The 203,916-nt window shown below is 45.6% G+C and overlaps 6 protein-coding genes and 1 long non-coding RNA gene across 9 annotated transcripts; 4 read left to right on the forward strand and 3 right to left on the reverse strand.

Annotated features, from left to right (window-relative positions):
• The first annotated feature begins 508 nt into the window (after positions 1 to 508).
• On the forward strand, positions 509 to 8,114 carry LOC140354280 (uncharacterized). Its single transcript, XM_072439229.1, has 4 exons — positions 509 to 1,126; positions 1,697 to 2,078; positions 5,523 to 5,613; positions 8,068 to 8,114. The coding sequence occupies exons 1-4, from the start codon at positions 510 to 512 to the stop codon at positions 8,112 to 8,114; spliced, it is 1,137 nt and encodes a 378-aa protein (XP_072295330.1). The 5' UTR covers position 509.
• Positions 8,085 to 20,348, forward strand: glrx2 (glutaredoxin 2). 3 transcript variants are annotated; one of them, XM_072439175.1, is made up of 4 exons: positions 8,085 to 8,152; positions 8,674 to 8,734; positions 9,663 to 9,839; positions 19,369 to 20,348. In XM_072439175.1, the coding sequence occupies exons 2-4, from the start codon at positions 8,675 to 8,677 to the stop codon at positions 19,525 to 19,527; spliced, it is 396 nt and encodes a 131-aa protein (XP_072295276.1). In that variant the 5' UTR covers positions 8,085 to 8,152; position 8,674; the 3' UTR covers positions 19,528 to 20,348. The 3 variants fall into 3 exon arrangements, with proteins under 3 accessions (XP_072295276.1, XP_072295275.1, XP_072295274.1); XM_072439174.1 differs by lacking the exon at positions 8,085 to 8,152 and adding an exon at positions 8,192 to 8,284; XM_072439173.1 differs by lacking the exon at positions 8,085 to 8,152 and adding an exon at positions 8,193 to 8,314.
• A 278-nt stretch (positions 20,349 to 20,626) lies between these two features.
• uchl5 (ubiquitin carboxyl-terminal hydrolase L5) lies at positions 20,627 to 48,398 on the forward strand. Its single transcript, XM_072438516.1, has 11 exons — positions 20,627 to 20,810; positions 24,421 to 24,484; positions 24,958 to 25,063; positions 32,039 to 32,164; positions 35,845 to 35,906; positions 37,259 to 37,389; positions 40,310 to 40,373; positions 40,463 to 40,565; positions 45,106 to 45,210; positions 46,384 to 46,482; positions 47,437 to 48,398. Exons 1-11 carry the CDS (start codon positions 20,735 to 20,737, stop codon positions 47,479 to 47,481), a joined length of 981 nt encoding a protein of 326 aa, XP_072294617.1. The 5' UTR covers positions 20,627 to 20,734; the 3' UTR covers positions 47,482 to 48,398.
• On the reverse strand, positions 42,661 to 44,239 carry LOC140353778 (E3 ubiquitin-protein ligase TRIM65-like). Its single transcript, XM_072438515.1, has one exon. It carries the CDS (start codon positions 44,221 to 44,223, stop codon positions 42,676 to 42,678), a length of 1,548 nt encoding a protein of 515 aa, XP_072294616.1. The 5' UTR covers positions 44,224 to 44,239; the 3' UTR covers positions 42,661 to 42,675.
• A 14,423-nt stretch (positions 48,399 to 62,821) lies between the features above and the next one.
• On the forward strand, positions 62,822 to 85,684 carry LOC140353840 (regulator of G-protein signaling 21). Its single transcript, XM_072438595.1, has 5 exons — positions 62,822 to 62,913; positions 64,466 to 64,564; positions 74,069 to 74,124; positions 76,200 to 76,366; positions 85,479 to 85,684. The coding sequence occupies exons 1-5, from the start codon at positions 62,837 to 62,839 to the stop codon at positions 85,662 to 85,664; spliced, it is 585 nt and encodes a 194-aa protein (XP_072294696.1). The 5' UTR covers positions 62,822 to 62,836; the 3' UTR covers positions 85,665 to 85,684.
• A 2,441-nt stretch (positions 85,685 to 88,125) lies between these two features.
• On the reverse strand, positions 88,126 to 200,300 carry tut4 (terminal uridylyl transferase 4). The gene is made up of 31 exons (XM_072438270.1): positions 200,285 to 200,300; positions 198,444 to 198,557; positions 196,714 to 196,882; positions 196,527 to 196,639; positions 192,806 to 192,922; positions 166,762 to 166,939; positions 166,599 to 166,687; positions 166,462 to 166,513; positions 166,324 to 166,393; positions 166,108 to 166,234; positions 164,745 to 164,864; positions 164,368 to 164,544; positions 163,437 to 163,611; positions 154,248 to 154,564; positions 153,338 to 153,488; positions 150,504 to 150,590; positions 147,661 to 147,764; positions 140,730 to 140,787; positions 139,337 to 139,440; positions 127,927 to 128,016; positions 118,536 to 118,649; positions 108,166 to 108,243; positions 107,911 to 108,088; positions 100,501 to 100,548; positions 100,358 to 100,440; positions 100,173 to 100,288; positions 99,339 to 99,484; positions 93,708 to 93,772; positions 92,319 to 92,511; positions 91,030 to 91,161; positions 88,126 to 88,418 (listed from the first exon to the last, which is right to left on the reverse strand). The coding sequence occupies exons 2-31, from the start codon at positions 198,534 to 198,536 to the stop codon at positions 88,330 to 88,332; spliced, it is 3,633 nt and encodes a 1,210-aa protein (XP_072294371.1). The 5' UTR covers positions 198,537 to 198,557; positions 200,285 to 200,300; the 3' UTR covers positions 88,126 to 88,329.
• Positions 88,994 to 89,456, reverse strand: LOC140353622 (uncharacterized). Its single transcript, XR_011925928.1, has 2 exons — positions 89,316 to 89,456; positions 88,994 to 89,117 (listed from the first exon to the last, which is right to left on the reverse strand). It is a non-coding gene; the product is annotated as an uncharacterized lncRNA (long non-coding RNA).
• Positions 200,301 to 203,916: the final 3,616 nt, after the last annotated feature.

Below are 203,916 nucleotides of genomic sequence, written 5' to 3' on the forward strand. Positions count from 1 at the left end.
ATATATAAACTCTTTCTCACCCTCCGGGGGTGGTCTCTATTTATTCCCCTTCAAGCTCGGGAGGACCCGGTCCTGGGAACCTGAGGGCTCTGCGCAGTATATTTGCTGTGTGTATGTGTGTATATATACATATATATATATATATGTGCCTCGCCACCGGAATTGTCGGACCATGTCGGCCTCGGTGAAACTGAGAAAAACAGCATTTTACTTTTTTTTCCCCAAATTTGTGATTTTCGTTTTTTTGCAGAATGTGCTAGTTGAAGATATGGACCAGCCATTCGATGTATCAGATAACAGTATTTGCAGCATTAAAAGCATAAATAAAGCCGTTTAAAATGTGGTGTTTTCGGGCGCTCTCTGGACGTGCAGAGTGGGTGTGACCGCATTTCCATATGAACAGCTGCGCTATTGTAGTCAGCCAATGGGCTGAGCCGCCAGCCGCATGGCTACTTGATAAGCAGCAACACAGGGACACGCAACACACGCTGTGTAACATCAGTTGAAAAATGGATCCTTCTGCTATCGCTTCGGAGCTTAACAGAGGTTGTTACAGCTCCACGCTTTTGGATTATTTCTGCGAAAAGTCCGCTTATCCAGATGACTATCTAAGTTCTGAATCTGAAGATGACCTCACAGATGACGAACGTGATTTCATCCAGCTGGAAAATATCCCTAGTCTACGGCTGACCTTAGATGAGGAGGAAGATGGGTTTTGGACAGAGGAAGGAGCGCCCGGTCACGCCGAAGAGCTGGAGCGTGAAATAACAGACGCTATAGCCACGGTTACTTTTGCAGGAGAGAACGAAGAGTTGGAAAAGATCCGTAACTTTGACTGCAAATGTTACTCAAGAAGAAAAGAAAATTCTCTACTCTCAAGCAAATCGTGTAGCGGGAAACTCTCTCCAGAACTCATGTACAAGCTACGGAGCGACTCATTAGCAGCAGAAAGACAGTGGCAGGATATGAGGATTATCGGACATATGGAAGCAAACAGACGTTCTGTCGTCACTTCTGAGCTGACGACGTCCACGAAAAAGCCCCAGAAGAAGCGCAAGTTTGCCCGGACAAGCTTTTTCATAGGAGGCACGGAAGTCTGCAGAAGTACTTTCCTGTTCCTCATGGCGTAAGTAATGATTAATATTAAATACGCCTGTTTTAGTGTGCTGTTGTGGTCGTGTTTGTGTTGTGAGTGCCTGTTTTGTTGAGCCATCACAAGCTAGCTAGCCACGTAGCGCCGCTAGCCCCGGCCGTACCCGCTCCTCCGCGTTTTAAGTCTTAAATACGACGTAAACGTCAGAATGTGAATAATGCAGAATAAATGGCATCACAAACACGCTTGAAAGTTATGTTTTGGTGTGCTGTTGTGGTCGTGTTTGTGTTGTGAGTGCCTGTTTTGTTGAGCCATCACAAGCTAGCTAGCCACGTAGCGCCGCTAGCCCCGGCCGTACCCGCTCCTCCGCGTTTTAAGTCTTAAATACGACGTAAACGTCAGAATGTGAATAATGCAGAATAAATGGCATCACAAACACGCTTGAAAGTTATGTTTTGGTGTGCTGTTGTGGTCGTGTTTGTGTTGTGAGTGCCTGTTTTGGTCTAAACCTGGTGAGCCATGATATCACAAGCTAGCTAGCCACGTGAAGCGTGTTATTCCCATATTACTCTCAACCCTAATCCTTTTTTTCCCCCTTTTCAGAATTGGCAAAGACACCCTGACTGACATAATTAAACACTATGATGAAAATGGAGCAACACCACGATTGAGGAAGAAGCGTGCACAGCCACAGCCACGTTCACGCAGGTTCATCAGCCATGAAGTCATCCACACCGTTGTAGAGTTTATCAAAAACTATGCAGAAGTCCATTACATAATGCTACCTGGTCGACATCCTGGCCATAAGGACTGGCATGTGAAGTTGCTCCCAACCCATGTGACTAAGGCCGAACCAGTGGAATTTCAGCTACTACGCACTACAGCTGTTCTGCCTCCGGTTGACAATCTCCATGTCCCACCTGGATTGAACATTGACAGGCAGACCTACCTGCATGAAAAAATCAGGCCTTTCTGTGCTGACGAGGCAAAAGACATCACATGCCCAGCGCCGAGAGTCACAGCACAGAAGACGAATGTGCAAAAGAGGCTGCGGACGTAATTGGACTCTGATGGTGTACCTATGATGTCTATTATCTCATATGTTGCAGTTCGTATACCTGGCTCTGGCATCTGTTTATAAGAGTTCTTCTATTGAGGGTGTTTTTTAAACTTCCTATAAATTATCTGTCCTTTCCCCCTGTATCTACTGCGTTGTAACATTAAAGGCTATCTTATCTTATCTTTTGTTGTTTGTGTTGAATCATTCAGTGCACCGTTGTTGGTGCACTGAATCACCTGTGAATTATGTTTACCGACAAATGCAATGAACCCTATTCTGATTCTGATTCTTTGATTCTATTCAGGGCCTTTTGTAATCCAAGTATTTCCATTTTAATATAGTAACTTCTAATTCTGATTCTGATTCTGATTCTTTGATGCTTCAGGGCCTTTTGTAATCCAAGTATTTCCATTTTAATATAGTAACTTCTAATTCTGATTCAAGTCCAGTTACCATCAATAACAACACTCCTCTTGAGTCTTGAGTGACAGCTGTAGGGGAAGGTGGTGTCAGTGTGACAGGGGGAGGGCTTATCTCAATGAGATGCAAATGAGCCCCGCCCCCTGTGACTCTGGGCTCACTCAGGTGAGAAACTTTGGAAGCCGTTTTCTCAGTGAATGGGTTTGAGAGTTGTATACATTCAAATGACCACAACTTACTCAAATATGATCAGATCTACATGAGTGAGACATCATTGGAAAGCTTTGAATTCACACTTTCAGAATCTGTGAATAACTCAAAATGTCTCCGGGTAGACATGTAACTGGGTTTCATACGGCCGGGCACATATATATATATATATATATATATATATATATATATATATATATATATATATATATATATTAGGGCTGGGCAACGATTAAAATCGCAATTAATCGCATTATTTCCCTGATTAATCACGATTAATCGCATTTTTACGTGCAAAATTCTAAAAAAAATCAAAAGAAGTGGAAAGTGCATCATTTTTATTCAGTAGCAGTTAAATAAAATATGAAGTATTCACTTGCCACAAAATCCTGAGCCACAATCATTAAAGATGAACAGACTTCAGAGGAAACGTCAGAAACATTATAATCTCATGAAACATTAGACACAAAACACATTTTAGGAGCAGCAGAAGCAGAAAACACTTCAGTTCAGTTTGTACTTTCTTAGAACCAGGGCCGGCCCAAGCCCTCAGGGGGCCCTAAGCGAAAACATTTTTGGGGGCCCCTCACCACGTCATCAGAATCAGTTTTATTGCCATTGTCAGTAAACAATTCACATATGGAACTTTCTTCAACGCAAACAAAGCACCAAAACTCCAGGGCATATATTTGCCAGTTTATTCTCAGCACCTCACAAGCTCAAATATTGATAACTTAAATCCCACAATGCAACTTGGTATTCCGCTGACATCACCTCTACTCCCTGTACAAATAACACACGTCCCAGATATGTTTTTGGGTGTATTTGTGGGCGTTAAGGGTCGACAGCCACATTAGCACATTAGTTTAAATGAATGAACAGGGGGGTCTGGGGGTCGTCCCCCAGATATTTTCAGACCTTTTTTGGGTCTTCTGCTGCATTTTAATGTGGTCCAGCCGCTAAAGTAAGAGTAAAATGTTGAGGTTGTAATGCTATAAAATGATGATGTGATGAAACTGTGCCAGGAGAAAGTGACTAAAGCCAGTTATTAATACATTAGTGTACTTAATTACTCAATACAATATTGGCTATGAAAATAATTATGGTCAAATTGATTCATTTTAACCGAAAATGTAAAAGTAATAGTTATCCTTAATAATTTATCTTTTACAGCTCCCAACTGTTCCTTCTTGCCAAAGTGACAAAACAAGTTATATTAAATTAAACAAATGGCATAAGCATTGCTTGATTAACAATTAACACTGATAAAACAAACATGTTATTCCCAGAGAATGAACAGAACGAGAAGTGAAGGTCCAAACCTCGCTCTAGTGAAGAGACTGTGTTTCTGCAACTTTGCCACTTTTGTATAAAAATATATAGTATTATTCTATAACAGACGTAATTATAATATGTCTGGTTATTTTTCACTATCAATTTATTATAATTTATAACAAATAGTCTAATGATGCTTTTTAAATAAATTGAAATGTTTTATTGCTCTATTAAAAGTGAATTACAATATAAATGTTTGTTCTGATCAGAACATCACACACTGGACTCTGTGTGAAACAATGCTGCGATGTGATTGGCTGATGGACCTGACGTGCATAAACCTTTACGTTCCTCTCATTGCACTTTAAGAAGTCAAAGTCAAACAGACATCACGAGTCACGATTGATCTGACACATGGTGATGTGAGAGAGAGGGACGCAAACTCAAACCCGCTCATCTCTGACTGAGGCTGCACAGGGGCCCGGGACAGGGGCCCACGGGGCCCGGGACAGGGGCCGCACACTGTTCACTCCAAAGTCTCACATCAGAGGTTCTGGACGAGACGGCGCTCGTCCGGACCGGATCTCCGCCTCTTAGTGACCCGGGCCATAGAGGCCCCTCACCGGCCTCACCTGCAGCTCACACGACGGGGCTGGTGTCAATGTGAAGCTTATTATCTTTCATTCAGACACATATTATTGTGCGCGGGGCAGAGCTCTCGTCGCCTCCAGCCTGAGCGAACTAACGTGACAGACTCGTGTTGTTTCAAACAGCAGCATTAACCGTCTCTTTGTAAGAGAAGTTCAAAACCTGGAGAGTGTTGTTGAGTTTGCAGTTTCTTTACATCGTCAAGAAGTTTCTTCTTTCGTTTTTCAGCATCAGGGGGATATATTCTTCTGGACATGAGGACCACGTTGTGTTGTGTTTATGTTTTGCTCTTGTTCTGCTCGCGCACAATGAAGTTGCCCAATCAGAGCAGGTTTGGTGTCTTGGTTGCCAGATTGTCATTACAAATAAATGCAGTTTGTGTGTTATATGTTACCGCTGTGTGCGCTGCCGCGCCAGCAGCGCTACTACACTAGTGGCGCACGCTGCGCTTGCACTTCTCATAAGACGGGTTGCCAGATTGGGGGCCATATTAACGCCTCGGGGCCCTACGCGGCTGCTTAGTTCGCTTATAGGCTGGGCCGGCCCTGCTTAGAACTCAACACTAAAGACACAACATGAGTTAAACAAACACTGAACCAGTTCAATACAAATAAATACATTGTGTGCATTTTAACTTAAACAATGTTAAAAACACAAAACTAAAGTTTATTGCCACTGCCACTGCATCGAAAAGAACCAGAAAAGTTTGTAGATTCCTAAAACTGGGTGTTTTTTTACTCCTCTGCACTGAGCCAGTTGCTAAGGCACCAGATTATTCACCTTTTCAGCTGATAAAGACGCCGGGCCCTTCTCAAGGATCTCCCCAGCTACGGGGCCCGTCAGGACGTGCTCACGCGGGCCCCTGCGGGACTTGCTCACGCGGGCCCCCAGCGGGACCTGCTCACCCGTCGGGACTTGCTCACGCGGGCCCCCAGCGGGACCTGCTCACGCGGGCCCCGGCGGGACCTGCTCACCCGTCGGGACTTGCTCACGCGGGCCCCCAGCGGGACCTGCTCACGCGGACCCCGGCGGGACCTGCTCACGCGGGCCCCGGCGGGACCTGCTCACGCAGTGACTTTCGGAGACCAGTTCAGAAATGCTCTTGTCATTTTCGCAACAAAGTCTGTTCCTTTTCTTAATTTATATGTCCAGCATCCTCGAAAAGGATTGCTTCAAAGATCGTATATTATAGTATAGTAGTTATAGAAAAGGACAAGGGAAATGGCCCCAGAGCAGACCTTTTGGGGCCAGGCCGGTGCTTAGCCCTAAAAGGAGGACTTTGATACAGGCTCGACTCAAGGGCCTTTTCCGGGGTCCTTTTGGCCCTTTTGGGGCCAGGCCGGTGCAAAGACTGTGAGAGCCAAGTTTAGTTTATGTATACGTTCGTATGGAAATCTACACAGTGTTGATATTTTGTTATAAATGTGTAATTTTATGTTTCACGGATTAATAATTTGGTTGTTTAAATGAGCTAAATTAATTTGATTACATTTGTTTTATTTGTAGAATGTATTTGTATTTGTCTTTGGCCTGCTCTGTCGTAATGTGTTACTGTCACTTTAAGAGAGACATCGCTTAGGGACAAGCGGAAGGAGCAGGAGACACAACAATACAGAGACAAATCTGTTCTATGTTTGAGAACAGCTGTATTTGATTTCTCCTGTAAGAAGTGTCACAAAACTGTGGATGAAACTTTGTTCACTATTTTTACATCGGAGTCCTGTGGGAGTTATTTCTCATCAATTAAAGTACACGAGTACACAAAGTACACGAGTAATACCATCGGCAAAAACAAGATACACAAATACTTTGCCCAGAAAGTCTTTGATTCAGTCTAAAATATGAAGAAAGAAATCACAGGACGAACATCACGACGTCCCAAGTCACTACTGAGCACCAGATTCCCTGCAGACAAGTGGGGCGTGTCCAAGCGGGGCGTGTCCAAGCGGGGCGTGTCACGAATCATATGAGTCTGATGTGTGTCTTGACCTCCGCCGAACCCCTGGGGTTCCATCGAACCCAGGTTAAAGGTCCCATAACATGCAAATCGACTTTTCAGAGCTTTTAACCTTCTTACATTGCTATTGATTCCCGCAGTGTTTAGCTACAGTACAGACTATCTCCTTTCCTCCAATCTCCAAACTGACGGGGGGTGGGGCAAGACCGCGTCATAACCACAGGCACGCGTCACCATCGCGGAGCAGACAGCTGTGTGGCACACACTACGTCACGCTCTGAGACTACGTCACGGGTGGGCGGGGCACACACGCTCTGAGACTACGTCACGGGTGGGCGGGGCACACACCCGCTCTGAGACTACGTCACGGGTTGGGCGGGGCACACACCCGCTCTGAGACTACGTCACGGGTGGGCGGGGCACACACGCTCTGAGACTACGTCACGGGTGGGCGGGGCACACACACGCTCTGAGACTACGTCACGGGTTGGGCGGGGCACACACCCGCTCTGAGACTACGTCACGGGTGGGCTGGGCACACACCCGCTCTGAGACTACGTCACGGGTGGGCTGGGCACACACCCGCTCTGAGACTACGTCACGGGTTGGGCGGGGCACACACGCTCTGAGACTACGTCACGGGTGGGCGGGGCACACACGCTCTGAGACTACGTCACGGGTGGGCGGGGCACACACGCTCTGAGACTACGTCACGGGTGGGCGGGGCACACACGCTCTGAGACTACGTCACGGGTGGGCGGGGCACACACCCGCTCTGAGACTACGTCACGGGTGGGCGGGGCACACACGCTCTGAGACTACGTCACGGGTGGGCGGGGGAGCCAGATGGCTCTTCACAAGGGTGGGGGTGAATATCAAACCAAGCCGTCTGCATTTCCGGGTTGGTGAGGGGGTCCAAGGTCTGGGTGATATTTCTTAACTATTATGTTAAGGGTGTTGCACAACACTTATTATTATCAATTATACACTTAGGATAGACTACCAAACGTGACAAAAGCATGTTATGGCACCTTTAAGAACCACTGTTCTAATGTTCACGCTCAAATTCTGCGTCAGGCGCGATTCGGTTTTGTACGAGGCTTTAGAACTGGACCAGGGGAATCCGACCTGCGTTAATGCGGATTAAAATAATTGATCGCGTTAAATAAATGATGAGTTAGCGCGATAATAACACGTTAACTTGCCCAGCCCTAATATATATATATATATATATATATATATATATATATATATGAGGACTCTGCTCAACTGTTGCAAAAGCGAAGCTTCCTTTTAATTTGAAAACTCTACAGGGGAAAGACTCGGAAACATCTGTTTTAGTCATGGATGTATTCTATTGGTTTCAGTGGGGGCGGCAATCCGGGTTGTGTGTTTCCGGTGCAGGTCGGGAAGGTTCCGCTCTGCCGCTCGACGCCACGCTGCAGACGTAAACACATCAGGGGAACACAGCGGATTAAAGCGTGTAAACGTGAGCTTTTCCTGCTCTCTCCTGCTGCTAAGCTAACCGCATGTTAGCACGACAGTTTCACAGTTTTTTATCCTTTTGTTGTTTTTGGTCCATGTTTTCCTGGATCGGAGCGGCTTGGTGCGGCTGTAGAAGGTCATTCCCGCTCGCTTCATCGCAACACCGGTCTGATCACGTTAATCCGGTCTCACGCCAAAAACAAAACATTAATTATATCGATAATGATAATACGAATTGCCTCCCTAATATTCTAGTTACATGTGTAAGCGGTAGTTGGTATTTTGAACTTGTTTAGGCTTGTTTACAGCTGTCAGGCGCAGAACTACTGTGACTAATGTCAAAAAGGCCTAAGTGACGAGCAACATCATGACATTTCCATTGGAATCAACCTCACAAAATATGGAAAACGTCAATTGCCTTCTCAAATGACAACCACTTTGATTATTAGATAGGGATGTCATTATATCAACATTTGGTGTTCCAATAAAACCTTTTGAATCTTTCATTTCTTTTCTTTTTTCCAGAATGGGGAATTTAACTTCATCCACAGCTGGATCTTCCACTGCGTGTGTACAGTATGTCGAGGTAAGAAAATGCAACTATATATATATATTATATTTAAAGATTGTTTTTGTGTGTATTTATGCCTGTTCAAATGAATTATAGTTTTACACCAATTCAGTAGGTAGTTGTGGTGAACAAATCTTTAAAAAGCTGTAGAAAATGAGGTAATTTACACAAAAGAAACTACTTTTTTTGCTCTCTAAATTTTTTTTTCTTAATTTCTCAAACTAAAATAATTGTGCCATTAGATGAGTTTTTGCCCAGTGGTTGGTGGGTAATTTCCTAGTGTGATCAATTACACACAGGAAGTATATTGTATTATAATTTTTAGCAAAATTCAAAATATATTTTTTTCATAGGCACTTTAAGCCGTGAAGGTAATTTGAGTGTTTTTGGTTAGTTTAAATTCTACATAATGAAAAGTGTTGATGCCCTATTTTCATTTCTCATCATGACAAATCGACAAAAAAAAATATTGCTAATCTTTATCTTTACTATACACACTCTAAAACGCATAGGAAAAGACTAAAATAATTGTTTGTTGCTTCCCTACTATTCCATAGTACCACGCTAAGAAAAGTCAGTACTCAAAATACTGGATTTAAAGCACCGTGCTAGGGAAATTTACTAACGGGCTATTCATTTAATAATCCACCATTTTAGAGTGTTTTGAGCAAGACCTTTTGAACAGCAGAAGATCCTTACCATTGTCAAATGTAAGGTATCCACCAGATGAGTGGCATTGCCAAAGTTCACACTGCATTTTTGACCGTTGGTTTCAGTGGACAAGATTCAAACGAGACGCTCTAATCTAAATGAAACGATATGAAATGTATTTTACTTCACTTACGTTTTTGTAATTTCCAAATTCAAGATTACATATGTATGTCTCGTATTATAGGTGTGTTTTGTTTATTGGTGATTGGTAAAAGGGTCTATGTTTGTCCAGGAGGTGGTGTCTCAGAACTGCGTTGTGATCTTCTCAAAGACCACGTGTCCTTACTGTAAAATGGCCAAAAACGTCTTCAACGAGATCGGAACAAACTACAAAGTGATCGAACTGGACGAGCACAACGACGGGAGGAGACTTCAGGAAGCTCTGGCCCAGGTGACCGGGGCTCGGACGGTGAGAACTTTGTCTTCATTATTGTTTAGTAAAGCTCAGAAGTTGCAGGTTGCTTGTAATGATGCCCTACGCATCTTGTCGAGTCCCTGGTTGGTCAAGTGCCAGGCTGCCACACCAAATGCTGTTATTAGAAGCTTTGTTTATATGTTTCTGTTGCGCCTTGGGGCCTAATGTCATGATATTCTAAAAGTTCTGGTTTTCTCTGAGCAGAGCAGTGTCAGGTTCACCGCTGAACTCTGGAGGCACTGGAGGAAGTGCTTGTGAAGACCAGGGTTCACTGTCCTGTTTAGGGTTGAGGCCGACTTACATTTTTGAATTAAAAAACCCAATTTTGATTCCCTTTTTAATTTATTGACCATTATTTAACCAAGGAAGTCTCACTGAGATTTAGAATCTCTTTTCCTGGTCCCAGTTGGGAGTTTAAAATATACCACACTTTGCTGGCTACACAGTGCTCCTGAATAAAAGCTGGCTCCAATGATATTTACAAAGAAACAAGAAATTGTACGTGTTCGGGCCGCACCTGCCACTAAACCGCAGGTGCCCACGTTATAACATGAGATATTTACACACAGGTCTCGTGGCCCACCTGAAGCTCGCTGCACCACGGGACGAGTTCCACTCATTTCTCAGTGAATATGAGTTGGATTGTAATAAAACAGCATTTTGAACTTTACCAAGCAGAAAACACATCACAGCTGTCCCTACTGTCCTCTCTGTCCACACTGTCCCCCCTGTGCAGTAGGGCTGTGTTCAAAATATCGATACAGCGATATATCGTCACGGACTCCGTATCAATACGCGTATCGATACTGAGTCACAGTATCGATTTTTTTTTTTTATTTAAAAAAATAAGATTTTTGTGGCCCGTAGGCTTTAAAGGAGGTGAAAAAGTTCTTTTGATCATGTGTTTGTGCTGCTCCTCTGGAGAAGGAGCTGGACCTGATCAGAAGCTGATCTGTGCAGAAGATGCTGCTGCAGCTGTTCAGACCATGAAACATGTAATACTTTACTAGAATGTGTTCCTTATACTTCTATTTGGATCAGTTGGATGGATGAAGTTATTAGAGCAGAATGGATTTATAAAGAAGTGTTTTGTGGGTAAACATGAAATTTCATACATTTTCTTATTCAGAGTAAAAACATCACCCATTTGGTACATTTTTAAGACCCTTTTTTCAAAAATGTATCGGGATACGTATCGTAATGAGGGAATTGTATCGGAATATACAAGTATCGGGATACGTATCGTATAGAGATGCACCGATTCCAAAATTCTTGGCCGATACCGATTTCCGGTTTTTAAGGAGGTCTGACCTGCCAAAACCGATTTTTCCGATACCGATTTTCTATCTAGCCACTGATTTTCCCACAAACTACCCAGTATTTTATGAAAAAGTTGCATGTAAACAGGACACACGTTTTATAATATAAAATGTAATTTATTTTGTGGAAAAATAGAAAAATAAATAACTATATATAAAAATAATATATAAATACAGAACTATAGACTAACTAATATATGACCTGGAGAAGAGTGGGGGACACAGAGGATAAAGGAGTCCATTTCTCCTGCAGAAGATGCAGCTCCAATGGTTCCAGATTGAAATCAAATGAACTATTTTCATATAGTAATTTATACTTTTGTAATTTTACACATTCTTTTGAATGAGCTGGAACCCTCTGCAGGAGAGGAAGCAGATGGAACATGAGGAGGGTCAGTCCCAGAGTGCTGCCAGCACCTCCCTCTCAAAGCTGGAGGACTCTGGCTCCAGGACCGCTTCCTCGTGGTTCTACAAAAAAAAAAAACATTGCAATTTAGATGACACGGGCTAAAAAACTAATTGTAATCCAGCCAAATGCTTTTACACACCTGTGGGTGCAGCAGAAGGGCCAGCATCCCCTGAAGGAGCAGGAGCAGCAGGAGCAGGAGCAACAGGGGCAGGGGCAGGAGCAACAGGAGCAGGGGCAGGAGCAGCAGGAGCAGGAGCAACAGGGGCAGGAGCAACAGGAGCAGGAGCAGCAGGAGCAGGGGCAACAGGGGCAGGGGCAGGGGCAGAAGCAACAGGAACAACAGGGGCAGGAGCAACAGGGGCAGGAGCAACAGGAGCAGGAGCAACAGGGGCAGGAGCAACAGGGGCAGGAGCAACAGGGGCAGGAGCAACAGGGGCAGGAGCAACAGGGGCAGGAGCAACAGGAGCAGGAGCAACAGGGGCAGGAGCAGCAGGAGCAGGAGCAACAGGAGCAGGGGCAGCAGGAGCAACAGGGAGGGCTGAAGGCAAATCCAGATCTTCAAAAAGAACATTGTACTGCAGTTATATTTGAGCCCAGTACATTTACTGCAATATTATTCAAACTTTTACTATTATAATACAGTTTATTAAATGAGGCACATTTATGTTTCAATATCATTTTACAGTTTCATCAGCTCTGAAAACTTCACACACTCACTAGAAGCACAATGACCTGAGCACTATAGATTCTAGAGCACTATAGATTCTAGAGCACTATAGATTCTAGAGCACTATAGATTCTAGAGCACTATAGATTCTAGAGCACTATAGATTCTAGAGCACTATAGATTCTAGAGCACTATAGATTCTAGTGCACTATAGATTCTAGTGCACTATAGATTCTAGTGCACTATAGATTCTAGTGCACTATAGATTCTAGAGCACTATAGATTCTAGAGCACTATAGATTCTAGAGCACTATAGATTCTAGAGCACTATAGATTCTAGTGCACTATAGATTCTAGTGCACTATAGATTCTAGTGCACTATAGATTCTAGAGCACTATAGATTCTAGAGCACTATAGATTCTAGAGCACTATAGATTCTAGTGCACTATAGATTCTAGAGCACTATAGATTCTAGTGCACTATAGATTCTAGAGCACTATAGATTCTAGAGCACTATAGATTCTAGAGCACTATAGATTCTAGAGCACTATAGATTCTAGTGCACTATAGATTCTAGAGCACTATAGATTCTAGTGCACTATAGATTCTAGAGCACTATAGATTCTAGAGCACTATAGATTCTAGAGCACTATAGATTCTAGAGCACTATAGATTCTAGAGCACTATAGATTCTAGTGCACTATAGATTCTAGAGCACTATAGATTCTAGAGCACTATAGATTCTAGAGCACTATAGATTCTAGAGCACTATAGATTCTAGAGCACTATAGATTCTAGAGCACTATAGATTCTAGAGCACTATAGATTCTAGTGCACTATAGATTCTAGTGCACTATAGATTCTAGAGCACTATAGATTCTAGAGCACTATAGATTCTAGAGCACTATAGATTCTAGTGCACTATAGATTCTAGAGCACTATAGATTCTAGTGCACTATAGATTCTAGAGCACTATAGATTCTAGAGCACTATAGATTCTAGAGCACTATAGATTCTAGAGCACTATAGATTCTAGTGCACTATAGATTCTAGAGCACTATAGATTCTAGTGCACTATAGATTCTAGAGCACTATAGATTCTAGTGCACTATAGATTCTAGTGCACTATAGATTCTAGAGCACTATAGATTCTAGAGCACTATAGATTCTAGTGCACTATAGATTCTAGTGCACTATAGATTCTAGAGCACTATAGATTCTAGAGCACTATAGATTCTAGAGCACTATAGATTCTAGTGCACTATAGATTCTAGAGCACTATAGATTCTAGTGCACTATAGATTCTAGTGCACTATAGATTCTAGTGCACTATAGATTCTAGAGCACTATAGATTCTAGTGCACTATAGATTCTAGTGCACTATAGATTCTAGAGCACTATAGATTCTAGTGCACTATAGATTCTAGAGCACTATAGATTCTAGAGCACTATAGATTCTAGTGCACTATAGATTCTAGTGCACTATAGATTCTAGAGTACAATTAAATAGTCCTGACATTAGATTGTCGTCACTCATTTCACTGTTTGAGTCAGTAATTTAAGTTTTGTATCTACGTCATGTTTGTCTCAAATGCATCAAAGTCTTTTTAAAGTCTCATTTCAGGAGGATGAGATCTCTTGTTAGCATTAGCTCGTAGCCTAGCTCTCTGCTAGTTGAGCAGAACAACAACAACAACTAACTCTTCTGACAGCCCTGCTGCTGCTTCTTCTGTCTCCTTCATGTGTCCCTGCTCTTCTGCACATGTCCTCTGTCTTCTGTCTCCTTCATGTGTCCCTACTCTTCTGCACATGTCCTCTGTCTTCTGTCTCCTTCATGTGTCCCTGCTCTTCTGCACATGTCCTCTGTCTTCTGTCTCCTTCATGTGTCCCGACTCTTCTGCACATGTCCTCTGTCTTCTGTCTCCTTCATGTGTCCCTACTCTTCTGCACATGTCCTCTGTCTTCTGTCTCCTTCATGTGTCCCGACTCTTCTGCAGATGTCCTCTGTCTTCTGTCTCCTTCATGTGTCCCGACTCTTCTGCAGATGTCCTCTGTCTTCTGTCTCCTTCATGTGTCCCGACTCTTCTGCACATGTCCTCTGTCTTCTGTCTCCTTCATGTGTCCCGACTCTTCTGCACATGTCCTCTGTCTTCTGTCTCCTTCATGTGTCCCGACTCTTCTGCACATGTCCTCTGTCTTCTGTCTCCTTCATGTGTCCCTACTCTTCTGCACATGTCCTCTGTCTTCTGTCTCCTTCATGTGTCCCGACTCTTCTGCAGATGTCCTCTGTCTTCTGGCTCCTTCATGTGTCCCGACTCTTCTGCAGATGTCCTCTGTCTTCTGTCTCCTTCATGTGTCCCGACTCTTCTGCACATGTCCTCTGTCTTCTGTCTCCTTCATGTGTCCCGACTCTTCTGCACATGTCTTCTGTCTCCTTCATGTGTCCCTACTCTTCTGCACATGTCCTCTGTCTTCTGTCTCCTTCATGTGTCCCGACTCTTCTGCACATGTCCTCTGTCTTCTGTCTCCTTCATGTGTCCCGACTCTTCTGCACATGTCCTCTGTCTTCTGTCTCCTTCATGTGTCCCTACTCTTCTGCACATGTCCTCTGTCTTCTGTCTCCTTCATGTGTCCCGACTCTTCTGCAGATGTCCTCCGTCTTCTGTCTCCTTCATGTGTCCCTACTCTTCTGCAGATGTCCTCTGTCTTCTGGCCCCTTCATGTGTCCCTACTCTTCTGCAGATGTCCTCTGTCTTCTGTCTCCTTCATGTGTCCCGACTCTTCTGCAGATGTCCTCTGTCTTCTGTCTCCTTCATGTGTCCCGACTCTTCTGCACATGTCCTCTGTCTTCTGTCTCCTTCATGTGTCCCGACTCTTCTGCAGATGTCCTCTGTCTTCTGTCTCCTTCATGTGTCCCTACTCTTCTGCAGATGTCCTCTGTCTTCTGGCTCCTTCATGTGTCCCGACTCTTCTGCAGATGTCCTCTGTCTTCTGTCTCCTTCATGTGTCCCTACTCTTCTGCAGATGTCCTCTGTCTTCTGTCTCCTTCATGTGTCCCGACTCTTCTGCAGATGTCCTCTGTCTTCTGTCTCCTTCATGTGTCCCGACTCTTCTGCACATGTCCTCTGTCTTCTGTCTCCTTCATGTGTCCCGACTCTTCTGCAGATGTCCTCTGTCTTCTGTCTCCTTCATGTGTCCCGACTCTTCTGCAGATGTCCTCTGTCTTCTGTCCCGACTCTTCTGCAGATGTCCTCTGTCTTCTGTCTCCTTCATGTGTCCCTACTCTTCTGCAGATGTCCTCTGTCTTCTGGCTCCTTCATGTGTCCCGACTCTTCTGCAGATGTCCTCTGTCTCCTTCATGTGTCCCGACTCTTCTGCAGATGTCCTCTGTCTTCTGGCTCCTTCATGTGTCCCGACTCTTCTGCAGATGTCCTCTGTCTTCTGTCTCCTTCATGTGTCCCTACTCTTCTGCAGATGTCCTCTGTCTTCTGTCTCCTTCATGTGTCCCGACTCTTCTGCAGATGTCCTCTGTCTTCTGGCTCCTTCATGTGTCCCTACTCTTCTGCAGATGTCCTCTGTCTTCTGGCTCCTTCATGTGTCCCTGCTCTTCTGCAGATGTCCTCTGTCTTCTGTCTCCTTCATGTGTCCCGACTCTTCTGCAGATGTCCTCTGTCTTCTGGCTCCTTCATGTGTCCCTACTCTTCTGCAGATGTCCTCTGTCTTCTGGCTCCTTCATGTGTCCCTGCTCCTCTGCAGATGTCCTCTGTCTTCTGGCCCCTTCATGTGTCCTCTGTCTTCTGCAGATGTCCTCTGTCTTCTGGCTCCTTCATGTGTCCCTACTCTTCTGCAGATGTCCTCTGTCTTCTGGCTCCTTCATGTGTCCCTGCTCTTCTGCAGATGTCCTCTGTCTTCTGGCCCCTTCATGTGTCCTCTGTCTTCTGCAGATAACTCTGAATAAACACATGAACTCGTCAAACACAAACCAGCGCAAATTATTTTGACCGCATCAACTATCAACACGTAGATTGTAATCGTCTCAAAGTTATAATAACTGACCCACAGTCCAGTCTCCTCTGATCCTCCTCCAGGCTCGTCCTTCTTGTGTTCCACCAAAGTTGAACAAATCTGAACTTTTCTGCCACGAACGATTTTAACGCCTTGAAGCTTCTGCTTGTCAAAGCGTCTAGAGCGGAAAACGGCAAAACGCACCTCCGCTCCGCGCTCCACGCAGAAAAAGCAGGACTCGCGCCGCGGGAAACGCAGGAGCTGTTCGACACACGTTTACATAGACTTGAATGTAAAGTGGACACTTTGGCCGCCGCGCTCTGAAAGAGTCTTGTAGTTTTTAGCTGTTTTGCTCTGGGCGCTTTGAGCTGCTACGCACCGCGCAGTTTGGATCGGCCGAAAACCGGCAATTACGACATGGACCGGCCGGTCACCGATTCTGGCCGATTCAGCATAAAACCGGCTTTTTAAATCGGCGGCCGATTGATCGGTGCATCTCTAGTATCGTATCGTGACCCCTGTTTCGGGATACGTATCGTATCGCAAGGGTCTTGGCAATACCCAGCCCTACTGTGCAGTGTTCCCCCCAGCCCTATTTAGCGTAGCGGGCCGATACGGCCTTATCCTGAATTAATCAAAAGCCGCGTCTTTACAGATCATACACATCAAAATACTCATATTTACACTGCCAAGCAACTCCAAACTCGTTTTTAAAAATCGGATGCATATTTTGGGCGCAGTGAATTAAACTGGAGCCGAGACGAGCACTTAGGGACCGTCATCAAAAAACAAACCAAAAATGGAAATGTTTTATAGCTGGAATGGAACATCAAATAGAGCGATACAATTTGAATAACACAACAAATACACCATGATGTACACCACAGCAAACTTTGTTTTTCCATATGAAGCTTTAGTTGTGTTTTATTTATGGAATATATTGTCATATGAAAATTAATCTTCCAATAGCTTTTTAAATATTTGATGTAGGGTCACCAAATTCACTGCACTTATCAATAATGGGAATGTCTATTTACTACAACCTTTTATTATACCCATCAGAAGCATACTACATGTTTTTTATGATGAAATATGATGAATTATGGATATAAATCTTCGATAACCTTATTTATTATTGGATTTAGGGTCACCAAATTAACGGCACTTATCAATAATTGAAATATAAATACCTTTTATTGACTTGTTGCACCACAAATATAGCATGTACATAAATACATGGTTGTTGATAAAGTTATATTATTATCATTTTATTTGTTTTTGTGCCTCTTTAAAGGAGTAGCTATGTGCCCGTTTTGTGGGGAGGTTTGCCCTTTTTAAAAAAAAAATCCCACTACGCTCTTTTCAAATCCTGGGGGAAACAGTGCCTCTGTGTGAGCTGATTGACCTGTGTCTTCACCTCTGGTTCATCTGCTCCTGAGCGTGAGTGTTTAGTGAGTGTTACGTTGTAATATGAGATATTAACACATAAATATGGTCCACCGTAGTGACGCACATGTTGTCTTTTGATCTGTGGGTCATTTCGGGCCAAGAAAGTCTCATTTTAATGCAGCAGGTTCTAAACAGCAGACCGCTGTATATCGCATGTCAAGCCTTGAAATGATTATTTTTATGTCCCTGTCAACATGACAGGTATTTGGCTTCATGCTGTCGCTGCCAACATTTGAAGACACAGTAGACACGGTGGTCTTTCCTCGTCTCCCACCTTAGTCACAGTGAAGTGCTACATGCGCTTCCTCATATTTCCTCCTCTTGTTAGCTTTTGGGTGACTTTTGTTTGTTTCGTTATTAGGGATGTTAGTAGGGCCTATATTCTAAGAATCCAAGACATTTCTTTAGAATACAATTTTATTTTTAAATTCAACTCAGACTTCTGGATGGTGGAAATTAGGGTTGTGTTCAAAATATCGATACGGCGATATATCGTCACGGACTCCGGACTGAGTCACAGTATCGATATTTTATTTGTTTTTGTTTTTTTAAATTTTCTTTTTTTTGTTTTGTTTTGTGGCCCGGAGGCTTTAAAGGAGGTGGAATAGTACTTTTCTTCTGCTGTTTGTGCTGCTCCTCTGGTCGAGGTGAGAAGGAGCTGGACCTGATCAGAAGCTGATCTGTGCAGAAGATGCTGCTGCAGCTGTTCAGACCATGAAACATACAATACTTTACTAGAATGTGTTCCTTATACTTCTATTTGGATCAGTTGGATGGATGAAGTTATTAGAGCAGAATGGATTTATAAAGAAGTGCTTTGTGGATAAACATGAAATTTCATTTTTTTTTTATCCAGAGTAAAAATATTACCCATTTGGTACATTTTTAAGACCCTTTTTTCAAAAAATATATCGGGATACGTATCGTAATGAGGGAATTGTATCGGAATATACTAGTATCGGGATATGTATCGTATCGTGACCCCTGTATCGCGATACGTATCGCGAGCGTCTTGGCAATACCCAGCCCTAGTAGAGAAGTGATTTGATAATGTGAAAATAACATTTTATTTTTATTCCGTCCTCCCCTCTTAAAAAATGCCAAGGAAAGTCCGTGAAACAACAAATTAAAAAACTCTCCTTACAAATATTGTATATCATTTGCATAAGTCTATATATAAATGTATTTATAAGTTTGAGGCAAATCATTAGGTCAAGACATTACTCCTCCTGAACATTTTTAAATAAACTAAAGGGCAATCATCTTCAAACCCCTCACAATCAGAGTGAGCTGCTGAGATCTGGCATTTGACAAAAACTGAAACTTCTGAGTGACGTTCACAATGACGCTGCTTGTCTCTGAACACATCAATTCTCACCACCAGCGCTCATGACACAAGACATTCCACTGGATACAAACCGTTGTCCTTCTTCTTAAATGTTTCTAAAGAAAAAAATCACAGTGGAAACACCCCCTCTAGTGGCAGGATGCAGTCATTCTGCAGGTAACTTTGGTACATTGTGGGAGATGTAGTAGCGGCACAGACATTTAGACCGCGGGCCCCCCACATCATTTGATGTGGCCCTCGAGCCTTGAAGTTGACACATGTGATGTAATCAGTCTCCAGCACTAAAACCACAACAAATTCTTCATTTGTCTCCTCTTTCTCTCAGGTTCCTAGAGTCTTTATCAACGGGAACTGTATCGGGGGGGGCTCGGACACAAAGCAGCTCCATCAACAGGGAAAGCTTCTACCTCTGATCGAACGTTGCGCCCCCTGCTGTTCTGGCATTGAAGGCTCGGGCAGCGGGCAGTTTGAACCGGACAAATGACTAACCGTTCTGCTGCTCGTTTTAAACCCCTTTTTTTATAAAACATATAATCCAGGTTATTTTACTGACGTTTTATTACTTAAGGACATTTTTGCGATATGTTCTGTCAGACACACCCATTTCTTGAAAAAAGGTTGAAAGTGATTGTTTTCAATTTGATACAGGAGCAATGGGATTTAATGCTGTTTTTAGGCAAGGCAAGTTTATTTGATAAGATATTCCTTTATTGTCCCACATGGGGACAATAAAGGAACATTGCCTTGTGCACAGTTCGTACACAAGGCAATTCAAAGTGCTTCAAAATGCATTAAAATCACAACATGACAGAAATCTCAAAACATTTAAATACATAAAAGAGAAGAGTGCAAAGAAAATCCTTTCAGGCATATGCACAGCTAAACAAAACTGTTTGTCAGAGTAGAACCTGTCTCACATCTTCAGAAAGACTGTTCCAGATTTTAGCTGCATAAAACTGAAACGCAGATTCACCATGTTTACTATTATATTCAGTCAGTTTTACATGTCAGGGAGTTAATATCTTCTGTGTATTCAGAGTTATTGACATCAAATAAAAAATGTCAACACACAAGTTTCTTTCTGCTTCTTTGGCGGAACAAGAGTGATATTTTGTTAAATTTGCATGTTGTATACAACATGGACTGTGAACATTTGCATTGCATGTAAAACTATTGGCATGCATGAATGAATGTCTCTTGAGTGTGAAAATCAAATATTACTCATTTTAAGTCATATAAATATTGTTGTTTGTCTGTATTGTCACAAATGTTAACTTATTGTCAATAAATAAATTATTCCAAGTGTCCATTTATTTATTTTTTCATTTCAAATACACATTTTGTTTGATTAGATTTGTGCCAAAAATAGGACCGTAAAAAAATTGAATATTTAAACGTTTTGAATATTAATTTTATTGTCTTATGTAATATTTAGAATTATTTATAAAATGCAACTTGAGTGAGTTGGGGGGCGCGTCTTAATTGTCTTAACTTTGGTTTCTCTCAAAACTCAAAAAGAAGTCAAACTGATGTTTCCGCCAGACTTCGTGCGCTGCTTCCGGTGCGTCACTCGTGCACGGCACTCACGTAGACGTCGCTGCAGTAAAATTAGCCCAGTTAGCTGCTGCTCCATTGCAAAGCTGAGTGAGCGTTCCTCGTTCATAAAATTAGAAATTCATAGTTTTGTCAAAATGTCTGGAAGTGCAGGAGAATGGTGTTTGATGGAGAGCGACCCCGGGGTTTTCACGGAGCTCATAAAAGGCTTCGGTAAGTTACAGAAAATGCTAACGTTAGCTTCTCCCCGTTAGAGGGAATGGGAAGCTTCTCCGTGCTACTAGGTATTAAATTAATTAGCCGTTTAGCTTTAATCAATAGCTTAATGCCCAGTTTGTTTCAGAGAGTTTGCATTGCATTTATCTCAACAATTGATCCGTAACGAGAATATATTGCATGGATTTTGAAGAGTTTTTAGCATGAACGAATTGACCCGCGCTAACTGCTAACCCGTGCTAGCCTGTTAGCATTACTCAGCGTTCAAACCTGCGGCGGGGAAAACATGGGTTTGTTTTGGTTCACGTTAGGCTTGTTTACGTCGTGATTTGACTCAAAATATCGTAAAGATTTGCTTATTCTTTTCACTCAACTGGGTTGATTCCGTTCCAATATGGCTATTGAGCATGTGCATTTATTCATTCATTTTATGCTTTGAAATTAGAGGTTAAAGCTCGATGCTTAAATACTCAGAATACTCAAACTCAACATGAAGGGCAATCCTGTTGGAATATATCTAATATACTAATCCTATATCTGAATTAGGATTAGTATATTAACACGAATTACAAAAAAAGGGGAATCAACGTTTTTGAGTATCCAGATAATGTTAGTTGAAGATTAATTACAGACAAATGGGAAATGTCGGTAAAACTAATTCTGAAATCTTGGGGTGGACAATATATCAGATTTGAGATGATATCGAGAATGTTGTTTTGAAGTTATGCACAATTTGAATATCGAGTCCATCGTTTGTATGGAAAAAAGTACTACGAAAAGTTTCAAATGAAGGTATAAGGGGATATTTCTGAACTTTTGTGAGTCATTTTTACAGACATTTCACATTTATCTGATGATTACGCTTCAACTAATGCGTTTAAAGACATGTTTTGACATTTTTTTTGTTGGACTGACACAATAGCGTCTGAATATAACACAATTAAATATTGACGTTAGTTTTTGTCAATTTGGCCCAACTCTATTTATATCCTTATTTGGAAGTTTATTTTTAATCAGCTTTTTTATTTTAGCATTTTCTTCACTATAAACCATAATCTGCAATACAGTATTCAAATGAGGGCTGCAACTAACGATGAATTTGCTAGTAGATTAGTCTAGCGATTATTCTTTCCATTAATTGACTAATTTAGAATGTAAAAGTCATGCAAGTCAACATTTTTTAACTAAAATTGTCCCAGATTAACCCGTGAAGTGAAGCCATCTGAGGATCCTGGTGGAGCACATTTCATTTACGGACAAAAAAGGGTTTTCATCAAATTTACTGAATTAACACATTTTCTGTGTAATTATCTGGCAATTAAATCTCAATTTTGAGTCATCAAACTTCTTTTCTCTGCTCATGGCATGTGTTGAAACCTGTATATGTATAATTTGTCCACCCCTAATTTGATAAACAAAAAAAATCATATTTAATTAGTTGTGCTCCATGGTAAGGGTGAGTTTATTCAACATGAGCCTGAAGCTGAGGCTGGTACCACAGGTCTGGAAGACCTCCTGTCTGGTACCTGTGCCTAAGACACCGCGCCCCAAAGACCTCAACAGCTTCAGGCCAGTGTCTCTCACGTCCTGATGAAGACACTGGAGCGGTTGGTCCTGGACCACCTCCGCTCCACCGTGAGCTCAGCCATGGACCCGCTGCAGTTTGCATATCGGTCTGGCATCGGAGTGGAGGACGCCGTCATCTCCTGCTGCACCGCTCTCTCTCTCACCTGGAAAAGCCTGGCAGCTCTGTGAGGATTCTGTTCTTCGATCTTTCCAGCGCCTTCAACACCATCAGCTCCTGAGGGACAAGCTGGAGACGGCTCCTGAGGGACAAGCTGGAGACGGCTCCTGAGGGACAAGCTGGAGACGGCTCCCGAGGGACAAGCTGGAGACGGCTGGTGTGGAGTACGACCTGCAGAGTGGATCCTGGACGACCTCACAGACCGACCCCAGTTTGTGAGAGCCCGGAACTGTGTGTCTGACACTCGGACCTGCAGTGTGGGGGACCTGCAGTGTGGAGGACCTGCAGTGTGGAGGACCTGCAGTGTGGAGGACCTGCAGTGTGGGGGCGCCCCAGGGCACTGTCCTCGCGCCCTTTCTCTTCACCCTTTACACTGCAGACTTCAGACATGACACGGACAGCTGTGTCCTGCAGAAGTTCTCTGACGACTCTGCCATCATCGGACTCATCACGGACGACGATGATGTGGAGTGCAGAGGACTGGAGCAGGACTTTGTGGACTGGTGTCAGCGGAACCACCTCCTCATCAACGCGGGGAAGACCAAGGAGATGGTGGTGGACTTCCGCAGACGCCACTCTACTGCCCCCTCACCAGTGAACATCCAGGGACGGGACATTGAGAGAGTGACTCATACAAGTACCTGGTGTTCATCTGAACCACAAACTGGACTGGACTCATAACACAGACGCACTGTACAGGAAGAGCCAGAGTCGGCTCTACCTCCTGAGGAGACTCAGGTCTTTTGGAGTGACAGGGCCACTCCTGAAGACCTTCTCTGACTCTGTGGTGCATCAGCTCCTGTAGGTGTGGCCTGCTGGAGCAGCAGCATCACAGAGAGGGAGAGGAAGAGGCTGGACAGAGTCATCAAGAAGTCCAGCTCCGTCCTGGGCTGTGCTCTGGACTCGGTGCAGGAGGTGGGGGACAGGAGGGTCCTGGCTAGATTCACATCTATGCTGGACCATGAGTGTCACCCCCTGCAGGACACTCTGTCCACTGCAGGACACTCTGTCCACTTATTTATTTATTTATTTATTTGTCTATGGGAGTTTTTATTTATTTATAGGAGATCTTCTACTGAAAGTGTTTTTCAGACTTCCTATAAGTGATCTGTTCTTCTGGATCTACCTGCGTTGCACCAATGAAATTTCTCCATGTGGGACAATAAAGGATTATCTCATCTTGTCTTATCTTATGATTAGCACCAATTCACACCAGTCTGTACATTTCATCTGTTCCTTCTCTTTGTCTTTTCTCTAATTAAATGATTTTTTTTAATATTTGATTTCATCTATAACTTAAATAATCTGGATTCTTAATATGTTTAGTATTTCTATTGAGATAATAAGTATTTATACGGACCACAGCAGAAAGTAAACAGCCTGGAGAGAGTTTTTAATCCTTTTACCTCTGAATATGCAGTTCTCTTCGTACATTTGTGTTTATGTACAAGGTCCTAAGACGTTTTTTAGCTTGCCTCGCCACACCCACTGTTAGTCAATTATTCGGTGGACAGGGCATGTCTTTAGTCAACCAAACATTTATTTAATCCACCACAGCCGTCCTGTTTTAAAAAGATGAACTGGAAATGACGCATGAACACTGCAGAAAAAATATTCCAATATTTGACAGACACAAATGGAAAAATCTCCAGGTATTTCCAGTGACATAGTGTTCATCCCTACTTCTAAAACGAATCAATGAATATCAAATGAACCACAGTACAAGTCCGGTTATGTTTTTGTTCCGCTGAAAGTGTTCTTAATGTTAATGTGTTTATGACATGAGAATTTGTCAAAGCCGTCACTGCTGTGTAAAAGGAACGTACAGGAGCAGAGATGACATGAAGTATTCTCTGTTCTCAGGCTGCAAAGGGGCGCAGGTGGAGGAGATCTGGAGCATGGAGCCAGAGAACTTTGACAACCTGAAGTACATCCACGTTGTGTTTAGAGCTGCACAATTTATCGCAAAAATATCTGCAATATTGACTGATGCAATAATCGATATAGCAAAAAACTAAATATATTCCAGTAACATCACGGTCCTCCATCTGACAGAAATGTACACTTTTTAAAATTTAAACGTGCTTTTAAATGACAAAGGTAGATTTTAGTTCTAATCTTTTCTCTGACTAGTAATTAAGGTGTGCACAATTTACTTTTAATATAATTTAAATGATTGTGTCAAAAGTATTAAAATAGTCCTGTCTGATCAAGTCTGTTTGAAATGTACTGTTTTAAGAACAAAAATGTTTGAGGCTTGTTTTTTCGCTTTTAAGAGGATATATCTCGCTACTAAAACATGACAATAATATAGATATAGCCTTATCACATATTGCCAACAATTCTGATTATAGTGCGCCTTAGTTCGGTTGTAAAGCTTGTGTTGGTGACCCTCCACAGACCGGTGCACGGGCTCATCTTCCTGTTCAAGTGGCAGGCCGGAGAGGAGCCGGCGGGTTCCATCGTCCAGGACTCACGACTCGACAACATCTTCTTCGCAAAACAAGTGAGGCTCATGCACGGGTGTAGAAAGTCAAAAGGTTTAGTCAATTGAACGTTTTCACTTTAGCTTCAAACGTGACGTCGTTCTTCAATTACACTGGCCTGATGGTGAACTGTAGAGCATTGAAGGGGACATGTGTGTTTGAGCTTTTAACCCTGTTTTCCCTCATCATTTTGAGTTGCATTTAGGTTCATTTGTGCATGTTTGGGTAATTTTATCGTCCTGCAGTCGAGGCTCGAGTGCTCCAAAAATGTCCCTTTTCACACATCTCTGTTCACACTTATATATTCCAACATGATAATTCCAACATAAACGGCATAGAACAGTTCTATGGACGATTATTGCCAAAATCCAATTAAAAATATTATTATAAATCTTTCTTACATAATTAATGAAATACATTATAAAGTAATTGCATGTGTCAACAAATAAAAGAATCTTTGAAAATATGTATTTAATTTATGATTTGATGGTGTCAGTGCAACCGTTTAAATAATCTGTCAGACTCAGAGGGCAGACCACTGCTTTGGTGGAGGTCACTTCTCTACAGAGAGGTCACTGCAGATGTTTACTGTGATGTTGCTGTGAGTCGCAGGAAAACTGGAAATGTATCACTGTTGTTTTTCCACAAAGATGCACTTTGAGCTCATGGCTTCCCGGGTCAGAGCAGCGTAGACTGCACCAAAGCTAACACAGAGAGGTGTAGCCGGACTCTGGGCCTGAGACTGTGGAGACAGGAGTTTACTGAGCAAGGATCACTGTCCAAGGTGCTGTAGATCTCTTCAAATGAAACCTTTTTCATCAAACTGAAGCAAACTGATATATTATTCTAAATTAACTAGATATACCAGTTACTTCGTTAAAATTGACACAGGTGTTCATGTGTTTGATACCATATGCAAGAACGTTTTATTAGCTTTCATTTGGTACCACTTTCACTGAAAGTGGTACCAAATGATGGCGTATATGCATATGGTGTCAAACACATGAACACCTGTGTCAATTTTAACTAATTTGAATGCACAAACGTACATATTTTTGATGCTTGGAAAGGATGACATCATATTATGCATAACTTTATCTCAAAAAATTTACTCTATAGTCTATACAGCTTTACTCAATAAATATGTATGTTTGTGCACTAAAATTAGTTAAAATGTACACAGGTGTTCATGTGTTGACACCATTTTATTAGTTTTCATTTGGTGCCACTTCCAATGCTATAGCACCAACCTCTGGGAAGCTACAAGGAAAACAAGGGCCAAATATCCTGAATTTTGCAGCATTTTGAAAAAACTACATGGCTCTTGAGGCAGGCATAGCCAACATCCAAAATCAAAGTAACTGGTGTATTTAGTTAATTTTGAGTAATATAAGTTTGATGAAAAAGGTCTCATTTGAAGAGGTCTAAAGGTGCTGCCTTGGATATTTTGGTTACAACGTTCACTTGTTTATGAACACATGGACTTGTCCGTCATGGCGCTCTCTGTTATTGTGGGTCAAACATCTAGCATACATTCACGTCAACCAGCACCAAACATTTGCCCGTGCCCGGTTTTGTGGACTGCGTATGTGAGGGCTTTGCCATAATCGACTTGATAACAGAGCAATGGACTTCTCTAAACGAGAGGTCGACCCGGATGCTTGACCACAGTCCCTGTGAGCTCCTCCCTGCCACAGAAAGTAGCCTAGGAGAGAACATTCCAGCCCTGCTGAGCCAGAGAGGCAGCGCAGTGTTCAGTCAGGCCGCTTCAGAGAGTGATCACTGCTCTGCTTCTGACTGCTAGGTCTATAAAACCAATAAAGAAACTCTCCACAGTCTCACGCCCGGAGCCTGCACTTCTCCACAACAGCTTTGGCTCCGCCTCCGGTGCTCTGGTCTGACACCGGGAAGTGATGAGCTTCACTGGGCAACACTCAAAAATGCTCTACTGAAGTGTAAGCATGATGTTCATTAGAGGTGAATCCCTCCTGTGTGTTACATGTATAAGTTGAACTGTTTGGAAGGCTAAACATTATCCATGGTCTATTGTTTCTGACAATGGCCACATTTAATAATCAGATGGCATTGACAACCTAGACATGTTTTGTCATCAGATCATGTCTGTAGTGATGTAACGGTCAGAAATGACTGCAAACTGAATATGTAAAGCGTTATTTACAAGTGAGACCGTCTTTGGACATGTACCAACAAAGATGGGTGGGGCTAGAGGTATAAATGTGGACAAGCTAGCTTTACTGCCTTCGTGCAATCCAACTCTCCCTAATCCTCAAGAGACCAGCGTGAGACTACGATGAGGCAGAGGAGAGATGTACGAAATGTTAGCACTCCTGTTGATCTAATCACCTAACTCCATGGTTTGGTTTGCCGTGTTGTTAGCAGCGGAGAAAAGCTAATGCGCTAAAACAGCCACAACTGGTCTGCGTTAACGGGCCAGCGTCCCATTCATCTTAAATAGGTTAACACATTTAATAGCAAAGGTTTTTATTTTGTGTCCTTGCCTCATTTTTAAGTTTATTGTGTATCACTACACCAATGGGGCCTAGATAACAATTTATATGCCCTATTATTTTACTATAGCATAATAAAACAAATAAAATGCACAAAATGAAGATCCCTCGTCATGTAACATTCACTTACTGCTTTTTACAGCACCTCTTTGCTCCAGTCTGTCAGTTTGCATAAGTTTGATGAAAAAGGTCTAAAGGTGCTGCATATTTTGGTTACAACGTTCACTTGTTTATGAGCACATGGAGCACAGTGTGCACAAAGCACAGTGTTTGTGCTTTGCACAACAACAAACTTGTAAAACTTAACAATAACATGGTTTGACAAAGCAAAATTCAGGTTTCTACATTTGTGAGTTTTCTGTTAGGATATTTTATACAAAAATGGTATCTCGCCTATAGGAGTCCAACAATATTGCCTTCAATTCTAGGTTTAAGATAAGATAAGATAAGATAAGATATTCCTTTATTGTCCCACATGGGGAAATTTCATTGGTGCAACGCAGGTAGATACAGAGGTAGATCCAGAAGAACAGATCACTTATAGGAAGTCTGAAAAACACTTTCAGTAGAAGATCTCCTATAAATAAATAAAAACTCCCATAGACAAATAAATAAATAAATACATAAATACCATTGCATGTGATCACGACAGTAATTGCACATGAATATGTGTCACGACAGCACATAGATTGCACATGAATTTCATAGTAATTGCACATGAATTGCACATGAATTCCAACAGCAATTGCACATATGACAGAATTGCACATCAGTATTAGGTTAGGTCAGTATTGCGAGTGTTCAGGACCAACAGTTTTTGTTATAAAGTCTGACAGCAGCAGGAAGGAAAGACCTACGGAACCTTTCCTTCACACATCGAGGGTGGATCAGTCTCTCACTGAAGCTGCTCTCCAGAGCGGAGAGAGTGTCCTGCAGGGGACAGAGTGTCCTGCAGGGGGTGACACTCATGGTCCAGCATAGATGTGAATCTAGCCAGGACCCTCCTGTCCCCCACCTCCTGCACCGAGTCCAGAGCACAGCCCAGGACGGAGCTGGACTTCTTGATGACTCTGTCCAGCCTCTTCCTCTCCCTCTCTGTGATGCTGCTGCTCCAGCAGGCCACACCTACAGGAGCTGATGCACCACAGAGTCGTAGAAGGTCTCCAGGAGTGGCCCTGTCACTCCAAAAGACCTGAGTCTCCTCAGGAGGTAGAGCCGACTCTGGCTCTTCCTGTACAGTGCGTCTGTGTTATGAGTCCAGTCCAGTTTGTGGTTCAGATGAACACCCAGGTACTTGTATGAGTCACTCTCTCAATGTCCCGTCCCTGGATGTTCACTGGTGAGGGGGCAGTGGGGTGGCGTCTGCAGAAATCCACCACCATCTCCTTGGTCTTCCCCGCGTTGATGAGGAGGTGGTTCCGCTGACACCAGTCCACAAAGTCCTGCTCCAGTCCTCTGTCCTCCTCATCATCATCGTCCGTGATGAGTCCGATGATGGCAAAGTCGTCAGAGAACTTCTGCAGGACACAGCTGTCCGTGTCATGTCTGAAGTCTGCAGTGTAAAGGGTGAAGAGAAAGGGCGCGAGGACAGTGCCCTGGGGCGCCCCCACACTGCAGGTCCTCCACACTGCAGGCTCCCCACACTGCAGGCCCCCCACACTGCAGGCCCCCCACACTGCAGGCCCCCACACTGCAGGCCCCCCACACTGCAGGCCCCCCACACTGCAGGCCCCCCACACTGCAGGGCCTCCACACTGCAGGGCCTCCACACTGCAGGTCCTCCACACTGCAGGTCCGAGTGTCAGACACACAGTTCCGGGCTCTCACAAACTGGGGTCGGTCTGTGAGGTCGTCCAGGATCCACTCTGCCAGGTCGTACTCCACACCAGCCGTCTCCAGCTTGTCCCTCAGGAGCAGCGGCTGGATGGTGTTGAAGGCGCTGGAAAGATCGAAGAACAGAATCCTCACAGAGCTGCCAGGCTTTTCCAGGTGAGAGAGAGAGCGGTGCAGCAGGGAGATGACGCGTCCTCCACTCCGATGCCAGACCGATATGCAAACTGCAGCGGGTCCATGGCTGAGCTCACGGTGGAGCGGAGGTGGTCCAGGACTAACCGCTCCAGTGTCTTCATCAGGTGGGACGTGAGAGCCACTGGCCTGAAGCTGTTGAGGTCTTTGGGGCGCGGTGTCTTAGGCACAGGTACCAGACAGGAGGTCTTCAGACCTGTGGTACCACCCTCAGCTTCAGGCTCATGTTGAAGACATGCTCCATAACTCCACACAGTTCATCTGCAGGACTTAAGGAGCCTGGGGCTGATGCCATCAGGTCCTGCTGCCTTCCTCACTTTAATCCTCTTCAGCTCAATCCTCACCTGTGCTGCTGTGACAGTCAGTGGTTGGCAGGGGGACCGTGTGATGGGGGGATGGGTGAGTCCAGGCGAAGTGGGGAGCTGATGGTCCGGGGCAGATAAGTGAAGAGGAACAGATGCAGGGCATTGTCCAGCTGTGGAAGAGGGAGCATGCAGCTGTGCAGGGGGAGGGGCGGGTGACCGATCAAACCTCAAGAAGTGAGCATTTAAATCATTCACCCACTGTAGATCCCCCTCTGTCTGGGCAGGGGGGATTTTGAAGCCCGAGATGGTTTTCAGGCTCCTCCACACTCCCTGAATGTTCTTCTGCTGCAGCTGCTCCTCCATCCTCCTCTTGTAGCCGGCCTCAGCCTGCCTGATCTTCCTCCTCAGCTCCTTCTGCACAGTCCTCAGCTCCTCCATGTTCCCTGACCTGAAGGCTCTCTTCTTCTCCTTTAGCAGAGCCCTCAGTTCACGGTTAATCCATGGCTTGTTGTTTGGAAAACACCGCACCGTCCGGGAGGGAACAATGTTCTCAAAACAGAAGTTGATGTAGTCCGTGATGCACTCTGTGATGGTGTTGATGTCCTCCCCATGTGGGTCATAAAGCTCAGTCCAGACAGTGGTGCTGAAGCAGTCCCTCAGAGCCTCCTCGCTCTCAGCAGACCACATCCTCACCTCACGGGACACCACAGGCTGCCTGCGCACGATGGGTTCATACACAGGCCTCAGATGTACAAGGTTGTGGTCCGAGCTGCCCAGGGGAGGGAGGGGGGAAGAGGAATAAGCCTCCTTGGTGTTGGCAAAAAACAAGTCCAATGTTCTATTCTCTCTGGTGGGGCAGGTAACATACTGGGTGTATGTTGGTAGAACAGAAGAGGGAGAAGCGTGGTTAAAGTCACCAGAGATGAGGAAGAGAGCCTGTGGATGCTGTGTTTGCAGCCTACAAGTGCAGGAGAGCAGTGCTTCACAAGCATTTTCAGCATTGGCAGACGGGGCCACATAGACTGCGATCAAAATCACATGTGAGAACTCCCGGGGCAGATAATATGGCTTCATGCCAATAGCCAATAGCCAATAGTTCAATATCCTTGTTGCATAGCTGCTGCTTCACTGTGCAGTGTTCGGGTTTGGACCAGCTCGTGTTCACATACACCGCCAGACCTCCACCTCTTTTCTTCCTGCATTCTCTCGTTCTGTCAGCCCGCAGCAGATGAAAATTGTCCAAACCTACAATAGAGTCTGGCATTTCTGCTGTTAACCAGGTCTCTGTGAAAATCAAGACGCTGCTGTCCCTATAAATCCTCTGGGACCGCATGAGGCTCGCTATTTCCGTCATTTTATTTTGAAGGGACCTCACGTTACCCATGACTACGGCGGGAACCGACTTCCTGTTTGTCCCTCTCTTCTCTCGGAGTTTACGTCCAGCCCGTCTGCCTCGTTGCGTTTTCCTTAGGATGTCCGCCTGGATAACGTGACGATCTCCGGGTGAGACGACTGTTCTCCGCAGTTTCATGAGTTCCTCCTTTGTGTAAACGCGGTACGGCGCCGGCCGGGGGGCGGGGCCGGAGCCGGGGGGCTCAGAGCCAAGACACATCGCAACGACACGACGAAAACACTCAATCCAGCCGAATAAAGTCAAAACAAGTTAATTTAAAGCGATTCCAGTGCGTGTCCCGATCGTTCGTGAAGTTCCTCTTTCATATAAACGTGTATATAAACGTGTACCGACGACACGCCGTACTTTAGCGCGGCCGGAGGGCGCGGGGAGGGGCTGGTGGGCTCACTCGGAGCTAGCTCACGTCACAACAACACAACGAACGCAACGAAAAACGCTCAAATCCAGCCGAAAAAAGTCAAAACAGTTGAATTAAAAAACTATTCCAGCGCGTGTCCCAATCGTACAGTAAAATAGAAAAAATATACTAACTATATTTACAAAATATAGGAGATAAAGCACAATAAGTGTGAGAAAGAAGAGAGAGCGTTTACACCGGGCTGCCAGCTGTACCAGCGCCTTATGACGTTTATAGTTAATGCAAATCATCGGCCAGCCATCTTAAAGTATTTTGTGTGTCTCACTCTGAATCACTTTCCCCCCCTCTCTGTTCTGTTCCCGCAGGTGATAAACAACGCGTGTGCAACCCAGGCCATCGTTAGTGTGCTGCTCAACTGTTCCCACTCCGACATCGAGCTCGGAGACACATTGTCCGAGTTCAGGGAGTTCTCTCAGAGCTTCGACGCTGCTGTATGCCACTTTTAACTTAACTTATTTTTGGTCGTGGGCCAAACATACATACAAAATTAAAGAAAGAAATGGTTTTATATAGCCTACTAAGTCCATATTCATGCTGCAGCAGCAGGAACGGGAACATGGACTCGATATGATTCTGTTGTTCATATCAGACCTGTTTCTGTTGCTGCACAAACTCAACATGAGATAACTATTTGATCTTGGTGAAAATTGTGTTTGTATTCAGTCACATTCGTGTGGACACAGAGCTCACAGCAGCCTCACTCTGTCATGTTCAGACTTTATTACACTCTGACTTGTTTTTTTACCTGTGGCTCCTGATCTGTCCAAGTTTTCACTGGTTTGGATGTTTTCAGAGCTTTCGTCACAGAAGTGTGTTTTCTTGTTGTTAGCTCCACATTAGCGGTGCTTTTAGCGTGTTTACCTTTTACCAGTAAAAAGACCCACTCAGACCTCTGCTCAAGTGATCGATGCGTGTCAGCACTTCTGCATTTATAAACATAACTGAGTTTGCAGAGGTCTTAACTGGGGTTGTCGACATTTTAGGCTGATACAACATTATGGGAAAAGCTTGGGCTGATATTTTATGTTGGTTTTAGTTTACATTTTTTATTTCTAAAATAAGGATAAACAATTTTAAATTGTATAGCACATGTTCGAGCACAAAATACCCTTCATTTTTGAAAAAAGGTTTATAGGGCTATCATTTATTTAAACGAAGGTTAATATAGGTAAGTTATAGGCTATAATATCATTTTCTTTACTTGAGGAAAATTTGCCTTCACACATTTCCATTTTGTGAATTTCTTGTTTTTATTTAGATTATTTATCAGAATAAGTCTTTCTGTTCCTCTCCAGTCCATGTGTTTTTAAACCTCTTACACAACATGTATTTGGAGTAGGCTTATCTGATCATTTAGAAGGAAAATGAGTCAAATAATATAATTTAATATAAGGCTAGGCAAAATAATGTCTGTTTGCCGTAACCCGACCGACCCGCTATGAAACTAGCCAACTGAAAAAAAGATATCAGCATTTTGTTGAAAAAACGTCAATCTTTTATTTTTCAATTATTTCGCCAACTCACCGACCGGTCTTTCCTGAACACAGCATGTTTTTTTCACGCTGGTAAACCTGACTTTCATCTCAAAGGACTGATGACGCACTGCGCACCGCATTCGCGTCTTCATTTTCAGTCCTCCACATGCGTCTACAGTGAACCCTCGTTTATCGCGGGGCTCACGTTCCAAAAAGAACCCGTGATAGGCGAAATCCGTGAAGTAGAAACCTTTTATTTTTTTACAGTTATTATACAATGAAATACTCCATAAAACATTGAACCACTCTCACACGCCTCTCACACAGCGGTTTTACGTACGTGTTCATATGAATCCATAACGTTGTTGACACAGGTAGAGAAGACGGGGAGAGACTGTTAAGCCAATCAGAATGCAGAATACAATGCATGATACAAATCCGTGAAGCAGCGAGAGCGTGAAAAGTGAACCGTGTTATAGTGAGGGATCACTGTATAATGAAACAGAGTGCACGTAGGAGTCGTCATTTTGCCTTTTACAAGTTACTTTGCCTCTGTCGGCGCCACTGACATGTCCATAGTAATATGAGCCTCTGTCAGGGTGTGAAATTTGACTTACGCAAATGTATTCTGGGATTGAAACACCCCCAGCCGCGTCATCACAACAAACATGGCGGCGCCCGTGTCCCCTGCATGTTCCCCCGCTCGCCTTCGCTACCAAAATAAAGGATAGCAGCTACAAAAGGTCGATTGAAATATCTTAAAATTGTGAGATTTATTCTCCCGATCGGGTTGATCGAGACGTTTTCCGTCATTGACTGTTATAGCCTGACCCCTGGTGGTCACTCCGACTCAAAAAATGACAAAATTTTGATATTTTTTTTGCCTTCAAAGTAAAAAAAAATTAGAATTTGCCTACCGACCGACCCACTTGAAAAATGTTGACTCGGGTTACAGCAGACAATTTATTTGGGGTAGCCTAATAAAAAAACCATTGCAATATTCATTTATTTTTTAAAATTCTGCTAATACCGATACTAGCCCAATATATTGGTGAATTCGTAGTAAAAATGTATTAGGCCAATAGCCATTTGTTTACACCATCGTGCAACAAATTATTTTATATTTTTAAGTGAAAAGTTGGTATCGGCTAAAAAATCAAAGTCTTAACAGGGTTAGCGGGTTTCTTTTTTACATAAGGCAGGATATTGTGTAATTTACCTTAATTGCGGACTACAATTTGATAATTGCAGCCATTTTATCATTTAATTTACAGTTTATCTGACCAGCTAAATGCCCCCGTTTCCATACGCAGTATGCTTATTTTTACGAGCCCTCGTCTTAATCCTTTTAGTGTACGTGACAAAGCGGTTTTATCGCCAAGAGCTGCTTTTTGATCCTTAATTCTGGTATCAGGTTTTTAAATCACAGTGTAACTGACAGTCGACACTTACTAACCCACTTTGGAAAATTGAGATGGAGCCAACAATATAGAAATCACCTGCAGTGCCAAGCCTAAGAAGGTTGCTGGTTCTATTCCCAGAATTGTGCGTTGTTTGCATGTTCACAAACTGTTGAGACTCTGGCACGTCTCCTGCTGTTGGCTTTGAGGAATCGCAGCATTGTGCTTTGGGAGAAAGTCAAATGGACAGACCTGCAAAAACCTGGCATTGCTGATAGATGTTCTTTGGTCCATTTAAGCAGATTTATGACTATTTTGTCTTTAAAAAACATGCTCATAGAAGCCCTTAGTGCATTTGAGTGTGGGAAAGAAGTCTGTGCTTTTCTCTCAACTGGATTTAACAACAGTTTGGTTTCTCTGCTTTGGGCAAATGTTATCAGCTTCAAATATACTTCACCTTTTCCCAGCTGCTTTCAGTGAGAGACTTTCCAGACTGATTCAGAGTGAACCACATATCCATCCGGTGTGAGCAAGGTCACCGGCTTCCCGCATCAACTGAAAACATTTACACTTCAACCCTCCAGCTAGTTCCTCCTTATCATGACTGGAGATCCACTGCTCCTGACATGTTTAACCTTTAATACTTGTTTTATTAATCCTGTTTATGAGCCTCACAAAAACACTGTTTCAAATGTTCCAGATTTGTCACCAGACCTGTTCTGAACATTTCTGCTGTCAAATCACGTTCATTACAACTAAAATAAACACACAATAAATCTTCTAAATTGTCACATAGCCACAAAAATAAAAACATGACCATCATCTTGCAGTGAAATGTCACTATGAAGAGGCGGGGCTTTGAACAGGAAGTCAGTGTACCCGTTTCTGTTACTATTAGCATTAAGCTGCTGATGATTAATTGAATATTATGGTTTACAATGACGCAAAATGTAACCTGATAATTTACATATGTAACAAGTAGTTAAATACCAAATATTTTGGGGGAAAAGCACATTCAAAGCAGATACAAAAAGTACAAACTAAAACGCCAAACTGATCAACCAACTATTTTCTTTATCATTTGTGCTTGAAAAAAATGATAATTACTCTAAAAATATGTCAACATGACACCACCGGCTGTGCCTGCCAGAATCACTCCGATTCAGAGTCCTAACGATGATGTTTCTGTCGAAGTTTGCCTGTGTTTTGAAACCCTCCTGTCTGGTTTCTCTTCAGATGAAAGGTTTGGCTCTGAGCAACTCTGAGGTCATCCGTCAGGTACACAACAGCTTTGCCAGGTGACGTCTCTTCTCCCCCTCTACTTGCTCTTTTTCTCTAACTTGTCTCGCCCTCTCTCTTTTCTCTTCCTTTTCCCCCTTTTCTTGTCCCCTCATCATTCTCTTTCTCTCCTTTCCACCTTCTCTCTCCCTCCACTTCCTCTCCTCCTTTCCAATCCTCTCTTCTTCACTCCCCTCCTTTCCCATCCCTCTTTCTCTCTTCTTCTCTCCCCTCCCTTCCCCTCCTCTCGTCTCCCTTCTCTCCTTTCCCGTCCCTTCCCCATCTCTCCTTGTCTCCCCTCCTGCTCTCCTCTCCCTTCACTCACTTCCTCTCCTCCTCGACTCAGTCACAGTGAATCTGATCCCCTCTTTCTCTGTACACATTTGGAGCTTTTCGGATAAATTCAGCTTCACCAATGCACACATCAAACGCTCTTCTGTTGGACCTAAATCTGCTTAAATCTCTTTAAAAGTTTGAAGCATAATACATTATAATCTTTTAGGCTTCTTTCACATTTTGGATGTATACTGTGTAAAATTCAAACTATTCAAAGTCACAATGTTAAAGGGGGGGTATTATGCAGAATCAACTTTGTAGAGCTTTCTACCTTGTTATGTTATTCCTTCATCAGAAACATGTCTGAAATCTTTTTAGATAGAATTCATCCTTGTTTGAGCTTTGCGTAGGATGCGCAACCATGCGATTTACAAACCATTCTACAAGTGTCTGCGGTGATGCAGCGCCGTGAATCTATTCAAATATCTGAATAGGGTATTGCTAGCTTAAACTTGAGTCTTGAGTTGGACTTGTGGCCAGTTGGAACTCATTGAAAAGAATCCTCCACAGTCCAGAAAGCATTTTTCTCATGTAAAAACAAACGGCTCGTTTTCGGCTGAAGAGCCACCTACAGCTTTCCCAAAGGTCAGATTTTGTGGGAGTTTTTACCTTACGTTTTCTTTAAAACACCTTTTGAATCTTCATCTTTGGCTCGCTCTGTTTTGGGCTAATGAGCGCAGCCTGCCCATTACCTTGAATTCAGTGCAATTTGCTTGCATGTCTTCCTTCCTCTCTCATCCCCATTTCACTCTAAACTTTCCTGTCTAGTAAAGCCTACAGGCCAAAAAATCCTTAAATATGAAAGAAAGAAAAAAATAATGTTTGTTGCCTTGGCATTGGAAAACTATTATATCTAAAAAAATGACATCAAAATTAATTGGGAGTTAAAGTTAGAACTTCTCAAATTTTACTTCAATTTGAAAATGTTCTAAAAATAACATGGACATTTAATATATACAACTACAGTAAGTCAAAAAGTGAGGAACACCAAAAATCTACCTAAGTAGAGTTAAGAGTTTTTCTGCTTTCTTTGCAGGCAGCAGATGTTCGAGTTTGATGCCAAAGCGTTGTCTAAAGATGAAGATGCTTTCCACTTTGTGAGTTATGTCCCTGTGAACGGCCGACTGTACGAGCTGGACGGGCTCCGGGAGGGGCCCATAGACCTGGGTGAGGGCCTTCACACTGAAAAGGGTTTAGTCCAACATTTATAGTTTGAACACATTTAACAAGCAGACTAAAATAACAATGTCAGTATTAAATGTCACAATAGTATTAAAGGTGCTTTATGAAACTTTTCTGGAGGAGGGTCCGCCGCTCGTCTTCATGGAGATGTGATTGCTGTTCAGGAGTATGACATAAAACCCCTTTGTTCCACTCCTCATATCTTTGCCCGTTTGTTTTGTTGACCCCAGAGAGGTACTAGCTTCTATGGGATGCTGGCTCCCTTTTGGCCCCCGGAACATTTCAGCATGAGATGATTGGACATGAGAGCTGTGCATAATGCATTTAACGTTATCCAAAACCAACGCATTTCATAAAGAGTTGCCCCAAAGACCTCAACAGCTTCAGGCCAGTGTCTCTCACGTCCTGATGAAGACACTGGAGCGGTTGGTCCTGGACCACCTCCGCTCCACCGTGAGCTCAGCCATGGACCCGCTGCAGTTTGCATATCGGTCTGGCATCGGAGTGGAGGACGCCGTCATCTCCTGCTGCACCGCTCTCTCTCTCACCTGGAAAAGCCTGGCAGCTCTGTGAGGATTCTGTTCTTCGATCTTTCCAGCGCCTTCAACACCATCAGCTCCTGAGGGACAAGCTGGAGACGGCTCCTGAGGGACAAGCTGGAGACGGCTCCTGAGGGACAAGCTGGAGACGGCTCCTGAGGGGCAAGCTGGAGACGGCTCCTGAGGGACAAGCTGGAGACGGCTCCTGAGGGACAAGCTGGAGACGGCTCCTGAGGGACAAGCTGGAGACGGCTCCTGAGGGACAAGCTGGAGACGGCTCCTGAGGGACAAGCTGGAGACGCTGGTGTGGAGTACGACCTGCAGAGTGGATCCTGGACTACCTCACAGACCGACCCCAGTTTGTGAGAGCCTGGGACTGTGTGTCTGACACTCGGACCTGCAGTGTGGGGGACCTGCAGTGTGGGGGACCTGCAGTGTGGAGGACCTGCAGTGTGGGACCTGCAGTGTGGGGAACCTGCAGTGTGGGGGACCTGCAGTGTGGGGGACCTGCAGTGTGGGGGGCCTGCAGTGTGGGGGGCCTGCAGTGTGGGGGACCTGCAGTGTGGGGGACCTGCAGTGTGGGGGACCTGCAGTGTGGAGGACCTGCAGTGTGGGGGCGCCCCAGGGCACTGTCCTCGCGCCCTTTCTCTTCACCCTTTACACTGCAGACTTCAGACATGACACGGACAGCTGTGTCCTGCAGAAGTTCTCTGACGACTCTGCCATCATCGGACTCATCACGGACGACGATGACGCGGAGTACAGAGGACTGGAGCAGGACTTTGTGGACTGGTGTCAGCGGAACCACCTCCTCATCAACGCGGGGAAGACCAAGGAGATGGTGGTGGATTTCCGCAGACGCCACCCCACTGCCCCCTCACCAGTGAACATCCAGGGACGGGACATTGAGAGAGTGGACTCATACAAGTACCTGGTGTTCATCTGAACCACAAACTGGACTCATAACACAGACTGTACAGGAAGAGCCAGAGTCGGCTCTACCTCCTGAGGACACTCAGGTCTTTTGGAGTGACAGGGCCACTCCTGAAGACCTTCTCTGACTCTGTGGTGCATCAGCTCCTGTAGGTGTGGCCTGCTGGAGCAGCAGCATCACAGAGAGGGAGAGGAAGAGGCTGGACAGAGTCATCAAGAAGTCCAGCTCCGTCCTGGGCTGTGCTCTGGACTCGGTGCAGGAGGTGGGGGACAGAAGGGTCCTGGCTAGATTCACATCTATGCTGGACCATGAGTGTCACCCCCTGCAGGACACTCTGTCCACTGCAGGACACTCTGTCCCCTGCAGGACACTCTCTCCGCTCTGGAGAGCAGCTTCAGTGAGAGACTGATCCACCCTCGATGTGTGAAGGAAAGGTTCCGTAGGTCTTTCCTTCTGCTGCTGTCAGACTTTATAACAAAAACTGTTGGTCCTGAACACTCGCAATACTGACCTAACCTAATACTGATGTGCAATTCTGTCATATGTGCAATTACTGTTGTGATTCATGTGCAATTACTGTGAAATTCATGTGCAATCTATGTGCTGTCGTGACACACATTCATGTGCAATTACTGTCGTGATCACATGCAATGGTATTTATTTATTTATTTATGTATTTATTTATTTGTCTATGGAAGTTTTTATTTATAGGAGATCTTCTACTGAAAGTGTTTTTCAGACTTCCATTAAGTGATCTGTTCTTCTGTATCTACCTCTGTATCTACCTGCGTTGCACCAATGAAGTTTCCCCATGTGGGACAATAAAGGAATATCTTATCTTGTCTTATAAACTTGGCAAAGAGTTGGCAGAGAAGTTGAATAAATGCAGAAATACCTGACTATAATCTGGAATCTTTGTTTTGGCCACGTCTCACAGAAATTGTAAAAGGGTTCTGTACCAAATATTAACACTGATTTTCTCAGATATTCAAATACTTATTTGCAGCAATAACATACAAATAAATGATTTAAAAATCATACAATGTGATTTCTGGGTTATTCATAATATCTAAGTGGGAAAACTTGCAAAATCGCAGGGTGTTCAAAGACTTACTTTCCTCAGTGTAAAAGTGTGAGAAAATGCTGTGAAGTTCCAGACCTCGACTTGTGGACATTTTCTCAAACTGGACCTGGCTTAAAATGTATTCGTGACCCCTATCGTAGTATATCAATAGCGATACTGTATATCGATGATCAAATATGTTGTAATATTATCGTGGGCCGTGTATCGCATCGAAGCGTTAGGGACCCTGTGATTCCCAGGCCTATTTATAAGACCGTCGGTTGCTCACGTTGCAGGGCAGGGGTCTCATTTATAAAACTACGTTCATTTTGTGATAATATATCTGTTCAATCCCTTTTCTCTTCCCAGGTGTTTGTAATCAGGACGACTGGATCAGCGCCGTTCACCCAGTCATAGAGAAGAGGATACAGAAGTACACCAAATACCTTCTACTTCTTTTGAATTGAAGTGATTAGACACATGCTTCAAACCCAATTGTTTTTTTAAATCCTATTTTGTCAGGTACAGTGAAGGAGAGATCCGCTTCAACCTCATGGCCATAGTCTCGGACAGAAAAATGATCTACGAACGCAAAATCGCAGAGCTGCAGACACAACTCACAGAGGTAGAAACGGACAGAAACGCAAATGTACTACAATTGTACAGAAGCTACACATGATCTAAGAATGAACATGTTAATCAAATCATGTAATGACTTAAATTATCTTTTTTAGTGTTGTTCTAGCCTATTAAGTTGCAATATTTCAAAAAGAATATTAAACCCAACGAAAAGGTTAAAGATATTAACAACATTAACTAGAGACATTATATATTTACACAGAGAACTAACTAAATGTGGTTACTCTAAGGTACTGTTCCTCATACAGAGGTAAACCTAAAAGGGAGTTGCTATACTGGTTTCAAGTGGAAATTATCACCTTCTACTCGTAAATAATACTTAGAATTCATATATGAATTGTTATTATCTTCATTATATTCCAGTCTTTCATTATAATGTACAGGGTCCCAAATAATCAAATTCTTCTCCAGCACAAGATTTTCAATGGGGTTGAAATCTGTATTATTTTAAGTTTCTGCACTCTCCTAAGATGTTTTCACAATCACAGGATTTGGTTACAGGTTTCTGTGGTTTACTTAGTATATCCAGGCTCTTCTGAAGGTTCATGACATCTGCTTGTCACAATTATCCGGTTAATAGATATTCAGGTCACAATATAATAGTTCATATAGGGAATCGGGACGGAAGTTACTGAATCCAACATGGCGGCGACTGAAGCTGAGGTCACTGAATCCAACATGGCGGCGACCGAGACCGGTCCATGGATTTATTATGTTATCAGCTCAGGCAATAATTTTCTCTCTTGGGTCCAAATCCGAAGTATACCCTAACCCCTAACCCTTAACCCTTAACCTTAACCCCTAACCCTTAACCCTTAACCCCTAACCCTTAACTCTTAACCCCTAACCCTTAACCTTAACTCTTAACTCTTAACCCTTAACTCTTAACCCTAACCCTTAACCCTTAACCCTTAACTCTTAACCCTTAACTCTTAACCCTAACCCTAACCCTAACCCTAACCCTTAACTCTTAACCCTTAACTCTTAACCCTTAACCCTTAACCCTTAACTCTTAACCTTAACTCTTAACCCTAACCCTAACCCTAACCCTTAACTCTTAACCCTTAACCCTTAACCCTTAACCCTTAACTCTTAACCCTAACTCTTAACTCTTAACTCTTAACCCTAACCCTTAACCCTAACCCTTAACCCTTAACTCTTAACCTTAACTCTTAACCCTTAACCCTTAACTCTTAACCCTTAACCCTTAACTCTTAACCTTAACTCTTAACCCTTAACTCTTAACTCTTAACTCTTAACCCTAACCCTTAACCCTTAACTCTTAACCCTTAACCCTAACTCTTAACCCTTAACCCTAACTCTTAACCCTTAACTCTTAACCCTAACCCAGTGTCTGAAGCATATTTAGGGCCGCCAAATAATAATAGTCTTTTAAGATAGTGATTTTGGGTGCCACGAGGGCCGCCATGTTGGATTCTGTAACTTCCGTTCCAATAACGTCCGTCCCGATTCCCTATATAAACTAGTACCGACCACAATATAATCGTAACAATTCTAGAAACAAAATTAAATCTTTTGAATTCCATTTTATTGTCCAAAAGATAGACCTAAATGTTAATAACTCAAACAAAGAAAGATGTTTTATTCATTTATTCAAATGAGTATCTAGTATGTATTTAATAAAAGGACAATACATATTACAAAACAGAAAATGCAATAAAACCTGTATTTGTAAATATGCAGAATTATACCCATCTTTAGTTCCCTTCTGGATCAAGGCCAGCCACATGACCCACACAATTCATAAAAACATCCCCCACTCATACTTTGTACTACGCAAGCATATTATTTTACCACATTAAGATTACAGATGCACAAGGTCCAATTCTTATTCTTATTTTGCATACACTGCATACATGAACAAATACCTCAGGAGTATATACAAACGATTGCAGTACCTGGCACATGTGCTAAAGTGCATGTGGACAGACTTTGCTCCAAGATCATTTGTTTTGAGTTGTTTGGACAGCTTTGGTTTTTGTTTCAATACAAATTAAAATGATTGTAATAATAATATTTTTTAGCAACCCTCAGAGAAAGGCACACTTTTGATCCCATTGTGGAGAACAAAGTTGCTATTTGAGTTTAGGGAAATGTGCTGTGCCTTCAAGAATACAATCAGAAAGACTGCCAAGCCTGACTCCAGCATAGAGAGGCTCAGTGAAGGTGGCCTGGACTCTGCGAAGGAGGCGTGTGGTTCTTTCAACGACACTGTAAAATTCCAAAACCCCTGCACAGTGGTCCAGGTAAACCCCGATTCTGGACGAGACCGGACCTGACACGTTGGAATTGACTGCTTTAGACCAAAATGAAAGGCTGTTTTTTTTACAGACTAAAGCCCAGGATTTATCATTGTGTCCAAATACACATTCATTAGAGCTTCCTTTTCTCTGAATCTTCCTGTATGAAACTGCTACACGAATCCACGTCCCGCTCCACTCCACCTCCCAGTAACAGCGTCCCGTCAGACTCTCTCTGCTCAGGACCTGACACTCACTGAATCTGTCTGGATGATCATGATAACTCTGATGTTCCCTCATAACTCTTACTCTTCTGTTTCCATCAGACAGAGACAGTTCGGTGCTAACTGTGTTTGGGTCCAGAGTGATTTCTCTAGAATATTGTAAGAAGTCCTCTCTGGAGCTTGGTTGAGCCGGTGACGGTAAAAGCTGGACAGGACTCTGAGCCAGTGAGGTGTTGGTCAGGCCCTCCTCCATAGTGAGATGGAGTTTGTCCCCGAGCGCTGACACAGCTCTGGTCACTTCCTCAAAGTAGCTCCGGGGCCCTGTCTGAATCCTGACGGGCTCTGTGCTCTGTGTGTCTGTGGACAGTAAAGAATAGAGTCCTAGAAACTGGTTATTATCCAGAGTGAGGGACAGTGTGTCCAGCTCAGTGATGCTCCTCTTCAGCTCCATCACATCCCGCTGCAGTTGGTCCTGGAGCTCTTGGAGCCGGCTCAGTTGGGTGTGCTCCTGGGAGAGGATCTGCTGCTTCACTTCAGAGCATCTTTTCTCCAGAAGTTGGGCCATCTCTCTAAAGCTTTCACTGATGCGCTGCACTGCTTTCTGGGCTGAGGGGCGGATCTCCTGGGCCTCCTGTTGGAGTCTCTTCAGGTCTTTCTCTTTGTCCTGGAGGCTCTGGTCCAGCTGTGCCCTCCTGGCCGATAGCCTCCGGGCCCTCTCTGCAGCAGCTGACACAACGTTATGGTCCTTGTGCTGGTCCACGCAGAGAGCGCAGATGCTCTGCTGGTCCCTGCGACAGAACATTTCCATCACTTTGTGGTGTTGAGTGCAGATGTTTTCCTGGAGCTTTTGGGAAGGTACCACCAGCACATCCTGAGGTCTGGCATAGCAGTGGTCAGCAAGGTGCGCTTTGAGCCCAGTTTTCCCCAGCTGTTCTACCACACCTGCTAATATGATGTGTTTGGCCAGGACAGGCCTGGGGCTGTAGCTCCGGCGACACTCGGGACAGCTGTAGAGCTGCTTCTCGTCCTCTTGGTCCCAGTGGTCTTGGACACATTTCATGCAGTAGCTGTGTCCACAGGGAATAGAGACCGGATCCGTCAGTAAATCCAAACACAAGGGACAGACAAATAATTCTGGGTTGAGTGCTTTCTGCGCCATCTCTCCTGGATCACAGCAACTGAGTTTCACTTTGACAGAAAGGAAACTTGAGAGCTTTGGGGAGGAGCCTGGCTCCACACACAGCTCTGTGTAGATCTGAGGAGGAAGCAGGAAGCACTTAGCAGCAGAACTTTAAAGGCACGCACACATGTTTTATTAGAGTTTAGAATGAGACTTTCAACAGTTTAAAGTAAGAGAGACATGGTTGTTAGGCACAAGTAATAAGTCTCCAAAGTCTAAAGGATCAGTGTAGTTCGACAGAGCTTAGTGTGCCGAGGCAGTTTTTCTAAACTTAAAAAGTGGTGCACTGATATGGACATTTTGGGCCGATAACCCATATTAGGCCTATATTTTTGGTTATTTTAACAAAGACATATTGCTGTAAACTAATTATTTTTATTCTAAAATCTATAATATAATTCCGGCAAATGTTAAAATATACATATGTTTTGTATTCAATACAGTGAAAAAATGATTTTCAGCCAATACTTGTTATGTTAAAGTGCACATATTATGCAAAATTAATATATGTATTTGAGTTTTAACTGCGTTCTAATATTGTTCACTCCACATACATGAAGTAGCATTTACTGTAGCTTTATTTGCGCAAGTTTGAAGAATCCTGGCTCCAACAATTTGCTGCTGTGTCTTCCCAAATCTCATCCCCAATGTTCTCCCCCCAATCTCTCCAATAAAGCCTACTCCCCAACAGTCCTTCAAAAGAAAAGGAACAGGTCCATTATCTAAAACACAGCCAAAAGACCTTTTATAACAAAGACTGGCAGTATTAAATGAAAATGGTACATTTTGATCACAATATTGTTTCTCTAGAAGCAGAGAAAAAGGAGCATTTCTATAAACTGATTGGTGTTGTCGCCTCAGGACGAGCCGATGGACACAGACCAGAGCAGCTCGTTTGTCAGCTCCGAAATTGCCAAATACCAGCTGCTCATCGAGACCGAGAACCAGAAACTACAGAGATATAAGGTACGTGCTCTCACCACTACTTTAACTCCTAAGATGCGCAATGGAGGTTGGTAAGATGAGGAATGTTTGGTGTGAAATGTTGAATGTTTGCTCAACAAGTTGTAACGTCCGTTACTAGGGCTGTCGCGGTAACTGCAATATCTGCTTGAGCCTCAAGCAGACAGTTTTGTCTTGGCTTTAATTGAATCTCATGAATGAATACACAGCACAGATGTAACAGTGCAGGTGTGCACGACTGAGCCTTCTGCACAAACGGCACAATGTTTTCTAAGCCTACATTTACGAAAACAAAGCTTACCAATATAGAAGAACTGAAGTCCAGAGTTGCCCTTATACCCACCAAAAACACAGTCTGCTGTGTGTAAATCCAGTCTGCGTTGAAGCCAAAACGGACATGATCAACCCTGGGCTGTAATCCTCCTCATCCTCGGTCCAGGTACACGTAAACCACAAGTAAATGTAGCGTGGTTCAAATCCAGTGAGAAGATGCCGCCAAATGCGTAAAGCTACCACTTTAAAGATGACACGAATCGAGAAACCTTTCACATCAGTGTGAAGAAATACTGAAGCTGGACACAGAGACTGACCGATGTAACCAAAATGTATTCTTGCTTTGATATTGGATTTGTAGTTTAACAAATCCAATATCATAGTTGTGTTTATGTATATGTGTTCCCCATGTGTGACATCCTAGGTAACGCTCTGGAGGTCTCCTGTGCTGTTTTTAACTCCATAAATCATCACCAGACCAAAATATGTTCATTACAGCTGTGTGGTTACATTAGCATGTCACAGAAAGCTAGCTTTTGGTTATTTCCCCATGCTAATTCTCTCTGCTGCCAGTAGATGGCACTGTAACACAATGTTTGGAATGTGCATGCCTGCTTTTATAGACTCATCATTTTAAGTTGTAAAACATGAGATGCAAAGGCCAATATGAATGTGTCCTTCAGTTCAGAATATGATTTAGTTCTTTGCAGAGGAAACTAACGCTAAGGTTTCCCACTGCAAGACACTTCACTGATTTGCCTCCAGTCTCTGCCTATGTTTATATTTCAGCCTGCGCAATTTGAAGTGTTTGAAATTGACAATCACAATTTCAATTTTGTATTTCTTTTTATTTCAAGCTTTACATTAACGCCCACATTAACAGATTTTCAATATCTTCAACAGATTGAAAATATCCGAAGGAAACACAACTACCTTCCGTTCATCATGGAGTTGTTGAAGACTTTGGCAGAGTACCAGCAGCTAATGCCTTTGGTGGAAAAGGTAAGGCAGATAATGCACAGCTCACAACTGAGCACTTTAGAGACTCACTCGAGCTAAAGCTGGGAGGTTTTGGTTTACAAAATATGATGATTTAATTTAGGCCGTGGCTGCCGAGCCGCGGCGCCGTCAAATGGCGCAGTTTCAGGGACCGCGGCATTTCCCTTATAGCCCGTTATAGCCTCATGGCTAACCCTTATAGCCCGTTATAGCCTCATGGCTAACCCTAACCCTAACCCTTATAGCCCGTTATAGCCTCATGGCTAACCCTTATAGCCCGTTATAGCCTCATGGCTAACCCTAACCCTAACCCTTATAGCCCGTTATAGCCTCATGGCTAACCCTAACCCTAACCCTTATAGCCCGTTATAGCCTCATGGCTAACCCTAACCCTAACCCTTATAGCCCGTTATAGCCTCATGGCTAACCCTTATAGCCCGTTATAGCCTCATGGCTAACCCTAACCCTAACCCTTATAGCCCGTTATAGCCTCATGGCTAACCCTTATAGCCCGTTATAGCCTCATGGCTAACCCTAACCCTTATAGCCCGTTATAGCCTCATGGCTAACCCTTATAGCCCGTTATAGCCTCATGGCTAACCCTAACCCTTATAGCCCGTTATAGCCTCATGGCTAACCTTAACCCTAACCCGGCGCGCACAAACATAACATGGCTGTTTCGGGCGTGGCTCTGCAGACTCTCTTTCGTTTAACGTAATAATATGTCTCCTTTTAAATTCTTTTCACTTATGGATCATGACATTTTAGTGTCCAATTCCACATTTGGGATGAAACCCACTTCAGTCCTGTAGATGGCACTGGCCCCTTACTGCAGAGAATGCAAATGGATTCTTCAGTTAATTGCTGTTTAATGCTGGCCCCTGTGCCAGCGGTAAAAAATGAATGGATGAATAAATGAAAGTTAATATTAATATATATATTTTTTTCCTTCATCAGGCAAAAGAGAAACAAAGTGCCAAAAAAGCACAAGAGGCCAAATGACGTGACGCGCTCAAAGCATCAACAACTCTCCACCGTGTTCAGACACGTCTAAGACCAAGAGCCGCTTCATCTGAATATCAGCCCCACAACGTACAACAACGGCTTCGACAAACACATGGTGGAGGTTGGACATTAGGACTGAACAACGGCCTTTAAAAGCTCCAGAAAATACCACAGAGGGAAATAGTCATATCAAATGTTTACATCCGTCTCCATTTGATCTCAGCCTTCATCACAGAGATGCTTTGATGGATACAATGATGTTTCATGATTTTATTAGAAAATGAAGAGCATTTAATTGCAACCAAATACAGGACATAAAACACTTGAAGGAGAATTGACTAATGAACTCGTTTGTGTTTGTGTCCCGCTGTTCCACTTCACTTTTCAGCTACATTCGAGACCGATATTCTCAAACTTGAAAACTTCCAAAATCCTCCGCATTAACTAACAATCACTGGAATTCAGAATATTAATCTTGTGTCTGTATTTTTCTCATCCGGCTGTATTTAACAGTGGTAAGAAGGGTAAATGTGAGGTTTAGACCGGTCGAACAGGGAGTTTAACGTTAACTAAAGGGATTTTCTTCTTTCAAGCAATATATGACCTATCATGGAGTAAGAGTTTTGCACTGATTTAGTACAATTATTTCTCCGCTGACGAGATTTTTTTTCAGACTACGAGAAAATAAAAAACATATTGAAACCAGTCCAAAACGCAGGACAAGATTATTGCTCTGAATTCTCATCTTTGCAGTTTAGGGGGGACTCTGCTGTTGGATTCAGTAAATGTAAAGGTCATAAACAACCATCCAAGCCAAGCATGTGTCATTTGAATAAGCGTTTACCGCATGAACGAAGGAGAAATGTTCAGATTCTGTTCTGTCTTATTTTCATAATAAAATGTATTGATGTTTCTATTGTGTGGTCCGTCTGTAAATATGCCCAAATTTAGGAGAAAATGTCACCATCTGCTGGTTGAATGGAGCATGACATGCAGCTTTATTGTTGAGAAAAAATGCATTGAGATTAAACAGAGAATTTCAATTGAAGATTCAGTTCAGTCCACGTTTGAAACATGGTTCAAATGAGCTGGAGAATGAACATTTTAGACAAGATCAACATGTGGACCCCACTACACTGCAACCAAAAATCCAAGAAAGACTTCTGAACATGTTTGTAGAGATCTAACTATAGGATTAGAAGCTTTGACATGGAATAAGACCTCATGGAGACAGACACAAGGGCTGTTTCTCAAACACAAGGTACTCTGAAATGATTTCCTCCGAAGTCGGTGCCTTCCAACCCAAGGCAAGTGTCCGGCCTCAGCCCCAAAACATGGCTAATGGAAGGGGCTTCAGAGAGATGGAGTTGTTAGCGCCACAAGGCACACACAAAACATGCAGGGGACAGTGTCTTATTAAAATGAAAATTAGTTTGGTATCTTGAGTTTGGTAGCAGGACCACACCCCTTTCACGCCCCTTCTGGCAGCTACACTATTAACCTACCTCCGACCCTCTTCTAATTATTATTCTAATATATCTCCCAGATGGGGGTATCGAAGGCCCAGGAGCCCCAAAACGGCATCCATCCAACAAAGTGCGTCCTGGGGAATGCCCAGGCTCTTACGCAGGGATGGCATCCATCTGACTTGGGAGGGTACATTCCTTTTAGTTCGTTATTTTATTGATAGCCTTGGTCTTCAAAAGCAGGGGTCCCCAACCACCGGGCCGGGACCTGTAACGGTCCGCAACGTGTTTGCTACCGGGCCGCACAAATGGAAATAATCAGTGACAGCATCTTCTCCGACGTAACTTTGGCCTGTTCCTCATGACACTAATGATAATACATGTATTATACATGTATAATACATGTATAATACATGAAACGTCATCGCGGATGCGTCGCATCAAACACACTGCTCAAAAGTAGAACCACAAGCCGCGAAAATGAGTGAAAAACAAAAGTCTTTGGAGATCGTTTTTGCAAAGGGGAAAAAGCCAAGTGAGGAGCAGACGAGGAGTCAGCGAGGATGTTGGACACGTCTCCTGAGCCAGCATTGTCCAGCTGCTACGCGATCACCTGTTTTTACTTTTACAAGAGTCTGAGCGCTGCTTTTCGTGCCGTGACGGTAACAAAGACAAAATTACGGAGCAAACTGGACTCAAACACACTGCGGGTGTCATTGTCTCCATCACTCCTGATGGGACCATCTCATTGCACAGAAACACGTGCAGGGCCCCCACTGACTCAGCCTGTGGTGAGTTGTAATTTTTATGCACTTATTTTTGCCATATTTATCAGATGAGCTTCCACCAGTCAGAAGAACAGTGAGGACACATGTAACTACGTTATGTTACTCCAATTTGGATCTTTTGGTATGGTACACTTAATAATGTACAAACGCGTCTTTTGAGAACACTTCGCCTTCCGAGCTGAATCGAATGGAAAAAGGTTGGGGACCCCTGGTCTAAAGTGACCATCCAGGGATGAGCCCCGGGTGCAGAGCAGCAGTGTAAGAAGCTCCTCTGTCGCTGAACTCTTGCCCGCTCTTTCACATATGAAGTGTTCAGATTCAAGGCAGATAGAGACTGTGTGTCCCTCATGCAAATAAGGCCAAAAAGTCAAACCTCAGAAAAACTATTTCAGGCGTCAGACCAAATAACTTAAATAAATAAGCATATAAAATGTGGACTGCAAAACATTAGGTCAATTTCCTCTAAACCGCTTTTATTTAATTAATTAGTGATTATAACATAGATCTTCAGCTCTAACTGAAACTTGGCTTCAACAAGATGATTCTGTCAGATTAAATGAGTCCACCCCACCCACCCATGTTAAGACCGCCAGGAGCACAGGCCGAGGTGGTGGTGTGGCAGTGACCTCGCACTCAAGCCTACTCACAAGTCCTAAATTTAACAATGCATTTTGCTCATTAGAAAGCCTTCTGTTATCAATCAAATCAAATCAATCAATCAATCAATCTAGAGAAACTAAGAAGCAGTGGGCCTGGGACTTGGGCCTTCAGTGAGGTCCTACACAGTCCCACCCGAATGAATCCATCTCTTATTACCATCATTATGATGTCGTGGCCAAATCTGGCCCCCCAGACGTTTTAATCTGGCCCGCCGAACACTTCAAAAATATATTTAAAATATATTTTTTTTAATCGATTCATAGAACTGCAGTTACATCCGTAAGCGTTTTAACTACGCGTCCCACAATGCCGCGGGTGGCCGCCCCTCCCCCACGGGGCTCTGCTGCACTGCTGTGTGAGCTGTGAGGGAGAAGTGCACTTGAAGCACTTTTGAGCAGAAGTTTAGTGGTGTGTCAGTTCAGGTGAACAGAGAACTACAGACGTGGAAATGTTAGTTACATTTAATAGTTTTTTTAGATCTTGAGAAGTTTATTTTGTTATAAAGTCAAATGTTTGTCTCTGTAGATCATCTCTGAAGTTGTAATGACATAAACTGAAGCACATGTTGGTGAAATTACACTTGTTTTTCTAAATACATTTCAGTTTATGAGAACAAATGTTTTGTAATTTGTTTTTATTGATCCAGTAATAATAATAATAATAATAACTTTTATTTATATAGCGCTTTTCAGTGACCCAAAGACGCTGAACATAATAAAAAAGGGGGGGTATTTACAGACAGGGGGGACAACACGTACAGAACACATTAATATACAGATAAAATGAACAAGTAGAGAGAAAAAGATGGGGATGTAACAGGGGGTAGAAGAGTAGGCAATGGGGTAGAGGAGGCTAGGGGTAGGGGAGGTCATAGGCTTGGGTGAAGAGGTATGTTTTTAGGCGGGATTTGAATGTTGTGAGTGAGGGAGAGTGGGACAGGTTGGGGGAGGGAGTTCCAGAGTCGGGGTGCTGTTCGGGAGAATGCTCTGTCGCCAAAAGTTTTGAGTCGGGATGTTGGTGCAGCCAGGGTGAGAGAGGAGGAGGATCGGAGAGCTCGGGTGGGGCGGTGGGGGATGAGGAGGTCAGACAGGTAGGGGGGGGCAAGGTGGTGAAGAGCTTTGAAGGTGAGGAGGAGTATTTTAAAGTTTATGCGCTGCTTGATGGGGAGAGAGTGGAGAGAGCGGAGAACGGGAGTGATGTGATCACGGGACCGGGTGTGGGTGAGGAGGAGGGTGTGGGTGAGGAGGGTGTGGGTGAGGAGGGTGTGGGTGAGGAGGCGGGTGTGGGTGAGGAGGCGGGTGTGGGTGAGGAGGAGGGTGTGGGTGAGGAGGGTGTGGGTGAGGAGGGTGTGGGTGAGGAGGCGGGTGTGGGTGAGGAGGCGGGTGTGGGTGAGGAGGAGGGTGTGGGTGAGGAGGAGGGTGTGGGTGAGGAGGAGGGTGTGGGTGAGGAGGCGGGTGTGGGTGAGGAGGCGGGTGTGGGTGAGGAGGCGGGTGTGGGTGAGGAGGCGGGTGTGGGTGAGGAGGCGGGTGTGGGTGAGGAGGAGGGTGTGGGTGAGGAGGAGGGTGTGGGTGAGGAGGTGGGTGTGGGTGAGGAGGCGGGCAGCAGAGTTTTGGACCATTTGGAGTCTATGGAGGGAATGGGAGGAGATGCCAGTGAGGAGGGAGGTGCAGTAGTCGAGGCGGGAGGAGATGAAGGCGTGGATGAGGGATTCAGCAGCGGGGAGGGTGAGGCAGTGTCGGATTTTGGCGGATGCGGTGGAGGTGGAAGTATGAGGTCTTGACGATGTGGCTGACATGGGGAGTGAAGGAGAGGGTGGGGTCCATGATGACACCGAGATTGCGTACCAGGGTAGAGGGGGTGATGGTCGAGGTGTCGATGCTGAGTGAAAAGGGACCAGTTTTATTGAGAGTGGATTTGGTGCCAATGAGGAGGAGCTCTGTTTTGTCACTGTTCAGTTTGAGGAAGTTGAGAGTGAGCCATGATTTTATTGTAGAGATGCAGGTTTGGATGTGGCTGAGGGGAGGGTGTGGGTGTGGCTGAGGGGAGGGTGTGGCTGTGGGTGAGGGGAGGGTTTTGGGTGGATTTGGTGGTGAGGTATATCTGGGTGTCGTCAGCGTAGCAGTGAAAGTCCAGGTTGAGTTGGCGGAGGATGTGACCAAGGGGGAAGATGTAGCAGATGAAGAGGAGGGGGCCGAGGACTGAGCCCTGGGGGACCCCTGCGTTACTGGGGAGAGGGTGGATGAGTGACCGGAGAGGGAAATTAACTCTTGCCTGTTGGTGAGGTAGGATGTGAGCCAGTCAAGTGCAGAGCCCTCAACACCCAGTTGGCGCAGCCTTTGTAGGAGGATGGAATGGTTTATAGTGTCAAAGGCTGCGCTGAGGTCTAGTAGTAACAGGATGTTGAGGGCCCCGGAGTCTGCAGAGGTGAGGAGATCGTTGAGTACTTTGACCAGGGCTGTTTCAGTGCTGTGAAGTGGGCGGAAGCCAGATTGGAGGGGTTCATAGAGGTTGTTTGACTAGAGGTGGGTGTGAAGTTGGGCGGCGACGATGCGTTCCAGCGTTTTTGAGAGGAACGGCAGGTTGGAGATGGGGCGGTAGTTGGATAGGTTGGCGGAGTCTAGGGTGGGTTTTTTGAGGATGGGGGTGATGGAGGCCAGTTTGTAGATGGAAGGAACATGGCCGAGGGATAAAGACTGGTTGAAGAGGGTGGTGAGATGGGGGATGAGAGCAGGGAGGCAGGCCTTGGTTAGAGTCGTTGGGAGGGGGTCGAGAGAGCAGGTGGTGGTTTTGGAAGCGGTGATGAGGTCTATGATATGAGAGGAGTTAACAGAGGAGAAGGTGGTGAGGGGAGGGAAGGGTGGGTGGTCAGGGAGAGGGGGGGGGGGGCAGGGGGGGGGGTGGTGATGGAGTTAATGGAGACGGCAGTCATGGAGCTGTTGATTTTGGAAATTTTGTCATTGAAGGCAAGGAGGAAAGAGTTGCAGAGGTCAGGGGAGGAGGGTGGAGTGATGTCCGGTGGCTGGAGCAGCTTGTTGACGGTGGAGAACAGGGTGCGAGGGCTCCGGTGGGAGCTGTTGATGAGGGTGGAGAGGTGGGCAGATTTGGCGGCTTGGAGAGCGTCACGGTAGGAGGAGATGTGTAATTTGAAAGCTTCGGCGTGGACGGTGAGGCGGGTTCTTTTGAGGAGTCGTTCGAGTTGGCGGCCAGTCTGCTTCATGGTGCGGAGTTCAGGGGTGTACCAGGGGGCGGGGTTGATGTATGAGACGGAGGAGGTTTTCCAGGGGGCTAGGGAGTCAAGGAAGTCGGAGAGGGTAGTGTTGAGCATGACAGCATAGTCGTCGGGGGAAGAGGGGGGGGAGTCAGGGGGGAAAGCAGAGGATATGAGCTGGGAGAGCGTGAGGGGGTTGACTGACTTGATATTGCGGTAGGTGATGGTGCGTTTTTTGGGGTTGTGGGGCGAGGGTAGGGGGGCGGAGAAAAGGATGCAGAGATGATCAGAGAGTGGGAAGGGGAGGGGGTGGGGCTTAGATATGGGTAGGAGAGAGGAACAGACTAAGTCCAGAGTGTGGCCTTTGGTATGGGTGGGGAAGTCAATGTGTTGGGTGAGATGGAAGCAGTCCAGGAGAGAGAGGAAGTCGGATGTCAGTGGGGCGTTGGGGCAGTCAATGTGGATGTTGAAGTCACCAGTGAGTAGGAGGCGGGCAGAGAGAGAGGATGCCATGGTGAGGAGTTCAGACAATTCAGTGAGGAAAGAGGGGCGGGGCTTTGGGGGACGATAGATCAGGATAGCGGTGATAGAGTTGGGGAGGGAGAAGGCGAGGTATTCAAATGATGAGATGGATGGAAGGTTGAGGTTCAGTTCAGTGATGGATGTAGATTTTTTATGAATAACAGCAAGACCTCCCCCACGCCCGGAGAGGCGGGGTTTGGCAGTGTAAGTGTAGTTGGAGGGAGTGGCTTGGTTGAGAGCATAGAAGTCCAGGGGCTGTTGCCATGTTTCACAGAGGAGAAGCAGATCAATGTTATTGTCCAGTAGCAGTTCAGATATAACAGGTGATTTGTTTGCGAGGGAGCGGCAGTTCAGCAGTGCAAGGGAGATGGATGGGGGCGCAGGGGTGGGGGGGCGGAGGTTGCTGAGGTTGGCAGTGCGGCAGGTGGGGGTGACAGGGGGGCGAAAACTAGTCCAGAGTGAGGGGATAGGTGAGCCGTCGTTGGAGTGTTGGTTATGGGAGAGACCAGAGCCCCTGTGGATGTAGCGGGGCCGGCGAAGGATCCCAGCTGAGCTAGCTGCAGAGGCAGCAGCAGCTGGGAGACGGTGGTTATGGTTGAGGAGGTGAAGGTCAGCAGCGGTGTAGGTGAGTAGGCGAGAAGTTGGTGGAGCGGTGGCCTGGAGGCGCGGGAGGGATAGTCCGAGGAGGAGATGGAACGTAGCAGCAGATGAGAGTAATCCAGTTAGTATGTTGGCGGTGGCTAGAGGCTGGTTAACTAGAAGCTGGTGGGCAGAGAGTTGTGAAAAAGCAGCAGTGGACCGGGTGTTGAAGCTGGTGGAGTGAGTGGCGTTGGTTGCCCCAGACCTTGTAATTGCTTCAAAACAGTGTAGGCTTTATAAAGCTCTTTATTTCTTATATTTTTATTATATATTATAGTTTTATTTTTTACGTTATGTTCGGCCCGCGACCCAAATGAGTTTGACACCCCTGCTCTAGACCGTACCTGGGCATTTGTGGCCCCAGGGGCCAGATGTGGCCCTCGGCCTGTTTTAATTTTAGTTTCTATTATTTAAATGTCTTAGCTATGTAACTTGTGTCTGCACTTGTGTCCTTAATAGAGTTTAAATTAAATAAATTCAATAGCCTATATTTTACAAAAAAGTGCTTATAATGATAAGAGTTTGTAACACCAGTTAGTACAGTCTGGCCCTCCACCACTTAACTTGACTGGAATATGGCCCTCAGAGGAAAAATAATTGCTCTAGACACTATACATTTAGACAGAAACGCAGTTTAGCCAGGCGTTGCGTCACCTTGAAATTGACATTTCTATTCAGAGAATTGCAGGGGAAGAGTACAATACAGTTCAATATTTCCTTATTTTTTCTTTACCTTTTCATTGTGCAGCTGCATTGCCCTGCGCGCATGTTCGTTCAGCTGTATCCACTCGTCCCCAAAAGTTTTCCAAAGCAACATTGCTTGTAAGTGCCCAGCCGTACTTTGGAGTTGATCAAATCAATCACTTGTAAATCGGCGTTTCCAGCAGTAGTTTGCAGTGCTTCTCGGAGCCCGTGAGCCATTGACAGCCCTCGTAGTGGCGAACAAACCCGCTTGTCACAGGCTTTGTAGCATCGGCGACCTCTCCTTACAATGTCTAACTTTTCTTGAAAAGTTTGTCTTGAGAAAGCCGTTATAATTATATCCTCAAACCATATATTTTCCTCCTTCCACATTGTGGGTTGAAAAAGCAGCTTAGTAATACGCAAATTAATTTGTTATCATATTCAGTTTCCTTGTTCTGAGGTTCTGCATGGACCCGCCCATAGGACCTGCCTCTCAATATTGGTGATCCAATCAAACACGTGCATGTAGCAGTGTGCCCATCATGCCGGCAGATGACGCACTTCTCTACTATAAAATCTCCCTCGTATCTCTCGTTTTCCTTGTCTGCCACTTCCGCCTTCTTGGTTGTTGTGGCTGTCGTCAGGTTACGTGGGTTGTCTCTTAAGGGCCAGGTAAATGTATTTTAAATGTCCTGCAAATCTATGGATTATTAGTACTTTAAATGAGCAATGATATGGCTTTCAGGGCTGTTGCGATGCAGGGCTCCATGCGCCGCATGTCGGCACCCTCCAGAGCGCCTCATTTCTAGTGTGGTGCCAGAGTCCTCCGTGTAGCCGGCTGCAGTGTTGTCATGTACCCAGCTGGAGTCCTCCGTGTAGCCGGCTGCAGTGTTGTCATGTACCCAGCTGGAGTCCTCCGTGTAGCTGGACCGGGGCGGGCAGGAGCGTAATGGCTCGTCGTGGGGGGCCTAACGCGATGCGTCTTGGGTACGTCTCATCCTTGAGGTCTAGCTAACTGCACATCAGCTTAATTTCTAAAATCACTGTTTTCTATTATATTTGGAACTATTGTATGTGAACTTATGGACTTCATGTAATGTGAATGGAGATGACAAAAGACTGTGAACTAACCAGTTAAACCTCTGCGAACCTAAAATAAATGATGTAACTTATTAATTCAACACTGCCTCTGTCAATGAACGAACCTGTGTGTCCTTTATTTTAATATTTTTTCTGGATTAATCTCCAGTGGCGTTGTTGGTTTTAATCTGGGACTGCTTAGACTGCTGCCCCCGCGACTGACCCTGGAGAAGCGGAAGAAGATGGAGGATAATGAAGTCAGCTCATTTATCCATTTACATTTATATGGAATGAGAGGTTAGCTCAATAGATAAATGTTCGCCCTACATGCGGGAGACCTAGGTTTGAAGCCCACCACCCCAATATTATTATTATTTTTTAACTTTTCTATTAACCACTAAATATTAATGACCAGGTCTACTTGCCCATCACCACATGCCACTGATTTATAATGGTAGTTATTCTGTTCATATTTCTTTTCTTTTTGTTGCTCATTCTGTTATTTAAGTTATTTATCCTATTTTTTATTGTATGCATCTATTTTCCTGCTGTTCTTGAACTGTGCATTGCAACACTTTAATATCCACGTGAACATGAGTGATGACGCTCTCAGTAATGCCTTCAGCGCCTTGTTAGACAGCATTGGTTTCACTCAGAATGTAAATAAAGCGACTCACACTCACAAGAACACTCTGGATCTTGTCCTAACGTATGGAACAGAGATTAGTGACCTCATTGTTGCCCATGAATTCTCTGAAGTCTGCTCTTGACGTTGTAGCGCCGTTAAAACAGAAGGTCATTAGGCCAAAGCGCCTCCTCCTGGTACAACCGAGAACTGCGTTCACTTAAAAAAAGAGTTAGAAAGTTGGAGGGATTATTTTGTCGCTCTCACACAGAAGAATCCCTAAAAGCTCCTGTCCTATCAGCAGCTCTGTGTGAGGCCAGAACCAGAGACTATTCACATCTAATAGAAGTCAACTAAAGTAACACTAGATTCCTTTTCAGCGCTGTAACCATGGTAACAAACTGTCACAGCAGTAGAGCCCTCACTCCCAGCTTCTCTCAGCTCTGAGGATTTCCTCCTATTTTTTAACAATAAAATAAAAACAATCAGAGATAAATGAGATGAAATGACTCCCACTATTCGCCCTGAACCAGCCCAAGCTGTAAATCTAACGTCTCAGATAAATCCAGCTGTAAATGTAGAAATGTTCAGCTGTTGATCAAGAGAGAGAACTTCAGCCCTTATGTCCTCTAAAAGCTCCACTTGTGTCCTAGACCCTATTCCAAGCTCCTCAAAGACATTCTGCCCCGAATTATAGACTCTATTCTGAATATAATAAATACTTCAGTAGAAAGTGTTTATGTTCCACGTCCTTCAAACATGACGTCATTAAACCTCTTCTGAAAAAGACTCATCTAGATCCTGAACTATTGTTAAACTACAGACATATTTATAATCTTCCCTTTGTCTCGAAAATCCTTGAAAAAGTTGTAGTAAAACAGCTTTGTCGCCCCCTACAGCAGGGTCAAGAGCCCACCACAGCAGGGTTCAGAGCCCACCACAGCAGGGTTCAGAGCCCACCACAGCAGGGTTCAGAGCCCACCACAGCAGGGTTCAGAGCCCACCACAGCAGGGTTCAGAGCCCACCACAGCCCACCACAGCAGGGTCCAGAGCCCATCACAGCAGGGTCAAGAGCCCACCACAGCAGGGTTCAGAGCCCACCACAGCAGGGTTCAGAGCCCATCACAGCAGGGTCAAGAGCCCACCACAGCAGGGTTCAGAGCCCACCACAGCAGGGTTCAGAGCCCACCACAGCAGGGTTCAGAGCCCACCACAGCAGGGTCAAGAGCCCACCACAGCAGGGTTCAGAGCCCACCACAGCAGGGTTCAGAGCCCACCACAGCCCACCACAGCAGGGTCCAGAGCCCACCATTAGCCGCTGATGATGGACTGGTCTCAGTCCTGGTTCTGTTGGACCTCAGCGCAGCGTTTGACCATCGACCACAACATTCTACTGCAGAGGTTAGAATGTGATGTAGGTGTCAGAGGCCCCGCCCTCAGAGGCCCCGCCCTCAGCTGGTTTAAATCCTATTTATCTGATAGGTACCAGTTTGTTCATGTAAACCAGAGCTCCTCACCTTGCTCTAAAGGAACCTATGGTGTGCCTCAGTGTGGGAATAGCAAATAGTTCACCGCCCGAAATGTATTTTATTTAATGTTATAATTTATCTAATATCATTTTTGTTTTTAGAAAGACAGACTGTGTACAATTCGCTTAGATTTGCATTAGTGTAGTTCCTATGCCACACCACAAGGAGGAGCTCTATCACCTCTGTACCCGGGGCGTCTGCTCAAAGTAGAACTGTTTCCTGTGTTAATGTGTGAACTGTGAACTTTGATAAGGCAATAGTGTGACAGTTTAGGCCGAAATTGTCTTTAAGATTATTATGTTGAAGCCTGGTTGTTGTAGTAGAAACAAGGGGGATTACCAGGAGAGTACGAAATGACACTTTTGCTAAATCTTAAAACGTTCTAAAAGGGCAAACACACATTTCTGTCACAGATTTATTCATGTAATTATATTTTGCTGTAATTTTATATTATTTGTGGCTATTGCACATTGTTAAAAAGTAGAACCGTTTCCTGTAGCAAAACCGAGAGCATGACATGCACATTGAAAGATGTTTGTCTTGTTACAGAATAAATATGAATGAAACTACACTTCGAGCCTCATAATTGAAGCGTGCAACATACTCCGTCCAATTCTGTTTACTCTTTATATGCTGCTGTTAGGTCACATGATCAGGTCACATGACATTAACTTCCACTGCTCTGCAGACGACACTCAGCTGTATTTATCAATGAAACCTGATCAGAGCGATCAAGTACAGACTTAGTACTTGTGTGAAGGAGATAAAAACCTGGATGACACTAAACTACCTGCTTCTTAACCCTGAAAAAAACGAGGTCATTGTGCTGGTCCTAAGCATCTACGAGACGCTCTATCTGAGCAGATAGTCACACTGGACAATGTCAGTGTAGCCTCCAGTTCTACTGTAAGAAACCTTGGAGTCTTATTTGACCAGGAGCTCTCATTTAAAGCTCATATAAATCAAGCTTGTAAAACAGACTATTTCCATTTGCGCAACAAGAGCCAAAATCAGAAGAATCCTGCCTAAAAGTGATAAATGACATGGCCCCATCCTACCTCAAAGATGCTATAGAACCATATCATCCAAACAGAGCTCTTCACTCTCAGAATGCCGGCCTTCTGGTGGTGCCAAGAGTCTCTAAAAGTACTGTAGGAGGTAGAGCCTTCTGGTGGTCCCAAGAGTCTCTAAAAGTACTGTAGGAGGTAGAGCCTTCTGGTGGTGCCAAGAGTCTCTAAAAGTACTGTAGGAGGTAGAGCGTTTAGCTCCCAAGCCCCTGTGTTATGGAATCAGCTCCGACCCATGTTAAATATGCTGACACAGTCTCTTCATTTAAGTCCAGGCTTAAAACGTTCCTCTTCGAAATCGTTTATGGTCAGACTAGTTAGGAACAGAAACATAAACCCACAGCTTTAGCTCCGCTGCCCTAGGAGCAACAAATTTAATGCCACTGTAGAACATTCCAGGCAAATCAAAAGTTACCTTGTGCACCTTTAATTTTAACCTCCTGGTGTTCAGTCAGAGGATTTTAACAGACATGTATAATTAATGCTGTGTTTGACTGACTCCTCCAGCTGTGGTTCATGCGTCAACCACTACTTTAAGATTTTTACCAACAAAAATGTGACTGACCGTGGATAAACCAGTTACATGTCTAGCCGGAGACATTTTGAGTAACAGATTCTGAAAGTGTGAATTCAAAGCTCTACAATGATGTCTCACTCACATCTGATCATATTTGAGTCAGTTGTGGTCATTTGAATATAAACAACTCTCAAAACCTTTCACTGAGAAAACGGCCTCTAAAGATTCTCACCTGAGTGAGCCCGGAGTCACAGGGGGCGGGGCTCATTTGCATCTCATTGAGATAAGCCCTCCCCCTGTCAAACTGACAACACCTCCCCCTACAGCTGTCACTCAAGACTCAAGAGGAGTGTTGTTATTGATGGTAACTGGACTTGAATCAGAATTAGAAGTTACTATATTAAAATGGAGATACTTGGATTACAAAAGGCCCTGAAGCATCAAAGAATCAGAATCAGAATCAGAATCAGAATCAGAATCAGAATCAGAATCAGAATCAGAATCAGAATCAGAATCAGAATAGGGTTTATTGCCATTTGTGGACAAAGAGAATTCACAGGTGATTCAGTGCAACACAAACAGCAAAACATTGAACACTGCGCACTAAACGGCATGTAATATACATAATGAAATATGAAGGTATAAAGTTATGTAGTGCAATAGGATAGATGGGTCTGCCTGTCAATGTTCAGTCCAGGTGGGACCAGGACATGGAGACTTTTTGCAAGCACCACATCTGGTCTCTTGGCATCAAAGCTGTAAACAAATAACAGGACATTTAAGAAATGGCAAACAATTTCACATAAAACACTCATTAACTATTTTTTTTAACACAATGTGAAAGTTTCAATATAAATACGTGAAGTGCTGATAACTCTTGATCTTTGGAAGCCGTCTGAAGAAGGGACTCAGATGCTTCTGCCAGTCCAAGTTCTTGACAAACACTTTGTTCCAACAAGCTGTGGGATATTGAGGCGACTCTCAGGAGCTGTTTCCCACTCCCTGATGACAAGGGCGACAGTGTAAAAAAATGAGAACAGAAGAAACATATCTTAAGCAGAGAGCAGCACTGAAGTTTGCCAGGCTAATGTTTACACATTACAGTAGTCAAATAATATAAACTAACCTCAGCGATGTCTGATTCTGCATTTGCACTTTATTGTACATTTAATAAAGTGAAGTGAAGTAAATGATGTGTAATAAATAGTACCTGCTGTGCAAAGTCGAAGCTGTAATGCAATGGACTTCTGCATGGTTATGATGAACTCCAGCTGTGAGCGCCTTTTCTGAAAAGTGAAACAAAGAAGTTTGAAACGAGCTAACGCGGCTAACGCGGGCTACAGTAAAAAACAGTAAAAATACACGAAGATACAGACATTACACCGTCCCAAAACAGCTAGTTTCAAGAGACTACATGATGTTAATTATTCATCAAGTAGTCACATTAAATTCACGTATTTATAATGTAGAGTGCACTGAAGCAGCGTGTTAGCTTAGCATTGCTCTGTCTCGAGGCAAAAGTGACGATGCTAAAGCAACACAACACAACACAGCAAGCAATACTTTAGAGTAAAAGTACCTCAGTTCCGTTACAATGTAGTCCAGGGAATCATCTCTGGAGAAAGTCTGGAGTATGAATAATGTCTCTGAGAGGAGAAAACACGGCCTCTCCCCCAACTGCATGAGGAGCATGAGCAGTACACGGAGGACAGCTTTAGCCATGTGGTTCGCAGCTGATTGGTGGAAAAATGTCAACAGTATGCTGCTGAGAAAAGGGTAACGCCCCCCGCGCGGCACACAAAAACTACTCATTTTTAACAGCTTAATTTGTACTTTTAAGCTAATGAATACTGTTATCTGAAGCACGGAGGGGGAGGGGCTCCTTTATTACTTCAACTTTCACATAATGCAAAAAAACGAAAATCACAAATTTGGGGAAAAAAATCTAAAAACCTGTTTTACTCAGTTTCACCGAGGTCGACATGTACCGGCATTTACGCTGCTCCGTCACAAATATGAACAATGATTCTTGTTCAGACATTGTTACATGGACTTCATATCACGTTTGATACTTCAAATCAAGTTTTTGTCCATTTAGGCCGTAGTTATTTTATTACTTGGTTTACGGATTTTTTAATGAACTATATTGCACAGGCGGGCGAAATATAAATATAATTTCAATTTCAAAAGATGTTTTCTTCCGGGTTTGCCCAAAACGCACCACGGGAGGAGGAGGCGACAGCACTGACGCTTAAGTGTGCATCCTCCCCCACCCGCCCAGTCACGGCAAAAAGTCTCGGCGGTACTTTATAATTTTTTTTTATAAAAATGTATTTTATTTATATTGAAGAAATCAATAATCTATGTGCGGCAGATCCGTAAACCAAGTCATAAAATAACTAAGGCCTAATGAGCCAAAGGAAGTGAAGTGTCTGGTGTGCGCAGAGGAAAGGCATCTGGGGACTTGTGGCAGCTTGTTCAAAAACATCACAGATCCTTCTTTTCTCCAAGGTTTCAAAGTCAAAAAAAGTGCAGGTTAGAAAATAGAACACGAACACATGGAAACATGCTGAACATGTTGTTCTCCAAAATCAGGTTTTATGACATTAAGGATCTGATAAATGATGTCAAAAGGCCAAGACGGTAAGCATTTCAAAAGACTACTTTAGTTTGGCTTTGTCCAAATACAGTTACAGTACCTTTACTAGAGTAAATGTCAGGCTGCAGTAATTCTAACAACATGTACTTCTAAGACTTGTCTTTTACTTTAACTAGTAATCATATTGTAACTTCAGTAAAGTTTTGGTTCCTCTTAGTTTATAGTTATTGAACATTTGTGTTATTTATATCTTACCCTTAGTTATGATTTGTTTTAGTAATTTTGTGTATTCATTTTAATTACAATTTACATTATATCTAAACTGTTATAGTTTAACTTAAGTAATTGGGGAAGAGTAATTAAGAATAATTAGCCCATTCAGACAAGGACTTTGTAATATTCCTCTTACTTTGGCCACAGATTTTGCCTTAAACATGTGATGACAGAGTGATGTTTCATGTTTTGTTTGACATATCAGATGTAATGTTCCTGAGTTGTAGAATCAACAAATTATCTTTTTAATTTGACTTGAGCGGGCCACTTTATTTCCCCCACACATGATCAAATTGTTATCTGTGGCTTTATTGGTTCTGTTGATAATGTGATAAATGTAAGACATGCATTAGTTTACATTGTTATTATCTTACAGAATGTGTCAGATCATCTGTTGGATCCTGAATGGAGCTGGCTGCCCTGGCCCTAGCTCGCTGTTAGCTGCTATCGCTATGATCACATTCAAATGTAGAAATAATGACTTTCACAGGGCTGCGCAGCGGTCCAGTCGCACACATTTGAGCGTGTTTGCATCAACTATGCCACACATTTAAAAGTTATATTTAGAAAATCTGCTGCTTGTTACAGAGACATTTTAATGAACACAATGTAAAGTTATGCTCTACAATTATGCATAATTTGACTTATATACTTTTCACTTATGAACCTGAAAAAAGCACAATATTTGTCACACAGTGAGTGACAATGAAGCTGTCTGTGTTTATATCTACATGCTGTTTTGTCTATATATTCAAATCACACCACAAACCACATTAATCTACATCTAAAACTATTGGCTAGTCTTCATTTTAAGTTTTAATTGGATGTTTATTTTATACTTTTTATTTTAATTAAAGTTATCTTTGGGACACTTTTTTTTAAAGTAAGCTCAAAATCTTTTAGGTACCGAATTGTAAAGTTTGATGTGCAGTATGTAGGTGCTACTTTAATGAAAGAAATGCATTTGAGGAAAACAGCCTTTGAAGTTGCAATGTCCCATAGAAATCTATGGATTAAAAGTGGATTAAACTAACTAATAAAACGTCTTGAACTGCAGGTGTTGTCGTTTCCTCCTAAAAGCTACAATATTGAGCAAGCAAACTGACAAAGAACAATTCTTCATATTCCACCAATCAATACAATTAATACAAACTAAAAGACAACTGAACCCAAACAAATGTCCCACTTTGACCACAGACGTCTTCACACTTTTCTAAAACCATAAAAGCTCTTTGTCCTCTGCTCTCAGGCTTCCTTCCTTATTTGTTCACTTCCTTTTTGACTTCTTCCTCACCAGTAAATCCTTTGTTTGAACTTTTGCAGGTTTGACTTTATCTTCAACAGAAAACCACACAGAGATGACTCGGTGGAGTGTGTTCTAGTGCGGAAAATGAATCATGAAACGCAGTGGAAAAGTCTCAGGTAAGATCTACGAGCTAACGAGTCAAAGCAAGTGGCTTTAGTACAACGTCAGGGCTATGCAGGAGTGACCAAATACTGCAGTTAAACAGAAGGGGAAATGTCATTGTACATTCTGGAATATTTGTTGTATTTATTTATTTTTTTCTTATTATTGTTGACAATATCCGCGGTTTTCCAAAACTGATACTAGGCGCAGGACTTTGCTTATCTCTGCTCAAACTGAGACCCTCCTGTAATCTCTGCACAAAGTCTGGAGACTCTGGAAAAGACGACAGTCGTGGAGGGGCAAGTGAAGAGAGTTAGAGGAAGTGTTTGATTCAGGAAAATGTCAGAAAACACAACACACGCTGAAAATCATTTCATTCAGAGAGATTATCACATTTAAAGGTCCCATAACATGCAAAATCGACTTTTCAGAGCTTTTAACCTTCTTACATTGCTATTGATTCCCGCAGTGTTTAGCTATAGTACAGACTATCTCCTTTCCTCCAATCTCCAAACTGACGGGCGGAGGCTGCAAGACAGCGTCATAAGGGCAAGCACGCGTCACCAAGCGCTCTGAGACTACGTCACGGGTGGGCGGGGCACGCACGCTCTCTGAGACTACGTCACGGGTGGGCGGGGGAGCCAGATGGCTCTTCACAAGGGTGGGGGTGAATATCAAACCAAGCCGTTTTCATTTCCGGGTTGGTGAGGGGGTCCAAGGTCTGGGTGATATTTCTTAACTATTATGTTAAGGGTGTTGCACAACACTTATTATTATCAATTATACACTTAGGATAGACTACCAAACGTGACAAAAGCATGTTATGGCACCTTTAAACAGAAGATTGGCTAAATACGAAGAAGGGCTGTTTATTCCGGTCATTATTCTGGACAACACATGACGGCGTGCACATTCCCGTGCGCTTTCTCAGTCTGTGTCTAACCCTACAGAGAAGACCCTCTGTATATTTAAATGGATTTTTGAAACATTTCAATTCAATTTATTTTTGTAACGCCCAAAATCAAAACAGTAGTTGCCTCGAGGTGCGACAATGAAAAACAGATTAAACAATTGTCATAGGGACTTGGCAATGTCCCAGCATCCCGTGTCCTTAGACAAAATGTCCCAAGCTCCCCTGTCCTTCTCGGCCAGTGAAAACTACAAAACTTCCTTGGGAAAAAGTAGAAACCTGGGGGAGTTCCACAGTGAAGGAGAGATCCGACAGGCGAGATAGACAGTGAAGCTGGAGCCACTCAGGAGGAGGACCAGTTCTTCCAGGCAGATAAAGAACCATTCATATGGAGTGGAGACCACTTCTCCAGGGAGTCGAGTAGCATCTGGGTCCACATCAGTATGTGCCTGTCCCACTCCTGGCGAGAAATGTGGGAAAGGTTGATAGAAAAGTAGTCAGAAGAAGAGGACAGTGCTCAAGCTGTCATACTTCCCCCAGCACAGTTACTCCTAGGGCAGCGTAGCTGAAGCTGTGGGTTTATCTTTCTGTTCCTAACTACTCTGACCATAAACGATTTTGAAGAGGAACGTTTTAAGCCTGGACTTAAATGAAGAGACTGTGTCAGCATATTTAACATGGGTCGGGAGCTGATTCCATAACACAGGAGCTTGGTAGCTAAACGCTCTACCTCCTACAGTACTTTTAGAGACTCTTGGCACCACCAGAAGGCCAGCATTCTGAGAGCGAAGAGCTCTGTTTGGATGATATGGTTCTATAGCATCTTTGAGGTAGGATGGGGCCATGTAATTTATGGCTTTGTAGGTCAAGAGTAGAATTTTAAATTTGGTTCTAAACTCGACAGGAGCCAGTGAAGAGACTTCAGCACTGGCGTAATGTGCTCTCTTCTTTTTGTTCCTGTTAGTAATCTTGCTGCTGCATTTTGAACCAGTTGAAAGCTTTTTATGGAGCTTTTAGGACACGCTGCAAGCAGGGAGTTACAGTAGTCTAATCTAGTCGTTACAAATGCATGGATAAGTTTTTCGGCATCACTTTTAGGCAGGATTCTTCTGATTTTGGCTCTTGTTGCACAAATGGAAATAGTCTGTTTTACAGACTTGATTTATGTGTGTTTTAAATGAGAGCTCCTGGTCAAATAAGACTCTGAGGTTTCTTACAGTAGAACTGGAGGCTACACTGACATTGTCCAGTGTGACTATCTGCTCAGATAAAGCGTCTCGTAGATGTACAAGATCATTGTACTAGGCCAGGGGTGTCAAACATAGGGCCTGCGGGCCGTATCCGGCCCCCAAAACGTTTTAATCCAGCCCGCCGAACATTTCAAATTCCTATTTTTAAAAAAAGGGGGAAAAAATATATATATTTTTTTCTTCATTCATAGAACCGTAGTTACAGCCATAACCTTTTTTATCGCTAAAACTACACGTCCCACAATGCCGCTGGTGGCCGCCCCTCCCCCGCGCGGCTCTTCACTGCCGTGTGTTCTGAGGAGGGAGAAGTGCAGAAGACGCGCGTTTGCGCACTTTACAGCACTTTACTGCACTTTACAGCACTTACGCACCTCAGAGCAGAGGTCTGAGCGAGGACAGAGACGTGTGGCTTTAGGAAACACGTGGAAGAAAGAAAGAAGACTGTTTTGTGGATGTTAGAGCTGTGCTAAAAGTGGAGCTAATGTGGAGCTAACAAGAAAACTAACTTCTGTGATGATGCTGTGAGGAAAACATCCTCTACAAACCTGGACAGATCAGGAGCCACAGGTAAAAACACAGGTCAGAGTGTAATAAAGTCTGAACATGACTGTGTCCACACTAATGTGACTGAACACAAACACAATGACCTCATTTGAGTCACTACATGAATCATTTGTCACTGAGATCAAACTTAAACTATGAAAATAGCTCATATTGAGTTTGAGCAGAAACATGTCTGTGATATGAACATTTCACATCAGAAATGAGCAGTCTTTCACCTGCTGCACCTTTGTGCATCAGTCTCCACAACTATTATTAAGCTGTAAGAAAGCTATTTATTTCTTATATTTTTTATTGTTTTATTTTGTACATAATATTTGGCCCACGATTTGAGAAAAGAGTTTGGTTTGATGGAAACTGTGGCTCATGCACTTATTCTATATTTTCAAGGCCTGAGGGGAAACTTAACCTCCTTAAACGCTCCACGTGTGTTTGTGTTTAGTGGTGAGTCAGTTCAGGTGTGAAGAGAACTACAGAGAACTACAGAGAACTACAGAGAACTACAGAGAACTACAGAGGACTACAGAGGACTACAGAGAACTACAGAGGACTACAAAGAACTACAGAGGACTACAGAGGACTACAGAGAACTACAGAGAACTACAGAGGACTACAAAGAACTACAGAGAACTACAGAGAACTACAAAGAACTACAGAGAACTACAAAGAACTACAGTGAACTACAGAGGACTACAGAGAACTACAGAGAACTACAGAGACCTACAGAGAACTACAGAGAACTACAAAGAACTACAGTGAACTACAGAGGACTACAGAGAACTACAGAGAACTACAGAGACCTACAGAGAACTACAGAGAACTACAGAGAACTACAGAGGACTACAGAGAACTACAGAGAACTACAGAGACCTACAGAGAACTACAGAGAACTACAAAGAACTACAGAGACCTACAGAGAACTACAGAGAACTACAGAGACCTACAGAGAACTACAGAGAACTACAAAGAACTACAGAGAACTACAGAGAACTACAAAGAACTACAGAGAACTACAGAGAACTACAAAGAACTACAGAGAACTACAAAGAACTACAGTGAACTACAGAGGACTACAGAGAACTACAGAGAACTACAGAGAACTACAGAGAACTACAAAGAACTACAGAGACCTACAGAGACCTACAGAGAACTACAGAGAACTACAGAGAATTACAGAGACCTACAGAGAACTACAGAGAACTACAGAGACCTACAGAGGACTACAGAGGACTACAGATAAATACAGAGAACTACAGAGAACTACAGAGAACTACAAAGAAATACAGAGAACTACAGAGAACTACAGAGAACTACAGAGGACTACAGAGAACTACAGAGAACTACAGAGAACTACAGAGACCTACAGATAACTACAGAGACCTACAGATAAATACAGAGAACTACAGAGAACTACAAAGAACTACAGAGAACTACAGAGAACTACAAAGAAATACAGAGAACTACAGAGGACTACAGAGGACTACAGAGAACTACAGAGAACTACAGAGGACTACAGAGAACTACAGAGGACTACAGAGAACTACAGAGAACTACAAAGAACTACAGAGAACTACAAAGAACTACAGAGAACTACAGAGAACTACAGAGGACTACAGAGGACTACAGAGAACTACAAAGAACTACAGAGAACTACAAAGAACTACAGAGAACTACAGAGGACTACAGAGGACTACAGAGGACTACAGAGAACTACAGAGAACTACAGAGAACTACAGAGAACTACAGAGACGTGGGAATGTTAGTTAGTACATTTAAATGTTTTTTTTAGTTCGAGAAATTTATTTTGTTAAGTCAAATACAATATTTTTCAGTTCCAAATACCTATTTAACAATATTTAACAGTCTAATAGACTAAATGTTTGTCTCTGTAGATCATCTCTGAAGTTGTGATGACATAAACTGAAGCACATGTTGGTGAAATGACACTTGTTTTTCTTAATACATTTTAGTTTATGAGAACAAATGTGTTTGTAATTTATTTTAATTGATCCATTAATTGCTTCAAAAACAGCGTAGGCTTTATAAAGCTATTTATTTCTTATATTTTTTCATTGTTTTATGCTTTACGTTTACGTTTTACACGACCCAGCCTGAGCGTCCAAATTCGGCCCGCGGCCCAAAATAAGTTTGACACCCCTGAACTAGGCCCTAAACAGGGACCCCAGGCTTAAGAAGCAGATAATTAAGTCTCATCCAGGTTTTTATATCCTACACAAAACCACCAAGTCTTTCCACTTGATCATCAGACTGATCTGGTTGGAAGGTCTTCATAAACGGCAATCGGAAAACTTCTTTTAGACATCGCACACAAGCGAGATTTGGTTAATGAAGCTGAGACAAGACGCAGATCCAAAACATTAATTTGTCATTACGCAGCGCGCGCAACATGTAGCACAGAGTCCGAACCTGACCCAGAATTCCATTCATTATTAGCACTCTTAAAAAGTCCCCCTGTTTAAACAAATGAAATAATGTCTGTGCTAGACCCAGCCACTCGCACTTACAGAAGTAACCAAAGATTTTACATTTCACACAGTTTTATTGGCAGAATAAGAGCGTCTGACAGAGCTTCACATGATTTTGTGTTTCTGTTCTTAACCTGCACTTGTTGGCATCAAAAGCATTTGTAACTCTGCTGCTGATCCATCTCTCTCCTGCTGTTTGAGCTCTGTCAGGAAGGACATCCATGTCACTCGCGCTGCCTCCTCCCTTGACCATTCTGACCTCTAACCCTTAAATGTGTGTGAGCAGGACCATGTAACTTGACTTGCCTCTGGCTCATCCTTTATGCTAAATGTCTGAGGAATTGCACTTCTCCCATTTCCACTGGCATACCTGCTTGTGCATAAACATCAGGATGTCTGAAGGCAGGTCCGTGGAATGGATTAAGCTGTTGGGTAGTTATGGTGAAGGTCCATATTTCAAGATATGCAAGACATTTTTGTAACTTAGATCTCTGCTGTACTCTGAGACAACCCAAGGCACCGCCGCACAACCTCTGGATCAGACAAGCTAGATCTGATAAACCTGGATCTGTGATAGACACATTCTTCACCCGCCTCAACCTGCTCGTTTTGAATGGTGAAGACCTATGATGGGGGTGTTTGTGAGAGAGAGGAACTCCAGCTTAGAGTTTTGGACCAAAAGTGCAAAAAACCCAGAAGGAAACATTTTATATCCAAATGATTAAACTTACAAAGCTGACGACAAGGGAACACTGGGCTCATGGTCAATGCAACCATGAAGAACAGAGGAGCACACAGGGTTTAAATACAAAAGGTAATAAGGCACAATTGTGATATATAAGGACACAGGCAATCATGCAGAAGGATGTAAAGCACAGAAACACAATGGCGTAACGGAGATGTCCAAATATAATAAATGCATAAACCAGTCAGGAAATCAGGAGCACAGGGAACTAGACAAACTGAAATGGTAATAGAAAACCAGTGAGCATCATGACAATACCCCCTTCTCAACTGACCATCCCAGCCATCTAACTTCAACACAAACCCAGGAGGATGGAGTGGGTCTGAAGGAGGGATTACTTGACTCAGACGGTCCCTCATCTGCCTGAGGAGTGGCTCCAGCTCCAATCTCCCTCACGTCTGTGAGAGTCAGATCCTCCTTCACTGGAACTCCTCCAAGTTTCTACTTTTTCCCAAGGAGGTTTTTGTAGTTTTTCCTGGCCGAGAAGGAGAGTCTAAGGACAGAGGACCTGGGACATCGTCCCTCGCCACCACAGACATTGCTTGATTCATTCTTCACTGTCGCCCTCAGAGGCAACTGTTGTGATGTTGGGGGTTACAAAAATAAATTGAATTGAAAATTACAATTGGGTAATGCCCAAGCTACACATAAGGCAGATCAGGGCTGTCAGGAGGCCATGGAAACATTTCAGGCTGTTCAGCTGGCTCAAGGGGGCTTGTAGTCAGAACAAAATATGGTGGTTTACCAGACTCTGGAGACCATAAAGAGCACCAGAGGTTCTGGTCGGGGTAAATCCTGCAAGTCGTCCAGCGGAGGCGCCGGAAGAGCCAGAGGCAAGTCAAGTTACTCTAAGATTCTCTCAGAAAGCAGTGGGAGGATGTACACATGAAAATATCAGCTTTTATGGACATGTTGTGGTCCGGGATCAGAAAGAGGAAGCCACAAGCTTGAGACGACTTGCCGGCACACACTGCGCGGGCACACTGTGCGCCGGCACTGCGCACACTGCGACGGCTCTCTGTGCCTTCTGTGCCGGCACACACTGCGACATGGCGGCGCCCGTGTCCCCCGCAAATATTAAAAGACGGCTCAGTAGCGCCACTTCAAAAATCGATTAACATGGGGCCAATGGGGGCCCGATGCCAGAAAAAGTGGCAGTAAAAATATGACCCTCACTCCAAAAAATAGTTCACGTGAGGACATGTAAAAAATAATATTATGATCCCACCCTAATCCCATCCATATTGGATCAAACATGGCCCTGACAAAAGTGCATCTTTCGTACTTTTGGCATTTTCTCCTACAGTTTTAAATCGGATACACTTACGGTTATGGTCATCGTGAATTTTAAACAAAATCACAATTTTAGGAAAATTTCAAAAAAATCTACGTTTCTTAAAACATTTTTTGGGGGAAAATGTTTATTTTTTATTTAACGCAATGATATGCAAATGTAGTGGCTAGCTGATAAAAGAGCTCTCTAGCGCCCTCTCCAAATTAGATATAACAAAATTCATAAAAGACAATTGAATTGTCGTAAACAACTGAAAACAAATTTAACAGGTTAATTTGTGACCGGGCACAATGTGACAATATATTTTTTATAGCAGAAAAAAAATTGCCATAAAAAAAGTTTCCGTTAGGCTGAGCAAAATAATATGTCTGTTTGCCGCAACCCGACCGACCCGCTATGAAACTAGCCGAGTGAAAAAAAAATATCAGCATTTTGTTGAAAAGACGTCAAAATCTTATATTTTTCAATTTTTTCACCGACTCACGGACCGGACTTCCCTAAACCGCCGATTTTCATCACGCGTGTTAACTTGACTTTCATCTCAAAGCACTGATAATGCACTGCGCATCAAATGTGCGTCTTCATTTTCAGTCCTCCACATGAGTCTGTAACAAAACAGAGTGCGCGTAGGAATCGTCATTTTGCCTTTTACAAGTTACTTTGCCTCTGTCGGCGCCACTGACATGTCCATAGTAATGTGAGCCTCTGTCAGGGTGTGAAATTTGACTTACGCAAATGCATTCTGGGATTGAAACACCCCCAGCCACGTCATCACAACAAACATGGCGGCGCCCGTGTCCCCTGCATGTTCCCCCGCTCGCCTTCGCTACCAAAATAAAGGATAGCGGCTACAAAAGGTCGATTGAAATATCTTAAAATCGTGAGATTTATTCTCCCGATCGGGTTGATAAAGACGTTTTCCGTCATTGACTGTTGTAGCCTGACCCCTGGTGGTCACTCCGACTCAAAAAATGACAAAATTTGGATCTTTTTTTTTTTTGCCTTCAAAGTAAAAAAAATAAGAATTTGCCTACCGACCGACCCACTTGAAAAATGTTGACTCGGGTTACAGCAAACAGACAATTTATTTGGGGTAGCCTAATTATTATTTTTCTCTCCCAAACGACCTCAATTTTGACCCCGAAAACAAAAAATGTTTTAACCAGAAATTCAGGATTGGTGAAAAATTAGTTTTTTTGGTGTTAAAAAAAAATGAATGACGCAAAATGACTCACTAGCGCCACCTACAATTAAAAAAATCATAAAAATATGACACTCACTCCAAAAAATAGTTCATGTGAGGACAAGTAAAAAATTATCTATGACCCCGCCCTAAGTCATACAGGAAGTCGGCCATATTGGATCAAATATGACAAAAGTGCACCTCGTCGTACTTTTGGCATCTCCTCCTACAGTTTTCATCACTTCAAATTTGGCCACACGACACAAAACCCACAAGCAATGTAATGTTATACATTTGAAGCTGATTCACTTTCAGGTGTGGTTATCGTGAATTTTAAACAAAATAGCAATTTTTGGAAAATTGAAAAAAAATCTGTGTTTCCTAAACTGTTTCTTTTTTTTAATTATTAATAGAGCGTTTGTGAAGATTTTTAAGCTAAACGCAATGATATGCAAATGTAGTGGCTAGCTAATAAAACGGCTCTCTAGCGCCCTCTCCAGACTTGATATTTAATCATTTATATTCGTAAAATACAATCTATTTGTCATAGACAACTTAAAACATTTATAACTGATTCATTTGTGACTGGGCACAATAAAACAAAATCACGTGAGTTTTTATAGTGGAATAAAATGGCTGAAAAAGTTTCTGTTAATATTATCCACAGACCACCCCAATTTTGACCCGTTGAACATTAACAAAAACAAAACAATGTTTCAATCCAAAATTCACGATCAGTGCAACATTTATTTTTTTTGATTCTTAAACAATTTATGATGCAAAATGACTCGCTAGCGCCACCTAAAATTTCAAAATACATTAGACTTATGAAAATTGGTACAAATGTCCCTCATGTCAGGACAAGTAAAAATGTTTATTATGACCCCACATTAAACAAAACCAGTGGTCAAAAATAAAAATAAACGTAATGTCTTGACCGGCATTCCTTCTCCATGCTTAAAATAGTTGTAGTTACATTTTCTGTCAACCTCCATTTTAACGTTCTACTTAATTCTTAAGTAGAACGTAGCTGTTGAAATAATTGTTCATTTTGATAATGTCTTAATAATATTTGTATTTTGTGGATAGTTTGAAGCCCGGCTGCACTCTTCAGCCATCTTTAGAACAACTTCTACAAGATAAAGGTAAGAAAATACTCTCTCTAATCTAAGACAGAAAATCAAACTGACTCACTTTTTCAGTAAGAGGTTTAAAAAGTCACATTTCCCATAGACTGCAATAGGAAATACTGAATACTTTGCATGTTGCTATAATTGTATAGAAATATAATGCATCCTGACTTTTAAAACTTATTTTCTAGGGTTTCCAGGTTAGATTTAAAAATATATATATAAACAGTTTTTTTCAGTTGGCGGAAATGATTCACATTTGTGTCATGATGTTGTTGTTGTTGTTGTTGTTGCATTGCGGGATTTGATCTAAATATCTCAATTGATTACTGTCATGGAATTAGACATACACCGATGCTATTCCGTAACACATAGAGAACACAATTCAACTTAGAATATGAAACGACACAGAAATATCAGACATTTTTATGGCAAGCTTGGGAGAAAACGCCGGGACTGATCACGCAGGGTGTGCCTGCGTGATCCTCCTGCGTCTCACACCGTTTTTTCCCATGCTGGTTGGTTTTATTAGATATTCTGGAATAGGCGGGTCACATTTCTCATTGGTCAGCTTCACATCAAGGCACTTGTTTTACAGCTGGTATTTTTCCTAGAGATAAAGCCTTGGGTAAACATTACCCAAACTCCTCTGGGCTGTCACACCCCCTCGGGTAAACATCCTTTGGCCCATCTTTACGACCCCTTCACAAATGCAGTTTGTCACACACCCGTTCTTCTCTTAGACTAATGATGCAGATAAAATATCACTATTATGCAGATAAAATACATCACAGAAATATAATCATATATTCACATTTTATCACAATTACAATTACCATGTGTTCAGCTGTAGCCCTGTTTGCTTACGCACATAGAGGAGTTTCTCTGAGTATTTCAAAAAACAGATTATTGACTGTATGAAAATGGAGATGGCGGTTTTACATATTAATTTCCACGTTAAAATCTAAATGAGAAAAACGTTTTTTATGTAAAGCAGACTTCATCAAAAAAGTCTACAATGTAAAATAGAAATAATGAAGTGGTTGGAACGTCTTTTCTTCATGAATATGAGGCGGATTGTTGTCAATACTACCACTGAGCACAGTAGCACAAGTCTGCGTAGTCAGTGCTCTTGATGGTGGTTTGCTTGTGTGTTCTTAAACCAGACCAGCAGCTCTCAAACATCTGCTGTTCAGAGACGAGTGAGGCCCCAGTGAGGCCCCAGTGAGGCCCCAGTGAGGCCCCAGTGAGATCCAGTGACGTGCGGCGAGGTTCAGGGCGAGTGAGGCACCAAAAACAACACACTTTCTCTTGTGTTCATGATGGCGTCGCTCACCATTAGGCTGTGTTCAATGAGTGACGTCAGCGTTTTAGATATTTAGCTGCGTCTAAAACCCGTTCAGCTCCGGTGTTTGTCTTTCTTTAGTTAGAACCTCTTACTTTGATTGAAAATCCAGATTTTTAACTTGGAAATGTAATCGTCCAGATTCTATAAACACGATAACAAAGAAGATAGTGAAACCTGTCACACACCAGCACCTGTCAGCACCTGTCAGCACCTGTCACACACCAGCACCTGTCAGCACCTGTCAGCACCTGTCACACACCAGCACCTGTCAGCACCTGTCACACCTGTGTGTGTGTCTGTGTGTGTGTCTGTGTGTGTTTGTATGTGAACGGCATCTGAACATTTTGACATTCTTATTTGACATAATATTGGATTCAAACGGAAAGTGGGTTTATAATACACACCAGATGAGATCGACAAGATCGACAGGTGAGGCCCTGCCTCCCCTGCCGCCCCTGTGGCACGTCCCTGGTTAGATCAAACTATTAAAACTACTATATACCTCAGTGTTGTCCTACATTAGCCAAAGCCTGCAATGATATCACTTATGATGTGTGTTATGGAGCTGTCCAGCCCGGATCAGATGGACAGGGCTCAAAACTCCAAAGGGGAAAGACGGGATGGACTGATGTGTAAGAAACAAACATTTGGGGCTGAAGTCACGGAAATCAGCTTGGCACATTTTGTGGTCTTCTACAACACAGCATTGTGCCTGTGGGTTAAAAGAACTGGTGTTCTGCAGAGTACCAGCGTTCGTTCCACTCATTCCTTCAGTCAGAGTTCAGTGAGGAGAACCTGGACTTCTGGTTGGCCTGCGAGGACTTCAGGACCATCAGCTCTGAAGAGGAGCTGCAGAGGAGAGCTCAGCAGATCTTCCAGGAGTTCCTCCAAACTACGGCCAAGAGGGAGGTATGTTTACATACAGCAACTGCTCTCTGTGTTCTTTCTGTCTTTCTTCTTCTTTCTTTAGAAGTTTTAATTCTTCAGTGGCGTTGTGGCTAACAGTCTAAAAGTGTTTGTAAGACAGAGACATATGTTTTGGCCTTTCAGCTGCTACTTGCTTTTAATTTGTACATAGAAACAGTGCAATTACATTACATTTCACGGTTCTTTATGGCATTACCATACTCTTCTCTCTTCTTTATCACAATAACAGATACCATACTTTTCAGACTGTAATCTACTACTTTTTTTCCACGCTTCAAACCCTGCAGTTAATTTATAGATTTTTACTGGCTAACGACCACCTGGGGCCCTCTAGCAGGAAGCGTAAGCATTTGACACATTTTAGAAGAAGACGTTTTCAGCGTTTTATTACAATCAGACTCATATTCACAGAGAAATGAGTCTGATGAGGAAGTGAATCTACACGCGGCGAAATGCAAAGACACAAACGGAGCGCGGACACACAACATGCAGCAGTTTAGAACATGCTCCATTGAACTGAGACTTTCATGGCCAGACCTGACCCCTGCATCTCTCCCATGGACAATCTTTATGTGTAAATATCTTATAACATCACACTCACTAGATAAGCACAAGCTCAGGAGCAGATGAACCAGATGTGAAGACACAGGCACAGGTCAATCAGCTCACACAGAGTCATCAAGGACAGAGGGGACAGAGGGGACAGAGGGGACAGAGGGGACAGAGGGGACAGAGGGGACAGCTGTGATGTGTTTTCTGTTTAAGATTCAAATTATTATCAAATCAAATCAAATGTATTTATAAAGCACAATTCATACAAACTGCAATTCAAAGTGCTTTACAGTGTTTAAAACACAATTTAAAACCAGTAATACATTAAAAACACAATGCAGTTTATAAAAATGTAAAACAATGTACGTCAGAGTAAAGTAAAGAATAGAAATAATGTAGTATTTTAAATTTTTTAAAAAGCAGGTAAAATCAGTCATAGGCACGGCTAAACAAAACAGTTTTTAGTTTGGATATAAACACAGCCGGGGGCGGGGCCTGTCTCACGACTTCGTGAAGGCTGTTCCAGACCTTTGCCCCATAGACCTGGAACACAGATTCTCCGTGTCTGGTCTTGGCTCTGGCACCAGCAAGAGGCCGGTCCCTGAGGTCCTTAGAGTCCGAGGTGGTTCATATGACACATGTCTGAGATGTACTTTGGTGCTAGGCCATGGAGAGACTTATACACAAGTAGAACTGTTTTAAAGTCTCTTCTCTGAGCCAGCGCAGAGACCTGAGAACAGGACTAATGTGATGGTACTTCCTGGTTCTGGTCAGGACTAATGTGATGGTACTTCCTGGTTCTGGTCAGGACTAATGTGATGGTACTTCCTGGTTCTAGTCAGGACTAATGTGATGGTACTTCCTGGTTCTAGGCAGGACTAATGTGATGGTACTTCCTGGTTCTAGTCAGGACTAATGTGATGGTACTTCCTGGTTCTAGTCAGGACTAATGTGATGGTACTTCCTGGTTCTGGTCAGGACTAATGTGATGGTACTTCCTGGTTCTAGTCAGGACTAATGTGATGGTACTTCCTGGTTCTAGGCAGGACTAATGTGATGGTACTTCCTGGTTCTAGTCAGGACTAATGTGATGGTACTTCCTGGTTCTAGTCAGGACTAATGTGATGGTACTTCCTGGTTCTGGTCAGGACTAATGTGATGGTACTTCCTGGTTCTAGTCAGGACTAATGTGATGGTACTTCCTGGTTCTAGTCAGGACTAATGTGATGGTACTTCCTGGTTCTAGTCAGGACTAATGTGATGGTACTCCCTGGTTCTAGTCAGGACTAATGTGATGGTACTTCCTGGTTCTGGTCAGGACTAATGTGATGGTACTTCCTGGTTCTAGTCAGGACTAATGTGATGGTACTTCCTGGTTCTAGGCAGGACTAATGTGATGGTACTTCCTGGTTCTAGTCAGGACTAATGTGATGGTACTTCCTGGTTCTAGTCAGGACTAATGTGATGGTACTTCCTGGTTCTAGGCAGGACTAATGTGATGGTACTTCCTGGTTCTAGTCAGGACTAATGTGATGGTACTTCCTGGTTCTAGTCAGGACTAATGTGATGGTACTTCCTGGTTCTAGTCAGGACTAATGTGATGGTACTTCCTGGTTCTAGTCAGGACTAATGTGATGGTACTTCCTGGTTCTAGTCAGGACTAATGTGATGGTACTTCCTGGTTCTAGGCAGGACTAATGTGATGCTACTTCCTGGTTCTAGTCAGGACTAATGTGATGGTACTTCCTGGTTCTAGTCAGGACTAATGTGATGGTACTTCCTGGTTCTAGTCAGGACTAATGTGATGGTACTTCCTGGTTCTGGTCAGGACTAATGTGATGGTACTTCCTGGTTCTAGTCAGGACTAATGTGATGGTACTTCCTGGTTCTAGTCAGGACTAATGTGATGGTACTTCTGGTTCTAGTCAGGACTAATGTGATGGTACTTCTGGTTCTAGGCAGGACTAATGTGATGGTACTTCCTGGTTCTAGTCAGGACTAATGTGATGGTACTTCCTGGTTCTAGTCAGCACTAATGTGATGGTACTTCTGGTTCTAGTCAGGACTAATGTGATGGTACTTCTGGTTCTAGGCAGGACTAATGTGATGGTACTTCCTGGTTCTAGTCAGGACTAATGTGATGGTACTTCCTGGTTCTAGTCAGGACCCGAGCAGCAGTGTTCTGGATGAACTGCAGCTGTTTTACAGCTCGTTTGGAGAGACCAGTGAGCGGCCGTTACAGTCTAATCTACTGGAGACAAACGCATGGATAAGTTTCTCCAAGTCTGGTTGGAACACTATGTTTTTAATTTTGGCAATGTTTTTCAGATGGAAGAAAGCTACTGATGTTATTGAATTGATGTAGCGGTTGAAATTCATGTCTGAGTCCATAATTACTCCTAATCTTTTACCTTGATTACGGGTTTTAAAGAGAGAGACTGGAGGTGATTACTAACACTTTCTCCACGTTTTTGTGGGCCAAAGACGATGATTTCGGTTTTGTTTGGATTCAGCTGGAGGAAGTTGTTTTGCTCCACTCACTGATCTGTTGAAGGCAGTGACAGAGTGAACTGACAGGTCCATATTCACCTGCCGTCAGCGAGACATAGATCTGAGTGTCGTCAACATCATTGTGATAGGACACACCACTGTTTCACATTAGCTGTCCCAATGGCAGCATGTACAGATTGAACAGAAGGGGTCCAAGGATTGACCCTTGGGGCACCCCACAGGTCTATGCCATGCTCTCAGAGACACAGTCACCAATCTCAACAAAGTATTTCACCCTGGAGAGACTCAGACACAAAAGCAGAAAAGATGTTTTAGCGAACTTTATTGCAAAGTTTATTTGGCGCTCAGACCCCGGTGGAAGGCGTAGTGATCATGGGCCCTCCATGATCTGATTGAATTAGATACCTTCCCCCCGGAGCCTGGAGACTGGTGGTGGTAGATGTGGAGAGAATAATAGATGAGGAGGAGCAGGGGAGGTGGTGGGTCGCAGATACGGTTTGAAGCGACTGAGCCATCAGCCTGAGCGCTTAAATGCTGCCGCCTGTGCGTTGATTGGAGCAGGGAGGAGTGACTGAGAGCGTCGATTGGGGATGAGGAGCAGGTGTAGGGGCCATGACGCGGACGTCCCCCATCCTTTCACCCTCCTTCTTGGCCGGGAAAAACTGCATAACCTCTTTGGGATAAGCGCAGAAACCTGGAAGAGTCCATGGTGAAGTGAGGGATCTGACTCTCACAGACGGACAGGCCACGCCCGCTTGAGTGCGATGATGGCGCTGGGGAGAGGGGTCCTTCCATGGAGGCCGACGCAGATTTAGGTTAGGTCTTCCAGGTGAACTTACGCAGGCTTCATTTCCTGTTTTCGAGGTAGGATTTCAACCAATTTAAGGCCATGCCGGTGATGCCCACCCAGTCCTCTGATCTCTGTAGAAGGATCCTGTGGTCAACAGTGTCAAATGCAGCACTGAGGTCCAGTAAGACTAAAACAGAGGCCTTGCCATTATTATAATCCTACTCATATTCATTGAATATTAATTAGTACAAATTAGTCTTAACGGATGGCCCAACAGACCTCGGGTGGGCCGCAAGACTCCCGGTTTAAAAGAGTGCTGTGTGTAAATATCTTGTGTTACAACGTGGGCACCAGCGGTTAAGTGACAGGTGCAGCTTTTATTCAACAGCACTGTACAGCCCGAGAAATAACAAGTTCCATTTTCTTTGGTTGGTAATGAATATTGTGATTTATTTTCTTAGCGTTTAGTGTTCAATTAAAAATTAATCCAACTTACATGTCATAAATAACTGAAATCTAGCAGTTTAGCTATGCTTGATATCACTTTTTATATTTGTAACATTACAAAGTATCTATGGGAAGAAACAACATATTCTTTAAAGTAAAGCCAACAGAAAAAATGCTGGGTCAAGGGGTTGTTAAGCTTATCACAATGAAATACACAGCAAATACCCAGGTGCGACGGAATGATGAGAAAGTAGGATTAACCATTTAAAACACAATAATACATAATGGGAAAAGTCCTCGAAATGTGTTGCCAATAACAAAAAACTAAAAGTTATACCTCAGAGCTATTCAAAGACCTTTTCCTGATGACCAGGAGGGCCGTGGCCTGTGGGTTAACTTGGCTCACAGCAGATTGATTGATGTGTCCCCACACATAAAACAAGATGTTAAAAAAGGATGTTTGGTTGGTTGAAATGTCACAATAGCAGAAGAAGCCGAAAAATCAGTGCTCTTTCTCAAATGTACTCATGCTCAATGCTCAGCAGGTTCTCAAGAGTTTGAACTGACTAAAGTCGTGAGAATTCAGGCAAGGCACAAATGCACAACACACCAACACAATTTGGGGGCGTTTCATGAATGACACAATAACAACAACAACTCTATTTTTGTGAAAAATAAAAAACAAACATTGCTCTGCAAAACTGTCAATCCATGACTGAACCAGGACCAAACCAGGTCCAAAGCAGAGTTAAACAGGGCCTAAACCAGGACCAAACCACCGCCAGATCTTGCCCTCAGGCCATAAGTTAAATAGACAAGACGAGTTTATTTGTAGAGCACATTTCATACCAAAGGCAATTCAAAGTGCTTCACATAGCAAGAAATTACAGAAACATAAGTGCAATAAAATCAACTAAATAAAAAAACAACCTAGCGTACCGAGGGTATCGTGTTTTCTGAGTCCAACTCCTTTTTAAATCAGTCCAACTGATTGATTGTACGTACTTTTACACGTCCATAGGCCTGTTATATTATGTAGACTTAATAGCAGTCAGTTTTATGCTTGGTGAGATTGTACCAACCTGTAATAAAATAAATTGAAACCAAGACATAAGTGTCTTTCTGCTGCTGCGTGTGTTGCCATCAAGTGGTGAAAATGTACCGGCATTACCAGTGTCTTTGCCAAATAGAACAACATAATTATCCATCCATCCATCCATCTTCCGCCGCTTTATCCGGGGCCGGGTCGCGGGGGCAGCAGTCTGAGCAGGGACTCCCAGACTTCCTTCTCCCCAGACACTTCCTCTAACTCCTCCGGGGGGATCCCGAGGCGTTCCCAGGCCAGCCGAGAGACATAGTCTCTCCAGCGTGTCCTGGGTCTTCCCCGGGGCCTCTTCCCGGTGGGACATGCCTGAAACACCTCCCGAGGGAGGCGCCCAGGAGGCATCCGGAACAGATGCCCGAGCCACCTCAGCTGGCTCCTCTCGACGTGGAGGAGCAGCGGCTCTACTCCGAGCTCCCCCCGTGTGGCCGAGCTCCTCACCTTATCTCTAAGGGAGCGCCCAGCCACCCGGCGGAGGAAACTCATTTCGACCGCTTGTATCCGCGATCTTGTTCTTTCGGTCACTACCCAAAGCTCATGACCATAGGTGAGGTCAGAACGTAGACCGACCGGTAAATAGAGAGCTTTGCCTTTCGGCTCAGCTCCCTCTTCACCACAACAGTCGATGCAGCGACTGCATCACTGCAGCTGCTGCACCGATCCGCCTGTCGATCTCACGCTCCATCCTTCCCTCACTCGTGAACAAGACCCCGAGATACTTGAACTCCTCCACTTGGGGCAAGGACACCCCACCCACCTGGAGAGGGCAAGCCACCTTTTTCCGGTCGAGAACCATGGCCTCGGATTTGGAGGTGCTGATTCTCATCCCAGCCGCTTCACACTCGGCTGCAAACCGTCCCAGTGCATGTTGCAGGTCCGGGTTTGATGGAGCCATCAGGACAACATCGTCTGCAAACAGCAGAGATGAGATCCTGTGGTCCCCAAACCGGACACCCTCCGACCCCTGACCACACCCTCCGACCCCTGACTGCGCCTAGAAATTCTGTCCATAAAAATTATGAACAGAACCGGTGACACAGGGCAGCCCTGGCGGGGTCCAACATGCACTGGGAACAGGTCTGACTTACTGCTGGCAATGCGAACACAGCTCCTGCTCCGGTCAGACAGGGACCGGACAGCCCTGAGCAAAGGGCCCCGGACCCCGTACTCCCGGAGCACCCCCCAAAGGACACCCCGAGGGACACGGTCAAAAGCCTTCTCCAGATCCACAAAGCACATGTGGACTGGTTGGGCAAACTCCCATGAACCCTCGAGCACCCGATGGAGGGTATAGAGCTGGTCCAGTGTTCCACGACCGGGACCAAAACCACTCTGCTCCTCCTGAATCCGAGGTTCGACTATCGGTCGGATTCTCCTCTCCTGTACCTTGGAATAGACCTTACCCGGGAGGCTGAGGAGTGTGATCCCTCTGTAGTTGGAACACACCCTCCGGTCCCCCTTCTTGAACAGAGGGACCACCACCCCGGTCTGCCAGTCCAGAGGCACGGTCCCCGAACGCCACGCGATGTTGCAGAGACGTGTCAACCAAGACAGTCCTACAACATCCAAATACTTTAGGTACTCAGGGCGGATCTCATCCACCCCTGGAGCCACTGAGGAGTTTGCGAACAACCTCAGTGACTTCAGCTTGGGTGATGGATGAGCCAGCCTCTGAGTCCCCGGTCTCTACTTCCTCTTCAGAAGACGTGACTGAGGGATTAAGGAGATCCTCAAAGTATTCCTTCCACCGTCCGACGACATCCCCAGTCGAGGTCAGCAGGCCTCCACCCGCACCGTAAACGGTCTTGGTGAGGCACTGCTTCACCCTCCTGAGGCGCCGGACGGTTTGCCAGAATTTCTTTGGTGCCGACCGATAGTCCTCCTCCATGGCCTCCCCGAACTCCTCCCAGGCCCGGGTTTTTGCCTCTGCGACAGCACGAGCCGCGGCTCGCTTGGCCTGCCGATACCCGTCGATGACCTCCGGAGACCTACAAGCCAGAGTGGCCTGATAGGCCTCCTTCTTACTTCCTTACTTCCGGTGTCCACCACCGGGTTCGGGTGTTGCCGCCACGACAGGCACCGGAGACCTTGCAACCACAACTCCGAGCAGCCGCATCAACAATGGAGGCGGAGAACATGGTCCACTCGGACTCAATGTCCCCAGCCTCCCCCGGGACATGGGAGAAGCTCTCCCGGAGGTGCGAGTTGAATACCCTACTGACAGAGGGCTCCACTAGACGTTCCCAACAGACCCTCACAATGCGCTTGGGTCTGCCAAGTCTGTCCGGCTTCCTCCTCCACCAGCGGATCCAACTCACCACCAGGTGGTGATCGGTTGACAACTCTGCCCCTCTGTTCACCCGAGTGTCCAAGACACGCGGCCGGAGGTCTGATGACACGACAACTAAGTCGATCATTGACCTCCGGCCTAGGGTGTCCTGGTGCCATGTGCACTGATGGACACCCTTGTGCTTGAACATGGTGTTCGTTATGGACAATCCGTGGCTAGCACAGAAGTCCAATAACTGAACACCGCTCGGGTTCAGATCGGGGAAGCCGTTCTTCCCGATCACCCCTCTCCAGGTGTCACTGTCATTGCCCACGTGGGCGTTGAAGTCCCCCAGTAGAACAACGGAGTCCCCGGTCGGTGCACTGTCCAGTACCCCTCCCAAGGACTCCAAGAAGGCCGGGTACTCTGCACTGCTGTTCGGCCCGTAGGCCGCCACAACAGTGAGAGACCTGTCCCCCACCCGAAGGCGGAGGGACGCGACCCTCTCGTTCACCGGGGTAAACTCCAACACGTGGCGGCTGAGCTGAGGGGCTATCAGCAAGCCCACACCAGCCCGCCGCCTCTCCCCGCGGGCAACACCAGAGAAGTGGAGCGTCCAGCCCCTCTTGAGGAGATGGTTCCAGAACCCAAACTGTGCGTGGAGGTGAGGCCGACTATATCTAGTCGGTATCGCTCAACCTCCCGCACAAGCTCAGGCTCTTTCCCCCCAGCGAGGTGACATTCCATGTCCCCAGAGTTAGTCTCTTTGTCTGGAGATCTGGTCGCCGAGGCCCCTGCCGTCGACTGCCGCCCAGATCTCTCTGCACCGGCCCCTTATGGATCCTCCTGCGGGTGGTGGGCCCACGGGAGGGCGGCCCCACGTCGCTCTTTCGGGCTGTGCCCGGCCGGGCCCCGTGGGGTAAGACCCGGCCACCAGGCGCTCGCCATGGAGCACCCATCCCAGGCCTGGCTCCAGGATGGGGCCCCGGTGACGCCGATCCGGGCGACGTGAACTGCCTTGATTGTGTCGTCGTCATAAGAGGCTTCTGAACATAATTACACTTGAAGAAAATCACACAATCATCATGAAATATGTAACCACGTTCTCATGGTTAAGATTTAAAGGAGTGTCCAGATATTTTCCTTTGAGGGTAAATATACTGAAAAAGAAACACAAAAATAAAAAGGTGCAATATATTGCTTGAGAAAAATCTCAATAAACAATAATATAGGAACCATTTTATGCACATTAACCCGAACACTCAAACCCTTTTCTAAATGTACAGTAACTTGCTGTGATTAGGCTCGCCAACCCACAGATATGACCTGTGTGGACATCAGAAAAGTGACATAGACCACCTTTAAGGCTTTAACCTGGTGCTGCCCCTTTGATAATCATTTCTTGTTTGTCCCTTGTTTTCAGGTGAACGTGGACCACTGTATCAGGGAGCAGATCCTCCGCTCGCTGGACAAACCGACCACAACGTGTTTCAGAGAGGCTCAGAAACACGTGTACGCTCTGATGGAGAAGGACTCGTGGCCCCGCTACACCCATCGCCTCAAGTGTCAGAGCCTGGACAACACGTCACGCACTCACTGGTACATCTAGAAGACCGGGTTTATACAGGGTTTATACCGGGTTTATACCGGGTTTATACCGGGTTTATACAGGGTTTATACCGGGTTTATACAGGGTTTATACAGGGTTTATACAGGGTTTATACAGGGTTTATACCGGGTTTATACCGGGTTTATACCGGGTTTATACAGGGTTTATACCGGGTTTATACAGGGTTTATACAGGGTTTATACCGGGTTTATACAGGGTTTATACCGGGTTTATACAGGGTTTATACCGGGTTTATACCGGGTTTATACCGGGTTTATACAGGGTTTATACCGGGTTTATACCGGGTTTATACAGGGTTTATACCGGGTTTATACAGGGTTTATACCGGGTTTATACCGGGTTTATACAGGGTTTATACCGGGTTTATACCGGGTTTATACAGGGTTTATACAGGGTTTATACAGGGTTTATACAGGGTTTATACCGGGTTTATACCGGGTTTATACCGGGTTTATACAGGGTTTATACCGGGTTTATACAGGGTTTATACAGGGTTTATACCGGGTTTATACAGGGTTTATACCGGGTTTATACAGGGTTTATACCGGGTTTATACCGGGTTTATACCGGGTTTATACAGGGTTTATACCGGGTTTATACCGGGTTTATACAGGGTTTATACCGGGTTTATACAGGGTTTATACCGGGTTTATACCGGGTTTATACAGGGTTTATACAGGGTTTATACAGGGTTTATACAGGGTTTATACCGGGTTTATACAGGGTTTATACAGGGTTTATACCGGGTTTATACCGGGTTTATACAGGGTTTATACCGGGTTTATACAGGGTTTATACCGGGTTTATACAGGGTTTATACAGGGTTTATACCGGGTTTATACAGGGTTTATACAGGGTTTATACCGGGTTTATACAGGGTTTATACAGGGTTTATACAGGGTTTATACCGGGTTTATACAGGGTTTATACAGGGTTTATACAGGGTTTATACAGGGTTTATACCGGGTTTATACCGGGTTTATACAGGGTTTATACAGGGTTTATACAGGGTTTATACAGGGTTTATACCGGGTTTATACAGGGTTTATACCGGGTTTATACAGGGTTTATACAGGGTTTATACAGGGTTTATACCGGGTTTATACCGGGTTTATACAGGGTTTATACAGGGTTTATACCGGGTTTATACCGGGTTTATACAGGGTTTATACCGGGTTTATACCTGGTTTATACAGGGTTTATACAGGGTTTATACAGGGTTTATACCGGGTTTATACAGGGTTTATACAGGGTTTATACCGGGTTTATACAGGGTTTATACAGGGTTTATACAGGGTTTATAGCTTACGGGACAAAGGGCCACAGACAACATGACAAGGAAGTGAATCATGGGATATTTTTTTTTGTGGTGTTGATGAGCCTCTGCACATTTAATAAGGCTTGGAACATTAATATTGGTCTGTTGCAGGTTTAATCAAAGCTTTACAGTAAAAAGTACTACTTTTGATTGTTTGGGCCAATTTAGGGGGAAGCCTGAGGGCCAACAAAAATAGGTCTGAGGGCCACATTTGGCCCCTGGACCATAGTTTGGACAGCCCTGATTTAGGAAGTGCAACGAAAAGGCAAATACTTGGGTTCGACCTGGTTCAGGCACAGCAGCCAGCCACATACACTTCTGGGTTAGACCTGGTTTAAACTTGTATTGATCTTGGTTTAATCCTCCTGGCCTACACTCATGCACACACTTACATTTGAACTGCAAACTGCTTATTATATTTTGATGGGATTGAAAAAAAAACAGGATTGTCATATTGTATGTGAATAAAAATGTGTTTGTGTAGAAGTTACAGAAGGATCGATGAAAGTTTGACTGAAAGCTCTAAAAGTGTTTTAAATGTCACTTAATAAACATGAGTCTGCTTGTTTGCCCATAATGTGTGGATTTTTTTTTTCTGCATTAAGTTGTACCAAAATTGTACTCAAGTAATAGAAAGTTCTTTAAAAATATTGTTACTCAAGAGCAGAGTTGGGGGTAATGTGTTAGCTGGTAACACGTTAAGAGTACTCAAATATATTTAGTGACAAGGACTCTAGTTAGTTTTGTGCACCCATGTAATCTAGTACTACCATACTTTTCGGGCTATACAGTGATCCTGAATAAAAGCGGCGCGCACTATATTTATGAAGAAAATAGAACTTGTCCATAAACGGGCCGCACCTGTCTGTAAACTGCATGTGCCCACGTTGAAGAACAAAATCGATTCATCTGCGTTATAAAATCATTTGCTGCATGATTGTGTGGACATCTGATTTTCACTGTCAAAACATGAACGACGGACAGAACTTGTTCATTTGAAACTCTTTACAGCAGTCCACATGTATCTCTAACTTACCTAATGCATTGGGACCTTTTTGCTTTCCTCTAAAACCTCCTTTAATAAAGCACAGAAAATGGAGCCATGTTGTTTCTAGAGTTTATTCTAAGATCATGATTGAGACGTCTCAAGTATCAACAGCAGAAAAAATAAAACATTTACATTTCCTTTTTTAGTTTTTGTTTTTTGTTACATCAAATAAAAAGCCTTTGGCCCCTGAAAAATGGAGCCGTAAAATATGGAACATCTGCCACGCTAAAACAGTAAAAACTTAAAAACTGTACAAGTTAAAATGCATAAAAATATGGTCACTTCTTCTGCTGCAAGAAACTGAGGTTGAGCGTGCGACGCACGTGAGGCAGGAGCGGAAAACGTCCTGCGGGGGGCGCCATTGAGCCTAAGGGGACACACACAAGAGCAAACAGTAAATGTGGTTTTCAACAAACTGCTGTAAATCTTTCTTGTCCATTAATCACCATCACCTCCTCACTTTAGAATCACATTTAAACTCCTCCTCCTGACTGACATGGCCCCTCCCACCTCAAAGATGCAACTATGGGGGAAGTATGGCTTCTTCTGATAAAGACTGTGTCTGTTCATTGATGGTCACATGTTTTTCCCCTTTCCACTCGTGGAGTTCCTGTTTCAGACACTGATGCTGCTCCTTAGATGCTCCACCTCACGCCCTGACCTTTAGATCCAGATGCTCCAGATGTTCAGTCCTGGTTTAGACCTGGTTTAGTCCTGGTTTAGTCCTGGTTTAGTCCTGGTTTAGTCCTGGTTTAGACCTGGTTCAGACCTGGTTTAGTCCTGGTTTAGTCCTGGTTTAGACCTGGTTCAGACCTGGTTTAGTCCTGGTTTAGACCTGGTTTAGTCCTGGTTTAGTCCTGGTTTAGTCCTGGTTTAGACCTGGTTCAGACCTGGTTTAGTCCTGGTTTAGTCCTGGTTCAGTCCTGGTTCAGTCCTGGTTCAGACCTGGTTCAGTCCTGGTTCAGTCCTGGTTTAGTCCTGGTTTAGACCTGGTTCAGTCCTGGTTTAGTCCTGGTTCAGACCTGGTTTAGTCCTGGTTCAGTCCTGGTTCAGTCCTGGTTCAGTCCTGGTTTAGTCCTGGTTTAGACCTGGTTCAGTCCTGGTTTAGTCCTGGTTTAGACCTGGTTCAGTCCTGGTTCAGTCCTGGTTCAGACCTGGTTCAGACCTGGTTCAGTCCTGGTTTAGACCTGGTTCAGTCCTGGTTTAGTCCTGGTTCAGTCCTGGTTTAGACCTGGTTTAGTCCTGGTTTAGTCCTTGTTTAGACCTGGTTTAGTCCTGGTTCAGACCTGGTTCAGACCTGGTTCAGTCCTGGTTTAGACCTGGTTTAGTCCTGGTTTAGTCCTTGTTTAGACCTGGTTTAGTCCTGGTTCAGACCTGGTTCAGACCTGGTTCAGACCTGGTTTAGTCCTGGTTTAGACCTGGTTTAGTCCTGGTTTAGTCCTGGTTTAGACCTGGTTTAGTCCTGGTTCAGACCTGGTTCAGACCTGGTTCAGACCTGGTTCAGACCTGGTTCAGACCTGGTTTAGTCCTGGTTTAGACCTGGTTTAGTCCTGGTTTAGTCCTGGTTTAGTCCTGGTTTAGACCTGGTTCAGTCCTGGTTCAGTCCTGGTTCAGTCCTGGTTTAGTCCTGGTTTAGTCCTGGTTTAGTCCTGGTTTAGACCTGGTTTAGTCCTGGTTCAGTCCTGGTTTAGACCTGGTTCAGTCCTGGTTCAGACCTGGTTTAGTCCTGGTTTAGTCCTGGTTTAGACCTGGTTCAGACCTGGTTCAGACCTGGTTTAGTCCTGGTTTAGTCCTGGTTTAGTCCTGGTTCAGTCCTGGTTCAGACCTGGTTCAGTCCTGGTTTAGACCTGGTTTAGTCCTGGTTTAGACCTGGTTTAGACCTGGTTTAGTCCTGGTTTAGTCCTGGTTTAGTCCTGGTTCAGACCTGGTTCAGTCCTGGTTTAGTCCTGGTTTAGACCTGGTTCAGTCCTGGTTCAGACCTGGTTCAGACCTGGTTTAGTCCTGGTTCAGTCCTGGTTCAGTCCTGGTTTAGACCTGGTTTAGACCTGGTTTAGTCCTGGTTCAGTCCTGGTTCAGACCTGGTTCAGTCCTGGTTTAGTCCTGGTTTAGTCCTGGTTCAGTCCTGGTTTAGACCTGGTTTAGACCTGGTTCAGACCTGGTTCAGACCTGGTTCAGTCCTGGTTTAGTCCTGGTTTAGTCCTGGTTTAGACCTGGTTTAGTCCTGGTTTAGTCCTGGTTTAGACCTGGTTTAGTCCTGGTTTAGTCCTGGTTTAGTCCTGGTTTAGTCCTGGTTTAGTCCTGGTTTAGACCTGGTTTAGACCTGGTTTAGACCTGGTTTAGACCTGGTTTAGTCCTGGTTTAGTCCTGGTTTAGTCCTGGTTCAGACCTGGTTTAGTCCTGGTTTAGACCTGGTTTAGACCTGGTTTAGACCTGGTTTAGACCTGGTTTAGTCCTGGTTTAGTCCTGGTTCAGACCTGGTTCAGTCCTGGTTTAGACCTGGTTTAGACCTGGTTTAGTCCTGGTTTAGACCTGGTTTAGTCCTGGTTTAGTCCTGGTTTAGACCTGGTTCAGTCCTGGTTCAGACCTGGTTTAGACCTGGTTTAGTCCTGGTTTAGTCCTGGTTTAGACCTGGTTCAGTCCTGGTTTAGTCCTGGTTTAGTCCTGGTTTAGTCCTGGTTCAGTCCTGGTTTAGACCTGGTTTAGTCCTGGTTTAGTCCTGGTTCAGACCTGGTTTAGACCTGGTTTAGTCCTGGTTTAGACCTGGTTTAGTCCTGGTTTAGTCCTGGTTTAGTCCTGGTTTAGACCTGGTTTAGTCCTGGTTTAGACCTGTGAGGTAACTGCTGGTGCAATTTTCAATGAAATGAAATGTATTTTTGTGATGCAAACAGCAGGATGAAAAGGGTGATTTGGTGCATTACAAACATAAATGGAATGAAATGATTTGGTCTGGTGCTGTTGTGAAAGTGTGACAGTCGTACCCTGGTGGAAGCCTGGCGTGCTCTGGATGAATGCGTGTGGTACCGGATATCTCCACGAGGGGGCAAACTGTGGCGGTTTGTGATGCTCCCAGAGACGAGCGCCGGGTGGAGGACCATGCAGCTGCCCAGAATCTGTGAACACAAGATACTGTACAGCTGAAAGGTGTGAGGGGGAAATGTAGGCATGTAGAGATCCAAGGATGTCTCACATTGAGTGTGTTTTTGCAATATGTTTGGACTGGTTTGGTCCATACGTGGCACCTGAGCCTTGATAAATGGGATTCATCTTTGTTCTGAGTCAGATCAGGGAGGGAGAGACGACTGTCAGGGAAAGCATTTTGGCTTGTGCAAGGCTAAAATAAAGATTCACTTTTGGACAAGACAACTTGGTTCTATTTTGCCTCATTTCCCTGTCATTGTTTACAGTATATTTTCCACATCCATTTGGAGTCAGAAGTGGGATTGTTGGACTGTTTGGCCACTTGGAACGATAACAGCCTCATTCCTCATCAGGTCAGAAAAGAGAGGACCTTCTCACTGGCCTGGGAAGAGGACGCCGGCGGTAGGTTCCGGAAAAAGAACGTTGTCTTTGTTTCAATTGTGTAGACTAGGTTTTTTTATGTATGTTGATTGTTCACTGGCAGACAGACTATTCTGATCTATTTTTGACATTCTAAAGAGTAAAAGACGGGTCTGGGATTATTTTGAGGTAGTACCCTGCACCTTTAACTTTTAGCTTTTAGCCTGAAAATAGCACCTTTAAATTTCTTTAAATTAAAATGTCTTTCTTTAAAGAAATTCTTTACAATTCTAAAACTATTATTTAGACACAATTACTATTGAACATGTAAATAACTCCGCTGGACACAACAGCTCATTGTGTCCAAGCGCAGCCTCAGAGCAGGAGCCTGGGGAGAGGGTCAGAACACACACTGGTCAGATGGTCAGTCGGCACTAAGGCCACTGCAAAGTCCAGGAAGAACCTGGCACTGACCCACTGGTCATGAGCCAGTTTAACACTAAAAGCTTTGGTCGAGTTTGTACTCTCTAAACACACACCGGCATATCAACCACACATGTGCTGCCATGGAAACGTGCTGCTATGGGAACGAGGCTGCAGGTGTGCAGTAGCATGCAGGGAATGATTGACATGTGGGAGAGCTACTCAGCTGTTCACGCCACCAGGAAATGAGACTGATTGCTCGCCAAAAATCCTCTATTTTTCCTTGAAACTGGGAGAATGGGGGGCGGGGTCAGAGGCTGGGGGCGGGGTCAGCGGGCAGTCTTACCTGTTTTGCTGTGGCCGCTGCCTCTCGGTCCCTGCTGAGCAAAGATGATGCTCGGGTCATTGAGTTTGAACTGAGCCTGAGGCCACTGAGCCAAACCTGGAGGAAACATCGCTATCGGCTGAAGAGGCGGAGCTTTGAAGGCCTGCGGGGAGGAGCTATGTGCCAGAGAGGGCGGAGTCTGACGGCTGTCTGACTGAAACAGAGAGAGACCTAGTTTAGAACCTGTTTAAGTCCCAGTTCAGACCTGATTTAGTCCTGTTTTTTGTTTCTTCCCCAGGGACAGTGCATATGAATGAACATTTCTGTAAATATGCCAGAATTAGCCAAATTGCTATTTTTATATCTAAAGTCAGCCTAAAACAATGATTAAAAAACCCACACAATTCAGCAATGATTTGACATAGACATATATGGGTTAGCTAAGCCTAGAAATATATACACTATTCACATGATAAGACACAGACACGTCAATCAGTGACCAGCAGGGGGCAGCAGAGAGAACAGGTGTAGTTAGTCCTGGTTTAGTCCTGGATTAGTCCTGGTTTAGTCCTGGTTTAGTCCTGGTTTAGACCTGGTTTAGTCCTGGTTTAGACCTGGTTTAGTCCTGGATTAGTCCTGGTTTAGTCCTGGATTAGACCTGGTTTAGTCCTGGTTTAGACCTGGTTTAGTCCTGGTTTAGTCCTGGTTTAGTCCTGGATTAGACCTGGTTTAGACCTGGTTTAGTCCTGGTTTAGTCCTGGTTTAGACCTAGTTTAGTCCTGGATTAGTCCTGGTTTAGTCCTGGATTAGTCCTGGTTTAGTCCTGGTTTAGTCCTGGTTTAGTCCTGGATTAGTCCTGGATTAGTCCTGGTTTAGTCCTGGTTTAGTCCTGGTTTAGACCTGGTTTAGTCCTGGTTTAGTCCTGGTTTAGTCCTGGTTTAGTCCTGGATTAGACCTGGTTTAGACCTGGTTTAGTCCTGGTTTAGTCCTGGTTTAGTCCTGGATTAGACCTGGTTTAGACCTGGTTTAGTCCTGGTTTAGTCCTGGTTTAGACCTAGTTTAGTCCTGGATTAGTCCTGGTTTAGTCCTGGTTTAGTCCTGGTTTAGTCCTGGTTTAGTCCTGGTTTAGTCCTGGATTAGACCTGGTTTAGACCTGGTTTAGTCCTGGTTTAGTCCTGGTTTAGACCTGGTTTAGTCCTGGTTTAGTCCTGGTTTAGACCTAGTTTAGTCCTGGATTAGTCCTGCTTTAGTCCTGGTTTAGTCCTGGTTTAGTCCTGGTTTAGTCCTGGTTTAGTCCTGGATTAGACCTGGTTTAGACCTGGTTTAGTCCTGGTTTAGACCTGGTTTAGTCCTGGTTTAGTCCTGGTTTAGACCTAGTTTAGTCCTGGATTAGTCCGGGTTCAAACTCACACACTCAGAGTTGTTTCTGTTTCGTTCCTGACTCACAGAGTTGGAGTTCCTCTGGACACAGTGACCTGTGGACATCAGAATCAGAAGAAGGTTTATTGCCAAAGAACAAAATTAACATAGGAACTTGTCCTGGTGATTCGATGCAACACAAAACAATAAAATAATGAACAATTAATAAGTCACAACAATAAGCTATCAGATATAAAAAATAAGTAAAAATAAAGTTAAAAATAGGTTTGTACACACATTTACAGTTGAGTTTACATACGTAGTGCAGAAAGTAAACAGTGAGTGATCAAATGATGGTTAAAGTGACAGTGTTCATGAGTCCAACAGCAGAGAAACTGTTCTTGTGGAGAAGGTTCTGGTCCAGATGGACCGGGGCCTCCTGCCTGAGGGGAGTGGCCTCCTGCCTGAGGGGAGTGGCCTCCTGCCTGAGGGGAGTGGCCTCCTGCCTGAGGGGGTGGGCCTCCTGCCTGAAGGGAGTGGCCTCCTGCCTGAGGGGAGTGGCCTCCTGCCTGAGGGGAGTGGCCTCCTGCCTGAGGGGAGTGGCCTCCTGCCTGAGCAAGTGGCCTCCTGCCTGAGGGGAGTGGCCTCCTGCCTGAGGGGAGTGGCCTCCTGCCTGAGGGGAGTGGCCTCCTGCCTGAGGGGGTGGGCCTCCTGCCTGAGGGGAGGGGCCTCCTGCCTGAGGGGAGGGGCCTCCTGCCTGAGGGGAGTGGCCTCCTGCCTGAGGGGAGGGGCCTCCTGCCTGAGGGGAGTGGCCTCCTGCCTGAGGGGAGGGGCCTCCTGCCTGAGGGGAGGGGCCTCCTGCCTGAGGGGAGTGGCCTCCTGTCCCAGAGTCCTGGAGACGTACAGGTCCTGCAGAGATAGAAGTCTGAAACCGATCACCTTCTCAGCAGAGGGCGCTGTAGTCCCTGTTTGTCTCTGGCTGTGGCTCCAGCGTATCACACGGTGATGGAGGAGGTGATGGAGGAGGTGATGGAGGAGGTGATGGAGGAGGTGATGGAGGAGGTGATGGAGGAGGTGATGGAGGAGGTGATGGCCGTGTAGAACTGCACCATCATCAGTTTGTCTTTCTTCAGCTGCTGCAGGAAGTTCATCCTCTGCTGGAGCTGATGGTGGCTCCTCCCACTTGAGGTCCTGGTGATGGTGGCTCCTCCCACTTGAGGTCCTGGTGATGGTGGCTCCTCCCACTTGAGGTCCTGGTGATGGTGGCTCCTCCCACTTGAGGTCCTGGTGATGGTGGCTCCTCCCACTTGAGGTCCTGGTGATGGTGGCTCCTCCAACTTGAGGTCCTGGTGCTGGTGGCTCCTCCCACTTGAGGTCCTGGTGCTGGTGGCTCCTCCCACTTGAGGTCCTGGTGATGGTGGCTCCTCCCACTTGAGGTCCTGGTGATGGTGGCTCCTCCCACTTGAGGTCCTGGTGATGGTGGCTCCTCCCACTTGAGGTCCTGGTGATGGTGGCTCCTCCCACTTGAGGTCCTGGTGATGGTGGCTCCTCCCACTTGAGGTCCTGGTGATGGTGGCTCCTCCCACTTGAGGTCCTGGTGATGGTGGCTCCTCCCACTTGAGGTCCTGGTGCTGGTGGCTCCTCCCACTTGAGGTCCTGGTGCTGGTGGCTCCTCCCACTTGAGGTCCTGGTGCTGGTGGCTCCTCCCACTTGAGGTCCTGGTGCTGGTGGCTCCTCCCACTTGAGGTCCTGGTGATGGTGGCTCCTCCCACTTGAGGTCCTGGTGATGGTGGCTCCTCCCACTTGAGGTCCTGGTGATGGTGGCTCCTCCCACTTGAGGTCCTGGTGATGGTGGCTCCTCCCACTTGAGGTCCTGGTGATGGTGGCTCCTCCCACTTGAGGTCCTGGTGATGGTGGCTCCTCCCACTTGAGGTCCTGGTGCTGGTGGCTCCTCCCACTTGAGGTCCTGGTGCTGGTGGCTCCTCCCACTTGAGGTCCTGGTGCTGGTGGCTCCTCCCACTTGAGGTCCTGGTGCTGGTGGCTCCTCCCACTTGAGGTCCTGGTGCTGGTGGCTCCTCCCACTTGAGGTCCTGGTGCTGGTGGCTCCTCCCACTTGAGGTCCTGGTGCTGGTGGCTCCTCCCACTTGAGGTCCTGGTGCTGGTGGCTCCTCCCACTTGAGGTCCTGGTGCTGGTGGCTCCTCCCACTTGAGGTCCTGGTGCTGGTGGCTCCTCCCACTTGAGGTCCTGGTGCTGGTGGCTCCTCCCACTTGAGGTCCTGGTGCTGGTGGCTCCTCCCACTTGAGGTCCTGGTGCTGGTGGCTCCTCCCACTTGAGGTCCTGGTGATGGTGGCTCCTCCCACTTGAGGTCCTGGTGATGGTGGCTCCTCCCACTTGAGGTCCTGGTGATGGTGGCTCCTCCCACTTGAGGTCCTGGTGATGGTGGCTCCTCCCACTTGAGGTCCTGGTGATGGTGGCTCCTCCCACTTGAGGTCCTGGTGATGGTGGCTCCTCCCACTTGAGGTCCTGGTGATGGTGGCTCCTCCCACTTGAGGTCCTGGTGATGGTGGCTCCTCCCACTTGAGGTCCTGGTGATGGTGGCTCCTCCCACTTGAGGTCCTGGTGATGGTGGCTCCTCCCACTTGAGGTCCTGGTGATGGTGGCTCCTCCCACTTGAGGTCCTGGTGATGGTGGCTCCTCCCACTTGAGGTCCTGGTGATGGTGGCTCCTCCCACTTGAGGTCCTGGTGATGGTGGCTCCTCCCACTTGAGGTCCTGGTGATGGTGGCTCCTCCCACTTGAGGTCCTGGTGATGGTGGCTCCTCCCACTTGAGGTCCTGGTGATGGTGGCTCCTCCCACTTGAGGTCCTGGTGATGGTGGCTCCTCCCACTTGAGGTCCTGGTGATGGTGGCTCCTCCCACTTGAGGTCCTGGTGCTGGTGGCTCCTCCCACTTGAGGTCCTGGTGCTGGTGGCTCCTCCCACTTGAGGTCCTGGTGCTGGTGGCTCCTCCCACTTGAGGTCCTGGTGCTGGTGGCTCCTCCCACTTGAGGTCCTGGTGCTGGTGGCTCCTCCCACTTGAGGTCCTGGTGCTGGTGGCTCCTCCCACTTGAGGTCCTGGTGCTGGTGGCTCCTCCCACTTGAGGTCCTGGTGATGGTGGCTCCTCCCACTTGAGGTCCTGGTGATGGTGGCTCCTCCCACTTGAGGTCCTGGTGATGGTGGCTCCTCCCACTTGAGGTCCTGGTGATGGTGGCTCCTCCCACTTGAGGTCCTGGTGATGGTGGCTCCTCCCACTTGAGGTCCTGGTGATGGTGGCTCCTCCCACTTGAGGTCCTGGTGATGGTGGCTCCTCCCACTTGAGGTCCTGGTGATGGTGGCTCCTCCCACTTGAGGTCCTGGTGATGGTGGCTCCTCCCACTTGAGGTCCTGGTGATGGTGGCTCCTCCCACTTGAGGTCCTGGTGATGGTGGCTCCTCCCACTTGAGGTCCTGGTGATGGTGGCTCCTCCCACTTGAGGTCCTGGTGATGGTGGCTCCTCCCACTTGAGGCTGTGACTTCCCTGAAGTCCACGATCATCTCCTCTGTCTTCTGGACGTTGAACTCAAGGTTGTTTCCGCTGCACCAGGACACCAGCTGCTCCACCGCCTGTAAACAGACTCCTCCCCTCCGAGATGAGTCCGATGAGGGTGGTGTCGTCATGGTGATGAGGGTGGTGTCGTCATGGTGATGAGGGTGGTGTTGTCCACAAAGGTTTAGTCCAGATTAGACCCGCACAAGACCAGGTTTAGTCCAGAACCAGTCCTGGTACAACAGACTCGCATCTGGGAGTGGCTAGCACTCTCACTTCACAGCAAGAAGGTCACGGGTTTGACTCCTGGGCCAGACCAGCCATTTATGTTGTCATGTCTGGGTGGTTAGAGTCAACCCTTTCTTCCAGTTTACCCCATCAGCACAAAACATGCACAATAAGAAAAATCCTCCAGCTGCAATCCTGATCCAAGTCTAGACCAAAGATCTGGATTTGGTCTCCAGGCTCCTGAGGAGATGCCCTAGTGGCACAGAACCCCACTGACTAAACCCCTCCAGGTTACCAGGAGCAGCACTAACCAAATCAATGAAAACCTGCTGCAGCTGATGGCGGCTTAGTGCGGATGTGTTTCTGTCTGTGGTCATACCCATGGAAATAATCCGACTTTATTACGAGTTCACCTGGGGAGACCCAATATTTTTACATGGGAGCAGATGTATGAAGAAATAGGACACTTATTTCGGGAGCATGTCTTAGAAAAAAGTCACAGAGGAAAAATGCCACAGAGAATCAGGCTAGCAATGCTACACCTAAGCTAGATAGCTCTGTACCAGCGCGAGCCTCTGTGCACCACATCCGCACCAGCCACCACACACCCAGGCCCTGGCTCAAGCTCCACTGCTGCCCCGGCCACAGAACAAGATCAATCCAGCTCCGGCTCAGATTCTTCTGCAGCGGAGATTCGGAGTGAGTGAGACCTGTTGATTATGGTGGCTAGATGGTCGTTTACAATGACAGTGGATGCAAAGATACAAAAAACAGCGCAGTAGAGTCCTCACTCCCAGCTTCTCTCAGCTCTGAGGATTTCCTCCTATTTTTTAACAATAAAATAAAAACAATCAGAGATAAATGAGATGAAATGACTCCCACTATTCGCCCTGAACCAGCCCAAGCTGTAAATCTAACGTCTCAGATAAATCCAGCTGTAAATGTAGAAATGTTCAGCTGTTGATCAAGAGAGAGAACTTCAGCCCTTATGTCCTCTAAAAGCTCCACTTGTGTCCTAGACCCCATTCCAAGCTCCTCAAAGACATTCTGCCCCGAATTATAGACTCTATTCTGAATATAATAAATACTTCAGTAGAAAGTGTTTATGTTCCACGTCCTTCAAACATGACGTCATTAAACCTCTTCTGAAAAAGACTCATCTAGATCCTGAACTATTGTTAAACTATTTGGGGCGGCCTCATTAAGAAATACTGCAAACCTATTACACTTGGATGTGGAAACTAACTCTGGGGGATTTGTAAATCTTTTTACTGTTGCAAATAGGACACGTCCGTTTAAAATCATTTCAGAAGGATTCCTGTCCCATGTTCTACACAGTATGTGGTTTTTCTTTATAGATCTCATAATAGACCTGAGACTCTGACTACCGCCATTTTCGAGCTGGGCAATTTTGTCTACAAAAAAGTTGTTTTTTTTCTTTCCAAAATTAGATTTTTTATTTAAATAATTTTTCTACCCCTGTCTAAAATGTTGCAAACGACATACAATTACAGATAAAACAAATGAATCATAAGAGTTGGTGCTTTGTTTAACATATATAAGTAGCCAGGGGTAAAATATGTCATTTGTACTTCCACAACATTTTATTTGATGTTGCCAAATTGCTTTTCTCTTCTTCATGCGGCGCAAACAAGGAGGAGCGTCACTTCTGAACCTTTCGTCCCTGAGGCTGCTCAGGAAGTGCAACCCTGACCCTAGGAAGAGGGACCCAAACTCTAACCCATCTCTCTACCCTGTGGTCCTGTGGTCCTGGTCCTTACCCTGAGGTCCTGGTCCTTACCCTGTGGTCCCGGTCCTTACCCTGTAGTCCTGTGGTCCTGGTCCTTACCCTGTGGCCCTGGTCCTTACCCTGAGGTCCTGGTCCTTACCCTGAGGTCCGGCCGTAGTCCTGGTCTTCAGGTGTCTGTACTCAGGACAGTCTCTTCTAACATGGCCTGTGTCTCCGCACTGAAAGCAGCGTCTCTGCTCCTCGTCTCGACTCTCGACCTGAGTCTCTCCGTCCTTCTTCTTCACCCTGGACACACCAAAGGTCAAAAGGTCAACAAACATGACTTTCAGGTAGACATTTCCTCAAGATTTGAGTTAGCGCTCCATCTAGTGGGCGTAAAGGGAATTACCGTGGGAAAATAAACAAAAGTTAGCTTGACCAACATGCTAAATGTAAGCACACAGTTGTGTGTGTGTATAATATATATCTATATCTATATCTATATATATATATATATATATAGATATAGATATATATATAAATATATATTCTAATATATTTATAATATACTATATTAGAACAGATGCAGAGTGTAGTATCTCTACTATGATAGTGATGAGGAACAGTGTTAGAACGCAAGTACAGAATTTAAAGAGAGAAAAGGGACATTTAGCAGAATATGTGTCCTTGAGTTTTTGTTTATAGGAGATCTTCTACTGAAAGTGTTTTTCAGACTTCCTATAAGTGATCTGTTCTTTTCTTCTGGATCTGCCTCTGGATCTACCTGCGTTGCAACAATGAAATGTCCCCATGTGGGACAATAAAGGAATATCTTATCTTAACCATGTTACCTGGACACCTGAAAGAACAACCTAAACCCTGAGCTGGGCTCACAGAGGAAGTTAATCGTCTCGTAAAGTTACGTGTGGTTTTGTCTCTTGGGACAATCCTTCATGTGTTTCATCTTAAATAAGTACTTAAATAAAGTAGTTACCGGCGTCTCTTGGGACAATCCTTCATGTAGTGGCCAATTTTTCCGCAGATTCTGCAGCAGCGGTCGTTTGGCGCCAGCTCTCCGTCTGTCAGCACTTTGGAGTCAAAAAAGTAGTCCTAAAAATCACAGACATTCTGTGAAAAAGAAAGTTGCACAAAAACAAACACTGGTCTTTCCGTCCGTACCACTTCGGAGCCTGGAGTTGGGTAAAACGGCGTCCCAAACAACTTCCTGCCATTAATAAAAGCTTTCATGATGAAGTTTGTCACTGAAGAGAGAGACAATTAGAAGTTTAAAATGAAAACATTATTTTATATTTGTCTCTTACTTTTGCGAGAAACTCCAGCACCGAGATTATGGTTCAGGTCGAACGGATCTGAAACAACAAACAACGACACTATTTAAAACATCTGCTGCCTCATGGAGTTTATCGGCTAATTTGACAAACTTTCACTAAAATAGTTGGTGTAATCTCTCGACCAGAAGTGATCGATTGTGGAAAAAGTTTCAGTTGTAGTCATCTAGACACTGTTTTAGAAAAGCAAGACATTTCGACTCTCATCCAAGAGTCGTTCTCAATCTGCTGACCCACTGGGCGGAGCCTCCTGATAAAAGCCAGGCCTGTTTTTGTTTGTGTTTACATTGAGTTTCACCTGTTTATTATAACTGCCCTGTAGGTCAGGGTCAGGGTCACAGAACACACTGTAGCCCCTCGAGGCAACTGCTACTGCTGAATCTTTATTTGTAGAGCACATTTCATACACGAGGCAATTCAAAGTGCTTCACAACAGGAAAAAAATGCATTCAAATCACAAAGAAATTACAGAAATCACAAACAGTTTAAACAGTTGTACATATACATATGTATATATATATATATATATATATATATATATATATATATATATATATATATATATATATATATATACAGGGTTCAGAATAAGCCGTATCGCAAAATGCGACGCATTTTCTCTCAAATGTGATGCGTTCCTCAGAAAACAGTGTGTTTGTTTCGCAGCTTTTGCGATACAAAAATGTGTGTTTAATTGTGTAACCAAAGCGCCTAAAAGTACTGATCACTGTCAATCGATTAAGAGTACTTAGGGACCGTCATCAAATAGCAAAACGAAAAATGGAATGGAACGTCAAATAGAGCGGTACAATTTGAATAAGACATAAAATACACCATGATGGTCGCCACAGCAACCTTTATTTTTCCATCAGAAGCTTAACACTTATGTATTAAGTGAGTGTAATAACAATTCATATGTAAATGAGACTCCTGCAAATAGTCATCTGATGATGATGATGTGGAAGAAAGTTGTAAATAAGACCATCTGACTTTGTGTTGATTTATTTGTTCTACAACTCATTTTATTTGCAAGTTTTTTTTTTTTTTACGTTTAAAAAGTGTTTAAAAGTTAATTTGTTCATCTTTTTTTTAAAATGAATATTTACAAATACATTTTAAATAAATAATACTGTCTGTCTTGTCTTGTCTTGTCTTGTCTTGTCTTGTCTTGTCTTGTCTTGTCTTGTCTTGTCTTGTCTTGTCTTGTCTTGTCTTGTCTTGTCTTGTCTTGTCTTGTCTTGTCTTGTCTTGTCTTTCTGTCTTTCTGTCTTTCTGTCTTTCTGTCTTTCTGTCTTTCTGTCTTTCTGTCTTTCTGTCTGTCTGTCTGTCTGTCTGTCTGTCTGTCTGTCTGTCTGTCTGTCTGTCTGTCTGTCTGTCTGTCTGTCTGTCTGTCTGTCTGTCTGTCTGTCTGTCTGTCATGTCTGCAGTCTGCAGTGTAGAGGGTGAAGAGAAAAGGCGCGAGGACAGTGCCCCCACACTGCAGGTCCCACACTGCAGGTCCTCCACACTGCAGGTCCTCCACACTGCAGGTCCTCCACACTGCAGGTCCCCCACACTGCAGGTCCGAGTGTCAGACACACAGTTCCGGGCTCTCACAAACTGGGGTCGGTCTGTGAGGTCGTCCAGGATCCACTCTGCAGGTCGTACTCCACACCAGCCGTCTCCAGCTTGTCCCTCGGGAGCCGTCTCCAGCTTGTCCCTCAGGAGCCGTCTCCAGCTTGTCCCTCAGGAGCTGATGGTGTTGAAGGCGCTGGAAAGATCGAAGAACAGAATCCTCACAGAGCTGCCAGGCTTTTCCAGGTGAGAGAGAGAGCGGTGCAGCAGGAGATGACGGCGTCCTCCACTCCGATGCCAGACCGATATGCAAACTGCAGCGGGTCCATGGCTGAGCTCACGGTGGAGCGGAGGTGGTCCAGGACCAACCGCTCCAGTGTCTTCATCAGGACGTGAGAGACACTGGCCTGAAGCTGTTGAGGTCTTTGGGGCGCGGTGTCTTAGGCACAGGTACCAGACAGGAGGTCTTCCAGACCTGTGGTACCACCCTCAGCTTCAGGCTCATGTTGAAGACATGCTCCATAACTCCACACAGTTCATCTGCAGGACTTAAGGAGCCTGGGGCTGATGCCATCAGGTCCTGCTGCCTTCCTCACTTTAATCCTCTTCAGCTCACTCCTCACCTGTGCTGCTGTGACAGTCAGTGGTTGGCAGGGGGACCGTGTGCTGGGGGGATGGGTGAGTCCAGGCGAAGTGGGGAGCTGATGGTCCGGGGCAGATAAGTGAAGAGGAACAGATGCAGGGCATTGTCCAGCTGTGGAAGAGGGAGCATGCAGCTGTGCAGGGGGAGGGGCGGGTGACTGATCAAACCTCAAGAAGTGAGCATTTAAATCATTCACCCACTGTAGATCCCCCTCTGTCTGGGCAGGGGGGATTTTGAAGCCCGAGATGGTTTTCAGGCTCCTCCACACTCCCTGAATGTTCTTCTGCTGCAGCTGCTCCTCCATCCTCCTCTTGTAGCCGGCCTCAGCCTGCCTGATCTTCCTCCTCAGCTCCTTCTGCACAGTCCTCAGCTCCTCCTTGTTCCCTGACCTGAAGGCTCTCTTCTTCTCCTTCAGCAGAGCCCTCAGTTCACGGTTAATCCATGGCTTGTTGTTTGGAAAACACCGCACCGTCCGGGAGGGAACAATGTTCTCAAAACAGAAGTTGATGTAGTCCGTGATGCACTCTGTGATGGTGTTGATGTCCTCCCCATGTGGGTCATAAAGCTCAGTCCAGACAGTGGTGCTGAAGCAGTCCCTCAGAGCCTCCTCGCTCTCAGCAGACCACATCCTCACCTCACGGGACACCACAGGCTGCCTGCGCACGATGGGTTCATACACAGGCCTCAGATGTACAAGATGTATTAGCCTTTTGGACATGCATTTTGTTAGATATATGTATTATTATACCAATAAAAATATAAAATAAAAATATTATATATATATATATATTTTTTTTTAACCTCTATATGGGAAATTCATGGGTAAACTCATATTTACACATTTTCACATATTTTTTTTTTAGCAGTTATAATTGCTATTAGTGGCCTACAAAACATCAAAATGTATGTTTTATGATCATAGAGGAGCTAAAATTGTAATAAAACAGTTTGGCACAGTTGGCACATATTTGGATCACTTGTTCCGAATATACTTTTTGATACAAAAAGGTCAACAGCACCAAAATGCCTGTTCCTAGAGATCTGAAACTTTACACAGTTGTTGTCAACAAGATAAACATCATGTACAGTGAACAGCATATGCACACAATGAAGTATGTCATGCTCAGGACCATTACAAATGGACAATATTCAGGCGAGACTAAAAAAGGATGTTTTGTTTATGTTTGGGCCTCTGTAGTGTAAGTTCTGAAGCCCTGACAGTGTTCATGTGCACATCTGCAGAAACTAGAAGGCCTAAGCTTTCTAATGATGCATTACACTCACATGTGGAACATAAGATCCTCTTTTAATAAGCAATGACATTTGGGTCCAACCATTGTGCACTGGGCGAAAATAGGTGGATGGAAACAGGTTAACAGAAGTTACAACTTACAAATCACAAGCTACTAGCTAGCAGCTAAATTATAGCTTAACTAACAGTTAACACACATTCATGTGTTTTACTTGAGGAACAACTTCTGAACAAGAGCATGTTGAGTATTGTTGACAGGGTCAGTCTGGGTCAAGGGTCAAAGCAGCTGTTTCATCTGATACAATGTTTTGCCTAAAGACACATTTCACTCTTTAATGTTCAGATCCATTAGCATCAAAAATCAGGTAAAAACCTTCAAACAGACAAAACACCAGTGTCAATAATTAAATAACAGTGTAAAATAACAGAGTTACAAAAACTAGCATAAAAGTCAACTTGAATCACTATAAAGCATCAACTTAGCTAGAGCTGGGTTTCGATTCAAATTTCAAGAATCGATTCGATTCAGATTTTTACGTTTCAAAATCGATTTTTTCCGATTTTCTCAGATCCTCTCCGATTTCAATCTGATTTCCGATTGGATCCGGGGGTTAATGTTATTAAAAATGAAAAATGTATTTGAAGCGTTTCCTTCACTTCATGACTGTGTAGAGAAGCAACATATTAAAACTAGTATTATATCAATATTAAACAGAGTATTGTAGTTACTGATGAAAAGGTCAAGGGTCAATCTACCTTCAAGAGAGAGAATCCAGGAGTCCTGAATTATCTTTCTTGAAGGTAGATTGAAGTCACTGAGGGAAATGTAGAAAATCATTTTAATTTAAAAAAAAATTAAAAAATTGATCTTTGGACGTACGAATCGATAATCGGTCATTAATATGCGAATCGATTAAAAATCGGAAAATCGATTATTTCAACCCAGCTATCAACTTAGCAGTATCAAAAGTAGAATATGAAAATATTTTACACAACAAATCAAAATAATACATCATATTAGCAGCATTAAACACCAGACCATATTTAACAACTGTAAATACAAACAAAATACTATTACAAAATATAAACTCCAATTAATGAATGCAGCAATTAAACAATATTACTTTGACTTTACTTTGTATTTACTTAATGCCAAATACATCACACCACAACATAATGCTTAAGTTATTTCATTCATATTTACACCAGACCAAAGACCCAGAGAAGACCACGCTGACCCCGCCCCTTTAACACGTGGCCACGCCCCTTTAACACGTGGCGGCCCCAGCTTAAAACAGTTCAAATACAGCCAGCGATCTTACCGGCTGCCGCTTCAATGTCTGCATGATACACGGTTCCGCGCTTATTTCGCCGGCTTATTATGCCCGGAAGACGCGTGTGTCACTAATTAGGGTCCGGGTGCTCCATTGACAACGGCGCAGGGCAGTGTTTACGTCTTTTCCAGCGCAAATTTTGTGATCAATGGAAGGTTTAAGATGGTTTAGATTCTAGAACGAAAAGGATATAGAATGTGAGTGCTATATTTTTTTATGAACCCAGAACCGAATCACCGGGGTTTCGTTTTTTTTGTAACTGAACCGAAACGTTTTTACGAGTCCAGATCCGGTCCGTCGTAGCAGTACGCATCCCTACTCAGGGTGCTAGTGTACAATCTCAGGGTGCTAGTGTCCAGTCTCAGGGTGCTAGTGTACAGTCTCAGGGTGCTAGTGTACAGTCTCAGGGTGCTAGTGTACAGTCTCAGGGTGCTAGTGTACAGTCTCAGGGTGCTAGTGTCCAGTCTCAGGGTGCTAGTGTCCAGTCTCAGGGTGCTAGTGTACAGTCTCAGGGTGCTAGTGTACAGTCTCAGGGTGCTAGTGTACAGTCTCAGGGTGCTAGTGTACAGTCTCAGGGTGCTAGTGTACAATCTCAGGGTGCTAGTGTACAGTCTCAGGGTGCTAGTGTACAGTCTCAGGGTGCTAGTGTGCAGTCTCAGGGTGCTAGTGTGCAGTCTCAGGGTGCTAGTGTACAGTCTCAGGGTGCTAGTGTCCAGTCTCAGGGTGCTAGTGTCCAGTCTCAGGGTGCTAGTGTACAGTCTCAGGGTGCTAGTGTACAGTCTCAGGGTGCTAGTGTACAGTCTCAGGGTGCTAGTGTCCAGTCTCAGGGTGCTAGTGTCCTGTCTCAGGGTGCTAGTGTCCAGTCTCAGGGTGCTAGTGTCCAGTCTCAGGGTGCTAGTGTACAGTCTCAGGGTGCTAGTGTACAGTCTCAGGGTGCTAGTGTACAGTCTCAGGGTGCTAGTGTACAGTCTCAGGGTGCTAGTGTACAGTCTCAGGGTGCTAGTGTACAGTCTCAGGGTGCTAGTGTACAGTCTCAGGGTGCTAGTGTACAGTCTCAGGGTGCTAGTGTACAATCTCAGGGTGCTAGTGTACAGTCTCAGGGTGCTAGTGTACAGTCTCAGGGTGCTAGTGTACAGTCTCAGGGTGCTAGTGTCCTGTCTCAGGGTGCTAGTGTCCAGTCTCAGGGTGCTAGTGTCCAGTCTCAGGGTGCTAGTGTACAGTCTCAGGGTGCTAGTGTGCAGTCTCAGGGTGCTAGTGTACAGTCTCAGGGTGCTAGTGTACAGTCTCAGGGTGCTAGTGTCCAGTCTCAGGGTGCTAGTGTACAGTCTCAGGGTGCTAGTGTCCAGTCTCAGGGTGCTAGTGTCCAGTCTCAGGGTGCTAGTGTCCAGTCTCAGGGTGCTAGTGTCCAGTCTCAGGGTGCTAGTGTGCAGTCTCAGGGTGCTAGTGTACAGTCTCAGGGTGCTAGTGTACAGTCTCAGGGTGCTAGTGTCCAGTCTCAGGGTGCTAGTGTCCAGTCTCAGGGTGCTAGTGTACAGTCTCAGGGTGCTAGTGTCCAGTCTCAGGGTGCTAGTGTACAGTCTCAGGGTGCTAGTGTACAGTCTCAGGGTGCTAGTGTACAGTCTCAGGGTGCTAGTGTACAGTCTCAGGGTGCTAGTGTACAGTCTCAGGGTGCTAGTGTACAGTCTCAGGGTGCTAGTGTACAGTCTCAGGTGCTGGATTTGGGATGGAACCCTCCATGGTCAGGAGCTTTCCTTTGGCCAACTGATTATTCCTGCAGGGTCTGATCACACTGTGTGTGTGTGTGTGTGTGTGTGTGTCTCTGTGTGTGTGTGTGTGTGTGTCTCTGTGTGTGTGTGTGTGTGTGTGTGTGTGTCTGTGTGTGTATGTGTGAGTGTATGTGTGTGTGTATGTGTGAGTGTATGTGTGTGTGTGTGTGTGTGTGTGTCTCTGTGTGTGTGTGTGTGTGTCTCTGTGTGTGTGTGTGTGTGTGTGTGTATGTGTGTCTCTGTGTGTGTGTGTGTGTGTGTGTCTCTGTGTGTGTGTGTATGTGTGTGTGTCTCTGTGTGTGTGTGTGTGTATATGTGTGTGTGTGTGTGTGTGTGTGTGTGTGTATGTGTGTGTGTCTCTGTGTGTGTGTGTGTGTGTGTGTCTCTGTGTGTGTGTGTATGTGTGTGTGTCTCTGTGTGTGTGTGTGTGTGTGTGTGTGTGTGTGTGTATGTGTGTGTGTCTCTGTGTGTGTGTGTGTGTGTGTGTGTGTATGTGTGTGTGTGTGTGTGTGTCTCTGTGTGTGTGTGTGTGTGTCTCTGTGTGTGTGTGTATGTGTGTGTGTCTCTGTGTGTGTGTGTGTGTGTGTGTGTGTGTCTCTGTGTGTGTGTGTATGTGTGTGTGTCTCTGTGTGTGTGTGTGTGTGTGTCTCTGTGTGTGTGTGTATGTGTGTGTGTCTCTGTGTGTGTGTGTGTGTATGTGTGTGTGTGTGTGTGTGTCTCTGTGTGTGTGTGTGTGTATGTGTGTGTGTGTGTGTGTGTGTCTCTGTGTGTGTGTGTGTGTATGTGTGTGTGTGTGTGTGTGTGTGTGTCTCTGTGTGTGTGTGTGTGCCTTACCTTCTATAGCGATGCATTTGCTGGTCCACTGCTTCTCAAAGGTTGTGAGGCGTTTATTTTGCCTGATGCTGATCACGTGTTCTTTAAAATCAAACTCTTCGGTGTAAAACCGCAGCAGACCGAGCCACAGCTCACCGACCGACTCAGAGTTCACCGTCTGCTCCAACAAACGCTGACGCTACAGAGGAAACACTGCTGCAATACAACTCCAGCCAGAATACAAGAATAAACCAGGACTAAACCCTGAGTACTGACCAGGTCTTGCAGGTCGTCACAGAAGAAGGCGTTCCAACCATCAACAATCTTCTGAGGCGCCTCAGCTCCGTCAAACATCTGCAGCAGAAGAACATTATTGTTCTGTAAACCAGAATATTCTGTTCTCTAAACCAGTGGTTCTCAAATTGAGGTTTACAAAATGATTTCTGAAATCCCCAAATGATGCAGGAAAACAGGAAATGTTTACAATGGTCTTTAACAGGGCTTGAGACTTCAAGTTGGGATGTAGATTTATTTGTAGTCCAACAACATGATTTATCCAGGGCTGTGTTTGGAGCTGGTTGGTTTCAGCCTTTCATCCATTCAAACACGCAGCCTGACCTGGAAATGTACCTGCATTTTGCCAGAGGAGGGACATGTGTGAACAAAGCCAGAATGGATTTCCCTGTGTTTTCTATCTTGGAATTCCCCTGGTAAAGACCTAGTAACATTACTGGGACTAATGCACAGAACATGTGTGGAAAATACCACTAATCATTTCTTTGGTTATGCGTTTGATTTCCATGGTAACACAATTAGTTCACTATTATTTAGGAGCACAGTCAGACAACTCTTGATGCATTCAACAATGCATTTTGCTCATTTGGAAACCTTCCATCCATTTTCTTCCACTTTATCCAGGGCCGAGGCGCGAGGCAGCAGTCTGAGCGGGGAGGCCCAGACTTCCCTATCTACGCACACCTCTATCAGGAAGTACCATCACATTAGTCCTGACTAGAACCAGGAAGTACCATCACATTAGTCCTGACCAGAACCAGGAAGTACCATCACATTAGTCCTGCCTAGAACCAGGAAGTACCATCACATTAGTCCTGACTAGAACCAGGAAGTACCATCACATTAGTCCTGACTAGAACCAGGAAGTACCATCACATTAGTCCTGACCAGAACCAGGAAGTACCATCACATTAGTCCTGCCTAGAACCAGGAAGTACCATCACATTAGTCCTGACTAGAACCAGGAAGTACCATCACATTAGTCCTGACCAGAACCAGGAAGTACCATCACATTAGTCTTGACTAGAACCAGGAAGTACCATCACATTAGTCCTGACTAGAACCAGGAAGTACCATCACATTAGTCCTGACTAGAACCAGGAAGTACCATCACATTAGTCCTGACTAGAACCAGGAAGTACCATCACATTAGTCCTGACTAGAACCAGGAAGTACCATCACATTAGTCCTGTTCTCAGGTCTCTGCACTGCCCCCTGTGGCTCAGAGAAGAGACTTTAAAACAGCTCTGCTTGTGTACAAGTCTCTCCATGGCCTAGCACCAAAGTACATCTTAGACTCTGAGGACCTCAGGGACCGGCCTCCTTCTAACAAATTCAGAATCAGAATAGGTTTATTGCCATTGTCAATAAACAGAATTCACAAACATGGGAACTTGTCTTGGTGATTCGGTGCAACAGAAAACAATAAAACAATGAAGAATTAATTAGTCAAAAGAAACAATTTAAATCTGATATGGGATAAAAATAACAATGGTCTCTATGATAAAAAGGAATAAAATAAAAAATAGACTTAATATGTACACACATTTACAGTTGAGTTTACATATGAAGGGAAGAAGTGAACAGTGAGTGATTAAATGATGGTTAAAGTGACAGTGTTCTGAGGGGAGTGGCTCAAATAGTCCATGTCCAGGGTGAGAAGGGTCGGCTGTGAACCAACCTGTTCGTCCCAGAGTCCCGGAGACGTACAGGTCCTGCAGAGATGGAAGGTCTGCCCCTCTGTTCAGAGTGTCCAAGACACATGGCCGAAGTCGATCATCGAGGGTGTCCTGGTGCCACATGCACTGATGGACAAGCTTGTGTTTGAAGCTTGTGTTTAAAGGAGTTTGTTATGGACAAACTGTGACTAGCACAGAAGTCCAATAACAGAACAATGCTTGGGTTCAGATCGTGAGGGGGGCCGTTCTTACCGATCTCCCCTCTCTAGGTGTCACTGGCATTGCTCATGTGGGCGTTGAAGTCCCCCAGTAGAACAACGGCATCCCCAGTTGGTGCACTGTCCAGTACAACTCCCAGGGACTCCATGAAGGCCGGGTACTCTGCACTGCTGTTTGGCCCGTAGGCCGCCACAACCCCAGTGTTGAACACAAACACATGGTGGCGGAGATGTGGGGCTCGAAGTAAGATCACACCTCTCGTCGCCGTTAACGCGCAATCTCATGCACAAGTTTGGGCTCCGTTCCCTGCCAGTGAGGTGACATTACATGTCCCCAGTGCTAGAGACTGTGTGCGTGACCTTGGTTGCCTAGGCACCAGTCCTTGACCACTGCCCAAAACACCTTATGGTCCTTACCATAGATGGTGGGTCCACGGGGTAGTGTTGCCCCACTGTCTTTTCGGGGTAGGCCTCCCCACGATACAATGAAGAACTGCGTTCACATAAAAAAGGGTTAAAAAAAATTAGAAAGACCGTATCGTCGCTCAGACACGGACGAATCCCTAAAAGGATAGAAAATCTGCCTTCTGTCCTTTAAGTCGGCTCAGCAATAAGGCCCAACTCAGAAACTATTCAAATTTGATAGATGTTAACAAATGTAACACTAGATTTATTTTCAGCGCTGTAGCCATTGTATTAATCATGTGTCCAATTTGGAGAAACCAAAAAGGAGTTTTGTTCATAGTTATCTCCCGACTTCCTGGTCCTTATTCCGAGTTTTTAACAGTTTTATGACTTTATATCAAACTTAGTGTTAGCCTGGGATAAAATAGTTATAGCTGGAGACTTTAATATCCACGTGAACATGAGTGATGACGCTCTCAGTAATGCCTTCAGCGCCTTGTTAGACAGCATTGGTTTCACTCAGAATGTAAATAAAGCGACTCACACTCACAAGAACACTCTGGATCTTGTCCTAACGTATGGAACAGAGATTAGTGACCTCATTGTTGCCCATGAATTCTCTGAAGTCTGCTCTTGACGTTGTAGCGCCGTTAAAACAGAAGGTCATTAGGCCAAAGCGCCTCCTCCTGGTACAACCGAGAACTGCGTTCACTTAAAAAAAGAGTTAGAAAGTTGGAGGGATTATTTTGTCGCTCTCACACAGAAGAATCCCTAAAAGCTCCTGTCCTATCAGCAGCTCTGTGTGAGGCCAGAACCAGAGACTATTCACATCTAATAGAAGTCAACTAAAGTAACACTAGATTCCTTTTCAGCGCTGTAACCATGGTAACAAACTGTCACAGCAGTAGAGCCCTCACTCCCAGCTTCTCTCAGCTCTGAGGATTTCCTCCTATTTTTTAACAATAAAATAAAAACAATCAGAGATAAATGAGATGAAATGACTCCCACTATTCGCCCTGAACCAGCCCAAGCTGTAAATCTAACGTCTCAGATAAATCCAGCTGTAAATGTAGAAATGTTCAGCTGTTGATCAAGAGAGAGAACTTCAGCCCTTATGTCCTCTAAAAGCTCCACTTGTGTCCTAGACCCCATTCCAAGCTCCTCAAAGACATTCTGCCCCGAATTATAGACCCTATTCTGAATATAATAAATACTTCAGTAGAAAGTGTTTATGTTCCACGTCCTTCAAACATGACGTCATTAAACCTCTTCTGAAAAAGACTCATCTAGATCCTGAACTATTGTTAAACTACAGACCTATTTATAATCTTCCCTTTGTCTCGAAAATCCTTGAAAAAGTTGTAGTAAAACAGCTTTGTCGCCCCCTACAGCAGGGTCAAGAGCCCACCACAGCAGGGTTCAGAGCCCATCACAGCAGGGTTCAGAGCCCACCACAGCAGGGTTCAGAGCCCATCACAGCAGGGTTCAGAGCCCATCACAGCAGGGTTCAGAGCCCATCACAGCAGGGTTCAGAGCCCATCACAGCAGGGTCCAGAGCCCACCACAGCAGGGTTCAGAGCCCATCACAGCAGGGTTCCGAGCCCACCACAGCAGGGTTCAGAGCCCACCACAGCCCACCACAGCAGGGTTCAGAGCCCACCACAGCAGGGTCCAGAGCCCACCACAGCAGGGTTCAGAGCCCACCACAGCAGGGTTCAGAGCCCACCACAGCACTGAAACTGCACTAGTTAAAGTCACAAATGATTTGTTATCAGCCGCTGACGATGGACTGGTCTCAATCCTGGTTCTGTTGGACCTCAGCGCAGCGTTTGACCATCGACCACAACATTCTACTGCAGAGGTTAGAATGTGATGTAGGTGTCAGAGGCCCCGCCCTCAGAAGCCCCGCCCTCAGCTGCTTTACATCCTATTTATCTGATAGGTAACAGTTGTTCATGAAAATCAGAACTCCTCCCCTTACTCTAAAGCGAGGGTGTCAAACTCAAATACACAGTGGGACAAATAAAAAAATATTGCCGGAGTCAAGGGCCGGACGGGTTCAACATTTATTGAAAACTTGTTTACACGGCCTTTTGCTTTATTGAAATCGGAGCCTATATACTCCCTGTATAAACACGAATTACGAAATAAATACAATTTAAACAATAAATAAATTAATTCAATTAAATCTCGAGCTTGAGTAATTTGAAAGTGAAAACATGTTCTTCAGGCAAACAAATGTAATATGCTTTAAAAAAAAGATATATATCTATCTATCTATATCTATCTATATCTATCTATATATCTATATATATATATATATATATATATATAGATATATATACCACTCAGCTGTATTTATCAATGAAACCTGATCAGAGCGATCAAGGAGACAGACTTAGTACTTGTGTGAAGGAGATAAAAACCTGGATGACACTTAATGATCTGCTTCTTAACCCTGAAAAAAACGAGGTCATTGTGCTGGTCCTAAGCATCTACGAGACGCTCTATCTGAGCAGATAGTCACACTGGACAATGTCAGTGTAGCCTCCAGTTCTACTGTAAGAAACCTCAGAGTCTTATTGGACCAGGAGCTCTCATTTAAAGCTCATATAAATCAAGCTTGTAAAACAGACTATTTCCATCTGCGTAATATAGATCAAATCAGAAGAATCCGGCCTAAAAGCGATGCTGAAAAACGTCTCCTGCATTTGTAACATCTAGATTAGACTACTGTAAAGGGGCTTCCACACCGTCGCGGCCGAAGCGTCCAGTTTACATTCAAAGTCTATAGTAAACGCGCGTTTACTATAGAAATAATCGATTATTGAAATAATCGATTTTCCGATTTTTAATCGATTCGCATATTAATGACCGATTATCGATTCGTACGTCCAAAGATCGATTTTTTTATTTTTTTTTAAATTAAAATGATTTTCTACATTTCCCTCAGTGACTTCAATCTACCTTCAAGAAAGATAATTCAGGACTCCTGGATTCTCTCTCTTGAAGGTAGATTGACCCTTGACCTTTTCATCAGTAACTACAATACTCTGTTTAATATTGATATAATACTAGTTTTAATATGTTGCTTCTCTACACAGTCATGAAGTGAAGGAAACGCTTCAAATACATTTTTCATTTTTAATAACATTAACCCCCGGATCCAATCGGAAATCAGATTGAAATCGGAGAGGATCTGAGAAAATCGGAAAAAATCGATTTTGAAACGTAAAAATCGGAATCGAATCGATTCTTGAAATTTGAATCGAAACCCAGCTCTAGTGTCGAGCATGTAGTGCGTTATTCGCGGCGCCATTTCTTCGTTTTCGCGGCGCGATTGGTGCGTTTTCTTACGCTCTCGACGCTTTGAGCACGTCGCGCCGGCCGATGCGGCCGGCGCGACGTGCTCAGATATGTTCAGTTCTCTGCAGCAGATGCGCCGCAGTAGCAGCCAATCAGAGCTGATGCTCCAGTGACCTACGTACGTACGTATTTCCCCTGCATTTCCGGTATTCCCCGTGGACTTCCCCAAGAAGAGCCACTTTTTCCTTGCTCGTCAACAATGGCAGACGAAAGACTGATTGTGGCTGTTTGTGGGAGAAAGGAGCTGCACGATGTATTCACGGTGGAACAGAGACAGAAACAAACCAAAAACGTGAAAACAACACTCTCGATATCTGCCATTTTACACAATGAAAGGTCATGACAACAACTCCACTGCTCATGCGACAACACCTCTACTGCGCATGTGCGCAGAGAGCTCGAGCGCGCCTGTGTACAGTGGCCAGGGCGTCAAGAGCGCGCGTCCGGTGCGTAAACCTTTCAAATGTACATGCGCTCAAATTCTGCGTCGGGCGAGTTTAGGCGTCTGCGGTCTGTACGTAGCTTAACTCCTGCTCACAGCAGGTCCTAAATGCTCTATAAAAAGCTTTCAACTGGTTCAAAATGCAGCAGCAAGATTACAAACAGGAACTAAAAGAAGAGAGCACATTACGCCGGTGCTGGAGTCTCTTCACTGGCTCCTGTCCAGTTTAGAATCACATTTAAACTCCTCCTCCTGACTTACAAAGCCATAAGTGACATGGCCCCTCCCATCTCAAAGATGCTATAGAACCATATCATCCAAACAGAGCTCTTCACTCTAAATGCTGGCCTTCTGGTGGTCCCAAGAGTCTCTAAAAGCACAGTAGGAGGTAGAGCCTTCTGGTGGTGCCAAGAGTCTCTAAAAGTACTGTAGGAGGTAGAGCCTTCTGGTGGTCCCAAGAGTCTCTAAAAGCACAGTAGGAGGTAGAGCCTTCTGGTGGTCCCAAAAGTCTCTAAAAGCACAGCAGGAGGTAGAGTCTTCTGGTGGTGCCAAGAGTCTCTAAAAGCACAGTAGGAGGAGCTATGGGGGAAGTATGGCAGCGTGAGCACTATAGGCCATAGGCTAGCTCTCAGAAAGGGCCTAGAAAATGACTTCCGTCCCAGGCTCCTGGGAAATACTTTTTGTTATGGTTTATATCAAGTAAAATAGTTAAACTTCTTCCACCAAAAGTTCCTCAAGCGGGAACTTTGCAGTTTGTGGTAAATCGTCTGTAGAAGTTAGAAAATATTCAAACATTAGCCTTTCATAGCATTTTTCACTTAATTTATCTCAGAAAGTAAAAGGGTCACACTCTTCATTTTTGGCTCATAAACAGACAATACAATGAACATTTGATATGTGAAATATCAGGTTGAAGGGCGTGGTCGTCTTGAATTAGTCATATGTTAAAACAGCCATAATTTCAAAATGATCTCCTATTGAAACAAGCTCACCATTAGGGTTGTGTTCAAAATATCGATGTCGTCACGGACTTCATATCGATACTGAGTCACAGTATTGATATTTATTTTATTTAAAAAAAAAAAAAGAAAAAAATATTTTTTTTTTTGTTTTGTTTTGTGGCCCGGAGGCTTTAAAGGAGGTGGAATAGTACTTTTCTTCTGCTGTTTGTGCTGCTCCTCTGGTCGAGGTGAGAAGGAGCTGGACCTGATCAGAAGCTGATCTGTGCAGAAGATGCTGCTGCAGCTGTTCAGACCATGAAACATACAATACTTTACTAGAATGTGTTCCTTATACTTCTATTTGGATCAGTTGGATGGATGAAGTTATTAGAGCAGAATGGATTTATAAATAAGTGCTTTGTGGATAAACATGAAATTTCATACATTTTTGTATCCAGAGTAAAACCAAGAACTTTTTAACCTCCTTGCCGAGGTAAGATAAGATATTCCTTTCTTGTCCCACATGGGGAAATTTCATTGATGCAACTCAGGTAGATACAGAGGTAGATACAGAAGATAGACTATATCTTGCATCAGAAGCAAGATATAGTCTCTCTTGCTTCCGATGCTATAAACAAACACCAGAATCACTGGCCCTTGGACAAACAGTTGGACATCTCACAGGTGCATCTCATGTACTGAAGACACTGAATCATCTTGGTCACATTGCATCATTTGACAGTATCATGAACTTTGAAAGTGTCTGGCCCAACGGCAGGTCCAACAGGGACATGTCCTTCCTCAGGGCTTCAGTCCTGAAGTTCCCACTGTCTTCTTCTCCATAACATCCATGTTGCCGAGGAAACCATCTCTTTGATCACAATTAGTCCAGATACAGTTTTTATTTGATAGTATGATGGTTATGCATAATTAAACTATTTTCTGCTCGTGCCTCTTGTGGAGCTTGTGATATGAACTGTTTGGAACGTATTATAAAGAATTTGGAACTTATTTTAACATGTTGTTATTAGTATGAGTTAAGGGGCCTAATGAAGTCAAATCTGAAATGTATGTGAAAAATTGGTGAGTCAAAAAACCCATGGTGAGTAGGGCTGGGTATCGCCAAGACCCTCGCGATACGATACGATCCCGATACAGATACAATATGTACCCGATACTTGTATATTCTGATACAATTCCCTCATTACGAGATGTATCTTGATAAATTTTTGAAAAAAGGGTCTTAAAAATGTATCAAACGGGTCATGGTTTTACTCTGGATAATAAAATGTATGACATTTCATGTTTATCCACAAAGCGCTTATTTATAAATCCATTCTGCTCTAATAACTTCATCCATCCAACTGATCCAAATAGAAGTATAAGGAACACATTCTAGTAAAGTATTGTATGTTTCATGGTCTGAACAGCTGCAGCAGCATCTTCTGCACAGATCAGCTTCTGATCAGGTCCAGCTCCTTCTCACCTCGACCAGAGGAGCAGCACAAACAGCAGAAGAAAAGTACTATTCCACCTCCTTTAAAGCCTCCGGGCCACAAAACAAAACAAAAAAAAAAATATTTTTTTCTTTTTTTTTTTTTAAATAAAATAAATATCAATACTGTGACTCAGTATCGATATGAAGTCCGTGACGACATCGATATTTTGAACACAACCCTAATGGTGAGCTTGTTTCAATAGGAGATCATTTTGAAATTATGGCTGTTTTAACATATGACTAATTCAAGACGACCACGCCCTTCAACCTGATATTTCACATATCAAATGTTCATTGTATTGTCTGTTTATGAGCCAAAAATGAAGAGTGTGACCCTTTTACTTTCTGAGATAAATTAAGTGAAAAATGCTATGAAAGGCTAATGTTTGAATATTTTCTAACTTCTACAGACGATTTACCACAAACTGCAAAGTTCCCGCTTGAGGAACTTTTGGTGGAAGAAGTTTAACTATTTTACTTGATATAAACCATAACAAAAAGTATTTCCCAGGAGCCTGGGACGGAACGACAAGATACAGAAGTTGCAGATGGCCTACTATTCTCTGATAAACACTACTTATTCGAACACACAATATTTCATATTTAATTCCACTTGCAATCGAGGAGCAATGACCTGTGCTCCTCGAGTCCCCGGTGAAGCGGTCTCTACCCCATATGGACGGTCCTTCATCTGCCTGAAAGAACTGGTTTCTCCTCCTGAAGAACGGTTCTCCTCCTGAAGAACTGGTTCTCCTCCTGAAGAACTGGTTCTCCTCCTGAAGAACGGTTCTCCTCCTGAAGAACGGTTCTCCTCCTGAAGAACGGTTCTCCTCCTGAAGAACGGTTCTCCTCCTGAAGAACTGGTTCTCCTCCTGAAGAACGGTTCTCCTCCTGAAGAACTGGTTCTCCTCCTGAAGAACGGTTCTCCTCCTGAAGAACGGTTCTCCTCCTGAAGAACTGGTTCTCCTCCTGAAGAACTGGTTCTCCTCCTGAAGAACTGGTTCTCCTCCTGAAGAACTGGTTCTCCTCCTGAAGAACGGTTCTCCTCCTGAAGAACGGTTCTCCTCCTGAAGAACTGGTTCTCCTCCTGAAGAACTGGTTCTCCTCCTGAAGAACTGGTTCTCCTCCTGAAGAACTGGTTCTCCTCCTGAAGAACTGGTTCTCTTCCTGAAGAACTGGTTCTCCTCCTGAGTGGCTACAGCTCCACTGTCTCTCTCGTCTGTGACAGTCAGATCTCTCCTTCATGTGGAACTCCTCCAGGTTTATACTTTTTCCCCGAGGAGGTTTTTTGTAGTTGTTGTTGTTGTTGTTGTTTTATGGCGGTTGGCATCCAATTGTTGCATTACCGCCAGACTTTATTCCTCAGACTTTTCGTAGTCCTCAGACTGTCGTAGTCCGTAAAAGTACTCCTTCAATTGCTTGGTTTTTTGTAGTTTTTCCTGCAGAAGGAGGGTCTAAGGACAGAAGGAGGGTCTAAGGACAGAGGACTCTGGGACATCATTCCCTCGTCCCTATAGACATTGTTTAATCTGCTTTTTCACTGTCCCCCTCAGAGGCCACTGTTTTTGTGATTTTGGGCGTTACGAAAATAAATAGAATTGAATTTTGGCATCTTCCCTGACCAGTTTCCTTCTCACCCTCACCCATTTTTTTACATTCCAAAACCTGGAATTTGAACAGAGATGTGTAAACTTGCGAGTGCAGGTCTCCAGACTCAATAAGGCCAAGTAGGGCGGCCGGTTAAGACAGGTGTAATAATGTGATAAAAATATTTCAGGTAAAAGAGGGTATTGAACTGTATACCTCCTGGAGAACGGGCACAACGGGCGGCGTCTTCTGCTGTAGAAAGTACAGCACCATCAGGATGTAAGCGTAGGACGACAGGCTGCCCCTGGAGGCGTCTCCGATATCACACCTCTGAGATATAAAAAAGCAGGTTAAGAATTACATTTAAAAACAAATTTAAAATATATTTTTAAAACGTATTAGCAACAAAGACATTAACCCTGACAAAAAAGACTGTAAAAACGTGATAGTATAGACGTGATTTATTTATTTATTTGACAGGGAGAATACAAGTGAGCATAAACGTGAGGGTAGAGTGTAAACGTGTGAGTGTGTAAACGTGAGTGTGTAAATGTGAGAGTGTAAACGTGAGAGTGTAAACGTGAGTGTGTAAACGTGAGAGTGTAAACGTGAGTGTGTAAACGTGAGTGTGTAAATGTGAGAGTGTAAACGTGAGTGTGTAAATGTGAGTGTGTAAACGTGAGTGTGTAAACGTGAGTGTGTAAATGTGAGTGTGTAAACGTGAGTGTGTAAACGTGAGTGTGTAAATGTGAGTGTGTAAACGTGAGTGTGTAAACGTGAGTGTGTAAACGTGAGTGTGTAAACGTGAGAGTGTAAACGTGAGTGTGTAAATGTGAGTGTGTAAACGTGAGTGTGTAAACGTGAGTGTGTAAATGTGAGAGTGTAAACGTGAGTGTGTAAATGTGAGTGTGTAAACGTGAGTGTGTAAACGTGAGTGTGTAAATGTGAGTGTGTAAACGTGAGAGTGTAAACGTGAGTGTGTAAACGTGAGAGTGTAAACGTGAGTGTGTAAATGTGAGTGTGTAAACGTGAGTGTGTAAACGTGAGTGTGTAAATGTGAGAGTGTAAACGTGAGTGTGTAAACGTGAGTGTGTAAACGTGAGTGTGTAAATGTGAGAGTGTAAACGTGAGTGTGTAAACGTGAGAGTGTAAACGTGAGTGTGTAAATGTGAGAGTGTAAACGTGAGTGTGTAAATGTGAGTGTGTAAACGTGAGTGTGTAAACGTGAGTGTGTAAATGTGAGTGTGTAAACGTGAGAGTGTAAACGTGAGTGTGTAAATGTGAGTGTGTAAACGTGAGTGTGTAAATGTGAGTGTGTAAACGTGAGTGTGTAAACGTGAGTGTGTAAATGTGAGTGTGTAAACGTGAGAGTGTAAACGTGAGTGTGTAAACGTGAGAGTGTAAACGTGAGAGTGTAAACGTGAGTGTGTAAATGTGAGTGTGTAAACGTGAGTGTGTAAACGTGAGTGTGTAAATGTGAGAGTGTAAACGTGAGTGTGTAAACGTGAGTGTGTAAATGTGAGTGTGTAAACGTGAGTGTGTAAATATGAGTGTGTAAACGTGTGAGTGTGTAAATGTGAGTGTGTAAATGTGAGAGTGTAAATGTGAGAGTGTAAACGTGAGTGTGTAAACGTGAGTGTGTAAACGTGAGTGTGTAAACGTGAGTGTGTAAATGTGAGTGTGTAAATGTGAGAGTGTAAACGTGAGTGTGTAAATGTGAGTGTGTAAATGTGAGAGTGTAAACGTGAGAGTGTAAACGTGAGAGTGTAAACGTGAGTGTGTAAACGTGAGTGTGTAAACGTGAGTGTGTAAATGTGTGTGTAAACGTGAGTGTGTAAACGTGAGTGTGTAAACGTGAGTGTGTAAATGTGAGTGTGTAAATGTGAGTGTGTAAACGTGAGTGTGTAAATGTGAGTGTGTAAATGTGAGTGTGTAAATGTGAGTGTGTAAATGTGAGTGTGTAAATGTGAGTGTGTAAATGTGAGTGTGTAAATGTGAGTGTGTAAACATGAGTGTAAACATGAGCGTAAACATGAGCGTAAACATGAGTGAATACACAAGTGTTCTACATTAATCTGTGACTTCTCCTTTAAGACAGAGTCTGCTGTGGAAAATTCACTTATTCAGGGGACAATTGTATTGTATTGATTTATTGATTGATTTAATAAATACCGAGGTTAACATAATATAACATGACATTAAATAAAAGTGTGATGAGTGTGGCAGAAACCCAAAAGGCTCATCATTAAGGCCAAAACCTACAATTAATTATTTAACAAGCTCAAATTGACAGAAGCTTTTCTTTTTGTTCTTTTTTTTGGACAGATGATTAAGGTTATGGGCTAATCCAAATCAAATTGAACAGAAAATGTTTTTACTGTAAAGAAATATCTTTCTACATATTCTAAAGAATGTATTTATTTTTTCATATGGCTATTGCTGATCAAATCAGAAGTATATATACATAATATATGCATTAGTGTTCTGATTACTATTATGACTATATAAAACCTTAGATTAGTGATTTTTTTTAATCATATTGATTGGTATTGAAGTATTCATAAAGTCACCACACTCCTTCCATTTTTGTCGAAAAGAAATCTGCAATTGTGATTTTTTGCTGAGGCTCCAGCTCCACTGTCTCTCGTCTGTGAGAGTCAGATCTCTCCTTCATGTGGAACTCCTCCAGGTTTATACTTTTTTTTGAAGTGGGAGAACTTGCACAATTGGTGACTGACTAAATACTTTTTTCCCCACTGTACTTCACTAGGTGAAATATTTTTTTTTTTTTAAGATTAACTGCATATATCCATCCATCCATCTTCTGCCGCTTTATCCGGGGCCGGGTCGCGGGGGCAGCTGTCTGAGCAGGGACTTCCAGACTTCCTCCTCCCCAGACACTTCCTCTAACTCCTCCGGGGGGATCCCGAGGCGTTCCCAGGCCAGCCGAGAGACATAGTCTCTCCAGCGTGTCCTGGGTCTTCCCCGGGGCCTCTTCCCGGTGGGACATGCCTGAAACACCTCCCGAGGGAGGCGCCCAGGAGGCATCCGAAACAGATGCCCGAGCCACCTCAGCTGGAGGAGCAGCGGCTCTACTCTGAGCTCCCCCCGTGTGGCCGAGCTCCTCACCTTATATCTATACTGCATATATTGCTAAGTTTAATGGAGATGAAAGATACTATTTATTTAACTTACTTTTTATCACAGCAGAATTTTCCAGACAAAGTGTAAACAAAGGATTATATTTGTTCCTATTCCTCTGACAAAGGATATCAATGGGAAACATTTTTTACATTTTACATGATGTAATAAATGCATTGTATGAAGAATGATAAGATGATATATTTGATCAAAAGAGATTTCTTGTATTATTATTTTTATTTATATTTATTTACTGGGTCCACTAAAATTCCTTTAGGTGTGTGGTGCCACCTCGCCCGTTTTAACACTATTAATGAACTAAATGTAACCTTAAATGTACCTAAATGATCATTTATATCTGTATATATTAGTGCGGACAAACTTTCAAACTTTAACCTATTAAACAATATATTGTCAATAAGTGTTGCAGATGTATTGATTTCCTAGTTTATCTAGAGCAGGAAAAAGTAATTAGTATGAAATATGTTTCGAAACTCACTTGTTGGAACAAGAGTTTCATACTTAAAGATATTAATGTTAAAATCACCAAAGGATATGGCATATTTTATCTTATTTAAAACATTGTCCATGCTTTCATTAAAATGAGTAATGCCAAGATCAGGAGGTTTATAAATATTACCTATAAAAATATCTTATCTTTGTTGATCTCAGTCTAAACTTGTGAACAACGGGACAACAGTCTGTCTCCTGCTGCCACATCCTCTCCAACAGTCTGCCTCCTGCTGCCACATCCTCTCCAACAGTCTGTCTCCTGCTGCCACATCCTCTCCAACAGTCTGTCTCCTGCTGCCACATCCTCTCCAACAGTCTGTCTCCTGCTGCCACATCCTCTCCAACAGTCTGCCTCCTGCTGCCACATCCTCTCCAACAGTCTGCCTCCTGCTGCCACATCCTCTCCAACAGTCTGCCTCCTGCTGCCACATCCTCTCCAACAGTCTGCCTCCTGCTGCCACATCCTCTCCAACAGTCTGTCTCCTGCTGCCACATCCTCTCCAACAGTCTGTCTCCTACTGCCACATCCTCTCCAACAGTCTGCCTCCTGCTGCCACATCCTCTCCAACAGTCTGCCTCCTGCTGCCACATCCTCTCCAACAGTCTGTCTCCTGCTGCCACATCCTCTCCAACAGTCTGCCTCCTGCTGCCACATCATCTCCAACAGTCTGCCTCCTGCTGCCACATCCTCTCCAACAGTCTGCCTCCTGCTGCCACATCCTCTCCAACAGTCTGTCTCCTGCTGCCACATCCTCTCCAACAGTCTGTCTCCTGCTGCCACATCCTCTCCAACAGTCTGCCTCCTGCTGCCACATCCTCTCCAACAGTCTGCCTCCTGCTGCCACATCCTCTCCAACAGTCTGTCTCCTGCTGCCACATCCTCTCCAACAGTCTGTCTCCTGCTGCCACATCCTCTCCAACAGTCTGTCTCCTGCTGCCACATCCTCTCCAACAGTCTGCCTCCTGCTGCCACATCCTCTCCAACAGTCTGTCTCCTGCTGCCACATCCTCTCCAACAGTCTGTCTCCTGCTGCCACATCCTCTCCAACAGTCTGTCTCCTGCTGCCACATCCTCTCCAACAGTCTGTCTCCTGCTGCCACATCCTCTCCAACAGTCTGCCTCCTGCTGCCACATCCTCTCCAACAGTCTGCCTCCTGCTGCCACATCCTCTCCAACAGTCTGTCTCCTGCTGCCACATCCTCTCCAACAGTCTGTCTCCTGCTGCCACATCCTCTCCAACAGTCTGCCTCCTGCTGCCACATCCTCTCCAACAGTCTGCCTCCTGCTGCCACATCCTCTCCAACAGTCTGTCTCCTGCTGCCACATCCTCTCCAACAGTCTGTCTCCTGCTGCCACATCCTCTCCAACAGTCTGCCTCCTGCTGCCACATCCTCTCCAACAGTCTGCCTCCTGCTGCCACATCCTCTCCAACAATCTGCCCGGCTGAATGTGACCAAGTGATTATCATGTTTTGGGAGACTGCACATATTTAAATTCATAAGTTTCGCTTTACAAAATAATTCAACAAAATATTAAATTGTTCTTCATTGTAATATTTATCATTTAGTGATTCTGAATAAAAGTGAAGGTCCGTAATGATCTTCCAGGGACTTTTTAAAACCCGGGGCAACAATCGAGCAGTAAACAAAGGACGACACCCATGTGCGATCAGAGGTAATGTGGGCGTGGCTTGTTAACAAAATTGCTTTTTTAAAAGTGTTAAAGGTTAAATCTGTGGCATGAGACGTCCTACAGCGACGCCTTTAACATTTACATTTACACAAAGAATTTACAAATACAATTTGGCAAAGACATTTTTCTTACCATTTTCAACTAAAGTTGATGCCAGCAAACCTCTGTCTAAAAGCATTTTACCATGGCAACGTGACAAATACAACGTTTTTATTTTGAATTGTAAACATATCAACATAGATCCTCATCAGGCATGTTATGAACTCAGGTCAACCAGAGATCAGACACATTTATAGTGTCACTTTTACAAATGAAACAAAATAACCCTTTGGCACTTAATTGTGTCTAAGATTCATCAGCAGCTGCTCCACCACCACCAGCAAAGGATTCAGCTCCAGCTGCTCCACATTCACCTCCACCGCCTCCAGCAAAGGAACAATCTTCAAAGGCCTTGGACCCATCTGTGACAAGCCCAACAACATCCCTGTCATCGCCCCTGCCTTCACACCAGCCCTGGGTTCCCCCTGCAACATCTACTCCCACTAAAGATTCATCATTCTCCTTCTCATCTCCACTCTCACCCATGGGCCTTTCCAGCCATTTTGAAAGTCTGATCAAATCAGGCATTAAGATGGCTCCACTCACGCCCAATATAGCAAGGGCTATGTCAATACTTATCAACTCTTCCCTGCACAAGCCGACTACACCAACAAAAGCCCCACCACCCATCCCCCCTCGCCTCTCACCTGGTCCCAAACTCTCCTTGGCTACAAAAGCCCCACCACCCATCCAACCTCGCCTTTCACCTGGTATCTCCCATAGCTAGGATGCACTGGGTCTCAGCGTTGCCGGGACTTATTGTCACATTAAAAATCAAACCAACCCGGGGCCCTATGTAAAAAGAGCCCCCCCTAGTGCTATTTCTGTAGTCACATCATCACACAGATGGAAAAACAAAATGCGAGTCAGGCCCAATCTGAGAAATGTGATTCATATTCCCTGTGAAAAGATAAAGCCCAGTCCCACTGAAACTAGTCTGAAACTTGCTGTGCTAAATGTCAGATCCTTGTGTAACAAATCTCTCTTAATTAATAATTTTATTTCTTCTTATAATCTTGATTTTATGTTTTTAACTGAAACATGGCTTGACAAAAACACAGGAAATGTAGTTCTGATAGAATCTGCTCCACCCAACTTTAAGTTTAAATCTGAAACACGAGAAAACAAAAAAGGGGGTGGAGTCTGTGCTGTCTTTAGAGATGAAATAATGACCCGCAGGTTGTCTTTTGGGGTGTTTTCATCATTTGAGTATGTATCCTTTAAAATGGAGCTAAAACGGTCTCCATCCATTCTCTTCATTGTTTTATACAAGCCTCCCCAGCACTGCCAAAGTTTTATTGATGATTTTACTGAGATGCTTTCAGTCATATGCACAGAGTTTGATGGTTTGGTCATTACAGGTGATTTCAATGTGCATGTTGATAATATTTGTGACAGAAACGCTAAAGAGCTTGATGCTGTCCTTGAAACCTTCAGTCTTACTCAGCATGTGAGAGGCCCCACCCACAGCAAAGGACACACTCTAGATCTCATAATTACAAAGGGGGTAAATATTTCAAATGTTAATGTGATCGATGTTGCTCTGTCTGATCATTTCTGTGTCTTCTTTGACCTGTCTGTTTCTCCCAAACCTCCGGTTGGTCCTGCAGTTTTTCAGAGGAGACACATAAGTGATGGCACAGGTGCACTGTTTATGGAAATGATAAACTTTGAAAATGTCTCATGTTCTAATGTAAATGATTTGTTGAACTCTGTTACATCTAGTGTTTTGAATGTTCTGGACACCATCGCCCCTATAAAGGCTAAAATGGTTAAAAATAAGCAGAAGGCGAAATGATGATTCGGTCAGGGCACAGAAAAGGGAGTGTCACAGAGCCGAACGGAAATGGCGCAAGTCAAAGCTCCAGGTTCAAAAAGAGATTTACAAAGAAAAGCTGAACATGTACAACCTAATCTTATGTAGAACTAGGGAAAGATATTTTTCTGAAATAATTGGAAGCTGCAGTAACAACTCGCGTGTCCTGTTTGCCACAGTAAACAGATTAACAAACCCTCCAGCTCAGCTGCCGTTAGAACTCATTTCCACATCTAAGTGTAATGAGTTTGCATTATTCTTTAATGACAAAGTTCAGGGCATTAAAAATGCTATAAATCCCACAATGCAAAAAATTACCCTAAAACCACCAAGACACTTAGAGCTAACTCACTTTGCACCAGTAACTGACAAAACTGTCCATGAGATCATCACCAGTCTGAGTTCATCTACATGCTGCCTTGATGTGTTACCCACCAGATTTCTAAAGTCTGTGCTGAACAGTTTGTTAGCACCATTCACTCACATAGTTAACATGCCGCTTCAATCTGGAACATTCCCAATGTCTTTGAAAACTGCGGTCATAAAGCCTCTCCTAAAGAAGAGCAGTCTTGATGCCGCAGTACTGAGTCATTACCGGCCCATCTCTAATCTGCCATTTTGGGGCAAAGTCCTTGAAAAGGTTGTTTACCAACAGCTCACAGATTTACTCTTAATAAACAACTCATTTGATGTTTTTCCAGTCAGGTTTTAGACCTCATCACAGCACTGAGACTGCTCTTGTCAAGGTGACAAATGACATCCGCCTGAACACTGACACGGGCAAAGCCTCAGTCTTAATTCTGTTAGATCTGAGTGCTGCTTTTGACACTGTCGATCATGGGATCCTCTTACAGAGACTAGAGGACTGGGTGGGCATCACTGGCCCCGCCCTAAACTGGTTAAGGTCCTATCTGGAAGACAGGAAGTACTTTGTTGAAATTGGTAGCTGTGTCTCAGACCACATGACCCTGACCTGTGGAGTGCCCCAAGGGTCAGTCCTGGGTCCCCTTCTGTTCAACCTCTACATGCTGCCGTTGGGTCAGTTGATGCGCAGTGAAAATGTGTCCTATCACAATTATGCAGACGACACTCAGATCTATGTTTCACTATCGGCAGGTGACTATGGACCAGTAGATTCACTCTGTCACTGCATCCAACAGATCAGTTTGTGGATGCAAAACAACTTTCTCCAGCTGAACTCAGACAAGACTGAAATAATCGTTTTTGGCCACAGAAACAAAGAGAAAGTGTTAGTGGTCACCTCCAAAGTCTCGCTCTAAAACCTACAAACCAAATTAGAAATCTGGGGGTAATAATGGACTCAGACTTGAACTTTAATAGCCACGTCAAATCAATAACATCAGCAGCTTTTTACCATCTAAAAAACATTGCCAAAATCAAAAATGTAGTGTCAAAACCAGATTTAGAGAGACTTATCCATGCGTTTGTCTCCAGTAGATTAGACTGTAACGGCCTGCTCACTGGTCTCTCCAAACGAGCTGTAAAACAGCTGCAGTACATCCAGAACACTGCTGCTCGGGTCCTGACTAGAACCAGGAAGTACCATCACATTAGTCCTGACTAGAACCAGGAAGTACCATCACATTAGTCCTGACTAGAACCAGGAAGTACCATCACATTAGTCCTGTTCTCAGGTCTCTGCACTGCCCCCTGTGGCTCAGAGAAGAGACTTTAAAGCAGCTCTGCTTGTGTACAAGTCTCTCCATGGCCTAGCACCAAAGTACATCTTGGATATGTTAGTGCCATATGAACCATCTCGGACTCTGAGGACCTCAGGGACCGGCCTCCTGCTGGTGCCCAGAGACAGGACAAAACATGGGGAATCTGCGTTTCAGTTTTATGCAGCTAAAATCTGGAACAGTCTTCCTGAAGATGTGAGACAGGTTCTACTCTGACAATGTTCAAATCTAAGCTAAAAACAGTTTTGTTTAGCTGCGCATATGACTGAAAGGATTTTTTTCTTTGCACTCTTCTCTTTTGTTTGTGATTTTATTAGTTTAGAAAATCAGTTGGATTGATAATTTTTAATTTAGTTAATTTTATTGTATTTCTGTTTCTGTAATTTCTTTGTGATTTGAATGCATTTTTCCTGCTGTGAAGCACTTTGAATTGCCTTGTGTATGAAATGTGCTCTACAAATAAACTTGCCTTGCCTTGCCTTAAGATGAAGGAAATGGTCATGAAATTCTAATGCATTTTGTTTTTCCTCAAAATGAATACATCATTTTAATAGTTTGAAGTAGGGTTAGGCTTAGGTACTAAACAATAGCACTTTTGGACGTTAGTGCAGAGACTGGACCACAGGGTGGACTTTGGACTCGTACCTTGGCAAAGACCTTCATGGTGTATCCCAGGAGCTGGACTCTGGGATCCAGAGCTGCATATGTCGCCAACATTCGAGTGTTGTGCTGAGCCTGAGGCAGAAAAACATGTCAGAACAGGTCTAGAACAGGCCAGAACCAGAATTATATCTAGAAGAGGTCAGAACCGGGTCAGAAAGAATCCATCTTCATCAGTTCACCTGGGAGCAGACCTAGAAAGAGACTGGACACTTATTTTGTGAACATGAAACACCACAGAGAAATCGGGCTAGCAGTGCTACACCTAAGCTAGAAAGCTCTGCTCCTGACCAGCTCCTGACCAGCTCCTGACCAGCAAAGAAGCCAGCTGTGTGTTTTGACAGACAAACTGGACAACCTGAGATGTAATCTGCGGATTGTCAGTATTAAAGATGTGGTCGAGGACATGGAGACCTGGATCCTCATGGCAAGTTTATTTGTAGAGCACATTTCACACACGAGGCAATTCAAATTCACAAAACAGTTTAAGAAACAAAAGAGAAGAGTGCAACGGAACCAGCAGGAGGCTGCTCCATGTTTAGTCCTGACTCTGGCACCAGCAGGAGGCCGCTCCATGTTTAGTCCTAACTCTGGTACCAGCAGGAGGCCGGTCCATGTTAAGTCCTGACTCTGGCACCAGCAGGAGGCCTCTCCATGTTTAGTCCTGACTCTGGCACCAGCAGGAGGCCGGTCCATGTTTAGTCCTGACTCTGGCACCAGCAGGAGGCCGGTCCATGTTTAGTCCTGACTCTGGCACCAGCAGGAGGCCGCTCCATGTTTAGTCCTGACTCTGGGCACCAGCAGGAGGCCGGTCCATGTTAAGTCCTGACTCTGGCACCAGCAGGAGGCCTCTCCATGTTTAGTCCTGACTCTGGCACCAGCAGGAGGCCGGTCCATGTTTAGTCCTGACTCTGGCACCAGCAGGAGGCCGGTCCATGTTTAGTCCTGACTCTGGCACCAGCAGGAGGACGCTCCATGTTTAGTCCTGACTCTGGCACCAGCAGGAGGCCGGTCCATGTTTAGTCCTGACTCTGGCACCAGCAGGAGGCCGGTCCATGTTTAGTCCTGACTCTGGCACCAGCAGGAGGCCGGTCCATGTTTAGTCCTGACTCTGGCACCAGCAGGAGGCCGGTCCATGTTAAGTCCTGACTCTGGCACCAGCAGGAGGCCTCTCCATGTTTAGTCCTGACTCTGGCACCAGCAGGAGGCCGGTCCATGTTTAGTCCTGACTCTGGCACCAGCAGGAGGACGCTCCATGTTTAGTCCTGACTCTGGCACCAGCAGGAGGACGCTCCATGTTTAGTCCTGACTCTGGCACCAGCAGGAGGCCGGTCCATGTTTAGTCCTGACTCTGGCACCAGCAGGAGGCCGCTCCATGTTTAGTCCTGACTCTGGCACCAGTGGCACCAGCAGGAGGCTGCTCCATGTTTAGTCCTGACTCTGGCACCAGCAGGAGGCCGGTCCATGTTTAGTCCTGACTCTGGCACCAGCAGGAGGCCGGTCCATGTTTAGTCCTGACTCTGGCACCAGCAGGAGGCCGCTCCATGTTTAGTCCCGACTCTGGCACCAGCAGGAGGCCGCTCCATGTTTAGTCCTGACTCTGGCACCAGCAGGAGGCCGACCATGTTTAGTCCTGACTTTGGCACCAGCAGGAGGCCGGTCCATGTTTAGTCCTGACTCTGGCACCAGCAGGAGGACGCTCCATGTTTAGTCCTGACTCTGGCACCAGCAGGAGGCCTCTCCATGTTTAGTCCTGACTCTGGCACCAGCAGGAGGCCGCTCCATGTTTAGTTCTGACTCTGGCACCAGCAGGAGGCCGGCCCATGTTTAGTCCTGACTCTGGCACCAGCAGGAGGCCAGTCCATGTTTAGTCCTGACTCTGGCACCAGCAGGAGGCCGGTCCATGTTTAGTCCTGACTCTGGCACCAGCAGGAGGCCGCTCCATGTTTAGTCCCGACTCTGGTACCAGCAGGAGGCCGCTCCATGTTTAGTCCTGACTCTGGCACCAGCAGGAGGCCGACCATGTTTAGTCCTGACTTTGGCACCAGCAGGAGGCCGCTCCATGTTTAGTCCTGACTCTGGCACCAGCAGGAGGCCTCTCCATGTTTAGTCCTGACTCTGGCACCAGCAGGAGGCCGCTCCATGTTTAGTCCTGACTCTGGCACCAGCAGGAGGCCGGTCCATGTTTAGTCCTGACTCTGGCACCAGCAGGAGGCCGGTCCATGTTTAGTCCTGACTCTGGCACCAGCAGGAGGCCGGTCCATGTTTAGTCCTGACTCTGGCACCAGCAGGAGGCCGGTCCATGTTTAGTCCTGACTCTGGCACCAGCAGGAGGCCGGTCAATGTTTAGTCCTGACTCTGGCACCAGCAGGAGGCCGGTCCATGTTTAGTCCTGACTCTGGCACCAGCAGGAGGCCGGTCCATGTTTAGTCCTGACTCTGGCACCAGCAGGAGGCCGCTCCATGTTTAGTCCCGACTCTGGCACCAGCAGGAGGCCGCTCCATGTTTAGTCCTGACTCTGGCACCAGCAGGAGGCCGCTCCATGTTTAGTCCTGACTCTGGCACCAGCAGGAGGCCGGTCCATGTTTAGTCCTGACTCTGGCACCAGCAGGAGGCCTCTCCATGTTTAGTCCTGACTCTGGCACCAGCAGGAGGCCGCTCCATGTTTAGTCCTGACTCTGGCACCAGCAGGAGGCCGGTCCATGTTTAGTCCTGACTCTGGCACCAGCAGGAGGCCGCTCCATGTTTAGTCCTGACTCTGGCACCAGCAGGAGGCCGCTCCATGTTTAGTCCTGACTCTGGCACCAGCAGGAGGCCGGTCCATGTTTAGTCCTGACTCTGGCACCAGCAGGAGGCCGGTCCATGTTTAGTCCTGACTCTGACACCAGCAGGAGGCCATGTTTAGTCCTGACTCTGGCACCAGCAGGAGGCCGCTCCATGTTTAGTCCTGACTCTGGCACCAGCAGGAGGCCGGTCCATGTTTAGTCCTGACTCTGGCACCAGCAGGAGGCCGGTCCATGTTTAGTCCTGACTCTGGCACCAGCAGGAGGCCGCTCCATGTTTAGTCCTGACTCTGGCACCAGCAGGAGGCCGCTCCATGTTTAGTCCTGACTCTGGCACCAGCAGGAGGCCGGTCCATGTTTAGTCCTGACTCTGGCACCAGCAGGAGGCCGGTCCATGTTTAGTCCTGACTCTGACACCAGCAGGAGGCCATGTTTAGTCCTGACTCTGGCACCAGCAGGAGGCCATGTTTAGTCCTGACTCTGGCACCAGCAGGAGGCCGCTCCATGTTTAGTCCTGACTCTGGCACCAGCAGGAGGCCGGTCCATGTTTAGTCCTGACTCTGGCACCAGCAGGAGGCCGGTCCATGTTTAGTCCTGACTCTGGCACCAGCAGGAGGCCGCTCCATGTTTAGTCCTGACTCTGGCACCAGCAGGAGGCCGCTCCATGTTTAGTCCTGACTCTGGCACCAGCAGGAGGCCGCTCCATGTTTAGTCCTGACTCTGGCACCAGCAGGAGGCCGGTCCATGTTTAGTCCTGACTCTGGCACCAGCAGGAGGCCGGTCCATGTTTAGTCCTGACTCTGACACCAGCAGGAGGCCATGTTTAGTCCTGACTCTGGCACCAGCAGGAGGCCATGTTTAGTCCTGACTCTGGCACCAGCAGGAGGCCGCTCCATGTTTAGTCCTGACTCTGGCACCAGCAGGAGGCCGGTCCATGTTTAGTCCTGACTCTGGCACCAGCAGGAGGCCGGTCCATGTTTAGTCCTGACTCTGGCACCAGCAGGAGGCCGCTCCATGTTTAGTCCTGACTCTGGCACCAGCAGGAGGCCGCTCCATGTTTAGTCCTGACTCTGGCACCAGCAGGAGGCCGGTCCATGTTTAGTCCTGACTCTGGCACCAGCAGGAGGCCGGTCCATGTTTAGTCCTGACTCTGACACCAGCAGGAGGCCATGTTTAGTCCTGACTCTGGCACCAGCAGGAGGCCGCTCCATGTTTAGTCCTGACTCTGACACCAGCAGGAGGCCATGTTTAGTCCTGACTCTGGCACCAGCAGGAGGCCATGTTTAGTCCTGACTCTGGCACCAGCAGGAGGCCGCTCCATGTTTAGTCCTGACTCTGGCACCAGCAGGAGGCCGGTCCATGTTTAGTCCTGACTCTGGCACCAGCAGGAGGCCGGTCCATGTTTAGTCCTGACTCTGACACCAGCAGGAGGCCATGTTTAGTCCTGACTCTGGCACCAGCAGGAGGCCGGTCCATGTTTAGTCCTGACTCTGACACCAGCAGGAGGCCATGTTTAGTCCTGACTCTGGCACCAGCAGGAGGCCGGTCCATGTTTAGTCCTGACTCTGACACCAGCAGGAGGCCATGTTTAGTCCTGACTCTGGCACCAGCAGGAGGCCGCTGATTGGCCAAACGGAGGTAAAGGTACGGGGCGCATTTTATGGCACCGTTGCGTGCGCTAACGATGATCATGTGATCATAGGGAATTATTTTTTGGTATTTTGTTGTTTATTTGTAGTGGGACCGCCCATTCGGCGTAGGAATGGTGGGGTAATATTTTGTGTTATTTGGGGTGTATTTTCATGTATTCATTTGGGGGAAATTGAGTGTAGTTTATGAATGTATTTTGATTGGCTCATGTATGCCCGTGGGAGGGGCAGAGGGGTATTTGAGCGGGGCGGGGCTGCCAGGGAGTTGGAGTGTGGCTGCAGAGCTGGCAGCACCTGAGCAACTGAGAATCTGAGAAAGTGAGAACTTTAAAGTCTGACAACGTAAATATACTTTGTCCTATTTTGTTGTTTGGACACTTTGTAAAGAGCACAGAGATTTTTGTTATACTTCTTAATTGTTTTTTGCACTGAAATAAACGTCAAAAACTGCATTTTGACTCGGCCATTGCCTTTTTTAAAACGAGCCCACAACACGGAGCCTCCTGGGCGCCTCCCTGGGAAGGTGTTCCGGACATGTCCCACAGCAAAGAAGGGTCAGGAAAGACCCAGGACATGCTGGGGGAACTGACTCTTGGATGGCCTGGGAACACCTCAGAATCCCCCCAGAGGAAGTGTCTGGGGTGAGGAAAGTCTGGGAGTTCCTGCTTAAAATTGCTGCCCCCACAACCCGGCGCTGGATAAGCGGAAGAAGATGGATGGAAAATAAGAAGATTCAATTCAGTGCAAGAGGCGTTAGCGTAGCGTTGTCTCCCTTTAGGTTCTTTGTTTCACTGAAAGGGACCTGGACTGTACTGTAGCTGTATCTGGGACAGTTCCACCTTGAAAAGTTTATCCAACTTGTTTGTTTGTACATTTCCAGGTGAAAAAACAACCGGACCAAAAGGCAATTTTTTGCCTAGAAAATGGTTTTCCCTCCACCCTCTAATCTCTTTTTGGCTCAGTCTGTGCACTCTCTGCACTTTTAGGCATGAGCGCTTTTTTTTTTTTTTAATTAGTTTGTTCGGTTGTTATGGTTACTATGTTTGTGTGTTGTCTTCGACAAGAGAGCTGTGTAGCAAAAGTAGAATCACGAGAATGATTTCAACACGTTTAATACGATGCCATCTGAAAGGTTACGAAGAGCATATTTATTTTAAGGTAATGACATATTGGGTCAAATTACGCGATTTTAAAGATGTATATACCTAGAAGAAACCCAGTTAAACGACTTAGAACCATGTTTAGTCCATTTTTGATGTTCTAACAGACTTTACTTTTCCTCAGAGGGGCGTGGCCTTTGAACAGAGTTTTTAACTCAAATATAAAGATGCAGATTTGTTCTGGTCAAAGGAACTTTTAATGGAAGTGTTTTTACTTTGATAAATGTATTTGCTCCACCAGGAGGCGCTCTCACTTTCTACTCTGAAGCTGTGGATCTGATACAATGTTCAAAGTCCTGTAAATCTATAAATAATACATAAAGTACATGAATACATAAAGTAGAGCTGATCCATATCTGAGAGAGATGAATCCTAATGTCACAATAAACACATTTTACATCATAAGATCTAAACTAGAGACGACTAAAGTGACAGAGACACAGGTCCAATAGATCTAAGTGATCTTCTCTTTACTTCACTGTAGATCTAAACTTAGATCTAAGTGATCTTCTCTTTACATCGCTGTAGATCTAAACTTAGATCTAAGTGATCTTCTCTTTACATCGCTGTAGATCTAAACTTAGATCTAAGTGATCTTCTCTTTACATCGCTGTAGATCTAAACTTAGATCTAAGTGATCTTCTCTTTACTTCACTGTAGATCTAAACTTAGATCTAAGTGATCTTCTCTTTACATCGCTGTAGATCTAAACTTAGATCTAAGTGATCTTCTCTTTACATCGCTGTAGATCTAAACTTAGATCTAAGTGATCTTCTCTTTACATCGCTGTAGATCTAAACTTAGATCTAAGTGATCTTCTCTTTACATCGCTGTAGATCTAAACTTAGATCTAAGTGATCTTCTCTTTACATCGCTGTAGATCTAAACTTAGATCTAAGTGATCTTCTCTTTACATCGCTGTAGATCTAAACTTAGATCTAAGTGATCTTCTCTTTACATCGCTGTAGATCTAAACTTAGATCTAAGTGATCTTCTCTTTACATCGCTGTAGATCTAGAACAGGAACAAAAAACACACTTTAGACATTTAATGCTCGTCGACTCAATGACCCACTATCTGTCCAAATGACAAAGACATTGGGGCGTTTGTAGAGGAAAATGATGTTGTCATTAATAAACATTTAAGATTGTAATGCATGAATAAACCTTTCATTGTTCTGCATACTGGACACACACCTACACAGTTAACTTTGTACTTAATATATTAGACAATCAAAAACAATTCATGGCGGCTCAATTGATGAGACGGAACATAAAATTGCCTGCTGCAGATGATGTTCTATTATATTTAGAACATTTACCAGACATTTCCATAGAATGTGATGCATCTCCTTCAGGATATTGGTCAAATGTCTGGATAGAAATTAAATGTACAAAAAACTGAAATTCTCTCTCTCTGGAGCCCCCTCCTTTAGAAAGACTCATTTAAATGGCAAACATAATCTGTTAAATATTTAGGTGTGATACTTCATAAAAAAATATCAACAATCTTAGAGCAAAAACTATGCTCCTCTATTCTCCACTATAAAGAAAGAGCTTGAAAAATGGACTCTTATCCCAGACTTAAGTCTAAGTCAAAGGATTGAAACTACCAGATTTCTCCATCTGTTCCAGACTCGACAGACCCGATTTCCATCAAAAGGTTTTTCACCAGATGTAAAAGAGAATCACATGAAAAGCTTTGATATGTTGAAAGAGAAACAGACTTTTATAGTTTTTAGAAATAAAGAGTTATTATAACCAAGACATTAAACAAGGTCATGACCTTTATAACCTCTGACTGAGATGTTTATCATGGTCATGACCTTTATAACCTCTGACTGAGATGTTTATCATGGTCATGACCTTTATAACCTCTGACTGAGATGTTTATCATGGTCATGACCTTTATAAGCTCTGACTGAGATGTTTATCAAGGTCATGACCTTTAAAACCTCTGACTGAGATGTTTATCAAGGTCATGACCTTTATAACCTCTGACTGAGATGTTTATCATGGTCATGACCTTTATAACCTCTGACTGAGATGTTTATCAAGGTCATGACCTTTATAACCTCTGACTGAGATGTTTATCAAGGTCATGACCTTTATAACCTCTGACTGAGATGTTTATCATGGTCATGACCTTTATAACCTCTGACTGAGATGTTTATCAAGGTCATGACCTTTATAACCTCTGACTGAGATGTTTATCAAGGTCATGACCTTTATAACCTCTGACTGAGATGTTTATCAAGGTCATGACCTTTATAACCTCTGACTGAGATGTTTATCATGGTCATGACCTTTATAACCTCTGACTGAGATGTTTATCAAGGTCATGACCTTTATAACCTCTGACTGAGATGTTTATCATGGTCATGACCTTTATAACCTCTGACTGAGATGTTTATCAAGGTCATGACCTTTATAACCTCTGACTGAGATGTTTATCAAGGTCATGACCTTTATAACCTCTGACTGAGATGTTTATCAAGGTCATGACCTTTATAACCTCTGACTGAGATGTTTATCATGGTCATGACCTTTATAACCTCTGACTGAGATGTTTATCAAGGTCATGACCTTTATAACCTCTGACTGAGATGTTTATCAAGGTCATGACCTTTATAACCTCTGACTGAGATGTTTATCAAGGTCATGACCTTTATAACCTCTGACTGAGATGTTTATCAAGGTCATGACCTTTATAACCTCTGACTGAGATGTTTATCATGGTCATGACCTTTATAACCTCTGACTGAGATGTTTATCAAGGTCATGACCTTTATAACCTCTGACTGAGATGTTTATCATGGTCATGACCTTTATAACCTCTGACTGAGATGTCTATCAAGGTCATGACCTTTATAACCTCTGACTGAGATGTTTATCATGGTCATGACCTTTATAACCTCTGACTGAGATGTTTATCAAGGTCATGACCTTTATAACCTCTGACTGTGATGTTTATCATGGTCATGACCTTTATAACCTCTGACTGTGATGTTTATCAAGGTCATGACCTTTATAACCTCTGACTGTGATGTTTATCAAGGTCATGACCATTATAACCTCTGACTGTGATGTTTATCAAGGTCATGACCTTTATAACCTCTGACTGTGATGTTTATCAAGCAGAACTAATGAAGGTGAATAATATCTAAATTGTATCAATCCATTAGGGTTACAGCTACTCCACTAAATATATTTAAAACAAATGGGAAAGAGAAGGTAACCTTGTTTTGACAGACAAGGAGTGAGAAAATGTGTCCATCCCAGTGGAGGACCACAAAATCACATGTCTGTAGGACAAACCCTGAAAAAACGTGTCACGTTTCTTCATAACACCATGTCAGTGGCCATTATTCACAAGGAATTGCAAACTGTTGGAGAAACTGTGGCACCAGGAGGAAAACCACTATTATGTGTTATGTGTGAGAATTTTCTGTTGCTCAAAATTATTGGAGTGAAATTAACAATGCACTGCACAGTTTTTGACATTGCCACCCCTCTCAATTTTGGAATTACGTACTTGGGCCTCAAAACTCTGTTTCTACGTTGTGTTTAAATCACTCACTGAACCACAAACCGAGGAGCAAGACGCTGTAAGAGATGAGTAACATGGAAAAGGCAAGAGAGGCGGTGCTTCAGGAGCTAAACAATCAAAACTGAAGGACTATAACCCACGGCAGACCCGAGCTCCGTCCCCCCGGGCCCACACGAGATGGATGAGAAAGAGGACATAACTTTACAACAGGTGGCCCCTCAATTAGATTAAATTAAATTTATTTTTGTAATTCTTGAAATTACAACAGCGGTTGTCTCGAAGGGCAACAGTGTGGACAGAAAAATGTTCAAAGGGACTCGGTAATGTTCCAGCATCTCAAGTCCTTTGACAAAAAGGACAATATACTGGGCCAATGGTATCAGGTACAAATCAAACAACAGCGGGGACCAAGCACAGCCCTGCCTGGTCCCCTTTCCAAAATCACTGAGTCTGTCAAGAAAACATTAGTTTTAATTCTTGATGTCGGACCATCTTAAAAGAGCCCCAATATTTTATACTATCAAATAGTCCATTTTAAATTTGCTCAGCACTTTAAATAAAGACAGAATCAACAGCTTTCTTAGCATAGAAACGTATTAATACAGCTTTGTTGGATGCATTTGTATATGATTCATTTACCCATAACATGCAAAATTGACTTTTCAGAGCTTTTAACCTTCTTACATTGCTATTTGTGCTTCATATATGTCCAGAGTGTTTTTTTGATTGATTCCCGCAGTGTTTAGCTTTAGTACAGACTATCTCCTTTCCTCCAATCTCCAAACTGACGGGGGGTGGGGCAAGACCGCGTCACCATCCCCCCCACCATCACGGGTGGGCGGGGCAAACACGCTCTCTTTGAGACTACGTCACGGGTGGGCGGGGCACACACACGCTCTGAGACTACGTCACGGGTTGGGCGGGGCACACACACGCTCTCTGAGACTACGTCACGGGTGGGCGGGGCACACACGCTCTCTCTGAGACTACATCACGGGTTGGGCGGGGCACACACGCGCTCTGAGACTACGTCACGGGTTGGGCGGGGCACACACACGCTCTCTGAGACTACGTCACGGGTGGGCGGGGCACACGCGCTCTGAGACTACGTCACGGGTTGGGCGGGGCACACACGCTCTGAGACTACGTCACGGGTTGGGCGGGGCACACGCGCTCTGAGACTACGTCACGGGTTGGGCGGGGGAGCCAGATGGCTCTTCACAAGGGTGGGGGTGAATATCAAACCAAGCCGTCTGCATTTCCGGGTTGGTGAGGGGGTCCAAGGTCTGGGTGATATTTCTTAACTATTATGTTAAGGGTGTTGCACAACACTTATTATTATCAATTATACACTTAGGATAGACTACCAAACGTGACAAAAGCATGTTATGGCACCTTTAAGAACATCTTGTGTTATCATTCATTAATAAATATTGTCTGATCATTGTTAATTCAATTTAGAAGTATTTATTCCATTCTTTTGGACATAATTGAAGTGTATAAATGATGGTTCACATTTAGAATTGAGATTGGTCTGTGTGAGGCACAGTCAAGTCAGTCCTTCCCTTCTTTTGGTATTAAGGATATGATGGCTTCCTTCCAGCTCAGAGGGATCTGAGCTTCTATGTGGGCCAAGTTAACAGTTTATAAAAAGAGGAGTAAGTGTGTCTTTTAGAGCTTCATACCACTCTGAGGTCAACCGTCACTCCCCGGACATTTGTTTTTTAGTCTTTCAATTGCACTTTGAATTTTAGTAGCCGTTATTTCCGTATTCATTATTTTGGACATTCTGCTGGGGAAACTGTGGTAGCCAGTATGCAAACCATTACCATGTTGTTTGGGACCGTCCTGTTAATCAGAAATACTGGACTGAGATAAATAAAGCGCTCCAGACATCATCTCACTGGATTCCAGAACTATGTATTTGGCCTCAACAGTTACATCTGGAGCATCCTCCGGGCAGCAGCAAAAAGACCCTCACAAACAAACGGATGACACAAATTGCACTAAGAATCAAGGAGTGGACTAACATTATTATGGACCGTCGCAAAACGGAAAAAAATACATTCAAACTCAATCTGAAAATATAAAACATGGACTATTTATTTTTATGTTCTGTTTTACATGTTAGTTAAAAGTTTTTTTAAGGAAAAAAAATAATAGATCTGTATATTAAGCAGTACCATAAATAGTCTTATTTTTGGTTTTCGTTGATGGTCGCATAAATAAGATGAAGAAAAGCAAAGTGTTTTACCAGAGTGTTGTAGAGGCTAATGTCGCCTTCTAAACCGCTCTGACGGTGCTCGAACTTCACGATGGGGACTTTGGCCGTGGTGATGGGTAGAATGTTCCTCAGACCTGAAACAGAGCCAGGATTAGGACCAGGAGCAGAGCCAGGATTAGGACCAGGAGCAGAGCCAGGATTAGGACCAGGAGCAGAGCCAGGATTAGGACCAGGAGCAGAGCCAGGATTAGGACCAGGAGCCAGGATTAGGACCAGGAGCAGAGCCAGGATTAGGACCAGGAGCAGAGCCAGGATTAGGACCAGGAGCAGAGCCAGGATTAGGACCAGGAGCAGAGCCAGGATTAGGACCAGGAGCCAGGATTAGGACCAGGAGCAGAGCCAGGATTAGGACCAGGAGCAGAGCCAGGATTAGGACCAGGAGCAGAGCCAGGATTAGGACCAGGAGCAGAGCCAGGATTAGGACCAGGAGCAGAGCCAGGATTAGGACCAGGAGCAGAGCCAGGATTAGGACCAGGAGCAGAGCCAGGATTAGGACCAGGAGCAGAGCCAGGATTAGGACCAGGAGCAGAGCCAGGATTAGGACCAGGAGTAGAGCCAGGATTAGGACCAGGAGCAGAGCCAGGATTAGGACCAGGAGCAGAGCCAGGATTAGGACCAGGAGCAGAGCCAGGATTAGGACCAGGAGCAGAGCCAGGATTAGGACCAGGAGCAGAGCCAGGATTAGGACCAGGAGCAGAGCCAGGATTAGGACCAGGAGCAGAGCCAGGATTAGGACCAGGAGCCAGGATTAGGACCAGGAGCAGAGCCAGGATTAGGACCAGGAGCAGAGCCAGGATTAGGACCAGGAGCAGAGCCAGGATTAGGACCAGGAGCAGAGCCAGGATTAGGACCAGGAGCAGAGCCAGGATTAGGACCAGGAGCAGAGCCAGGATTAGGACCAGGAGCAGAGCCAGGATTAGGACCAGGAGCAGAGCCAGGATTAGGACCAGGAGCAGAGCCAGGATTAGGACCAGGAGCAGAGCCAGGATTAGGACCAGGAGCAGAGCCAGGATTAGGACCAGGAGCAGAGCCAGGATTAGGACCAGGAGCCAGGATTAGGACCAGGAGCAGAGCCAGGATTAGGACCAGGAGCAGAGCCAGGATTAGGACCAGGAGCAGAGCCAGGATTAGGACCAGGAGCCAGGATTAGGACCAGGAGCAGAGCCAGGATTAGGACCAGGAGCAGAGCCAGGATTAGGACCAGGAGCAGAGCCAGGATTAGGACCAGGAGCAGAGCCAGGATTAGGACCAGGAGCAGAGCCAGGATTAGGACCAGGAGCCAGGATTAGGACCAGGAGCAGAGCCAGGATTAGGACCAGGAGCAGAGCCAGGATTAGGACCAGGAGCCAGGATCAGATCTTACCTGCGTGTTTCTTCAGGACTTTGGCCAAACTCTCGATGATGTCTTTACAGTTGAGCTTCTGTTCAAAACAAAAACATTCTGTGAAATTTTAATTCATACGTTGTTTTTTTTAATATTATTTGTATATTTTTTTTTATTGTTTTTAATGGCTGATTCTTCCAAAAACCTTTAAAAGTGCAGTCTCTGTGCTATGAAATGCCTTATAAAACGATCGATAATTGTCCATTACATTGTGCTTTTGCAAAAAAGACTGAAGCTGAATAAAAACACTTTTTTCTAAAATGTTTAACAGAAATGGAAGCTTGGATATGGATCTGTAGCTCGACAGGGCCTGTAGCTCGACAGGGCCTGTAGCTCGACAGGGCCTGTAGCTCGACAGGGTCTGTAGCTCGACAGGGTAGCTCGACAGGGCCTGTAGCGTGACAGGGTCTGTAGCTCGACAGGGCCTGTAGCTCGACAGGGTCTGTAGCTCGACAGGGCCTGTAGCTCGACAGGGTAGCTTGACAGGGCCTGTAGCGTGACAGGGTTTGTAGCGTGACAGGGTCTGTAGCTCGACAGGGCCTGTAGCGTGACAGGGTCTGTAGCTCGACAGGGCCTGTAGCGTGATAGGGTCTGTAGCGTGACAGGGTCTGTAGCTCGACAGGGCCTGTAGCGTGACAGGGCCTGTAGCGTGACAGGGTCTGTAGCTCGACAGGGTCTGTAGCTCGACAGGGCCTGTAGCGTGACAGGGTCTGTAGCGTGACAGGGTCTGTAGCTCCACAGGGCCTGTAGCGTGACAGGGCCTGTAGCGTGACAGGGCCTGTAGCGTGACAGGGTCTGTAGCGTGACAGGGTCTGTAGCGTGACAGGGTCTCTAGCTCGACAGGGCCTGTAGCGTGACAGGGCCTGTAGCGTGACAGGGCCTGTAGCGTGACAGAGTCTGTAGCGTGACAGGGTCTCTAGCTCGACAGGGCCTGTAGCGTGACAGGGTCTGTAGCGTGACAGGGTCTGTAGCTCCACAGGGTCTGTAGCTCCACAGGGCCTGTAGCTCCACAGGGCCTGTAGCGTGACAGGGTCTGTAGTGTGACAGGGCCTGTAGCGTGACAGGGTCTGTAGCTCCACAGGGTCTGTAGCGTGACAGGGTCTGTAGCGTGACAGGGTCTGTAGCGTGACAGGGTCTGTAGCTCCACAGGGCCTGTAGCGTGACAGGGCCTGTAGCGTGACAGGGTCTGTAGCTCTACAGGGCCTGTAGCGTGACAGGGCCTGTAGCGTGACAGGGCCTGTAGCGTGACAGGGCCTGTAGCGTGACAGGGCCTGTAGCGTGACAGGGTCTGTAGCTCCACAGGGTCTGTAGCGTGACAGGGCCTGTAGCGTGACAGGGTCTGTAGCGTGACAGGGTCTGTAGCTCCACAGGGCCTGTAGCGTGACAGGGCCTGTAGCGTGACAGGGCCTGTAGCGTGACAGGGCCTGTAGCGTGACAGGGCCTGTAGCGTGACAGGGCCTGTAGCGTGACAGGGTCTGTAGCTCCACAGGGCCTGTAGCGTGACAGGGCCTGTAGCGTGACAGGGCCTGTAGCGTGACAGGGTCTGTAGCGTGACAGGGTCTGTAGCGTGACAGGGTCTGTAGCGTGACAGGGTCTGTAGCGTGACAGGGTCTGTAGCGTGACAGGGTCTGTAGCTCCACAGGGCCTGTAGCGTGACAGGGCCTGTAGCGTGACAGGGTCTGTAGCGTGACAGGGCCTGTAGCGTGACAGGGTCTGTAGCGTGACAGGGCCTGTAGCTCCACAGGGCCTGTAGCGTGACAGGGTCTGTAGCTCCACAGGGCCTGTAGCGTGACAGGGCCTGTAGCGTGACAGGGTCTGTAGCGTGACAGGGTCTGTAGCGTGACAGGGCCTGTAGCGTGACAGGGTCTGTAGCGTGACAGGGTCTGTAGCTCCACAGGGCCTGTAGCGTGACAGGGCCTGTAGCGTGACAGGGCCTGTAGCTCCACAGGGCCTGTTCATCCATCTATATCTACCTGTGTTGTAAAACCGAAATTTCCCCATGTTTGGACAATAAAGGCTTATCTTATCTTATCTTATCTTATCTTATCTTATCTTATCTTATCTTATCTTATCTTATCTTATCTTATCTTATCTTATCTTATCTTATCTTATCTTATCTTATCTTATCTTATCTTATCTTATCTTATCTTATCTTATCTTATCTTATCTTATCTTATCTTATCTTATCTTATCTTATCTTATCTTATCTTATCTTATCTTATCATCTAAACTGGTCTTTTTTAAAAGAGCTTCTTTACAAAACAGAGGCACTGCACCAGAAGTGAGGCTTCTATTTACAGTGTCCAGAACACGAAGACCTCTTGAAATAGATGTGCTGGACTGTGGTCTGTGGAACTGACTAACCATTTTGGAGAGGGCTGAATATTAGACTTGCTTAAAAGAAGTAAAAAGTGCAGCATGATTAGGCTCTATGTCCAGAATAAAAGACGTAATCATAATATTAGACCAGACAAAAACAACTTTAACATATGACAGAAACTCCTCACATCCTCTGAAGGAAGCCTCTTTAGAAGTGACTGGATCATACCATCTGAAGCCTCTTTAGAAGTGACTGGATCATACCATCTGAAGCCTCTTTAGAAGTGACTGGATCATACCATCTGAAGCCTCTTTAGAAGTGACTGGATCATACCATCTGAAGCCTCTATGGAAGTGACTGGATCATACCATCTGAAGCCTCTATGGAAGTGACTGGATCATACCATCTGAAGCCTCTTTAGAAGTGACTGGATCATACCATCTGAAGCCTCTATGGAAGTGACTGGATCATACCATCTGAAGCCTCTATGGAAGTGACTGGATCATACCATCTGAAGCCTCTATGGAAGTGACTGGATCATACCATCTGAAGCCTCTATGGAAGTGACTGGATCATACCATCTGAAGCCTCTTTAGAAGTGACTGGATCATACCATCTGAAGCCTCTATGGAAGTGACTGGATCATACCATCTGAAGCCTCTATGGAAGTGACTGGATCATACCATCTGAAGCCTCTATGGAAGTGACTGGATCATACCATCTGAAGCCTCTATGGAAGTGACTGGATCATACCATCTGAAGCCTCTATGGAAGTGACTGGATCATACCATCTGAAGCCTCTTTAGAAGTGACTGGATCATACCATCTGAAGCCTCTATGGAAGTGACTGGATCATACCATCTGAAGCCTCTATGGAAGTGACTGGATCATACCATCTGAAGCCTCTATGGAAGTGACTGGATCATACCATCTGAAGCCTCTATGGAAGTGACTGGATCATACCATCTGAAGCCTCTTTAGAAGTGACTGGATCATACCATCTGAAGCCTCTATGGAAGTGACTGGATCATACCATCTGAAGCCTCTATGGAAGTGACTGGATCATACCATCTGAAGCCTCTATGGAAGTGACTGGATCATACCATCTGAAGCCTCTATGGAAGTGACTGGATCATACCATCTGAAGCCTCTTTAGAAGTGACTGGATCATACCATCTGAAGCCTCTATGGAAGTGACTGGATCATACCATCTGAAGCCTCTATGGAAGTGACTGGATCATACCATCTGAAGCCTCTATGGAAGTGACTGGATCATACCATCTGAAGCCTCTTTAGAAGTGACTGGATCATACCATCTGAAGCCTCTATGGAAGTGACTGGATCATACCATCTGAAGCCTCTATGGAAGTGACTGGATCATACCATCTGAAGCCTCTATGGAAGTGACTGGATCATACCATCTGAAGCCTCTATGGAAGTGACTGGATCATACCATCTGAAGCCTCTATGGAAGTGACTGGATCATACCATCTGAAGCCTCTTTAGAAGTGACTGGATCATACCATCTGAAGCCTCTATGGAAGTGACTGGATCATACCATCTGAAGCCTCTATGGAAGTGACTGGATCATACCATCTGAAGCCTCTATGGAAGTGACTGGATCATACCATCTGAAGCCTCTATGGAAGTGACTGGATCATACCATCTGAAGCCTCTTTAGAAGTGACTGGATCATACCATCTGAAGCCTCTATGGAAGTGACTGGATCATACCATCTGAAGCCTCTATGGAAGTGACTGGATCATACCATCTGAAGCCTCTATGGAAGTGACTGGATCATACCATCTGAAGCCTCTATGGAAGTGACTGGATCATACCATCTGAAGCCTCTTTAGAAGTGACTGGATCATACCATCTGAAGCCTCTATGGAAGTGACTGGATCATACCATCTGAAGCCTCTATGGAAGTGACTGGATCATACCATCTGAAGCCTCTATGGAAGTGACTGGATCATACCATCTGAAGCCTCTTTAGAAGTGACTGGATCATACCATCTGAAGCCTCTATGGAAGTGACTGGATCATACCATCTGAAGCCTCTATGGAAGTGACTGGATCATACCATCTGAAGCCTCTATGGAAGTGACTGGATCATACCATCTGAAGCCTCTATGGAAGTGACTGGATCATACCATCTGAAGCCTCTTTAGAAGTGACTGGATCATACCATCTGAAGCCTCTTTAGAAGTGACTGGATCATACCATCTGAAGCCTCTTTAGAAGTGACTGGATCATACCATCTGAAGCCTCTATGGAAGTGACTGGATCATACCATCTGAAGCCTCTATGGAAGTGACTGGATCATACCATCTGAAGCCTCTATGGAAGTGACTGGATCATACCATCTGAAGCCTCTTTAGAAGTGACTGGATCATACCATCTGAAGCCTCTTTAGAAGTGACTGGATCATACCATCTGAAGCCTCTTTAGAAGTGACTGGATCATACCATCTGAAGCCTCTATGGAAGTGACTGGATCATACCATCTGAAGCCTCTACGGAAGTGACTGGATCATACCATCTGAAGCCTCTATGGAAGTGACTGGATCATACCATCTGAAGCCTCTTTAGAAGTGACTGGATCATACCATCTGAAGCCTCTATGGAAGTGACTGGATCATACCATCTGAAGCCTCTACGGAAGTGACTGGATCATACCATCTGAAGCCTCTTTAGAAGTGACTGGATCATACCATCTGAAGCCTCTTTAGAAGTGACTGGATCATACCATCTGAAGCCTCTTTAGAAGTGACTGGATCATACCATCTGAAGCCTCTATGGAAGTGACTGGATCATACCATCTGAAGCCTCTATGGAAGTGACTGGATCATACCATCTGAAGCCTCTTTAGAAGTGACTGGATCATACCATCTGAAGCCTCTATGGAAGTGACTGGATCATACCATCTGAAGCCTCTATGGAAGTGACTGGATCATACCATCTGAAGCCTCTATGGAAGTGACTGGATCATACCATCTGAAGCCTCTTTAGAAGTGACTGGATCATACCATCTGAAGCCTCTTTAGAAGTGACTGGATCATACCATCTGAAGCCTCTTTAGAAGTGACTGGATCATACCATCTGAAGCCTCTATGGAAGTGACTGGATCATACCATCTGAAGCCTCTATGGAAGTGACTGGATCATACCATCTGAAGCCTCTTTAGAAGTGACTGGATCATACCATCTGAAGCCTCTATGGAAGTGACTGGATCATACCATCTGAAGCCTCTATGGAAGTGACTGGATCATACCATCTGAAGCCTCTTTAGAAGTGACTGGATCATACCATCTGAAGCCTCTATGGAAGTGACTGGATCATACCATCTGAAGCCTCTTTAGAAGTGACTGGATCATACCATCTGAAGCCTCTATGGAAGTGACTGGATCATACCATCTGAAGCCTCTTTAGAAGTGACTGGATCATACCATCTGAAGCCTCTATGGAAGTGACTGGATCATACCATCTGAAGCCTCTTTAGAAGTGACTGGATCATACCATCTGAAGCCTCTTTAGAAGTGACTGGATCATACCATCTGAAGCCTCTATGGAAGTGACTGGATCATACCATCTGAAGCCTCTACGGAAGTGACTGGATCATACCATCTGAAGCCTCTATGGAAGTGACTGGATCATACCATCTGAAGCCTCTTTAGAAGTGACTGGATCATACCATCTGAAGCCTCTATGGAAGTGACTGGATCATACCATCTGAAGCCTCTACGGAAGTGACTGGATCATACCATCTGAAGCCTCTTTAGAAGTGACTGGATCATACCATCTGAAGCCTCTTTAGAAGTGACTGGATCATACCATCTGAAGCCTCTTTAGAAGTGACTGGATCATACCATCTGAAGCCTCTATGGAAGTGACTGGATCATACCATCTGAAGCCTCTATGGAAGTGACTGGATCATACCATCTGAAGCCTCTTTAGAAGTGACTGGATCATACCATCTGAAGCCTCTATGGAAGTGACTGGATCATACCATCTGAAGCCTCTATGGAAGTGACTGGATCATACCATCTGAAGCCTCTATGGAAGTGACTGGATCATACCATCTGAAGCCTCTTTAGAAGTGACTGGATCATACCATCTGAAGCCTCTATGGAAGTGACTGGATCATACCATCTGAAGCCTCTATGGAAGTGACTGGATCATACCATCTGAAGCCTCTATGGAAGTGACTGGATCATACCATCTGAAGCCTCTATGGAAGTGACTGGATCATACCATCTGAAGCCTCTATGGAAGTGACTGGATCATACCATCTGAAGCCTCTTTAGAAGTGACTGGATCATACCATCTGAAGCCTCTATGGAAGTGACTGGATCATACCATCTGAAGCCTCTTTAGAAGTGACTGGATCATACCATCTGAAGCCTCTATGGAAGTGACTGGATCATACCATCTGAAGCCTCTATGGAAGTGACTGGATCATACCATCTGAAGCCTCTTTAGAAGTGACTGGATCATACCATCTGAAGCCTCTATGGAAGTGACTGGATCATAGCATCTGAGTGTCCCTCCAGAGTCATGCAGATGTCCAGGTCGCCGCGCCCGTGCTTACCTCGGCCGTACTGTGTCCCTCCAGAGTCATGCAGATGTCCAGGTCGCTGTCTCTGAAGCCGAAGCCGTTTTTGGATGAACCGAACAAACACAGTTGGGCTTTGTCTGAAAAACAGTTACATTTATCTGAATATGACATTAAACAATCAAACTCAGCCTAATAATATAACTTATTTTAATTATAGCCCTGCCTTTTCCTACATATATGTCACTATGAAGAATTGGGGCCTATCACTGTAATTAGCAGGATATTTTCATTTATGTGTGTATTCATTGAAAAAAAAAAGTGACATTTACAAATGTTTGACCCAAAGTCTGAACTTTTTTGAATGATCACAATAAAGTGGTACAAAGGTAAGAGCTCCCACGATAAGCATTTGCTCCAATTATCTAACCCTCATCGGGCTCATCTGGGACGGGGATGAGTCTGTCTTCAGGAGGTGGAGCGGCTGGTGTCCTGGTGCAGCGGGAACAACCTGGAATTCAACGCCCAGAAAACAGTGGAGATGATTGTGGACTTCAGGAAAGCCACGTGTTATTGCTGTTCTTGCTCCTCCTCACAGATGTTTTCTAGATCGGTCAGGTTTCGGGGGATGTCGCTGAGCAAGTTTCAGCTCCTCCAAAGGTGTTCTACTGAATTTAGGTCTGAGACTGGCTGGGCCACTCCAGAACCTAGATTTGCTTCTTACAGAGCCACTCCTTCGTTCTCCTGGCTGTGTGCTTCAGGTCATTGTCATGTTGGAAGACCCAGCCACGCCCCATCTTCAGCCACGCCCCATCTTCAACGCTCTGACTGATGGAAGGAGGTTGTTGCCCAAAATCTCACAATCCATGGCCACATTCATCTTAATACTGAGGTTTCCACCCCCAAAGCGTGAGGTTTCCACCCCCAAAGCGTGAGGTTCCCACCCCCAAAGAGTGGGCTGATCCCTCATCTTTCTTATCATCATTGAACCACACAAGGTGAGATCTTTCATTGAGCTCCAGTCTGAGGTGAGATCTTCATGAAGCTCCAGTCTGAGGTGAGATCTTTCATGAAGCTCCAGTCTGAGGTGAGATCTTTCATGGAGCTCCAGTCTGAGGTGAGATCTTCATGAAGCTCCAGTCTGAGGTGAGATCTTTCATGGAGCTCCAGTCTGAGGTGAGATCTTTCATGGAGCTCCAGTCTGAGTTGAGATCTTCATGAAGCTCCAGTCTGAGGTGAGAACTTCATGGAGGTCCAGTCTGAGGTGAGATCTTTCATGAAGCTCCAGTCTGAGGTGAGATCTTTCATGGAGCTCCAGTCTGAGGTGAGATCTTCATGAAGCTCCAGTCTGAGGTGAGATCTTTCATGGAGCTCCAGTCTGAGGTGAGATCTTTCATGGAGCTCCAGTCTGAGGTGAGAACTTCATGGAGGTCCAGTCTGAGGTGAGATCTTTCATGGAGCTCCAGTCTGAGGTGAGATCTTTCATGGAGCTCCAGTCTGAGGTGAGATCTTTCATGGAGCTCCAGTCTGAGGTGAGATCTTTCATGGAGCTCCAGTCTGAGGTGAGATCTTTCATGGAGCTCCAGTCTGAGGTGAGATCTTTCATGGAGCTCCAGTCTGAGGTGAGATCTTTCATGAAGCTCCAGTCTGAGGTGAGATCTTTCATGGAGCTCCAGTCTGAGGTGAGATCTTTCATGGAGCTCCAGTCTGAGGTGAGATCTTTCATGGAGCTCCAGTCTGAGGTGAGATCTTTCATGGAGCTCCAGTCTGAGGTGAGATCTTTCATGGAGCTCCAGTCTGAGGTGAGATCTTTCATGGAGCTCCAGTCTGAGGTGAGATCTTTCATGGAGCTCCAGTCTGAGGTGAGATCTTTCATGGAGCTCCAGTCTGAGGTGAGATCTTTCATGGAGCTCCAGTCTGAGGTGAGATCTTTCATGAAGCTCCAGTCTGAGGTGAGATCTTTCATGGAGCTCCAGTCTGAGGTGAGATCTTTCATGAAGCTCCAGTCTGAGGTGAGATCTTTCATGGAGCTCCAGTCTGAGGTGAGATCTTTCATGGAGCTCCAGTCTGAGGTGAGATCTTTCATGGAGCTCCAGTCTGAGGGAGACTGACGTCATCTTTAGCCTCTTCCATTTTCTAACAATCGCTCCAGCAGTTGACCCTTCTTCACAAGCTGCTCAATCGCCCTTTCCAGCCTTGTGGAGGTCTACAGTTCAGTCTCTGGGGTCTGGGGTCAGTCTCTGACCACACCCTCCGAACCCTGACTCCGCCTAGAAATTCTGTCCATAAAAATTATGAACAGAACCGGTGACAAAGCACAGCCCTGAGGAGTCCAACATGCACTGGGAACAGGTCTGACTTACTGCCGGCAATGAACACAGCTCCTGCTCCGGTCATACAGGGACCGGACAGCCCTGAGCAAAGGGCCCCGGACCCCGTACTCCCGGAGCACCCCCCAAAGGACACCCCGAGGGACACGGTTGAAAGCCTTCTCCAGATCCACAAAGCACATGTGGACTGGTTGGGCAAACTCCCATGAACCCTCGAGCACCTGATGGAGGGTATAGAGCTGGTCCAGTGTTCCACGACCGGGACGATTTTTTCTCGATTTTCTCTCAGTGGAAATACACTTATGATGAAAATTTCCAACCCCTCTTTCATTTTTTCAACCGTGTGAATGTGTCTCACTTCGAGCTGCGGTGCAAACAAAAATGAAGAAACATGAACGATACGATCAAGTTCTCGTGATGCGGCCGGAGATGAGGGGAAGGTGAAAACAGATATTTTTTCTGACCATTCAAGCCTCCAATGCAGAACACAGGATTATTCAAATATGAATCAACCAAGGGTCAGAAAAGACTAAAAACATGTTCTTTTACCGTTGAACTCTTTGCGGATGAACCTCTCGAGTGACAGAAGAATCTGTTCTCGTTTTTGTTGTTCCATTGGATTCAGAGACAATTGATCTGAAACAACAACAAAACTATGATTATTGAAGAACGCAACAGTCAGAGCAGACCAGAAGATAGAAGAGGTACTTTATCCACTTAGCGTTAATGAAATAAGAACAATAGATTCTAGGGTATTTTCATTGCACCAATTCATCATGGCTTCTTTTAATATTATTTTGTGGGGTTTTTTTGTAATACAAATACAGTTGTATGTAGAGGGTTGAAAAGGCATTTTCTGATTCTCATATTAGAAACAAACTAGGTGTTTCAGACGTTTCCCAGGATTAACAAGTTTAAGGGTATATTTTCCTTATAAAGGAGATGTTTGTGAGATGTCCAGGAGATGTTCAGGTGCTTCAGAACGAGGAATGTCACAATTTAGATTTTAGAGTCACGATTAAAGGCCCTTTTCACGAAACTGACCGGTAGGTTCTGGTTGCCTTGTTGGGGCTCCACTTCCTGCGCCTCCTGCCTGAGGAGAGTGGCTCAAATAGTCAGTGTCCAGGGTGAGAAAGGTCAGCTGTGATTGGACCTGCACGTCCCAGAGCTCTGGAGACGTGGAGTCGGCGCTCCCCCCGCAGGTGGAGTCGGCGCTCCCCCCGCAGGTGGAGTCGGCGCTCCCCCCGCAGGTGGAGTCGGCGCTCTCCCCGCAGGTGGAGTCGGCGCTCCCCCCGCAGGTGGAGTCGGCGCTCTCCCCGCAGGTGGAGTCGGCGCTCCCCCCGCAGGTGGAGTCGGCGCTCCCCCCGCAGGTGGAGTCGGCGCTCCCCCCGCAGGTGGAGTCGGCGCTCCCCCCGCAGGTGGAGTCAGGCAGGTTGAGCTGGGAGAGCTTGTCCTGGAGCAGAGCAGGAGGTGGTGTTGATGCAGAGCTGAAGTCCACAAACAGGATCCTGGCGTAGGGTCCCGTGGAGGCGATTGGGGGGGACCGGGGTTGGGTTGGCAGAGGTGGCCATAATGGGGGAGGGGGTGTCAAATCGAGAATAGAAGGAGCAAATTTGCTTGGCCAGTTTTCTGTCGTCTGCGGAAGGGGGGGCTCTGAGCCTGTAATTGGTGAGAAGCCGGAGCCCACTCCACAGAGGTGGGGCCACTCCACACAGAGGCGGGGTTGTTGTTGGAGAACTGCTGCTTCAGGCGTGTATTGTACGGAGATCTAGCTCTCGACACCTCCCAGCCAAATCCCTTGCATCTTTGTAGCGCCCTCCATCACCGGTCCTGTGCGCTGCCTCCTTCTGCTGCCTCAGTTTTGGTGTGAACCAGGGTTTGTCATTGTTGAAGGCGACTTTGGTGTGATAGTAAAATGCTGTCCTCACAGAATGTATGACGTCACAGTGTCCATGTACTCATCCAAACTATCTGACATTTTGCAGAAGCTTTTCGCTTGTTCCAGCTTGCTACAGCTGCTTTGTCATTTATTTTGACTTTTTAATCTTCAATAAATCTTCAATAATTTTACAGTTTTTAACAAAGCATGTATGTTGCACCGAATCACCAAAGCAATTTCCTATTTTCCTATTTTGCCTATTCACAGGCAATAGCCTGTGAATTGTGTTCACTGACAATGGCAATAAACCTTTTCTGATTCTATCTGACGAGCCAGTGACATGTCCGAGTGAAGACGGGGAAACAAACTCTAGCGACCGCTTTTGGGAATATCAAAAAGAAATGAATAGGCCACAAGCAAGGATACTCGCTATAGAATCTGAAATAGGGATTTTGGGCAGCTGATGATGGCTGCTTGGATCGGGCGTGTCTGTCTGGCTGCGGTTACATCATAAGGACCTGACATTTAGCACAGCAAGTTTCAGACTAGTTTCAGTGGAACAGGATGTTATCTTTTCACATATGAATCACATTTCTCAGATTGGGCGGCCAACTCGCTCTTTATTTTCCCATCTGTGTGATGCGACTACAGAAATAGCACGGGGGGGGGGGTTTATTATGACTATAAGTCCCGGCAGGAGGTGGTGGAGGTGATTTGGGAGCAGCTGGAGCTGAATCCTTTGGTGGAGGCTGTGGTTGTGGTGCTGCTGATGTTGAAACATTGGCTCCATCTCTGGCTGATGTTTCCAGAATTTATAGAAGTTCTCAATGTAGTGCCGTCCTCTAGGTGTAGTGCCGTCCTCTAGGTGTAGTGCAGTCCTGTCCTCTAGGTGTAGTGCAGTCCTGTCCTCTAGGTGTAGTGCAGTCCTGTCCTCTAGGTGTAGTGCAGTCCTGTCCTCTAGGTGTAGTGCAGTCCTGTCCTCTAGGTGTAGTGCAGTCCTGTCCTCTAGGTGTAGTGCAGTCCTCTAGGTGCACTCTCTTTGGACAGTGTCTCAACCCTCGTGTTCAGCTGAAGCTAAACTTGTTTCTCTTCCTGTCGATGTTTGAACAGTTCCACTGAATGTTGTGATTTACATTTCATCAGAACGTTGAATAACTTCAAGAAGTCTCTTTTCTAAACTTCAGTCTGTTCTCGCCGTACATCCTCTGCACCACGAGCACAATCAGCTGTTTTCCTCATTAATGTGTGGCCAAAACATTAGGAAGGAGTGACGTTATCTCAGAAACTCTGATGCTGGGAAAGTGTGTTGTTTTCATTCTTCCATGCATCACACCGCTGAAAGCCTCTGCACACTTCCGGACACTTCATGTTCTGTGTTTACAATCAGGTTCTGTGTATTTACAGTCAGGTATTGTGTTCTAATTTGTGTTTTGTGCATTTAGTCAGGTTCTGTGTTGTGATCATTGTTCTTGTGACACTGTTCTAAGATGAGAGATGTTCTTACGGTAGCAGAGGCGGCAGAGTCCGTCTAGGATATCTCTGAAGCGCTCATTCATTGGAGGCAGAGGCTTCAGTTCAATCTTTTTAAAATCCTCGGGACACTCGTCTTTAAGATGGCCGTCACGCTTGCAGATGCTGCACACCACCACCGGGGGCTGCGCAGAGCAACAGACAGTTGTTAGCCAACAAGAAAAAATATTACGTTTAGAGGTCAATGTGAGACAATTATGCACACAAACATTTTAAGTTTTAAATAAATAATAAATATTGTATGTGTAATAAATTATGTCATACATTTCAGCTAAATAAATAAGAGAATAAGAGAGAACTAAGAATCTAAAATTTCGGCCTTCTTGACACATTTGATTTAAAAAAAAAAAATACAGAGAGTACTTTGGATGTTTGTTGTTTTTGGAAAATTGGCAGGAGAAATTTGATTTTTTTTCTAATTTGTTTGAGTTAAAACTGAAAAAAATCCAACTTAGACGTGAACACATCAGAAGATCAGAGTCCAAGATTGTAAAGTTTGGTGTGTGTACGGCTGATCTTTATGTCTGTGGGAGCAAAAATCCATTTGGACAAAATGTGCCAGAGAACTCTACAAATGAAGTGGAATCAATGGAAGAATAAAACATCTACAAATACTGTTGTTGTTTCCAACTGAAATCGTATGAGAAAACAACCCAAACATTTTTTCCTTATTGTGTCTCAATAATGACTGATCCAAATCGACAGAGAGAAGCACTTTACTGAACAGCTGAAAGGAACTTGCTTGCACTGAAAGCTTAAAGGTGCGTGTTTAAATTGAACCGCTGAAAGCTGTGTGCTTAAAACAAACGGGTGAAATGTGTGTGCTTGAAGTGAACAGCTGAAAGGTGTTTGCTTAAAATGAACGACTGCAAGGTTTGACTCACCTTTCCTCCCGTGAAGATCATTTTGTCAAACTCATAAAACATCTCGTCGGCCTCGTCTTCACTCTCTTCCAGTCCGTTGGCTCGGTCTTGGTCCAGAGCCAGGTCTCTGAGTCCACGGTCGATGGAGGAGCTCTGGTTCGGGCGGTCCGCTGTCTTTGTTAGGTTTCGGCCCAGTTCCGTGATCTTGTTTTTTATTCTGGGGGACTTTTGTGGGACAGCAAAGTATTTGTACGCCACTCTGAAACGCTCCTGAATGTACTCGAAAACCATCTGACTGTTCAGGCTCCGAGCCACGTTTCTCTTCAGTGCAAATGGATCTGAAATGAGAGAAAGAATCGAGATCTGAGACAGGATCCTGCTCAGAACCTCAGCTGGACACTTGTCCTGATCTCTTGGTTCTATTTTGAGCGAGTGTAGTTTACTTTGTGGTTGTCGTGTATGGTGTTTGGTTTCTGTTTCGATTTTAGGATTTTAGGATTTTGTGCATTTACTGCAGGTGTAAAGTGCCTGGTGATTCCAATATATTTACATATCAAAAACAATTCCTGATTCCAATTTTTGATTCGATAGGATTGGTGGCTTTATTTATTCAAGGCCTGACACTAAAAGCTAGGGATTCCCCAGTGAGGACTCCCCTAGCCTGTCCCTATCGGAAGGAGAAGAGGACATGACTTTACAGGTGGCCCTTGCGTGAAATGCAGTGCGACATTGTGTCATTGAGAGCTGAGATGAGAGCAGGGAATAGCTGGGCCCGGCTCGACAGAATGGAAGCTGATATAGTGGAGGTGAGGGCGGGAGCAGGTATCCACTGAGGCGGAGCAGCATATCTCAGACATTATGGATGAGTTTCAGAAGCTGAAAGGCGAGGTAGTGAAACTGGGGATGGAGAACAAGACTATGAAAAGCAAGATCCTGGATTTGGATTTGGACTCGTGGGAGTCCCAGAGGGTGAAGAGGGGGACAACGCTGAAGGTTTTCTCGAGAGGACAATCCTGGATTTTGTATCTGGGAGTGGAGTTGCAGTCCCACCTATTACTACATAGAGAGGACATTGCCTTGACCAACAAAGACAAGAAGCTGATAAACCACAAGGCCTGAGAATTACACTCCATTCCAAATGATTATGCAAATGACATTTTCTCCAAAAACTTCCAAATAGTCAATAAAAATTATCATAATTTTCAAGTCATCAACCTTTAAAGTACAATTTAAATGTTATAGAACAAACCTCCCAATGAGAACAGTTGCACCGTTCCAAATGATTATGCACAACAGAGTTTCAAACCATGTTATTGTTGTAAAGAACTGAAAAGAACCCGTTGTGTGGACAAATGAAGCCTGCGTAAGTTCACCTGGAAGACCTAACCTAAATCTGCGTCGGCCTCCATGGAAGGACCCCTCTCCCCAGCGCCATCATCGCACTCAAGCGGGCGTGGCCTGTCCGTCTGTGAGAGTCAGATCCCTCACTTCACCATGGACTCTTCCAGGTTTCTGCGCTTATCCCAAAGAGGTTATGCAGTTTTTCCCGGCCAAGAAGGAGGGTGAAAGGATGGGGGACGTCCGCGTCATGGCCCCTACACCTGCTCCTCATCCCCAATCGACGCTCTCAGTCACTCCTCCCTGCTCCAATCAACGCACAGGCGGCAGCATTTAAGCGCTCAGGCTGATGGCTCAGTCGCTTCAAACCGTATCTGCGACCCACCACCTCCCCTGCTCCTCCTCATCTATTATTCTCTCCACATCTACCACCACCAGTCTCCAGGCTCCGGGGGGAAAGGTATCTAATTCAATCAGATCATGGAGGGCCCATGATCACTACGCCTTCCACCGGGGTCTGAGCGCCAAATAAACTTTGCAATAAAGTTCGCTAAAACATCTTTTCTGCTTTTATGTCTGAGTCTCTCCAGGGTGAAATAAAGGCTTATCTTATCTTAAAATTGGGATTTGTTAAATTAGAAGCATTAGCAGGTCAAGTTATTTTAATCCAAATATCTGAACAGGTCATCTTACTTATGACCAGAGAGAGGAGACAACCCAAATCAAGCAGGCATCCAATAACAGCCATAAATGGAAAAACAAAAAAGTAATCAAAAAGTAAACAATTGAGTCCAGTCCGTCAAATATGTCCATTTTCAAATTAAGTCCAAATGTAATCTTTTCAATTTTATGAATGTCCATTATGTTTGTCCAATCCTTTATTGTCGGTGCATTTCGATTCACCCATTTTTTTAAGCGCCTTTTTTTTCATGTTCATGTTTACTCTTTATATGCTGCCGTTAGGTCACATGATCAGGTCACATGGCATTAACTTTGTCTGTTTTTATCAATGAAACCTGATCAGAGCGATCAAGTAGACAGATGTCACGGGTTCGTGTTTAGCTTCCGTGAAAAAAAAATGATGGCACAGTCGAAAAATTCGAGTGGTGATTTTTATTCACACTCAGTCCCAAAAACAGTGGTAAAAACAAGGTATTTACAGGATCCAAAAACAAATTTACAGCAGCGACAATAACCAGGTCTCATTCCCAACATGCTCTCCTCAGCTCTCGGCCTCAACAATGAGCAGAGCTCCTTTTAAACCCTTAGCCCCTCCCTTGGGCAAACCAATGAACCAATGAGAGGGGTTAAACACAAACATTGTAAAATCAACATGAACCCCTAAAAATCATACTGTCCCTTTAACTTGCACTGCAGTCTACATGGCCCTCCATATGGCTCAGACAATAACAACACAAGAAACAGTCATAAATAACAAAACACACATTGCAAACTAAATGGCCGAGTCCTCTAGTCATGTGACCAGACCAAGCGCGGCAACTAGCGCTTTAAAACGAAAGTTACATATGTAACTACGGTACTATGAATCCCGGATGACCGCCAGAGGGCGGTGCTGAAGCACTGAACGTTCCCTTGGCACATGCGCAGTTCGAGTAATTATACCAAATGAGTCACACCTGTGACCCTGGATGGCGCCCCAGAGGTAATATATTCCCCCGCCGTCAATCACTCCGTTCTCAGAATCTTCTTGCAAAACCGCAAGGATTTGGAGTGACAGAGCGCCTCTGGCGGTCATCCGGGATTCATAGAACCGTAGTTACATATGTAACTTTCGTTCTATTTCATCCCTACTGACCGCCAGAGGGCGGTGCTGAAGCACTGAATGACATAATACCAGCAATGTCACGAAGAATCCCAAGCACATACCTCACTGAGAAGGACCCGGGGATTCCTGGAGAACCACACCAAGAGGATGTGGAGCGGCCACATTGACGCTGTAGAATCTGGCGAAAGTGCCCGGCCCCGTCCAAGATGCAGCCTCGCATATAGTTCCCAATGGAACGCCCTTCATGGCGGCCCAGGAAGTGGAGACGCTTCTGGTGGAATGAGCCCTCACGCCGGGCGGAGTCCTGCCACACCGTAAGCACGGCGAATCACATCGTCAACCCAATGCGAAAGACGCTGTCTGGACAGTGGACAGCCCTTCTTAGCACCACCGTAGCATTCGAACAGCAGGTCTGAGCGCCTTATGTCTGCAGTTGCCGCAATATAGGCCTGCAATGCCCTCACTGGGCACAATGACCGGAGCCAGTCCCTGCCTTCTCCAGCTGGAGGCTCATACCGAGCCAAACTCAAAGGCCGGTTGCAATGAGCGCGGGACAACAACTTGGGCAGAAACGTCGGATTCTGCCATAAGGTGACACCGGAGTCATCCGAGCGCCATCTGAGACATGTGGGACTGACCGAAAGGGCATGTAACTCACTGACTCTTTTGGCGGAAACCATGGCCATGCAGTCTTCCCAGACAGCCATTTAATGTCCACCTGTGCCAAGGGTTCAAATGGAGGTTGGCAGAGGGAATCTAACACCACTGACAAGTCCCATATTGGAGCACGTGGAGCGACGGAGGGCCGCAACCTACGAGCTCCCCGCAAAAAAAGTTAAACCAAGTTATGACTCCCCACAGTATGATTGTTGACCAAACCATGATTACAAGATATGGCAGCAACATATACTTTCAGGATCATCAAGGAGAGATTGGAGAAACTCCAAGATAAGAGGCACCGAACAGGACACCCGGTCCTCACCATGGGCAGAACACTGGGAAAACAGTTTCCACCTGTTCTCATACTGCTGACGAGTAGAGGCAGCCCTGGCATTCCGAAGCGTTTGTTTAACAGCATCGGCGAGGCCAGTTAGCCGCCAACGGCCAAACCCACAGCCGGAGGCGTTGAGGGTTCGGATGCCAAATCTGACCCCTCAACTGAGACAGTAGATCTCTCCTGACCGGAAGGGACCAAGGAGGGCTGCGGCACAGGCTGGACAGTAACGGAAACCACTGCTGTGCCGGCCAGCACGGGACTATCAGCAATAGCCTGTGACCCTCTTGGAGGACCCTCTGTAGGGTGGGCCAAATCAGTGGAAGAGGAGGAAATGCGTACAGAAGGCCCTGAGGCCATGCGTGTGCCAGCGCATCCTGGCCTAAAGAGCCCGGTGCCCTTGCGAGGGAGAACCATAGCGGGCAGTGGGTCGACTCTTCTGAGGTAAACAAATCTACTTGCGCCTGACCAAAACGGCCCCAAATCGTGTGAACCACCTCGGGGTGGAGGGACCACTCTCCCGGAAGGGGTCGCTGCTGTGAAAGAAAGTCTGCCACGGAATTGCTTTCTCCCGGCAGATACACAGCTCTCAGTGTGGACAGACGAGGCGCAGCCCATCTCAACAGATTGCGAGACACCTCGAGGAGGATGGTTGATGTGATAAACCGTGGAGGTGTTGTCCGACCGAACCAGAATATGTTTCCCTCTCAGGTGTGGCAGGACATGCCTGAGAGCCAGATGAACAGCACGCAGTTCTAAAACATTGATGTGATCCAAGCGATCCCTCTGAGACCACATCCCTTGGACCATCCTGTGCTGCCATACCGCAATCCTGTGGTGAAGGAGTCGGTGGTAACCACCTCCCTGCGACACACCACCAATCCCATGGGGACCCCTCTCGCCAAGTACTGCCTGTCCCTCCATGGGGCCAGTGCATGCAAGCACTGCCACGTCACCCGAAGCGTTCGCCTTCAGTGCCGTGTAGCGTCCAGGTGGAAGCTGTTCAGCCACCGCTGCAGAGGACGCAATGACAGAAGGCCGAGGGGCACGATGCGTGTAACGGAGGTCAGCTTCCCCACAAGTTGAAGAAACTCGATGAAAGGGTGCCGACTGCCAGGCCTGAAACGAGAGACCATATTTTGAATGTCGTCCAGCCGACGAAGTGATGGACGAGCCTTATTTCACTCTATTCCCAGAAATGTGGCCTTCTGGGATGGGACCAGGTTGCTCTTCCCCATATTGACTCTGAAGCCCAGTTGGGTCACATGAGTCAGCAGGCGAGCTGTATCCCGGATGACTTGCGCTCGGGATGGGGCGCAGATTAACCAGTCGTCCAGATATGGTAGGACTTTCAGTCCGTTGGCCTGCAAAGGCGCAAGGGCTGCTTTCACACATTGTGTGAACACAAAGGGAGAGTCCGAATGGGAGCACCCGGAATTGCCAATGGCTGCCTAGATTGGCAAACCTGAGAAACTGCCAATGTTGAGGTGCAATGGGCACGTGGAAGTAGGCATCTTCGAGATCTACAGACGTGAACCATTCCCCGTCTGTGAGTGACTGAAGAACCTCTCCTGTGGTGAGCATGTGGAATGGCAACACCTTCAGGAAATGGTTGAGTCCCCTGAGATCCAAAACGGGACGAAATCCGCCTGTCTTTTGGGGCACGAGAAAATACGACGAGTAGTAACCTCCGGGTTGCAGCAGAGGCCGCACCCTTGGCCAGGAGGACGGATAGCTCCTGGGTCAAAACTTGAGCTTTTGCCGGGTCGCTGATCATAGTCATCTTGACCCGGCCTGACATGTGTGGCCGGCGTCGGAATTGCAGTCGATACCCATGAGTCAAGGTGGAAACCACCCATGGGGCCGACGCCTGAGCAGCCCAGTAGCTGAGCTGCTGATTGGAAAAATATCCGATGGCCAGCCTGAATGTTTCAGTTTCGTGCCCCTCGGCCCCTAGGGGCCCTGGGGGGGCGGCGGCCAGTACCCGAAGGTCTTGGCTGGTGTCCCGGTTGGCGTGGGGTGCCGCGAAATCCCCTGTCAGGACCCTCTGTGGGTAGCGTACCCCACCAGACCAACTCCGTGAAGGTGGCTGAAAACTAGGGCCAGCCGTCTGGCGTCTCACAGACCGAGGGGTGGGCCCCGCTCTGTTGAGGCCAGAAAGTTGCTGCCTGGTCTGTCGGGCGAGAGCAGTCCGTTCCAACGCTTCCACGGCAGCGGAGCCAAACAACTCTCCGGGCTGCACGGGCACACTGCGGAGGGTCCTACGGCACGCCTCAGTGAGGGGAGACTGAGCAAGCCAGATCTGTCGACAGGCTTGAACAAGGTAAGACATAACTCTGCCTAGTTCCCTCGTCATAAGCGCAAAAGCCGGTAGCGCTGTGTCACAAAACATATTTGCAGAAGTATCAGCGGCATCACTTCCTTGAAGGGAGGAAGAGAGCGCCAGCATCATATGAGCCAGTGAATTGCCTAAGCGACCAGCCCGCGCACCGGTATTATACGCCTTAGTCACCAAGTTGTCAGCTACCCGACATTGGGACCGAGGACATCTAACGTCCTATTCGTAATGCCTCCTCAGGGGAAACAATGAGAGACGCAATGGCGGGTTCAACAGCAGGCATGCGATCCAGACCGGCTGCCGATGGATTATGCATAGCGGCCAGAACCCGTCCGTCTGATGAGAGCCTCGAAAAGGCGCTCGGATCTCTCCAGCAGGCATGCATTTCTTTAAGATACTCCGTAGACGGTGGCACTACAAAAGGCGTAGGAGCACGCCCCCGCCTGAAAAAAGCACTGGCAGAGCCGGGCTGCTCAGGCTGCGGAATCTCCACCTGGAGAAGCCCCAGGGCTTTACGCAGGACATCCTGCATGGGGCTATCGCCTGAGCCACTAAAACTTCGAGCAGAGTCATAAGAGCCATCCCCAGAACCATGGAAGGATGGTGCCCCCTCCTCATCTCTAAAATGAGAGGCAGATGCTGCCACGGAGAGAACATCGTCCTCCGAAGCAAGAGTGGGCATGGATTGGTAAGAAAATCCAGCCTCAGCAGCATGGGAATCCACGCGATGAGCCTGCAACATGGACTTCATCGCTTCTAATTCAGCCGATAGCTGCTCCACCCTGGATGTCAGGCCTCGATCTGACTTGGCCTTCTTTTTTGCAGGGCCATCAGTGCCTGCGGGCTCAGAGAGGCGTCTTGTGCGTCTGGTAGGGGGAGCTCGGCCAGAGGGCGGGAGGTCATTGTCACCAGTCAAGGTCAGCTCTGCCAACCTCAACACTCTAACCGCCTGTGGCATATAACTGCAGTTCATGCATGGGTCATCCGAAAGCGCCTCCCTCAGGTGGTCAGGGCCAAGGCAGGTCGGACAAAGGTCATGACCATCATCAACATGAAGCGCCGACCCACAGTTCACGCAAGAATGGGAGCCATCCATGGTCTGGCCCCAAATTCAGCGTGTACCAAAGCCAAAAAACCGGGAGCGGGGGCGTGAACGCTGCCGTCACCGATTAGGGTCACACGTTAATAAAAAACACCGGTAAATAACAGGCAGTATCAAGCCTGTACAAGAGCCAACACTGGGAGCGGGGGCGTGAACGCTGCCTTCACCAATTTAGGGCAAATAAACTGAGGTAGGGGCGCAACCAGCGGCCCTAAACCCCAGAGAGAAAACAAAACTAAACGTTGTGTACAGCTAACGCTCAAAGCGGCTTAAACTTACACAACCACTAACACCGTTAGCAATAGTACAGCCTGTCTAAGACGGCAAAACGTACCTGAAATGACAGGAGAGGGTGCGCGAACGCCGCCTTCACCAGAAACAACGCGAAAACAAAACTACTAACACCGTTAGCGATAGCACGGATGCGATCAGACAACGTTATGTGGCGTGGGAGAGGGTGCGCGTACACCTGCCTTCGCCAACAACCCACAGCAACGTAACACAAATAGCAGTTTAAGAAATACCTGTAAATCTCAGCGAAAAATAAATTGTCGCAGTCCTCGGAGGGCGAAATCCGCAGCTCCAACCACAAGGTAGTAGGACTTCAAGCGACTGAAAAGTCAAGTTCTTAGTAATACGAACCGCACGCGAGAAGATAAAGAGGACGGAGTGATGGACGGCGGGGGAATATATTACCTCTGGGTGCCATCCAGGGTTACAGGTGTGACTCATTTGGTATAATCACTCGAACTGCGCATGTGCGAAGGGAACATTCAGAGCTTCAGCACCGCCCTCTGGCGGTCAGTACTGATGAAATAGAACTGCGCCTCGGCATTGTGTCTGGTTGGCCCACCGGAGATGAGGCAGCAGCGGCAGCGGCAGCGGCAGCAGCAGCAGCAGGTGAGTGCGGTGCGTAGGCACTGAGTGTGTGCGAACGCTTTACAGCGGGGAAAAGTGTCTGGGCAGTGGGGAAACAGTTCAGGGAAGTGAAGGTTCATGATTCAACTAATGGGCGGTTCAAAAATAAGAGCGCACCGCGCGCACTCCTCGCGCACTCTGTGCGCGGCACTCTGGGACCGTGAGAGAGCCGGGGACGCACGCCGGGGAGAAGAGATGACGGGCGGTTAGGGCGCACCGTCACACTTAGTGCTTGTGTGAAAGAGATAAAATCCTGGATGACACTAGCAGAGATCATTTCAGCCATTATGTCCTCTAAAACCTCAACTTGTGTCCTAGACCTTGTGCATTTTCTGAGATTTTATAATACCTCGATGGCGAGTCTGTGTTTGTGCGTCTGTTAGATTTCGTACCTTCGATGGAGAGTCTGAGTTGTGTTTGTGCGTCTGTTAGATTATGTACTTGGGGGCGGCAGTAGCTCAGTGGTAGAGTGCTCGTCTTCTGATCCAAAGGTCGGCGGTTCGACTCCCCGCTCGGTCAGAGCGGTCAGATCCACTGGCCCGCAGGTTGGCGGTGCGATCGCAGCTGCCGAATACTGACGTTGTGGGCGTATATCTGGGGTGTGAATGTGTGTGTGAATGGGTGACTTGATGCAAAGGGCTTTGACGGTAGAAAAGCGCTATATAAATGTGGCCATTTACCATTTACTTTCGATGGAGTCTACGTCGTGTTTGTGCGTCTATTAGATTTCGTACCTTCGATGGCGAGTCTGCGTCGCGGCCAGCCTTTGGCCTCACGGCTCAGCAGTTCTTGGACTCTGATGCTGATGATGAAATCCTCCAGAGCAAACTCCAGAGTGTAAAACCTGAACAAGTCCAGCCACAACTGCCCCACACAGGCCGAATCCGGGCACGACATGGTCAGAGAGCTCTGAGGAGAGAAACCCAGACCAGGGTTAGACCAGAGAAAGACCAGGGTTAGACCAGAGAAAGACCAGGGATAGACCAGAGAAAGACCATGGATAGACCAGAGAAAGACCAGGGTTAGCCCAGAGAAAGACCAGGGATAGGAGCGAGGGGAAGGAGGAGCGAGGAGGGGAGGAGCAAGGGGAGGAGGAGCTAGGAGGGGAGGAGGAGCCAGGAGGGGAGGAGTACAGCTGGGTTCAATTCAAAGCTAAACAGGTTAAAACGTTCCTCTTTAAATGGCTTATGGTAAGACTTATGGTCAGGCCAGTAATAACAGAAATATAAAGCTACAGTTTCAGCTCCGCTGCCCGAGGAGAAACTCTGGGGGAGTATGGCAGCTTCTCCCAGAGTCTTCTACTTTCTCTCTCCTCTTTGCTAATTTCCTATGAACATCGATTAATCCGTTTTTCACTGTCACCCCTTGAGGCACCTGTCCAGTCTGTCCCTTCACCTGTCCAGTCTGTCCCTTCACCTGTCCAGTCTGTCCCTTCACCTGTCCAGTCTGTCCCTTCAACTGTCCAGTCTGTCCCTTCACCTGTCCAGTCTGTCCCTTCACCTGTCCAGTCTGTCCCTTCACCTGTCCAGTCTGTCCCTTCACCTGTCCAGTCTGTCCCTTCAACTGTCCAGTCTGTCCCTTCACCTGTCCAGTCTGTCCCTTCACCTGTCCAGTCTGTCCCTTCAACTGTCCAGTCTGTCCCTTCAACTGTCCAGTCTCTCTCACCAGTCCTTCAGAAGAGCGCGACTCAGGTTCTGCTTTAGTCCTGGCCTCGGCGGCCCCATGGGCCCTGGCCTCGGCGCGCTTGTCGTTGTTTGCTTGGTGTTCCCAGCGCACAAAAGCCTCCTGATAAATCCCTGTGAGGTGAAACTCGTCGACACGCTTCACCTCAAAGCCAGAGATCTGAAACACAAACAAAGAGGTTTTGGATCTCAAGGAGATGCTTCTGATTAAATAAACGTTTTAAAACAATTAACAAAAACGGAGAAACACCAAGAACAATAAGCACTGGAGAAACGACAAAACAATCAGACACTTTGATTGACATCCTGCACCGGCCCATGAACTTCTGAGCTTCTGCATGAGAGGAAAAGAGGACTCACCCAGGGCCCGATGTAGACGGGCAGCACAGGACGAGCTCGCTGTTGCAGGAAGAAGATGACCATCAGAGCCAAAGAGTAAGAGGGAATCCCACCTTCAGCCTGATGATCCATGTGACACAACTGGAACAACGAGAAACATCACATTCAGTAATAAGAATTACAGCCACTAGCGGCGATGATGGCTCTTGCCCCGCCCACGCGTCCACCAACCAAACCCCGCCCACCCGACACTACCGCTGTATCGTCATGGACTCCGTATCGATCACATCACGTATCGATCACAGTCACAGTATCGATTTTTATTTTTTTTTTTAAAGATTTTTGTGGCCCGTAGGCTTTAAACGAGGTGGAATAGTACTTATGGTCTGCTGTTTGTGCTGTGCTCCTCTGGCCGAGGTGAGAAGGAGCTGTGGACCTGATCAGAAGCTCCTCTGGTCGAGGTGAGAAGGAGCTGTGGACCTGATCAGAAGCTCCTCTGGTCGAGGTGAGAAGGAGCTGTGGACCTGATCAGAAGCACCTCTGGAGGTGAGAAGGAGCTGTGGACCTGATCAGAAGCTCCTCTGGTCGAGGTGAGAAGGAGCTGTGGACCTGATCAGACGCACCTCTGGAGGTGAGAAGGAGCTGTGGACCTGATCAGAAGCTCCTCTGGTCGAGGTGAGAAGGAGCTGTGGACCTGATCAGACGCACCTCTGGTCGAGGTGAGAAGGGCCATGAAAACACATCAGTGACGTGATGCGTTATTGAAAAAAAGAGGAAATGTTTTCGATGGCGTGCCACGCCCAGACTGAAGGGATATTATTACATGTTTAATACATATGTCAGTGTTTCTAGAGGTGGAAAGGTTTTTTTTTTAGCTCAATCGGACGAAGAGAAAAAGTTCAATCAAATATGGCCGACTTCCTGAGCGTCACACTTGCGATGCCGTTTGTGATTTGCTCTGTCATCGTTCCAAATTCCATGTGCCTAGGCCAAATCTGCAGAGTCTCATTTCCTATCCTTTTTTGCTGAAGGAGGCGCTGTCGAGTCGGGTCGGACGATCTCGAGAGCTGAGAGCATCTACACCCCATGTGAGACTTTCCGTCGACGTTCAGGGTTTCAAAAAAATGCGATAACAAAACGACAAAAAAATAATAAGAAGAAGAAGAAGAAACCAATGAAGAATATTGGTTCTTGCCATTTTAATGACTCGGGCCAATAATAATATATAAAGATCCATGTGAAAGAGCTGAAACACACGAGCATGAGAACACCACGTGTACAGCTCGTGTAAACACACGTAAGGGGATTTGAGCCTTGGATACAGCGCAGGAGACTCCAGATCTCTACTTTTGACTAAGGAACAAGGACATTTCGGAGTTCTTACTCGAGCCCAGTGTCTGAAGGCCAGGACCAGAGGAACCAATCGCGGCTCGAGTTTGGACAATGCTGCAAAGTGATTGTTGGTGAGGCAGGCCACGTCGTTTCCTCCGCTCACTTTGCACACGAGGCCGCTGTGGACAAATGCCAAACATTTACATCTATGTGAGAAGTTTGTGCCTTCAGATCTGCTTTGCACAAGGACACAATGGCAGAGTCGTACCTGTCAATGTCTCGGCAGAACACAGTGGGAACCTTGGCATGGAAATCAGACTCCACTTCTGAGAAATCAGCTGTAAAATACAAATAAACCGTTAGTGGAGCCGTACCCCCTGAAAGGTCTGTGCTGCTAAAGACTCACGGCTGGACTTGAGGATCTCCAGGACCTGGATTAGAACTTCAGGCTGAGTCATCTGAAACAGACATGTTCAGACACATCTTCAGCCTCATCTAAACAAACACTCCACATTTCAAAGGGAAACAAATGAAAAGCCTCACGTTTGGAGGAACGGACACATCGATGTTCAGATCGGAGGTTTTAAAAGCGAAACGCGACAGACACGAGCCGTACATCCGAAGGACACAAACTGAAGAACGTCAACAAATGTTTAAAACATTTTTAAAGTCAAATAAATCAAGTTAAAACAGTTTCATGCTGAACCTGGGAGCCGCGTCTGGATGATCTTCTCCATCTTCTCCACAACGTTCTGCCTCGTTCTGAAGTCCTGCTCCGACAGGCCAAACCTCTGAGACGTTTTAGTCACGGCTCGATCCAAAGCCTGGACCTGACCCGGAGGAGGAGGAGGAAGAGCTCGCAGATCGTTCTCCTCCTGCTTCTCCTGGAACACAGGAACACAGAACATGGAACTCGGGAACAAGGAGATGGAACACGAGAACATTACGATGGAGCTCGAGAACACGGAGATGGAACTCGAGAACACGGAGATGGAACACGAGAACGGAACACGAGAACACGAAGATGGAACTCGAGAACAGGAAGATGGAACACGAGAACATGAAGATGGAACTCGAGAACACGAAGATGGAACTCGAGAACAGGAAGATGGAACACGAGAACATGAAGATGGAACTCTAGAACACGAAGATGGAACTCGAGAACATGAAGATGGAACTCGAGAACAGGAAGATGGAACACGAGAACATGAAGATGGAACTCTAGAACATGGAGATGGATCTCGAGAACACGGAGATGGAACTCGAGAACAGGAAGATGGAACACGAGAACATGAAGATGGAACACGAGAACACGAAGATGGAACTCGAGAACAGGAAGATGGAACACGAGAACATGAAGATGGAACTCTAGAACATGGAGATGGATCTCGAGAACACGAAGATGGATCTCGAGAACACGAAGATGGAACACGAGAACACGGAGATGGAACTCGAGAACACGGAGATGGAACTCGAGAACACGGAGATGGAACTCGAGAACATGGAGATGGAACACGAGAACATGGAGATGGAACACGAGAACATGAAGATGGAACACGAGAACATGAAGATGGAACACGAGAACATGAAGATGGAACACGAGAACATGAAGATGGAACACGAGAACATGAAGATGGAACACGAGAACACGGAGATGGAACTCGAGAACATGAAGATGGAACACGAGAACATGAAGATGGAACACGAGAACACGAAGATGGAACACGAGAACACGAAGATGGAACTCGAGAACACGAAGATGGAACACGAGAACACGAAGATGGAACGCGAGAACACGAAGATGGAACGCGAGAACATGAAGATGGAACGCGAGAACATGGAGATGGAACACGAGAACATTACAATGGAGCTCGAGAACATGAAGATGGAACAAGAGAACACGAAGATGGAACTCGAGAACACGAAGATGGAACGCGAGAACATTACAATGGAACACGATAACATGAAGATGGAACACGAGAACATGGAGATGGAACACGAGAACATGAAGATGGAACTCGAGAACACGGAGATGGAACTCGAGAACACGGAGATGGAACTCGAAAACACGGAGATGGAACTCGAGAACACGGAGATGGAACTCGAGAACACGGAGATGGAACACGAGAACACGGAGATGGACCTCGAGAACACGAAGATGGAACATGACGATGGAACACGAGAACATGAAGATGGAACAAGAGAACATGGAGATGGAACACGAGAACATGAAGATGGAACACGAGAACATGAAGATGGAACACGAGAACACGAAGATGGAACTCGAGAACACGAAGATGGAACACGAGAACACGAAGCTGGAACTCGAGAACACGGAGATGGAACACGAGAACACGGAGATGGAACTCGAGAACACGGAGATGGAACACGAGAACACGGAGATGGAACACGAGAACACGGAGATGGAACTCGAGAACACGGAGATGGAACTCGAGAACACGGAGATGGAACACGAGAACACGAAGATGGAACACGAGAACACGACGATGGAACACGAGAACACGACGATGGAACACGAGAACATGAAGATGGAGCTCGAGAACATGAAGATGGAACACGAGAACATGAAGATGGAACACGAGAACATGAAGATGGAACACGGGAAAATGAAGATGGAACACGAGAACACGAAGATGGAACTCGAGAACACGAAGATGGAACTCGAGAACACAAAGATGGAACACGAGAACACGGAGATGGAACGCGAGAACACGAAGATGGAACGCGAGAACATGAAGATGGAACACGAGAACATGAAGATGGAACACAAGAACATTACAATGGAGCTCGAGAACATGAAGATGGAACACGAGAACATGAAGATGGAGCTCGAGAACATGAAGATGGAACACGAGAACATGAAGATGGAACACGAGAACATGGAGATGGAACACAAGAACATGAAGATGGAACACGAGAACATGGAGATGGAAGACGAGAACATGAAGATGGAACACGAGAACACGGAGATGGAACACGAGAACACGAAGATGGAACACGAGAACACGGAGATGGAACACGAGAACACGGAGATGGAACACGAGAACACGGAGATGGAACACGAGAACACGGAGATGGAACACGAGAACATGGAGATGGAACACGAGAACATGAAGATGGAGCTCGAGAACATGAAGATGGAGCTCGAGAACATGAAGATGGAGCTCGAGAACATGAAGATGGAACACGAGAACATGAAGATGGAACACGAGAACATGAAGATGGAACACGAGAACATGAAGATGGAACACGAGAACATGACGGAAAACGAGAACATGAAGATGGAGCTCGAGAACATGAAGATGGAACACGAGAACATGAAGATGGAACACGAGAACATGACGATGGAACACGAGAACATGACGGAAAACGAGAACATGAAGATGGAGCTCGAGAACATGAAGATGGAACACGAGAACATGAAGGAAAATGAGAACATGAAGGAACACGAGAACACGGAGATGGAACACGAGAACACAAAGATGGAACACGAGAACACGAAGATGGAACACGAGAAAATGAAGATGGAACACGAGAACACGAAGATGGAACAGGAGAACACGGAGATGGAACACGAGAACACGAAGATGGAACACGAGAACACGAAGATGGAACACGAGAACACGAAGATGGAACACGAGAACACGGAGATGGAACACGAGAACACGGAGATGGAACACGAGAACACGGAGATGGAAGACGAGAACACGAAGATGGAACACGAGAACACGAAGCTGGAACTCGAGAACACGGAGATGGAACACGAGAACACGGAGATGGAACGCGAGAACACGGAGATGGAACACGAGAACACGGAGATGGAACACGAGAACACGGAGATGGAACGCGAGAACGTGGAGATGGAACACGAGAACGTGAAGATGGAACACGAGAACGTGAAGATGGAACAAGAGAACGTGAAGATGGAACTCGAGAACACAGAGATGGAACACGAGAACACGGAGATGGAACACGAGAACACGGAGATGGAACACGAGAACACGGAGATGGAACACGAGAACACGGAGATGGAACACGAGAACACGGAGATGGAACACGAGAACACGGAGATGGAACACGAGAACACGGAGATGGAACTCGAGAACACGGAGATGGAACGCGAGAACACGGAGATGGAACGCGAGAACACGGAGATGGAACTCGAGAACACGGAGATGGAACGCGATAACACGGAGATGGAACGCGAGAACACGGAGATGGAACACGAGAACATGAAGATGGAACACGAGAACATTACAATGGAGCTCGAGAACATTACAATGGAACACGAGAACATTACAATGGAGCTCGAGAACATGAAGATGGAAAACGAGAACATGAAGATGGAACACGAGAACATGACGATGGAACACGAGAACATGAAGATGGAACACGAGAACATTACAATGGAGCTCGAGAACATGAAGATGGAAAACGAGAACATGAAGATGGAACACGAGAACATGACGATGGAACACGAGAACATTACAATGGAACACGAGAACATTACAATGGAGCTCGAGAACATGAAGATGGAAAACGAGAACATGAAGATGGAACACGAGAACATGACGATGGAACACGAGAACATGAAGATGGAACACGAGAACATGACGATGGAACACGAGAACACGGAGATGGAACTCGAGAACACGGAGATGGAACTCGAGAACACGGAGATGGAACACGAGAACACGAAGATGGAACACGAGAACACGACGATGGAACACGAGAACATGACGATGGAGCTCGAGAACATGAAGATGGAACACGAGAACATGAAGATGGAACACGAGAACATGAAGATGGAACACGAGAACATGAAGATGGAACACGAGAACATGACGATGGAACACGAGAACATGAAGATGGAACACGAGAACATGACGATGGAACACGAGAACACGGAGATGGAACTCGAGAACACGGAGATGGAACACGAGAACACGAAGATGGAACACGAGAACACGACGATGGAACACGAGAACATGACGATGGAACACGAGAACATGAAGATGGAACTCGAGAACACGAAGATGGAACGCAAGAACATGGAGATGGAACACGAGAACATGAAGATGGAACACGGGAAAATGAAGATGGAACACGAGAACATGAAGATGGAACACGAGAACATGAAGATGGAACACGAGAACATGAAGATGGAACACGAGAACATGAAGATGGAACACGAGAACATGAAGATGGAACACGAGAACATGAAGATGGAACACGAGAACATGACGATGGAACACGAGAACATGACGATGGAACACGAGAACATGAAGATGGAGCTCGAGAACATGAAGATGGAGCTCGAGAACATGAAAATGGAACACGAGAACACGAAGATGGAACTCGAGAACACGAAGATGGAACGCAAGAACATGGAGATGGAACACGAGAACATGAAGATGGAACACGGGAAAATGAAGATGGAACACGAGAACACGAAGATGGAACTCGAGAACACGAAGATGGAACTCGAGAACACAAAGATGGAACACGAGAACACGGAGATGGAACGCGAGAACACGAAGATGGAACGCGAGAACATGAAGATGGAACACGAGAACATGAAGATATAACACAAGAACATTACAATGGAGCTCGAGAACATGAAGATGGAACACGAGAACATGAAGATGGAGCTCGAGAACATGAAGATGGAACACGAGAACATGAAGATGGAACACGAGAACATGGAGATGGAACACGAGAACATGAAGATGGAACACGAGAACATGGAGATGGAAGACGAGAACATGAAGATGGAACACGAGAACATGGAGATGGAACACGAGAACACGAAGATGGAACACGAGAACACGGAGATGGAACACGAGAACACGGAGATGGAACACGAGAACATGGAACACGAGAACATGAAGATGGAACACGAGAACATGAAGATGGAGCTCGAGAACATGAAGATGGAACACGAGAACATGAAGATGGAGCTCGAGAACATGAAGATGGAACACGAGAACATGAAGATGGAACACGAGAACATGAAGATGGAACACGAGAACATGGAGATGGAACACGAGAACATGAAGATGGAGCTCGAGAACATGAAGATGGAGCTCGAGAACATGAAGATGGAGCTCGAGAACATGAAGATGGAACACGAGAACATGAAGATGGAACACGAGAACATGAAGATGGAACACGAGAACATGAAGATGGAACACGAGAACATGACGGAAAACGAGAACATGAAGATGGAGCTCGAGAACATGAAGATGGAACACGAGAACTTGAAGATGGAACACGAGAACATGACGATGGAACACGAGAACATGACGGAAAACGAGAACATGAAGATGGAGCTCGAGAACATGAAGATGGAACACGAGAACATGAAGGAAAATGAGAACATGAAGGAACACGAGAACACGGAGATGGAACACGAGAACACAAAGATGGAACACGAGAACACGAAGATGGAACACGAGAAAATGAAGATGGAACACGAGAACACGAAGATGGAACAGGAGAACACGGAGATGGAACACGAGAACACGAAGATGGAACACGAGAACACGAAGATGGAACACGAGAACACGAAGATGGAACACGAGAACACGGAGATGGAACACGAGAACACGGAGATGGAACACGAGAACACGGAGATGGAACACGAGAACACGGAGATGGAAGACGAGAACACGAAGATGGAACACGAGAACACGAAGCTGGAACTCGAGAACACGGAGATGGAACACGAGAACACGGAGATGGAACGCGAGAACACGGAGATGGAACACGAGAACACGGAGATGGAACGCGAGAACGCGGAGATGGAACGCGAGAACGTGGAGATGGAACACGAGAACGTGAAGATGGAACACGAGAACGTGAAGATGGAACTCGAGAACACAGAGATGGAACACGAGAACACGGAGATGGAACACGAGAACACGGAGATGGAACACGAGAACACGGAGATGGAACACGAGAACACGGAGATGGAACACGAGAACACGGAGATGGAACACGAGAACACGGAGATGGAACACGAGAACACGGAGATGGAACTCGAGAACACGGAGATGGAACGCGAGAACACGGAGATGGAACGCGAGAACACGGAGATGGAACTCGAGAACACGGAGATGGAACGCGATAACACGGAGATGGAACGCGAGAACACGGAGATGGAACACGAGAACATGAAGATGGAACACGAGAACATTACAATGGAGCTCGAGAACATTACAATGGAACACGAGAACATTACAATGGAGCTCGAGAACATGAAGATGGAAAACGAGAACATGAAGATGGAACACGAGAACATGACGATGGAACACGAGAACATGAAGATGGAACACGAGAACATGACGATGGAACACGAGAACACGGAGATGGAACTCGAGAACACGGAGATGGAACTCGAGAACACGGAGATGGAACACGAGAACACGAAGATGGAACACGAGAACACGACGATGGAACACGAGAACATGACGATGGAGCTCGAGAACATGAAGATGGAACACGAGAACATGAAGATGGAACACGAGAACATGAAGATGGAACACGAGAACATGAAGATGGAACACGAGAACATGACGATGGAACACGAGAACATGAAGATGGAACACGAGAACATGACGATGGAACACGAGAACACGGAGATGGAACTCGAGAACACGGAGATGGAACACGAGAACACGAAGATGGAACACGAGAACACGACGATGGAACACGAGAACATGACGATGGAACACGAGAACATGAAGATGGAACTCGAGAACACGAAGATGGAACGCAAGAACATGGAGATGGAACACGAGAACATGAAGATGGAACACGGGAAAATGAAGATGGAACACGAGAACATGAAGATGGAACACGAGAACATGAAGATGGAACACGAGAACATGAAGATGGAACACGAGAACATGAAGATGGAACACGAGAACATGAAGATGGAACACGAGAACATGACGATGGAACACGAGAACATGACGATGGAACACGAGAACATGAAGATGGAGCTCGAGAACATGAAGATGGAGCTCGAGAACATGAAAATGGAACACGAGAACACGAAGATGGAACTCGAGAACACGAAGATGGAACGCAAGAACATGGAGATGGAACACGAGAACATGAAGATGGAACACGGGAAAATGAAGATGGAACACGAGAACACGAAGATGGAACTCGAGAACACGAAGATGGAACTCGAGAACACAAAGATGGAACACGAGAACACGGAGATGGAACGCGAGAACACGAAGATGGAACGCGAGAACATGAAGATGGAACACGAGAACATGAAGATGGAACACAAGAACATTACAATGGAGCTCGAGAACATGAAGATGGAACACGAGAACATGAAGATGGAGCTCGAGAACATGAAGATGGAACACGAGAACATGAAGATGGAACACGAGAACATGGAGATGGAACACGAGAACATGAAGATGGAACACGAGAACATGGAGATGGAAGACGAGAACATGAAGATGGAACACGAGAACATGGAGATGGAACACGAGAACACGAAGATGGAACACGAGAACACGGAGATGGAACACGAGAACACGGAGATGGAACACGAGAACATGGAACACGAGAACATGAAGATGGAACACGAGAACATGAAGATGGAGCTCGAGAACATGAAGATGGAACACGAGAACATGAAGATGGAGCTCGAGAACATGAAGATGGAACACGAGAACATGAAGATGGAACACGAGAACATGAAGATGGAACACGAGAACATGACGATGGAACACGAGAACATGACGGAAAACGAGAACATGAAGATGGAGCTCGAGAACATGAAGATGGAACACGAGAACATGAAGATGGAACACGAGAACACGGAGATGGAACACGAGAACACGGAGATGGAACACGAGAACACGGAGATGGAACACGAGAACACGGAGATGGAACACGAGAACATGGAGATGGAACACGAGAACATGAAGATGGAGCTCGAGAACATGAAGATGGAGCTCGAGAACATGAAGATGGAGCTCGAGAACATGAAGATGGAACACGAGAACATGAAGATGGAACACGAGAACATGAAGATGGAACACGAGAACATGAAGATGGAACACGAGAACATGACGGAAAACGAGAACATGAAGATGGAGCTCGAGAACATGAAGATGGAACACGAGAACATGAAGATGGAACACGAGAACATGACGATGGAACACGAGAACATGACGGAAAACGAGAACATGAAGATGGAGCTCGAGAACATGAAGATGGAACACGAGAACATGAAGGAAAATGAGAACATGAAGGAACACGAGAACACGGAGATGGAACACGAGAACACAAAGATGGAACACGAGAACACGAAGATGGAACACGAGAAAATGAAGATGGAACACGAGAACACGAAGATGGAACAGGAGAACACGGAGATGGAACACGAGAACACGAAGATGGAACACGAGAACACGAAGATGGAACACGAGAACACGAAGATGGAACACGAGAACACGGAGATGGAACACGAGAACACGGAGATGGAACACGAGAACACGGAGATGGAACACGAGAACACGGAGATGGAAGACGAGAACACGAAGATGGAACACGAGAACACGAAGCTGGAACTCGAGAACACGGAGATGGAACACGAGAACACGGAGATGGAACGCGAGAACATGACGATGGAACACGAGAACATGAAGATGGAACACGAGAACATGACGATGGAACACGAGAACACGGAGATGGAACTCGAGAACACGGAGATGGAACTCGAGAACACGGAGATGGAACACGAGAACACGAAGATGGAACACGAGAACACGACGATGGAACACGAGAACATGACGATGGAGCTCGAGAACATGAAGATGGAACACGAGAACATGAAGATGGAACACGAGAACATGAAGATGGAACACGAGAACATGAAGATGGAACACGAGAACATGACGATGGAACACGAGAACATGAAGATGGAACACGAGAACATGACGATGGAACACGAGAACACGGAGATGGAACTCGAGAACACGGAGATGGAACACGAGAACACGAAGATGGAACACGAGAACACGACGATGGAACACGAGAACATGACGATGGAACACGAGAACATGAAGATGGAACTCGAGAACACGAAGATGGAACGCAAGAACATGGAGATGGAACACGAGAACATGAAGATGGAACACGGGAAAATGAAGATGGAACACGAGAACATGAAGATGGAACACGAGAACATGAAGATGGAACACGAGAACATGAAGATGGAACACGAGAACATGAAGATGGAACACGAGAACATGAAGATGGAACACGAGAACATGAAGATGGAACACGAGAACATGAAGATGGAACACGAGAACATGACGATGGAACACGAGAACATGACGATGGAACACGAGAACATGAAGATGGAGCTCGAGAACATGAAGATGGAGCTCGAGAACATGAAAATGGAACACGAGAACACGAAGATGGAACTCGAGAACACGAAGATGGAACGCAAGAACATGGAGATGGAACACGAGAACATGAAGATGGAACACGGGAAAATGAAGATGGAACACGAGAACATGAAGATGGAACACGAGAACATGACGATGGAACACGAGAACATGACGATGGAACACGAGAACATGAAGATGGAGCTCGAGAACATGAAGATGGAGCTCGAGAACATGAAAATGGAACACGAGAACACGAAGATGGAACTCGAGAACACGAAGATGGAACGCAAGAACATGGAGATGGAACACGAGAACATGAAGATGGAACACGGGAAAATGAAGATGGAACACGAGAACACGAAGATGGAACTCGAGAACACGAAGATGGAACTCGAGAACACAAAGATGGAACACGAGAACACGGAGATGGAACGCGAGAACACGAAGATGGAACGCGAGAACATGAAGATGGAACACGAGAACATGAAGATGGAACACAAGAACATTACAATGGAGCTCGAGAACATGAAGATGGAACACGAGAACATGAAGATGGAGCTCGAGAACATGAAGATGGAACACGAGAACATGAAGATGGAACACGAGAACATGGAGATGGAACACGAGAACATGAAGATGGAACACGAGAACATGGAGATGGAAGACGAGAACATGAAGATGGAACACGAGAACATGGAGATGGAACACGAGAACACGAAGATGGAACACGAGAACACGGAGATGGAACACGAGAACACGGAGATGGAACACGAGAACATGGAACACGAGAACATGAAGATGGAACACGAGAACATGAAGATGGAGCTCGAGAACATGAAGATGGAACACGAGAACATGAAGATGGAGCTCGAGAACATGAAGATGGAACACGAGAACATGAAGATGGAACACGAGAACATGAAGATGGAACACGAGAACATGGAGATGGAACACGAGAACATGAAGATGGAGCTCGAGAACATGAAGATGGAGCTCGAGAACATGAAGATGGAGCTCGAGAACATGAAGATGGAACACGAGAACATGAAGATGGAACACGAGAACATGAAGATGGAACACGAGAACATGAAGATGGAACACGAGAACATGACGGAAAACGAGAACATGAAGATGGAGCTCGAGAACATGAAGATGGAACACGAGAACATGAAGATGGAACACGAGAACATGACGATGGAACACGAGAACATGACGGAAAACGAGAACATGAAGATGGAGCTCGAGAACATGAAGATGGAACACGAGAACATGAAGGAAAATGAGAACATGAAGGAACACGAGAACACGGAGATGGAACACGAGAACACAAAGATGGAACACGAGAACACGAAGATGGAACACGAGAAAATGAAGATGGAACACGAGAACACGAAGATGGAACAGGAGAACACGGAGATGGAACACGAGAACACGAAGATGGAACACGAGAACACGAAGATGGAACACGAGAACACGAAGATGGAACACGAGAACACGGAGATGGAACACGAGAACACGGAGATGGAACACGAGAACACGGAGATGGAACACGAGAACACGGAGATGGAAGACGAGAACACGAAGATGGAACACGAGAACACGAAGCTGGAACTCGAGAACACGGAGATGGAACACGAGAACACGGAGATGGAACGCGAGAACACGGAGATGGAACACGAGAACACGGAGATGGAACACGAGAACACGGAGATGGAACGCGAGAACGTGGAGATGGAACACGAGAACGTGAAGATGGAACACGAGAACGTGAAGATGGAACAAGAGAACGTGAAGATGGAACTCGAGAACACAGAGATGGAACACGAGAACACGGAGATGGAACACGAGAACACGGAGATGGAACACGAGAACACGGAGATGGAACACGAGAACACGGAGATGGAACACGAGAACACGGAGATGGAACACGAGAACACGGAGATGGAACACGAGAACACGGAGATGGAACTCGAGAACACGGAGATGGAACGCGAGAACACGGAGATGGAACGCGAGAACACGGAGATGGAACTCGAGAACACGGAGATGGAACGCGATAACACGGAGATGGAACGCGAGAACACGGAGATGGAACACGAGAACATGAAGATGGAACACGAGAACATTACAATGGAGCTCGAGAACATTACAATGGAACACGAGAACATTACAATGGAGCTCGAGAACATGAAGATGGAAAACGAGAACATGAAGATGGAACACGAGAACATGACGATGGAACACGAGAACATGAAGATGGAACACGAGAACATGACGATGGAACACGAGAACACGGAGATGGAACTCGAGAACACGGAGATGGAACTCGAGAACACGGAGATGGAACACGAGAACACGAAGATGGAACACGAGAACACGACGATGGAACACGAGAACATGACGATGGAGCTCGAGAACATGAAGATGGAACACGAGAACATGAAGATGGAACACGAGAACATGAAGATGGAACACGAGAACATGAAGATGGAACACGAGAACATGACGATGGAACACGAGAACATGAAGATGGAACACGAGAACATGACGATGGAACACGAGAACACGGAGATGGAACTCGAGAACACGGAGATGGAACACGAGAACACGAAGATGGAACACGAGAACACGACGATGGAACACGAGAACATGACGATGGAACACGAGAACATGAAGATGGAACTCGAGAACACGAAGATGGAACGCAAGAACATGGAGATGGAACACGAGAACATGAAGATGGAACACGGGAAAATGAAGATGGAACACGAGAACATGAAGATGGAACACGAGAACATGAAGATGGAACACGAGAACATGAAGATGGAACACGAGAACATGAAGATGGAACACGAGAACATGAAGATGGAACACGAGAACATGACGATGGAACACGAGAACATGACGATGGAACACGAGAACATGAAGATGGAGCTCGAGAACATGAAGATGGAGCTCGAGAACATGAAAATGGAACACGAGAACACGAAGATGGAACTCGAGAACACGAAGATGGAACGCAAGAACATGGAGATGGAACACGAGAACATGAAGATGGAACACGGGAAAATGAAGATGGAACACGAGAACACGAAGATGGAACTCGAGAACACGAAGATGGAACTCGAGAACACAAAGATGGAACACGAGAACACGGAGATGGAACGCGAGAACACGAAGATGGAACGCGAGAACATGAAGATGGAACACGAGAACATGAAGATGGAACACAAGAACATTACAATGGAGCTCGAGAACATGAAGATGGAACACGAGAACATGAAGATGGAGCTCGAGAACATGAAGATGGAACACGAGAACATGAAGATGGAACACGAGAACATGGAGATGGAACACGAGAACATGAAGATGGAACACGAGAACATGGAGATGGAAGACGAGAACATGAAGATGGAACACGAGAACATGGAGATGGAACACGAGAACACGAAGATGGAACACGAGAACACGGAGATGGAACACGAGAACACGGAGATGGAACACGAGAACATGGAACACGAGAACATGAAGATGGAACACGAGAACATGAAGATGGAGCTCGAGAACATGAAGATGGAACACGAGAACATGAAGATGGAGCTCGAGAACATGAAGATGGAACACGAGAACATGAAGATGGAACACGAGAACATGAAGATGGAACACGAGAACATGACGATGGAACACGAGAACATGACGGAAAACGAGAACATGAAGATGGAGCTCGAGAACATGAAGATGGAACACGAGAACATGAAGATGGAGCTCGAGAACATGAAGATGGAACACGAGAACATGAAGATGGAACACGAGAACATGAAGATGGAACACGAGAACATGACGATGGAACACGAGAACATGACGGAAAACGAGAACATGAAGATGGAGCTCGAGAACATGAAGATGGAACACGAGAACATGAAGGAAAATGAGAACATGAAGGAACACGAGAACATGAAGATGGAACACGAGAACATGAAGATGGAACACGAGAACACGGAGATGGAACACGAGAACACAAAGATGGAACACGAGAACACGAAGATGGAACACGAGAAAATGAAGATGGAACACGAGAACACGAAGATGGAACGCGAGAACACGGAGATGGAACTCGAGAACACGGAGATGGAACGCGATAACACGGAGATGGAACACGAGAACATGAAGATGGAACACGAGAACATTACAATGGAGCTCGAGAACATGAAGATGGAACACGAGAACATTACAATGGAGCTCGAGAACATGAAGATGGAAAACGAGAACATGAAGATGGAACACGAGAACATGACGATGGAACACGAGAACATGAAGATGGAACACGAGAACATGAAGATGGAACACGAGAACATGACGATGGAACACGAGAACACGGAGATGGAACTCGAGAACACGGAGATGGAACTCGAGAACACGAAGATGGAACACGAGAACACGACGATGGAACACGAGAACATGACGATGGAGCTCGAGAACATGAAGATGGAGCTCGAGAACATGAAGATGGAACACGAGAACATGAAGATGGAACACGAGAACATGAAGATGGAACACGAGAACATGACGATGGAACACGAGAACATGAAGATGGAACACGAGAACATGACGATGGAACACGAGAACATGAAGATGGAGCTCGAGAACATGAAGATGGAACACGAGAACATGAAGATGGAACACGAGAACATGAAGATGGAACACGAGAACATGACGATGGAACACGAGAACATGAAGATGGAACACGAGAACATGACGATGGAACACGAGAACATGAAGATGGAGCTCGAGAACATGAAGATGGAGCTCGAGAACATGAAAATGGAACACGAGAACACGAAGATGGAACTCGAGAACACGAAGATGGAACGCGAGAACACGGAGATGGAACGCGAGAACATGAAGATGGAACACGGGAAAATGAAGATGGAACACGAGAACACGAAGATGGAACTCGAGAACACGAAGATGGAACTCGAGAACACAAAGATGGAACACGAGAACACGGAGATGGAACGCGAGAACACGAAGATGGAACGCGAGAACATGAAGATGGAACACGAGAACATGAAGATGGAACACAAGAACATTACAATGGAGCTCGAGAACATGAAGATGGAACACGAGAACATGAAGATGGAGCTCGAGAACATGAAGATGGAACACGAGAACATGAAGATGGAACACGAGAACATGGAGATGGAACACGAGAACATGGAGATGGAACACGTGAACATGAAGATGGAACACGAGAACATGGAGATGGAAGACGAGAACATGAAGATGGAACACGAGAACATGGAGATGGAACACGAGAACACGAAGATGGAACACGAGAACACGGAGATGGAACACGAGAACACGGAGATGGAACACGAGAACATGGAACACGAGAACATGAAGATGGAACACGAGAACATGAAGATGGAGCTCGAGAACATGAAGATGGAACACGAGAACATGAAGATGGAACACGAGAACATGAAGATGGAACACGAGAACATGACGATGGAACACGAGAACATGAAGATGGAACACGAGAACATGACGATGGAACACGAGAACATGAAGATGGAGCTCGAGAACATGAAGATGGAGCTCGAGAACATGAAGATGGAACACGAGAACATGAAGATGGAGCTCGAGAACATGAAGATGGAACACGAGAACATGAAGATGGAACACGAGAACATGGAGATGGAAGACGAGAACATGAAGATGGAACACGAGAACACGGAGATGGAACACGAGAACACGAAGATGGAACACGAGAACACGGAGATGGAACACGAGAACATGGAACACGAGAACATGAAGATGGAACACGAGAACATGAAGATGGAGCTCGAGAACATGACGATGGAACACGAGAACATGAAGATGGAGCTCGAGAACATGAAGATGGAGCTCGAGAACATGAAAATGGAACACGAGAACACGAAGATGGAACTCGAGAACACGAAGATGGAACGCGAGAACATGGAGATGGAACGCGAGAACATGAAGATGGAACACGGGAAAATGAAGATGGAACACGAGAACACGAAGATGGAACTCGAGAACACGAAGATGGAACTCGAGAACACAAAGATGGAACACGAGAACACGGAGATGGAACGCGAGAACACGAAGATGGAACGCGAGAACATGAAGATGGAACACGAGAACATGAAGATGGAACACAAGAACATTACAATGGAGCTCGAGAACATGAAGATGGAACACGAGAACATGAAGATGGAGCTCGAGAACATGAAGATGGAACACGAGAACATGAAGATGGAACACGAGAACATGGAGATGGAACACGAGAACATGGAGATGGAACACGAGAACATGAAGATGGAACACGAGAACATGGAGATGGAAGACGAGAACATGAAGATGGAACACGAGAACATGGAGATGGAACACGAGAACACGAAGATGGAACACGAGAACACGGAGATGGAACACGAGAACACGGAGATGGAACACGAGAACATGGAACACGAGAACATGAAGATGGAACACGAGAACATGAAGATGGAGCTCGAGAACATGAAGATGGAACACGAGAACATGAAGATGGAACACGAGAACATGAAGATGGAACACGAGAACATGACGATGGAACACGAGAACATGAAGATGGAACACGAGAACATGACGATGGAACACGAGAACATGAAGATGGAGCTCGAGAACATGAAGATGGAGCTCGAGAACATGAAGATGGAACACGAGAACATGAAGATGGAGCTCGAGAACATGAAGATGGAACACGAGAACATGAAGATGGAACACGAGAACATGGAGATGGAAGACGAGAACATGAAGATGGAACACGAGAACACGGAGATGGAACACGAGAACACGAAGATGGAACACGAGAACACGGAGATGGAACACGAGAACATGGAACACGAGAACATGAAGATGGAACACGAGAACATGAAGATGGAGCTCGAGAACATGAAGATGGAACACGAGAACATGAAGATGGAGCTCGAGAACATGAAGATGGAGCTCGAGAACATGAAGATGGAACACGAGAACATGAAGATGGAACACGAGAACATGAAGATGGAACACGAGAACATGACGATGGAACACGAGAACATGACGGAAAACGAGAACATGAAGATGGAGCTCGAGAACATGAAGATGGAACACGAGAACATGAAGATGGAGCTCGAGAACATGAAGATGGAACACGAGAACATGAAGATGGAACACGAGAACATGAAGATGGAACACGAGAACATGACGATGGAACACGAGAACATGACGGAAAACGAGAACATGAAGATGGAGCTCGAGAACATGAAGATGGAACACGAGAACATGAAGGAAAATGAGAACATGAAGGAACACGAGAACATGAAGATGGAACACGAGAACATGAAGATGGAACACGAGAACACGGAGATGGAACACGAGAACATGAAGATGGAACACGAGAACATGAAGATGGAACACAAGAACATTACAATGGAGCTCGAGAACATGAAGATGGAACACGAGAACATGAAGATGGAGCTCGAGAACATGAAGATGGAACACGAGAACATGAAGATGGAACACGAGAACATGGAGATGGAACACGAGAACATGAAGATGGAACACGAGAACATGGAGATGGAAGACGAGAACATGAAGATGGAACACGAGAACATGGAGATGGAACACGAGAACACGAAGATGGAACACGAGAACACGGAGATGGAACACGAGAACACGGAGATGGAACACGAGAACATGGAACACGAGAACATGAAGATGGAACACGAGAACATGAAGATGGAGCTCGAGAACATGAAGATGGAACACGAGAACATGAAGATGGAGCTCGAGAACATGAAGATGGAACACGAGAACATGAAGATGGAACACGAGAACATGAAGATGGAACACGAGAACATGACGATGGAACACGAGAACATGACGGAAAACGAGAACATGAAGATGGAGCTCGAGAACATGAAGATGGAACACGAGAACATGAAGATGGAGCTCGAGAACATGAAGATGGAACACGAGAACATGAAGATGGAACACGAGAACATGAAGATGGAACACGAGAACATGACGATGGAACACGAGAACATGACGGAAAACGAGAACATGAAGATGGAGCTCGAGAACATGAAGATGGAACACGAGAACATGAAGATGGAACACGAGAACACAAAGATGGAACACGAGAACACGAAGATGGAACACGAGAACATGAAGGAAAATGAGAACATGAAGGAACACGAGAACATGAAGATGGAACACGAGAACATGAAGATGGAACACGAGAACACGGAGATGGAACACGAGAACACAAAGATGGAACACGAGAACACGAAGATGGAACACGAGAAAATGAAGATGGAACACGAGAACACGAAGATGGAACGCGAGAACACGGAGATGGAACTCGAGAACACGGAGATGGAACGCGATAACACGGAGATGGAACACGAGAACATGAAGATGGAACACGAGAACATTACAATGGAGCTCGAGAACATGAAGATGGAAAACGAGAACATGAAGATGGAACACGAGAACATGACGATGGAACACGAGAACATGAAGATGGAACACGAGAACATGAAGATGGAACACGAGAACATGACGATGGAACACGAGAACACGGAGATGGAACTCGAGAACACGGAGATGGAACTCGAGAACACGAAGATGGAACACGAGAACACGACGATGGAACACGAGAACATGACGATGGAGCTCGAGAACATGAAGATGGAGCTCGAGAACATGAAGATGGAACACGAGAACATGAAGATGGAACACGAGAACATGAAGATGGAACACGAGAACATGAAGATGGAACACGAGAACATGACGATGGAACACGAGAACATGAAGATGGAACACGAGAACATGACGATGGAACACGAGAACATGAAGATGGAGCTCGAGAACATGAAGATGGAGCTCGAGAACATGAAAATGGAACACGAGAACACGAAGATGGAACTCGAGAACACGAAGATGGAACGCAAGAACATGGAGATGGAACGCGAGAACATGAAGATGGAACACGGGAAAATGAAGATGGAACACGAGAACACGAAGATGGAACTCGAGAACACGAAGATGGAACTCGAGAACACAAAGATGGAACACGAGAACACGGAGATGGAACGCGAGAACACGAAGATGGAACGCGAGAACATGAAGATGGAACACGAGAACATGAAGATGGAACACAAGAACATTACAATGGAGCTCGAGAACATGAAGATGGAACACGAGAACATGAAGATGGAGCTCGAGAACATGAAGATGGAACACGAGAACATGAAGATGGAACACGAGAACATGGAGATGGAACACGAGAACATGAAGATGGAACACGAGAACATGGAGATGGAAGACGAGAACATGAAGATGGAACACGAGAACATGGAGATGGAACACGAGAACACGAAGATGGAACACGAGAACACGGAGATGGAACACGAGAACACGGAGATGGAACACGAGAACATGGAACACGAGAACATGAAGATGGAACACGAGAACATGAAGATGGAGCTCGAGAACATGAAGATGGAACACGAGAACATGAAGATGGAACACGAGAACATGAAGATGGAACACGAGAACATGACGATGGAACACGAGAACATGAAGATGGAACACGAGAACATGACGATGGAACACGAGAACATGAAGATGGAGCTCGAGAACATGAAGATGGAGCTCGAGAACATGAAAATGGAACACGAGAACACGAAGATGGAACTCGAGAACACGAAGATGGAACGCAAGAACATGGAGATGGAACACGAGAACACGAAGATGGAACTCGAGAACACAAAGATGGAACTCGAGAACACAAAGATGGAACACGAGAACACGGAGATGGAACGCGAGAACACGAAGATGGAACGCGAGAACATGAAGATGGAACACAAGAACATTACAATGGAGCTCGAGAACATGAAGATGGAACACGAGAACATGAAGATGGAGCTCGAGAACATGAAGATGGAACACGAGAACATGAAGATGGAACACGAGAACATGGAGATGGAACACGAGAACATGAAGATGGAACACGAGAACATGGAGATGGAAGACGAGAACATGAAGATGGAACACGAGAACATGGAGATGGAACACGAGAACACGAAGATGGAACACGAGAACACGGAGATGGAACACGAGAACACGGAGATGGAACACGAGAACATGGAACACGAGAACATGAAGATGGAACACGAGAACATGAAGATGGAGCTCGAGAACATGAAGATGGAACACGAGAACATGAAGATGGAGCTCGAGAACATGAAGATGGAACACGAGAACATGAAGATGGAACACGAGAACATGAAGATGGAACACGAGAACATGACGATGGAACACGAGAACATGACGGAAAACGAGAACATGAAGATGGAGCTCGAGAACATGAAGATGGAACACGAGAACATGAAGATGGAGCTCGAGAACATGAAGATGGAACACGAGAACATGAAGATGGAACACGAGAACATGAAGATGGAACACGAGAACATGACGATGGAACACGAGAACATGACGGAAAACGAGAACATGAAGATGGAGCTCGAGAACATGAAGATGGAACACGAGAACATGAAGGAAAATGAGAACATGAAGGAACACGAGAACATGAAGATGGAACACGAGAACATGAAGATGGAACACGAGAACACGGAGATGGAACACGAGAACACAAAGATGGAACACGAGAACACGAAGATGGAACACGAGAAAATGAAGATGGAACACGAGAACACGAAGATGGAACAGGAGAACACGGAGATGGAACACGAGAACACGAAGATGGAACACGAGAACACGAAGATGGAACACGAGAACACGAAGATGGAACACGAGAACACGGAGATGGAACACGAGAACACGGAGATGGAACACGAGAACACGGAGATGGAAGACGAGAACACGAAGATGGAACACGAGAACACGAAGCTGGAACTCGAGAACACGGAGATGGAACACGAGAACACGGAGATGGAACGCGAGAACACGGAGATGGAACACGAGAACACGGAGATGGAACACGAGAACACGGAGATGGAACTCGAGAACACGGAGATGGAACACGAGAACACGGAGATGGAACACGAGAACATGAAGATGGAACACGAGAACATGACGATGGAACACGAGAACATGACGATGGAACACGAGAACATGAAGATGGAACACGAGAACATGACGATGGAACACGAGAACATGAAGATGGAGCTCGAGAACATGAAGATGGAACACGAGAACATGAAGATGGAACACGAGAACATGAAGATGGAACACGAGAACGTGACGATGGAACACGAGAACATGAAGATGGAACACGAGAACATGACGATGGAACACGAGAACATGAAGATGGAGCTCGAGAACACGGAGATGGAACACGAGAACACGGAGATGGAACACGAGAACATGAAGATGGAACACGAGAACATGACGATGGAACACGAGAACATGAAGATGGAACACGAGAACATGACGATGGAACACGAGAACATGACGATGGAACACGAGAACATGAAGATGGAACACGAGAACATGACGATGGAACACGAGAACATGAAGATGGAGCTCGAGAACATGAAGATGGAACACGAGAACATGAAGATGGAACACGAGAACATGACGATGGAACACGAGAACGTGACGATGGAACACGAGAACATGAAGATGGAACACGAGAACATGACGATGGAACACGAGAATATGAAGATGGAGCTCGAGAACATGAAGATGGAGCTCGAGAACATGAAAATGGAACACGAGAACACGAAGATGGAACACGAGAACATGAAGATGGAACACAAGAACATTACAATGGAGCTCGAGAACATGAAGATGGAACACGAGAACATGAAGATGGAGCTCGAGAACATGAAGATGGAACACGAGAACATGAAGATGGAACACAAGAACATTACAATGGAGCTCGAGAACATGAAGATGGAACACGAGAACATGAAGATGGAGCTCGAGAACATAAAGATGGAACACGAGAACATGAAGATGGAACACGAGAACATGGAGATGGAACACGAGAACATGAAGATGGAACACGAGAACACGGAGATGGAACACGAGAACATGGAGATGGAACACGAGAACATGAAGATGGAACACGAGAACATGAAGATGGAGCTCGAGAACATGAAGATGGAACACGAGAACATGAAGATGGAGCTCGAGAACATGAAGATGGAACACGAGAACATGAAGATGGAACACGAGAACATGAAGATGGAACACGAGAACATGACGATGGAACACGAGAACATGAAGATGGAACACGAGAACATGAAGATGGAACACGAGAACATGACGGAAAACGAGAACATGAAGATGGAGCTCGAGATGGAACACGAGAACACAAAGATGGAACACGAGAACACGAAGATGGAACACGAGAACACGAAGATGGAACACGAGAACACGGAGATGGAACACGAGAACACGGAGATGGAACACGAGAACACGGAGATGGAAGACGAGAACACGAAGATGGAAGACGAGAACACGAAGATGGAACACGAGAACGTGGAGATGGAACACGAGAACGTGGAGATGGAACACGAGAACGTGGAGATGGAACACGAGAACGTGGAGATGGAACACGAGAACGTGAAGATGGAACAAGAGAACGTGAAGATGGAACTCGAGAACACAGAGATGGAACACAAGAACACGGAGATGGAACACGAGAACACGGAGATGGAACACGAGAACACGGAGATGGAACACGAGAACACGGAGATGGAACACGAGAACACGGAGATGGAACTCGAGAACACGGAGATGGAACGCGAGAACACGGAGATGGAACGCGAGAACACGGAGATGGAACTCGAGAACACGGAGATGGAACGCGATAACACGGAGATGGAACGCGAGAACACGGAGATGGAACACGAGAACATGAAGATGGAACACGAGAACATTACAATGGAGCTCGAGAACATGAAGATGGAAAACGAGAACATGAAGATGGAGCTCGAGAACATGAAGATGGAACACGAGAACATGAAGATGGAACACGAGAACATGAAGATGGAACACGAGAACATTACGATGGAACACGAGAACATGAAGATGGAGCTCGAGATGGAACACGAGAACACAAAGATGGAACACGAGAACACGAAGATGGAACACGAGAACACGAAGATGGAACACGAGAACACGAAGATGGAACACGAGAACACGAAGATGGAACACGAGAACACGGAGATGGAACACGAGAACACGGAGATGGAACACGAGAACACGGAGATGGAACACGAGAACACGGAGATGGAAGACGAGAACACGAAGATGGAAGACGAGAACATGAAGATGGAACACGAGAACGTGGAGATGGAACACGAGAACGTGGAGATGGAACACGAGAACGTGGAGATGGAACACGAGAACGTGAAGATGGAACAAGAGAACGTGAAGATGGAACTCGAGAACACAGAGATGGAACACAAGAACACGGAGATGGAACACGAGAACACGGAGATGGAACACGAGAACACGGAGATGGAACACGAGAACACGGAGATGGAACACGAGAACACGGAGATGGAACTCGAGAACACGGAGATGGAACGCGAGAACACGGAGATGGAACGCGAGAACACGGAGATGGAACTCGAGAACACGGAGATGGAACGCGATAACACGGAGATGGAACACGAGAACATGAAGATGGAACACGAGAACACGGAGATGGAACACGAGAACACGGAGATGGAACTCGAGAACACGGAGATGGAACGCGAGAACACGGAGATGGAACGCGAGAACACGGAGATGGAACTCGAGAACACGGAGATGGAACGTGAGAACACGGAGATGGAACACGAGAACATGAAGATGGAACACGAGAACATTACAATGGAGCTCGAGAACATGAAGATGGAACACGAGAACATTACAATGGAGCTCGAGAACATGAAGATGGAAAACGAGAACATGAAGATGGAGCTCGAGAACATGAAGATGGAACACGAGAACATTACGATGGAACACGAGAACATTACGATGGAACACGAGAACATTACGATGGAACACGAGAACATTACGATGGAACACGAGAACATGACGATGGAACACGAGAACATGACGATGGAACACGAGAACATGAAGATGGAACACGAGAACATGACGATGGAACACGAGAACATGAAGATGGAACACGAGAACACGAAGATGGAACACGAGAACACGGAGATGGAACACGAGAACACAAAGATGGAACACGAGAACACGAAGATGGAACACGAGAACACGAAGATGGAACACGAGAACACGAAGATGGAACACGAGAACACGAAGATGGAACACGAGAACACGAAGATGGAACACGAGAACACGGAGATGGAACACGAGAACACGGAGATAGAACACGAGAACACGGAGATGGAAGACGAGAACACGGAGATGGAAGACGAGAACACGAAGATGGAAGACGAGAACGTGGAGATGGAACACGAGAACGTGGAGATGGAACACGAGAACGTGGAGATGGAACACGAGAACGTGAAGATGGAACACGAGAACATGAAGATGGAACTCGAGAACATGGAGATGGAACACGAGAACATGGAGATGGAACACGAGAACATGAAGATGGAACACGAGAACATGAAGATGGAACACGAGAACATGGAGATGGAACACGAGAACATGGAGATGGAACACGAGAACACGAAGATGGAACACGAGAACATGAAGATGGAACACGAGAACATGGAGATGGAACACGAGAACATGAAGATGGAACACGAGAACATGGAGATGGAACACGAGAACATGGAGATGGAACACGAGAACATGGAGATGGAACACGAGAACATGAAGATGGAACACGAGAACATGAAGATGGAACACGAGAACACGGAGATGGAACACGAGAACACGGAGATGGAACACGAGAACACGGAGATGGAACACGAGAACATGACGATGGAACACGAGAACATGAAGGAACACAAGAACATGGAGATGGAACACAAGAACATGGAGATGGAACACGAGAACATGGAGATGGAACACGAGAACATAAAGGAACACGAGAAAATGAAGGAACACAAGAACATGAAGATGGAGCTCGAGAACATGAAGATGGAACACGAAGATGGAATTCGAGAACATGGAGATGGAACACGAGAACATGAAGATGGAACTCGAGAACATGAAGATGGAACACGAGAACATGGAGATGGAACACGAGAACATGAAGATGGAAGACGAGAACATGAAGATGGAACACGAGAACATGAAGATGGAACACGAGAACACGGAGATGGAACACGAGAACATGAGGGAACACGAGAACATGAAGATGGAACACGAGAACATGAAGATGGAACACGAGAACACGGAGATGGAACACGAGAACATGAGGGAACACGAGAACATGAAGGAACACGAGAACATGAAGATGGAACACGAGAACATGAAGATGGAACACGAGAACACGGAGATGGAACACGAGAACATGAGGGAACACGAGAACATGAAGGAACACGAGAACATGAAGATGGAACACGAGAACATGAAGATGGAACACGAGAACACGGAGATGGAACACGAGAACACGGAGATGGAACACGAGAACATGAAGATGGAACACGAGAACATGAAGATGGAACACGAGAACATGAAGATGGAACACGAGAACATGAAGATGGAACACGAGAACATGAAGATGGAACACGAGAACATGACGATGGAACACGAGAACATGACGATGGAACACGAGAACATGACGATGGAACACGAGAACACGGAGATGGAACACGAGAACATGAAGATGGAACACGAGAAGCAGATCCATTAATTGACTAAAAGGAGAAAGTATCAGTTTAACACAGAAAAGTACAAGAAAACATTTATGTAAAAAATACAGATAAAACTCACAAATCTACAATCGATTAATGCAACTTCAACTCCATCATCTGATTAAGCAACTGATCAGCTGTAAGGTTCACTATGTGTGCTTAACAGCTGTAAGGTTAATGTGGATGTGTGTTCTCTGCAGCTGTAAGGTTCACCCCAATGTATGATCTGGGCAACTGTAAGGTTTACCTTAATGTGTGCTCTGATCAGCTGTACGGTTCACCCTGAAGTGTGTTCTGAACAGCTGTAAGGTTCACCCTGAAGTGTTTTCTGTTCAGCTGTAAGGTTGGCTCTGATCATCTGTGGTCAGCTGTAAGGTTCACCCTGAAGTGTGTTCTGACCAACTGTAAGGTTGGCTCTGACCAGCTGAAAGGTTGGCTCTCAGCTCTTTACCGTGATGTTCTTCTTGTGGCGCTTCTCCTTGATGTGCTTGTGTGCTCCCTGGATGTTCTCGATGTGGACGGAGCAGAGGCGACACAGATACTGGTAGTTTGGATAATCTGGAGACGCCTGGAATGAGAACAAATGTTTCAAATGGAACTAAATGCATAAAAGTTTAGGAGATTATGAAAGCTCTAAATACATGTACTCTTGCCTAGCTCTTTCTAGACACTCAAATATGCTTCAAGTTGCATGATTCTTTCTACACAGCTATCCTGGGGCAGACCGAGGCAAACCATTCACACACGGCAAATTGTGACACATTTTTATTAAAAAAAATCAGAACAGAATCAGAAAAGAATTATTACCATTTGGTGTTACGGTGCAACATATGATGGCTCTCGACACCCGCACGTCCGTCAACCACCGTCCAGCCTCCTGCTGGTGCCAGAGTCAGGACTAAACATGGACCGGCCTCCTGCTGGTGCCAGAGTCAGGACTAAACATGGACCGGCCTCCTGCTGGTGCCCAGAGTCAGGACTAAACATGGACCGGCCTCCTGCTGGTGCCAGAGTCAGGACTAAACATGGAGCGGCCTCCTGCTGGTGCCAGAGTCAGGACTAAACATGGACCGGCCTCCTGCTGGTGCCAGAGTCAGGACTAAACATGGACCGGCCTCCTGCTGGTGCCAGAGTCAGGACTAAACATGGACCGGCCTCCTGCTGGTGCCAGAGTCAGGACTAAACATGGACCGGCCTCCTGCTGGTGCCAGAGTCAGGACTAAACATGGACCGGCCTCCTGCTGGTGCCAGAGTCAGGACTAAACATGGACCGGCCTCCTGCTGGTGCCCAGAGTCAGGACTAAACATGGCCTCCTGCTGGTGCCAGAGTCAGGACTAAACATGGCCTCCTGCTGGTGCCAGAGTCAGGACTAAACATGGCCTCCTGCTGGTGCCAGAGTCAGGACTAAACATGGCCTCCTGCTGGTGCCAGAGTCAGGACTAAACATGGACCGGCCTCCTGCTGGTGCCCAGAGTCAGGACTAAACATGGCCTCCTGCTGGTGCCAGAGTCAGGACTAAACATGGCCTCCTGCTGGTGCCAGAGTCAGGACTAAACATGGCCTCCTGCTGGTGCCAGAGTCAGGACTAAACATGGCCTCCTGCTGGTGCCAGAGTCAGGACTAAACATGGCCTCCTGCTGGTGCCAGAGTCAGGACTAAACATGGCCTCCTGCTGGTGCCAGAGTCAGGACTAAACATGGCCTCCTGCTGGTGCCAGAGTCAGGACTAAACATGGCCTCCTGCTGGTGCCAGAGTCAGGACTAAACATGGCCTCCTGCTGGTGCCAGAGTCAGGACTAAACATGGCCTCCTGCTGGTGCCAGAGTCAGGACTAAACATGGCCTCCTGCTGGTGCCAGAGTCAGGACTAAACATGGCCTCCTGCTGGTGCCAGAGTCAGGACTAAACATGGCCTCCTGCTGGTGCCAGAGTCAGGACTAAACATGGCCTCCTGCTGGTGCCAGAGTCAGGACTAAACATGGCCTCCTGCTGGTGCCAGAGTCAGGACTAAACATGGCCTCCTGCTGGTGCCAGAGTCAGGACTAAACATGGCCTCCTGCTGGTGCCAGAGTCAGGACTAAACATGGCCTCCTGCTGGTGCCAGAGTCAGGACTAAACATGGCCTCCTGCTGGTGCCAGAGTCAGGACTAAACATGGCCTCCTGCTGGTGCCAGAGTCAGGACTAAACATGGCCTCCTGCTGGTGCCAGAGTCAGGACTAAACATGGCCTCCTGCTGGTGCCAGAGTCAGGACTAAACATGGCCTCCTGCTGGTGCCAGAGTCAGGACTAAACATGGCCTCCTGCTGGTGCCAGAGTCAGGACTAAACATGGCCTCCTGCTGGTGCCAGAGTCAGGACTAAACATGGCCTCCTGCTGGTGCCAGAGTCAGGACTAAACATGGACCGGCCTCCTGCTGGTGCCCAGAGTCAGGACTAAACATGGCCTCCTGCTGGTGCCAGAGTCAGGACTAAACATGGCCTCCTGCTGGTGCCAGAGTCAGGACTAAACATGGCCTCCTGCTGGTGCCAGAGTCAGGACTAAACATGGCCTCCTGCTGGTGCCAGAGTCAGGACTAAACATGGACCGGCCTCCTGCTGGTGCCCAGAGTCAGGACTAAACATGGCCTCCTGCTGGTGCCAGAGTCAGGACTAAACATGGCCTCCTGCTGGTGCCAGAGTCAGGACTAAACATGGCCTCCTGCTGGTGCCAGAGTCAGGACTAAACATGGCCTCCTGCTGGTGCCAGAGTCAGGACTAAACATGGCCTCCTGCTGGTGCCAGAGTCAGGACTAAACATGGCCTCCTGCTGGTGCCAGAGTCAGGACTAAACATGGCCTCCTGCTGGTGCCAGAGTCAGGACTAAACATGGCCTCCTGCTGGTGCCAGAGTCAGGACTAAACATGGCCTCCTGCTGGTGCCAGAGTCAGGACTAAACATGGCCTCCTGCTGGTGCCAGAGTCAGGACTAAACATGGCCTCCTGCTGGTGCCAGAGTCAGGACTAAACATGGCCTCCTGCTGGTGCCAGAGTCAGGACTAAACATGGCCTCCTGCTGGTGCCAGAGTCAGGACTAAACATGGCCTCCTGCTGGTGCCAGAGTCAGGACTAAACATGGCCTCCTGCTGGTGCCAGAGTCAGGACTAAACATGGCCTCCTGCTGGTGCCAGAGTCAGGACTAAACATGGCCTCCTGCTGGTGCCAGAGTCAGGACTAAACATGGCCTCCTGCTGGTGCCAGAGTCAGGACTAAACATGGCCTCCTGCTGGTGCCAGAGTCAGGACTAAACATGGCCTCCTGCTGGTGCCAGAGTCAGGACTAAACATGGCCTCCTGCTGCACTCTACCCTTTTATGTCTTTATTGGTTTTGTGATTTTAATGCACTTTTTCCTGTCGTGTGAAGCACTTTGAATTGCGTACGAATCGTGCTTTAGAAATAAACATAGACCTATCGTTCAATAAATGTAGACGTAACAATACTTTTTGTGTACAACTTTTACTTTGCTCTCATTAACACGTTTCAATTAAAGGTGGTATGGAAAAAAAAATTCTGCAAATTTGTTATTTTTCCTCGTGGCGTGGATAAATCATTTGTCGTGCCACATATCAATCATAAAACGCACCTGTCGTTCACCTGCAGCCGCGTCAGGCTCGTTCCCACGTTTCCGCGTGCCTAAGCACATGGATCTATCATAATATAGTTCCCTCAGTGTACGGAGCAAAATGAAGACAGAGAAAGACAGTTTGAGCTGGCGCAGAAGTGGACAGAAATCTACGGGAGACGAGAGATGTGATGCGATCTGTTGCGCTAATAAACAAACACACGTGTGTGTTGTATCAGTCCACACGGGGGAGTGGCATGAGCACGGGGGAGTGGCATGAGCACGGGGGAGTGGCATGAGCACGGGGGAGTGGCATGAGCACGGGGGAGTGGCATGCGCACTTCCGCCTGCGTTCTCAAATCGCCGAAAAATCGTCCATACCGCCTTTAAATATAATGTATTTTAACAGACCCATTACAGCAGTTCCCTCGGTGGGCGTGTACTTTTGTGGGAGACAGATTAGGCCACGGTTATTTTATTACTTTAACACGCTAACCCTACTCTTACACTCACCTGCGCACTGCGTCTGCGGGTTAGGGTCATAATAGGGACGTAATAGGGTTAGTGTTATTTACCTTTGCGAGTCGGTGGATGTAATCTCGGTAAAGTCGCTCCTCGGCCTGTTTCAGACCCAGCTGCTGTTCAGTTAGACAAACATCCTGCAGGGGGCGCTCTGCTTCCCCCCTCACTGAAACAGAGAGTGTCCTGCAAGTGATTCATGCAGACATTTAGTCCTGGTCTTCAACCTGGTTCAGTCCAGACCTGGTGTAGGGTCAGGGTTAGTTGGTTGTGGGTCTGGGTTGGACTCGGTCCTGGACTCGGTCCTGGACTCGGTCCTGGACTCGGTCCTGGACTCGGTCCTGGACTCGGTCCTGGACTCGGTCCTGGACTCGGTCCTGGGGACTCGTCCGCCTCGAGTTCTCCGTCGCTCCTTCGTCACACAACAAAAAGACTATTAGAGCCAGAGAGCAAGAAGGTCACGGGTTGAATCCCAGGCCATCTGTGTTTGCATGTTCTCTTCATGTCTGGGTGGGTTTCCTCCATCAATTGAATCCTACAGTCCTGATCCGCGTCTGGACAAATATATCTGGATCTGGACCTGAGGAGACGCCACAGAGGCACTGAAGGGTCAAGGGTTAAGGACCCTAACCCTGTGGAACATGTATCACATTAGAACAGTTAAAGCTTCAGTGTGGAACATGTATCACATTAGAACAGTTAAAGCTTCAGTGTGGAACATGTATCACATTAGAACAGTTAAAGCTTCAGTGTGGAACATGTATCACATTAGAACAGTTAAAGCTTCAGTGTGGAACATGTATCACATTAGAACAGTTAAAGCTCCAGTGTGGAACATGTATCACATTAGAACAGTTAAAGCTTCAGTGTGGAACATGTATCACATTAGAACAGTTAAAGCTTCAGTGTGGAACATGTATCACATTAGAACAGTTAAAGCTTCAGTGTGGAACATGTATCACATTAGAACAGTTAAAGCTTCAGTGTGGAACATGTATCACATTAGAACAGTTAAAGCTTCAGTGTGGAACATGTATCACATTAGAACAGTTAAAGCTTCAGTGTGGAACATGTATCACATTAGAACAGTTAAAGCTTCAGTGTGGAACATGTATCACATTAGAACAGTTAAAGCTTCAGTGTGGAACATGTATCACATTAGAACAGTTAAAGCTTCAGTGTGGAACATGTATCACATTAGAACAGTTAAAGCTTCAGTGTGGAACATGTATCACATTAGAACAGTTAAAGCTTCAGTGTGGAACATGTATCACATTAGAACAGTTAAAGCTCCAGTGTGGAACATGTATCACATTAGAACAGTTAAAGCTTCAGTGTGGAACATGTATCACATTAGAACAGTTAAAGCTTCAGTGTGGAACATGTATCACATTAGAACAGTTAAAGCTTCAGTGTGGAACATGTATCACATTAGAACAGTTAAAGCTTCAGTGTGGAACATGTATCACATTAGAACAGTTAAAGCTTCAGTGTGGAACATGTATCACATTAGAACAGTTAAAGCTCCAGTGTGGAACATGTATCACATTAGAACAGTTAAAGCTCCAGTGTGGAACATGTATCACATTAGAACAGTTAAAGCTCCAGTGTGGAACATGTATCACATTAGAACAGTTAAAGCTTCAGTGTGGAACATGTATCACATTAGAACAGTTAAAGCTCCAGTGTGGAACATGTATCACATTAGAACAGTTAAAGCTTCAGTGTGGAACATGTATCACATTAGAACAGTTAAAGCTTCAGTGTGGAACATGTATCACATTAGAACAGTTAAAGCTTCAGTGTGGAACATGTATCACATTAGAACAGTTAAAGCTTCAGTGTGGAACATGTATCACATTAGAACAGTTAAAGCTTCAGTGTGGAACATGTATCACATTAGAACAGTTAAAGCTTCAGTGTGGAACATGTATCACATTAGAACAGTTAAAGCTCCAGTGTGGAGCTCTCACCTGGGCAGGGTTTGTTCTCCCTCGAGGTTCATCTCTGATTGGACGAACAGCCCTAGTCCCGCCCCTCTGCTGCATTCTGATTGGCTCGTTCATTCTGTTTAACTGTGTTGGAAACTGAAAAACACAAGCAGAACTTTGTCATTTGCTGTTCAATAGTCAGAAAGTAAAAGGCTCAAAATGTAATTCAATTGGTCTAGATTTTAAAGTAGGAGGGGCCAGATCTGTGTGTGGGCAGTTAATACCGCCTTCTTTTTTCCTTTTTTAAAGTGTGTTTTTAGTTTCACTTTGCACTTTCAGGATTCTAGCTCTATAAAAAATAAACCATTAGGCCTCAGTTATTTTATTACTTGGTTTACGGAGCCGCCGCACTTAGATTATTGATTTATACAATATAAATAAAATTAATTAATTATTATCAAATTGTTTTATAAAGTACTGCCGACAACGCAAAATAGCATTAAATGAAATATAAAAAGCAGTATGAAGTCAAAAGATAAGAGCTCGTGAAGCGTGAAAACCCTGCGCGGTCCCGGCGAGGGCACGCGCGCCTGTTTTCCTGTCTGCTGCGCGCCTTTATATCGCAAATATACATTTTAAACCCGTTTACCACATTTTCTCCAGCGCGTTTTGCTGTGACTAAGAGTGCACACTTAGAAGTGTGAGTTCTATCAATGTAAAACAGGCTAAATCTACTGTTACACGCTCCTGCGCGCCGCGTCTCCCCCTCTCCTCCCGTGGTGCTTTTTGGACAAACCCGGAAGAAAATATCTTTTGAAATTTAAATTATATTTATATTTTGTCCGCCTGTTCAATCTATTTCATTTACAATTCCGTAAAACCAAGTAATAAAATAACTACGGCCTTATTGGACTTAAAATTATTCACTTTTTATAACAATTGTGTTTTTAAATGAACTTTGAAACGAAAGTTTGAGATTCTGTGTCCAAAACATCTGTTGACTGTTGAGCTACTACTACTACTACTACTACTACTACTACTACTACTATTATAACTACTACTACTACTACTATTATAACTACTACTACTACTACTACTATAACTACTACTACTACTACTATTATTATAACTACTACTACTACTACTATTATTATAACTACTACTACTACTACTACTATTATTATAACTACTACTACTACTACTACTATTATTATAACTACTACTACTACTACTACTATTATTATAACTACTACTACTACTACTACTATTATTATAACTACTACTACTATTATTATAACTACTACTACTACTACTACTACTATTATTATAACTACTACTACTACTACTACTACTATTATTATAACTACTACTACTACTACTACTACTACTATTATTATAACTACTACTACTACTACTACTATTATTATAACTACTACTACTACTACTATTATTATAACTACTACTACTACTACTACTATTATTATAACTACTACTACTACTACTACTATTATTATAACTACTACTACTATTATTATAACTACTACTACTACTACTACTATTATTATAACTACTACTACTACTACTACTACTATTACTATTACTACTATTACAACTACTACTATAACTACTATTACTACTATTACTACTACTACTACTACAGTAACAGAGCTACTACTGACTTAAACTATAGTAAATATACAGAATAAGAGTCTCTGGTTGAACCATGGGTTAGGACTGTTCTCTCTTCCACGTCTGCAGTTTGTTTTCATCTCTCCTGCTGTAAAGCCCGGGTCGGTGCCGTTTCCGTACGTCCCCCGGTCTCACTCGTGTCTCACTTTGTCTCTCTTGTCCCGATTCCTCGGCCTTTCCCCTGCAGCTCTCACCGTTAAACCGCGTCGCTCCGGAGCCCTCTCCGGACACTCTCCGGTGCTCTCTCCGGTGCTCTCTCCGGTGCTCTCTCCGGTGCCCTCTCCGGACACTCTCCGGTGCCCTCTCCGGACACTCTCCGGTGCTCTCTCCGGTGCTCTCTCCGGTGCTCACTCCGGTGCCCTCTCCGGACACTCTCCGGTGCTCTCTCCGGTGCTCACTCCGGTGCCCTCTCCGGACACTCTCCGGTGCTCTCTCCGGTGCTCACTCCGGTGCCCTCTCCGGACACTCTCCGGTGCTCTCTCCGGTGCTCACTCCGGTGCCCTCTCCGGACACTCTCCGGTGCTCTCTCCGGTGCTCACTCCGCAGGTCAGCGGGGCCTCGGCGCAGCTGTGGCCGGCTGAGACGCGCTGTGGGCGGCCTCCGTGCTCCGAGGTACTCAGTGTTTTTCAAAGTCCAGTGTGCGACGCCATATTGGCTTTATGCTGCGGTGCATTCTGGGAACAACATGGGCGACGTCATAGATGGGGGCGCGGTCACAGATGGGGGCGCGGTCACAGCAGGGGGCGCGGTCACAGAAGGGGGCGCGGTCACAGAAGGGGGCGCGGTCACAGCGGTCCTGATGATGAGAAGTGTGCAGAGTTTTGAAGAAGCTGCAGTTTTCTGGAGGAATGGATGATGGAGGACGGAGACGAGATGAGACGAGTGTATCTGAGGTGTGAGGACAGTGAGAAGGACAGAAGACGAGACGAGTGTATCTGAGGTGTGAGGACAGTGAGAAGGACAGAAGACGAGACGAGTGTATCTGAGGTGTGAGGACAGTGAGAAGGACAGAAGACGAGACGAGTGTATCTGAGGTGTGAGGACAGTGAGAAGGACAGAAGACGACACAAGTGTATCTGAGGTGTGAGGACAGTGAGAAGGACAGAAGACTAGACGAGTGTATCTGAGGTGTGAGGACGGAGAGAAGGACAGAAGACGAGACGAGTGTATCTGAGGTGTGAGGACGGAGAGAAGGACAGAAGACGAGACGAGTGTATCTGAGGTGTGAGGACAGTGAGAAGGACAGAAGACGACACGAGTGTATCTGAGGTGTGAGGACAGTGAGAAGGACAGAAGACTAGACGAGTGTATCTGAGGTGTGAGGACAGTGAGAAGGACAGAAGACGAGACGAGTGTATCTGAGGTGTGAGGACAGTGAGAAGGACAGAAGACGAGACGAGTGTATCTGAGGTGTGAGGACAGTGAGAAGGACAGAAGACGAGACGAGTGTATCTGAGGTGTGAGGACGGAGAGAAGGACAGAAGACGAGACGAGTATATCTGAGGTGTGAGGACAGTGAGAAGGACAGAAGACGAGACGAGTGTATCTGAGGTGTGAGGACAGTGAGAAGGACAGAAGACGAGACGAGTGTATCTGAGGTGTGAGGACAGTGAGAAGGACAGAAGACGAGACGAGTGTATCTGAGGTGTGAGGACGGAGAGAAGGACAGAAGACGAGACGAGTGTATCTGAGGTGTGAGGACGGAGAGAAGGACAGAAGACGAGACGAGTGTATCTGAGGTGTGAGGACAGTGAGAAGGACAGAAGACGAGACGAGTGTATCTGAGGTGTGAGGACGGAGAGAAGGACAGAAGACGAGACGAGTGTATCTGAGGTGTGAGGACAGTGAGAAGGACAGAAGACGAGACGAGTGTATCTGAGGTGTGAGGACGGAGAGAAGGACAGAAGACGAGACGAGTGTATCTGAGGTGTGAGGACGGAGAGAAGGACAGAAGACGAGACGAGTGTATCTGAGGTGTGAGGACAGTGAGAAGGACAGAAGACGAGACGAGTGTATCTGAGGTGTGAGGACAGTGAGAAGGACAGAAGACGAGACGAGTGTATCTGAGGTGTGAGGACGGAGAGAAGGACAGAAGACGAGACGAGTGTATCTGAGGTGTGAGGACAGTGAGAAGGACAGAAGACGAGACGAGTGTATCTGAGGTGTGAGGACGGAGAGAAGGACAGAAGACGAGACGAGTGTATCTGAGGTGTGAGGACTCTTGACCTGAGGGGACGGGAGGACAGGAGGACAGGAGGACAGGAGGACAGGAGGACAGTGGAAGATACTAGATTTGGACCGGGTGGACTTCAGTTTTAGAGCTGTGGACTTTGAGAACCAGGAGAGGTTTGTGAAAAAGAAGTGGAGAGTTAGAACGGTCATCTGCGTAAAAATGATTGTGAATGCTGTGTTTAAAAAAGATTAACCACATGAATGTGGATGATGAAGACAAGGGGCCCCATGACAGAGCCCTGGGGGCCCAAGATAGAGCCCTGGGGCCCCAACAGAAACAGGGAATGAGTTGGATTTGTGAGATTTGAGTTGAACTGACTGTGACCTGAGAGATATGAAGTGAACGAGAGTTATGAAGTGAACGAGGGATATGAAGTGAACGAGAGTTATGAAGTGAACGAGGGATATGAAGTGAACGAGAGTTATGAAGTGAACGAGAGTTATGAAGTAAACGAGGGATATGAAGTGAACGAGAGTTATGAAGTGAACGAGGGATATGAAGTGAACGAGGGATATGAAGTAAACGAGAGTTATGAAGTGAACGAGGGATATGAAGTGAACGAGAGTTATGAAGTGAACGAGGGATATGAAGTGAACGAGAGTTATGAAGTGAACGAGGGATATGAAGTGAACGAGAGTTATGAAGTGAACGAGAGTTATGAAGTAAACGAGGGATATGAAGTGAACGAGAGTTATGAAGTGAACGAGGGATATGAAGTGAACGAGGGATATGAAGTAAACGAGAGTTATGAAGTGAACGAGAGTTATGAAGTGAACGAGAGTTATGAAGTGAACGAGGGATATGAAGTGAACGAGAGTTATGAAGTGAACGAGAGTTATGAAGTGAACGAGGGATATGAAGTGAACGAGGGATATGAAGTGAACGAGGGATATGAAGTGAACGAGAGTTATGAAGTGAACGAGAGTTATGAAGTGAACGAGGGATATGAAGTGAACGAGAGTTATGAAGTGAACGAGGGATATGAAGTGAACGAGAGATATGAAGTGAACGAGAGTTATGAAGTGAACGAGGGATATGAAGTGAACGAGAGTTATGAAGTGAACGAGAGTTATGAAGTGAACGAGAGTTATGAAGTGAACGAGGGATATGAAGTGAACAAGGGATATGAAGTGAACGAGAGTTATGAAGTGAACGAGAGTTATGAAGTGAACGAGGGATATGAAGTGAACGAGAGTTATGAAGTGAACGAGAGTTATGAAGTGAACGAGAGTTATGAAGTGAACGAGGGATATGAAGTGAACGAGGGATATGAAGTGAACGAGGGATATGAAGTGAACGAGAGTTATGAAGTGAACGAGGGATATGAAGTGAACGAGAGTTATGAAGTGAACGAGAGTTATGAAGTGAACGAGGGATATGAAGTGAACGAGAGTTATGAAGTGAACGAGAGTTATGAAGTGAACGAGAGTTATGAAGTGAACGAGAGTTATGAAGTGAACGAGGGATATGAAGTGAACGAGAGATATGAAGTGAACGAGGGATATGAAGTGAGCGAGGGATATGAAGTGAACGAGGGATATGAAGTGAACGAGGGATATGAAGTGAGCGAGGGATATGAAGTGAACGAGGGAT

Source organism: Eucyclogobius newberryi, unplaced genomic scaffold (assembly GCF_026437365.1).
Source record: "Eucyclogobius newberryi isolate DKJ021-1_F unplaced genomic scaffold, fEucNew1.0.hap1 SCAF_9, whole genome shotgun sequence".
Classification (NCBI taxonomy): domain Eukaryota; kingdom Metazoa; phylum Chordata; class Actinopteri; order Gobiiformes; family Gobiidae; genus Eucyclogobius; species Eucyclogobius newberryi.

What these genes read in the sequence shown, in the direction of transcription:
- LOC140354280 (XM_072439229.1), top strand. Translation starts at nt 510, where the DNA reads ATGGATCCTTCTGCTATCGCTTCGGAGCTTAACAGAGGTTGTTACAGC. An exon ending in GGCCTTTCTGTGCTGACGAG is followed by an intron (nt 2,079 to 5,522) that starts GCAAAAGACATC and finishes GCCCTTCTCAAG; the next exon opens with GATCTCCCCAGCTACGGGGC. An exon ending in CCAGCGGGACCTGCTCACCC is followed by an intron (nt 5,614 to 8,067) that starts GTCGGGACTTGC and finishes TTTCCGGTGCAG; the next exon opens with GTCGGGAAGGTTCCGCTCTG.
- glrx2 (XM_072439173.1), top strand. Translation starts at nt 8,193, where the DNA reads ATGTTAGCACGACAGTTTCACAGTTTTTTATCCTTTTGTTGTTTTTGG. An exon ending in CTCGCTTCATCGCAACACCG is followed by an intron (nt 8,315 to 8,673) that starts GTCTGATCACGT and finishes TCTTTTTTCCAG; the next exon opens with AATGGGGAATTTAACTTCAT. An exon ending in CGTGTGTACAGTATGTCGAG is followed by an intron (nt 8,735 to 9,662) that starts GTAAGAAAATGC and finishes ATGTTTGTCCAG; the next exon opens with GAGGTGGTGTCTCAGAACTG.
- uchl5 (XM_072438516.1), top strand. Translation starts at nt 20,735, where the DNA reads ATGTCTGGAAGTGCAGGAGAATGGTGTTTGATGGAGAGCGACCCCGGG. An exon ending in CTCAGAGCTTCGACGCTGCT is followed by an intron (nt 32,165 to 35,844) that starts GTATGCCACTTT and finishes GTTTCTCTTCAG; the next exon opens with ATGAAAGGTTTGGCTCTGAG. An exon ending in TAATGCCTTTGGTGGAAAAG is followed by an intron (nt 46,483 to 47,436) that starts GTAAGGCAGATA and finishes TTCCTTCATCAG; the next exon opens with GCAAAAGAGAAACAAAGTGC.
- LOC140353778 (XM_072438515.1), bottom strand. Translation starts at nt 44,223, where the DNA reads ATGGCGCAGAAAGCACTCAACCCAGAATTATTTGTCTGTCCCTTGTGT.
- LOC140353840 (XM_072438595.1), top strand. Translation starts at nt 62,837, where the DNA reads ATGCTGAACATGTTGTTCTCCAAAATCAGGTTTTATGACATTAAGGAT. An exon ending in GATGTCAAAAGGCCAAGACG is followed by an intron (nt 62,914 to 64,465) that starts GTAAGCATTTCA and finishes GAACTTTTGCAG; the next exon opens with GTTTGACTTTATCTTCAACA. An exon ending in ACGCAGTGGAAAAGTCTCAG is followed by an intron (nt 64,565 to 74,068) that starts GTAAGATCTACG and finishes TTTTGTGGATAG; the next exon opens with TTTGAAGCCCGGCTGCACTC.
- tut4 (XM_072438270.1), bottom strand. Translation starts at nt 198,536, where the DNA reads ATGAACGAGCCAATCAGAATGCAGCAGAGGGGCGGGACTAGGGCTGTT. An exon ending in TGCTGGAGTTTCTCGCAAAA is followed by an intron (nt 100,441 to 100,500) that starts GTAAGAGACAAA and finishes CTCTCTCTTCAG; the next exon opens with TGACAAACTTCATCATGAAA. An exon ending in CAGCGGCCACAGCAAAACAG is followed by an intron (nt 91,162 to 92,318) that starts GTAAGACTGCCC and finishes TTGTGTTCACAG; the next exon opens with ATTCTGGGCAGCTGCATGGT.